Source organism: Muntiacus reevesi, chromosome 15 (assembly GCF_963930625.1).
Source record: "Muntiacus reevesi chromosome 15, mMunRee1.1, whole genome shotgun sequence".
NCBI classification, from domain to species: domain Eukaryota; kingdom Metazoa; phylum Chordata; class Mammalia; order Artiodactyla; family Cervidae; genus Muntiacus; species Muntiacus reevesi.
The window spans coordinates 61,335,378-61,617,097 of NC_089263.1; the positions used below are offsets into that span (position 1 = coordinate 61,335,378).

Consider the following 281,720-nt stretch of genomic DNA (forward strand, 5'->3'; position numbering starts at 1 on the left):
CCTTCCCCAGCCTCTGCCCCTCCAGGCCACCGCTTCGCTGGATGTGCCGTGCCCGCAACAATGAGCCGTGTCCACGTGCTCCAGCCGGGGTGTTCCAGGCGCCTCCCCCAGTTACAACAACCTGCTTCTCAGCCTTACCCAGCACTGCCTGCCTGTCTCAGCCACGCTGGGGATGCCCCCCTGACCCCCGGTGGGCGCTCCAGTCCTGCCTGTGATTGGGATCTCCCCCTTCAGGAGCACCATGGCTGCATAAAGGCCCTGCGGCCTCCCCCTTGCTCTCTCTGGGACCCCCGACTTTGGGGGACATTGGGCCCCTTGTGAGGACATGCAGGCAGTCCTGTGGGGAGGTCCATGAGGCCAGCAACTGAGGCCTCTGGCCGACAGCCCTGTGAGTGCGTCACTCTGGGGGGGCTTCCTTCAGCCCCCCAGATGGCTTCAGGTGGCCGCAGCGTGAGAAACCCTGAACCAGAGCCATGCGCCTAAGCTGGTCCCAACTCCTGACCCGCAGAACTTGTGAGATGATGAATCTTTGGTGTCAGATGCTTCTCCGCATGGGGATAATTTCTTGGGCAGCCCCAGAGAAGGAATGTACTCCCCAGCCAGGCCAGGGCTGCAGGGAGGCCGGGCAAGCCCCTGAATCATTGTTGGATCCCCGCACCCACCGTGGGCTTTGCACGAGATGGTATGCCCTGGAATGAAGGAATTAATTATTGACAGCGGTCAATAGCTTCCCTTCTCAGATCAGCAGATCCGATAGGCCTCAGGCCCTGCCTCGACGAGAGCCTCATTCCTTAATCCAACCCTCCGGGGCCTTGGGTCTCGGTGGTGTCAGGTTACCTTGTCCTGGAGAGAACCTCCCAGCCAATGGGCCCCAGGGATGCCTCCTGTACATCCCTGAAGGGGTCACAGGGGCCTGGAAAACAGGAGGGGCTGCCCAAAGTGAGCGGAAGGGCTTAGGTTACGGCTTGGGCATCTGGGAACTGAAGAGATGGGCCAGGGAGTGGGCGGGGACAGGGCAGGACTGCAGGCACCTGACCGCTGGCCCAGGCCTGAGGCTGCTGGCTGGCAGTCTAAGGGTCACTTCTGCTCTGTCTGATGACCAGAGCTGGGGAGCCTTCAAAGTCCTTACCTGCGTTAGCCCTGCCTCAGGTGGCTGTCGTCCTTGTTTGCAGGTAGGAAAACTGAGTCTCGGGGTCACACTAATCAGTGCCCCCTGTGGCAGCGGGCTGAAATTCCAGTCTTCCCCTAATTGTCACTGTTGCTCTCTGGCACGCGATATCCTCGTCTGTAACACAGGGGTGGTTCCAGGGGCCTGGAACTCTGTGCTGAGCTCAGATGTGAAGACACCGCTGCCGGGGGGCATGGAGCAGGGGAGCTGGGGGCAGCCCTTCCTGCTGGCCCCGTTGCCCCAGTGGAGGCACTGGCTGGGCACGCCCTATCGTATGCTTTGAGACCCTGGGAGCCAGGGCCCTAACCCCTCAGGATGTCAGAGGGAGGCCAGGGTGTCTGGGAGGTCTCAGGTGGGGGGTCACCCACCCTGCAAACCAGTCACACCCTAGAGATGCTCCCCCACCCGAAGGTGGGTGAGCCTCAGCTCCCGCCTGTGGCTGTGTGGTCTGCGGCACCCAGCGGGGCGTCGTGGGATGCAGGCAGAGCGTGGCAGGCGCCAAGCCCCTGAGCATACAAACTCGTCTCCTGTCCCATTTTACAGATGAAGACACGGAGGCTTAGAGTGTCACAGAGTGAGCCAGGAAGACTCCGGAATCTCCTGAACTCATCCGAATCTTGCCAAGGAGCCCCATTTTCTGGAAATGCCCATCTCTGGAGCTGGCTCAGTGTCCCAGCGCCCACTCTGGACTCATTGCCTGGAAGTCCCACTGCCCCCATCCCTACCCTTCCAAATCCTGCCAAAATGGCAAAGGTAAAAATAGTTAAAATGGGTAAAAATAGTTCAGGTGGATTTCCCTGGTGGTCTAGTGGTTAAGAGTCTGCCTGCCAACGCAGGGGGCATGAGTTAGGTTCCTGGTCCAGGAAGATCGCACGTGCCGCAGGGCAGCTATGCCCGTTAGCCACGCCTACGGAGCCGTGCCCTGCAGCCACCGCAATGGGAAGACTTCACGCCACAGAGAGAGTAGCGCCCACCAGGCTGCAACTAGAGAAAGCCTGGGCTCGACAGCAGAGACCCAGGCCAGCCGGCCGGCCCCCCGCCCCCCCCAAAATAAACATAAATCGTTCAGGGGTGTTTGACCCAGCGAACTCCCCTCTGAGAACATACCCATTGAAACACGAATACCTCAAAGCATAATTCTTGGAGCACTTTCTGCTTTGTACAGGCGTATTCCACTTGCCTGTCCTTGACGTCACCCGCAAGTTACATCATAACAGTGATATTTATTCCTTTATTTCCGTCGCGCCATGCAGCTTGTGGGATGTTCGTTTCCGAGCAGGGATTGAACCTGTACCTACCCTGCGGAGGGAGTCTTAACCCCTGGGCCTCCCGGGAAATCCCATAATGGTGATACTCAGAGCTCCAGGTTTGGCTCCAGGAGCCTAGGGCCTGCTGACCCTTTAATCCTCCCTGAGCCTTCCAGGCAGACGGCAACAGAGCTGCCATCTCACAGACAAGGACGCTGAGGCCCCCGGGGGGCCTCGCAGAGAAAGACCCTCGGGGAGGGCCGCGCCCAGGCAGCCTGGCTCAGCCCCCCGGTCCACCCCACGGCACTGTGGACACGCAAGGAGTGAGTCCCAGGTGCACGGCGTCCCAGACAAGTTGAGAAGGAAAGGCAGCAAATCGAAACATAGTAAAAAAAAGAGGTGTCTGCCTGCGTCCTGCCGGGAGGCGGGGCCTTCGCCTCGATGCCGCTGCGTCTCTTTGGTCTGGATGTCTTGTGAGGAACTTGAAGTTACCCCCCTTGTTATAAAGTGTAAGCACGCCAGGTTCCTCCGCGGCACCTCGGCCTGCAGCCCCCGCCCCTGGTCCCGGGGCCCCCGGTGTCTGCGCCGTGTCTGTCTCCCCCTACAGGACGGCTCGGAATTCCTCCCTTGGGCCTCCCGGGGCGCGCGGGGTGAAGCCCCGCTATTGGAGGAAGCCTAAAGCCAACCTTGCTGCTTGGAACAGTGACCCTTCGGGGTGGCCCCAGCGGGTGCCCTGGGCTCTGGCTCCTGCCACGCATGCAAGACTCGGAAAGGTCGCACCACTGACCCAAGGTCACACAGCTGGGAGGGGTGGAGCCAGGAGCCAAATCCAGGCTGCGACGGCCGCCCGTTGTCTCCCCCAAACCTGGAGGGGGTGAGCCACAGTCCCCCCCGAACCCAAACCCCTGTCCACCTGCCACGGCTTCCTTGCCGTGTCCTGGGTCAGGTGCGAACAGATGACTCTGCCCTAGGTTCATCCACCTGTCTGTCCAACCATCATCCAGCATCTACCCACCCACCCATCCACCTACGTTTCCATCCATCTGTCTGTCCTTCTGTCTGTCAGTCCTTCTGACCATCTGTCCATCCATCCACCCATCCAGTCACTGACTCATGTTTTTCAGGCATTTATTCATCCACTCTCCCCAGGGTGCCCACCGCAGGCCGGCACTGTGGGCTCAGAGACAGATCCAGCACGGCCCTGCCTGCCAGCAGCTCGGAGCTGGCAGGGGACGTGTTCAGACCTGCACAGGGAAGTCTCCGCAGTGAGGCAGCATGTTTTCTGTTTCTGCTGCGGCGAAGGGTAGTCTGGGTTTCTTTGTTCAGGAGGCAAAGGGCGCGTGAAACTTGGCGACAGTGACTGAGAAATCACGCTTGTCTCAGTGCCTCCTCCAGGGTGGCCCTCACACCCTCGATCCCAACCCTCCCTGCCCCGACTCTCATTGGCACAGGCTGCTCTCTGGCAGACTCATTATTTAGATTATGTTTTGTATTGGTTGTCTGTCTCCTCCCCTGGATCATAAGAGCCACAGGGAAGGGACTTTTGCCTGTGTTTACTGCTGTGTTTATTGAAGTGGCCCGGTGCCTAGGATGTGTCATGCAGTGGGCATGAAGTGTTTCTTGCGTGGGTGGGAGGTATGGGCGAGGGTATGGGTGGGGGCATGTTTGGGGGCACGAGTGGGGGCGTGATGGGGGGCATGGTTGGGGGGGTGGTTGGGGGGGCATGGGCAGGGTGGGCTGTTGGGAGACCAAGCGGTTGGGGGCTGTGCAGATGGGTAGAGGGAGTGAGTGGATCTGAACGTAATCGTCAAGGGGTTGCCCTCAGGAGTGGGTGCCTCACAGGATGTGGGGTGCAGGGGGAAAGGCATCCAGGGTGGTTCCTGGCTCTAGCTCGGGTGCCCGGGGCCGACTCTGCAGGACACATGGAACTTGACCACTCCATTTCTTCAGTTAGACCGCATGCCTCAAGTTCCCTCACCGTCCGAAGGACTGGCCTCCGCAGTGTAGCATCCCAGCTGGACGTGGCCTGCTCAGAGCAGGCCTGTCCCCTCCCTCCTTCCAGAACCTGTGCTCCTACTAAGGCAACCTGCATGTTTGGCCGGCCACTCCCGCAGGGACACACCGGAGTGTGCCCCAAGTGGTCCCCGATGTGACGTAGGTGCCATCCTCCTCTCGTGGAGGCAGAGACGGAGGTAGGGGAAAGTCAAGGGCTTGCCCAAGGTGTCGGGGCTGGGATCTGAGGGCGGGCGGCCTGGCTCCTAACCGGACGCTGACCTGCATCTCTCTAAAGGTCAAGGTGGGCTCAGGACTGGCCTTGGACCGCCTGCCTCTTGCCCTTTGTCCTCTGTCGTGGCGGCGGACGCTGCCAGCCTGTGTCCCCCACCCGTCCCACAAACAGCTGAGCAGGAGGCGGGGCTCCCCCTCTGTCAGCGCGACGTGGTCAAGGTCAGCCTGTGGTCCACTAGTCAGGGGGCAGGAAGCAGGTGGATACACGACCCCAGGGCTGCCTGGAGGGGGCTGCCCGGGCGCTGCCGTGTCAGCGCCTCTCCCAGTCCTGCCATCGTCCTGCTTGGCAGAACACGCACTGTGTGTGACCCTGGGCAAGTGTACAGCCTCCCTGGACTTCAGTGTCCATGAAGGGCTGCGTTCTGGTGTCACATGGGGGGTGAGTCATCAGGGCAGGGCCCGTGGGTCTCAGGGCCTGGCCCGCGGCATCAGAGAGGGGCTGGTTGGGTAAGTATCCGGTGAGCAAATCCGGCCCTGCTGCCTGCATGGCCCTGGATGAGTCCTTTTTCTGGGCCTCAGTGGCTCCATCTGTAAAATGGGACCATCAGCCCTGCCTCCTCCTGGGGCTGTGACAAAGGTGAAGGAGGAGGGCTTGGTTAACTAAAGTGGGGGGCACGGCCAGGGAGAGGTCACCATCCTTTCCTGTTCCCAGTGATCAGCCTCTTATTGAAGTGGCTTCCCCTTTAGGAGCGCCCTGATTTGGTTAGGTCAGGAGCCCTGGCCCCTGGTCCCCTCGCTCAGCATGCCATGCTCAGAGCTGGGTCTGAGCTGGGTGCTGGGGACTCAGAGTTGGATCTGGCTGGAGCCCTGGGCACACGTAGATGGATGTGGAAGCAGCAAGGGGAGTGGGGCCCAGGGTGGTACGAAGGACGTGGAGGAGACCTTGGCCTGTGGCTGGGCTGCTCACAGGAGGCCCTGGCCCGCCTCTCTGAGGCTTTGTCCTTGGTGGCCTATCGCCCCACGCCTTCCCTGCTAGCTGGAGCTCCCTGGGGACGGGACAGGGCTGCCTGAATGCAGCCTCAACTCAGAGATTGTTTGTTGAATGAATAAGTGAGGGAGCGTTGACGGTTACCCAGGCAGGAGCAACTCCAGGGGAGTCAGGGAGGCCCAGGGATGGATAAGGGCTGAGCTTGGGTTTGGAGAGATGTGGGGGGCGTCACAGCCTCCCCAGGGGCTGGTCTGAAAACCCGGCCTGTAGGTGGTGGGCACGGTGATCCTGCTTTCTGAATCTGACGTCACCCGTGGCCTCTCACACACTTCCCGACACCTGGATCCCGAGGGCACTGGGACAAGGGTCCTCTGGAGTAGGTGGGAGGGAGTCCAGGTGGGCATTGACCCGCCTGCGGCCTGGCACAGCCTCTGCCTCTGGGGCCACTGGTCAGCAGGCTCCGCTTCCTGTCCCTGCCCCCACCGCGGGTATTTAAGGTCTGCGCGGAGCCCGCGGGGAGCTTCAGACGCCACCCCGGTGGTGGCACCAGACAGACCTCTCAGGCAGCCTGACCCCTGCACCTTCCCCGCCACCCGCACTGTCCATGGATTTTGTTGCTGGAGCCATCGGAGGTCAGAGTGGGCACCGTGGGCCTCAGAGGGGGCTGTTGCTCCCGGGGGAACCAGGGTGGGGTGGGGGCTGGAAGGGGGTGCCCTCTCCGGGGAAGCTGTGAGGCCTCTAGGAAGTGGCCGGTGCCTGGCGGGGGTGCCACGGGTGCTGGGAGGAGAGAGGAGGTTTCCCTGGAGACGACGGGGCAGGTGGCCCAGAGCCCAGGAGGAGCTGGGTGGGGGTGACTCTGCTCCAGGGGCTTGGCCTGGAGGCTGAGGGGCAGGCAGCGGTGGGGGTGCAGAGGGTGGGTGGTCTCTCCACCTGGCCAGGGGGAGGCTGGGAATCATACGCATGGAGAAGGATGGGACGAGAGGCTCCAGGAGAGGGTGGATGGTGGGGACATACCCGGCTGACTGTAAGGGCAGCAGCATGGTGGGGGAGGGTCCTGGATGAGCCTGGCACCCCCACTGGCTCCCTGGCTGTGTGCACCCGTGGGCCCGCCCCCACCTGGCTGGGCCTCCAGCCCATTCTCACCTCCGGAGAGAAGGCTGTTGTGAAAGCCGGATCCAGGAAGGGCCTCTGCTCCTCCCAGCTCGGCTTGCACCGGCTATTTTGGGCGAGGTGCCCTCGACCTCTGTCCTCTTGTGAAACGGCAGGGGCTGCTCATCAATACTTCTAGGAATAGCGTGGGGTGTTCTGTTCAGAAGGGGTGAGCAGTGTTGAGATGGGAATGACCCGGGCGCTGGCCTTACCAGTGGGCTGTCTGAGGTCCCCGCTGGGGGCCGGGCCTGAGGCTCCCCTGGACGTCAGCCCCCTAAGGAGCCGGGGCTTGACCTGCCTAGGATCTCACAGCAGGAAGGGCTCCCGAGTCCTGCGTCTTCCTGCTAGGGCCCCGGGAAGGCTTGGGTGGAAAGGGTTCCTGCTCTCTGTGCCTGGCACTGGGACACGGGGAGGCAGACCTGGGCCTTTTCCTTGAGGAACCCTCGTTCTGGAGAGCAGCAAAGCCCTGTTTGACGGCCATGTGACCAACGTGTTTTCTGGCACGGGGGCAGCCCAGCCTATGGCAGTCAGGGAAGCCTGCAGAGAGGAGGCGATGGTGGGGCAGGGTTTTGATGCATGAGTAGGAGTTTGGTGTGGCATATGTAAGGGTTGTGCCTGCGTGCGTGCTTAGTCGTTCAGTCATGTCCGACTCTGCAACCCCATGGACTGTAGCCCGCCAGGCTCCCTCTGTCCATGGGAGTTCCCAGGCAAGAATACTGGAGTGGGTTGCCATTTTCTCTTCCCCACGGGACCTTTCCAACCCAAGGATTGAACCGTGGTTCCTGCCACGTCTCCTGCATTGCAGGCCAAATTCTGAGCCACCTGGAAAGCCCGTATGTAAGGGCTGAGGAAGGTAATTCTCAAGTCAGTGAGTCATTTTTTGGCTTCACTCTTTTTGTTCTTTCACTTGTGCATTCATTCACTTTATTATTTCGTTCATGCGTATTTACTGAGTCCTGGGCTACATAATAAACAGGCATGGCCCCCGCACACCTTGCTGTTTTCAGGTGGCCTTCACCGAGCCCCCCACTCTCGGGATGAAACCCCAGACCTGCCCGCTCTCTGTCTTCCGTGTGGCAGAGCCGGGGGCTCGGAGCTTGAGACCCCGGTGTTGGGAAAGGAGAAAGGGAAAGAAGGCGGCACCTGTCCTCTCGGCAGGAGGCAGAGGGCCCTGGTCCGGGAAGCCCCGAGTTCTACTCTGTTTCACGGAAACTTGTGCTTCCAGCAGTCCCCTTCGGAGGCCTGCTGCCCCGGGCTTTCTCCGCCCCGGCTGGGCCCCCTTCGTCACCCCCCGCAGCTGCGAGGCGCAGCAGCCTCCTGGCCTGCAGACAGACCCTTCACAGGCTGAGGCTTGAGCATGAGCTCGGCCTGGCTAGCAGACAGGGCCCAGCAAACGGACCAGTTCTTCTGAAACGTGATGCCGGAGGGGAGGCCGTGGAGCACCCTTGCCTCTCAGAAGGAGGGTCCAGGGGGCCAAGACTCGGAAGTAGAGACCACTGGCAGCCTGGCTGACGTCACGTTACCTCTCTAAGCCTCAGTTTCCTCATCTGTAAAGTGGCGGTCGCGCTCCCCCTCTGTTGAGACGTGGTGTGGACAAGAAGCGCGTGGTCAGGGCCCCCCTTCTCTGCTGAGACGGCTCGGGTTCCTGCTCTCCTCACCAGCTCCCCTGGTTTTCTGACAGGTGTCTGCGGTGTTGCTGTGGGCTACCCCCTGGACACGGTGAAGGTACGGTCATTGCCAGGCCTCTGCCACCCACCCCAAGACCCCTGCCTGGGCTTACGTCCCCATCTATGGCCGGAAGAACTTTCTAGCCTGCTGGGCAGACCTTGTCTCTCCCCATCCCCCCACCTCCCCTCGGGTACTCAGCGCTCCCTTCTCCCTGCTGAGACCCAGGTCGCTCCCCTTGAAGGGGGTCACTGTCACTGCCCTGCCTACAGCACGGCTGCAACCATCAGGGATCGGCTCTTGCCCTTCCCCGGGGTCTGCCGACCTTGCCCCGGGCCTGGAGCCACCCCTTCCTGAAGCCCACTCCTCCCACAGGTCAGGATCCAGACGGAGGCCAAGTACACAGGCATCTGGGACTGCGTCCGGGACACGTATCACCGGGAGCAGGTAGGCCTGGGGCCAGGGTCATGGACAGGGGGGTGGACTCCGGGGCTGCCACTCAGCAGCCTGCCTGGCAATCCTGAGCTCCTCTCCGAGCCTCAGTTCTCACACCTTCCAAACGGGAACAGCTGTACCAGCCCCCCCGGATTCCTCTGAGGACGAGAGCTGGGGTTCTGGCACATAGGAGGCGCTCAGAGTGAGGTCCCGCCTCCAGGAGAGGATCTGGAAGGGGCTTCAGGGGTCTTCAAAGGTCAGGGGAGGACCCACCAGGCGGGGCACCCCTCCAAAGAATGCTGGGTGGAGTCATCAGGGGTCCAGCTCAGAGCCCCATCCGGAGGAGGGGTCTCAGGGACACTTGCCAAAGTGAACTTGGGAATGGATGCCGGCCAGAGGGGCGCGAAAGAGAAACAGCAGAGGCCACGCTGCCAGTTCAGCACCTCTATCGTCACAGCAGCCCCGGGCGGGCCTGGCTTCTGGGTTGTTAGAATCCCCATTGTACAGCTGAGGAAGCTGAGGCTGCCTTGCCGAGGTCCCGTGGCGCGGGGTGAGAGGTGAGAGCCGGCTCCTGGCTCCAGGGGCCCCAAGGGCAGCCGTGCCTCCGGCCTGACTCGGGCCTCGGGGCCGCTGCACCTGCCGCAGCTGCGGGGCTTCTACAGGGGCCTCTCGCTGCCCGTGTGCACCGTGTCCCTGGTCTCGTCCGTGTCCTTCGGCACCTACCGCCACTGCCTCGCGCACATCTGCCGGGTCCGCTACGGCAGTGCCGACGCCAAGCCCGCCAAGACCGACATCACGCTCTCGGGGTTTGCCTCCGGCCTCGTCCGCGTGAGTAGGGGCGGGGTGAGGGGGTCCGGGGACCCCAGCGGGGGGAGAGGTGGATGGAGGCTGGGGGACTGTGGCTGAGGACACAGCTGACTCGGTAACCGGGGGGCAGGCTAGGGGGCCTCTCTGAGCTTCTCTCTTCATCTGTAAGGGGTGTGCTGAGGTCACACATGTCAAGCCCCCAGCCCAGGAGGCTAACTGGTAGGAGCACCCATGAGATGGCAGCCAATAGTATGAGTAAAACAATCCTATGTATTAACATACGTTAGTATTGTCAGTCCTCACATTAAGTGTTGCATTATTCTCAACATTAGTTAAATAACACATTAATATGTCGATCCCTGGGTCAAGAAGATCCCCTGGAGGAGGAAATGGCAACCCACTCCAGTATTCTTGCCTGGAAAATCCCATGGACAGAGGAGCCGGGCAGGCTACAGTCCATGGGGTCACAAGAGCAGGACACGACTGAGCGCTTTAGCAGCAGCGGTCATGACCAGATGAATGATGTGACCGAGTACGTTCATGAGCTGGAGTCACAGTGAACCGACACCTACTGTGTGGCGGGCGCTCTGCCAGCAGGGGATGCGCAGCTGAAGGAAGGGCTGGCTCCAGCTGGGTGGGCAGAGCTGGCTTTGAACCCGCCCCACCATGGCCCGTGGGCCAGCCTGGAGCTTCCTGTGGCTCACGTGCCCTTTGAGGGCACTGTGGGCCAGCCCGGAGCTTCCCGGGGCTCACGCTCCCCTTGGAGGGCACCGTGGGCCAGCCCGGAGCTTCCCGGGGCTCACGCTCCCCTTGGAGGGCACCGTGGGCCAGCCCGGAGCTTCCCGGGGCTCACGCTCCCCTTGGAGGGCACCGTGGGCCAGCCCGGAGCTTCCCGGGGCTCACGTGCAGAGGCTGAGGGAGCCCCGGGTCTTGCGGGCGGCACTGTCTCCTCACCGTGCCCCTCTCCCCCAGGTGTTCCTGACCTCGCCCACCGAGGTGGCCAAGGTCCGCCTGCAGACGCAGACGCAGGCGCAGCAGCGGCGGCGTCCCTCGGCCTCGGGGCCCTTGGCTACGCCCCCCACGTGCCCCGTGCCCCCCGCGGGTCTGCCGGCCGGGCCCAAGTACCGCGGGCCGCTGCACTGCCTGGCCACGGTGGCCCGGGAGGAGGGGCTGCGTGGCCTCTACAAGGGCAGCTCGGCCCTGCTCTTCCGGGACGGGCACTCCTTCGCCACCTACTTCCTCTCGTACGCCATCCTCTGTGAGTGGCTGACTCCCGCCGGCCACAGCCGGCCAGGTGAGCGGGGGGCCTGGGGCCCGGGACGGTGCGGGTTAGGGTATGCAGGGGGGTGATCAGCCCAGCTGGCATTGGGGCCTGGAGAGGCGACGGGGAGGGGCCGCGTTGGCCCCCAGGGCCCCCAGGTGGGGATGCTCGTGGCCCCCAGCACGAGTCAGGACAGGCCTGCTCCGGGTGGCGGTGGACAGGTCACGTGGGTGGCGAGAGCCCAGGGCACCCTCACGGCCAGGAGGCCATGCCCTGGGTGCCCGACCCCCCCACCCCGCCCAGTCTCCCCCGTGCGGCTTCTGACCAGGCGCCCGTGCGCTCTCCCCGCAGATGTCTCGGGCGTGCTGGTGGCCGGCGGCTGTGCCGGGGCGCTGGCCTGGGCCGTGGCCACGCCCATGGACGTGATCAAGGCGCGCTTGCAGGCGGACGGCCGGGGCCGCCGGCGCTACCGGGGCCTCCTGCACTGCGTGCTGACCAGCGTGCGGGAGGAGGGGCCGCGCGTGCTCTTCAAGGGGCTGCTGCTCAACTGCTGCCGTGCCTTCCCCGTCAACATGGTGGTGTTCGTGGCCTACGAGGCCGTGCTGAGGCTCACGCAGGGCCTGCTCACATAGCTGGTGCCCCCCACCCACCCCGGGCCGGGGGCGCCAACCTGCCAAGAGCTCCCAGGGGGGCTGCAAGGAGCTGGAGGAGGCGGAGGGGAGTGCGAGGGTCTGGACCCAGGGGGCTACTACCCCCCGGCCCGGCCAGGGCCTGCCTGCCGGGCGACAGACCATGAGGGGAGGTGGGGGGCCCTGCCTGCCGCTGGCTCGGTTGACCTGAGGGTGAGAGCCAGGAAGGAGCAGCGGGCCCCTGGGGATGAGGATGTGTTGGCCCAGGGCCGTCTGTGCATTTGGTTGGTGGGTCCGTCCCTGGCTTCCCTTTCAGCCTTCCCCGCCGCCCCGGGTCCTCAGGGCACCCCTGTGTCCAGCTGACACCCCCTCCTGCACCCCCCCCTCAGTCAGCTCTCCCTGCTGTGTGGGCCGCCCTTCAGGCCTGGGATCTGGGCACAGCCATCAGGCGCCGGCCGGCTCGGTCCCCGCACCAGGCAGCCCCGGGAGCTTCGTGTGAGGCATGGTCCCCCTTGTTCCACCTGCAGAGCCAGGACTCAGCGGGGAGCTGTTGCTAATAACACGTTTTTCTCAGGCTGCTCAGGCGTGTTGCTCTGTGTTCTGTGGGGCTGGTGACTGGTTTTCCGCCTCGTCAGCTGGTCCTCAGAGGCCAAGGCCCTCGCCGCCTGAGTGGCCGGGGTGCCCACCGGGCGGACAGTGCACGGAGGCCCAGCGCAGCTCCCCCCGACTCCCCCAGCTCGTGCGAGGAGCCCGCCGCAGCACAAAGCCGGTTCTCCTTACCCACCTCCCCGTCCCAAGCCCACCCACTTTCTGAGTCAAGACCAGGGCCTGCAGGAGGGGGCCAGTGTATCCTCAGCACCGCAGGGTCCTCACGCAGGTCATCACGCTGGCTCACAGGGGGAGCCAGGCCTGCTAAGGCCACACGGCAGGGAGGATGGGGGACCTCACACCCGCGCTTCTGAGAGCCCAGCCCTCCCTCGGGCATCACGTGGGTCCCAGGGACGGGCCAGCATGAATGGCCGGGTGCCCACTGTGGCAGCCCTCTGGTAAAGCCAGGCGACCCCTGCCTGGACATTCACTCACTTGGACACCAGCCTCGACCGTGACTTTGGACTGAAGGACTCCAGGGTTCTGGCTGAAGGGAAACTCTTTGCTGTTCCCAGAAAACGTGGGTGGACCCTACTCTGGCCTCTCGTGTCCCAAGACCCAGGCATTTGCTTACCCGCTGTGCTCTCTATGGAAGCGCCCCCTCCCTGCCTCTACCTGGCTGACCGCGGGTCCGAGATGGCACTTCCTCCAGGAAGCTCTCCCTAGCTGCCCTTGCTGTGGGAAGGTCTCTCCTGCTGTGGTCCCCTGGGTCCCCCACTCACCGTCCGGTCACTCATGCATCTCCTGCCTCCCCCCCCCCCCCCCAAGGCTACACGCTGCCCGTGGGCAGCACATGTTCGGTTTGGTCAGAGCCTGGCATAGAGCCGGTGCTCGGGGGGGGGGGTGTGTGTGTGTGTGTGTGTGTGTGTGTGTGTGTGTGTGTGTGTGTGTGTGTGTGTGTGTGTGTGTGTGTGTGTGTGTGTGTGTGTGTGTGTGTGTGTGTGTGTGTGTGTGTGTGTGTTATATGTATGTATGTATGTGGTGTGTGTGGTGTATGTATGTATGTGTTCTGTATGTGTGTGTGGTGTATGTATGTGGTGTATGTATGCATGTGTGTATGTGTGTGGTGTATGTATGTATGTATGTGGCATGTGTGGTGTATGTATGTATGTGTCTATGTGGCGTGTGTGTGGCGTGCACGCGCGCCTGAGTGAGGGAAGCCCCGCGGAGCACTCCTGGGGGTTCGCCGGCAAGCTGGTAAAGACGCTGGGGTATCCTGGCCAGGTACTGGCAGGAGGGGATCGGCTGATAAAAGGTTTCAACAGCTGTCGAACCTGCACCCGCGTCCTCTTTCTGACAAGAGAGCTGCTAGCCTGCCCAGGTGCTGTGGCCTTGGAAATGGAGTTGAGGGTGGGGGGACCGTTGGTCTCTGAGCTCTGGCCCTGCGTCGCTCGCTCGGGCTCGGGCCACAGCCGTGGAGAGGCAAGGCCCTTTGGAGCACGGAAATGAAGGGTGGGGAGAAGGGCCGGCCCAGAGTAATCCTAGACAGTCTGTTCCCAGGTGGCGAAGTGGTAAAGATCCCACTTGCTGACGCAGGAGACGAGGGGTTGAGCCGGCTTGGGCCTGGCCCAGCTCTCCACCTGAGTGGGCTCCTCGCTGTCCCCCAGGCCCAGCTCCACTGGACCCACCAGACCGGGCACCCCTGAGGTGCTGCGAGGCCTGAGGGGTGGACACTACCAGTCATGGCGGCTGGGGACGGAATCCTACCTCAGCCCTCAGACAGCGCCGGGCTGCACACCTGCCCATCCCGATGCAGGGCTTCTCGGGATCTGTAAGAATCCAGTGTTTTCTAGCAAAACGTGGGGGGGTGGGAGCGTCTGTGGCTCTTACCAGCAGTGACTTTGCGCACTGACCTCTGACCCAGCTGACCCAAACATGAGGTGTCTGTCGTTGCTTCTGTTCCACCAGGGGGTGGGGGGAGGCCCCTGCCCCACCCACAGTCACTGGCTGCTGTGGGGCCGCAGCCCTGCCCTCTGAGACCCCAGGACAACGCCCACCCCTCCCCGGGGCCCCGCCAGCCCAGGGACTTGGCTGCGGTCCTTCCTGAGACGCGGGCGCAGGGGAGCAGAGAGGTCACCTCAGCTGCCCAGCCGCACCACCCCACCCTCTGCTGGGGGCACCTCCACCCCGGAGGGAGCAGAGGCTGGGCGAAGAGACGGAACGCGCCGCCCGGGTGGTAACCTCAGGGTCCTCCCGCAGGACGGCCCGTGAGTGGGCTCAGCACGAGACAGGGCAGGTCTGTTTGACACGACCCCCCGGGGCGGCCTCGCACAGCTGCCAGGCTCGCTCCCGGGCCTCAGGCTTCCCGCCTGCAGTACGAGGTGGGTGGGCAGCGCAAGCCCGGGGCGCGTCCCCATCCGGCCCGGCCCTTGCACTGGGACCCCCGTGAATGGCCTGGGGCCACTGTCTATACAGCACCTTTCTGACCTCGCCCATGGCCGCCTCCCTCAACCACAAAAAACGTGGACACCTGTTTGCGTTCTCCACCGGCTGTCAGGATCATCCAGTGAGTGTGGGAGCCAGCGCCACACAGGGCTGAGGGCTAGGAAGGCGCATGCCAGGGCTGTGATCCCATCCCGCACGTGTCCCAGGGGGACCCCTGCGGGCTCAAGGGCATCCACAGAGGAGCAGGCACAGCACGGCCCTGGGCCAGAGGGAGGCCTCTGCTCGCTCTTCAAACCCCAGACAGCACAGCGACATGGGTGGGACCAGAGGAAGTTTATTGTCATGAGAGCCCAGAGTAGGGCGCCCAGGAATGGACCCTGTGCCTCCAGAAAGGACAGATACTTGGACCAAAAGCTTTCCCTAAGATAGGTCTTCACTTTTCCAAAACTACAGAGGGTGCTTGATCAAGCAGCCCTCCCACGGACACATGGCCGGGGCCTTGAGGGCTGCTGGGCGCTATCTAGCTACGTCCGCCCGTCTGGGGACACAGGCAGGGCGTGCTCTGTGCAGACAGACCTCCACGCCAGTCAGGTGTCAAAACAAAAGGATCTGCAAAGCAACAGACTGGCTTCAGCATCCGGCTCGGTCAGAATGGAGCAGTCATTGGTTCTCAGGATGGAGTGTCTAGGATTACTCGGTGGACAGAGTGTTAGTTTGCTCAGGGAAAGGAGTGTCACTTCTCGAGCACAGTACATGCGTGGCCTGGAGTTTAGTAAGTAAACTGGGACGTTTCACCCACAAAGACTCAATTTAGTAAAAATTGGCCCACTCTGGCCAATACTCAGAAACGTTAAAGGTAGCTTTTAAGCTGTGAGATCTCAGAATTAAGTTTAGCAAAGCCTTTGGCCAGCACTTCTTTTTCAATACTAAGGTGGGAAGGGGGCATGATCTGAAATGCCTCTTGTGCCCATTAAGCTTCTGTATGTTAACGTTTCAAAGCACTTAAAAAAAAAGTTTGATGGCAACACCACGTTGATTCCAGGTATGTATACATAGACTATATATTCTTTTATAGAACAAGTGGAAGCATGTGTTTGGACGCAGGATGCTTTCAAACAGGGAGCTGTCCTGTGGACCAGAACAGGCTGGTCGGTGGACACCCAGCCCGGGGGGCTGCTTTGTGGGAGGAACTCCAGCTGGACTTGTCTCTGTGACCACACAATATTACCCGGCACCCAATTACCCACAGGGGATGGAATGACATTCAGGGGAAGAAACAGCGTTGAGACAAACAGAATTTACAGACCCAGGCCCGTAATTACCATTTGATAGAGCTCAGGGGGAGTGCTGATTCGACTGAGCTGGGATTGTGGGTGAATCACATCTCCGAGTGAGCGCAGAGGAGTGAGCACAGAGAGGGGGCGTTACTGAAAGTCGTAGAACAGCTTCCGGGGGGTCATGAACTCTTTCACGATCCCGTCGGTGACCTCCTTGCGCCGGGCCTGGTGCTCGGCGATCAAGGGCTGCAGGACTTCGATGAGCTCCTGCTTGAGCTCGCCGGTGAGCATGGCCCCGCTCGTGTAGTCCTGGGCGGGGGACAGGCCACGTGAGACGGTGCGCACGCCGGGCGCCTCCCTCCCTCGACACCACCCACGCGGAGCCGGGTATGCTGGCCACACAGAGCACAGGGCCTGAAGCCACCCTTTTCTGAAAACGCCTCTGGGCTCTGTGGGCAGCTGTGACTCAGCTGACACACGATGGGACAACAGGGCTGGCCACCCCACCTGCCCGCCAGGTCAGGGGACTCCAAGACCCGAACCTATGACTGCGCCCTTCAACCTTACTGGCGTCTCTAAAATCTTTGCTGAATCTGTTTTCAGGTTCTGATTGTGACAGTAACATGCATTTGTTGAACAAACTCAACAAAGTACCCAAAGCTGACAAAAAGCGGCAAGGAAAGGAAAAAAATCCCCTGCAAATTCAGGGCCCAGAGGTTGAGCCCACTGCTAACATCCTGGCATGTTTTCTGTCAGATTTTTTTCTCTGCAGTGTATTTAGACTTCATGGATCTCGCTGCACGGCCAATTTGGGGTCCATCTGCCACTAGCACTGGCCGATCCTCCTACGTGATCAAAGCCTCACACCTGCCTAAGAATCCCTCCTGACAATTCTTAGTTAAGGCTTCCTCTGCTGTACAGTCTGTTCTGAACTTTTTGCTATCACCATTTCAACACATTTGCATACAAAGCTCTTTCTTATTCAGGGTTAGTTTCTTGGAAAAGATGCCAAGGACTGGAAATCCTGAGGCAGAGGCTATGAATGCTCCTCGGGCTCTAGGGCTCACTGAGCCCCGGAATTATAATCACCGTAAATACAACACAAACCCGCGGATTGGGTATGTGGGCTGTGTCAGCACCAATGGGGTCTCGTTTTAACTTCTACTTCTCTGATGACTAGTAGGATTAAACCTTACAGTGTGGCTATTACTAGTTTGTATTTTCTCTTTTGGGAACCATCCGTTCATGAGGTTTCCAGGCATGTGGTCATGAACACGACCAACCTACTCAGCTGTGATCTCATCTCAGCTGAGCGCCGGCCACATGGACCCAGGCCCCAGGTCCCGGGAACGTTGGCCACCAAGCCTTCCAGGGCCGGCATGGGCACAGCCCCGCCTTACCTTCCTGATCTGCTCCAGCTTGTCGTCATCTTCCAGGAAGAAGGTCAGGTACATGAAGGACACGTCCACATCACAGTTGCCCCCAAATTGCCGGTGCTCCTCAACGGTGTCTCTGCCTCCGGAGAAGGCGTGCTTGTTGACCTGCACCAGGAGGGGCACACGGATGCTTGGCAGGCGGCCGCCTGTGTGGTGAGGGGAGCCTGCACACCGCCCCTTCCCGCGGAGCTCACTGCAGAGCAGGGGGCTCCAGACGGCGGGTGAGCTCTGACCCCTCCCCCGACTCCCAGAAACAGAACAGAATCGGGAAAACCAAGCCACCGCCTGTGCAGAAGCTTGGGCAAATGTCCTCACCTGTCCGCAGGCTCACCCAGAGGACAGACACAGCCATCCTGAGTGAAAAGGGCAGGGCCCGTGACGGCACAGGGCAGGGCCCGTGACGGCACAGCGCAGGGGGCAGAGCGCCTGACCCGGCGAGGCTGCTGCCCCCACCCCTGCCAGGGGACAGGACAGGAGGCATAGTGACAGGCCCCGGGGAGGCAGAGCCCGAGCAGGCCTGCGGGCAGCGCCCACCCCAAACAGGCACGTCCAGAAGCTGAAGGCAGACAGGTTCGGAAACTAACAGTGGCTTGTAGGATTGAAGATAACCTTAGAGAAGTCAGGGTCAAGAGCAGAGAGAAGAAAAGCCCAAAAGTAGAGACAAAGTCCCTTCAATGTCCTTTTAGTGAGTGTCTGAGAAACCTTCCATGTACAAACACATTTTCTCGCAGGGAGGAGTGCAGAGAGCCAGTGGTCTCAAGGAGACGTCTGGTAAGCCTCCCAGAAGGACTCCACGCAGATTCCTTACCAGATCGCCTAGGAGAATGTGGGGGCAGAGGCTGGTGGGCAAGGCCTTTCTGGCGGCGGTGCTGAGCGGCTCTGAGAAACGCTGGGTGTTCTGACGAGGCCCCTGCTACTAGGCAGCTGTTTAGCGATCCAGGTCGGAACTGAAATCCCAAGTCTGGGCTGCACTCTGCAGGTGGTAGCCGCTTGTGTATGTGAGCTCACGTAAGCCTCGCCGCTAGGCTGCCGTTCTGTAGAGCGGCTCCCGCTGGACAGTGATACTGACGACCACGGTTCCCTTACCAAGAGCAGGTGGGCGGCGGGGCCCTGACTCCAGGCCGCAGGCCCACCTGGGTTACAGCTGGCCCTCTGCGACCCGGCTGTGTGAACGCAGAGAAGTTGCCAGATGCTGTGGGCCTATCTCGTCGCCCAGGCAATGGATGCGGCGTCCAGGAGGATGTGAGGACTCCGTGAGCTCACACAGGTGAGCGTGTGGCAGGTGACCACGCAGTCAGGCCGCAGTGTTCCTAGCACTCTACTCTTACTTCCTGGGAGGGGGCTGGAGCAGATGCCCCCTCTTTGGGCTGAAGATTCTGCTTCTGGAGTTGAAGGGGGGCTTAGGGGTTGGGAACAAGGGCCTGGCCTGATCCTGTCCTGTCTCCCAGGGTGCTTGTGACCCTGGCAGCCAGGGTGGTTCCTGACCCTTGGGTCTCTGCTGGTCCCCGAGTGAAAAGTGTACCAGAGCCATAAAGGACTTCTTTTATAAGAACTTCTCAGAGAATGAAACGAAATGACTTCTCTGCAAGAGGGAACAGGAGTGTCCTTCCCCTTCTTCTGGATTCCAGGCTCTGGAATTTTTAGCCAGAAGTGAAAGAAAAAGAAAAAGCCCTGTTTACACCAGCCTCCAATTGAGGCTGGGAAAGCTGGTGGCTGCCACTTCCTGGAGGCCTATTCTGATACTAAGGGTTCCTCATTGTCAACCAGAAAGTGGGACTTTCCAGGAGGGGCAGGGGCCTGGAATGACTCATGGTTGCATTACACACCCCAGATATAGTTTCGGTCACTCCTGTTGTAATCTTCCAGACTGCGAACACACACACAGTTCCAACTAAAATGTCCACAGCTTTGTGCAACAGTGAGGTGCCTGTACACACACTGGCAGCTCAGAGCCGAGCACCGGAAGTGCGGGCCTGAAAAGTAAGGAAGCTCAAACAAATTCCCATTTCTTACTTCTCTGGTGATTTGAAAAATATTTACTGAGCTCCAGCTGTACGTGGGTTGGGAGCAGCACTCCTGGCCAGGACCCGACTGGCCTGTGGAAGGATGCCTGTCAATACTGAGTCTCAGCAGGAATGTTCTGGAGAGAACCAGCCCCTACACCCTGGTGCATAACACGGCGCGTGGGCTGGGAGGGCACCTTCGGTTTCTGGGGGAAACTGGGTCGAGCTGGTCATCCTCGCTGGGTCTCATTGCTCTCATCTTAAAGGGACACACCAGTGAGAATAAAAACCGAAACACAGAGAGAGCGCGTGGTCCAGCTCCTAGAATACAACTGGTGCTTAGAAGTACACTAAATTTTCTCTATTGTTCAGCTGTAACTAAAGAAAATTGCCATGATTTTGTTTTCTGAACAGTGTTGGTGAGGAAATCAGAGATGAAAAAAAAATTCCAAAGTTTTACCTACATGTAAAGACACAAACATTCACTTCGTATCTGGGAACGGGGCAGGCTGCCCGGACCCTGGAATTCAGGGTGCCCGTGGTGGCCAAAGGACGGAGCGGTAGTGCACGAGTCTCCCCGAGGCCTGGGCCGTGCTCACCTTGGTCTTGATCTGCTTGGCCGTGTCCGTGAGGAAGATGGAGGAGTTGGGGTCGCTGGCACTCATCTTGGTCTGGGCCCCCTGCAGGGCAGGGAAGAAGGTCGAGTGCAAGAGGGCTGGCTTGGGGTAGCCGATCCTGGGGGCCACGTCCCTGGTCATCCTGAAGTACGGGTCCTGTGCCGAGGGAGGGGCGGGGAGATGAGGGAGGCCCTCAGCCGGTGGGCACCTCCTGAGTGACTCTGCCCCCCCCCACCGTCAGACCCTCCTTCCCAACCCCTAAAGGGGGTGAAGACCCCTGTTAACACCCCGGCTCTCCTGAGGAACTCTGCCGTGCACCACCGTCAGACCCTTTTTCCCACCCCTGAAGCAGGCGAAGACCCCTGCTAACCCCCAGGCTGACGGAACCCTGGCTCTGCCTCCTGACCTGGTCGATGGCACACGGGATGAGGCACTGGACGTCCGTCCGGTCTCGGAAGATCTGAGGGAATGAGTTGCTGAAGGAGGGAGCGGCCTGGATGGCAGGAAAACTGATCTTCCCTGGGAGGGAGGACAAAGCACTTTTATACCCGAGACTGGTTCCTGTCTGGAACTGTAGGAGGGATGAACAAAAACGGACTTTTCTCCCCACTGGAAAAGTAACACTCGTTAAAAAAAACCCTGAAACCTACAGAGAAGGATTGCTGGAAGGAAGGAAGAAAAATCTGCAGTCCTAGTTTGTGTCTTTTTCATCCATTTTCCCTCCATTTCAGTGAGATCCTCCTCCGGTCTGTTCTTCACAGGTTCCACTTTGTAATGCTTACCCACGATCTATCTTGTACCTCAGCCATTCTCTACCCACTGGGTGTCCAGGTTTTTCCTCAATTTTAGTTATTATAAATTATGATACTTTGGGACATAAAACTGTTCTCAATATTTTGGATGCTGCTGCTGTTAACACTGCTATTATATTTGCTCAGACCTGCAGAAGCAGAATTCTGGGGTCAAAGGGCATGGACCTTGGTGTGACCCTTGACAAGTGGAGGCAGGCCAGGCCGGGACGTTTCTGGGATGGCCTGGAGTGGGTCCAGCCTGGAGTCCTCTCTTGGTGATGCTAGCTCCCGGCAGCTGTTTTCTCCCCTCTGCAAAAAGACACCGCTCATTTCTGGGCTCCTGCCTGTCTCTGGGGGTCCATGTGGCAGCTCCGCTGGCTCATTCCCGGGTTCCTGCCTGTCTCTGGGGGTCCACGTGGCGGCTCCGCTGGCTCATTCCCGGGCTCCTGCCTGTCTCTGGGGGTCCACGTGGCGGCTCCGCTGGCTCATTCCCAGGCTTCTGCCTGTCTCTGGGGGTCCACGTGGCAGCTCCGCTGACTCATTCCCGGGCTCCTGCCTGTCTCTGGGGGTCCACGAGGCGGCTCTGCTGGGACCAGTGTCTCCTTTACAGCACTGAGCATCCTATTCACGCCTCACGACTCTATAGAGGAAGTGTCGCCGAGTCTCCATTTAATGCACGTGGACACCAGCCCGGATCACCGCCGGGTTCCTAGAGCTAGGGCGCAGCTCTGAGAGGCTGAGCCCGGACTCACACCCAGGTCTCGGCAGCACAGTATGTGTGGCTACTTGCCGCAGCCCCGTCTCCGCACTGGCTCGGGGCAGTTCCAGAGACGTCTCCCCATTCGCTGCCTGGATTCCCAGGATTAAAACACCATTTCAAAGCAGAAAAAAGTATAAACAACACCCCCCGCCAATCCATTTCAAAAGCACAGGGTTTATGCCTCAAGTGTCAGGAATGAATCTGACGAAGGCATCAAAGGGTCCTGCTCATGGGAAAAGCCTCCCAGCAGGGCCTCTGGGGCGTTTCTCTTCCGACAGGCCCCCCAGCCGGGCCCCGGACATGCCCCCTCCCGGTGGGGCACGCCTGGCACAGGCGCCCACAGGTACATCCTGGGAGCTCCATGCTGGCAGCTACTGGGCCAGGGGCTGGTGCCTAAAATAAACGGAGGGGTCAGGAGACCCAGCCAGTAGTCTCAGGATTGACTCTTAGCTCATGGGGCTGAGGGTCTAAAGAAGAGATGATCACTGCATCTGAAAGGGGTGCAGAAACACGGGAAAGGGAGGTCAGTGTGTGCACAGAGACCTGTCTGCTGGGCACTGAGCCTGGCAGGAGAGCGAGGCAGGCAGGCGCGCAGGGTGGCTCCTCCCAGAGGTGGGGAGTGTGGCCCAGGGAGACAAAGATGGCCAGTTCCAGCCACAGAGCAGCCCTCCTGCAACCCAGGCCCCACCAAGGCCTCCACACCAACAGGGTTCCCAGGAACAGGTGGAGGATCAAAGTCATCCACAGCCTCCTTTTCCTCCTAAACCTTAAAATGGATGAGGCAGGAAAGGGACAGAGTGTGACCTGAGGGGACACTCCACGGGGCCCAGAAAAAGGGCCAAATGCATCACAGCAGCTCCTTACATTCTGGGAAAACCCATCTTTTTAAAGAGACAAACTGCAAACGCTACCACCCCAGAGACAGTGCAGCTGCGAGGAGGCACCTGGCACGCCCACCCCCTCCTCCTGCGCGCGGCTCCTCTCTGAGGGGCCAGTGGGAGCTGTGGGCAGTGGCGGCTTACCAATGCAGTCGCTGTCGGTGAAGCCGAAAATGCCTTTCACTTGGTTGAAGGTGACGTGCTTCTGGATCTTCACCACGTTCTTGTAGAAGCCTGGGCTCATCCTGTGAAGAAGGTCAGAGTCAAATCCAGAACTGGAGGGTGGTGGCCGAGGGCAAAGCAGCAGACAGCACAGGCCTGCCGGCCACATGCAGGCTGGGTCGGCGGGGGAAGAAGGTGCTCTGACGCCCCCTGTGGGCAGAGACGCCCGCGGCAGGCGAGCAGACATACCCCTGCCCGTGGAAGGAAGTCAGCTCGAAGCTGAGCAGCACAGGAGGCAGCAGCACTGCCGATGCAGACTCAGGGGCTCACACGAGGGGTGTCAGCTCTGCCAGGATCGTTGGCTGAACCTGCGGGGCTTCAAGTTTGGGGGCTCCAGGGCAGCTTATCTGTTGGGGCGGACTGTGTGCTTTGTTGTGGGAGATTACTGCTGACCCTGGAACAACACGGGTCCACCCATGCGGGCTACTTTTCAGTACTGCGGTGCTGCACTGGCTTGGCTGGTTGAGTCTGCGGATGTGGGGAAACCATGGCTAGAGAGAGCCAGTGGTGGGTTAAAAGCAGATTAACCTTCTCAGGGTATTTGCAACTTGCGGCTGGCCAGAGTATCTGGGTATGACCTGATGGGCCCCGGAAGAAGGGTTTGTCTCTGTGAGCTGCTCCGGCCTGCATCTGGTCATCGCTACCCCCTCCACAAGCTGAGGATGGAAGTCTTAGCTGTCAATAAACCAGGAAACCAGACCATAAGGTTCAATAAAGGAAGAAAACACCTTCCAGACCTCAAGATGCTTCAGATGTTTCTGAAGCAGCCCTGGCCGCGATGGCCTGTCTACAGCCTGCGTTCACTCATTTAAAAGGCGGCCGGGCATTCTCCCCTTACCCCATGTAGTCAAGGTCAGAGAAGATGAACGTCTTCTTGATGTCAAAGCCGCAGGCAATGATGTCCTTGGCGTTCTCCACGGCGTAGCCGTAGGCCTGCTCCAGGGTCAGGTCCTTCCACAGGTACTTCTCGTCGTCGGTCATTTGGATGACCAAGGGCACGTTGAACACATCCTGCAGCCACCTGGGAGACACGGGGCAGAGGGGCCCACACCTTATTTCTCTGCAGAGAAACACTGTTGCACCTCTGAAACGCGGCTCTTGCTAACAGTGCATGTCTAAACTGCCCTGCCCAGGAAATCGAACCTCTGACCACACTGTGACCTCGGCCCCCGTCAACAGGAACCCACGGAGCCTGACTGTGTGTACTGTGTGTACCTCCCTGTGAACAAGGGCTGTGCTGTGTGTGTGCTCAGTCGCGTCCGACTCTGTGACCCCGTGGACGGCAGCCCGCCAAGCTCCCCTGTCCATGGGATTCTCCAGGCAAGAACACTGGCATGGCTGCCATGCCCTCCTCCAGGGGATCGTCCCGACCCAGGGATCGAACCCAGGTCTCCCACATTGCAGGCTACCACCATTTATTGGCCTGGAGGGCGATGCATGTCGGCTCCGAGCTGGCCGCTCTGCACTCCGCTCTGAAGTCTTACAGGGACGAGAGGAGGGGGCACTCTGGCAGAAGTGGAAACTAAGGCCCCGAGAGGCAACTCCTCCACGGCCACCCGCACAGAGGCGGGAGGACACAGGTCCGCTGACTCCACACAGTGCTCTGCCACCACCCGATCCTGCCACAGTGACCCCAGGGACAGGGCGGGGAGAAGCCACGAGGGCACCAGTTCCCCGAGACCCTGGCTGATCAGGCAGACGTGAGCTGGTACTGCCTCCTCAGCTCTACACAGAGTCTGTGATTAACATTTCTTTCCCTTTTTAAAAAAATAATAATACTAATAATACATTTATTGCCTATAATTGGCAGATATATTGCTGGTTTGTTCTCTCCATGTTTCAAAACTCACTGACACGGGTGAGCACAGTCCCGTGCTGCCACACTTACTTGGTGAAGATGAATGGGATGAGGTGACCCACGTGCATGGCTTCAGAAGAGGGGCCCCTGCCCGTGTACAGATAGAATGGCTTCTTGTTTTCATAGGCATCCAGAATCTGATGCATGTCTCTAAAGGACACAGGGGACAAGAAAACGGTGAGGTATTCTGAGAGAAGAGTCAGGGTGTGAATGTGCAACTGGGAATGAAAGCCAGACAGGACACCCCAGTCACTAGAGCTTGTTACCCTTGCTGTTCCTGCTGTAAGGATGGCAGGAAACTGCTTCTGAACGGTTCCTCCTGTGCTCGCTGTCAAAGCATAAGCCGTGCAGGGTGGGAGCAACGTGTCTAAAGGCTGGATACGGCTGGGCAGCCCCTGGACCTCTTTTGGAATCTTTCCAAATTTTGATGTTGACGTACTGTCTGCTTCACATGCTTTCCTGGGAGTGACACCAGGCCGACACCACCCAGTCCTTGTTGAGAACCACGCAGCCCCAACTCTGCTGGCTCAGGAGGGGGCAGTCGCAGGGCTCCCCACAGTCCGGACTCGGTGGGGGATGTTCTCAGCTGGAGATCTGCTTTGGGTTCCCTCCGCCACACTGGGACTAGGGGTCTCCATCTGGGGAGTTACCGTGCAGTCACCCGCCCTCCCCAGGACTGGGGCCCACACAGAGTCACACCAAGGGGCCTCCCGCCTGGCGGGCATCACAGTCACCTGACTGGCCGTCTCTACATCACACCGGCCCACGCCCCACCTTCCCAGCCTCTGATCCAGCGGGTCCAGGGTGGTGTTTGGGAGTCTGTATCGTTAAAGTGTGCCAAATAAAGAGGACTGGCTCCCTTTCTCAGAGGCCTGGGTAGGAGAACCCAGACAAGAGTATTCTGAAAGTGACTTCTCCTTCTAGTCCTGACCAGGGGTTAGCAGCGCTTATCTGTGGGCTGACAGGATTAGGGCTATTCTGGATTTTTTTTGTACTTAGCTTTGATTTTCCCCCAAGGAATAGTGACAAAGTGCTTCTGGAATAAGGAAAGAACGAAAATGGTTGAGTTTGGAAGAAAGAGAGTCCTTTTCGGGTTCTAACAAATCAAACTTTTATCGGCTTACGGAAGAAAAAAAAGAGTGTGGCTATCACTTGAGCTGCTGTGGATGGTTTTGCAGGAAGTCTCTGAGCACTCGAGGTGCTGTCCCGAGGGCAGGGCACGGACTAGGCGCCCTTGCGGAGCTCAGGTTTGTGAAGGCGGATCCCAGCAGGGACCCCTCAGCTCCGAGGGAGTCTAGTCACCTGCTGGTGCTGCTGCCCGACAGTGCATGGTGGATGTCATCAAGTCCCTAAGGAGGAGAGTAAAAAAGCTGGCTTAAAACTCAACATTCAAAAAACGAAGATCATGGCATCTGGTTCCATCACTTCATGGCAAATAGACGGAGAAAAAAAATGGGAACAGTGACAGATTTTGTTTTCTTGGGCTCCAAAATAACTGAGGACAGTGACGGCAGCCATGAAATTAAAAGATGCTTCTTGGAAGAAAAAATATGACAAACCTAGATAGTGTATTAAAAAGCAGAGACATCACTTTGCTGACAAAGGTCTGCAACTATAGTCAAAGCTATGGTTTTCCCAGTAGTCATGTACAGATGTGAGAGATGGACTATAAAGAAGGCTGAGTGTGGAAAAATTGATACTTTCTAACCGTGGTGCTGGAGAAGACTCTTGAGAGTCCTTTGGACAGCTAGGAGATCAAACCAGTCAATCTTAAAAGAAATCAACCCTGAACATTCATTGGAAGGACTGATGCTGAAGCTCCCATACTTTGGCCACCTGATGAGAAGTGGCAACTCATTGGAAAAGACCCTGATGCTGGGAAAGACTGAGGGCAGGAGGAGAAGGGGGTGGCAGAGGATGAGATGGTTGGATGGAATCATTGACTTAATGGACGTGAGTCTGAGCAAATTCAGGGACATGGTGAAGGAAAGGGGAGCCTGGTGTGCTGCAGTCCATGGGGTCACAAGAGTGGACTTAGTGACTGAACAACAAACAACTTACAAGAATAAAAAGGACTGTAAGTGAATAATATGAACTGCATGCCGGTGTGTGAGATGACTTTGAAGAAACAGACAAAATTCCTAGAGAAACAAACTACTAAAACTGACTCAAGAAGAAACAGAAAATCTGAACAGATCCAGAACAAGCAAAGAAATTAAACTAGTAATAAAAAAAGTCTCAAAGAGAAAAGCCTAAAGTCAGATGGCTTCACTAGAGGATTCTATCAAATTTTCAAGAGAACTAACAACAATCCTTCACAAACTTCCAAAAAAATCAAAGAGGGAATACCTCTCAATGCATTCTATGAAGCCAGTGTTATTTTGATACCCAAAGTAAAGACATCAAAAGAAAACTACAGACCAATGTCCCTTATATAGTTAAATCTTCAAATTTATATTTTTGAATTTTTTTTAATAAGAATAAATGAACTCAGCAAAGTTGCAGGATGTAGGATCAAACAAAAATCAGTTGTATTTCTATACAGTAGTGCAATATTGTGGTTAATAATCAGAAACATAAAAAAAAAAAAAGAAAAAGAAACAACATATATTTGGTCTTTGTTCTAGCTTATATCATGCACAGAGTTCCTTAAACCATTGTGGGAATTTCCTAAGCGATAAGAATGATAGAATGAAAAAGAAAAAAAAAAGAATGATAGAGTGTTATTCACATAAAAAGTTCCCCTTTCAACTATATCAAAGTTTATGTCATTTAAGTGACTTTGGGAAAGTCCCTGGATACCCTAAGGAAGGGGGCTGGTTGCCGGGGAACCAGCTCTGATTACAGGGTTGGAACTTTCAGCTCCCAACCCCTGCCCCTCTTTCTGGGGAGGGAAGAGGGGCTGGATATTGAGTTTAACCACCAATGGCCAGTGATATAAATAATCTGTGTAATGAAGCTCTATAAAAACCTAAAGGACAGTGTCAGAGAGTTTCTGGGTTGGTGAGCCCATGGAGACACAGGGGGCACGGTGCCCGGGGAGGGGGGCAGGGAGCTCTGAGCACCCCCACATGCCTCCTCCAGTCTGGCTCCTCCAGACTTACACTCTTTATAATAAACTGGCCATCTAGTGAGTAAAATGTTTTCCTGACTTATATGAGATGCTTGAGCAAATTAATTCCAGATCAGTTGTGGGATTTAAGGCATAGGTAAGAACCTTGACTCTGATTTGTGTCTGAAGAGGGGGTTGGGGGGGCAGTTGTATGGGACTGAGCCCTGAACCCGTGGGATTGGACTGGACACTATCTCCAGGTCGACAGTGTCAGAATCGATTTAAACTATAAGAGACCCAGCTTATGCTGCAGAACCCCGATGGTTGAAAACCAACCCCCTGATGTGTGAAAACCCTACCTCTCTGCTGTCAGCAGTGAAGCAGAGCTGCAGTGAGGCTGAGCTAGAGGAGACATGCAGGGGCACACTTCCCCTTCAGAAACAGCAGTGAAACGTCCGGAAAGGAAATTCAGAAAATGTTCAAGAGCACCGGAAAGAACAAAACCTAAGGAATAAACCTAACAAATGAAGTGCAAGGCATGTCCACTGAAAACTATAAAACACTGTATGAAGAAACCAAAGTGATGAGGGGAAAGACGTTCTCTGTGCACAGACCGGAAGCTTAGTATTCCATCTTAGATGCCATCTTAGGATGCATTTCTCTCCAAACTGACCTACACACTCAGTGCAATCTCTATCAACACCCTGGCTGCCCTCTTTGTACAGAAATTAGCAAGCTGATTCTAAAATCCACCTGGAATGCAAGGGACCCAGAACGGGCAAAATAATCTTGAGAAGAACAAAGCTGGAGGACTCGCATTTTCCAGTGTCAAAACTCACTACAAAGCCACAGTCATCAAGACTATGCAGTATATTTAAGAAATCCTTAAATATATGGTCAATTGATTTTCAACTAGGGTGTCAAGAAAATTCAACAACAATTTCCAAAAAGTGGGGCTGGGACAACTGGATATTCACATGCAAAAGACGGAAGCTGGATCCTCCCTCATACACATACAAAAATTAATTAAACATGGATCAGAGACCCCAGTGTAAGAGCTAAAATAATACCACTCTTAGAGGAAAACACAGTTGGATATGTTCATGACCTTGAATTAGGCAACGGTTTCTTAGATATGACACCAAGCAACCGAAATCAAACCAAACCAAACAGGAGTTCATCAAAATTAAAATATTCTAAGGACACTGTAAATAAAGAGCTGATATTTGCAAATCAAGTATTGATAAGAAACTATTATCCAGAGCATATAAAGAACTATTATAATCCAATAAAAAGATAAATAACCCAGTTAAAAAGTTGGCAAAGGATCAGAACAGACATTTCTCTAAAGAATATATAAAAACAGCCAGTAAGCACACGAAAGATGCTCAAGATCATTAGTCATTATGGAAATACAAACCAAAACCATAAGGAAATACCACCTCACGCTTACTAGCATGGTCACAGAAAAACACAAACTGGAAAAGAACAACAAATATTAGCAAGGATGTGGAGAAATTGGAATCCTTGTTTGCACTTTGCTGGTGGGAATGCAAGATGATGCAGTTACTGTGAAAAACACTGGCAATTCCAAAAAAATGTTAAATGGTTACCTTAGGACCCAGCAACCCCACTCCCAGGTATACTCTCAACAGAAATGAGACCCTGTACACAAACATTCGGAGCAGTACTAGTGCTAACCCCAAAGGCAAAACCCCCCAAATGCCCACCAGCTGTCAAACGGGGGCGCATCCATTCAATAGTTCTCAGGCATAAAAAGGAATGAAGTGTGACACAGGCTGTATCCCAGGCAAATCCAGAGACATGGAAAGATGATTACTGGTAGCCAGTGGTGCGGGTGAGGGTGGGGTGGTGGGGGGGATGCGGGGTGACTGCTACTGAGTAGAGGGCTACTTTTTGGGGTGATGAAAATGTAAGGAGCCAGACAGTGGTGATGGCTGCACAACCTTGTGAGCAGACCAAAAGCCCCGCCCGCACCATGTCCTCTGTGAAGGCGAGCCCTGCGCCGTGTGAGTTACATCTCAGCTAAGGGAAAGCGGTGATTGCATTCTGCCCGAGAGAGGGCTGAATGGGGGGCCTCTTCTCTCCATGCAGAATTTAAAGTGCTGGGTGTGCTGTGTAACACAGGGAGCTCAACCTGGTGCTCTGTGATGACCTAGAGGGTGGGACGGGAGGGACGTTCAGGAGGCAGGGGACACATGTGTACTTGTGGCTGATTCACAATGTCGTATGGCGTGCTAAGTCGCTTCAGTCGAGTCCAACTCTTTGTGACCCCACGAACTATAGCCTGCCTGGCTCCGTCCATAGGATTCCCCAGATAAGAATGCTGGTGTGGGGTGCCATTTCCTCCTCCAGGGGATCTTCCCGACCCAGAAATAGAACTCGTGTCTCTTATATCTCCGGCATTGGCAGGCAGGTTCTTTAGCACTAGCACCACCAAAACCAATAAAACAATGTAACGCAATTATCCTCCAATTAAAAAAATAAAATCAAATGTTCGGCAGAGGGCCGAGTTCTGTGTGTGCTCTCTGTAACCCTGGGGTAGGCAGAACAGAACAACCCTGCCTTGGACTATATGCTCCAAGATCTCCTGAACCCAACCAGGGGCGGTGTGTGGGGTGGGAGAGGCAGGAGCTGGTTCCGAACCTGCCCATTCTCTGATGTTATCTGCGTGGAATTTATGGTCTCAGGTAGGGATACTCTGTGCCCTGTTCCCTCTTCTAGTTTCTCTCTGGACATGATTTATGAGCAGGCCAGTACAATAGGAGGAAGGCGTATGTAACTTCAGGAAGCCTCCTGCTTATCTCACGGGAAATGCTGAACCTGGACACATTAATCTCTTTTGTTTTGTGACATGCTATGGTTTATAGCACACAATCTGGCATGAATCTCATCTGGTGAGTACTTGACCTCCACCTTGTGAGACGGGCAGTTTACAAATGAATAAACTAAGGGCCAGAGGTGAAGGGACAGGTGTGATCCCACAGCCAGTCACTGGGAGGACAGGAGGCGGGACCTGCGGTTTGAGGGCCCAGCATCCTGACTGCTTCCTTCTCTAAGAGAAGAGGATGGCGGGGGGTGGAGGGTTAGGTCCTGCAGTGAGAAGCCCCTGACCTGTGTGAGAAGAAGATTCCCCTGCGCAGGAAGCGGTGTGGTCTCTGGCCCGTGACTCTTTCTATTCGGTTTACCAGCTCCTTGTCAATTTTACTGCTTCCGAATCGAACTGGAAGAAAAGAAGAGAGGCCGAACTTAGGTGGTGGGAGGCTTGGGGATGCTGCAGAGATGACAGGGATCACGATCACGCGCCTTCTCAGTAGACCCAGGCCTCTTGGGGCTGCTGGCTCTAGTGCCTTCCATCAGTCCAGAGCAGAGGTCATGGCCAGCAGTAAAGAAAATAAATGCAGGGCTAAAGACTCTCTGGTCTGGGACTGGATTCTGATGGGAAACAGATCCAGAATGCAGCCTAGTGAGGAACTCTAGATAAACCGCCCCCCTCCCCCCACCTGCCTCCTACACACAGCTGCTTATTACTTACTGCAGTATAATTTATATATGCTTACAACCATCATTTTAGAGAGTCTATAACCAAATTAATGTCTGTCTTCCAGCTAGTTTTCTCTCTAAACATAAATCATGGAAAATGGCTTAGACTCAGCTGAGAGCACTTTAGTTCTGTTTCTTCTTCGACAGCCACCAATGATCTCAGAGCAAGGATCCTCCAGAGCAGGAAGCCCTCCAGGGCAGAGCTGGGCAGTGAGGACATGCCACCTGTGAGAAGGCTTCCTTCTTATGCAATCCATGCCTGAATTGTACCCACTCAGTGAAAGACAATTTAAACCACTGCAAAAATACTCGGTGTGACGGACCTTCCCTAAGCTTTGAATTGCTCAGGAAGAGGAAAAAGTGAACACCAAGCTGTTTGTGCTATGCTTGGTCGCTCGGTTGTGTCCGGCTCTTTGCGACCCCATGGACTGTAGCCCACAAGGCTTCTCTGTCCGTGGGGTTCTCCAGGCAAGAATGCTGGAGTGGGTAGCCATTCCCTTCTCCAGAGGATCTTTCCCATCCAGGGATCGAACCCAGGTCTCCTGCATTGGCAGGTGGATTCTTTACCGTCTGAGCCACCAGGGAAGCCCACTAAGCTGTCTACTATAGATTATTATTTCAAAACATATTTCATATTGTTACGTTAATTAAAAATAAACCTCTGGGAATATAATGGACCACCACAAGATTTAAGGATCTTTCTTCCCTTGGCATTGAAGTTTGACTGGATTTATGATTAATTCAAATTAGAAAACATCAATAACATCACTTCTAAAAGTTGAGGTACCAATGAGCTTGTCGTAGTCAATGCCTTTGGCACTGCTTGTCTGCACTGTCCAGGGGTCCACAAAGTCCTCATCTGCGTCGGTGGCAGCCAGGCCCTCACCACTCTCAGGTGCTGGGTCCCCCGGAGGACAGTCCACGTTGTAATCCTCCCCTGTGGCAGCTTTGTAGCTCGTTTTTAGGGATAACAACATCTTCACTGCCGAATCAATTTCATCCTGTACAAAGGAATTAAGGGTGAAGGTGGAAAATATTAACAACCACTAGCATTTGCTGAACGTTACTGCTACTGGGTGGCAGGTGGTGTGCCAAATGCTCTCACACACGTTATTTCATTTACTCTTACAATAATCCTACGAGGACGGCAGTGTTGTCACTGGCCTTTTCCGGTTGAAGAGTCTGAGACTCAGAGATGTGAAGGAGCTTGCCCATGCACAAACAGCAAGTCGTGGGCCTGAATGTATTTTATTTTTATCTGGGGGTCAAGTGTCATGGGTTCCTACCACAAACACTACAGGCTGTGTATAGCGACACAATTTGTACCATTTGTTTACGACAGAGTTAATGTGGCAAATATTACTTAAACTTTACTGATGCCAGTGAACATGTGTGACAAGCTCCATTAATCAATTATGGTGAGTTCTGCACTGGAACTTGTTTTTACAATCCACACAGGTTGAGATGAATATTTACGGAAACTTCAACCACAATGCAACCGGATAGTAACAGCAACTCAAATAGGCATCGTGAAAACAGATAAGGGCAAGGAAAAAATATAGACTTTCAGAACATAAGGGGGGATTCACTGGGAAGCAGTTATACCACAGCATTTTGGAGTCTTATCCAGCTGTCCAAAGCGTTTGCATATTTAGTGTTTTAAAATGAGTATAAGAAGAAAAACAAAAAATAAACATAAAGTGTATCTGTGGGTACGCTGGAAACCTACTGAAGATTTCCTCTTGCAGGAGCCCACACTAGCTACCCCTGGAAGCCTGGCATTTAAAAGAGCAAACCTATCGGGATGGGGAATACATGTAACTCCTTGGCTGATTCATGTCAATGTATGACAAAACCCACTGCAATGTTGTGAAGTAATTAGCCTCCAACTAATAAAAATAATTGAAAAAAAAAAAAATAAAAGAGCAAACCTAATTAAGCAGATTAGTCACGCTATGCCCTAAAGCTCTACTCCCATAATTGGCCTTGCTGGATTTGATCGCAAACAAAGAATATACACAGTCCAACTTGCTTGCCAAGGGAAATACAAACACTTCCATTTAGACTTTATACATAACGTGCTATAAGCTGGGCTTCCCAGTGGAGGAATAATGCAGTCCCAGACTGCACTCAAGAGAGCCCCTCCATCAGGTACGTCTGGGCCACAGAGGGCTGTTACTGTGGGGTGATTTCAGATGCAGGTTTGTGTTTCAAACTCTGAACCCACCTGGAATTCGTCATTTAAATGAGTCAGAGTGTGCAAGCAGTAGCCCCACCGATACAGCTCATGCTAGAGGCTGGGTGCTGGCCCACCTTAGGCAGGCAGGCGTGTTCTCCTCCCCTCATTCAGCGTTCCTAGGCTGAGCGCTTGCAGCAGAATACAGGCTTTGAGAGCACGACCTATTTCTCTGTAATCTATTATCTGAGGAAGAAGTACCCTGCTGTCACCACCCTTTAGTCCCCAGCGGTGTGACAGTTCATACTCTATCTGGCCTAACCCAGCTTCCAACTGGGTGGCTCTTTGAGAGTCGAACATCTAACCAGAGTCCCAACTCAAGGACTGTCTGTCATCTGGAATGGGACTGAAGAGACAAGCAGGCTCCCTTGTCTGTTTTCCTGATCTCAATCTAACACGGATCTGGATGTTGAAACAGATTTTAAAAGTTGATGCTCTGAAAAAAGCCAGACGTGTAAGACTCTATACACTATGGGTGTATACAGTCCCTGCGCAGGAACTCTCCGGAGAAGGAGGGGGAGGAAGAGGCCTCTCTCAGGAGGAAAGGCGAGGAGCAGAAGGGCCCAAGATGGTTTCTGGGCTGTGTCTCCGTTGGAATGCTGGTTACACAGGTTTGGTCATCTTGTGAAAATTCAGTGAGCTGCTTGTTTGTGATCTCTGCATTTCTCTGAATGAATGGTGTATTTCAATTTTAAAAGTTTATTTAAACTGAAAGGAAAAGAAAAAGGGCTCTGTTCCCTATCTTCAGCCCCATGATCCAGTGTCATCTCTAGAATTTTGCTCAAACTGTCTTCCCGTCAGAGCCCCCAGATTCCAACCTGTCCTCCAGGAACACCTCTACTGAGCTACTACTTCTGAAAGCCATGGGTGTTCTTCTCTTGGTACACGGAGGGTACCAAAAGGTACACAGAACACTGAGGGCCATGACCTGGACGGTGCAAAGACTGTGGAGGAAGAGCCCAAGGCACCCTCACTGGACCAGCTGTCCCCGAGTGGCTCACTATTTCGCCTAAAGTGAATCTGTAAAACATCAGGTACTTCTAGTATAATACACTGATACAAATTTACTTCACTTAACTCTAGTTTCATCAGGTAACCACTGCTGTCTCTTGTTGAGTGCCATCTGACTTAGCATTAGTCAAAGACTATGCTCAGAAGACTTAACTCTAAGCTGCATCAAGTACGGTTTGTTTGCTAAAATGCGGAACGCGACTGGGGTCACTAAGAACTACTAACTAAAAGCATTCATTAATGTTATTCAAATTTAATGTTAAATAACAAAAATATCACTGTTTATAATAGGTTTATAGAGTAAATGGGTTTATAGAGTAAATGATCAACATGAGTTATTTATTTATTGTAGGTTTATAGATTAAAAAAACAAAACAAAATAATTCAGCCTTATCTATTGAGCCCTATCTGCTGTGTAAAACCTCTTTCTATGAATAATCAACTCCTTTTTTGGATATCACTATTTCTTTCTTTTAAGAAGTAATGGATTATTTAGGGTCCCAAAAGTCAAAGTAAACTACTGAAATGAATATGAGATGGTTGACCCCATCTGGTGAGAACCTAGAAAGAGATTTTTGAAAAGACAACAACAGGGGTTGGAAGTGATGGATGAGGAAGCTGTGGAGCTGAAGAAGCTGGGTGACCCAGAGTGAAAGGAAGGGCTGGTTATAGACGTAGACTGACTGGGTTATGCTTCTGAAACCCAACACAGCAACTACAGCGAGATCTTTAAAAAAGGCATAACCCACAAGGACCAAGGAAACAGGAAGAGGATGACAGCAACAAGCACAAGCTTTAGAAGCTGGAGAGCAGAGGCATGACTGGAGCCTGAGTGAACACAGGAGAACGACAAATGCTGAGACTACAGGGGAGTCAGGGCAGTGACTGGACTTGTATTGCTCGGGATCCCCAAGAGGCTCGGGCACCAGTGGCCCTAGATGCTAACACGAGTGAGGGTAAGAGTGGGCTCTAAGATCAGGAGCACTAGCTGAAAGTCTAAGAAGCAGCTACCTAGCTGCTCTCTCCACCTAGCCCCACCCACAGCCGGTACATGCCTCCTGCCCCATCCAGAGGTTTAGTGTCTTGACAAGGAGAGTCAAGTGTCCACGCCGGAAGTGCTCTGCACAGTGAGGGAGAGAGGTCGGGGGCGGCACACGGCTAACAGGGGCTTCAGTGAAGGACCACGTGGCCAGCTCCTCAGCCCTGCTCAGCTCACAACGTGGGCGGCCACACCGGGACGTTCTGGACAGCGAGCCAGAGGAGCCCTCTCTGGGGACTCTACTGGCCTCAAAGAGGAGCGCTAAAGACCCGGCACTGGAGACCTCCTGAGGCAAAGGAGTGCTGTGGGTGCTGTCCAGGGAAGGGAAGGCTACACCCTAAGCTCCTCCAGGCTCTGAGTGCGCCCTCCAAAGCGTGAGTGCACAGCTGCGTCACCAAACACCTGACGATGGGGCCTACTACCGAAGGCAGAAGGAACAAAAAGCTAAGCTGGAGGAAACCGGGTGTATAAAGGGGGTAGAGAACATCGGGAAAACTGTCAACAAGAGTTCAGAGACAGAAGGCCAGTGCACCTGTGAAATAAGACTAGAGAGCCACGAGGAAAGGAACATTTGGAGAACAAATGAGCTCTTGGAAATTGAAAATGACAGAATGAGTGAAAAACAAAAGCAGGTTAGAAGTTGAGGAAACACACCTAAAAGAAGAAAACAATAAAAATAAAAGAAAAGTCAAAAACTAAGAAATTCAGAGGACACAGTCTTTGAACTAAAAAGAAAATACACAAACAAACAGAAAAATAAAAAACCAACCCAGAATAAATTAACGAAATAGGATAAATTTCTGAGAATTAAAGGGCATGTATTTCTAGTTTGAAAGGAGTCCTGAGCACCCAACACAGGGCATTTCTGAACTGGAGAGGTCCTGAACACCTAGGAGAGGGGACAAAGGAGAGGCACCGGCTTCTCCACAGCAGCCCTGGGAGCTGGGAGGATGCAGCAACGGCTTCAGAATTCTGAGGGAAGTCACATCCTCCGGAGAATTCTCAACCGAGCCTAGCTATCAGCCAAATATGAAGTACAATGCTTGCAGACCAGCCAAGAGCTCAAAAAACACTTCCTTAGCACTATTTTTGCAGAAACCTCTGGAGGATTTGCTCTGCCAAAATAAACTAAGGAGGAGTGAGACACAGCGTCAGGAACAGGGACCCCAAAGAGAGTGGAAGGCTTGCACCGACAGGGAGGGTGGGTCCTTAGGTGGGCTGTGTGGGAGGCGGATCACCACCGGGACAGAAGCAGGCAGGGCATCCTGGGAGAGAGTGCTTGAGAGGATGGACTTGATCGGTGGTCTGATGTGTCTCGAGATGGGGTTCCCCCAACTGGGGGAGTGCCTGGAGATCCATGAGCGTCAGTACACAGAACAGCTAAGCAGGGGAGGTCCCAGATGGCCTAATGGTTAGATTTTCACTGCCATGGTCTGGGTTCAGTCCGTGGTGGAGGAACTGCGATCTCACGGGGAGCAAGGCATGGCCAAAACAAAGAAAAACCAAGCAAGGAGCAATAAAAACAACGTATCAACCCTGGAAAAAACAAAAGTCGGGCAGGAGAGGAGAAGCACTGGTGCTGTTCTCAGAGGGGTTAGCTGTCATCAGTGTTTACATGGGACCTGGGGGGTGGGAAGCGCTTACGAGAGGGCTAATTCCTTGTCTTCCACAGTGGAAGCCTCAAACCTGAACATCCATGAGGAGCAAAATGATGTGTGATTCTGAGAGATGTGGGCATTGCATATCAAAAGAATCGGCTAACAGAATTGAAAGTGGTTGCTTCTGGGAGCAGGACATGTGGAGAGGAAGGGTGGACAGCGGCTGTGCCTCCCAGCTGCTTCCCTTCAGACCACAGGCATCGATGCTGAGTAAGGAGAAAATACAGTTAATACGAGAGCCCAAATCCCTCAGGTGGTGAGGGAACAGAAACAGCTGACACTGTCCTACAGGCTGGCGGGGACGCGTGTGTGGAGGACCGGCAACATGACCCACCTTGGCTGCGCCTCTGGCCTTGAGGCCCCTTACGAGCTTCCCCTGGGCAGCAATCCTGTGGAACAGCTCCAGGGGGGACCCACAGCCCTGCTCGCTGTTGGGCATGTCTGCCTTTTCTGGGACAACGCTCAGAGCTGGTTGGGATGCTGGCAGATTTGCTCGGTGGTCCAGACAAGGCTGTGGGCAGAGAAGAGGGACAGAAAGAGATGAACAAACTACGGCAGCTGTTTTTCCTTTACCATTATCTGGTTCTTCTTTCCAAAAAGGCTGGAGATGAGTTGTGATAAAGGGCATAGATAATATAACATTAATAAAAATACAAACAGAAATATGGAGCCAGGAAGTAGAAAAGAGGAAGAACAAATGTTAATGGCGGGGTTGAAAAGAACTGCTGTGATTTATAGGCTTAGAGAGGGCAAAGACAGACCCCTCCGAACCAAGGACTTTCCAGGTGGCTCAGACGGTAAAGCGTCTGCCTGCAATGCAGGAGACCTGGGTTCAATCCCTGGGTTGGGAAGATCCTCTGGAGAAGGAAATGGCAATCCACTCCAGTACTCTTGCCTGGAAAAATTCCATGAACTGAGGAGCCTAGCAGGCTACAGTCCACGGGGTCGCAAAGAGTTGGACACGACTGAGCAACTTCACTTTCACAACCAAGGATAAGTGAGCATGTGCTGAGGTGTCCGTGTGCCTCACTTAGTGCCCAGGACACAGGAAGGACTTGTGTTTGCTCAGGGAGCAGATACCAAAGTACTTTAGTAAACCTAAGTCCACCATGGCTAGAAACACTTGGTAAACTGCAATTACTCTTTATCTTAATTGCTCTAGGGGATGAATTCCTAGGCCTTTGCAGTCATAACCGATGTATTACTGAACAAACAGCTTCCTTTGCTGGCCAGCTGTTCTGTTCTCAGGAGAAGGGGAGCCTGGGAGGAGGCAGGGCCTTATCCCTTCTGGTTTGCAAGTGAGGCAAGAACCACATACAGCCTGTTCATTCCACAGGTTGCCTTAATTAACTGCAAACCTTTGAAGAAGGTGTCCCTGTACCTCCTATTAAGTCATTATTTATTGCTAACCTTGGAAAAGGTGGGGCAAGGGCAGGCTATCTGAGGTCACCTTGGGGCTGGAGCTGGCCAGGATCAGCCCCTCCTGGGTTGGTTACTCTCCTTTTCTGTCAGCTTCCTCATCTATAAAGCAGAACCCTCAGAAATGTCTATCATTTACCTCAAGGGCTGTTATGAGAAGAAATGAGAAAAAAGCAACATGGTGTTGCTTACAACAGTCTGTTACAACAGACTGTAAAGCAAGGAACAAGTCCACTGCAAGTGTTACATGTCAGGACTCCAGATATCGGCTGAGCCCCAGCCCCATCTGTAACCTGCTGATACACCTTGAACAAGGAGGATGCCAGTGACAACAAGGCTATGCCAGAGCAGCTAACTTCCAGAACTGAAGTCCTGTATCTCATGTTCTTCTAGTGAGAAGTGAAGTTGAAAGTCGCTCAGTCGTGTCGACTCTTTGCAACCCCATAGACTATACAGTTCATGGAATTCTTCAGGCCGGAATACTGCAGTGGGTAGCCTTTCCCTTCTACAGAGGTTCTTCCCAACCCAGGGATCGAACCCAGGTATCCTGCATTGCAGGTGGATTCTTTACCAGCTGAGCCACAAGGGAAGCCCTTGTAAGCACCTTAGGTAACACTGATGCATATCAATTCACGGATGCCTACAGTAATCCTATGGGACAGATCTGCTGGCTCTGTGTAGACGAGTAAACTGAGAGGCTAACACACTTGCCCATCACAGTAAGTAGGCAGTGAGACAGGACACAGACTCAGGCAGTTTGACCCTGGAGCCTACACTCTCTAACATCATCCTGTGGGGTACTTAACTGTCATGAGCCTCAGTCTCTCAACTGTGAAGTGGGAACAGCAAGAATGACACTGACCAGCAGGACCGGTCGTGGACTAAGTGGGATAACACGGTTAAGGAAACAGCCTAGCACAGCGTCAGCCGCAGAGATGTTTAACGAAGGATGATTTTGTTTCTTTACTCACTGGAAATTTCTTTCTAGGAGCTCTATGAACAAAACACACAAATGTGAGAGGATAATTTATTTTTACTCATCCATTTGTTAAGTATCTGTTTAAAAATATGTAAAATTTAAACCAATCTTTAAAGTCAATGAAACCATAATGCTAAAACCAGGGTGGGAGAGCAGCCAGTTTCTTTCCTTTCTTTTCTGAGAACTGCCTCAACTCCTGGAAAGAGAGGCCCATAAGAAAGAAAAGAACATGGACGAACCTTCTGACAAGCGTTGGAGAGGAGAAACTCTCAGGCCCGTATGAAAGAGCAATCAAAGTGACTTCAAGGCACAAATGATCAAACATCACGTCCAGATGCTTTACACAGGATCCCCAGTTCTCCCAAGCTGCAAACCTGGGTGGCACAGAATCTGCTCTGCATTAGTGACTGGAGGCAGATGGCTCAGGCAAGTGAGAACCACCCTCTGAGGCTCCATGCCACAGCAGCTGAGCCACGATCTGATGCCAAAGCCCCCTTGACCATGTTGTGCTCTCTCAAATTCTACTGCCTCCCCTGCCTAGAGTGTTTCCTGCCCTCCTCTGCCCGCTGTCTTACTAATTCAAACCTTGGCTCCTCTTTGCAGCCTTTCCTGGCCCCTGCGCCTGTGGGGCCAAGTTGGCTGCTCTGTCCTTGGCAATCCCCGAGACTCATTAGTGAGGTTATTAGAGCACTCACACTGCATGTAGTAATTTATGAAAATCCACCCCACAGAGAATGCAAGCACTGGGTTTTATTCTTTCATGCTCTTCTAGCACCTGGTACAGAGTAGCTTATCAAACTGATGATTTATGAGTACAGGTTACTGAATAAATCTCACAAATCAACTAGTTCAATTCCCTGCCCCCCGCCCCGCTCCGGTTTATATCCTCTTATAATATCTCTGCAAGCACTTATTCCAGTTTAAGGTAGATTTCCCCAATCTGGACTTCAGAAGGCCTCTTAAAATGTCCCGACAGTGCACAGAGTCTTAGTTTTACCCCATGTCTGGTTTCCTCAATCATTGTGAACATCTGCCCACTGTCCTGGTCATTCTTTTTAGAATTCCCTTTGGTTTCCCCCTGTCCTTCCAAATATGTGGTGTTCTGCATGAAACGACACAGGTGGGTTTTGAAGTCTGTGAGCAGGACCAAAATCAAATATAGATTAAAATTACCCTACTAAATTCCTGGGGAAAGTGCCAGGTAGAATGACTCAGTGAGCCCCGGACGGTCAATCTCCCCCTGTCATGGAGCAGACAACTGCAGAGGATCAGTTAGACGAACTAAGCCTGAATTTAGGATCCCTGTTGTAGGGAAAAACGTGTACCTTTAAATATCCGGATCCCATTTAAGTAAGAAACTAGACTGAGCAAACAGCAGGTGCATTCTCCCTGCTCTCAGGATCACCAGGCATACACTCACTGCATGGCAATAAGCCACACTATAAATCTTGTGTGTGTGTGTGTTATCTGATGCAACTTCCTGAATTAAGTACAGGACTTCAGGAGTGATCAGAGACAAAGAGACTGGAACTACCACTGCCCTGATTTCAGGCATCCATCCATTTAGCCCACTTATGGGCATATATTCTCAGTTTTCCTTCCCATCTAGTCAGCTTTCTCCTTTATTTCTTTGTTAAATAAACTTTAGAATTTAACTTAACTTCAGAGGTTTTTAACCCAGAGTTCAGAACCTCTGAAACGACGTGAACAGTCTGCCTACACACAGACATGTGGATCGAAGTAGAATAACCAGGTTCTGCTACTTTCTCAAAGGGGCCCAAGATGCACAAAGGCTGAGGACCACTGTCCTCAGTGTTTACAAGGTAAACTGCAAACACGGCTCTGAGTCTTTATTAAGGGAAAGTGCCTTATCTATTTCACAACTACTACAATCTAAAGCAAAGGTAACCATCTGTGAGGAAGCTATCATCTGTGAGGTAACCTATGACCTCCTCTAGAAAAAGGGTTGGGAGTGAGCAGAGCAGGACAGTTTAGGGGAAAATGAAAAGGATCGTATAAACAAACTCTTCCTCCCTCTTATTAAGGAACCTGAACCTTGAGCTCATTTTGAAAGGTCCCACTGTTCCTGAGGAGCACAAGGGGCCCCTGGAGAACCAGGGACAGTTTTGGGATGAGGAACAGAAAGAGGAATTACAGAACTACAACATGACAATTCCTTGGGCCACTCTGAAGTCATCTCACACCTCAGATTGGAATACACTGATTCTGCAGTTTGTGGGGAGGGTGGCATCGTGCCTGAAAGCCAGCCCTGGAGCAGCAGAGAAGAGCAGGGGGTTTCCGGGTGCCTGGAATATTACCAAGGTGGGGTATCACCCACTACACTCCGGCCCCTGAATGTGGATGACAACGGCCTTGGACTGTCAGGTTTCCAGAGGACAAGAAAATGATTTCTTTCTAGCAATGAGTCCTTTAATGCTTCAAACCTTGGAACAGGTGGAACTCCCTGTCTTTTAAATACTGAGAGGAAAGCTTACTTTACCCTCTAAATGATAAGATGAACATTACCTTAAAAGGCAAGTGAAGTCGCTCAGTCGTGTCTGACTCTTTGCGACCCCATGGACTGCAGCCTACCAGACTCCTCCATCCATGGGATTTTCCAGGCAAGATACTGGAGTGGGTTGCCATTTCCTTCTCCAGGAGATCTTCCCGACCCAGGGATTGAACCCAGGTCTCCTGCATTGTAGGCAGGTGCTTTACCGTCTGAGCCACCAGGGAAGAGCCTTAATCTACATGAAGCCAGGCATAAGCTACTTAGGAGTTCAAGGCAAGATACTGTGGATGGATATGGACTACTTAAAGAGACTTCATCAATGAGAAACAGGACAGCCAACATCAAAGTGCTGAAAGTCAAGCTATGACCCCAAACAGGCAGTGGCTCATCCAGGATCTCTACTCCTTACAGCAGTTGTGAGTCCCCAGGGGTTTGGGTCAATAGATGAAATGAAATGCACAATGCTGTGGTCCTAAGACTACTCCCCATCCCTGAAGCCAGGGTTTCCAGCACTTTGGGAAAAAGCTGGTAACAATACCCAATAAACTCTAAGCCTAGCAAAAGATGGTAATACGTACCAGGGGGCAGGAGACACTGCAGAAGTGGCCAATGGTCACGCCCAGGAGCTGAGGAGCTGAGACTGCCCAGTGCAGCTCCAGCTCTTAAATAGTTTTGCCCTCTTTCTTTCAGTTTCCTTTTCAAAAAAGACTGTTTTCTCTCTCCCTTTTTGGCTTCCTGTTTGCCCCACCCTCTATCACTTGCATGTAGGAGTTTCTTATAAACGACCTGGTTTCTCAGAAACACTTGAACCTCATGACCAACCTCTTGGGTGAGGCTGTCAGAAAGACAGAGGGCGGGGGATGCAGGTGGAAACCAGGGAAATGCTCTTGAGAACCAAGCTGTTGGCTGGTCATTGCATCAGCCACTCTACACCCCAGGCTGGCCTTCTTATAACCTCTTCGCCCTGTTTCTGTTCTCTGTTCTCGTTCTTGGCATCAGTGTGAAGAACTGTGTCTGTTATGCAGTGGCAGCCGGGGAAGGCGGGGTGGAAAACCAGATGGCAAATTCCTCGCTGCCGCTGCCGCCACTACTCACAGAAGCGACGCAGTGCAGCGGAGACCAGAGTTCTGGGATGAGACCTGGGTTTCCAATCCCAGTTTGGGCGTTTCTTTGTTACAAGACCTCGCGCAAATCACATCACCTCTCTGCTTCACCCCCCGTTTCTTCACTTGTGAAATGGGCAAAAAAGCAGCCTCCTAACTTCACCGTTGAAGGAGGGCAGGGCAACCCACTCCAGTATCCTTGCCTGGAGAATTCCAAGGACAGAGGAGCCTGGTGGGCTACAGTCAGTGGCGGTCGCAGAGTCGGACATGACTGAAGTGACTAAACACACAACTTCACCGAGGCGGCGACTAGGTGCGTTACCACAGGCAAAGCCCCTGTCACACGGCCGACGCTTGTTAAAAGTGGGGGCCTCATCCTTTGGGGAAACGAAACAGGAGGGAGACGATGAAGGGCCGGTGCCGGCGCGAGTGCGCGACAGGGCAGGGTCGGCGGCGCTGAGGGAAAAGGGGGAGAGGAACCAGAAGCCGGCGAGCAGAGAGCCGGGCTCTGAGGAGACTACCTCGGGGCTTGGCGTGCAAGCGGCTCCGGGAGGGCCAGGTCACTGGGCTCCGCCCCGGCCTACCCCCCTGCTTCTTTCATACCCACACTTACCGGCCCAACCCGGCCCGTCAGCGCTGCCGGCTCAGCCACGGGTGGCCTCCTAGGCGTCCTTGGAAACGCCTTCCGGCTGGAACAACTTCCGGCTAGGCTGCGCCGTCATTGGCTGTTAGCACGGAGGCCGCCGCTGATTGGCTGGCGATTACGGCACCGGCGGAACGCTACTGGGTTTCAGGGCGCAGGCCGGACGACCCTGCGGAGGACCCTGCGGAGGACCGAGAGCTTCCGGTGCGTGTGGTGAGCGGCGGGCCGGGGGCGGGAGGGGACTGCGATCTGGCGGCGGCCGGATCGCTGCCCGCCCCTTCGCGTGTATCTGTCTCCGTGTATCTCCGGTTCCTTCCGAGCGCGCAGTGCCCTGGACGGTCCTCACTGCTCATTCCTGACGATCCTCACCTCTCACTCTGACAACCCAGCCAACTCCTATTCATTCTTCAAAACCCATTCCCGGTCGTATCTTGTTAGTGGCCTTCATCAGTCTTAGCCTCCGGCGCAGAATCTTGGGTTTTGTGTTTCATCTCAGTCCGTAAGACCCTGACATAAGGCTTGGCACAGAGTAGGTAATCACGAAATATTTGTTGAATGACTGCATCCTACTCCTTTTACGTTCTCTGTGTCCCCCCTCCCACCGGGTTGTAGTTTACAAATATTTCTAGATGCTGGTGATTTAAACAGTGAACAAAACACAGAAAGTCCTATGTTTTGGTGGAGCTGACATGTTGATGACTGTCCGTGGCACTCTCCCCCCTTTGTAGCCTTATTTTTCCAAAGACCTGACTTTTCCTTCTGGCCGTTCTTCTTGGTTTAATGGCTCCTTCATTTCCATTAAAAGAAAAAACAACAACAAAACTTCCTTTTCCCCTTCTTTGCCTTAAGACACATAAAAGGCAACAAACAGTTTTCTCTAGAGTATTTTGTTGTCTGTTTTTGCCTCTTCCTTGACTCATCCTTGCCTTCTCTCCCACTCCATTTTGATCAGTTTTGTTGGTTCCATCTTCGGTGTTTCTTATCACCTCTGCTTCCTCACCCTCAGATTATCGTTTTCTGCCTGAGGCCTGCCCCGGCCTCCCAATTGCAGTGAAACTGCAATCCCAAGCCCAGCATCACGCCTGCTTTTCTTTTCTATTCTGCCTTTTTCCTTAGGATTTCTCACCTCTGGACATGTTCTGTCTCACTTGGTTCTTGTCTGTCTGTCTGCATTGGCATCTGAGCATGGTGAGCTGGGGCTTGGCTGGTAGGGCCTGCGCTGTTGGTATTTGTTGAAGCACAGAATGAAATGTACATGAAGCAGATAGGAAGCCCTAATGCACACGTGCCTGCATTCATTCAGTCCTTGCTGCCTTGCCTCGTAGGAAGTGGGCCTCATAGGAAGACGGCCTCATGGCTTCTACTCTCTGATCTTTTTCCACAGACCTCATCTTTAGTTCTGGTCACCTGCCTCTCCTTTGACTGGACAGCTGGGTGGGTAGGAGTCCATCCTAAAGGCTGAGAACAGGTGCCTTCATGGTGGGAACCTGGTGGGTTCCCTTTGGCGGGATGGCATGGGATTCTGTGGTGAGTTGTGCTCTGCATAGGAATTGAGACAGATGAGATGTCTGATTAGGTTTTAGGACAGGACTGAGTCGTTAGGGTAATGCCAAATCCTTCGCAGTGCCACTGTTCCATTAGTTTATAATTAGTCCGTTGTGTTATATTAGCTCCATTTGAGATGGGCTGGCTCAGGTTGGAAGTTTTATTTAGACAGTGGCTCTGTATGTAGGTGTTGCCTGCCTGGATTGGGCTGCAGATGAAGTTGGATTATTGGAGGAGGCAGGCCACAGACATTTTCTGAATGATGATGTAACTGGTTTGACGGTGGAGCTCTTCAGGCAGATTGTACCCGTTACGGGAAAGGTGAGGATGGTTGATTCCAGGGGACTTGAAAGCCACCGTCCAGGGGAGGACGTGAGTGATAGACAGTCTGCCTGTAATGGTGTAACCAAGGCCCCCCAGGGAATCTTCAGGTCTCACCTGACCCCACATGTGGGAAGAGGAACTCAGGGTGGTCTGTTAAGGTAGGACACTTGGGCTTTCTGGGAAGTTGCCTGTTGCTGGAGCTTTGGGTGCTGCTCCACCACGCCCTCTGCTGTCCTGGACATGTGCAGCACCCTTGTTTTTCTCCTGACCCTGCTTCCTGTTAACTGCACAGCGTTGAGTTCCAGAAGGAGGTGCTTCTTTGTAGAAATTCCTTGGCTTCAATTGATCATGTGTGATGGTTCAGAATTACAGGAAGAGTTTTTAAGAAAGGGGAAATAGACTATTGTGTGAGTCCATGTGTTTGGAGTGAAACAGGTGGATTTGGATCGCACCTTGGGAATGGGGGGGGCCGATGCCTCAAGTACCTTGGCCCTGTGCTGTAGGTCTGTCTGTCTACACTGGCTTGTTGTTGAGATAGGATGTCTGGGGAAGAGCGTTCTAGGAGGAGAGAATAGAAGGAAGGCCTGGAGCACAGGGGGAGGACAGAGGTGAGGACGGCTTGCTTTTGCCACGTGGCAGATCCTGGTCATCTTTCTGTTTCAGCATGTTCAGAATTAACTTCATTCATGTTGATGAGTGTTTGCTCTTCTCGTTTGTTACTTATAAACCACACTGCACTTATAAACTGTTACTTATAAACCACCACACCCTCTGTATACCTATCTCTGCAAACAGGTGCTAGTGTTAAGAGTTCTAACGTGGGGTTGTTGCAGTAAAAACTATCTGTTTAAATTTGTAGTAGATCCTCCCTGAATGGACCTTCCAAAAGGCCTCGTTAAAACCATGAGTCTTTCTGTCCAGGCATCCTGTGTCCATTGAGTCAAGTCCTCCTTTATGTCTTTCAGTAAATTTAGTTTTCTTTGTGTAGGTCTTGCTGTTTTTGTTATTGTTGTTGTTAGATTTATTCCCAGATATTCCATAGTCTTCATTAAAAAAAAATTGTATCTTCTAACTAATTATACTTGGTGCATAGATGAGGTCTCATTTTTTTTATTTTTGGCTGCGCTGGATCTTGACTATGGCACCTGGGTCTTCGTTGCAGAGTGCAGGCTTCTCTAGTTGTGGGGCAGGTCTCTCTCTCTATTTTCAGCAAGTGGGCTTAGTTGCCCCGTGGCATTTGGAATCTTAGTTCCCCGACCAGGGATCGAATCCATGTCCCCTGAATTGGAAGGCAGATTCTTAACCATTGGAGCACCAGGGAAGTCCCAAGGCCTCATTTTAAAAAAAAATTAAATTTATTTATTTTTAATTGAAGGATAATTGGTCTGCAACATCGTGTTGGTTTCTGCCAAACAGCAGCATGAATAAGCCGGAGGTATACCTATGTCCCCTCCCTCTTGAACCTCCCTCCCCCTAAGGCCTCATTTTTAATGTGTTTACTCTCATGGGTTGGAGAAGGCAATGGCAACCCACTCCAGTACTCTCATCCGGGAAATCCCATGGACGGAGGAGCCTGGTGGGCTGCAGTCCATGGGGTCGCTAAGAATCAGACAGGACTGAGCGACTTCACTTTCACTTTTCACTTTCATGCATTGGGAAACGAAATGGCAACCCACTCCAGTGTTCTTGCCTGGAGAATGCCAGGGACCGGGGAGCCTGGTGGGCTGCCGCCTATGGGGTCGCACAGAGTCAGACACGACTGAAGCGACTTAGCAGCTGCACCAGCAGCACTCTCATGGGTATTTCAGTCTTGGATTTGCTTGGTGGCACGTTTGCTTTTAACCGCGTATGGCAGGAAATGTTCTATCACGCACGTCTTCTGACACTTGACTTTGTTTGGCCTTAGGGAAGTTTGCCCTTGAAGGACAACGCTAAACTGTGTCTTTAATGGCTTCGTTGGTGGCCTACGAGGACTCGGACTCAGAGGCCGAGACCGAGCTTGCGGGCGGTTTCCATCCAGCCGGCCAGATGGAAGACACTTCAGCCGCGGTCAGACCTCCGGGGCAGGATTTTGGATCCAGAGTCCTGGATGCAACAGGTGGGCGGGTGCCGTCCCCAGAGCGCGGCTCTCGTGATGACCCTGCCAGGTGTCGTCTCCCGCTGGCTCGGCTCTGGAGCCAGGACCCGGGGTCCTGCCCCAGCCAGAGGCTGCGGTGGCCCAGGCCAGAGCCCGAGGCTGCCTTCCCCGCCAGCCCGGCGGCCTGCCCCTCCCTGTGGACCAGCCAGGCCCCCTCGGGCCACGTGCCCCTGGCAGGGGCCTGCTTGAAGCAGGTGAGAGTCTGCTGGGAAACTTCCGGCTCCCCCGAGCTACCTGTTGGTGCCCGAGCGGGGTCTGAAGGCCTAGGGAAAAGCGGCAGCTCCCTGCAGAGGAAGCGGCGTGAGGACTGTGTGGTACCTTATACCCCGAAGAGACTGAGACCGCTGCCGGCGCCACACACAGGAGCAGACAGGGGCAAGGAGGCAGAGGCCCAGGGTCCCCGCGCCGGCCGTGTCCCAGCCCCGCTCTGTGTGGCCCCCGAAGCGTCCGAGTTTATCCAGCCGTACCTGGACAGTCAGTATAAGGAAACCAAGATTCCCAAGAAGGTGCTGTTCCACCTGCGGGGCCACCAGGGCCCCGTCAACAGCGTTCAGTGGTGTCCCGTGTCTGCCAGGAGCCACCTGCTTCTGTCAACGTCTATGGATAAGACCTTCAAGGTGAGGCCTTGAGTGAAGCGGCTCTTGGGGATGAGCTGCTGGGATGTTTCATTCTTCCCCACGGCGAGGTTGGCCCGGCTGCACGCCGGATGTTGTTTTCTGGGAATTCCTGGGATCCTCTTTGTTGCCCTCGGGTGAGGTATCTCAGTTGCCCGCTTGGATGGCTGGTCTGTCCTGCCCCCCGCAACCCCTCCAAGGCTACCTTGCCCAGGCCACCGGAGGACCCTAGTCCAGACCCCATGTGGGTCATCCTCATGGGGGCCCCCGAGGACGCCCAGTCCCTCTCCCGCCCTGGGAGAGGGAGATCGCTGAGTGAGAAGGGAGGAAAGCGGACACAGATCCCAGGGACTCCTTGGTGACCCCCGCTGAGTGTGGAGCGGTGGTAGCTCCGTGTCCGGTGCTGTGCTGGGTGCAGGGGATGGGAAGGCCCCTAGACCCGACCCTGGCTTCTGGACTGGTACATGGGGGTAGGGGCCGCAGAGAGGTGCTCTCAGGCCTGGGTCGGGGCTGTGAGCCCGGGGCCCCAGGGGCTTTCAGGACTGCAGGCGCCGGGGTGCGGGGGGCAGCCGCCCAGCCAGGAGAACTTGGCGAAGGCTTCCCAGAGGGAGCAGGTGAGTCTTCAGGTGGGCTGGGCGGAAGGCGATCTAGGCCCTAAGCAGGGGAGGCGTAGGGGGCCCACAGGGGCAGGGGGTGGGGGGAGGCGCTGGGAAAGAAGGCAGCCTCACACCAGGGAGGGCCTCGGGTGCCCTGCTGGGGAGTTCTGGTTTACACAGAAACTCTTTGGGTTGTTATTTACTTATTTTAAAAGCTCCATTAAAAAAAATGTTCTGGGCTCCGGTGCAGTGGTAAGGAAGCCGCCAGCCAGTGCAGGAGACGTGGGTTCAATCCCTGGTCTGGGAAGATCCCAGATGCCACCTGCAGCTCAGCCCGTGCGCCGCAGTTTCTGAGCCTGTGCTCTGCGGGGAGAGGAGCCTCTGCCATGAGAAACCTGCATCCAGAGAAAGCCCAGGCACAGAGCGAAGGCCCAGCACGGCCAGAAGTAAATACGTAAATAAATAAAATTATACACACATATATGGAACGCTCCTGAAGTAAGGCAGACTTACAGTAAGTGGCGCCCAGTCCACGGGTAGGTAGTGTGACAGGCGTGTCACACCTGCCAGGAAGCTGCCTCCGCCCCCAGGGGAGCCCAGGAGACCTGTACTTTTAATGGCGCTTTTAAAGCTGAAGGTCTGTTGAATGGACCTGCACCTGCTCGCTCTCCTCAGCCCAGCAGAGTACAGCACGTGTGCGCGCGTGCTCATTCACTTCTGTCGTGTCCGACTCTTTGCCACCCCATGAACTGTCGCCCGCCAGGCTCCTCTGTCCATGGGATTCCCCAGGTGAGAAGACTGAAGTGGGTAGCCAGTTGCTTCTCCAAAGGATCTTCCCCCGCCAGGGATTGAACCTGCGTCTGCGTCTCCTGCATTGGCAGGCGGGTTCTTTACCACTAGGCCACCTGGGAAGCACAAGCAGGGTACATCAGTCCAGTTCAGTCGCTCAGTTGTGTCCGACCCTTTGTGACCCCACGGACTGCAGCACGCCAGGCCTCCCTGTCATCACCAACTCCCGGAGCTTGCTCAGACTCACGTCCATCGAGTCAGTGATGCCATCCAACCATCTCATCCTCTGTCGTCCCCTTCTCCTCCTGCCCTCAATCTTTCCCAGCATCAGGGCCTTTTCCAATGAGTCAGCTCTTCGCATCAGGTGGCCAAAGTATTGGAGTTTCAGCTTCAGCATCAGTCTTTCCAATGAATATTCAGGGCTGATTTCCTTTAGGATCCACTGGTTTGATCTTGCAGTCTAAGGAACTCTCAAGAGTCTTCTCCAACACCCCAGAGTTCAAGAGCATCAATTTTTTGACGCTTAGCTTTCTTTACAGTCCAACTCTCACATCCATACATGACTACAGGAAAAACCGTACCTTTGACTAGACGGACCTTTGTCGGCAAAGTGACGTCTCAGTATACAGTAGGTGCCAAATACACGTGATCCGAATGAAAGCTGCCTGGGGAGAAGGTGGCTTTGGAGCTGTGGGTCATGGCTGTGGAGGAGCTGCTCAGTGGCCCGGCTGTCCAGTTTAAGTCCCAGAGTCTCATCTGTGAGGGCCTGATTGTGCTCAGTACCTGGGCCACAAGATCATGTGAGAACTCACTTCCAAAGCCCCTGGCATAGAGCAGGAGCCCCCAGGTGCCTAGTAGACATAGGTTCCCCACACCACCCCCGCATTGTCCTCACGGCTCTGGAGCCCTTCTGCCCAGAACATTGTATTTGCAAGCTTTGTTTTGAGCTTTTCGCATAGGAGGTGTTTTCATAAGCCGAGACAGGAAGTCCAAGTGCAGTGAAGTTTTGGCAAGGAGCTCCATCAGCGAGTGTCCCTTTAGGTGGCGTGTTTGAGTCCTGAAACGATGTGTCTGTGCTCACGTCTGCGAGGCTGACAAGAGTTCTGTGGGGACAGCGTCGGGTCCTGTCTGCTGTCTGGAGCCCTGGGGTTGGCACAGCTGTGCCGCTTTCTCCAAGAGGCTGGGGCCCTGTGGTCGACTCCGGAGGTCCTGGCGTCCCTGGTGTGCACTGGACACCACCCTGCCCCCTCCTCCACAAGGCCTGGGCTTCTCTGCGGGGGGCTTGCAACTCTAGGGGGCTGTGGGGGCCTGTTGCTTTGGTCAGGAGCCCCCCTAGAGGGTTCTTGGTGGGCAGTTTCCCTGGTGGGCTGGCCCTGGAGTTACTTAGAATGATCTGGGCTTGGTGGAGAACTGACTCATTTGAAAAGACCCTGATGCTGGGAAAGATTGAAGGCAGGAGGAGAAGGGGACGACGGAGGATGAGATGGTTGGATGGCATCACTGACTCAATGGACATGAGTTTGAGTAAACTCCGGGAGTTGGTGATGACAGGGAGGCCTGGCGTGCTGCAGTCACAAAGAGTTGGACATGACTGAGCGACTGAATTGAACTGAACTGGGCCTGGTGCCGGCTCCATTACCAACAGCTTTGTGATCTTGGGCAAGGCACTTGACCCCTCTGAACCTCTTTCTTCTTGACAAGCTCCTGAAACCTATGGCTGAGGCTTCTCAGGTGGGACAAACGCCCAGAGCTCTGTCTAAAGCTCCCAGTTTAATGCTGGGCATGTGGCACGGGTTCAGGTGGGCTGCCTGAAGGGCGTAGGCAGCCCCTTTCTGGGACCCTGGAGGGAGGGACCAGACCGGCAGACATCGGCAGCGCAGGCTCGAGGCGGCAGGCTTCCCAGGGGTCTCAGAGGGCAGGCAGAGCTGAGTGGAGGGGTGTGGTGGAGGGTGTCCTGGTGAGTGCTGCCCGCTCACCCTCGGGGTCACGTCTCCTGGCCTGGAGCCCTGAGGGGACTGGTCTGCACCTGGCCTCGGCGGCATGCTCCGTGGCCTCTGCCCTGGTCTTTTTTGCCCAGGAAGTTTAGATTTCCCAAGTAAGGCCATCCCATGAGTTTCGGAACAGAGGGCGTCTGAGTGATGCCGTTGACTTGGGCCGTGGTTCTGTCGTGTATCGGGTGTCAGTGGAGTAGATGAAGGCGCCCTGCGCTGGGTTGAGGGGGCAGTGGCGGGTGGAGAGGACCTGGGAGCCGCCAGCCGGCGGTGACACCGCATGACCACATGGGGGCGCAGTTGGTCCACCTTGGGAGGCCGCTCAGGCGCAGGGACTGTGTTCCTGGAAAACCCACCCGCTGGCGGCAGTTCTCTGAGACCCCCTCCCTGACTGCCAGGCTGCCTGTCAGTCCCGTCCCGGGGAGGGTGATGTGTGCTGCAGGCAATGACATGGTCTTGGGCCGCCTTGCTTGCGGCCAGGAGCCCCGTCCACTGTGCTGTCCATCCCTTATGGTGGGGTGGCAGTGGAGGTGGCCCCAGGGGCAGAGTGTGGCTGCTGTCGTGGCCACAGGGGTCCGTGTCTCCTGACCTTCTTACTGTGGTGTCTTGAAAATCAGGGCGTTTATAAGCGTTAGAGGCCAAGGGTCTAGGGTCCTCTCTGCTTTATGATGTCTGGCAGTTTTCAGTGACGGAGTCATTTGGCAAATCGACTTTAAGCAAACTGTTCGGTATGAAGACAATGTGGCAGGGTGGAGGAGCCAGGCTGGAAAGTGGGTGGGGAGCACCTGGGGGCCAGGGGCCCTCCTGGCTGAGACCTTGGTTGTGCTGGGCCCCCGGGGCGGGGGGTGTGTGTAGCAGCGGGCAATCCTGGCAGGATGGTGTTATTTTCCGTCCCTGGTGTCAGCAGGTGGGCAGTGTGGGGGTCCTTGTGGTCTGGTTTGAGATCGAGGGGTGCATGGGAGGCGTGTGGGCATGGAGTCTGGAGTGGGGCGGGGGTGCAGGCGGGGCTCTGGGGGGAAAGCAGATGGTGGGTGAGCAGGGAAGGAGCTCGAAGAGGTGGATGTGGCTTGGGAACCAGCCCCCATCCTGTGCTCCCTTTTGAGGGTACCTCCCCTGCTTCTGCTTTGGCTGTGTCTCGCAGCATGCCGGATCCTAGGTCCCTAATCCATGCCCCCCGGCAGTGGAAGCCCAGAGTCTTAACCACTGGCCACCAGGGAAGTCTCCCCCCACCCATCTCTTTTGGTTAAAGTTTGCCAGAGTGCCTTCTTGTCCCCGACCTGGTCAGCAGGGTTGGGCTCACAGGACTTGGATTCGGACTGTCCCTCTGCCACTGACTGGCTGTGTGACCTCAGGCAAGTGACTCACTCTCTCTGAGCGTCAAGCTCTATATGTAAAGTGGACCCAAGGATGCATTACCTGCTGGGTTTTCGTGAAGAAGTAAGTGGCGCTGGTTCTGAGTTACCTCACCGCGCCGCGGTGTCTCACTGCAGCGGCATGGCCATGGAGCTGTGCCTGCCACACCGTCTAGGTTGGTTTTTTTTTTTTTCCCGTCTAGGTTTTTAAGCTTCTTGAGCAGGGGAACGGTGTGAAATCCGTTTTTACATTCTCCATAGCACCTGGCACTAGGTTTTGTACCTGTTAAGTGATCAAAAAGATTGAAAATGTTTTTTTGGATTTTCCTTCCAGCCTTTGGGGAGAGGAGTCGTCTTTAAGGTGCAAACATGCTCTTTGCCACTAGGGGGCACAGTAAGACAGGGTGAGTCGCTCTTCCAAGCTTCTAGAACGTGGAAGAATCCTTAATTCAAGGTAACGTTTACTGAAATACGATTTATTTTCTGATCAGGAGGAAAAAACACAACACAATCCATCTGATTAATCTAAAGGACGCGGAGTGCCAGTTCCTTCATCTCCTTAAAAACGCAGCCTCAGAATTCATAAATTTCAATTGGGCACATTACATCGGAAAGATACTTATTTTAATATGTTCTAAATGTTCCGTGAGCTGTAAAATGTGCTTATATTAGTTTTGAAAAATTTACAGCTAGAGAAATTAAGTAAAACAAAACAATGACTCATGATTCCGCACCGATGATCTTTTTTCTTTCCTGCCCGCCCCTCCGGGGCCCCCCGCGCCTCTGTTCTCTCTGGTTGTAGTCCCAGCACGAATACCCTCCTGTGCATTCTTTTCATTTCCCTGTGTCCTCGTTTGGCTCAACAAGCTTGAATACCCACTGCATGTTGCGGTAGAATTCAGACTTTGAGGCCCTTTTTTGAAGGGAAAAGTACAAACGTGTAGTGCTTTTGACCAAACATGGGCAGCCCTGATTGGCAGCCGCTTTTCGCAGAGCCCTCTGCCAGACACCGGGAAGACCCCAGAAGCATCCGGGCATGTTTCTTGCTGCCTGGGACCGACTTTGAAATGCATAAAGCAGGAAGAGGGAAGGCGAAAACAGATCCCTGACAGTCCTCTCCCAGAGCCAGCAGCTCGTTATCACAGGGCCCGCCCCGATAACGGCCAGCGCATCCCCAGCTGTTCACTGTTTATGGCATCCGGCTTGTGCCCCAGAGCGCACGTCCGCACGGTTTGGAGTCTGTGCCCCCCCATCCCCACCCCGTCTTTTGCGCCGGGGCATTTTTATACCTCTTTAGAAACTTTCCCCAAATGTTTTTTTCTAACCGTCTTCAGATTCCGAACTTGGTTTGGTCATTTCCATGTTGTGTCCTGTCTTTCCTGCTTTTGTTTTTCAAACAGTACTGCAGTGAACGGTTCTGCGTCAATGTGGGCTTTTTTTTGCTGCCTTCATGCAGTAAAATGGGCTCTGACCCCCCCTCCCCGCCCCAGTCTGCAGCTACAAGCCCTGTGTGTGTTGCTGAGCAGAACCGGGTTAGGTGGGCCAGCCTCTGTCCATGCTTTTGTTACAGGAGACTCCTGGGTTCCCGATCCCTACGCTACCTGGTAGCTGTCTGACTTGGGGAAAATCACCTAGCCTCTCTGATCCCCTTGTTTTTCTCACTGGTAAAATGGGGATCATGGCTACCTGTTAGGGTTGTTGCTATTGGAAAAGGGATGAGAAGATGCAGCCCAGTGCCTAGCAGCAGGCAGGGCTGAAGAAGCAGGCTCCCGATTCCCCTGCCCCTGATCTGTTGATTAAAAAACAACCGGTCCTCTGACTGGATGCAGCTCTCTCGTTCTTGGGAATCTTTTCCCAGTCTGTCTATCGATAAGGTATTTTTCAAATGTTTCAATGTTACTGTTCCTGAGGTAGATACTTTTAAAATTTAAACAGCTTTTGAGGTTGTCTGTAACCCAACCACTCAGCCGCTCCCTTTTCATGCACTGCGCACTTGGAAGTTCCTCCTGGAGGGCTGGCTCCCTGTCTCTGAACTGCTGGCATCCGAGTGTCGTGGGTGAGAACAGGCCCAGCTGCGTCTGCCAGTCCGCGGAGCGTTTTTGTGTCTGAGCCTCCGGCGGAGTGGCGGGCCGGGGGCAGTGTCATCGTCATACCCGAGGAGACCCAGGAGGGTGAGGGCTGGGCGGGTGTGCCTGCAAGGTGGGCCACGGACCCCTGCCTGTGGCCCAGATGAGGGTGGGGAAGAGCCGACCCCCCCGGGGTGCCCACCTCCTGCTAGGCGCAGCCCTAGAGCCTCCCTCTTGTGTTCACAGCAGGTGTGTGGGGCCAGCACTGTTCTTCTTCCCGTTTCACGGGTGAGGAAGTCGAGGCCCAGAGGGTTAAGGGTTTGTCCACACTCACGCAGCTGGCCCTCAGGCTCCAGGGAACCCGCTCTGCGGCTCTGCCCCTGAGAAGAAAGGACGGAACCGCGCCCGTCTCCCGACGTCCCCCAGCACTGCCCAGCCTCGAAGCCTCGTGGCCCCCATGAAAGGGGCGTGAGATGCGGTGGTTTCCGCGGGGCTTGGGTTTGCATTTCATGTATTAAGGACCCCGCTGACTTATCACTGTTAGCGTATCTGATTACATCAAGGTGTCTGAGATGTGCTTTGTAGACAGTAATGTATCTCGGATTCAAAGACAAGGAATTTATGGATTCAAGTGCCAGAGGGAGGGTTTTTATTTCAGTTTTGAAAGAATTATTCTTGATGGATTTTACAAAATGAGATTGAGAAATGATTTGATGTGTAGAGTGAGGAGTCGCGGGGCATTATGTAGATGATTGGCAATTTATTCCGAGCACGAGGCCAATCTATTGGAAACGAGAGCCGCGCAGCTGGGGAGGAGGGCTGGGCTGCGGCGGTGGGCGTCTGGTATTCGGGGGCTGAACGGTTAACGCGCATCGCGGGTAGTTAGGTGAAGGCGAGGAGAGAATGGGTGGTGTGTGGGTGCGTGTGTGTGTGTGTGCATGCGTGCACGCAGAGATCATCTTTTCCATTTGCACTTGACGGAAGCCCAGAGAGGGGAACACACTTGCCTGGAGGCACACAGCGGGTCAGGTGTAGGAAGCGTTGAACCACCTCCCTCTCTGCACCCTGTGTCTGTGCCTTTCTGTTCCCACCCTTGGAGTGTTCTCCTTCCAGGGAAAGTTCACCACCATCTCAATTATAACAAGGTGGGGAGCGAGGGCTTCAGGCTGGTCGAGACAGCAGGGCTGCCGAGCCTCCAGGAAGAGCTGTGATTCTGGGCTGGAACCCTCTCCTCGTGGGAAGTGAAGTTTTGACACTCCTCTCCCCCATATGAAAGCTGCGACGTTTCTGAGGCCAACAAATGAGACATTTCCCACTTCTCCTGTGCTTGCCAGAACGGCCTTGTAAGCTTGTGCCTGCCTCACAGGAAAAAAAAACCCTGGGTTGAAAGAGGAATAAGAAAGAAAATTGTGGCAGAACCCAAGCTGTGCTTTCTGCTCTCGGAGAACTTCATTTGGTTTAGACTTAAACAGCTCGGCGTCCCTGGTGCCGGATGCTGATGGCGAGAAAACAGCGCCATGTGAAGGTGCAGACTCTGTCCTCGGGGAACTAGCCTCATCCAGGCCCAACCCGCGTCGTTAAGGGAAGAATAGAGCAATTGGGGAAAATGCTTTTAATGTAATTGAAAAATGCAGATTGCAAAATTGGCACACTTAGGAGTTGAGCCTGGCAAATTATTTCTTGCTGCTTTTAAAACTTGGGCCCAGCAGACTCTTAACAGGCCCCTGTGCCGTGCCCAGGGATGGCATTGTCCTTCTCCTTTAAAAAAAAAAAAGAAATGTAAGAGGTAACCATAGCCCCTCCGCTCAGACACAGTGACTTCGAACGTTCTGCCGGTGGTGCGTCCAGCCTTTTTCCCACGTGCGTCAACCGATTTTAATCATACCCCTAGGTACTTTATTTTTGTAACCAGCAATTAAAAGTTCCATGGAGGTCATTTCCTCTCCCAGTCACTGGTATTTTTATCCCTGAAAAGAAGGGAGTGGGTAAGTCACTCCAATCTCCAATCAATCCCCCCCCCCAACCCCTGCTTCTGCCGTCTGCAGTCTGGCGCCTCTCCCAGACAGACGGACGCGGCCCTAGCGAAGACCCCGGGAACCAGGGGAGTGGGGCAGGATGCGGGGACCAGAGCCCTGGACCGAGGCCAGTGGGGTCGGTCCAGCACCCCTGGAAGCTTTCCTTCACATGGCTTCCCTTTGGCCAGCTTCCCGAAGTTTCTTTACGAGATAAGAGAGAGCAGGCATGCCTCAGCTACCTCCCCCCTGCCCCCCGCCCAAGATGCCCTGACCCATAGTGACACGGAGCCCGTTAGCCCCGCTTGGCCAGGGCTCCTGGAGCTGATCCAGGCCCGGCCTCCCCCCTCCGAGGATGAGACGTGCGGACCTCAGCGCCTCCCAGGGAACAGGGGCCGCTCGGAGATATCGAGAGCCCTCGGGATTGTTGCCTGTGAAGGGCTCTGGCTCTGGGACTCTGATTAATTGGATTATCCGGTGTCCCTGGATTGAGCTTCTGATTTTTTCATATCTAATTTTCTGTTGCTTTGCCTTCCTGTTTTTTCTGGGGGAAATCTCCACTTTTATCTTTTCAATCCTTACCAATCAGCCCCCCACCTGCCCATGATTTTGTTATTTCTGCTGTCCTGTGCGTAAACTTTTTCTCCATGTATTCAGAGAAGTGTTCCCTTCTATCCTCTTTTGACATTCCAAGAGTTGTTTCTTGTTTTCTGAATATTCCTTTCTGACACTGTTTACAGTAGATTATTTTCATTGCCTACTGATAAGGTCTTTTCCTGGCTGAGTTCTTTGAAAGTTTGCTGAAAACGTTCCTGCCTGTCTCCAGCCCCTTCTGTCTCCTTGTTTTGGTGTCTGTGATTTCACGTGAGAAATATTCTGTTGTTTATTCTGATTCAGGAGGGAGATCCTGAAAAAGCTGATGAGACTGTGTGTGTGTGAGTGTGTGTGTGTGTGTGTGTGACAGTGAGGATATTACAGAATGATGAGGTAGGCTAGACCCCTGAACGTCCACATCTCCGATGATTGTCCGTCTGCCTGGTGAGGAACCTTCCAGCCCCGGGGATGCGCGCAGCCCCTGCGTCCTGGCCGGGGCCTCTGTTAAGCACACACGCTTCACTCCCGGTGCCGTCCCCCAGCTGGCCTTTTCACTCGTGCGCCGTGCACGTCTTCTCCTCTCAGTGCCCAGGTCCGCGTCCTTCTTTTGAGGGGCTCTGTAGCCTTCTGCTCGTGGCACACGCCACCACTTCTTGTGTAGACATGATTGCGTCTCTTCACCCTCGACAGCACTAAAATGATTACAACGTTGGCTAAGCGAGGGGTATCTTGTTTGAGAACCAAATGAGTTCATTTACCGGCGGCTCTCTTAGAACGGACCCTGGCACCTCGTGAATGCTGAATGAGTGTTTGTGGTTCTCACCCATTAATCTCCTGGAGTCTTGGCATTTCTCTTACCCGAGCAATTTACATGCTAACAATGTTGACCCGTCATCATCTCTCGCCCCCCTCATCCCTCACCACCGTATGTGGTTTGACTTTAGTATCTCATTATTTTATTTATTTTTTGGTCCTGGACCTAACATCATTTTGTGGTCCAGTCTGTGGGCCTCTCCCTTTGTAATTGTCCCCTGGCCTTGGAGCGTGTCCTCCCCACCCATCCCAGGTGTTGATGAACAGTTGCCTATATTTGATCTTCATCTCGCAGTGATTAGTGGGAGCCAGTTTCAGTTCTCATCATCCCTCCCCGGCTCCCTGCGGGCCCTGGGCAGGCGGCGCGGGTGATGGATGTGCGCTGGGTGCCAGGGATCAATGGCACGAAGGGAGCTGCTGCACCCCACGCGGATGCCCGCCACCGATGGTTTAAAATTACCGTCTTCCCATTGACTGATTCTGCAGGGCACGGGTACACCACAGCCACCCAAACCATTCCTCAAAAAAGAAATGTTGTTTTTGACCATAAAAGAAATACGCACACACTATGGAAAAAAACAAAAACAGGAAGGCATAAAGAAAAAAATTACCCATTGTCTTTCTACCCAGAAGCAATGACTTCAGACTTTTATTAGTCTATTTACATCTACTCTTGGAAAAAAAAAAAATCAACCCTGTTGAATTCCAACTGTAGGTATAATTTTAAATCCGCCCACCCCCCGTGATAGCAGTTTTTAATAGTGTCGTTTATTGCAGTGGTGGTCAGTGTGTCTGCAAACCCCTGGGGGTCCTTGAGACCCTCTCACGGGGTCTACAGGGTGAAAATTATTTTCATAGCAACACCTAGAGGTTCCTTGCCTTTTCACTCTCGTTCTCTCATGAGTGTACGTGGAGTTTTCCAGAGGCTATGATATGTGTGCTGTTGCAATTGATTAAATACAGAAGCAGTTGTGAGAATGCAGCTGTCTTGTATTAAGCCAGCCATTAACGAGATAGCAAAAATGTAAACAGTGCTTGCTCACTCGTTTATTTTTTATCTTGGAAGACAGTTATTTTTCATAAGAAATATGTTATCTATGTTAACATGTAACAGCTTTATTATTGTTCCTTTTACATAAATTAATAAGTATTTTTCTATGTCCTTGTTATGATCTTTAATATGCTAAATGTGGAGGGGTAAACCACGTGTAAACAGCAGCTCTTTGGAGCCTTCCCTGACTTTCAGTTCAGTCGCTGGGTCGTGTCCGACTCTCTACGACCCCAAAGGTCCCTGACTTTAGAGAGCGACGAAGGGGCCGAAGGGTTTGAGAACCGCCCTTTCATTCACATCTATAATTTCGGCGGGGGGCGGGGGTGAGGGGGTGGGCTGTCCATATTGTTAAAGACAGTGTTGCCTCCCGGCTCGGATGTGTGCGTGCAGGTCAGCCCAGGCTCCGCCACTGCCTCCACACTGCTTGGACGGCGTTCCAAACCATGTGACCCCAGTGCGATCCTACAGGGTCCCAACCTCTCTTGGTCCCCTTCCCCCTCCTCCCCGCCGCTCTGCTCTGCCCTTTACGAGGATGATGCGACAGCATTACACGGCGATGGGGAAAAACCTCCCAGTGCCAACCTAGACTGAGAGTATGATTATCCTTTTAACACCCTCCTGTCAACTTGTGGCCCGCACGGGCCTGTGGGCTTCACAGGTGCGTGCTCGGTTCCGCAGCTTGCTTTCCCACTTAACATTCTCCCCCAGCCTCTCCCGCCGCAGGGCCACTGGCTGCTTCCGCGTCGTTGGAGGGTTCCGTGATGCTCTATCGAGTTGATTAACTGTAATTTACTTAGCTGTCCTCGGACTCTTAGGTGGTTGCTAATTTTTGCTATTATAGCTAATGCTGAAGTGGTTATCTTCATGCATGGAACCTTTTCTGTCGGATTATTTCTTTCGGATTGATTCTCATAAATGGGACTGCTGGGTCAAAGGGTTGTACATTTCCATGAGTCCAGATACATCTCCTGTCAGATTGCTTTCCAAAAGGATTATACCAATTTGCACTGCCACTGCAAAGCCTGCGTAATAACCAACTATTTTGCTTAACTATCATGCCTAGAATTTTCCTTTGGAGCCCCGAGGGGGCAAAGGCCCTTATCTAAGTGAATGTGATCTATAATTATTTAGACTAACACCAAAATTGCTTTGAGAACATTTTTAACCTGCTGAGTCTAGGATTCTGATTCGCATGCATGCTAACATTAAAAGTTTCCCAAGTAGCAATTTTTCTCTCCCTGCTCGCAGTGTATTTACACAAGCCCCGGCAACCAGAGGGAAAACTCAAGAGCTTTTATAAACAGAAGTGGTCTCTTTTCTGAACTAGCTGAAGTGTTATTTTGAAAGGCACAAAAACACAAATTAGAACTCATTTTCATTGTCACCTTCGGGTAGAAAAGTTGTTTGTTTTTGTCCCCCATCTCTCTTCCTGTTCTTTGGCTCTCGTTTCAATTATGTTCTGAAACGTCCTGATGCTCCGAGCCGGGCGGAGGGGCCCCGGGCGGACGCGCGGGGCTGCCCTGCGGCGCTGGCAGGGGCCACGGCGGGGAGAGGAAGGAGATTCTGCTCCGGGGCACCGCAGGGGCCGCCCAGCACAGGTGAGGCAGGACTCCCTGTGCTCGGAGCCGGTCGCCCCGGGCGCGGCGTCCCCTGGGGGCGCCGAGGATGGGAGGGCTCGCAGCAGGCTGGAGCCCGCACTGCCAGCGGGCGGGGAGGCCGCTGCAGGCTGCGCGGGGCTCCGAGGCCCCTTTCTTGGCAGGCGGGCGCCTGGCTTGGTCCTGACCTGCGGCGCCCCCGCGCCAGTTCTGGTTCCGAACGAGGCCGCGTGTCCTCCGCGGACTCGTCGGGGCTTCCGTGTTCTCATCTGTGAAATAATTACCTCGCAGGGCTGTGAGGATCAGATGAGGTTGGACGTGTGAAACCACTTTGTAAACTCTAAACCCTTACAAATGGAAGGTATTATCAAGGACTCCAAGCCCGGGTTTATTCTGTAATTGCCTCCTAAGCCGCGTTCCTAAGCACGGGAGGCTTGCAATCCAATTTGCCTCCGGTTGCCTCGATTCGCTGAACAAATAATCCGGCGTGCGCCCCCCGACGCCAGCAGGGCGCTCCGGGCACCTGGGCTGCTCGGGACGTGCTTGCCTATTTTCCGGCTCAGCAGCGTGACGTCGGCCGCTGTAGTTGGGGTGTCGACCTGGGGGCGGCGCGGCCCGGGAGCCAGGCCTTCTGGACTCGCAGCTGCGTGGGTGGGGGGTTGCTCAGGCCTTGTTTGGGGTTCTGTCAGCGGTGTGAGCAGCGAGAGCCCCAGAGGTGGCCTGGGTGTCAAGAGTCCGTGAGTGGCCCCTCCGGGTCCCTATTGGGAAACCTGCTTCCTCCAGTGCATTCTTGGCTGGGCATCTGTCCAGCCATTGATTGAACGCTGCCTCTATAGGCTCAGAGGGGGCTAGACACCCTTGCTGTCAAGAAGGCTCGTGGGGATCAGGTGTCAAAACAGACCGATGTTGTGACCGGCCCTAGGGCCCACGGGACCTGGGGCACAGCAGACTGACGGTGGTGGGGAGCCGGTGGCTCTGTGGAGGTCGGGGCAGAGGACCAGCCGGGCTTCAGGGAAGGACACACTTGAGCCGGGTCCCGGAGGAGGGATGACAAGGGTGTGCTGGGTGCTGTGCTGGGGTGGGGGGTCGGGGAGGATAGGTCTGGGCAGCGTTGGGGCCTAGCGAGGGTAGCTGGGGTGGAGGTCTTGTGAGCTTTAGGCCTGAACAGTCAGTGGCAAGAGGCTGGCTGGGTCTGCCCCACACTGGGCTTTTGCATCTTAATGACCCCTAACTGGGTCATAGGGCCATTAGTTAAGCTCAGGTCCCACTGCAGTGGGGGTGGGGGGTGTCTACCCCGGCCCCCCTTGCGTTCTGACTGTGTGGCTTTGGGTAAGTTATATAACTCTTGGGACCCCAGCTTCTCCATCAGTAAAGCAGGTAATCATAACATCCATCTCAGTCGTCTAATGATAAAACATGAAAACTCAAGGAAAACTCTTTGAGAGCATACAGCCGGCGCTCCCTAATGTTGGCTGGCACTGCTGTTAGCCCCATCCTTATGCCCATTTTACAGATGAGAAGACTGAGGAGCAGAGAGGGGCACTGAAAGATGTGTAGCTCCTCAGCACAGGGCTGGTATTTGAGCTCCCTTCTTTCTGCTTCTGCATTCTGGGATTGTTCCCTGTCTGCTTCTTGCTTGGGAACTCCGGAAAGTAGTCGTGTGTGTGTGTGTGTGTGAGATGGGGGTGGGGGGCAAGGCCCTTAATCTTTGTGAATCTTTGGTTTGGTTTTGTTTTGTTCTTGAGCCACATCCTGCAGCATGTTGAACTTCCCCGACCATGGATTGAACCTGTGCCCCCTACATTGGAAGCACAGTCTTAACCACTGGACCACCAAGGAAGTTCTCTTTGTGAGCCTTAACTGGTTCCTCTGTGAAATGAGAAGACTCTGATATAAATTCCATAATGGCAGGGAATTTATTTTTTTCCTTTGTTGTATCTCCCCTTTGGGAAGAGGGCTGAACACATAGTAGGTGCTTTAAAAACACCTGGGAATGAATGAATAACACCTACTCGGTCCCACACCCTGGTGGGCCCCTTGGACGTCGGGGGCACAGAGCCTCTCGGGGGTGGTCTTGTCCACACACCTCGATGCCCTCCGCACTTCTCATCTGTGCAGGAAGCGCCCTGGTGGAGGCGGCCGGGCTGGGGAAGGGGCTTCGAAGACCAGAGCGGAGCTGGAAACTAAGTCAGAGCAAGGCTTGCTCTCCATCCGTCGGGATGTTTGCGTTTCCACTCTCGGGTAATGCGCCCTGGCTGACGCTCACAGCTTGTGCATTTGTTTATTTGTTATTTATTTATAAATCATAAATCCAGAAAAGATTTGAGGAGGCTTACAATAAAAGACACGCACACGGTGAAGCTGTTAAGACAGAACAGACCGTGAAAAGCCACCCTGGAAGGAGAAGGAAGCTCATAAATCAAGCTCAGGGCCGAGTGCTGCCGCGGGGCCGGACGGGCTCTGCGTGTGCTTGCGGCCAGGGTGGGGGTGCGGGCTGCCCAGGCTTGCTGCCCAAGTTTGTTGCCATATGGCGAGTGGCCCCGCGTGGGGATGTGGGCTGGACACTGGCAGTGCTAGGGCAGGCGTTTTCCCCCAGGGCCTTGGCTGCCCCACGGTGAGATCGGAGGGTCAGAGTGGAGGCCCCGGGCAGTCGTGTAGGGGCAGTCTGAGGAGCTGACATGCTCTCCCGGGGCCCTTGGGCCAACCGCCTGGGCTGCCCCTCACTCTTCTGCACCTCAGTTACCCTCTTGCCAAGTGGTGCCAAGACTCAGTGGACTGTTGTAAGGCTGTAGCGCGTGGCCTGAGACCTGGCCCTTGGCGAGCACAGTTGTCGCGAATCTGACCTGTGTGGGCTGTGATTCCTGGGGATACGTGTGGTCCTGGGCAGGTCTTCACCAGGGTTCAGAGGAGGCCCCGCTGGAGGGGGTGGCAGGACAGGGTGCCCCCCCGGTGCCCCCAGCTCCGTCCGCACTGACGCCGTGGACACTGAGCTCGGCCTGTTCATTATTGCTTATAAACACTCAAGGAGTTCGAAGCGAAGAGAACATACTTTTTAATTATTTCCCTGCTTGTCTCCAGCAATGCTGTTGTCAAGGAAACCGAAACCTTTGAAAAGCTTTTCAGTTTCCCGGTTGGAAGAGGATACTCGCGCCGGGCTCATGTTGTCTATGGAAATGGACCCGTCATTCTGTAACAAAATCTGTTTCTCTTAAAAGGGCTTGCTGCTTTTGCATCTCACAAATAGAATCTTTTTGACCCTTTCACAGAATATGGAAGGTTGTATACTGGTATTTTCTCTTTTAAAAGAGTTGCCCTCATTCTTGACTCCCAAGTCTTTCATTCATTGAGCATCTGTTGCAAGACTTGGGTTCTGGGGGTGAGCGTGGATACAGGGCTGAATTCAGCATCTCACCCTTCCTTGAAAGTCGCTTGGTCTCTTTGGGAAAAAGGAACAGGTGGACATGTACTTCCATCCCATCATAACTGCTCGGGTGGATGGAGGTGGAGGTGCCCCCGGGGCACACAGGATAGCCCTGGAGGGGGTGCTGTTTGTGTGAGAGTCACGTGGGGTCTTAGAGGATGCACAGAAGTCATTCTGCAGCAAAGAGGTGGAAGTGCATTGGGGAAGAGGGGATAGACTGTGAAGGCTGGAAGGCGTGGAGGAACATGCAGACTGCAGGGCTGCCAGCAGGGCTGGGGGGTTGGACCCAGAGAGCCGGGGAGCGAGGCTCCCTGGAGAAGACCTGGGAGGCAGGAAGTCAGGAGTGTGGTGTGTGAAGAGGCTGTAAAGGCAGGTTCTTGCAAGCCTCTCCGTTTCTGCGGATCAGAGCCCTTGCTCCTACGTGCATGGGGCACGTCTCTCCCTGCATCCCAGCTCCAGAGCACAGCGGCACTGCTAACATGTTCCGAGTTTAATAATTCACTTTTGTTGCAGGAGCCTAGCTTTTGCCATAATGTTTCAGCCAGCCTTCCAGCAAAACTTTATGATAGTTAAACCCTATCAAGGGCATTGGTTTTATATGAAAAAGATAAATCACTGTTAGAAAAGCAGGAGTCTTACTTTAAAACAGCCCGTGTTGTTGTTCTTTTAAAACTTAAAAAAAAAAATTTTAGACTTATAGAAGAGTCATGCATGTAATTCAGAGAGTTCCAAGGTGCCCGTCTGCAAACTTCCCCGGCATCTTATACAACCCTAATGTGTTTGCCAAAACCAACATGTTAACATCAGTGTAACTCCATTCGCTAAACTGTAGACTTTGTTCAGATTTCACCAGTTTTCCCCCTAATGTCCTTCTCTATTTTAGGATCCAACCCAACCCAGGATCGTAGGTTGCATTTAGAGCTCTTGTAATTTTTACTTGTTAATTATTGTTTTTTTTTGGGGGGGGGGTGGAGGTGCTGGGGGGGACAGGGAGTGGACTGAATCTTGTCCTGGCCACTTATTCTGAGCTCCTTGTACTGAGGACCGCCCCCACCCCCCCCCCCAGGCCCCAAGCCCCCAAGCCCCCAAGCCCCCGACCACCAGGCCTGGCTGGCGTCCCATGTCAGGGCCCTACAGCCAGGCTCTGGCTGGACACGTTTTGGTTTTCAAGACCCGTCTCCTCGTGCTGCCGTGAGCAGGACCAGCAGGTTTGCCTGTTAATGAGGCTCCGAGAACTGCTCGCTTTATCAGGTGCCAGTGGGGCCGCGTCCTAATGGTTGCAGGTTAGTGATAACAGGTCTCCTGGGCCTTTGCTTTTCTCTTCCCTTTTTTCCCTTCTGGATTTAACCCAGCCAGACCTCTGGGCGGATGTTGACGTTACTGAGAGTTTGGAGTTGGACCTCTCACCACGTTCACTTTCCGCATAGCTTTCCTGGGGTTTATCAGTTAATTGAGTGTGTCTTGAGGCAGCATCCGGGAGTTGAAATGGGTTGCATTTAACAAGTGGAACTAGGAGGCTCTTGCATACAGGCAGAAGCGCACCTGTAGGTGCTTGGGCCTGACAGCGTCCCCGAATCTTCTCTCCCCGCCCCACCCCCCTGGTCCTTTTTCTCTGTACTTTTCCCCTGCCTTCGTCCACGTCCCGTCCTCGCCTGCCCTCTTCCTAGCTTTTCCCCCTCTCTACCCCGCCGCTTCCTCCTGCTTCTCCCCCCTCCTGTTTCTTCCTCCTTTCTGTGACAGGCCTGTGAAGCTGTTGCCACGGAAACAGGAGCCCCAGCAGAAGCTCTGCTCTGCGGTCCGGATGCTTCTAACGATGATGACGCAGATAATGTTGAGTTCTAGAATCAGCTGAGCCCCCAGTCTGTGGCCTCCGGAGCCCCTTCATTTTCCAAAGGCCAAGCTACTGCCACGGCTCATAAATCTGTTCAGTAGATGGTCATTTTTGATATGGCAACTTCTAAATTTGAGTAATCCACTTTCCCATGGCCCCAGAAGACTAGTTGGAACCCGTGTGAAAAATCCTTGGCTGAATTTACTTAACGGGGGGGGGAAATCACAGGGGAAAGAAAGGCAGTGTTGGGGGGGGTGGCCAGGTTCCCAGGGTGACTTTTACGTTCCCCGTGGGAAGCGGGTGCGGCACACCAGTTGCATTCCTGGCATGGATGGCTGACTGCTCTTATAGGAGGTTGGGAGAAAGAGAAATATAGTTGGGGCCTTAAAAAAAAATCTGATAATCAGTTTCGCTTGACAAATGTTCATTGAGGACCAGCCAATTTCAGGACAGGTGCTGCTCCCCTGGAGAAGCCTGTGCTTGAGCAACAGAGCATGTGTGTGTGTGTGTGTGCGTGTGTGCATGTATGTACACACACACGCTTCACTGCAGAGTCCCATGCCCTGGTGTTTGTCTCAGCAGTCCAGTGGGTCCAGCTGTTGTCAGTTCTGTGGAGTGGCTGCATGCCTGCACATTAAGTAGGCTCCGTGGTCCCCCCTCCCCGAGGACCCCGTGGATCTGGCCTTGACCGTGATGGCACCGTCGCTCCTTTTGTTTGTTCAGGGTCTGACTTAGGCCCGGCTTGTTGGCATTAGCTCGGACTTGGAGTTTTGCCATCCAGCCAATACCAGCTAATAGCCCAGCAGGGGAGACTTAGTTCATGGATTACATTTAAGTTAGTACTTATTCCCAAAGGTAACTTTGCTTAATAAAAACCTTAAGCCTTTATTACTGTGCTTATGGGTATCTTAGCTCTGGGGTGTAAAAATAAGACTTATAAAATCCAAACATTATTTGTGGAAATGCAAAATCATTTTCATTAATAGAGGGTGTGATAAAAAGCAAAAGGCGCTTCCTGTTGGTGCCTAAATGGTCTTGCTGCACTTGGGTCTCTTTATTTTGATAGTCATTTCGAGCTTATTTAAATATCGTCCTTTCAGCAGTGAATTTTAAAGGAAGGAAGCTTTGGTGTGTGAATAACTTTACAACAGCCCACAGTACTTGCAGCCAGTTGCTATGACTTAAGTTGATAATGTGCCCCACACAGCAGTCGCTAATGGATGATAATCTGGAGTGTTTTTGTTATTGTTGTTTTTATTTTAGAAGAAAGGTTTGAAATTAGCATAGTAAATCTCTGTGGGATCTTTGCAAATAAAAGAATATTCACGTTAAAAACAACTTTCAGGAAAGATGTATGGTAATGAATAAAACATCAGTGAGTGAAAATAAGCGTGTTTAATTATTCAAGTAGAAGTAGTAATTTAAACTAATTATTGCTTGCGGATTTCATAATTCAGTTTTTGTCTTGCAATAATATTTCCTCTGGGCCTCCGGGGCGCGTCGGCGGCTGCTCCCGTTCCCGGGGCAGGGGGCGGGGGTCCTCCTTCCTCCCGGCCGCAGCCCCTGCTCCTACGAGTATCTGTGTGGCTTTCTTGGTGGCCTCGGGGGGGTAGTTAAGCAGTATCTCCCCCTTGTACTGCTTAACTAAATGCCCCTTGCTTATTGCTTTCTCTCGTTGCTTCAGGGGGTCTCAGTCCAATCTTGCCTGTAAGCCCTAAGTGTCATGGGGGCAAGACCCCTCTCCTTCCTGCAGTGTCTTCGCCTTCTCTGCACCACCCCCCATAGCCCAGGCCATGTGCCCACGCCCCCCAGTTCCCCATGGGGCAAGTCCTTGCCCTCCTGGGCTGTCCCAAATTCCCTCTCTGCTGAATGGGCTTCCCTCACCCCCTGCCGGAACTGATCATTCCTTCCTCCTCATCGCTTTGGACCAGGAGGCTCTTATGGCCCATTAAAAACAAACAACTGTGGCAGTTCAGTGGTCAAGACTCCACACTTGCACCGTAGCGGTGGGGGGGGGGCACGGGTTCCATCCCTGGTTGGAGAAGGGAGACCCCGCATGCTGTGCCAAAAACAAATTTTTTTTTGGTTCATTTACAAGTTTTTTGTTTCTCTAGCTTTTCACTTTGTTTCTGTTTCTAAATGGCTCATAGAGAGGAGTTCGAGGGTACGGGAGAGGACAAGGAGCTGGGGACGGCGACTCGCTCGTAACTCACGCCCGGGCTCTCCCTGAGATGCCTCCTGCGCTCCCAGCTCAGTGCGTCCACTGTGTTCAGGCACCTGCCATTTCCCCCTGGAATTTGGGGTGTCATCGTAGTACAGACTCCTGGGAGGGGCTCTAGCTCATTCTCCTTGGTTCACCTTCCTGGGGTCTGACTGGCGTTAGTCGGTGCTGGTGAAAGAGTAGTTAAGTGTTGGATGGGACTTGTGCTCAAGCGTGTAAGGCTTTTAAAACCCGCTGATTACCGGGAGTTGCCTGGTGGTCCAGTGGCAAAGATTCCACGCTCCCACTGCAGGGGGCCCGGGTTCAGTCCCTGGTCAGGGAATTAGATCCCACATGGCGTGGCTAGGAGGTCACATCGCCGCAACTAAAGAACCCGCATGTTGAAGCCGAGACCCGGCACAGCCAAATAAACAAAATAATAGCCCAGTGATTCCTGCTGCTGTGGTGCGTGCCTGCGGCGGCCCGGGGGCTTAGGAAACTCCGCCTGTCACACGTGTGCCGCCCTGAGCAGGTCTTGACGATTCAGGTGATTTATTATTCTGCCCCCCAGAAAGTAAGGGGAGGAAAGCTTTCTCTTTGTAACTTCTTCTTGCCAAATGCCCTCTGACAAAAGGTGGTGACATCTGCTCTCCTGACAGGTGACAAGCATTGTATTATCTTGGTGTAATCACCCACCATTCCATCTCACGCGGAAAAGCTTTCCATCCATCACATCAGGAAGGACAGCTTTTACTTAAGACACTCCCCTTCCCCTCACCTTTTCTTTGTTATTACTTTTTTCCCTAAGAAAACAGCGCTGTGATCCTACAGGCATGATCTGGGCGAGTGAGTGACTCATTTCTCTGTGCAGTTATCACTGTGGACGGGGACAAGACAGGTGAGCCGTGGGGGCGGAGCGCAGTGAGCCGGCGGTCAGGGGCCAGGGGCCCATGTGTGGGTCAGCGTGTTCCGGCTGAGATCCTGAGCCAGCCACGTCAGGCCAGCTGTGGCTCTGGTTTCTCGTTGGGAAAACGGGAGGCTTCGACGGCTCTCCAAGGCCTTTTTTAAGCTGAGTGGTGGTGTGATCTGCCGACTAACTTCGACTAAATGAGATAATGAGAGGATTACAGGTGTAAACCCAGCTCTTCTGGGCAGAGTTGCTGAAATGCGCTTTCCTGATTCCGAGTAGGTTTTCTCTCCTCGTGACCTCCCGAGGAAGTCACTGATCGAGCAGGGAAGTTGCTAACACCTTGTGACCCCCCCCCACCACCTCCCATGCAATCAAATGCCAGGGGACTGGACCCGAGGCAGCAGCGTGGAGCAGGTCCTTCGCTCTCCGAGGAACTGACAGCTGAGTGTCACCACATTCGTGACCTTTCTTGCAGAGCTCAGGGCCTCCACAGCACAAGGGCCCAAAAGATGGTTGTTGGGGTGAATGAAAATGTCTCCTGTGGATTTTGGATCTCATTTCCCTTGTTTGATTGTAAGCCTCCTCAGGAGGAAGAAACCATTTTCACTCATTTCATTAAAAAACAAATTTATTTTTAAGAGTAGGAATGTTGATTTGGCCAAAAGGTTTTGTTTGGGTTTTCCGTAAGATGGTATGGAAAAACCCAAATGAACTTTTTGGCCAACCCGATATGTGAGTTTGGTGTAACATTAAAAAGAAATGGGTGAGCTGTTTTTTTATTTGTATTTTTTTTAGTTTAAATAAGTTGGAAAAAAAAGGCAATTAAAAGAAATCAAGACAGACAAAGGATGTACAGAACAAAACAGGTCTCCTCCTTTTGGTCACTGTGGTTCCAGGTCCCCTTTCCTGGGTTGGGGGAGCCACTCCTCACTCATTTCTAAATCCTGGGGTACACCCATCCTGACTGCAGAAGTAGACAGATGTGGGCCCAGTCAAATTAGAAGGACCCAGCTGCCTTTCCAACCAGAGCACGTATGGCTGGATATCGAGGGAGTGAATCGGAGGCAAAGGCTTCAGAATTGTTGGGACCAGTGGGGCTCCTAGAGGAAGCTGGCCGCGCTGTTCCTGAGCTGTGTTCTCTCTCCCTGGGGCCTTGGGAAGGTCGTCGGGCTCTCTCCCGTGTTACTCCACCTGCACACTTTTGCACACTCAGCACGATGGCAGTTGTGATGCCCAGAGCTTGGCACAGCCGTGGGTCCTGGTTCCTTCCCTGTGCTTAAAATTCAGGGTGGAGAATGAATATGCACCATTCTGCAACAATAATGTAAAATCAATGTGGAGGTGTGATTCCATTAATAGATTGCTGATTAACTCAACTTTTTAGGAGCCCATTTGTTGCCCAGAGTGATGCTGGCTGGAATGAAGTAGAATTAGAACGGCTAGCCTCCCCTTCTAATTGAAACGCACATAAAGTGCTCGGCCCTCAGACTTGCATCGAGATGATTGCAGCGATCAATATTCCAGTTTGCTTGGTTGGCAGCTTCCGGGGAATAGAGTGGATGACGGACCTAGGGAAGCATGAAGTTAATTCCCGTTGGCCTGGTTTCTGGCTTGCCTGAGAAAGTGTCTTGGGGCACTGGGGGCCACACTGGTGTGGACTTGACCACGGCCTGCGTCTTGTACCACCAGAGCTCGAGGGGAGATTGACTTGCGGTGGGAGGACAAGTCCAGTTGATGAGACCCCCACCACGTTCCCGGCTCCGTGCGTGGCATCACACACACACCCGCTCCTCTCCAAACCTTGAGATGTTGATGGCACCACGGTCCCCGCTGGTTAGGGGAGCCCCACGGCCTGCGCTGTGTGGACTCAGCAAGATGGTGGGAGTATTTGGGAGCAGAGTGAGTTAAGCGCAGACGACGAAGTTTGCAGAAGTCCTCGCAGGGAAAGATCGATGCTGGGCTGAGCCTGCAGTTAACATCTTGATACTAACCAGGGAGTGTCTGAGAGGTTAGGCAATGATGTATACTCGGTGCTCAGATGTTTAATGTGCATTGTGTCCTATATTCCTGAGAAGTCGCTTTCAGATTCTTATTGATGTGTTCACATTTTGGGGGGTAATTGTTCTCCTTTGACATGAATAACCCTCCCCTCCTGTTTACTCTCAGGCCCACATACCTCTCCTGGTCCAGGAGACAGTGAGGAAGAGCTTTTAATTCAAAGCCCTATTCATCTTCCTAAGTCAGGTGAGATGGTGTTGGAAAGTGCGCTTGGCTCAGAGCAGCGAGGCTGGCCTCCTGGGCAGTGGCCGTGGGCAGGGGCAGATGGCTGCCTTTCAGCTCCCTGATTCCTGCTTCAGGGTGCCCTTGTTGGAAGCAAGTGCATTCCCAGGGCAGCTGCTGCTGATGGCTGCTTGTTACATGCAAATCAGAGAAACCTTTGAGGCCACATGTATGCCAGGAGCTCTGCTATGTTCTTCCTAGAGGTTTTGGAGGCAGCTGTCTCCTAAAGCATAAAATTACTAAGAGTGGGGACCGCAGTCTCACAGTTTGGTGCCCTAACAGGCCCCGTTGGCCAGTGTTGCTGGTCTGAGTCTGGGTGCCAGAGACTGGAGTGGGGACAGAGATGTGGCCAGCCCCTCCTCTGAGAGCTCATGGTGTCTGGCCAGTGTCCAGACAGTTCTCATAAGGTGGGCTGTAAGAGGGGCCCTGGGCTGGTGTAAACCAGGTGTTGGGAGCAGCGAGGAAGAGGGCCAGTCCTGACAGGGGTGGAGGGGCCACTCAGGCTGGTCCTGGGGGTCGGGAGATGGTTGGGGTGGGAGAGAGGCAGGGCAGGCTGAGGACCTGAGGGCGCAGAGCAGAGGTGCCCACACAGCAGGTGGTGTGGGGGGGTCTGGGGCCGGGAGCTGTGGACAGGGGAATGACCTGTAGTGGGGGATCTGGGCTTTGTGGGGAATACAGGAGGATCTTGAGTTTTTCATGGGTTTGTTTACTGGTGCGTGTGGAGTTGAGGGAAGCCCCCCTGCAGAGACCCCTTCTGAGACTCCTGTGATCTGTTAGACCATTAAGATGGAACAGATGGGGAGGGTCGTGTCAACCCCGAACCCCGACCTCAGATAGCTTTGCCCATTCCCTTATTGTAGACTCCCAAGATTTCAGTATAAATGTAATTAAAATGCAGGCTTAAAAATGCCTGCATTTACTGAAAACCCACTTGTACATATATTGAGGTCCAATATTGCCTGGCCCTGTGTGGTGGCTGTTACGGAGGAAGAAATCCGAGGTGTGGGGAGGTCAAGATCTCTCTGGAAGATTCCACGGAGCCCCCCCCCCCACCCCAGTGCCGGATCTGTTCCTTCCGGTGGCCCCCCTCGCCCCCAGTCTCTGAAGCCGAAGGCAGCCGGGGTGATGAGTGTTTGCGCAGCCTGTACAGGGCTCGGTGACGCAGCAGAGCCGCAGAGCTGCTGGTGACTCATCAGACCTTTCTAGACACCGTGGTATTTTGCTGCTCTGAAGGGACGAGAGCAATTAGCCGTTAACGCTGGCAGATGACGCCGGAAGAGTACAAAATCTTCCCTGCTTGTCTCCTCTGTGCCTCGGGTGTTTTCTTTTGCTTTTTTTTAAAGCCATGTGAATTATTGTCTTTTTAATAATGTTTGTTTTCTTCTGATTATTAAAATAATGTATGCTTATCGTAGAAAACACATAAATGCATTAAATAGGAAATAAAATGCATGAATTATTTTTCCATTACAGTCTTATTAAGAGTGTTTTGCTTGTGCAAAGGAAATTCAGAGCACTAGACTTATTTTCTTAGAGGGGCCTGTTGAGATAACTCAGATCGTTGGTTTACAACCTGTGCTTTGGCTGGAGGTGGGGGGAGTTCCAAGGGCTTCGTGCAAATTTTCCGGGGCTCCCTCCAGGGAGAGTGAGCTGGGGGGGCTCCAGCACCCTCCCCTCTGCCCCGCCTCCCCATATCTTTGCATTATCTCTCTCATGACTGGGCTTCCTCACATGGCTGCCTTGGCGCAAATGACTCCGTGACTTATCAGGCTGGGGGCTCAGTGATCCGGGTCCAGCCTGTCATTTCTCAAGCATGGAGTCTGAGCCCCGGGGGAGAGGTGTCTGGCCTAAGGAAACATGGTGGCTTGGGGCTTGTCTCTATGGTTTGTGACTCTGCACTGCCTTTTCGAATATGAATCACAGATATTGGCAGGCTTGAATGTCGTTGTCATAAGCTCTGTCACCACGCAGAGACCTCCCCCACCCCGCAGGAGGCAGAGCAAGGGTCCCTTTGGAAGGCAGGGGAGACCTCGGAGCAGCTGCTGCTTGAAAAGATGAAAAGTAAAAGCCCCATCATTGCCGTTAGGCCCACAAAGGAGGAGAAATTGCTCTGGGTGATCCCTGGTTGTATGAATAATGAGAAGAAATTAAGTAAAGGCCGTGTTTCCTGACACTGATGTATTAGAACACGGAGTAACTTTCTACAGGAAATTGGAACAGGGATCCCTTTAAATTGAATTTGAAGCTGTGAATAGCAAGCCTACATTGGCCCTGCGTGTCCTAATGCAAGTGAAGGAAGCTGTTTCCCGGGTAAGAGTTAAGTACTTTAGGGATACAGGTTAATGTTGAGGCCAACATGGCACAAGTTAATAAATTGCCTCTCCCGTGTATTTGTCTGTGAAGACGCCGAAGAGTAATTTGCTTCCCGCAGAGCTGCGCCAGAATTCTCCCACTTATTTTATTAGATTTTTGGCCCAATACATTTGTTCCCTCTCATTGGTTTTGTTGATAATAATTACCCACCCTCCCCTTCCATCTCCCCATGGATCGCTTTCGATTTTAATTGTTTGCAAGTAGCCGAAAAAAAGTTTACCATTTTAGAAAAGAACTGTTTCAAAATAAGAAGACTCTGGGCCAGAACCCTTCTGGGCTTCCAGAAGGAGAGAGTTAAAGCTCTGTTTTTCTGAGGCTTCTGAGGACGGCAGCCATTGAGATCAGAAAAAGGGCCGCCTCCATCACACGTGGGAGAACCAACCCCTGGCCTCGGGAGCGCTCTGGAAACTGCTTCTTGAAGTTGGAGATGCCACGGGCCTCCCAGGGGAGGCTGGAGGCCACACACGCAGCCTCCACCATGCCACGCTGCCGAGGCCCAGCTCCTGACCCTGCGGGCCCAGGGGAGACAGCCATTGGTAAAGGCAGCCGCTGCCCACTAAGGGCCTGCGGGGGGCAGACCTCATGCCAGGGCTGCCCTGCCTAGCTCACAGCCTAATAAATTCATTCATTAACAAGGTCATTATACATAGTGAACTGCTATTTACTGGGAAATAGAGAAACATGGCCTGTGGGCACAGGAGTAGTCACGTATGATGTGAGAGTTGGACGATAAAGAAGGCTGAGCGCTGAAGAATTGATGCTTTCGAGCTGTGGTGCTGGACAAGACTCTTGAGAGTCCCTTGGACTGTAAGGAGATCAAACCAGTCAGTCCTAAAGGAGATCAACCCTAAATATTCATTGGAAGGACTGATGCTGAAGCTGAAGCTCCAGTACTTTGGCCTCCTGATGCAAAGAGCCAACTCACTGGGAAAGACTCTGATGCTGGGAAAGGTTGAGGGTGAGAGAAGAGGATGGCAGAGGATGGGTTGGTTGGATGGCATCACTGACTTGATGGACATGAGTGTGAGCAAGCTCCAGGAGATAGTGAAGGGCAGGGAAGCCTGGTGGGTTGTAGTCCATGGGGTCACAAAGAGTCAGACAGGACTGAGCGACTGAACAACAGCAAGGGGAGAACCCATGAAAAGATAATGTGCAGGAAATGTGAGGGAAGGACCCAGGACTGAGGACGGAAGCGCAGATCAGGCTGTAGGCTTGGAAGGCTGGGCCTGGCGGGGGGGTGTCAATGTGGCAAGAAGGGGAACGACAGGCTGGGTTGGGCCTCAGGTTGTCCTCAGAGAAGTAGGCGTTTCAATTACAGTTTCTTAAGTGATAGAACACTCTTAATTTTGAAGCACAAAGTTTAAGCAGATCTTTTGCTATTTTGTCTACCACGTAATTTGTTTTAACTGTCTGCCCATCACTCACACACACACACACACACACACACACACACACACACACACACACACACACACACACACACACACACACACACACACACACACACACACACACACACACACACACACACACACGTCCCTGGCAAGTCAATTAGCATTCAATGCATTTGTGAAGACCCTGTTACTTTATGCTGGTCTTGAGCCCCAGCTTCTCAGCTCTGTGATGCTGGGTGAGCAGTTGCTTGATGCCTCAGTTTCTTCACCTGTAAAACAGCAAAAATGGTACAGAGGGTCTCAGTTTACAACAATGTTAGCATCAACGGTAACATCTCTCATGTTTCTCCAGGCCAGAGGAAGCCCCTCAGTGGTCCTATTTACTAAGGAGTTTGGGCCAAACAACTTAGTGTGTGTATCCTAACAGCTTGGCACCTGTCTGGCACTCGCAAGTTCTCCAACTTGTCAGAGGCAGGTTGGGTGCTGCCATCCTCATTTCCTGTTCCACATTGAACTTCATGTGCATGCTCAGTTGCTAACTTGGGTTGGGCTCTTTGCAACTCTGTAGACTGTAGCCTGCTTTGTCCATGGGATTTTCCAGGTAATAATACTGGAGTGGGTTGCCGTTTCCTTCTCCAGATCTTCATGTGATACTTGCTTTTCGTCACAGAACCCCTGAAAACCACGCTTTACCTAGATATATATATTCCATGACATCATGGAATATAGAAAATGCAGAGTGATCTAACATTGAAATGGTTATCTGTCTCAGCTTGCAGTCTGCCTGGTGTCAACAGATAGTACTGCGTTTCCTTTAGAAAGTTAAAATATCTCTTGACATTGCTGTGAGGTGCCCAGAGGTGCCTTGGTGCAGAGTTTGGGAACTATAGTGGTACTTACCTCTGGTGGTTTCGTGAAGGTTAAATGCAATGTTTGATACAAATGTTCAAGGCCATTCCCTGTCTTTGGTGCTTAGTAACTATTGGGCTCCCTGCTTGGACATATGTAGAAATGCCTCACTCACTATAGTGGTGAAGCCACTGATCTTGAGGATGCCTAGGGAGAGGGAATGGCAGTGGAAGAATACAGTATTTCTAAATATACATGTGTGTTAAAGATAAATACAGATGTTTGATCATTTCCCCAATATCTCTAGAAGTCTATATATTCAAGATGGCCTCTAACCTTTTTGTTCTGTTTCTAATCTTTCTCACTGGGAAAATGAGTGAGGCCCTGTTGGTTTGCCTTATTTAGTTCTGGAGTGTTAGCAGCGGGGAGCATGGCTTGAGTTGAGGCTGGCGATTCAGGCAGGGACCAGATGATGAGGGACCTCCAAGGACCTCATAGGGCCTTAGGATTTTATTCGTGATGAAGTTGAAAAAAAAAAATGGAATTCATTTTATTAAAGTGCAATTTACATGTCATGAAGCACACCCATTTTAAATGTGCTATTGGGTGAGTTTTGACAAGTTTGTGCCTCCAATCAACCACCCTCCCCCACCATCAAGATACAGAAGTTCTCCACCACCCAGAAAGTTTCTAGTGTCCTTCATCAGTCCAGCTTTTCCTTCTAATCCCAGCCCCAGGCAACCACTGATCTGCTTCGTCATTATAGATTAGTTTTGCCTGTTCTAGAATTTCTCGTAAATGGAATTATCCAGCACGTAATCTCTGTGTCTGGCTTCTCTCAATGTCGTATTTTTGAAGTTGATCCCCGTGGCTGTGTGTTGTCAGTAGCACCTTCCTTTTTATTGCTGAGTAGTATTCCAAGACATGAACATGCATGCTGTCTTTATCTTGTTCTTTTGTTGAGGGACATTTGGTTTGTTTCCAGCCTGGAGCCGTTAAGAGATAGTATTTTTATGAACATTTGTGTGTGGCGATTTGTTCTCATGTCTCGGAAGTAAATATCTAGGGGTGGAACCCCTGGGTGGTATGGCCATTGTGTGTCCAGCTCTGTAGGAAACAGACTGTGTTGAGCAGGGGTATGACCGGGTGCCTATGGGCATCTGCCCGGCCTGGCCCGTGCCCACACCAGCCGAGCGAGGAGTGTTTTTAGCAGGACACTTAGCACCCTGGGGGCTTCAGAGTCCTCAGTCTCCCATCACCCAGCGAGTTGGGGAGGCAGAGGACCTCAGGCCTGCGGAAATGGAGCAAGACTTGGAGCCAGGCTCTTTCTTACCCACCCGGATGAGCGGCTCCGGTGCTGCGGCTCCTGCAGGCCGAGCCCCGGCCCTGCCCCCTCCCCAGCGGCGGCGAGCGTCTCCCTCCCGCCGCGAGGAGCGCTGTGCAGTCCCTCGGCTCGCCGGCAGGGGCGCTAGAGACCGAGCCTCGCGCCGGCCGCCCTGCCGGGCCAGGCGGAAGCGCGAGCCTTACCTTGCGGCTGCCGGGTGTGTCTGGGCGGCAGACAGGGAGCAGCCGTCGCTTTTGCCACCTGACATCCCCCCGGGCCGCCGCAGGAATGACCCTGAGCTGTTCCTGGCCCCTGCTGTCCACCTTCCGTCGTCCCTGTCACGGTGACCTTCTCCCACGCCGGGCCGGACACTTGCACTCCTCACGTGTTACTTTTAGGTTGGCACGAAGGTCATTACCGACCGCCTCACTGCCGTGAGTTTGTACATTATGCACACGGCGACAGCTCTGCATTCACTTTCCCACTTCCCAGCATCTGTTAAGAAGGACAGCGTTGAGCGACGGCGCCGTCGTCTGAGCCACCAGCGTCAAGGGCGGGCGTGTGCGGAGGCGGGGCCGGGGGAGGGTTCCTGGACAGCCCTGGGGTCGCCACATCGCCCACGACAGCAGGGCAGGCTGAGGAGTGGTCCCCACGCCCACAGCTCCGGTGAACGCCGTCCCCGCGCCCCTGTTTCTCACGTGGGACGCCGGGCCTGAAAGGCCGAGCTCCAGGACAGCTGTGTTCCCCTCTCCACGGGGGCGCCCTCTCTGACCTCCCGGGGCCTCGCCTCTGCCAGCCTCTCTCCGCCGTCTGCCCCGTAATGTGATCGCCTTCTCAGGGAGCCTTCAAATGAAACAGTTCTTAGAATTGTCGAAAGCTCTGTTGGAAAACAGAAAAGGCTATTTCATGGGAAGATGATGACCTTATTAACTATAATTAGGCAATTCACAGAGGTTTCCAATATAGTCCAGCATCTTGCCTTGTTGAAATGGGGGGGAGAATTCTATGGTAATGTCTTTGGGGCTGTAATAGTCTTTAACACATTAACAGTTTAATTTCTTCAAGAAGGTTTGGCAGCCTGGTGTTTTCATTTAGCAAGCTGAGGTGGGGTTTTACAGTCATCCATACGAATGTAATACTTATAATTGTGAGCACGTCATTTCAGACCCTGACATCCAGAGTGGTTTTTTTTTTTTTTTTTTAAATAGCTGGAAAAGATCTTAGGTAAAGAGGTGGAGCCCCCCCCTATCTAACTTGGCACGCCAAGACAAACCGGGTCACGTCTGCTGCCGACGCCTTGTGTCTGGAACTAGGGAGGTCAACGCTCATAAACTCTTCCTGCACCCAGTTCTCAGGGAACATGCACGTCTGAAGTTAGGGGGAAACTTTCTTTGCTGACGAATTTCAAGTACACGAGCCTTCGCCCTCAACTTCCTCCCGGGCTCTTCCTATCAGATGACCCTGTGCCCTGGGGTTCCATGAGGATGTCCCTGGGCAGGGGGGCAGCACCCACCGAGTCCCACGAGAGCCTCCCTCATCTGACTGTGTCTCCCGAACCTCTGATGGCTCCTGGTGGCCCGGGGCTGCCACCTTCTGGGCCAGCCAGCTGTTCCTACCTCCACACTCCCCCTCCACCCCCCTGCACCCCGCTTATGGCGTCAGGCCCTGGCTGTTCCCCTTCTTCTCACTTCTTTCTGCTGCCTTGGCCATCACTGCCCACAGCAAATAACCTGAGTTTTGTGTTTTCCCTTTCCCCTGTGAACAGTTTTGCTACAGCTCTGTAGGCATTATTCATATGTCATTTTGGATCCTGTTCCTAAAGCTTAACATCTCTCCCTATTTTTATAGGCTTCAGAATAGTCATCTTCTTTCACGTGGTTGTACCACCATTTACTACATTGTGTCCCTATTGCTGAACATTGAGGTTTGTTCCAGCAGGTTTTTTATTGTTGTTTTATAGGCACGGCTGCAATGATCATCTTCATGTACATAATATTTACCTTCTGTGTAGTTATTTTCTTAGGCTTGATTGCTAAGGCTGGAATTACTAGCCAAGACTCAGATCAACTTAAAGAAAAACGTAAACATTTTCCTATGATGGTAACGTGTGTGTGTGTGTTAGTTGCTCAGTCTTGTCCGACTCTGCAACCCCATGAACTGTAGCTCACCGGGCTCCTCTGTTCATGGGATTCTCCAGGCAAACGTACTGAAGTGGGTTGCCATTCTCTTCTCCAGGGGATCGTCCTGACCCAGGAATTGAACCCGGGTCTCCTGCATTGCAGGCAGATTCTTTACCATCTGAGCCAAATTTGGAAAATAGGAAAAGGGAAGAAAAGGCAAATAAAGATGACCAGCCATCCCCTTACGTGGAGTTCGCACCGTGTTGACTAGGAGTGCCCTGGACTGCAAGTCACAGGAAGCCCCCTGGTGAAGACGTGTGACTCGGGACAGGACGTTCGAGGGGGTTCCCTGGCTGGTTCCCTGGAGACGCCCTCAGCTCTTTTCTGCCCACGGTCCTCGGTGGCCTGGCTTCTGTCCGCACCCCATCCCTCGTCCTCCGCTCAGGTTTCCCACACGGCAGCTTCCTTCGGGCCTGGCCGCAGGCTTACCCGCCGCTTCCATGGGAGGAGTCTTTGACTTCCGCCTGCTTCTGCTGCTGAGACAGACTGTCTCCTGCATTTGGGCTGTTACTATTATGAGACATTTGCCGCTTTTTCCTGCACATCTCGCCTTTGCAACTGTCTGTGTTGGTGACATACCGTTTGGCCACAGCTGAAATCTTCACCGTGTCCAGGTGGAGGAGGGGGCACCGTGCGCCTCAGGCCTGGGAAGGGGCTTATCTTCCAGTTTGGCGGGCTGGTCTTGCATCCCATGTCTCGAGGCCTGCCGGGCCCCTTGGGGTAGCAGGTCTCCTTTGCTCTCTGCTTGGCTCCCGAGCACCAGAGGCGGGCCACACGCCTCCCGGGGCCTATCGGTTCCTCCAGTTGATCTGGCCAAAGGGAGTCTGTTGAGCACCCGCTGTGTGCAGTGGTGATCGTGAGCACAAGGCTTGCCTCGGGGAGCTCCTGGGAGAGGGGAGGAATCAGGTAGAGAGGCCATCACCCGGTTATCACCAGGTAAACCAGGCCAAGTGTGGAAATGAGCACTTTGTGACCTGCTCCATTCTCCAGAAAATTAATAAAAGACCCACATGAACCCTGCCCCCACCAGGTTTAACTGTTACTGACATTTTGCCATGTTTGTGTTGGGTCCCTCTTTTTATTTTGTAAAGAGTAAATTATTACTGAGGGCTTCTCTGTGGCTCAGCGATTAAGAGTCTGTCTGCCAATGCAAGAGGCACAGGTTTGATCCCTGGGTCAGGAAGATCCCCCGGAGAAGGAAATGGCAACCCACTCCAGTATTCTTGCCTAGGAAATCCTATGGACAGAGGAGCCTGGCGGGCTGCAGCAAAGGGTCAGACGCAACTGAGTGACTAAACAACAGCAAGTATTACTGACATAGCCAAAGCCCAGCCTCCCTCTCCTGAGGCTGGTGGATTTGCTTTTGAACCTTACTACACGTATTTATCCATAAACAGTATGTAATATCGGCTTTGTGCTTTAAAGATTTAGAGAACTGTGACCACACTCTTTATCCTTTTGTAATTTGTGAAGCATTTAAAACATTATATGTTTTTGCAGTTTTTCCATACACACGCATACACAGACACACACATGCACATTTGTGTGTTTTTCTAGAATATTCACTCTTAACTGCTGTGTAGTATTCCACCAGATGGAATAAACTAGAGTTTGTTTTTTCATTTTCCCTACTCATGGAAGGTTTTCTCTTTTTATCTCTCAGCAAACAGTATTTCTGCAAACCTATTGCAGTCATCCACTCCTGTGTAACAATGCACCTCCAAACTTAGTAGCCTTTAAACAGTAACGTTCGTTTTGCTTATGAATCTGCACTCTGGGCCAGGCTCACTGGGGAGAGCTCCTCTCTCCTCTGCTAGGTGTCGTGTGGGGTGACGCCCTCTGAGGGCTGTTCACTCGTGCACCCGAGGGTGGCCCCTGGCTGCCCTGGCAGACCCCGATGTATTTGCCCCTGGAACACCACGTGTGACCGCCCCAGATGGGCTCGGCTTCCTTGCAACGTGGCGTCTGGTTCTGTGCACGAAAGAGCCAGGCCCAAGCCGCGTGGCTTTTATGACTTTGCCTCGGAAGTCAGACACAGTTTGCTGCCCGCCGTTTGCTGCCTTCTGTTCACCAGAAGCAAGTCACCAGGACTGGCTCCTGTTCAGGGGGATTAGGCTTCCTCTTTAATGGGGCTTCCCAGATAGCTCAGATGGTAAAGAATCTGCCTGCAATACAGGAGTGAAAGAAAATGAAAGTAAAGTCGCTTCAGTCGTGTCCGACTCTTTGGGCCTCCATGGGCTGTAGCCTGCCAGGCTCCTCCATCCACGGGAGTTCCCAGCAAGAATACTGGAGTGGTTTGCCATTTCCTTCTCCAGGGTATCTTTCCAACCCAGGAAGCGAACCTGGGTCTCCCACACTGTGGGCACACTCTTTACCATCTGAGCCACCAGGGAAGCTGGTGCAATGCAGGAGACCCGGGTTCAATCCCTGGGTTGAGAAGATCCCCTAGAGAAGGGAATGGCAACCCACTGCAGTATTCTGGCCTGGAGAATTCCAGGGACAGAGGAGCCTGACGGGCTACAGTCCATGGCGTCGCAAAGAGCCGGCCATGACTGAGCAACTAACATTTTCACTTTTAATGGGGCAAATGTCCCAGTGTTTAGAGCTGTTTTAAAATCAACAGCCTTAGCTCTTCTTCCCGTGCACACCTGGGAGAGGTTCTTGGGCCCTCCAGGTGTGCTGATGGGCCTTGGTGTGCGTCCCCTTTAAGCCACCCCGATGTGGCCGGTCTGCTGACCTGGGTGTTTGTTCTCCCGATGCCACTGCAGTGCTTGAGAATTCCATTTCTTCACACCCTCTCCAACCCTTGGTGCTGGGGATTTTGATTTTTGCCCCTCTGGTGGGTGTGAAATAAGATCTGGTTGTTTTAATTTGCCTGTCCAGGGGTGAGGCCGAGCCCCACGCTGCCCCCTGGGAAGTGTCGTATTCCCTTTCCCAGCTGGTTGCCCTAAAGAAGACAGAAACGTCCAAGTGCTATTTTTTTTGGTTTATGATGTCAGTTTTTCAAAAGGGAAGTGGTGAGTATCCCACAGAGTTTATTGCAAACTATTATGAAGACCTTGGAGTTATTATTGGTATGACTCACTTATGAAAAAAATATGATTTCAGTAACTGCAGGCTGTATTTGTAATGTGATGGATTTTCATTTAATCTCTCACCTCTCTATAATTTGCCCAATTTAAAAATGCCCCGAAGCTTGCTTTCTCCTTGTCTGGGAGTCCTGTTCTTGCTATGTGTTATCACAATAATAGTAATAAGAAATGATGCCAATACGTGTCTGTCTTCGAGTCTTGCTGTCTCCTCGGTCATTTAATTACTTCTGGTACTGTTCCCCCCCGCCCCCCCCTCGTCTCCTGCTAGAGCAGCGTGTGCGGGAAGCTTCCGGGGAGAAGGCCTCCTGGGACCGGGCGCTGTTGGAGTTGGCAGGCCCCAGGTTAGGAGGCTTACCGGGACTCCTGGGCTGGGTTGGAAGACTCACTGGGACCCCCGGGCTGGGTTGGGGTCGTCCCCAGGCTGCCTGGCACCCCACCCCTCAATCACACCTTGCTTAACAACTCTGGGAGCTTACAGACAGCATCCATCACCTCCAGAAAGCCTGACACCTGGGAGCATTCAGCAGCTACTCACTGAACCAAGTAATTCCGAATGCTCGATTATTGTAATGATCAGTCCAACCTACTGGCTTCTCTCAAGAACGTCTGGAAAAACAGCCACATCTGAATCACAGGTTTTAAAATGAATTCATAAGCCTTCCTTGAGAAGCGAACTTCTGGCTACTTTTTAATTTAATCAGGTTCCGGCTGAACACTCTGTCCACGGCTCGCCAGAGCACATGGTCCTCCCTGCCTCTGTCCTCAGGGGCGCGCTGCTGCTTTTCATCTGTGTTCAGAACCAGGGCCTCTGTGCCTGCAGCGTGTCCTCCCACGCCACTGGTGCCTTGCCATCCAGACCCTGCGGCGGGGGGCTCCTGTCCTGGCCCAGCGCCACGCTGGTCCTGGGGAGGTCACTGACGGGTGTCACTTCCCAGAACAGGGCGACCAGCCCGGACTCTCCATGCCGGTCTCCCCGGGCTCGCCCTATACCAACCAAGTGTGTGTGTAAATGAAGAATCCATCATCTGTTTTCTTCAGGGGGAAGAGGCTTTGGGGTGGTTCATTTGCACCTTTATGGAGCCGCTGGGTCATCCGAGGCTATTTGGCAAGGCCTCCTAGGCTGGTGGGGTGGGGGCCCCCAGGCCCAGGCACTCCCAAGACCACCCCATTTCCGGGGAGCCGAGTTTCAGAGCCCGTGGAGTTTTCACGCCACATTCGAGGTGCCGGCGAGAGTCTAACAAGGGCAGGGCCTTAGCTCTGTTTCCGTGACAGGTTTGTTCACAGCCTAACAGTTTGCATCTCGCCGAAGCAAATACGGGCGCCTGCGATCCTAATTACACCAAGACCTCATTTGCTTAAGGAACGTTAGCAGGGTGTGTCCTTAGTTATTGGGGACCTACCACTGATGCCGGGGCTTCCTTATTTGATGGCCCTGGTGAGCCTTGCCTGTGCTTTGCCAAGGGTCCCAACCTCCTGTGGGTCTCGAAGGCGCCCCTTCCCCCCCGACCCCCATCCTACACCCAGGAGCCTGGAACCCAGGTTCTGGGATAGCCATCCCACCTGGGGTCTCATTCCCTAGTCCGTGAGATTGGGGGTTGGGTCTCGGTCCCCTAGTCCGTGAGATTGGGGGTTGGGTCTCAGTTCCCTAGTCTGTGAGATTAAGGGTTGGGTCTCGGTCCCCTAGTCCGTGAGATTGGGGGTTGGGTCTCGGTCCCCTAGTCCGTGAGATTAAGGGTTGGGTCTCGGTCCCTAGTCCGTGAGATTAAGAGTTGGGTCTTGGTCCCCTAGTCCGTGAGATTAGGGGTGGGTCTCGGTCCCCTAGTCTGTGAGATTAGGGGTGGGTCTTGGTCCCCTAGTCCGTGAGATTGGGGGTGGGTCTTGGTCCCCTAGTCCGTGAGATTCGGGGTGGGTCTCGGTCCCCTAGCCCGTGAAGTTGGGGGTTGGGCTGATCCTGGGTTCCTCCCGGCAGCAGCTGACACTGTCACCACCTGGAGTGTGCCTGTGAGGGATCAGGCTCTGCCAGGCACCTCGCAGGCACGCAGAGCAAGCGTTGACTCGTGCCCTCGTGCCGGTGGGGAAGCTGAGGCCCAGCGGGGCGCCCCCTCGCCCGCACACCTGCCCCTCCCGCCTGTGCCCCCAAGGACTGACCCTCACCCCCTGCTTGGCGGTTGGGCAGATATACACGTGTTGCTGGGGGGTGCACAGCTGAAATTGGGGAGACTAGGATTTGGACTCACATCGGCTAGATTCCAGAACTCCCCACCCTCTCTGTCCTCTCGCGTTGATGATTCGAGGCTTGATGGGGGAACGGTACCCCAGCTGAAACCTGGCTCATGTATTTCACGGTAACTGTCCCTGGCAGCCTGGCTCGCCTCTCTGAAACCCATTAGGAAGTGCTGTCACAAGCCGGCGACGCTGAGATCACCCGTATTGACGCGCACTCGGCAGGCTGTATGAAGGCCTTGGCAGGTTTTTGTTTTAAAAAGACTTCTCGAAAATGACAGGCTTCATTTCGGGGGTCTTTGTTAATCTAACTGTTCCCCGGCTGAAATGTGCGGACTGTTTACTAAAGCTCTTGCCAGTAATGAGCCCAGGGCAGAATTAAAACAATTTCGGCTTACTTAGGGGCCCGGCGTGCAGCCTGGGGGGAAGGAACGTTCAACACGAGCCCAGGGCTGTTGTTGAGTGGGGCCAGGGTTCGACCTCGAGCTTGCTTGGGGCCTGGGCTGACACGTCCACCCCGAAGTGTATCGGTATCAGTACAAAGCAGGTCCCGGTTATTCTCCGCACGGTGTCACCTCGCATACGCGTTCCGGGGCTTCGCATGGGGTGGTTTAAAAAAATTAATAGACAGGCCTTTATTTCTCTCTCTGTGAGCCAATACTGGGAATTAATTTTTTCTGGCCCACTAACTCTTGTGGTTAAAAGTACAAATTAAGCTTTCTGGGAGAATCCATCACAAAATTATTGAAAAGTCAGTGTGGGGAAGATATTGGGTTATGTCTATAGGGTTATTGTTTCTGCAATTACACTTTGCTTTGCCTTTCTTCTCCTCGTGCTTGGGGAAATCAACTCGAGAATGGTCTTCCAACTCGGAAGAGTTATTGGCTATTTTTCCCCAAATGGGATTGCCCTTCTAGAGAACAGTGGGCATCTATTTGACAACAAGTTATAAATTTGTGCTCCAAGTTCTTTGAAGAAAGCATGAATCTTAGACAATGGCGCTCTGGTGCGATATTTCAGGCGGGAATGTGGGGCTGTCAGAAGCCAATAAAGTCCTCGGGCGCCAGCGTGGACCCAGGCAGCGTTCGTCAAGCACCGTGCGTGGACCCTGCTCGGGATTAGGCGGTGGCATCATAGTGGGTTCCTTAGCGGTTCTCATTCCGCAACCTCCCTAAGTGTGCACATCCTGCACACTAGGATGTGTGCCCCAAAGCCCATCCTAGACCGTGATCGTCTGAGCCCCAGCCGTCTGGCGAGCAGTCTGGTCCACACTGTCTGTCGTCCACACTCACAGCATCTTTCCAGTTACTGGGACCCGCTAGGTGCCAGGCATGGGGCTGGGCAGTTGCACACGCAGAATAGGGGGTGCACCCTGCCCCCAGAGTAGTGTCCCCTGCCAGCCGGGCCCCGTTTCTCCACAGCAGCTACTGAACTTGTGGACAGAGGGGCTCCCATGTCCTTGATGACTCGAATCTTGCTTCAAACCCTGCAGAGGCTCCTGTCTGTCTTCCAGAGAGTTCCGATTGCTCCCGCTGCCCCTGGGGCCTCCTGGGCCTCCCTCTTCCCCTGCATGGCTTCACCGAGTAATTCCCGCTCTTCTTTTCCCCAGGATCCCCCCACCCACTTCCTACTGAGAGGGGCGCCCCCCTCCCAGCTTGTTCCCACCCTCCCCCTCCTCCCTCACCGTCCTTGTTTGTCACCTCCTGGAGGGCGTCCCCTTAGTTAACTGCGGGGCAGAGGCGCGGGCCCGGCTTGTGGTGGCATCCCTGGTGTGCGCGCGCGGCGCGTACCGCGCAGTAGGCGCTTTGTCAGTGTTGAGGAGCGATGCCCGGTGACCGGGTGATGGCGGCTGCTGTCAGCGTGCTAGCGGGGGCTGGGAGACCGGAGCCGGGGGTGGCGTGAGGGTGAAGGATGCTCACGGGGTCCCGGTCATCACTTCCGTTATTAAACTGGCCCTATCACTTGACATCCTTCACCACCGAGGGAAAAATAGCCTGTTTCTGAGGACAAGTTCAGGGGTGTTGGGGCCGCGGCCGCTGGGGAGAAAAATGACTCCTGGCAAGAGTGCCGGGCGGGCGGGCGGGCGGGGCTGCCATTAGGAGGCTCCGAGCAGCCTCCTTTCCCTGCCTGCCCTGCGGGACCCTGAGGCCAGAGGGCAGGGGCTGCAGCCCTCACCTCCCGACTCTGGGTCCAGGGCTCCTTCCTGCCGCTTCTCTGGGGAGGAGAGGGCGCTGAGCAGGCAGCAAGGTAGGGCCTGTGGGCGGGAGTGGGCTTCCTTGCCTTGATGGCCAGCTGGTGCTTGTGGGGACTCTGCTGACCACTGCCCCCCCACCTGGGTGGGAAGCATCTCTTGTTCCTTCCCCAGCCTGGTTCCCTGGGGAGTGCCCCCCAAGGCCACTTCTCCCTCCCGAGGCAACCCCTAATGTGTGCCCCTGCCATGAGGTTGGAGGCTGTGCTGTGGGACCCTGGATGCCAACTAGACCCCCCCAGACAGATGGCAAGGGTGGCCTGGGCGGTAGGGTCCAGGGGCAGAAGGCCGGGACCGCCAGGCTCAGGCGTGGTGGGGGGGTGGCCAGCGTGGAGTCCTCACCGGCCCTCTGGGCTGCATCCCCTCGCCTGCGGAGGGGCCGGTGCCTGCCCTCTAGGCCTCGGTCCTGTGCTGTCCCGGTGGGCAGACCCCTCCCCATGGCTGTTTCCTCTGCAGCACCCAGCCTGCAGCTGCCCCCAGGAGTAGCCCGTTCACTTCCTCTTTAATCCAGTGGACGTATGTGTGTATATATATTTCTTAATCTGACACCCCTTTCAAAAGTACTGCACCTTAGTTTTTATTCTACTTTGTAAGTTTAATTTAGCTGCACATTTATATTTAAAATCTCATATGTATTAATTTCATAATCTTGGTTTGTTTCTCTTCTCGCCTTTCATGAAGCAGTTTTATCGAGCTTTCTCTCGCGTCTCTGGCAGCCGAGTCATCGCGATCCCCCGGGCCACTCTGAGTCATCTAATAGAGTTTTCCAGAGCGTGTCAGCTTCACTTCCACCTAAGTCGTTTCAGATCCTGCACTTATTGAATCAGTGAGTGATGCTGTCACTGGAAACTTCTTACCAAGCTGCAGGTACTCATTTGTGAAACTTCAGGACATTTTGTTTTTCTATTTGGCACTTTGTATTTCTTGTCCTCAGGCTTTGATCTGGGCTGCAGAGCAGGGCCATCCCCCTCCCCCCCCACCCCCGGCTGCTGCTGAACACCCTCTGTTCTCCCAGACGTGGTCCACCCCCCTTCTAGAACTCTTGACTGTCAGCTTGTCACCACCAGCTCCTGCTCTCCTTGGGGACCACGGAGGTGTGGGGGCAGGGTAGCACAGCAGTGGGAAGGGGGCCTTGCACGCTCCCGTTGCTTGGGGCTCACAGGAGACCGAACTACCAGCATGTGAGCGGGATCCAGAGTGGAAGGAGAGATGGAGCCATCCCCCGGGGTCTCAGGGGCTCCAGGGGTTCAGATACAAGCCTGTCCTCTTGTAGGAGAATCCACTGTTTATCTGTCAAGATGCCTTTTATAAACAAGGCCCCAGTGGCCTGGGGGAGGCCTTCACGGTCCTACACATCCAACTTCTCAGAGCCTCAAAAAATGAAGGATTCAACCCAGTGATGTATGTGAAATGCCACGTCTTAGTCTGCTAGGGCTGCGGTGACAGAATACTACGGACTGGGTGGCTCACACAACAGAAATTTGTTTTCTCACTGTTCTGGAGATGAGAAGTCCAAGAGCAAGGTGCTGAGGGTCGGTGTCGGGGGAGGGTTTTCCCTTGGGATGGCCGCCTTCCTGCTGTGTGCTCACGTGGCTCTTTCTGCTGTGTTGAAAGAGCGCAAGCAAGCTCTCTCGTGTTTCTTACGAGGACACAAATGCTATCAGGTCGGAGCCCCACTGTTAGGGCCCCATGTAACCTTTTTTTTTGGCCATGCCATGCAGCATGCGGGATCTTAATTCCCCTGCCAGGGATTGAACCTGTGCCCCCTGCATTGGGACTTCAGAGTTTTAACCACTGGACTGCCAGGGACATCCCTGACCCCACTTAATCTTATTGACTTCCTTAGAAGCCCTGTCTCCAAATACAGCAACCCTAGGGGTTGAGGCTTCAACATATGAATCTGGGGGATGCAATTCTGTCTATCAGAGCACATTGCCTGACACACGGTGGGAGCTGCTCCGTGAACACTCATTGCCTTTGAATCTGGAAGCTCTTAGGTGAGATGGAATTGGCCCCAAAGGCTCTTGCCAAATCCTGAAGGCCGTGAGGCCCCGGGAAGTGGTGTGTGTTCGCAGGAGGGCACGTTGTGACCATCAGCCAGTGTCAGGTGTGAGGCAGGAGGGGGGGGCCAGCTCCAGATCCCCAGTCTCTGACGTGCTGGCCCTCTTGTAGAAGTGGAAGAGTTGCCAGGTTCGGCCAAGGTGAGGGGAGGATGCTAATGGGGCCACGTATTGTGAAACCCAAATTCTTAGTGTCTTTGCTCATCGTAATACCTTATTTTTGAGTAATTAGCTCCAGGAGTGCAAGGAGTTTGACAGTTTCATGACCAGCATGTACAGTGCCCGGCACAAGTAGTTACCCCCTGAAAGGGTGTTGACTTAATTGAAAGGGTTGGAGGGCCCTTGTGACCCGTGTAACGCTGCCTGCACTGGCAGCTTCCGCCGAGCCTGGAGGGCTGCTGTCCCCGCTGGTAGGTGAGGACACAGAGGTGCCGAGGGGACCGGTGACCTGTGTAGATGACCCAGTGCGGGGGTCCGGCCCTGCTGAGCTCGGGGCGGGACAGTCCCGGGAGGACCAGGCTGTGTGGGTTTGCACAGATCGGGCTCGCTCCTCGGGCCCCCTACCTGGCAGGCACCTTTCTGGCAGGGGGGGAGGGGCCTAAGGGATGCCCGCTCTGAAGTGCCCCAGGCCTCAGCCTGCAGGAGCAAACCGTTGGCCTCCCTTCTGGCCTGCTTTGGGTCTCCACGGCTGGGGTTTCTGGAGTGAGTGAGCGAGTGAGTGAGGGAGTCGATGGAAGGACAGGTGAACCAGCCTCACAGGCTTAAATCAAGGCCGTTTGGCTCAGCTGGTTGACCTGTTGCTCCCTTTGGCCCCTGCCGTTCATTCTGAGGTGCATTCTTCTTTAATTAGCGTGGCTAAGTAATGCATGACATTAAAATATTGACGGGGATTGATTTGGGTATCTGTATCCTTGGAGCTTCAGTTAATAAAACAACTTTCAGTAAGACTAGTGGCTTTAGAACATTTCGACTTAATTATATTTTCTAAAGGATTTTTTAATTTTTTCTGGGATCATGTAACTGCCTGGCAAGGTACTTCATTTCCCTAGTTAACTGAAAGAAATTGGTTTTTCGTTTGGTTTTGTTTAATACGAATTAAAAGTAATACACATTTGATAAAAGCAGTTAAAGGATTATTTATTAAAGTCTCCCTCTTTATGTGTTGGAGGGAAAAAAACATCCCTAAGAGCTGAATTAATGTTGAGGATGATGTGAGAGCCTCTGACAGCTGGAGAGCTATTTGGCCCGGAGAAAGCGTATTTCTGTTTAGAACCTTCTCTGTGACTCTCCCTCCAGGATGAGCGCTTCTCTTCTTTGAGTTTATTCTGTGCAGTATATCTGTTACCCCACGTGCATCTCAATTTCAGCATCCGTGAGTTGTGAATTATGACAGTGTTCGAAATGGGAGAGCTGAGGAGAATTCAGGATTTTTATTCTCATCTCATTCAGGTGAGGATGCCTGCCAGAGGCAGCAATTTGAAAAGAAAGGAAAGGAAGGGAGGAAATGAAAAGGAAAGTATCTTTAGAAACACCAACTGTAAAGAAGACGTAACAAGTGGATATTACCCCAGTTTTAAGAGTCGACTCCTCTCATTAGTTATTTTCAGAAAGTGTCCTGTCATAGCGCCAAAGTCTCCCCCAAGCCTAGCCTGCCAAAAGACCTTGCAAATAACTCCACCAAATTTTACCAGGCTACAAAAAGAAAAAAAAAATCTTTTCTCCTTTCTCTTTCCTTTTTTAAAAGTTTTGACATAATTTCAGCCTTACAGAAAAGTTGTGAGAGTACTACAAAAATTTTCCAGATACCCTTTACCCAGATTCCCCAAATGTTAGTACCGTTTTATAGTCTCTCTCTACTTCTGTCTTAATATATATAGATGTATATGCACAATGGGCTTCCCTGTAAAGAATCCGCCTGCCGATGCAGGAGATGAGGGTTTGATCCCTGGGTCGGGAAGATCCCCTGGAGAAGGAAATGGCAACCCACTCTAGTATTCTTGCCTGGAGAATTCCATGGACAAAGGAGCCTGGAAGACTATCATCCATGGGGTCAAAAAAGAGTCAGATACGACTTGGCAACTAAACAGCAACAATAACAACAACACGTATATACATTCTTACACACATCCTTAGGTGCTTTTTTTTTTTGAACCACTTAAGAGTTAAGTTACAGATTGATGGTCCTTTCCCCTTAAATACTTCAGTGTAGATTTCTTAAAAACAACAAATTCTCTTCCATAACCGCAGTGCATTTATCAAAATCAAGAAAACAATATTGAAACAGCCTTATCATCTAATCACTTATGATGTACCTCGTGGAGGTTTTTTTCAGCAGTGTCCTTTTATAGCAGAAGAAACTTTCAGATCATGTGTCACCTTCCTTGTCATGCCTCCTCAGTCTCCTGTAGTTTAGAACAGTTCCTGTATTTCATGACACTCACGTATTTGAAGAGTGCAAGCCAGGTGTTTTGTAAGACTGTCCTGCATTTTGGGTGTGTCTGCTGCCTCCTCGTGGTTAGATTCAGGCTGTGGACTTTGTGGCAGGAATGTCCCAGGGGAACTGTTGTGTCCTTCCTGGTGCCCCGTATCGGGAGGCACATGCTGTCAGTTCTGTTGTTGGAGATCCTGGCTTTGATGGTTTGGTTAGGGAGAGGCCTGCCAGATTTCTGCAGCGTCGTTATGATTTTACCTTTTGTCATGCAAAAGTATCGTGTAGAGAGACACCTTGAGACGGCACAAATAGCCTGTTATTCCTCAAACTTCTGTCCACCAGTTTTAATGTCCATTGATGTTTCCTCTGACAGAGGATCAGACGGTTGGATGGCATCACCAACTCGATGGACATGAGTTTGACCGAGGTATGGGAGTTGATGATGGACAGGGAAGCCTGGAGTGCTGCAGTCCATGGGGTCTCAAAAAGTCAGACACGACTGAGCGACTGAACTGGCGTTTCCTCTGATTATCAATTCCTATGATGATGTTTGGAAAGTGGTGATTTCTGATCCTATCATTTCCTCCTACTATAAAGAGCCCCGCCCATAAGTCTGTTTATTTTATATCAGTGTGGATTCACGGACTCTTAGTTTAATAAATTCTAATCCGTTTTTATCATCTGACCGGTGGAAGCTCCTTCGAGCTGGCTCCCGTGTCCATTTGAGATGTTTCCACCATTCTTTGAATGCCTGCTTACTTTCTGGCACAGCAGCGCATCTCAGGCTCATCTTGCTCTGTCTTTTCCTGTCTCCAAGGAGCTGTTTACAAAGGACCTCTAAGGACCTCTGCCTTCTGTCAGTGGAGAAAGGTTTTTAGAAGCCAACATTTGGGTTTTAAGTGTGCTCACTAATGCTGGGCTGTCAGTGCTTCTCAGAAGACAGATCAGTAGATTTATACATGCATATACCCATATATATACCTCTACCTACTCCTTACTGTTAAACCCACGAGTTCACGTGGATTTCTCTAAATCCCACCCAGTACTGTGAAGCTCATTCTGCCTTTTTCCATTTCCATACTTGCAGCTGCCTTCTCCAGAATGTGAAACTTGGCTCCTATTTTCACAACATATTTATATACTTGCCAATTTCTAGAATGTCAAAACATCATTTCAGAATTGTTAACCTCTGTTAAGAAAAAACAAAACAAAACCCTGCTAATTAGAATTCATTATTAGAGTTCTTCTTTTTTTTTTGGCCTGTAGACTGAGGGCATATTGTCCGAATTTTGAGATGTTCCTCGCGCCAAGTTCTTTTTCCCTGTCCCTGTCAAGTGTGATTTTGTTGTTGGCTTGAAATACCATTCGGTGCACTTGCTTTTCCTTCTGTTCTACTTTCCCTTCTTCCCTTCCCCCCTCTGTCTCCCTGCCTTCCTTCCTCTTTCCTTCGGTGTAAACCACTAGCGTGTGTACAGAAGTCAAATCTAGACAGAAAAGCTCTGTCTAGGGGAGCGTCTCCCCACCCCCGACACCGTCTCCGTGGCCCAGCTCCCCTCTCCCCAGCCCTGCCCTGTAGGTGACCGGTCTCTGCAGGTGTGCATGCTCATTTGCTCAGTCGTGTCCGACTCTCATGACTCCACGGTCTGTAGCCCACCAGGCTCCTATGTCCATGGGATTCTCTAGGTAGGAATACTGGAGTGGGTAGTCATTCCCTTCTCCAGGGGATGTTCCTGACCCAGGGATTGAACCTGTGTCTCTTGTGGCTCCCACATTGCAGGCAAATTGTTTACCACTGAGCCACCCACCGGGAAGCCACATCCCTGGGTGTCATATAAAAAGATCCCGGAGCAGGGAGGGGTGACCCAGGAGAAACTGTTGATGTTCCACTTACAGCTATTTTTCACATTATCTTTCTGAAATTTCTGTTTGTGTGTGTATGTTTTATCATGTGTCTAATGGACAGGGAGGCCTGGAGTGCTGCGATTCATGGGGTCGCAAAGAATTGGACACGAGTGAGCGACTGAAATGAACTGAACTGAATGTATTGGTAGAAAAGTGTTTATGTATTCTACAGTTGCGTGCTCAAAAAAAAGTTTTTAAAAAAAATTAAAGTGATAGTGATATATAATCAAAATAGTTTGCAGGCTTCTGAAAGAGTTGCTCTCTAAGCTAGAGTGGGCCTTTGGTCCTGAGGTGACTCTTGTGACCCCACCTGCCGCCGCCACATGGGGTGAGCAGCTGGGAGTTCACTGATTCATTTGCTCACTGGCCGGGCAGTGAGGTTAATGCAATGAACAGGAATGCATTGCCCAGACCTCATCCTGAAGCTTCCAGTCCAGATGGGAGCTTCCAGCCTTTCAAGGAAGAACATGGGGCCCTGGGTCACCCCAGAGAGGCTCTTGAGTGAGATTTGCTGGCTGGACTTCCAGGGAGAAATGAGAGACAGTGCCGGAGATGCCTGCAGCCTTTAGCTGAAGGAGGGCCTGGAGGAGGGGGACTGTGGACTGTGGCTATGCACGGTGCATAGATCTTGCATCTCCTGGGGCCTCAGGTGGCTTCTCTGTACCACCAGCCCCAGGGCGAGCTCTTCTCAGACAAGTGCAGATGCTCAGAGCCCAGACTTGGGTATCACACTTCCCGACTCTTTTCCTGGCCGGCCACGTGAGCTTGAGATGTGGAGTCTGAGCGTGTAACTTTCTGTCTCTCCTCTCATCCTTTTTAACCCTCTCATCAACGTACCATGTTCTCCATAGGGGATCTTGAGGCTAAGAGAGGTGAAATGCTCGTGGAGGGTCACGCAGCGAGTTGGAGACTGAGGCTCGGCTGGAACGCGGGGCTCATTGCTGAGTCTGGGCTCCGCTTTCCACCGCGGACTGCGTGCTTTTCTTACTTAGACTTCTCCTGCACTTGAGAGAGGGGTTCTGTTTGCTTTAATGTTACTCTAATGCTTTTTTGGAATCCATTTCCTTTGTTTATTTTATAGCAGTATAATCTGCAGTGAAATAGTTTTACACTGAGCTTACATGTTTTAATGGTGTTTTAATGGCATCTTAATGGTGTCTCCATGGATTTGCCGACCGATACTTTTGGTACCCTAACTTCCCCGCCTGACGATCGGCACCTTGCGGCAGTGTGGCCGTGAACTGTGGCCTGAGCTCCCTTCCAGGCCCACTGGGCAGCCTCTGTGTTGGGCATCCACTGTCTCAGGGCAAGGGGGCCTTTTTCCCCAAGGAGAGGAAAAGGGAACATTGGCCCCCCACGTGACGGGGTTTCACTTTGCCACGTGATTGGCTTGCTCCTGAGGTTGTTTCCCACTTACGAGTGTCTGACTAGGAATCACCCATGCAAAAGAGGAAGTCCTGGTCCCTGCCCCCAGCCCCTGTGGCTGTGGAGGACGCGCACCCACCATGGAACCGGGACGCTGGCCCTGGAGGGCGTCGGCTTGCCTGGGTGCTCTGCTTTCGGTTGTCCCTGCGCCACCTCATATGCTGAAGCATCTGTTCTGCTTTTCTGTTTTGGAAAATGTGACACAACAGTTCAAGTCTTGCCTAGTGAAGCACAGAAGGCCCTTTAGGGCTGGGCTGGGCCTCAGCCATTTGGGTCTTCCCCAGTGCTTGGCAAGGGCAGGAGCCAGAGCAGGGGCCCAGCGCCTGCTCACTGAACGAATGAATGAATGAAGGCTTGATTCATGTGGTTGCAGACTGACGACCACGGTAAGAAAGGAGGAGGTGAAACTCAACCCTGGGACTCTGTCCAGGACTAGCGTGGTGGTTGGCCCTGCTCCTGGCGCAACACCCGGCTGCAGAGAGTGAGTCTCCTCCGTTTCTACCGCCGTCCAATCTCAGCCCCGCTTTCCCCTTGGCTTCCGTGGGACCCACCTCCACGGAAACATCCAGCGCCCGTTGCGGGTTTGTTGCACCTGTGGTGTCAGCGCCCAGTAGGTGGTACTCGTGCGCTAAGAAAAGCCACCCAGAGCTGGGCCCGTACCCCAGCTCTGGTGCCTGCAGGCTGTGTGGGCTTGAATGAGGCGGCTGCTGGCTCTGGCACCTGGGTTCCCTTATCTCCAAGTTGGGACAATGTGTCCCCATCTGCAGAGAGCTCTGGTAGCGATGTGGGATGCTGTGTGCAGCACGTAGACACCTGGTCATTAGTTGCTACTGTCCTGATTGCGATCGCTTTTACCGTTCCACCCCAAGGCAATCGTCTGCTGCCCCCGCTAGCCCGCTGTCCCCCCTGCGTGGCCACCCACAGCCCTGGTGTGTTAACCCCTCCTCAGTGGGAGAAGCGAGATGCTGTCATCAGTGTGTACATCTGCGGAGCTGCTCCGAGTCCCAAGCTGACCACTGAGGCCCGAAGGGGCTTCCAGGGAGCGGCCATCCCAGCCTCCCCCGCCTTCTCTTTCTCTTTTCTGATGCACCATTGTTTTCTCAAAAGGAAAAGAAGTGGTTGGAGTCAGGGAGAGAAATCCCCAGGGCCCTGTTTCAAACGATTGTCCCATTTCTAAACTTGAGTTAATAAGAATAAACAAAGTAGTAGGTGGATTTGCACAGAAGAATATTATTCTGACGATTATGTAAATATTTATGCATTCTGGCTTTCTCATTTTGTTACTGGTGTCTAATTTCTGAGTCTCATAATGAAGTGTAATTTGGAGAAGCTTTGCAAAGTCAGGCACAGCAGTGAAATAATTTGATTTGTTCAGTAAACTTGGTTTCAGTTATTCCTTTTCATCAGTTCTTTTAGAACCCCTCAAGTTCTTTGTGATTTGACAACTGCTTTTAGCCCGATGAAGATATGACTCTTAAACATTGCCAGGAATTCAGAAGCGGTTTATAATATTGTTGCTTAATAAGAAAATGCATTCATCGGCAGGATATAAAATTTATGGGCTTCAAATGGATTTGAGTTTGTAGTTTTAGCCCTCTGCGCTCCTGCCATTCTCGAGGCTATGAGTAGGGTTTTTTAATTAAGTCAAATTGAATTGAATGAGCTTTTATTGAGCGCCCACTCCCTGCCAGACACAGTCTCCTTAACCCGTGCACCGCCTGAATGGTGGTGAGAGGGAGCCAGCCAGCCCAGGGAGGCCTAGCGAAGTGGTGCCCTGAGCTCAGGGCATCCAGCGGGTCAGTCAGGTGGGATTTGGAATTAGGGCTGAGGCTTATGCTCTTTCATCCCCAGCTGATTACAGCAGAGCTGATTAGGAAGAAGAGACAGGTTGAGTGGCTTTGCATATGTTATCTCCTTTAATCTCTTTTAATCTTCTCAACCAGCCCTTGAAGTTCAAGTTTGTTTCATTTCCCTTACTTTACATCTGAGGGAACTCAGGCGTTGCTGAGGCTGGTCACAGAGCTGGTGAGAGATGGAGCCAGGGGTTTGAACTCGGAGTCCTCTGGGTCCAAGGCCATCATTCTTTCTACAACTCCTGGTGCAGGGAGCGGAGGTGGGGAGTGTGCGATTGGGACTGGGAGGAGTGTGCATTTCTGCCACCACACGACTGACCACCTGCTGGTGGCCGTGGCCCGGTGCGTAGTGACTAAGGCGCCCTCCTGTAAACCGCGGTGAGGGGTGGTGCGGAGGTGGGACTGGTCTTCAGTTTCCTGGGCACTTTCTAACTCTGAGCCCGAGCCCGAGCCAGGCCTCCTCTCTGACCATCACTCTTCCTACTGGTGAGTGAGTGGGCATCGTGAAACTTCCTGGTTTTTTTTCCTTTTTTTTTTTGTAGGATTACCCATGCTATGTGGGAGGCACCTGGCAGTGTCTGTCATGTGGCGGGCCCTGCATTGAGGAGCCCTGCCCTCTGGAGACCTGCTCGTTGCCACGGCCGAGAAGCCGAGAAGTTGCCTCAGCCCCCGGGCTCCTGTGCATCACGGAGCTGACTGCCAGCGCAGACGGGTGACTCATGTGATGGCATTTTGTGTGGCATTGTGCAGTTCAGCCTGGCACAGCACACCACACCCACAGCAGGTATTCAAGAGCCATTAGTGTTTATGAAGGGGATAAAATTGCCCAAATGGAGGGAAGCCATCAAAATAAGAGCCTTCGCCTGTCTCATGGAAGTTAACTTGCAAACCTAATGACTGCTGGGCTGTCGAGAAAGTGTCATCTGGATGTCTCACTGGAGACAGAACTCTCCAGAAGGGCAGTCGGGAAACCCCTGATCGCCTCGTGGGGGCGGGGGAACGCATTTTACATGACAGTGAGTTGGAGAAATTAGCAGTGGTCTCTGAGGAGCCCCCCTTCCCCGTTCAGCTTAACCCTTTGAGTCGCAACAGCTTTAAAATGAATCCAGGAAATAGCTGTATATATTCTTCATACTCCTCGTGTTTTCTCTGCAAATAAAAGCGATCTTGAATGTCTGAGATTCTGGTGACAGAAATGCCTTTCCTTTGTGAAGTACGTTGCTGGGGCTGGGAACAGAACCAGCACAGCATATTCTGTGCTGCGGGGGGCGGGGAGGGGGCAAGGCCAGGAGGTTCATCCAGGCCCCTCTTCTGGTCAGGGCTGGGGGAACAAGGACCCCCGACTTTGGGCCCGAGGCCAGGTTTACGTCAAGGGGAGGATCCATTGTTTAAAAACAAATGTACGTAGCAGTCCCCGAACAGTCATTTTCAAGTCATTCTCTGATAAAGATAGAAGGCTTAATTTAGGCAAATTTAATGGTTTCAGAGCATTTGGCGTGGTCCTGGGGTAGAAAGCAATGTTTTCCTTATTCCGTTTCAACCTGACTTCATTCCTAAGTTTGTGTGTTAAGTGTCAGTTTATACCAGGGGAGCGTTTTCCTCTTGGATGCGTTTGCACCTGACAATTTGTGCAGGAATTCCTTGATTACAAAATAGCTGCTCTCAAAAAAATGCAGACAGGCAGCGTCCTCAGGAGCCCCTCGGCCGTGGGCAACGGGCTGCTACCAGACACCTGGGTCTGAGCCCCAGCGGGGCTTGCTGCTCAGTCTGGTCTCTGCTGCCGTTTGCTGGCAGATAGAAGGGTGGTAGGGTGGGACCCCGCGTAAGGTTATGGGGGCCGTGGAGACTGGCCAGTGTGATACAGGGTAAGCTCTCGGGGGCAGGGGACCACACTGGGCACTGAAGGATGCAGGGATGGAAGGACAGGCCCCAGCCCGTCGAGGTGGGAGAAGCTCGTGTGTCCAGGGCTACACCCTGCCCAACTTTCCAGGCGGCCTCCAACTTCTGGGGTATTTAGAGGCTCATTTCTTGTTTCTGTTCCTTTTCCTTATTTTGGGCGAGCTGGAGCAGCCATTCTCTGATCAGATTATTTGGAAGATCCATATTACCACTGATTATTTAAGAAGGGCCAGGCCAGGAGGGAGGTAAGCAACTCGATTAATTCGTCAGTGAGGCAGCTGGAGGGACATGTGACACACAGACCAGACTGTCATCTGACCGGCGCTTATCTGCGCCGGGATTGTTCCCCCAGGGTGACCATGATGACAAATGTAATTGACATTTTTTTTATTAACCCTGAAATGATTAAAGAGGCCGCTGTTGAGTTTGTGTCCAAGTGCCCGGTCACCTGGCCTTCCGAGTGAGGCTTTCACGTTGGAGGCGATGAGCAGCCTCGTGTTTACTTCCTGCTCATCGATTCCATCAAGCAAGGCCCACCGAGGTCTGCCTGGTCTTGAGAGCATGCCCGGGAGCCCAGACGCTGCTTCCTGGCTCAGGTTCTCAGAGTGTTCTGACACCAGTGTCGTGATGGACACTCAGAAGGCGCTCTGTTCATTGAGCATCAGGCGTTAGGTGGGCCCCTGCTTTGCGGTGGGTCCCGAGATGTACAGAGCAGCAGGTTGGGGGCCCCTCCCCTCGAAGGAGCGGTCCCTGCAGAGGGGGGATGGGTAGACGTCCACGGGAGCAATTGTGTGGCCCAGGTGCTGGAAGCAGGACCCAGGCTGCCCTCACGGCTGGGGGAGGAGGAACGGTGGCAGAGGCTGACACGGGCCTCAAAGGGAGGGCGTCCCCTCACCAGGCAGAAGGCCCTCACCTCGGGGGCCTTCCAGGCAGAGGTGGAGGCAGTGTGAGGGCACGTGGAAGGGGGTGAGTTGGAGGGGGCAGTGAGTGGCGTACAGGAGCGCCCCCGGGGCGGCTTGGTGCGGCCCTGCAAATGGGCTGGGGGCTCAGTGGAGACCAACATGGGCTTGCTGCTGCCTCGCCTGCCACTGAAGTCACGAAGCTCTCTACTCAGTTCCCTCACCTGCAAGACAGAAGCAGTCATCATGGCCTCACACCCGCCAATGCTGCCGTGACGATGAAGTGGCCCTGGGAGTGAAGCTCTCGACCCGCTTGTCCTGGGCAGGGAGCCAGGCAGCGGGCATCCCTTGGGGCGGGGCTTGTGGGGGTGCAGAGTCGCCCTTCTACGGTGCCAAGCGCTGGGCAGAAGCCGCCACTCTGGCTTCCCATCTCAGATCCGAGAAGCCTCCTCTTGAGAGGGTCAGGCAGCGGTGCAGGGTCATACTCGGCTGTGCAGAGGCTGGGAGGGGGCAGGGGCCTCCTCTAAGAGGAGCGAGCTTGTGTAGCGAGGGGGTTAGGAGGTGGCCGCCTCACAGCGAGAACAGGACAGTCACAGTGCCCCTCAGTGAAGTGATGCATCGGACGTTTCCCGAGCACCCCTCTGCCGGGGGTACACAGGTTCACTCAGTTACTGAGCAGTATTTACCAGGCACCTACTGCATTCTGTCTGAGCCACATGGGCTTTCCAAGTGGCGCTCGTGGTGAAGTCAAAGTGTTAGTTGCTAGTTGTGTCCGGCTCTTTGCGACCCCATGGACTGTAGCCCGCCAGGCTCTTCTGTCCATGGGATTCTTCAGGCAAGTATACTGGAGTGAGTAGCCATTCCCTTCTCCAGGGAATCTTTCCGACCCAAGGATTGAACCCAAGTCTCCCACATTGCAGGCAGATTCTTTACTGTCTGAGCCACTAGTGGTAAAGAACTCATCTGCCAATGCAGGAGACATAAGAAACGTGGATTTGATCTCTGGGATGGGAAGATCCCCTGGAGGAGGGCATGCAGCCCACTCCAGTATTCTTGCCTGGAGAATCCCATGGACATAGGAGCCTGGTGGGGGTTACAGTCATAGGGTCACACAGAGTCAGACGTGAGTGAGTAGCTTAGTATGACGGACTGTGTTCCAGGCATTCTGTGAGATCGGGAAGGAAGGAAAGAAAAGGAAATCGTGACATGTCTAGCAATGGAGATAATTGCCATTTTAGTCTTGAAATGGTGAGTTCATGTCATTAAAGTTTTGTGTATTGGCCCCCCACCAACACCAACTGAACCACCTTCCCCCCATTGCTGCCCCCACAGCACAGACTTAGAAGGAGATTTACCCCTTGTGACTTAGACCTGTTGCTTGGGAGCCTTTCCCATCAGTTTAATCTCTTCTGCCTTTTAATCCTGTGGCTGGCGGGATGTTGCAGGGGCAGTAATTTAATAAAAGTATGCAGTTTGTAAAGCAGCTGCTATTCTGTGTACTAAGCACATTTGCCAACCTTTTCAGGGAAACCTCCAAGCTGTTCTTGGAACTTGGCGATACTGCAGGGGAAAAAAAAAAAAAAGTTATATTTAATAACATTTCATCTTTTGGGTTCTGCAGCTAATAGTAGCCTAAATGGGAGCCGTGTCTGAAAGCCATTTCTTTATGTGATTCAGAGAACCAGGATGCTGCAATTACCCCGCGTACGAGATTTATGAAAACATTAATGCCTAACAAGAAGCAAACATCTCAATAAGTTATTTAATTTGAAGTTGCAGGCCTGGCGGCTGGTTCCTAACTCAGCCCTGCTGTCAGCCCACAGGCACTGGCTCGCTCGCTGGCTCAGAGGCGGGGTAGGGAGCAGGGCGAAGCAGAGCTGGGTTAGAATCCCATTTTCCTGACTCAGAAACCCACCCCTGCGAGGGCAACCTCGTTAGGTCTGTAACATGCGGCAGCCACATGATCTGCTGGACAAGAGACAGGCATTTAGCCAAATTCACGTGCTACACGCCTTTCCTTTCTTTATTTCTCTTCTCCCCCCAACTGACGTAAAAAGGAGAGTCACACACAAGCAGATGTCAGAACGACTGCGTGCTCTGCCTCATCAACTGGAAGAGCCACCAATTGAATTACTCCCGACACCATCTCTGCAGATGGCAGATGTGGGGCGGGAGCCCGGGGTGGGGGCCGTCTATTTTCCTGTGTCCGGTGATAGCTGAAGCCTTAATTCAAAAACAAATTAAGTCCTTCAGCTGTCACTTGATTGTTCCCTCAGATCTTTGGGGATACACATCATTGCTCCTGCCTGGGATCTCTTCTCCTTTTTCTCGAAGCTTCCCACCACCTTTTTTTTTTTTTCCCCTCTTTGCCCAGAACTCAACATTTTCTTTTTTTTTTTTTGATAAAAGCATGCATTATTTAGAGCTTGTCGCTTCCTGAAGTTCTTTAATTACAGAATTAAACCAAAGTAATGACAGTTTAATTTGTTCTTTCATTAATTGGGAGCGCTCGGGGCTGATGTGAAGTGCGTGCGTTTGGGAAGCGTTGAGGAACGTGCGCTGAGTGATTGGATCGTGAGTCATAATCACGGCTGTCGCCTATCGCCTGCCTAGGTGCTCCTTTTGCACATCCTCAGTTTATCCTCCTGGCCGCTTGGAGGAGGGGGGGTCACGCTGCTCCGTCCCACAGATTACAGAAAGGAGGGACAGAGCCAAGTCCGCCCAGGCAGCTGGAAGGAGGGCCAGCCTCCCCCCGACCCTGCGCCACTGGATCTAGCTGTCCCACCCCAAACCCCTTTCTGGTTCTTGGGCCCCAGCAGTGGTTTCAGTCCCACGAGGGGCTGCCCTTATGAAGACCTGGGGTTGGGCCTGAGAAGCTCACACCCATGCCTGGCCGAGTGCTGAGGCTGGACCCATGTAAAGGAAAGGCAAGCCAGACAGGAAAGAGCAGATGCTCCACAGAGGCTGATGGCGATGGGTCAATTTTGAAAGTAGCGGCGGGGGTGCGGAGAAGCATGTTTGCAAGCACAGCCTGTCCCGTTTGGTTTGTGAGTCAGGAAAGCTGCCCCAGGGAACCACGCTGGGCGTGTTACTCTAAAGCCCGTGGTTCGAGGTGGAGCCCAGGTGTGTGGTGTTCTGTCTGGCCTGGGCTTCCCTCTGGCCAGTGCCCGGCCCAGCCCTGCCTGGCTTAGGACAGGTCTCGTCGCCAGCTGAGGCTGAGGCCAGGGCAGCTGCTAAAGCCACGACAGTGGTCTCAGGGCTGCTGTGTCTCCTCGGACACGTGTGGCCCAGGTCTTGTTCTCTGCACACTGACCCCAGGGCCCGCCAGACCTCTGGACCCATCTGTGTGTCTCTGGACGTGTCCATCGTGCTGCTTGGGTCCTGGGCTGGGACTGTGGTCCTAGGCCTCCAGGACTGAGCTCAGGTGGACACTCGGTGCCCTCCCATGCGTGGCCGAGACGTCTGGCCTGGCCGGCCTGCCGGAGGGAAGCACTCACGCTGTGCCTGAACTTTTTTTAGAGTCAGAAGCCCCGTTTGCTCCAGCACCAGGGCTTTTTGGTGGCAGGTGGTCGAGGACGAGAAACAGAACAGACGGCTGGCCGGTGGCGCCTGCCTTTGCGCCTTTTTCTCCGTTACCGTAATTCTCTTTGAGCCTCCCTGCAGCTCTGGGAAGCGAGGGGGCTGGCCCCATTTTCTAGCTGTGGAAGTGGCAGCCCAGAGGTGGGGTTGCCTGCTCAGGCCACGTTGACGGAAGGGCACCGGCGGGGTTAGGGTTTGGGGTGTCCGAAGTTCCCCGTGGAATTGGGCCTTCACGTCCCCATAGCTTTCACCCTGTGTCCCCCAGGCCGCCTGCTTGCTCTCAGACCCGCCAGGACTCAGACCCCCGCCCCACGGCTCCCCTGTGAACATGGGAATGCGTGAATGCACTCTCTGCAGTGATGTCTAGATGAATTTAGGATGAGAGGATTCAGTTACACTTTATTATTGTTTGCCATTAGAAATCATGCAAATAAGCCGTGGGATAAGGCAACTTGTATTGTTTTGGACACCAGATTTACATGTTTACTGGAAGAAAAATGACACCAAGCGCCTTCAAGGTGGTAATAAGATTGTGCCTCAGAGCTTTCGCTTTGTTGGTCTTTATTTATAATTTATGCCACGACCACTTCCAGAGAGGTTTTAAACTAGTTTATCATAAAAACTTAGAGCGCGACAAGAGGATCTTCAGGCTTACTTCGTTGTCAGGATGAAAAGAAAGCTTAGCAGCGCTGTGGCTCGGGGGCCGGGGGCGGGGGCGGCAGAACGTGCAGAAGCCACCGACCTGGCCCCCTGAAGTCACTGCAAGCTTCCCTGGCTGCCAGAGCTGAAAGGGAGGCCTGCTGGGTGGCGGGCTCCTCATTTTCGGATTATCAGGAACCTCCCCTTCGCCTTTGTTCTCCAGTCCCCGGGTTGCCTTGTTGAGCTCCTGACTCCTCTCTGGGAAGGAGTGGGCTCGGAGCCCCTCTTGGAGCAGCTGGGCAGAGGGAGTCCAGGCGAGAAAGACACCGTGTTCCATCCTAAGCTGAGTGTTGGAGGCGGTGCTGGCGAGCGGCCCCCTCGCCTCAGGGTGTAGAGCCCTGCACTTAGGACTTGGCGACAGGCCGCCTGGGTGATGCCTGCCTTGGGGGGACGGACTTTAGGTCGGCTGTCCCGGCCAAGGAGAAGGAGGCTCAACCACGAGGATTCGGAGCCCTCGGTTAACCGCCGCGTGTGGCCCGTCCCTGGCACTGTGCCCCCCTGGCCTTTCTGCCCTGGGCCACCTTCTGGCTGGTGGGTGGGAAGGAGCAGCCGGAGGCCCAATCAGCGTGCAGAGCGGAAGCGGGTTGGCGTGTACACCTGCTCCTGGGGTCCCCGGGGGTCTTTACAAATGACACGGAGCTGCAGCAGGTGCCCTGCCAATGTGGACGATAAAGATATATGTGGATTGTAGCACACAGTACTCAGTGCGCTGTTGTTTGCTCAGTTGCTCAGTCGTGTCCGACTCTGCGACCCCACGGACTGTAGCCCGCCAGGCTCCTCTGTCCGTGGGATTCTCCAGGCAAGGATACTAGAGCGAGTTGCCGTTTCCTACTCCAGGGGATCTTTCCCGACCCAGGGGTCGAACCTGCATCTCTTGAATCTCCTGCATCGGCAGGTGGATTCTTTACCACTTCACCACCTGGGAAGCCCACACACCGCAACAGAAGAACAGCTTGAAAGCCAAGCAGCAGTTGAGCTGCTTTCCTCTTTAAAAAAAGCTGGAAGCCACGTGCCGTATCCGGAAGCTCGTGAGCAAGAGTGTGGGAGAGACAGACTGACTAATGACCAAATGGGCCTTCTGTAATCAGGACAGGCGTTGCTGACCTGGTGCTTGGGGGAACTGCTGTTCCCTGATGTATGAGTCCCTGATGCTGTCAGCACAAGTGCAGGTGAAGGGGTTTCTGGCTGCTAAACTCACAGCCAGGCAGCTTCTGTAAATTACAGGCTGTGTGGCCACAAAAATGGTTGACTTGAGTGCTGCAGACTTACCATGATTATCCGATTATATGACTCCTCTGAATCCTTTAGAGTCACTTGTTAAACTTTCACAGGTAAAATAATTTTGCGCTCACTGAAGTGATGTCATTACAGAGACTAATTCAAAACTATTAGAAAAACTTGGGGGGCTCCATTTATAATACCACCTAATGCATCCCAGGTACAGTGTGTTAGGGAGTGATGAATTTTCACCCTCCGAGAACCCCAGGCCTGGGCATGAGCTTGGACGCTGAGGGCTTGAGTTCTCTGAAAGCTACCAGTGGCGGTAGTGGTGAAGAACCTGCCTGCCAGTGAAGGAGATGCAGGAGAACGGGGTTCGATCACTGGGTCGGGAAGATCCGCTGGAGGAGGAAATGGCTACCCACTCCAGCATTCTTGCCTGGAGAATCCCATGGACAGAGGAGCCTTGGCGGGCTACAGTCCATAGGGTCACAAAGAGTCAGACGCGACTGAACGACTTATCACAATGTATTCCAGGTACAGTTTGTTAGGGAGTGATAACCATCCAACCCCCAAGAACCCCAAGCCTGGGCAAGAGCTCGGGGCGCTGAGGTTCTGAGTTAACTGAAAGCTACCAGAAACTGGTTATTTGGTCCTTAGCTGGCGCTTTTAGAAGTAAGTAGACTTAGGGGTTTTTTCTGAGATATGGACTCAGTTTCAGTTCAGTTCAGTCTCTCAGTTGTGTCCGACTCTTTGTGACCCCATGAACCGCAGCACTCCAGGCCTCTCTGTCCATCACCAACTCCCCGGAGTCCACCCAAACCCATGTCCATTGAGTTGGTGATGCCATCCAACCATCTCATCCTCTGTCATCCCCTTCTCCTCCTGCCCTCAATCTTTCCCAGCATCAGGGTCTTTTCATATGAGTCAGCTCTTCACATCAGGTGGCCAAAGTATTGGAGTTTCAGCTTCAGCATCAGTCCTTCCAATGAATATTTAGGACTGATTTCTTTTAGGATGGACTGGTTGAATCTCCTTGCTGTCCAAGGGACTCTCAAGAGTCTTCTCCAACACCACAGTTCAAAAGCATCAATTCTTTGGCGCTCAGCTTTCTTTATAGTCCAACTCTCACATCCATACATGGCCACTGGAAGAACCATAGCTTTGACTAGATGGACCTTTGTTGACAAAGTAATGTCTCTGCTTTTCAATATGCTGTCTAGGTTGGTCATGACTTTCCTTCCAAGGAGTAAGCGTCTTTTAATTTCATGGCTGCAGTCACCATCTGCAGTGATTTTGGAACCCAGAAAAATAAAGTCAGCCACCGTTTCCACTGTTTCCCCGTTGACTTGCCATGAAGTGATGGAACCGGATGCCATGACCTTAGTTTTCTGAATGTTGAGCTTTAAGCCACCTTTTTCACTCTCCTCTTTCACCTTCATCAAGAGTCTCTTTAGTTCTTCTTCACTTTCTGCCATAAGGGTGGTGTCATCTGCATATCTGAAGTTATGACATTTCTCCCGGCAATCTTGATTCCAGCCTGTGCTTCTTCCAGCCCAGCGTTTCTCATGATGTACTCTGCGTAGAAGTTAAATAAGCAGGGTGACAGTATACAGCCTTGATGGACTGCTTTTCCTATTTGGAACCACTGGAGACCCATAAGACTACTATGGTTTGACTTTTGCCCCAACCTGGAGATATCACAGAGGTCATTTCTGGGCGGTGAGCAGCATCCCTGGGCAGCAGGGCAGGAGTTTCTGCTGCCGGTGGGCCTGCAAGCCTCCAGGGGGATATGAGAGCTGTTCCCTGTCTGGTGTCTGTGAGTTGAGCAGATCAAAACTTTCTCCTTGACTCTCAGGAGGGATTTGGGGGTGTCTGGGCCCAGGCGCTCAGCCTGCCACCGCCCCCCGCTTCCAGGTCCGAGCGTTCTGAGTTTGTTGCTGTGGTGCCATGGGGTGCAGCTGGGCAGGTGGGGGAGGCGGAGGAAGCCGGGCCTGCAGAATGACATTTCTGTGGCCTAATGATTTTCAAAAACCATTTGAGAGATTGAGGTAATGTATTTCCCAGACTCAAGCAATTTACTCCTTCCCACCGTGCTGAATCAGGCTGTTAAATCCTCTTGCTGTGTGCATATAGCTATCGGCACCAGGGGAAAATGGTCAAGTTCAAGGCCGCTGCCATATCTGTGCTCGGCTCTTCTGGAATTGATGAGTAGCTGCACTTTTGAGAATGAAGTTTTTAAGAACATTGGAAAATGTTAAGTGAGGAAAGCAGGCTGCCAAATTATAATATATTCAGTAGGATCTCGGGAGAAACCAAATGCACAGGGAAAAAGACGGTGCAGATGCTGCCGGCGGGTTCACACTGGCTCCTCCGTCTGAGGGCAAGGACTAGATCCAGCGCCCCCTTCCGTCCCTTTTCAGTCCCTCACCCACTGTCCGCTGCCCCGGGTGCTAACACCTGGCACCCGGGGAGGAGCACCCCAGAGAGAAGCACATGGGCTTTGACTCTGGGACTGTCACTTGTGCGCTGTCTTAATATAACTTGGGGCCACTCCCTTCATACCTAGAACTTCAGTCTCTTCACCTGTAAAGTGACCCAGTTCCGTCCACCTCAGAGGGTGCTGTGGAGGTTCTATCACCCGACTCAGCATCTGGCAGTGTGGGGCCCGTGGGGGTCTAAAGAAATGATAACTCTTGTGGGGGTTATTATACAAGTGCATGTGTGTGTCTATCAAAATCTGCAAAACGAGGTAAATAATAGGAGAAAGTAGTAACGACTGAAAATGGGAAAGCAGAGCAGTCCATCTGGCCGCATGATTCCACCACTGGCCACTCCGTCCTGACCACGCTGACCGCTCCTCCCTTTAGGAAAGAGGAAGTCGGGTGGCACAGGGTGCCAGCCTTGTGCGAAAGGTGCACCCAGCCCTCCCAGAGGGGAAGCATGGAGCATGATGGGAACACCTGCTGGGATTTTACTCCTGGTAGTCAGGAGGGCTTCCTGGAGGAAGGAGCATCTAAGCTGAGTCCAGAAGGAAACGTGGGGGCCAGTCGGTGGAGAGGGAGGAATTCACTTCAGGTAGAAGTGGCGGGGGGGCATGTGTAAAGCACAGGTGGCGGAGAGCAGGGTGGGTTTGGGAAGCCTCGATGGAAGGTCACGTGTAGGTGAGGTGGTGGCGGGAGGTGAGGCTGGCGGTGAGCGTGGGCCTCACAGGTCATTGAAGGCTTCCCCGCCAGACGGGGTTCATTCACAAACCCCGCCGCGTCCCTGGGTGTATCCGGCAGGAGCCCACAGCCAGATAAGGCCTTGTGGTCAGAAGGCACCCGGTTTATCCTTTGGCTGGCTTTCTGGCTGAGTTCTAGGGTCAGGGGCCCACATTCGTTTGAGAAATCTTAACAGAAACAACCACCCCCCTCAGGGAGGGCTGGCGAGAACCGTGGCTTTGGTGGGCGGCGTGGGCCTGACGGAGCTGCCCACAGGGCTGCCCTGGAAGGCCTTTTTGGGGAGCGGAGACAGCCTGGCGCTGGCCTGTGGCGGTTGCCATGGCAGCAGGACCCAAGTGACCCTCACTTTCTAGAGTGGTCGCCCCCGTCATGGGGACGTGCCCTGGCTGGCTGTCAGGCACGCGGGCAGGGTCATCTCGGCTGGGTCTCTGAGCAGGCGGTCAGGAGGCGCTCCGCAGGGACAGGAGTGTGTGTGTGACAGCCCAGGACACAGGGGCCCCCAGGCCGGGCCCGCAGGAGGGTGCGGTTGGAGCTGGGTCAGGCCGCACTCTCGGGGTGCCCTCTCAGTGACTGCCGGGGGCACCCCGGCCCAGCCCGGGGGAGAGCCGGCCCCTCACGCCCGCTCAGGTGGCGGGTGTCCCAGTTCCCTGCCCCTGCCGTCACTCCATCCTCCCCGCTGCTCCAGCGGCGCCCCCTCTTTCTGCAGCACCCAGCTGCTTTCCTCGCCGCCACTCGTCACCGGTCTCCCACAGTATCCTGGCCTCCTCTGCCTTAGCCCAAGTGTTCTTTCGGAAGGAAAATCTTGATTATTGCTTTGCTTTCCTGTGTTTAACCCTTTCCGCTGCCCTCGCCCCAGCTTTCATGGAGGGAGACAGTGCTGAAATTCTCCGATCTGTTTTTCCCCACTCCTGCCTCTCGTCCATCCTCGCGGGCTCCTGGTCTCCTTCAGGCCGGCTCTGCCCCGACCTCCTGCCTCCCGCCTTGCTCAGAAGCCTGCCCACCTCCCTATTCGAAATTAAGCTTCACCTCTTTTACTTATTCACCCAAATTTGTTTATTTAACTTTTAGCTGTGCTGGGTCTTTGTTGCTGGGCGTGGGCTTTCTCTAGTTGCGGCGAGGGAGGGCTCCTGTTCGTTGCGGTGCCCAGGCTCTAGGGTGCACGGGCCTCAGTACTTGTGGCGTGCAGGCTTAGTTGCCCCTCGGCATGTGGGATCTTCCTGGGCCAGGGGTCAAACCCGGGTCCCTTGCATTGCAAGGTGGATTCCTCTTTTTTTTTTTTTAACAAGGTGGATTCTTAACCACTGGGCCACCAAGGCAGGCCCATTCCCCTGCTCCGATTATTTCATGGAGGCTAGCTCTTTGCTCTCATGGTGTCTTCACTTGTACTACCTGTTTGTACACTGGCTTAATATCTTTCTCTTCCATCAGACTCTTGTGAGCTCTTTTGTTCCCCAGAGATTCAGGCAGTGAGCGATGTCCTTGGCACATAGTGGACCCTGAATAAATATCTGTCGAATAAACCCGATGAATGACTTGAGAGTTGCCCAGTCTTTCCAGGGCTGTGTTTGCACTCCTGTGAAATGGAGAGAACTTCCTCCGCTGGCCTCCTGAGTCTGTGTGAGGCTCACGTGATACCATAACGTGGAATGTGATGCACAGAAGTTAAAATACGACGTCACGACTCCTTCTAACCAGGTCAGAATGATTGAAGGCAGGAGGAGAAGGGGATGACAGAGGACGAGAGGGTTGGATGGCATCACTGATGGACATGAGTCTGAGCAAGCTCCGGGAGTCAGTAATGGAGAGGGAAGCCTGGCGTGCTGAGGTTCATGGGGTCGCAAAGAGTCGGACATGACTGAGCGACTGAACTGAACAAGGTCATACCCTCCACTCCCCCCCTCCGGTTTTTGAGTGAGTACATCTTAGGATAAAAAGAGCAGGGAGCAGGGTGAAAGCCCGTTTGACGATCTGCATTCAGGGTGGGCAGCAAGGAGCGGGGAGCCCGGCGAGTCAAGGGCAGATGTGACCCTCAGCCTGGAAAGGCCCCCGAGCGCCCTTCCTGGTCCCCGCTGGGGGGGCTGGACAGAAGGCGCGCCTGACAGTGTCTACGTGAGTTCCAGCATGAGACCCATAGCATCCCACCTGCTGGTGGACTGCGTTGGTGCCTGGAGGCTATGAAGAGCGGGGGAAGAGACCAGATGGGCTTTCCAGGAGAGAAAACAGGTGGTGTTAGAAGCCTGCTATCAACAAAATTAACGTTGACTTCTGGAAAAATCTACAAGGGATTTGTGTGAGAGCTCTTGGTGTACGTGACAGAATACTCAGTTCCTAGTAACTTAAGCAAAACAAGTGAACGCGTTGGCTCTCGGGGCAACAAGGCCGAGGGCCCTGCAGCTTCCGATGTGGTTGTCCTCGCGGTCGGATGCCCTTGTCTCGCGGTCCCAGCTTCTGTCCGTCTTGGCTACCCCTGTGGTGACCCCCTTTCAGCTCTGCCTCCCAGCCATCCTCTCATTCATCTGCTTTGCCGCCCAGCTGGTGAGGAGGTGCCTCTTCCCCTCTCCTGCCTCCTGCAGACCTGGGCTGGCACCTCATGGCCTCAGGTTGACCAGGCCTGGGTGACGTGTCCTTCGTAGGAGCTCTGAGCCAGTAACACACCGACTGCGTGGGGCATGGATGGTTCTCCAAGGAAGGGGGTGAATGGACACTGAGCAGCCAGTAGAGACCACGGCGCTGCAGGACTAAAAGGCACTTGTGTGCTTGTTGGGATCCAGCATTCATTCCCCGAGAACCATTCACTCTTTTCTAAGTTCTTAGACTCACAGGATCTGTTTGTACTGAAGCTAGAAGCAGAGTGTGTCTTGATTTGGAAAGGCACCTGTCACTCCAGGGCGCAGGCCTTTAGAACCTTGGTGATTCCATCTCATCCTTGTTTTGCAGAAGAGCTGGAATCCCAGGTCCTCCTGGTGGCAGAGAATCTCCGGCTTGTTTTATGAGCATGGAGAGAGAGAGAGAGAAGGGTGTCTGCCATGTGATACAGTCCAACTGGATGACTGTGACTTGTTGAACAATAGCACCCATCTCCAAGAATTAATGATTTCCTCCTAGAGTTGGGAAAGGTTTCTCATGATCAAAGGGCATTAGGCTTAGCATTCTTCTGTTCCACAGTTTAATAATAAATTGTGTAATATCACAGAAGTGAGGTCTGCTTGTCCAAGCTATTGTGTTTAGTCACTAAGCTGTGTCCGACTCTGCGACCCCATGAACTGCAGCACGCCAGGCTCCCCTGTCCTTCACCATCTCTGGGAGCTTGCTCAAACTCATGTCCATTGAGTTGGTGATGCCATCCAACCATCTCATCCTCTGTCACCCCCTTCTCCTGCCCTCAATCATTCCCAGCATTAGGGTCTTTTCCAGTGAGTCGACTCTTTGCATCAGGTGGCCAAAGTATTGGAGCTTCAGCTTCAGCATTAGTCCTATAGATAAGTAAAACCCAGGATGGCCATCTTTCATTCATCTGTACATTCGTCCGTCCATCTGTTCATCTATTCATTTATCCACCCATCCATCCCTAAAGGGCTGTCGGTGGGAAGAGGGGTCAGTCTGGCCTTGTGTTGTGTTAGTCCAGAGAGCAGGATTAGGAGCCGTGGATGGGAGCATGTTGTAGGTGACAGGTGGTTGAACTTGAAGGCTCTGCAGTCAGTCTGCCTGTGTCTGATTCCCTGTTCCACCTCTCACCCTGAGACCGGGGTAGATAACCTCCCTGTGCTTCGGGTTTGTCCAAATGATGTTTATGATAATACCTACCTCATACTTTGTGGTAAGGATTGAGTTAATTCTTGTGCTTAGAAGCATTTTTTTTTTTTTTTTTTGGTGACTGCAGAATGCGTGATTACTGTTACCTGGAGGTGGGAGGTGAGGTGGTATTTTGTCTCAGAATAATGTCCAAGATTGCAGTGCTCTCAGAAGGGGCTCTGGCACCTCCTGGAGCCTGCACTCCCCGCCGTTGGACAGGCTGCAGCCCCCGCCGGGGACCCTGCAGGCCGCCGAGGGCTCATCCCCAGTCTGCAAAGAGAGTGGCACTGATGACCTCCAGTCCTATCTCCACCTCTCCACGCATCCCTCAGCAACCTCTGTGAGATGTCTTGCTCTTAGTCCTTTTTACCCAAAGAAAACTCTTTTTTGCCCTTTTACATCTTCTGTTGACATTTTAAACTCTTTCCCTTTGTTCTGACCTTATTGAATAGAGAGCATAATTTCTTGGACTTCTCTGTATAATGAATGCTCATGTACTTACAGATTCTGGTCGAGTTTCTCCTCAACCTTTACTTTGAGGGATCTTGCATCATTTGGTACAGAAAACATTTTAGGAAGCACTTAGAAGGATGGTGTAAGATGAAAATGCTCCCTTAGCGCTCTCTATTTCTGCAAATGTGAACCCTTTGTAATACAGACCAGCCGGGTTACCCTGCTCTTAGCGATGGCACTGAAATTGGCTCAGACCCCTCTATGGCGTATGGTAGGAAACCTGCAGTCTCCTCAGTCTCTCTGCAAGTTTTCTGAAGCTGACAGGGTGGGGAGATCTGTGTGGGTGGGCCTATCTCCTCAAATCATTCCTGGCTTCTCTCTCATGCCTGCAGTAGATGACATCAGTTTGTACATCACACTGATCTGCTTTGTCGTCTCCGGGACATCGTGGCTCACCCGCAGGACAAATGGTCCAATCCCCTCGCTATTCTAAATACTCTTATCAGGTTTCAGGATATAGGGAGATTTTGACTGCAGTACTGGGGCAAAGTAGTATGTATATGTTGGGTATGAGGGTGGAGGGGAAGAGATAGGGTGGGGTATCACCCTCTGTTACTGCAAACCAGATGCTTAAAATTGAATATTAGATTTGACTTCCAGTAGCTAAGCAGCAGTTCCCATCAGACTAACTTTCCCGCAGCTGACAATTATAAACTGAACAAAAACACAATAAACTGCCTAAAGGTACTGGAGAGCAACAAAAAACAAGCAGACACAGAAGGAAGCCTTCCCTTAGAAGAGGAAATGGAATGGGGGGAATTTCCTGCCTTTATGTTTTTCTGCATGAGAGTAGGCTCCAGCCTGTACCAGGCAGAGCGGCTAAAATTCAGATAGAAAACCTGCAGTATTACTGACTTGAAGAGCCAGAGGGCATAATTTGGGGCAACCAGAGCAGCTAAAGAGTGAGGAGGGAAATCTCAGGAAGGAAGGGGTCAGAGACGGGAATCCACACGTTCTGTGTGTAGACTCTACCCGAGTCTCTGATGACTCCTGAATCCATGAATGGGGCAGATTCCAAGAAGCTCAGCTCATGCTAAGAGAACTGAATAAAAATTTCTACTGCTGCACATAACAGAGGAGACAGTTTGAAATTTGAATAGAGGCAAGTTAGCTCCCTGTTTAAAAAAAAAGTTGGTGGTCTTCAGAGAAACAGAATCCAGAGCTTATACAATGTAAATTTTATATTAATAATATCTAGTATGTGTTAGTCACTGTCCATGGTGATTTTGGAGCCCAAGAAAATAAAATCTGTCACCGTTTCCACCTTTTCTCTACCTGTTTGCCATGCAGTGATGGGATCAGATGCCATGATCTTCGTTTTTTTTGAATGTTGAATTTTAAGCCAGTTTTTTCACTCTCCTCTTTCACCTTTATCAAGAGGCTCTTTGGTTCCTCTTTGCTTTCTGCCATTAGAGTGGTATCATCTGCATATCTGAGGTTGTTGATATTTCTCCCAGCAATCTTGATTCTAGCTTGTGATTCATATCAATGTATGACAAAACCCACTGAAAAATAAAAAAGAAAAAAAAATAAAATTTTAAGATTTTAAAAAAAATCTTAAAAAAAAAAGGAGATTGTTAGAATGGATACAAAAGCAAGACTAAATTGTATACTGTTGCCAAGAGGTGCACTTCAAGTAAAAAAGAAAGAAGCTAAAAGTAAATGCATGGAATAAAGGGATATCATCCAAATAGTAAGCTTAAGAAGACTGAAAGTATTGTAATATTAAACAATAAACTAGGCTTCAAGACAAAAGGTATTACCAGAGATAAGAGGGACTTTTCATAGTGGTAGAAGGATCAATTCATCAGGAAGACATAGCAATCTCTACCTAATAACAGAGCTTCAAAATACATGAAGATGTTTTCATAGAATTAAAGGGAGAATAAACAAATCCATACTCATAGTTGGATATTATAACACTTTTCTCTTAAGTAGTTGATAGAACAACTGGGCAGATCAATAAAGATGGAAGATCTGTATAACATTGTCGGCCACCTTAACTAATGTTTAAGGAACACTATACATAACAAGTGCAGGGTTTTTCAAATTCAAATAATTTTTCAAATAGTTTTTCAAATTCAAATAGTACTTCTCTAAGGTAGGGCATGAGCTATGATGTAAAGCAAACCTCAGTACATTTTAGAGGGTTTAAACAATAGAAAGCCTAGTCTCTGATCAAAATGGAATTAAATTTTTAATAAGTAATAAGGACTGAAAAATAAAAAACTCCACAAACATTTGACAATTAAATCACACACTTCTAAGTAACTTATGAGAACTTAGACTTTTGGCAGAGATGGAGTAATACAGGGCCAGGTTTATGCTTCAATCTTAAACAATGAAAAAAACAGAGAAAATGTAAGGGAACAGTGATTTTCAGACACTGAACACCAGGTAGTGTAGATAGTGATCCCTGAGAGAGAAAAAACGAAATGGTCCCCGAGATTGTTTCTGGTTACTGCCCGGTGAGAGTTTCTGGACTGTATCACAGGGAGGAGACACGCAGACGGGTCCCGGCGATCTTCCTGGGTTGAGGAGGCAGAGCTGGAATCCAGGAACATCACGGCAGCTAGATTTCTCACAATAGAGAGTCAGGCATTAGAGTGCTGCCCGGGGTGGGAGGTGGGGGTGGGCTCCAGAGATCTGTAGGAGCCTCCCTCAACATCTTCAGTGAAATGCTGATCAGCACACATATATGAGGAAGCTCCCCCAGGTGAGGAAAGAGCCACTTGAAAGGAATAAGATGAACAATCCCCAGAGCTCACAGGACCATGAATATTTCATACTCCCATAAGCCAGAGTGGGAAATCCTTGTAATTCACAAGGGTATATTGCCTCGGGAGTGAAGTAAAACAGCCCTAAATAAATTCTGCTGTGGTTCTTTCTATCAAAGCTTAGAGACTGTCTTGGCAAGAAGTGAACATTTTCCAAGTAATCTAATTGTGTCCCAGAACAAACCGTATGAGTATTATAGGAATTAAAAAAAAAAAAGTAAAATTCATGGTGTCTTGCTTCTGACCAAAGATTATAAAACATCTGAAAGAAATAGAAAAATCTGAACCATGATGAGAAGAAAAATAAAAAATAGAAACACACCCACAAATGGCACAGATGATGCAAATAGTAAATAAGAATGTTGCACCAACTGTTATAAATATACCTCATATATGCAAAGAAGCAGAGAAAAGCTTGAGCATGTTAAGGAAGATAGAAGAAAAATCCAAGTCAAACTCTGGAGGTGAAAAATGTTTTGGATGAAAAATTATTTGTAAATCATAAATTGTAAAATAAATGGTTAGCAAATTTGAAGACCAGAAACTATCTAAAGTGGAACACAGATAGTCAAAAGTTTAGGAGAAAAATACGCAGAGCACCAGTGAACTGTGAGACAACTTCATGCTTACCCAATATACATGAAATCATAGTCTTCAGAAGAAGAGAGAGCAGAACAAATAAAGAAATAATGGCTAAAAGTTTTCCAAATTTGATGAAAAATTAGAAATCCATATAACCAAAACCTCAGTGAATCTCATCTTATAATGATAAAGGGTTCAGTTCATCAAAGTATGTAACATGAGGTACTTAACATTAGGTACATAAACATTAGGGGCATAAATATGTTTATACCTAATAAGAGTTTAAAAATTCATAGAGCAAAACTGATAGAACTGCATAAAGAGTCAATCATATCCACAATTACAGTTGGAACTTTCAACACCCTTTTCTCAATAATCAATAGATCAAGTAGGCAGAACATCAGTAAAGGTATAGAAACTTGAATAACACTATCACTCGACTTGGCCTAATTGACATTGATAGAATACTCCATGTAACAGCAGAATACACATTCTTTTCAAGTGTACATGGAATGTTTACCAAGATAGGCCATAAAACAAGGTTCAGTAAATTTAAAAGGATTGAAATTATTCAAAGTATATTCTCTAATGATAGGATTAAACTAAAAATCAATAACAGATATTCCAAATATTTGGAAGATAAACAGCACATTTGTAAATAATCTCTGAGTCCCGGGAGAAACTGATAGGAATATTAGAAAACATTGTGAACCAAATGCAAATGAAAACCCCACATATAAAATTTTGTGGGCTGTAGCTAGAGCAGTTCTCAGGTGATAATTTATAGCATTAATGCCTGTATTAATAAAGAAGAAAATTTCAAATCCATGGTCTTAGCTCCCATTTTAAGACGTACAGAAAAGGAAAATTCAACCCAAAATAAGCACAAGAAGGGAGATAAAGATAGAGCAGAAATAATTGAAATAGAACACAAATAAACAGTAAAGTCAGTGAAATAAAAAACTGGTTCCTTGCAATCAATGAAAGTGATAAAACTTTAACCACTCGTCAGAAATAAAAAAGATACAAATTACCAGTATTAGGAATGAGAGACGTGACTTAATTACAAATTTTAAAGATATTAAGAGAGTACTAAGGTAATGTTGGGCTTCTCTGGTGGCTCAGTGGTAAAGAATCCACCTGTCAGTGGAGGAGACATGGGTTTGATCCCTGGGTCAAGAAGATCCCCTGAAAAAGGACAAAACGAAGATTCACCCAGAAGTCTGAAACTCATCTCCAGGTGGTGGGATGATGGCAGACTCTTGATTTTTTCTGTGTTTCCTCTCTCTCTCTCTCTTTTTTTTTTAAATAAATTTCACAGAACACAACTATTTCCAAGTGTCATCAGAGAAACAGCAGTCCTATTGTTGATTCCTATGGGGTTTTCCTTTCAGTACTTTTGTAGAATTTGGGTATTTTTTAATGGAGATTGTATTTGTTTTATAACAAAAAACAAAAGGCAGGCAGACAGACCAGAAGAATATGACCTGTGGCTGGAGCAATAGGTTTTGAGAGACGAGGGGGAGCTGCTGGTGGGGCCACGTCTCAGGAACCAGGACACGGAAACCTCAGGAAATGTGGGATGAGCAAGCTACAGTACCACGCTCCACTTGTCACGTTCTTTCTGCATCTGACTTTCGTTGGACACGTAGACTGTCTCCAGTTAATACATCAAGTCATCTTAGCACATCTGATGGAAAGCTTAACTCGTTAATTCCACGGAGGTAGATTGGGATCTCTAATTACTTAATTGAAAAAAGGTACACACGTAGGCTGCCGTGGTGTTTGGGAATTAATCTTTAAAATTTGACAGTGAACATTAAATTCAATTAGGGAGAGCGATTAGCAAAGATTCTGCTCTTCTTCACCCCCGGTACTTTGAGAAGCAGGTGACTGGTCTGCATTGATTCTGATGCTATCGTTGTGTATATATCAACCAGGAGAGCCAAGTACGCATTTTTCACTTAGGAGGGGAGTTGTCGGGCAATTTAGGGATTGATGGATTTCCTGAAGTGTGTTTCCACGACTGGTTCAGGAGGCGATGGCCGAGAAATCAGACCTCTCTGGTCGCTTGTTTGGCCTTGGTGTCATAGGGTCATAGTCTCTTCTTTCTTGATTAGGGTTCCCATCTACCTCTTCCTCCTCCTCCTTCCCCCCTCCAGCTTCTGGTACTCAGGAGATGTTTGTTGAATGGATTAAGCAAATGAATGCGTTTAATAGATGGGAGCATTTGGGCACATTTGCTGTAGAGCACGTTCATTTTCTGACCCTCTCTCTGCCTCTCTTTAGGGGAAATACAGGGGAGTATCCACAGCTCCCTTCCCCCTCACCACACTTCAAAAGCATCAATTCTTCGGTGCTCAGCTTTCTTTATAGTCCAACTCTCACATCCATACGTGACCACTGGAGAAACCACAGCTTTGACCAGATGGACTTTTGTCGGTAAAGTCACATCTCTGCTTTTTCACATGCTATCTAGGCTGGTCACAGCTTTTCTTCCAAGGAGCAAGCGTCTCCTAACTTCATGGCTGCTGTCACCATCTGCGGTGATTTTTGTCACTGTTGTGAAAGTTCTAGGGCCCCCAGTAGATTTCCCAATGTAGGTATCTGGCAAAGGGACTGAGGACCCCCAGGGAATTTGACTTTGAAGGCTAGTGGGATTTGATTACAGAACTTCCACAGGACTGGGGAAGCAGCCTCTTGGAGGGCATAAACAAAACCTTGTGTGTACCGGGACGCAGGAGAAAGGAGCATGACCCCACAAGAGACTGAATCAGACTTGCCTGTGTGAGCCTCCGGTGGAGGCGTGGGTGAGTGGCTGCTCTGGGGTCAGGGGCACTGAATACAACAGTTTTGGCATCAGCCCTTTTGAAGGAGGTCACCATTACCGCCATCACCCCTACCATGGTTCGGCCTCAGGTCAAACTACAGGGAGGGAACACAGCCCCATCTATCAACAGTTATGAACACTGGGGTACAAATATGTCTTTGAGACCGTGGTTTTTCTTTTTTGAGCATATGTACACAAGTGGAATTGCTGGTTCATATTATAATTCTATGTTTAATTTTTTGAGGTCTTACTATACTTTTTTCCTCTAGTGGCCGGACCATTTTGCATTTCCACCAACAGTGTACAATGGTTCTGATTTCTCCACATCTTTGCCAACACTTAACCTTCTTCTCCTTTTTTTTTCTTTTTTAAATAATAGAAGCCATTCTGATGGAAGTGAGGTGGTGTTTTTATGTGCTTTTAAAGCTTAGATGACATCATCCTGCACATATGCAGCAGTGTGTATTGTCTTATGTATTCAAGTTTATAACCCTGTAGATCTAGTTCATTGATTTTACTTTTATTTTTCCTTTTCAATTCATAGTTGTACATAGTTTTGGAAAAACAGCAGTTTCCTGTGCTCTGCCCTTCCACCATGAATTCCCACTTCACTTTGAAGTCTTCTGGCTGCCTCCTCTGTTATTTCTGTTCATATTTCTAAATGTAAATGCTGCTGGTTTTTGCTTTTCAGTCTGAAACCCCAGCTGTTGACCCCTCACAAGGAAGAAAGGAGCTGAGCTCTCTTAACATCCTTTGAAGGCCACTGTCGACCTCTTATTTTCTTAATCTTAGACATTTACATATGCCCAGGAAATAACGCTTTCAGAACTCTGATCGTGCGCATTTTGAGAACCTTCAGGATGTGACAGGGTGAATTTTCTCGTCTTGACAGGGGAGGTTATTGCTCACATCCAGTGTGTGGATGCGCGTGGGCATGCTTTGGGTTTACTCTTATTAAGGAAATAAGAGAGGGTCAGGGACTCCTGCTGTTAAAAACCACATGCTCTGCACCCCTCAGGAAAGCACAGCCTCCAGCACCGCGGCGCCTGCTGGGCGCCAGGCATGGTGTGGCGTGCCCAGCCCTCTCTCGTTTCCCACCGCTGCTGCCCAGGGGTGGGGCCCTGCTTACCCCCATTATATGGAGGTAGAGACTGAGGCCAGGAGAGGCCAAGCTTCTTGGCCAAGTCACATGACCTGCGAGCAGCAGCGTGCCTTCCAGCTCTTGTGTTCACTCCTCTGACCCAGCTCGGAGGGTCGGTGAGAGTGTCCCTTTCTTCCTGGGGTGACACCAGAGACGGTGGACACTTGTACTGTCAAGCACCTGCCTGTGTCAGGCCTTGGGCTAGCTGGCTCAGGCTCCTTGCTTGCCAGCCTTTCCCCAGGGGCCCATGGTGGTTGGCGGAGTTTGCTGCAAGAGCTGGTGGGAAGCCAAATGCAGCTCTTTCACGCCCAAATGGTCCCCGCTCTCGGAATGTTCAGTTCTGTACTTGAGGGCTTAAAAACATTTCAGAGGTCATTAAGTGTACACAGGGCTTTCTGCCATGAGCATCACTTTCCATGGAGAGCAGGGGGCCAGTGAGGGATGGCACTTTCTCTCCCTCGGGTAGGTGGCTGCTCCTGGCCTGGTTGCAGGCACCAGTGTGGCAGGCTCTAGTTTGAATCTCAGTCTCAGAGCAGGACCTGTGCCGATGGCCTGGCCTGCTGCCATGTCCACTGTGGGGCTCAGAAAGTCCTGTCTCAGCGGACAGATGTCAGAGGTCCAGGCAAGACTGGGCTGGGGCTTTCTGGTGGCGAGCAGGTGTGAAGCAGGTGTGAAGGGCTGGGCAGGCGCGTGGCAGGACACAGGGCCGGCTGTTTCCTTGAGGGCTCCGTTAACCCCGGAAAAAATTTTGGGAACGGCTCCCTCATGACTTGCCAGTCCCAAGGCCTTATTATATTTCCACCAAGAGACTGTCACATCTAGATACTGTTTGGATGGTCAAATATTGGGAGTCTCATTCCACTGCTGGAGCGTTTTCCCCGTGCAGAGGGGCCCAGCTGAGCCTCTGAGCTTGGGGTCCTGTTCATGACGTCTGGCGCTGTGTTTGCCTCGTAGGTGTGGAGCGCCGTGGACTCGGGGAGCTGTTTGCAGACCTACTCCCTGCATAGTGAGGCGGTGCGGGCCGCCCGGTGGTCCCCCTGCGGCCGGCACATCCTCAGCGGCGGTTTCGACTTCGCCCTGCACCTCACAGACCTCGAAACAGGTGTGTTTCTCTGTATCCTTCCCCCAAGGCGTGCCCCCCTCCTCCGAGCTGGCAGCTGAGCCATTGTTCTCTCTGGGGGGGCCTTCTCCTGGCCAGGTTGGGGCGTGGGGGAGGGAGTCCTGCGTCCACAAGCTGCAGACATTTTCAGGGCTGGGGCACCTGGGATCAGGGGAGATGCAGCTCAGTGGATGTGTTTCCAGGCCATGTGACTGAAGCGGAGCCTCGCCACAGAGAGGTTCACGGTGGGCCTCGGCCAGCTCGCCCGGAGGACAGAGCCCCGAGGTTGTCTCAGCCCCAAGCTGCGGGGCCGGATGAAGAGGTGGCTTTTTAATCCACTTCTGACATGCCGTTTGTACTGAAATAGATTTAGCTTTATCACTGTGTCCTTTGGTTGGAATCAGTTTAGAATTCTGTCAATTCATTACCGTTGAAAGGCTGCGAGGAACCATTCCAGCTCATAAGGGAAGTCTGTCTGCGAACGAGTTCTGCTTCCATGCCCGTCCTGCACAGGCCTCTGGTTGAGATGGATTCGTGCCGGCTGGGTCCTCCAGGGGTGCTTGACAAGCGGGGCGAGAAGGAGAGAGAAGTTAGCGAGGGAGCTTTTCCACTCGTCAGCTTTCCTGGGCGGCAGGCGCCGGAGCGCCACGGGCCTGGCCGTGGTTCTCCGGTGAGGACGGAGCTGGCTTCCAGCCTCGCCCCCTGACCCCAGGCCGGTTGCCCTCGCTGTCTCCCTGACTTCCTCCTGGCTCACTTTCTGCTACCGCCGCGAGGGCCAGGAGGGGAGGCCTGTGTCCACACTGGTCCCCGGGACGCCCCTGCCCGCCTGGCTCAGCTGGGGAGGCGCTGGGGGCCCGGGCTTCTCCCAGAGCCCAGCACACAAGGGGGTGGGCACCCCCAGAGCCTGGGCCCTCGCTCTGCCCCGCGTCATGGATGCAGCGGGTCTGTTCCTCACCCCGAGTGTCCTTGTCTTCCGCTGGGTCGCACAGGGGTGGCCTTGTGGGTGCCTCGCAGCGCCTATGACCGAGCCGTGAGGGCGGTGGGTGCAGTGTTTCAGGCTTTGCACGTGACATGTCGATCCTGCCAGCCACTGTTCTCCCCGTTCCCCAGGTGATGAACTGAGGCTCAGAGTGGCGAGGGACTGGCTCGGGGCCTCCAGGGGTGCATGGAAGGTGGGGTTTGGAGCAACACCTGTGCCACTGCAGACCCCATGCCCATTCCACCGTGCTGGGTGTGTGCACCCCTCAGACCGTGACCTTCCTGGGAGCCTGTCTGGGCCGAGAGGGACCTGCGGCTGTGGGAGTCTGGTGCCGCTCGGTGCTGGTGACCGTTGCTTCAATGATAGCAGGAGGTACTGTCACCAAGTACCTACTGTGTGCCGGGTCTTCTGGCGCCCCCAGAGTCCCCTCTGTCAGGCAGGCCCAGAGGCACATCCAGGCAGTGGCCGAGCCAGGATGGTGACAGGTCTGCCAGGCTCCGAGGCTGGTGGGTGGCCTGACCTCTACACTGTGTTGCCCGTGGGTCCAGGAAGCCATGCTTAGTATTGGAGACACAGAGGTGAACAAGCCCCAGGATCCACCCTGGAGAAGCTCCCATCTGCTGGGGGAGACAGACGTGTCCCAGAGAACTATGAAGAGTTGAGATGTAGGAACTGCAAGCGCAGGTAGCCTGGAAGATCAAGAAAGGCTTCCTGGAGGAAGCGGGGCCCAAGCTGACGCAGGAATAGGGGAGACATAGAATCATGATGGAGAGGGGCTGGTGAGGAGGAGGAGGGAAGTTGGTTCTCAGCAGATGGAATGAGGATGGACCGATCATAGGAGCTTGAACCATGTGGTGTGTGGGGTGCAGGGAGCTGGGGGAGGTGAGTCGGGGGGTGCAGGAACGGAAGCTCCGGCTCCACACGCTTCTTAGCCCATGGGGCGTGCCTTCCGCACACACTGCTCCCCAGACCAGCGTCACTGAGCACCCACTCAGTCGCCCGCGCAAGAGTGGCGATGGGATGAGTTTCACATGCAGGTGGTGCTGTTGGGTTAATCAAATACAAGTTGGTTTGATAACATTAGTGGATTCCTGGCGGCCCTTTGTCATGATCTATCTCCTCAATCAACAGATGTTAAACAGGCCCTGCCATGGTCTCTGGGTGTGAGTGTGTGTGTGAGCGAGTGTGGGGGTGTTCAGGCCTTCTGGGAGTCCTCCTGCCTGCCGCGTTAGGGGCTGCCACAGCAGGTGGCAGTAGCGGGCCGCTGCTGAGTTTGGAGCAGGAGGGAGTCATGGCAGGTCTCCCTGGTGGCGGGTGTGACCCGCGGCAGGGTGGGAGCCGCAGGAGGGGAATGTGCCTGCCCCGGTCTGTGCTGGAACCTGCAGGAGGGAACGCGGTCTGCTCCCCCAGCTGCGGTGTGTGGGCTGGGACGGGGGAGGTCTGGCCCCACCCCACCCCACCCAGTCTTGCTGTCCACTTAGGGTGGTGAGGGGGCACTTTCCTCTGCACCCCTCTGCTGGGAATGGGCTCACCACCTGATTCGCCTGTTGAAGGCCGCCTTTCATTCATTCAGCTGTTATTTATTGAGCACCAGCTGTGTACAGGACCTGGTGCTGGGGCCACTTCAGTGAGCAGGATGCACGAGCTTTGTTCCTTGAGGGGGACAGGTTGGGGCCAGGGGTTTGGCTCTCCCCTTGGGGAAGCCCTCTAGCCCCTGGATGGGGCCTCTCCTCTTGAGGGGTTGTTGTGGTTTCTGGGTCTGTCCCCCCTGGTTAGACTGGGAGCTCCCTGAGATGGGCGTTGGGGGGGGCTGTCCTGGTGGTCTCTGGGTCTCCGTCGCTTGGCCAGGACCGGCCGGAGCAGCTGCTCAGCGGGTGTGTGGGCGAGGCTGAGCTGAGGCTGGTGCTGGCCAGGCAGGACTGGGTTCAGGGGGGTGGCGGGGCGGGCTGGGGGCTCCACGCGCTGGCCCAGCGCGTGCGGGGATGCTCTCCGCAAGCAGTCCCCGTGGCTCGCGACCTCATTTGACTTCTCTTGTCCTTTCTCGCCACCAAGTCTGATCTTCCTTTTCACTTGATCTGCCTCTTTCCGCCCTTGGTGATTTGGCTTTTTCATTTCAATCTAATTAGAACTTCCTGCCAGGAGAAGGCAACGCAGGGCGTTCTCACCGCCGCGCTCTGGGAATTAGTCACTCGGTGCCCATTGTCGCTAATGGGAATTTGGCGCCAAGGCCATTTATCCTGGTGTCCTCAATCAATACAGTTAAAAATCTGTGGATTCTGAAACGTCAATACCCGGCCTGAAATATGGAGGGCCAACCACATTTTATCTCGTTAATTTATAGTTCTGACGGGCTGTTGGCTTATAGAACCACCATGAATCAACACTTAAATAAAATCTGCTCACAGATTAATTATTTTTGGTGCTCTCATCTCAGTCTGTAATCTTCCTAACAAAACATCTCTGGTGCATTTGGCTGAGGTGGCCTTGGGGAGCGCTGGTCCACTCTGCCTGGGCGCAAGTGTCTCCCATTTTATGAGTCAGCGTGTGGCATACCAAGTCAGCCTGTCTCCTCGGAAGCCCCTGGCGAGTTTGTGTTTGTTCAGTTCTAAGTAGCACTGGTTTCTTGCAGATTCCAGCCTCCCAGCCTGGCTGGTGAGGCCTCGGACTTTGCGTGCATTTCTTGGCTGCGAAGGAGGTGGTGCTTTCCCTGGAGCCCCCAGGGCGCTGGGTGGTCAGGGGCCCTTGTTTTCCTTCTGGTGCCCGGTCAGCTCTCCTTATGTGTGACCAGCCTGTCCGGGGCATCCGGGCAGTGCCACCTGGTCCCGACTCCCGGATGCTGGAGGCAGCACGGTGGGACAGAAGGAGCTTGGATGGGGTGCAAGCTGGGTGCCCTTGGGGGAAGGTCCTTGAGCCCTCTTTCTGTGTCTGTGAACTGGGTAGCAGTGCCCGGAGAGTGGGCTTGTTGAGGGCACAGCTGAGATCACGTGTACGGAGTGCCTGCGGCATGGAGGGCACTCACCAAAGCGGCTCCTGCGCCCGCTCCATCCCTGCCCTACAAGGCCTGACAGAAGGCGGGCAACAACGGCCTTGTTCTCTGAGCATGCGACCCAGCTGCTGGACCATTTCTCCGAATGGGGCAACTTTAGTGGCTCAGTTCTGAGAGCCTCCAAAGAAGCCCTGAGAGCACGGCCCTTGATCCCATGTGTGAGTCTGGGGGCAGACAGGCGGGAAGACCACCTTTCAGGGTCTCCCAGCTGCTCCTCCATCTTTTCCTTCTCTGTGACAGGATGGCCTGGTGGGGGTAGCAGCTTGCTGCTCTTCATGGGTTGGCACCTGCCCTTCCTTTGGGGTGGGCGTCCTCTTCGCCCAGACCCCACTGCCCACAGCCTTGCTGCCCCCAGCCCCTGCCTGGCTCCTCCTGCTCCGGGATCGCTGTGTCCCCTGGCATGGGTATGTGGGCACAAGTGGCTGACCGGGGCTGGCCCCACCAATAATCATTGCTCTTGTTTTCCAGGAAGCGTCTGGGGCCTCCCTTGTTTTTGCATCATGATTGGGGCCTCCATCGCAGAAACATGGACAAAGGGAATGACAAAGTGGCCGGGTGCATGGTGGGCCCTCCAGCCCTGGTTCCCGGTACCCTGTCTGACCTGTATCAAGTTGAATAAGTGGATATTAGGCCCTCTGCTTATTATGTATTTAGTCTCCACGCTAACCAATCAGTGAGATATTTTTACCCCCATTTCATTGACTCAGACACTGAGGCCTGGTGTGTTTGGTGACCTGCAGTGACAGACTGGGGTTCAGCTCCAGCCCGTGAGACTGGCAGAGGCTTTGGCTGTTGAAGGGCAGGAGTGGGTACCCTCACCACATCAGTTTCTGAGCTGCGGGCCCACAGTTTGTGTAAACCAAGTCCAGGAGAGCCTGCTTGGGCCTCTCCCGAGCAGCCGGCTCCCCACCTGCCAAGTGGAGGATAACTCGGGCCTCTGGGAAGGGGGCGCGCCTGGACCGACCCGTACTCATCCCTCTGATGAAGCGACTGGCTGCCCGATGCTTCTCTGCCTATCGACAGCCACTGTCCCAGCTGGAGAAATGTTTGCCCTGATGATTTTAGAACACTTGGCAGAGGAAGGCGTGAGAAGCCTCCAAACTAAAAGGCCTGAGGAGAGTGCCAGGGGCTCGCCTGGCTCTGGAGAAGGGACCCACAGGGAGGCTCTTTGTGGGGCCACAGCCTGCAAAGCAGCGCTGCCCTGAGGGGCCTGGGTGTCTCTAGTCCCGGCCTTTTCAGCACCTCGACTGTTTTCTGGAGCATCTCAGACGGGCCTGGTTAAGCGTTCCCCCTGCGCCCGTGGAGAGCAGGAAGGCCTGCTGCCAGCGGGCATGGGTACGGCGCTCCCGAGGGTGCGGGCACGTTTGTGTCATCACTCCTTTGGTCCTAGGTCCGGACACGGAGGCTGTGCCCCTCGATCCAGGCCTCGGTCCCTGTTCCCACCCATGCTCTTCTCTTCTGCTCGCAGGAGTATCTCTCTCCAGTCCCAACCTTGATTTCTCCCCCTCTTTCCACACAGCTTTGGGGTGAGAAGCTGACCCTAGCTGTGGATGTATATGAAATCGGATGCTAGAGTAGGCCCCCGCCAGCCCCGTATCTCACACTTGGAATGTGCCTCTGGGGCCCCTCCCCGCTTCCACGGACGTCCATCTTGTCATCCGCTAGTTAAGCTCCTGCCAGCCCTCTGGATAAATCAAAGGTGGTTTTTAATCAACGGTCCTATTTCATTCATGACCGCTGTTGCACAGCGGTGGTGGCATAATCTCTGTGTGTGTTTAATTGCAATTGCCCTGCAGTTTGGCTCCCTTCGCAGGTAGGACGACCTCCGTTGACTGACCCCGGAGCCGAAACTCGGTCACGGCTTGTTCATGTCCCGGCGTTGACCTCCGGGTCCCAGAAAACCAACTTAAGTTATGCCTTTGGGACGGACCCTTTCATTTTTGCAAGTGGAGAACTACTTAAAAAAAAAAAAAAGTTTGGGAAATTCAGCCCTGTCCAGTTAATTAAATGCAGTGGCTAAGCCTGGTGTAAGAGAAATTTCTACAACTACTGCCATTTCTTCTGTTGCTACTACGACTGCTGCTGCAGCTGCTGTCAGCAGGCCTGTCGTTTGTCTGGGGCTCTCTGTCTCACCTGCATTGCCTCTAATTCTCAGAACAGCCTCTGAAGGTCAGGTCTGTTATCCTGATCCCATGTACCGGGAGCCCACAGATCTGAGAGGCTTGCCGGCTGATCCAGGGGCCGCCAGCTTAGCCGTGGGGATAGCGTGCAGACACGGGCCTGTCTGACTCTGGCCCGGGCTCTTCCCCAGGACTCAGCCTGGCATGCCAAGGCGGCCCTTGTTTCTGATCCGCGGAGTTTGATCTGAAAGTTAGCAAGCTCCTGTTCTCGTTAACTTCGAGTCAGGATGGTTAAATTTACAGCTGGCTGAATACTTCCCAGAGGATGAGTGTAATGATATTGATTTTAGCGGAATGAGTCATATGCGGCCTGCCTGGGAACACAAACTCCATCACCCGCAGCCGGCAGCCGCAGCCAATCCCTTGTCAACGTCTTGGCGTCCCGCTCCCCAGCCCGCGATGTGCACGCAGAGCCCAGGAAAAGGAAAGGTCACGGCGCGCCTGTGGGCGGGTGAGGCGGGGTGCAGCTGGCCGGGCGCCGGGGTCACTTGGGTCCAGCCTCTGTCCCAGCGTGACCGACGTGTGTGGCATCCCCTCTGTCCTCGGTGCATCCCGCTGTGAAACAGGTCCACGCAGAGCCGTGGCGGGAGCCGTGCACGCTCCAGGCAGGGGCCCTCTCCCCTGGGAGAGGCCTGAGCTTCCTGCGGTCTCCTTGGGACCCAGACTTGGGTTTCCCCTGAGTTGTTAATGTGCCAGGATCTGGGCCAGGGCGCAGACCTGCTGCGGGGCTGGAGAGGCCCCCAGAGGGCCCTGGAGCCCTCATGACGAAAGGGCCCCATGTGGCAGGCGTTAGTGTTGCCCAGCGTGCGGGTGGGCACCTCGGGGAGCTCAGGGTCTCTGTCTGGGAAAGGGGGGGCTCCCTGAGGAGGAGCTCGGCCCGCGTGACCAGCCGCCTTGTCACAGCTAGACTGGTGATGGCGCGCTGGCGGCAACAGGGGTGTCGAGAGAACAAATTGCATTTCTGCATTCTGTTTTCAATATGTTTTTGCTTTAACGGCGATTTATAGTTTATTTGTATCATTATCGATTCATGGAGGAAAAGAAGTGATTTTTCCTAACTCCAAGAGGGTCTGAACAGTGCTTATACCGGTCGAGTTCATTAGAACAAGATCAATAACGTCAGTGTTAGTGGATTAAATATTTTAAAGCTCAGTTTCTTATAAGCAGCGTACAGCGAATAAGTGGAATTTTCCATAACAAACATGTAAACAAGTTGGATGCGTCTCACGGTTAGAGGTTATATACAACCAAGCGTCGTGCTCAGAGTCTCATGGCCGGGGAGGGGATGTGATGAACACGCAGCTCCGTTTCTGAGAAATTTCAGAGCAGGAACACAGGTGACAGGCGAGGACCTCTGCTTGCATCGTGGCTATCACCTTCAAGACAGTGTCTGATAAATATTTGCCGGCCTTGTCCATATCTCTTTAACGAAATGTACAGGCCAGCCCGGGGCATCATAGTCTCATAGCCTCAGAACAAAAACTTAAGTCAATAATCTCTCAAGTCTCCTGCTGTTGAAAACTCATTTCCCTTGGTTTTAGCTTTCAGTTTAGCTGAGGATGAATTCAATAATTTGAGGCTTAGTTGTCTTCAAACCGTAAGAGTTTCCCTTTGTTGTTTGCTGTCTGCTGGGCCTTCTAGAATTCTCTCCATACCACGCTGCTTACTGCCCTCCTGACAGACGTGTGTGTTTGGGGGTGCGTGACCCCCCGGAGAAGGGGCCTGGCCAGGGACCCGCTCCTGAAAGTGACAGAGCTGGGATGAGACCCGGGTCTGTGTGACCCTCAGCCCCTCCGCGATATCACCTCCTGCTCTGCACAGGCCGCTGGGGTCCTGATTGAGTTACAGTTTCTCCCCAGATCTCTTTAGGTTGTCTCTCTTGAAAATTAGGGATCTGTGAGCTTATTAACTTTGGCCACCTCATGCGAAGAGTTGACTCATTGGAAAAGACCCTGATGCTGGGAGGGATTGGGGGCAGGAGGAGAAGGGGACAACAGAGGATGAGATGGCTGGATGGCATCACCGACTCGATGGACATGAGTTTGAGTAAACTCCGGGAGTTGGTGATGGACAGGGAGGCCTGACGTGCTGCGATTCATGGGGTGGCAAAGAGTCGGACACGACTGAGCGACTGAACTGAACTGAACTGAACTGAAGCTTATTAAAAAATGGAAACATTTTTTAGTTTTGGTCCCTTTTAACAAAGAAAATATAGCAGAACCTGAGTTATTACAATTAAAAGTAGGAAAAAAGATATAAATTATGGCTTGTCTTCTAACTGGAAAATTTTAGTACTTAAAAGACATAGATTCTCTCTCAGTCTCTTTAGGGAATGGCGGATGAATAACATAGTCAGAAATACATTTTTTTTTCGGCAAAAATGTTCAGTCATTATCTTTTAGCAGCTCGACTTTCACTTTTCCTCTCCTCTTCCCCCTCCCCCCCCCCATTGCTGGCTAGACTGTATCACTACACTTTTTGAAAAAAACATGGCTAATTCACTGCCTTTCCTGAAATAAGCATATGGTTATATGATATGGTCCAAGAAACAGGGAGGATTTTTTTTCCTCCAGGCAGTTAGTTTGTTTTTCCTTGTGGAGTTAAGGGTTGGCAGTGAATTGCAAATGAGCAAGAAGTCGGCATTAGGTGCAGTTTTTTCGGTCTGAAGAGAAGACTTGTGGCCTGCTGGGGCCTTCTTGGGTTGGGGGGTGCTGCAGCGGCAGCTGTACGCTCCTTTTCCGTCAAGGGAATGTGATGATTGCCTTTCCCCTGAGCCCCTGTGGGGGTCCCCCAGCCCCTTGTCTGGACTGAGGCTCCTGAGGTCGGCGCTGCAGGCACAAAGTCTATCTCTGGGGTGCACAGGCCGGCAGTCTCTGCTCCATCCTTCCCGGGAGGGTCAGCTTGCTAACTGGGCTCTTAAATGCTGGGTTTCTTTCTTTCATATTCTTTTTAAATATTTGTTTACTTGGCTGCATGGGCTCTTAGTTGTGGCGCGTGGGATCTTTCAGTCTTCCTGGTGGCATGCGGGATCTTGACTTGTGGCATGCAGACTCTTAGTTGCAGAACATGGGGTCGAACTGGGCCACCTGCATTGGGGCTGTGAAGTCTTTGTCCCTGGACCACAAGAAGTCCCACCCTTGGTTTCTGACTGTGGTTTTCTGACTTGGTTTCAACTGTGGCAGAAAGGTGAGGAAGAGTTTGGGTTCCAGACAGGTTTCAGGAAAGGAAAAGAAAGAGTAAGAACAAGAAGTACCATGTTTCCAATGAGATTGATTCCCTGGGAAGCAATTTTTTTGGTTAACTTGAGAGAGTTGCTTGTCTTTTGAGCTAATGAAAGGGGCACAGCACCCAGAACACAGGTCTGCTCATCTTCCTGTTGCTTTGTAGGAGAGTTATTTATTAGAAAAGCAGTATTATGACAGCAATCTTAGTATAATTTAAGAAGTTATTTTACTACCCCTCAAACTACGCATTTCCTTGGGCGAATCACGTCATCCCATTTTTGTTCGCATCCGTCCTTCTTTATTATTCCTGTAACTCAAGTTAACTCAAGTTTAACAAGTATCCAGCATTGTCTTTCTTGCCACAGTGCTATTTATAATTCCAGTTGTAAATGGCTTTTCAGCCTGGCACCAGGCAGAGAACCATATTTGCCCTAACTGCTCTCCTTGGTTTGGACAGCGAGGCTGCTGTTTATGGTCCCTTCACTGTAATCAGCAGTGCGATCCCAACTGACCAGCTCTTGACAGCATGTCGCGATGACACACGGTGACCACAGAAATCTTTGTGCATTGAATTTTGTAGCAAAATAGTGGAGGGGCTTATTGAGCTTAAGGAGGCACAGAGTCTTCATTTATAAAAAGTCAAGTGTTTCCAAAATTTCCTGTGATGACAAGTGACTGCCAACTCTAGGCCCTTAGAAGATATTTGAAAAAAAAAATCAACATGCTTAATCATCCATCAAGGTAAAGGTGATATTTTAACAAAGAGCAAGAGAGTAGCCTCTTTCCAAGAAATCTGTACCATGGAGAGGACATTTTGAAAACATGTTTTTAAATCGTTTGTAATATTCTGTAATTTTTGTTGCCCCAAATGATGTGAATGTATCACCTATTAAAAACTTTGATTTTTGCACTCTTAACCCAGGAACAGTGTTTTTCTAATCTCTAGAATCCTGTAAATGAAAATTTCAGTGGATTGTGAATTGGGTTGTTAAAGATTAGTTGCAGGAGCCATTATTTGGCATTAGGGGAAATGGAGCTTTATTAGCAAAATGTTCATAAAATCCTTTGCATCAGTGGTAGAAGAAAGTGGGAAATGCCTCTCCTGTTTCCAGTGGTAAATGTCTTCCATTATGGTTCCTCGAATCTCTGGAAGGAGGCTTCTGGGGCTCTGACAGACTTCAGTGTCTAAACTGAGGCTGTAACTGAACTGCTGTCAAGTCCCCGAGTCAATGAAAGGTCCCTACATTACAAAAATGGAAGTAAGTACAGTCCTGCTGCTCTTACTAAAAATATCGTAACTCATTTGGTTTAATAATTTCCAAGAGGTTTGTTGGTACTCTTAGTAAATGGCATATTAAAGTGTGTTGTAAAATATGGGTTATTTTATTCTTTTATCCTTGTCTCAAAATCATCTTTTTTTTTTTTGGTAATTGTTTTTATATTCATAATACATGGGTACAGTAGCACACTGTGTCACTTATTTATTAAATAAATATACCCGTGTTGGCATTATATGCCTAAGAGTGCCTCCTGTGCTGTCAGACAAGGTTGGACACCAAGGATCTAGGCAAACTGGATTTATCAAGACTTCTGCTGTAACTCTCAAGAGCACCAGTTGATGATGTTCATCTCCTTACCTGGTGAGCTGGTGGAGCGTTTAATTAAGTGTGGGTCCTGAACGCAAAGCCAGGCAGCCTTCCAGAAGTACTTTCTGAATCTGTGGGCCCAGCACACTTCGTGGGCTCCTGGGAGAGGAGACTGTGCTTGAGGTCTTGGCAGGGCGCTGGCTTCCGGCTTCTGAGGTCCCTAGCTGCCCACCGTCTCAGGCCAGGGGAGGGTTTTCGAGGGCCAGAGGCGGTCAAGGATGCCCCTCCTGGGCTGTGGCACTGTGGGAGGAAGGCACGCTGGCTTTGGAGGCCAACATACCTGGGCTCAGCGCATAAGTTCCATTCCCCACATGCCCCAAGTCTGACCCGTTCTAAATGATCAGCCATTCTGGCAGTTTTATGGCTTACCTCTAAGAGATCTCAGTGATAAAGAAGATATTTTCCACAGCAGAGTTACATGCATACAGGCAGACATTTGCACAATGCCTAGGAGCGCTTGATCGCAGTATCATGGCGGATGGAAAAGGTGGTCCGCAGCCCTTTCCTCCAGCCTGTGGCCTGAGTCACTGTGATGTCACACTCTCATTGACCACTCAGGGTCTGATGGCACCCCACCTGCCACGCTCTACATCAAACCCCACCCCCCTACATCCTATTGCAAGCCATGAGGGTGTGATTGTCAGGTGCCGATCCTAAGAAGAATCACTTTGCGGTATCCTGCTCTCGGTTTTTAGACTGCCAGATTAGTAATCTGTGGTATTATTGTGTAGTGTTGGAGATGTTATTCAGTCTTCCTGAGGCTTGCTTTCTTCAAACTGCAAAGTGGGCTTAGGGCTGTCATGTGCTTTACCTGGGTTGATGTGCATGGTATTTACTGAGCACCTAAAAGGTGGCGTTCATGGATTCAGGCATACTGCTTATCCCGGCGGGTGGGGGTGGGATGGGGTTGAGCTAGTAGAGGATCTCAGGTAGCCTGAGAGTGAGGGCAGATGCTGCCTTGCTGCGTTTCCAGGAGTTCTTCACTGGCCGCCTGGGCCCAGGGGGCTCTGTTCTGTGGCTGCATACCAGGTGGCATCTTAGTTTTAAGATATTTAGTTTGTGATCTGAGTCTTTTCTAATACTCTCTTCTTCTTGTGTGTTGTAGGAACCCAGCTATTCAGTGGCCAAAGTGACTTTAGGATCACTACCTTGAAGTTCCATCCAAGAGACCACAGTGTTTTTGTATGTGGCGGCTTCAGCTCTGAAATGAAAGCTTGGGACATAAGGACCAGCAAGGTAACACCCACCTTCCTCACTTGGCCTTTCCAGGAGAGCTTCCTTGACAATTTGAATGATTGGGGGCGGGTCAGCATCTATATATAGGACCCTCGAGATGGAATAATTACCACTTAATATTTAATCAGTGCGAAGCATAATTTTTAGATGTTTTGAAAGAACAGTTTTGAAAGAACAGTCTTGAGTCATTAAATATTAAAACATCGTAGGTGCAGTTCTCTGAAAGCATGTTGCTAAAAATATTTGTGGAGCACCTACTGTGTGCAGATGCTTCCGGATGTTAGAAAGTGAATCATCCACATTACTCCCTTGAGTAATATGTGGATCCAAATCAGTGGTGCGGAGGAATGTTCTCTGTGTGTACACGCGTGTGTGTGTATGTGTGTGCATGAGGGGAGGGGACTTGGGGTGGGGCCAGCATTCAGAGAGGGTGGGATTTTAGCTCAGTGCAAGGACGGCTTCACAGAGGAGACTGTGTTGCCTTCGGGGCTTAAAGGCTAGTTCCCATCGGTCCCATAGAGAAGCGATTGTTCAGTCCCACCCGTTACCACAACCTGCTGCTCCCGTTGCTTCCCTCACTTAAGACATGGCATCTCCATCCTTCTGGTTGCTCAGGCCAAACCATCGGAATCATCGTGCTCTCTGCTCCTGCTCTCGTCCCCTGACACCCAAACCATCAGCAGATCCGTTTGTAACTCTGGTTTTAAGCCGCCCTGTCTCCCGCTTGGGTAATGGCGGCGCTTGCCTCTCTGATAAATGTCTTCCCGGCAACACCACCCCGCCGGCGCCAGCCCCAGCCCTGGCCCCTTACAGTTTGTTCTCGACGCGGCAGCCAGGGTGGCCCGTGACAGCGAAAGGCGGATGTGTTGCTCTTCCGGTCAGCACCGTCCAGGCTCGGGTCTCACTCGCAGTTAAAGCTGTGTCCCTGCGGTGGCCCACAGGCCTCATAGTCTCCCGTCAGCCCCTCCTCTGCAGCTCGGGCCCCATAGTCCTGCCTCAGGGCCTTTGCACGTCTGCTCTTTCTGCCTGCAGTGCGCCCCTCCCGGCTTTCTATGGAGAGGTCCCACCCCTCCAGGGTTCTGCTCAAATGCCGCCTCTGCAGGAAGGCCTTCCTGGACCAGGCGCCGGCCAGCCCTGGCGTTCACTAGTCCCCCCCGCACCTCATTTCTCTCTATATCATTTATCATCATCCGGCGCACTATGGCTGTATGTGTCTATTTGTCTGTCTCCCTCTCTTTGAATGTAAGCTCTTCCAGGGAAAGGGTTTTTGTCTGTTTTGTTTGCTGCTGACTTCTAGCTTCTAGGCCAGTGCCTGGCACGTGGAAGGCACTCAGCAGATCTTGGTTGACTGAATGAGCAGCTGGAGGCGGAGGGTGACCACGCAGACTGTGGGGGATGCAAGGTGCGAACAGAGCCAGTGACCTGCTCGACTTGGCTGGGAATGGGCCCCAGGCAGTGGGACAGGCGGGCAGAGAGACTTTTAATGCTGTGCGTCTGGATTCGGATCAGCAGTGGGGAGGCATGGGAGGTTTGTGAGCAGCGGGGCTGGGATCAAGACTGAGGAAGGACTCAGGGATGGGCAGTGAGGAAGAACCTGAGTGCTCCTGCCTCTGGGGAGCCAGTGGTTTCAGAATGTCTGTTTTCAAGCCCTGAGAAGCAACGCCCCTGGTCTGAAGGAGGCACCCAGTCTCTCAACTGCTACAGGGTCATTCATGATGAAACCTGCATCGATCTTGACCTTAAAAGAAGAGGGTGCGGACTGTCAGAGACTGTCGTCCTCCAGCTGGGATCCGGCGGAGTCGCTGGTCCCCTGCGGAAGGGCTCTAGCCCGCTGCACCTGCAGTCTGAAGCTGCTGCCTAAAGGCATCCCCGTCCTGGCAGGTATAGCGGCCCCCGCGGGTCTGCGCTGAGCAGAGGCCTTTCCGAACGGCTGGGATGGAAGGTGGCGGGGTGAGGTCTCCAGTGCTGGATTCAGAAGGCAGGCTGGTGCTTCAGATCGCCGCTGCAGGAAGGTGCACTCCCACCAGGCTGTGGAGGGGGGATGCTGGTGTTTTGAGGAGAACCTAAAACCAGAAACAGTTTCCTTCAAGAGGACAGGGTGTTCCATCCGTATGTGTCTAGCTTAAAGGATTGTGCCTCATACGGGGAAAGTGGGGGTGGGTGGGGGAGAGAATTAGACATAGAGAGATGTACTCTTTTTTTTTAAAAGAAAAAACACACATTTTTTTCTTTTACAAAGAGACTTTTTTTTTTTTTAAACAAAAATATTTGGAAAAGAGAGAAAAGCTACCCATAAAGAAGTGGACGCGTGGACTTATAAAAGCACTGGAACACTCATATTTGGGCTATAAATACATGATGAATGAAAGAAAATACTGGGAAGTGCTGTTGGAGCTGGAAACTCTTAGTCATGCCGTTTGAAGCCGGGCCTCCTGGTCACCCAGCCCCTGCTGACGACCACGTCCCTCAAAGGTGCGCTGACTGTTTTTAGCCCCAAAGACCAACCACGTAAGAAATTGCTCATCAAGGACGCCATCTGATTTAAGACTTTGTTAAAAATATCGGATTTTCTCCCAGGGCAGACGCCAGCTGATGCGCTCTGAGAATGCCAGGGGAGAAGCAGTTAGGAGCAGATGTTGCTGTGACTGGTATTGGCATGCTTGCCAGCCCTTTCCCAAGCTGATAACGTGGGTAACGGGATCCGCGCAGCGTTTGTTTTTGCTTCCTTTTCCCCAACAATCCGACCGCCTGTCCTCCTTGCTGGGTCACAGGGCTCGTTCCATTTGCACCAGCCAGACTCAGGGGACCACTCTCTCCCGCTTCAATGAATGTCTCCTCAGAGGTGTGGCCCAAGCACCTCCTGTGGATCCAGCAGGGGGGCCAGAGAGGAGGGTCAAGGGTGCCCGCTTAAGGTGACTCTCCGCACTCCTGCTGCACTCCCATGGGGCGCGGGGCTCTGTCCAGCGTGCTGAACTCTCCAGCCCTGCCTGGCGAGCGTGCAAACACCTAGGGCTGAGGAGTGTGGCTCTTATATTCTTCAGGGGCAGCCAGGAAAACTGCAGGAGGTACATGGACTTTACCTTAAAATCATGACAGATTTCCTCTTTTAAAAACGATGGGAAGGGGACTTCCCTGGTGCTCCCAATGCCAGGGCTCTGGGTTCCATCCCTGGTCAAGGAAATAGATCCCACATGCCACAATTAAATATTCCGCGTGCCGTCAACTAAGATCTGATGTAGCCAAATAAATAAATATGAAAAGGACAATGGGAAGGGCTTTATTATTTCGTATAATATGTGATTTTATATGAAGAAATTAGAAACTAGAAATAGAAGGGGTGGCCGAGCCAGCTGAAGGTGAACATTCGTAACATGTGCCTGTTTTTTTTTTAATTTCACTGTTCTTTTCCACTGTGTGTTTCTTTACATGTTGATCGGTCTTATTCTTACACAGTTTTGTATTTCACTTCGCACATTTCACGTTTTCCTTACAGTGAGATGAGTCCTTGTAGATTTTCAGTACATCCCTCGGACACCGCACGCCTGGCTGGTTTGCTCCTCACGTCATCCTTGGTACTCAGGACACGTGTCTGACACAGCAGGCACCCAATAAATATGGATCAAATGAGTCCATTTCAAGTGATTCAGCTTATTAAACCATTTCCTGAGGTTGGTTTGGAGGACATTTCCTGTTGTCCGGTTTGCCATTTAAAGCTAATAGAGGTAAAGGTGGCAATGAGGGGTCGACCAGCTGAAGCTTGGGGCTGAGTCTGGCATGCCGCCTGTGTTTGTAAATAAAGTTTTATTGGAACACAGTCCTGGTCATTCACTTGCATAGCGGCTACAGCTGCTTTCACACCACAGCAGCAAGGGCTGAGTTGTTGAAGCGAAGACTGCGTGATCCGTAGGGCCAACATAGTTGGGATTTGGCTGACCCCTGCCAGGATGGGTCTGGCTGTGGCATGTGTCACTCCACGCCTGGTCAGGACTGATCCCCCTGACCTGGCTGACCAGGTGGGGCCCCCCGTGCCTCACCCTTTTATGGGCACCCTGTGGAAATGGTGTGCACACGGAACGTTGTTTCCAGAGAACCGTGCCTCAGTCAGGGATATGCGGGTTGTTTCTCTCCCTTGTTATCTGTCATCTCCAGACAAACCTCCCCAGGCTGCTTTATTATACATTCTGCTGTCGGGCACATTTGTGTGTCTAGTGTTTCCCACACTTGCAGTTTATTTCCTGCAGCTTGGGCCCCAGAATTCAGATTGCTGGGTTAAAGCGAGTCCGCATTTTGAAGGTGAGGGGTAGGTGTCTAAGGCCACGGCCGATTCCACCACTGGAGCATGACAACAGGGCCAGACAGCCTCCCGCTGGGCCCGAGGAGCAGTTGGAAGAGATGACATTAAAGCTGCTTTCCAGCCATAGACTTTTATGATTCCTTAAGCTAAGCTGCATGATCAATGTCAGGATTCTGGGCTTCTCTGGTCCAGCCCAATTCATTACAGCAAATGGGCGATTTGGCTCCTCTCTCTCTTCTCGGCCGATCTCTCTCCACTCAGGTTTGATGATCAGAGCACATCCCTCATCTCTGCAAAGTGCCTGACTTCATTTCCGGCCGGTCAGCAGGCTGTGTTCCACACTAGCCCTCTGAGCCTGCTTACTGGCGCTGGCTCCATGCTGCCGGCATGGGATTTTCTGATGCTTTTTGTCTCCTGACAGTCTGCTCAAATGTGGGTATGGTCTGGAACCCAAGATGTCTGTGGCCTGACCTTTGTGTGACCATGGGGGTCTGAGCCCTAGTGGGCTGCCGGAGCTTATTGGCCTGAGCGCCAGGAGACCTGGGCTCCCAGCCTCCCTCTCCCACTTGCTTAACTGGCTGATTGTAGGTGAACCTCTAGGCGAAAGCCTCCCTCCATCGGGTTTCCCCAGGGGTGCGGGAAGGGGGCAGCAGGAGGTCGTCTCTGCAGCAGGCCTCGCAACCCTCCCCTGCGCAGGAGAGCACCTGGGGCTCTCGTTAGGATGCGGACTCTGTTTCCGCAGGATGATGTCTTAGTCAGCTCAGACTGCTGGAACAAAATGCTGCAGCCCGTGGGCTTAGACAGCGGATGCTTATTTCTCACTTTTCTAGAGGCTGGACTCCAAGAGCAGGGTGTCAGTGTGGTCGCGTTCTGGTGAGGGGTCTCCTCCGGGCTGGTAGACAGCTGCCGTCTTGCTGTGTCCACACGTGATGGAGAGTGAGCAACTTCTGATCTCTTTACCCCTTTTTAAGGCCACCATTCTCACCATGGGCCCTCCACCCTTGTGACTTTATCCAAACCTAATTACCTCGCAAAGGCCTCAACTCCAGAAATCATCACTTTGGGGACTGCAGTTGTCTGTTGTTGCAGTTGCTCAGTCGTGTCCGACACTTTGCGACCCTATGGGCTGTAGCACTCCAGGCTTCCCTGTCCTTCACTATTTCTCAGAGTTTGCTCAAACTCAGGTCCACTGAGTCGATGATGCCATCCAACCATATTGTCCTCTGCCACCCCCTTCCCCTCTTGCCCTCAATCTTTCCCAGTATCAGGGTCTTTTCCAGTGAGTCAGCTCTTCACATCAGGTGGCCAAAGTATTGGAACTTTATCTTCAGCATCAGTCCTTCCAATGAGTATTCAGGATTGGTTTCCTTTAGGATTGACTGGTTTTATCTCTTTGCTGTCCAAGGGACTCTCAAGAGTCCCCACACCACAATTCAAAAGCATTAGTTCTTTGGCTCTCAGTCTTCTTTGTGGTCGAACTTTCACATCTGTGCATGACTACAGGAAAGCACTGGGGATTAGAGCTTCAAAACTTAGAGTTTTGAGGGACACCGGCATTCAGCCCATTGCAGACGAGATCCTGCATTTTAGCAAGTTCCCAGGAGGGGCAGATGGCCCACGGACCACACTTGGAGAAGCCAGGGCTCAAAGGGCCTCTGAACAGGTCCCTGCTTCTCTCGTGTGAGCACCCTCAGTTTTCACCCTTGATTGACCCTCAGCACCGTGACCTCTCTCAGTGATAACTAGACTGTGAGTGTCGTCACCTGATGGATGTTCATTTACAACTGCCTGTGAGGGGGGCTGAGTCGAATCATGGCTGCACCCCGGCATCTCCCACCAGACCAGGACCACAGCAGTTCAGGGGGAAACGTGGGGTCTGCTGCCCCTTGCACCCTGATGGAGCCCTGCGGGAACACCCACCACTGGTGGGTGGTGGTGGCCCACCACTCAGGGGCAGTGACCTCCCTAGGATCTCTGCAGAGGGATGGGTCCTCCCGCAAATGGGAAATAAAGGCTAGCTGCCATTCAATGCTGTAACTGATCACTCCAGAAGTGTAGCTCGAGATCCCAGGCCAGGTGAGGCCTGGTGCCGTGGTTCTAACGCTGCAGTTCTTGGCCGAATCCAAGCTCCCATGGGCTCCATGGTCTGCTAGATGCCAGAGTTTCCAGCCTTGCAAGGCCCTGGCTCTTTGCCCAGCAGGGAATGGGAGTCTGAGAATTCCAGGCCTGCAGGGCCCATCAGTACTGTGGGAAATGCTCCAAGGTAGTTACTTGAAAGTCTGCTGTCAGATGACTCTATAATTTGAGCCAAAATTTGGCATAGGTAATACATTTTCTCCCTTGTATCACGAATTAAAGTTGTAGGAAAACTTCTCCCGAGGCTTAAAAATCATATTGCCTATTTAGTGAATCTCCTTGCAGTGCAAGGGACTCTCAAGAGTCTTCTCCAACACCACAGTTCAAAAGATCAAACCAGTCCATCCTAAAGGAAATCAGTCCTGAATATTCGCTGGAAGGACTGATGCTGAAACTGAAACTCCAATCCTTTGGCCACCTGATGTGAAGAACTGACTCATTGGAAAAGACCCTGATGCTGGGAAAGATTGAAGGCAGGAGGAGAAGGGGACGGCACAGGATGAGATGGTTGGATGGCATTACCGACTCAGTGGACTTGAGTTTGAGCAAGCTTCAGGAGTTGGTGATGGACAGGGAAGCCTGGCGTGCTGCAGTCCCTGGGGTCACAGGGAGTCCGACATGACTGAGTAACTGAACTGAACTGATTTAGTGAATCATCCTTTTTACAAGAGTAAATTATGGAACTCCAACCTCAGCAAATTACCTCTCAGCTGAGCAGGTCCTGGCGCTGCAAACTGGAGCAGACCTGGAGAATCTAGGACACGTGGCTCCGGGAACTGGGAGCCCGGCCCCTGCCCCAGTTCTCTTCCCTTCCGCAAGCAGGGCCAACCCCGGGCGGGCTGGGGCCATGCTGCCTTTGATGCATCCCTGGACTTTGTGCCCAAGAAGGAGCCTCAGGTGCACTCAGGCCCCCACTGGGCCTCCAAAGCCCTGACCGCACCTGCTCGGGTAATTCTCAGGATGAGATTCGCTCCGACAGGCCCGCGCAGTTTTGCTCCAGTGTTGGTTTGACCTGAATCATCAATCTTCCATGCTTGTTCTACAGCTTTTCTTTCTTTTTTTAAAAATATTTTTAAAAATACAACTTTATTTTCGGCTCTGCTAGGTCTTCATTGCCGTGCTCGCGGGCTTTCTCTGGCTGGGCCCCTCTCTAGCTGTGGCGTGCGGGCTTCTCTCTGCGGTGGCTCCTCTTGTTGCGGAGCACAGGCTCGGGGGCACGTGGGCCTCGGTAGTTGTGGTGCTGGGGCTTAGTTGCCCTTTGGCAGGTGGGATCTTCCCAGACCAGGGATCAAACCAGTGTCGCTTGTATCTTAACCACTGAACCACCGGGAAAGCCCCTTTCCTTTCTTTTCTTTTTAAGATTGTAAGGGGCCGTCTTGACTTGCAGATCTTGAATTGGTGTCTTGACCTCCTTGTGGAGTTTTGTCCCAGACCCACTGCAGGTGTGTGTGTGTCCTCATGCAGGTGACGGTGCGGGGGGTGGGCGGGCGGGGCGATGCTCTGGATCACCCATCCCACCCGCCTGGAATCTCATCTCTGCCCCTTGTCACAGCCTCTCACTCCGCTGCACTTCCCCTGCAGAGCGTAGACTCCCTGAGGGCAGGAATTTGCTCACTTCTGCTGTATTCCCAGTGCGTGGCGGAGTGCTGGGTGGATGGGATGGAAGTGTTGCAGGAATGACTAACGGCCTAAATCAAGACCAATTGAAAAAAAAAATCCCTCGTGATGAGCCCTCCCAGTTGAATCGGAAGTTGAGCCAGCATCTGTTAACACACTCTTCTCAGGCGCCCACCTTGGGCATCGTGCCCCGGACAGGGGCGGGGGACGAACCAGCTGGTCACTCAGCCAGTGGTTGCTGGTCTGCACGCTGACCTGGTGGCCAGAGCACCCAGAATCTTAGAGCAGACCCAGCCCCTCCGCAGGCGGTCTCTGCGCTCAGCATTCTGAAAACTTTGCAGGTGACTCTAATGCAGAGCTGGACTGGTGAACCAACATCCTGGGAGCCAGGTGCGTAAGTGAGAATCCCGAACCCAGAATGGTGTTGTGCAGGGTGTCTGCCGGGCTGGTGAGGGCGTCTGAAGTGATGGCTCCCACGGGGGTGGCTGCCTGGGAGACGAGTGCCCTCGGCTCTGGGTTCTGGGCGCCATCCGTTTTTGCGGGGTTGCAGGCCGGTGGCTTATTTGCCCTAATGAGGTTTTGATTACTATCCATTTGTCTCTTTCATCAGCTTTGTGTTAAAAAGCCTTTTTATTTGGATTCTTTGTACTTGTGTAGTCCTGACTAAGTTTTGCCTCAAACCAAACTTTTTTATGCAAATGAGAGCAGGAGATAAGGGAGCAGGCAGAGGTGGGGAAGGGAAGTGGGCAACCTGGCGCCGAGGGGAGGTGGTCACAGCCTCTGGGCTCCCGCGGCCCTGTCTGTCCAGTGGCAGTGGGGAGCTCTCAGCCTGCAGCCTCCCAGCCCCGACGTGGTGGTGTGGACTGGGCAGTCCCTGCCTTGCTGACTCTGAGATGGACCCTCCCCTTGTTTCATCCATAGCAACACAGCAATCCTGGGAGGTGTGCCAGGAGCTGTTGTGACCCCCTCCCCCTGGCAGGGAGCCTGAGGTTCACAGAGGTGCCAGCATAGGGCTGGTAGGGGTAAGACCTTGACCCAGAGCCTGGACTCCCACACCCCGGCAGGTCCTCCTGTTCACAGGTTGAGTGAAGTCAGTCTTGGGTGTAAGGAAAGCTTTGGCGGTGAGAGCCGGGCGCTTTGGTCCTAGGGAAGCCCACACAGGGTAGCCCTTGAGTTCAGATGCCCACTCAGCCCTGCCGCTTGCAGCCCAGTGCCTGGTGTCAGAGGACCCAGCTGTGAGGTGGAGAGTGCAGGGCCCTGCGGCCTCAGGTCAGAAGTCATGAGACCAGCATCTCTGTGCGGGCGGCCCCTCTGCCCCACGTGTGGACGAGGAATCCAGTCCTGGAAGGTCCAGCTTTCAGGGCAGGAGTTGGCAGCCACCGCGGACTTGCATCAGCACCCAGGTCTTATTCTGAACTTTCCCTCTCCCTTCAGCAGGAGGAGGACACACTTCAGTAACTGAGCCCCCACTGGACACCAGGCGTCGTCCCAGGGCCTGGAGCTCAGGATCTGAAAGCAGGACCCGAGAAGGGACGTTTCCTTGGTGTTTGGTGGGTCTGTGGGCCTCACCGGCTACCTTCACAAGCGGCCGGGGAGTTCCCCTGTGTCTCCTGGGTCGTCCAAAACCTTGGGCAAAGCTGGAGAAATGGTTCCTGGGGTTCGGAGTCTCAGAGACTGCCCCCAGCCGGATCCTTCTCTCCACCTTCACTCGGCAGCACTTTCCCTGGGGTGCCAAGCAGACTCGGGTTAAAAACCTGAAACGGGACCTGCCACTGGGAGCTCCGTGTGTGTCCACGGCAGAACGGGCCACTCCGGAGGGCCCTGTCCCCTTGTGAGCACTTGGGCTCTTAAAGCTGCAGTGGGGCTGTTAGAAAATAGGGAGCAGATTCTGACTGGACCTGCAGTGATTATAGAAATACAGTATTTACATGATGTTAATGTGTGTGTCCTTTGTCGTTCATTTTGCCACTAAAAGAAGCTGTGTTGCATACCCTGAACACCTGTCCTTGAGATTTTTAAAAATTTAATATTTTCATGAAATTTGTAATGATTATATAAATAAATGTATATGTCCTTTGCAATTCATTTTACCACTTAAATAAGCTGTGTTACATACACTGAACACCTCTCCTTGAGACTTTTTTTTTGAAATTTTTAAAAATTTAATATGTATATGAAATTGATTCACAGTTTTTGTTTTACTTAAACACTTATTTTAGTTTGCCTTAACTAATAGCGTCCAAAAAATCATAGGTTTGATGCCCTAGTTATTCTTTGTCTTAATGTACTTTAAATAGTTGTTAAAATTTTTTGGTAGTGGCTTTGTTGAGATGAAATTCACAGATCATCAATGCCTTCATGTATAGCACGGGATTCGTTTGTTTTTAGTATAGTTACAGAGTTACGCAGCCATCACCTTAGTCAATTTAGAACATTTTCTTCACCTCAGAAAGAAACCCTGTGCCCTTTAGCAGTCACTCCAACTCCTCTGGCAACCATCGGTCTACCTTCTGTCTCTATTTGTTATTCAGTCACTAAGTCATGTTTGACTCTTTGTGACCCCATCGACTGCACCATGCCAGGCCTCCCTGTCCATCACCATCTCCCAGATCTTGCTCAAACTCATGTCCATTGAGTTGGCGATGCCATCCAACCATCTCATCCTCTCTTGCCCCTTTTTCCTTCTGCCCTCAATCTTTCCCAGCATCAGGGTCTTTTCCAGTGAGTCAGCTCTTCACATCAGGTGGCCAAAGTATTGGAGCTTCAGCTTTAGCATCAGTCTTTGCCGTGAGTATTCAGGGTTGATTTCCTTTAGGATGGACTGGTTCGATCTCCTTGCTGTCCAAGGGACTCTCAAGTGTTTTCTCCAGATGTCTCTGTAGATCGCCTATTCTGGACATTTTATGTAAACAGAATCATACAGTTTGAGGAACCGCCAGACTGTCTTCCAAAGTGTTTGCACTACTTTGCGTTCCCACCAGCAGCGTAGGAAGGTTCCGAGTTCTCCTGTCCTCACCTCACTTGCTATCAGTCTTTTTGCTTATCTCCCTCCCAGTGGGTGTGAAGTGGTATCTCACTGTGGACTCCTGAAAGTCTGTCCATCTATATCTATGCCAGGTCTTAGCTGTGGCATGCAGTATATTTAGTTGCCGCACACAAACTCTTAGTTGTGGCATGTGGGATCTACTTCCCTGAACAGGGATTGAACCTGGGCCCCCTGCAATGGGAGCTCAGAGTCTTACCACTGGACCACCAGGGAAATCCTCTCCTTTAGGTTTGATATAGGTCTCTGCAGACTGTATTTCTTCATGAATGAGCTTTGGTAGTTTGTGTTTCTCAAAGGAATTGGTTTGTTTCATCTATGTTATCAAATTTATATACATAACTTTTTCATGAAGTGAAAGTGTTCATGGCTCAGTCGTGTCTGGCTCTTTGCAACCCCGTGGACTGTAGCCTGCCAGGCCCCTCTGTCCTTGGAATTCTCCAGGCAAGAATACTGGAGTGGGCAGCCATCCCCTTCTCCATGGGGTCTTCCCAACCCAGGGATCGAACCTGGGTCTCCTGCATTGCAGGCAGACCCTTTACGGTCTGAGCCACCAGGGAAGCCCCAGCTTGTTCATAACATTCCTTTGTTACCCTTTTTGATGTCTTTAGGTTCTGTCTTTTTCATTCCTGACATAGATATTTATGTCTTTTCTTTTTTTCCTTACTGTGGCTAGAGATTTATTTTCTTCTACTTGCTTTGGGTTTAATTTGTTCTTCCTCTTCTTATTTCTTAAGGCAGCAATTTAGATTATTGATTCAAAATCCTTTTTAACATGTGCATTTTAATGCTATACATTTCCCTCTAAGAGCACCCCACGAATCTTGATGTGCAGTATTTAAATTTTCATGCAAGTAAAAAAATCTTATTTTTAACCTCCTCTTTGACTTATGGGATATTTAGAACTTATTACTTAGCTTCTGGGCTTCCCTGGTGCCTCAGAGATAAAGAATTTGCCTGCCAGTGCAGGAGACACGGATTTGATCCCTGGGTCAGGAAGATCCTCTGGAGAAGGAAATGGCAACCTACTCAGTTTTCTTGCCTGGGAAATCCCATGGACAAAAGAGCCCGGTGGGCTATAGTCCCTGCAGTTGCAAAGAGTTGGACATGACTTAGCAACTAAACAACAACAATAACAACAACAAAATTTAGCTTCTAAGTATGTAGGGATTTTCTTGTTATCTTTCTAACTTCTTTGTTTACTAATTCTGTTATGCTCAGAAAACATACTTTGTGTGATTTCAATACATTTACGTCCCAGAATATGTTTTGTTTCATTGAATATATTCCATATGCTCTTGGCAAGAATGTGTGTCTTGCTGTTATTGGATGGGATGTTCTGTAAATGGCAGTTTGAGCAAGTTAGATGAAGGGATTGTTCAGTTAGTTCTTCTAGATCCTGGCTGGTTTTCCCGTCTACTTGTTCTTTCAGTTATTGGGAGAGGGGTGTGGAAGTCGCCAATTACAATTGTGTTTCTCTTTTTAGTTCTGTCCTTTTTCCCTTGTGTATTTAGAAGGTGCCACCAGAGCACCGCTGAGGGCCTGCTCGCAGGTCAAAGCTATTAGAGAAAATAAGAAGGAAAAAAAAAGAACTGGAAAAGAAAATAGCTTCTCACCTTTGTTCTGGCCATTTCTGCAGGTTTCGCCCTTTCTCTGTGGTCTGTCTGCTTATGTTTACTTTCAGAGTCCTTGGGGAGTTGCTTTTTGCATTTTCCCCAGAGTTTTAGTTGTAATCATTGGGGCGAGAGGTTCTGGTGGGCTTACTGGGTCCCACGTGGCCCCACACGTGGACGTTTTCCCCCTGGCCTTGAATGTCCCCGCTTCTGTTGGCCCGATGCCTCCTGTCCTGCGGGTGTCCACGCTGTCTCCTCTCCAGGGCCTTTCCCTCAAGCCCCTCAAGCCCCCTGCCTGCTTCCCCCGCTTGCTGTGGTTTGCAGCTTCCCGGCAAGTGTCAGCCTCCCGCTGCACTGGAATGTGAGGGCTGGGGGACCCGAGGGGCCCGTCCAACCTGGCATCGTGTCCCCAGACCCCGTCTTGCTGGTATGCGGTCAGTGGCTCTGTGTTTCTCAAATAAATGGTCATACGCACCTTCGTGAATCTGCAGCCTAACTCTGCAAAAATTCTATGACTTAAGTTTACGCCATCCAGCTTCACGCCCCAAGGGCTGTGTCGATAGCAGTGCTATTCTCAGCACGTGGATATTCTGTGCACCCTGCCAGTGGGCCCACTCTGCTGGCGGCCACAGCCTTCCCCACCGACCCTGACAAAAAGCCTGTCTGGTGTCTGTCTGTGGATCTAGCGCGCTAGCTGAGAAAGACGGTGTGCTCTGAGGGAGGAAATGGCACAGGGCCTCCTGTGATTAGACTGTGCTGAGCAGTCCACTCATCCTGTGGACTCAGGGAGGAGATGAACGGTGGACGTCTCTCCTCACCAGCCCTGCACGTCCTTTTTACATCATGCAGATTTCTCAGTTTTTAATTATAGCCTATCACTTACCTTTTTTTTTTTTTTTTTAAAGAAAGGTCTGGTTATCTGGCTTGTTTCATTCATTTATTCACTGAACATTTGCCAAGCACCTATCATCTGAAGGCCATCTCCCTAGTTTTCTGGATTCAAAGAAGCTACAGGATACGCCTCGCACCTGCGCTTAATCCACCGAATTGCTGGACCAGGTGGGAAACCTCAGTAGCAGCTTTAGGACTGCCATCCCCTCACCACCCCCCACGCCCCCCACCGTACCCTGTGCTTCCCTCTTCTGGGGCTGACACGTGAGGTCGTGCAGGTTGTCTGCTGCACACAGGACGTGGTCAGGGGGCGGCTGAGTGCTGGAATCCAGCCGGTGTTCTGCTGGCCAAGCCCTGCCCTTGTCGGGGAAGGAGGGTCTTTTCCTGATACGAACCAGGGCCCAGGTGGGCCAGCTGTGGCCCCGTCACTCCCCCTTCCGTCTGCTGTATCCACTGTCTCTCCACCCTCCCCAGGTCTGCTCCTCACCCTCTCCCCCAGGGACCCCAGCGCAGCCCAGTCCACCCCTTCTGTCTTCCACACCACAAGGTCATCTCTGGGAAATGCAAATCAAACCCATGTGCTCCTGGACTCAGAGCCTTTCCCGACCCTACACTGCCTGGCGAGGACAGCTCCGCAGTGCCCAGTCCTGCCTGGGTCACCAGCGTGCCTCTGAGTGCCCAGCCTGCCCCAAGCCCTCCCCGCAGCCACCACCTCACACGCCCGGGGGACTTCACACCTTCCCAGAGTATTTGACTTGTCTGCCACGCGTGGGGTTGACTCTTAATAAAAGAGCAGGCGCATTATTTTCCAAAGAGGATGGAGGACGGGGAGCTTTCAGAGGAGCAGCTGGAGACCCGGGAGGAGGGCTGTGTCCAGGGCTGGGAGCTGTTGGGGGTGGGACTCAGGATGCCAGCAGCGTGCATCGGGGGAGGCGGAAAAGGGCGTCAGGTGTGCCTGTGACAGGAGAGCAGAAAGGGAGGCTGTGCGCTGGACGTTCACTCTCATTACAGAGTCATCTGCGCTCTTTGCAGCCTCCTTGGAAGGTAGGAAACTGTAATGAGGAAGATAACCATCAGTATCACCACACCCAGAACCACCGTTGACAGCTGGGGTCCTTCCTCCCAGTTTTTAATGCATATATTTACATCTTTAAATGATTTCCCCCTACTTAATATATTACTAGTGTTTCTGTATGGTTAAAAAGTTTTTGGATGATATAATTTTTAAATAGTTACCCAATATCCTACAATGGATTTAACCGGTCCTCTAATTATTGGGTATTTATCATATTCCCCAGTGTTTCCATTATTACAACACTGATGTAAACATCTCTGTATGTAAATTCCCAGATGCAGACTTTAAAAATTTTTTTAATTTATTTATTTGGCTGTGATGGGCACGTGGCACTTAGTTGTGGCCTGTGGGCTCTCTGGTTTTGGCACATGAGTTGCAGAGTGCGTGGGCTTAGCTGTCCCAGGTCGTATGGGATCTTACTTCCCTGCGTCCCCTGCATTGGAAGGTGGATTCTTTTCATTTTTTCTCCTTAAACCTTTTATTTTATGTTGGGGTATACCTGATTAACCATGTTGTGGTAATTTCAGTGAACAGCGAAGGCACTCAGCCATACATACACATGTGTCCATTCTCCCCCAAACCCCTCTCTTATCCAGGCTGGCACATAACCTCGAGCAGAATTCCCTGTGCGATGCAGTAGGTCTTTGTTGGGTATCGATTTTAAATGTAGCAGCGTGTACATGGCCTTCCCCAAGTCCCTAACTATCCCTTTCCCCCCAGCAATGATAGGTTCATTTTCCACCTCTGTGAGTCTCTTTCTGTTTTGTAAGTAAGTTCACTTGTATCCTTTTTTAAAAAACATTCTACATATAAGGGATGTCATATGATGTTTCTCCTTCTCCATCTGATTTCATTCAGGATAAGAGTTTCTAGGTCCATCCATGTTGCTGCAAAATGCATGACTTGATTCTTTTTAATGGCTGAGTAATATTCCATCACACACACACACGCGCGCGCGCACAGACACACACACGTCGCCTTTATTCATTCTTCTGTCAGTGGGCGCTTAGGCTGCTTCCATGTCTAGGCTATTGTAAACAGTGCTGCAGTGAGCATTGGGGTACATGTATCCCTTCAGATCATTTTCTCTGGGTATATGGCTAAGAATGGGATTGCAGAGTCATATGGTGCTCTGGGCTTCCCCACTGGCTCAGCGGTAAAGAATTCACCTGCAATGCGGGAGACCCGAGTTCCTTCCCTGGGTTGGGAATATCCCCTGGAGCGGGGCATGGCAACCCACTCCAGTGGGTTCTTGCCTGGAGAAGCCCATGGACAGAGGAGCCTGGTGGGCTACAGTCCATGGGGTCGCAAAGAGTCGGACACGACTGATGTAACTGAGCACGCACGCGTGGTAGCTCTACTTTTGGTTTTTGGAGGAACTTCCATCCTCTTCTCCATAGTGGCTGTACCAGTTTACATTGGAAGGTGGATTCTTAACACCTGGACCACCAGGGGAGACCCCCCAGATGCAGACTTGATCTAAGGGTGTGTGTGGTTTTAGGTTCTGGGCTCCACTGGCCACTTCCTTCTGGAAGGGATGACCAGGGTGTACCCTGCGAACAGGACTGGTGGGTTAGCTGGCTTGTATGGTGCACAGGAGAGATGTATGAACACTCACCACCCTCGGGGAAGGTCCGGTTCAGAGGGGTGGGCTGGAGGCTGGGGAGAGGCAGGGTGAGAGGGGACTGCCTAACAGGAGGCCTGCTTCCTTCCAGGGCCCCTGTCCTGGCCATGGACTGGGTCTCAGGGGGCAAAGGCCATTGTGCTCTGGTTTCCTCCTCTCAGGCCCAGCCAGGACAGCCCCACACTCTCTGTCTCTCCTGCCCAGGGCAGGCCTGAGCCTCTGCGTGCTGCCCCCATGGCTTCTGGAGGGTCTGAGACGCCTGGAAGAGAGGCATGCACGCTGGGCACAGCAGACGGGTGCGGGCACCGCTAAGCCAGGCCGCCTTGGGGGTGGCTGCATTGTTAGAACCCACTCTTAATTCATGCCTCCATTGTACAGTGCGGAAAACCAATTTTTCACTTGAGAGGATCAGCGACGTGGATACACGTGTAATTGTCTATTTCTGCTTTTCTTCCTCTCCCTCGCGTTCTGCAGCCGTAATTTGAAATTTCACAGTTGTCTCCAACGTGACGGCCTCTCCATGGGTCGTGTTCAGATCCGGCTCAGATTCAGCAGGCGCGAATTGAGCAGCTACTCTCTGCCCCTGGCTGGGCAGCCTGTGGGGTGTGGTGGGGTGGGGTGGGGGCCTCGGTGTCAGCTGCGGCAGGGGTGCCTCCACCTAGCAGTGTGATCACGGGCCGGCCCGTCACGTCTCTTGGCCTGGTGTCCTCACCTGCACAGCGAGGCTTGGAATCCCCACCCCCAGGGTGGTCATGAGGATGGAGGAGGGGTCACAGGAAAAGCACCTGGTAAGGTGCACTCACACAGTAGGTGTTCAGTTAATGCTCCCTGCCACCCAGGGCTTCTCAGAAGGTCCCTGCAGGGCCGCGCTTTCCACGAGCCTGTGGTGATCGGCATTCACCAGCTGCCTTCAGTTTTGCTAGAAGCTCGGTGGAGGTCATGCTTTCCCCCCAGCCAGGCAGCACGCCTGACCAAAATGTCAAGTGTCTGCTTTCAGCCGAAGGTGTTCTAACCCAGCGCAATAACAGGGGTTCTCTTGGGCTGATCAGAGGCTCAGATATACATTCCCCTGTGTCTTTGATTAATTTTTAAAAGAGAGAAATGAATTAATTATTGCCTAGTGAGTATGGAGGCTTGGAATGGAGGGACGAGCAAAGAGTGGGCCCTTAGGAGGTGCCTTGGTGGGAACCCAGCCCCAGACGCCTGGGAGCTGTTGCCGGTCCTGTGATTCCCAGGAGACTGGCCAGTGAACCGCTGTAGAGACAGAGGAAGGTGGCCACACAGGCTCGACCCAGGGGTGGCCAGGGGTGGAGGGGTTTCCTGAGTTCCCTGGAGCTCCTGGAGAGTGAGACACACTTGACTGCTTCTCTCCAGGGTCCCCTTATCGCCCCCACCCCACCCTCCACCCCACCATCTCCTTGGGCCCCACTGTGGGCATCTCGCTGAGGAAGGAAGTCCCTAGGAGGCAGATCCTGCTCCCGCTTGGAGGCAGTAGAGGAGCCTGGCCTCTGGTGTGAGCCCCAGACAATTTCAGGAGACGTGGAGAGGGAGAGGTGGGGGCCCTTGCCCTCCCACACCCCCCCCCCCCCAAAACTGATGGTGACTTTCTTCTCGCCAAGTCATCCAAGGGACAATCTCCTCCTCCACTTCCCCACCCCACCCCCTTGGGAAAGGCCCAAGTGGCCCTGGTGAGCCCCACATTCAGCACCCCATCCTCTGGGCCTCAGTCCCCCGCATCTGTCAGGCAGTGGCTGGACTCTGAGATGAGGTCTGCACGGAGCAAGGCCCTTCTCTGCAGTGCGCCGCTGGAGAGGCTTGGCTGAGGCCTCATGGTGTGAGGGGTCAGCACCCTCTCCCCAAGAGGAGCTGCAGCCCCCCAGACAGGGGCTGCCCCTCCCCACACCTGCTGACTGACTCCCCAGGGCCCTGGAGCTGTTCAGTCTGCATCATCAGGAAGCCTTCCAACACTCACCAAATACCTACAGAGTGGCAAGTGGCTGCAGGATAGAGGGCAGAGGGGCGCATCCCCGCGCCCAGCCCTGAGCTCACAGCCAAGGGGAGGAGACAGAATCGAACAGTTAGAGATGGAGTCATGGCAGTTGTGGTGGGGGGGGGATGGTGGAAGGCCCGCAGAGGGGAGAACTGATGAGTCTGCCTGGCACTTTGGGAGGCTTGGTTGGCAGAGGGTTTTAAAGGATGCATAGGAGTTTTCTAGGCAGCAAGTCAGGGTAAGGAATTCTAGGCATAAGGAACGCGCCATGGCACAGAGGTGTGAAGGGGCTTGACACATAGGGAATGGAGAGGCGTCTGTGTGACCGAGGTGCACACAGGGTGTGCGAGTGTGTAAGTTGGTGTGTGTCTGTGCGTGTAGGGGAGGGTCAGGAGTCAAGGCTAGCCTGGCTCTCAGGGCAGGGCCTCCACCCTGGCCATGCCTAGGTTGGGGCCCAGGGCTGAGCACCTCAAGGGAGGCTTTCGGGGCAAGGAGCCCTCCCCAGGCACGCAGACACCCCCAGTGCTCATGACGCTGCCTTTAAGGAAGGCTCAGAGCAGAGGCTGGTCCTCCGGGAGCCCGAGCCAGCTCATCAGTTATACCTAAATGCCAAAGGGAAAGGTGTCCTCCCCCAGCATATGGTTATTAAAGCGCGCCATCTTTAAGCCTCATTAAGGGCTGTTAAATGCTAATGAATTTAGAGAAGGGCGTCTTGGGGCCTCTGTTTCCTTGGAAACGTTTGAGAGCAGGTGCCTTATAATGAGCTGTACCTATTTTAAAAAGTGAGCCACGAGGCCCGCTTTGATAGGTTGGATCTCAGATGCTGATGGGTAAGTGTGAACAAAGCTGGTGGAGACCAGTGGAGACGCTTTGTGCTCTCCGAAGTACCATTCTCTGGTGGTTTCTATAGAAACCATTGGCACCTAGGTAGGAGCATCGCCGAGCTCCAGAGTCTCATTTACGCAGCACAGCGTTGCCTCCAGCCTCGGCGACCCGGCCCGGCCTCTGAAGAGCCCTGTTGGCGGGGTGGGACCACTCTCTGGACGAGACAAGACAGACGTATGTTGCTGTGGCTGTAGTTTTGCTTTAATTATGCCTGTGCTGTGACCTGCTGCTTGATTTCCTCTGGTCCTCACTCTGCTTATTGTTTCCGGCCCCACTGAGGAGGAGAAGAATTAACATTTGTGAAGCTCATTCCTCCCCACAGAGCACTTTAAGGAAACTTTTTATTATTGAAGCATTTAAATATATACCAAAGTAGAGAAACTGTTTAATGAACCTCCAGCACCCAGTTTAAACAATTGTAAACATATGGCCAGGCTTCTTTTTAGCTCTGATCCTACTCATTTTCCCAGTAGTCTCTCCCTCCCCACCCCACTGCTGAATGATTTTGACGCAAATCCCAGAAACATGCTAGTATTTCATTTGTGCGTGTGTGCGGAGTCGCTCAGTCGTGTCCGACTCTTTGTCTCCCTATGGACTGTAGCCCGCCAGGCTGCCCTGTCCACAGGGATTCCTCAGACGAGAATACTGGGGTGGATTTCCATGCCCTCCTCCCAACCCAGGGATCGAACCCGCATCTCTTATGTCTCCTGCATTGGCAAGCAGCTTCTTTACTACTAGTGGCCCCCGGGAAGCCCAGTATTTCATTGGTACACACTCTTCTTTAAAAGATAAAGGCCAAAACAGACTGCTATAATACCGTTGTCCTTCTAACAATTTAGCAATAGTTCCTTCATATCATCAGAAATTCAAGCCATATTTAAAGTTGCCCTGATTGCCTCATGGTTTTAAACATTCTTAAAACAGTTGCCTTGTTCAAAGGAGGAACTAAAGAATTGGTTGATAAATCTCTCAAGTCTTGTTCAGTCTCTGGGTTACTTTGCTTCCTTGTTCTGCTCTTAATTTATTTCTTGCGGAATACATTGGTTGTTTGTCCTTTATTTCCTCACTGCATCCCCCGTGGTATCATTTAGCACATTCCTCTGTTCCCTGTATGTCTTACAAACCGGAAGTTAAGGCTAGACAGGGCTTCTGATGCTGCGATGCATGCACAGATCACCCGGGGAACTTGTTACTCTGATTCCAATTCTGACTCAGTGGGTCTGGAGTGGGGTCAGAGAAGATACATTTCTAATAAGTTCCCAGGTAATACCTATGATAGACAGTTGATAAGATTCAGGGATTTTTTTTTTCTTCCTCTTCCCTTTTTCAAGAATATTTGATCAGATTCAGACTCAGTTTTTTGAAGAACAGGTCATGGTACATTCTTCCACCAGGAGGCCCCCAACGTCTGGTTGAACCACTTTTGATGATGATGTGATTCATCAGGGGGTTCAGGGGTTGTCTGCCTGGCGTCTCATTTATAAAATCCTCATCAGGTTTTCATCTAATGATCTCAGTAGTTATTAATGATCATTGTCGAGATCTATGAATTCATTAGAGTTTGTAGAATACCGGACTACTGCTATAGAGAAAGCTTTGCTTTCAAACTGAGCTACCCTGAGGACAGAAGAGGCAGGAGAAAGGCTTGAGTCTTTTCCTTTATTTACAAGTTTTCAGAATAATGAGTTGCTTCCCTAGCATCTCTAAAAGTACCTAATTAGGTTTCCATAGACTTTTTCTTTTTTTTTTTGTATCATTATGAATTTTTGTCCTTATAATACATTTGATTTGTCTCAATCAGTTGTGGTTGTTATTATTCCAGTGCTCAAATTGCCCATTATTTGGTGAGTTGAGCCTCCTTTAAGTAGGCTTCTGAACCTCTTTTTAAAAAATCAGCTTTATTATAACTTAATACAGTTAACTGCCACCCATTATTGTGCACAAATCAATGAGTTTTGACAGGTGTATACATTTGTGGAACCACCACTGCAATCAAGATACAGAGCATTTTCATCATTCACAGGTTCCCTCCCGCCCCTTTGCAGTAAATCTCTTCCTCTGCTTCAGCCCTTTGCTAGCTACTGATCTATTTTCTGTCACTAAAGAGCAGTTTGCGTTTTTTCTGGACCTCTGTATAAATGGAATCATGCAGTAGATACTCTTTTGTACCTGGCTTCTTTTAGCATAATTGTCTGGGATTCATCCACATTGCTGTATGTATCATTATTCCTTTCTGTTGCCGAGTCTTAGTCCAGGGTCTGACTATATCAGTCTGTTTATCCATTTACCTGTTGATGGACAGTCTGGGTGCTCTCCAGTTTTTGGTTATGACTAATATAAATGAAGCTGCTGTGACTGTTCATGAAAAAGGTCTTTGTATGGATATGTATTTTCACTTCTCTTTTATGTAACTGGGAGTGTAACCATTATACTGGTTTGTATTGTATGTATTGTATATACTGTATTGTATGTATGTACAATACTGGTGGTATTGTATGTATATGTTTGCATTTATAATAAATTGCTAGCCAGTTTCCTAAGTGGTTGTACCATTTTGCATTCCCATTAGCAGTTTCAGTTGCTCCATTAAGAGGGTTTCAGCTGCTCTACACTCTCACCAATGCTTGGTATGGTCAGTCTTTTCCATTTTAGCTGTTGTAGTGGATGTGTAAGTGGTACCTGTTTGTGGCTTTCATTTCATTTTCCTGATGGCGAATGATGCTGCTCACCTCTTCATGGGTTTGTTGGCCATTTGAATGCCTTCTTCTCAGAAAGTCACTTCAAGTCTTGTGCCTATTTAAGATGATAATAATAATAATGATGATGATGATGATGGTCTAGAGGTTCTTTATATGTTTTCTCCCATTCCATGGCTGTTTTTTGTGTTCTAGCAAAGAAATCTTTGCCCACTGTAAGGTTGCACAGAACTTTTCCTGTGTTCTTTTAGTTTCATAGTTTTTCTGTGTATTTTTAAGTCTAGGATCCATTTTGAGTCAATTTTTGTGTCTAGTATGAGGTAAGGTTTGTTTAGCTTTGTCACATAGAGCATGCTCAGTTCTTTTAGCACCATTTGTTGAAAAGACATTCCTTCCCCATTAGATTGCTTTTGGACCTCTGTTCTAAAGTCAGTTGTCCATGTAAGCTTTCTGGGTTCTCAGTCCTGTTCATTGATTAATATAGCTATCTTTTCCCCATCCCCTAGCCTCTTTATGTAGCTTTACAGTAGTTCTTGAAATTGGATATTTCAAATCCTCCAACCTTGTTTTCCTTTTTCAAAATTTTTCTGGCTACTTTAGGTTTTTATCATCCCATTTCAATTTTGTAGTTGCTTTGTCACTTTCTGCAAAAGAGTGCCTCCTGGTATTTTGATTAGGATTATATTTAATATATAGATCGATTTCAGGAGAATTGGCATCTTAATGATATTGAGTCTTCTGACTCGTGACCATTATATTTCTCTGTTTATTTCGATCTTCTTTAGTTTCTCTCAGCAGGGTTTTGTAGTTTCTTGTGTTCAGAGGTTTCACATATTACATTAAATTTATTTCTCTTTATTTAATAGTTTTGAAAACTATTGTAAATGAGTTTTAAAGAAAATTTTTATTTTCCAGTTGTTTGTTTCTCGTATATCAGTTAGTTCAGATCACTTCATTCGCTCAGTCATGTCCAACTCTTTGCGACCCCATGGACTACAGCATACCAGGCTTTCCTGTCCTTCACCATCTCCTGGAGTTTGCTCAAACTCATGTCCACTGAGTCAGTGATACCATCCACCCACATCATCCTCTGCTGCCCCCTTCTCCTCCTGCCCTCAATCTTTTCTGGCATCAGAGCCTTTTCCAGTGAGTCAGCTCTTCACATCAGGTGGCCGAAGTATTAGAGCTTCAGTTTTAGCATCAGTCCTTCCAGTGAATATTCAGGGCTGATTTCCTTTAGGATGGACTGGTTTGATCTCCTTGCTGTCCAAGGGACTCTCAGGAGTCTTCTCCAACACCACAGTTCAAAAGCATCAATTCTTTGGTACAACTCTTACATTCATTCATGACTACTGGAAAAACCATAGCTTTGACTATATGGACCTTTGTTGGCAAAGTGATGTCTCTGCTTTTTAATATACTATCTCGGTTTGTCATAGCTTTTCTTCCTAAGAGCAAGCATCTTTTAATTTTATGGCTGCAGTCACTGTCTGCAGTACTTTCGGAGCCCAAGAAAATAAGATCTATCACTGTTTCCATTGTTTCCCCATCTATTTGCCATGAAATGATGGCAGTGGATGCCATGATCTTAGTTTTTTGAATGTTGAGTTTTAATTTTTTACTCTCCTCTTTCACTTTCATCAAGAGGCTCTTTAGTTCCTCTTCACTCTCTGCCATTAGGGTGGTATCATCTGCACATCTGAGGCTGCTGATATTTCTCCTGGCAGTCTTGATTCCAGCTTGTGATCCATCCAGCCTGGCATTTTGTGTAATGTACTTTGCCTAGAAGTTAAATAAGCAGAGTGACAGACAATATACAGTCTAGACGCACTCCTTTCCCAATTTGTAACCAGTCTGTTGTTCCGTGTCTGGTTCTAATTGTTGCTTCTTGACCTGCATACAGATTTCTCAGGAGGCAGGTTTGGTATTCCTCTCTGTTTAAGAATTTTCCACAGTTTGCTGTGATCCACACAGTCAAAGGCTTTAGCGTACTCAATGAAGCAGAAGTAGATGTCTTTCTGGAATTCTCTTGCTTTTTCTATGAAAAAGAGTGGGTATATGTATAACCGAATCACTTTGCCATATACCTAAAACTAACATAACATTGTATTTCAACTGTATCCCAATATAAAGTAAAAAGTAAATTTAGAAAGTGTATACATAGGCTATTCAGATGTTCTATTTCTTCTTCATTTTTGTAAATTTTTTCTTTCAAAGATTTTGTCCATTTCATCTAAGTTGTCAGATTTGTTGAAATAAAATTGCTCTTATCATTCTGTCTTTCAATTTATTTTTTAATTGGCTGTTAGTGTCTTCATTTCTTCCTGTTGGTCTGAGTACCAATCTACTATTATTACCCTTCAGTCTGAAGAACTACCTTTAACATATCTTGTAGTATAGATTTGCTGGTTGTGAATCCTCAGTTTTTGTTTATCAAAACAGTCTTTATTTTGCCTTCATTTTTCCCATGTCAGCCCTTTGAAAATTACCTTTATGAAAGTATAATGGACATATAACAGATAGCACATGTTTGAAGTATACAGTGGTGACATGCACACACGTCCATGAAGCCATCACCAGGACCTGTAATACACCCATAACCTTCAAGTGTTTTTGTGCCCCTTCTTAATGCCTCCACTGATTTGTTCCCTGTCATTAGAAGTTAGTTTCCATTTTCTAGAATTTTTGTGTAAATATGGTCAGCGGCAGGTAACTCTTTTTTGCATGATGTTTTTTTCCCATTCAGCATAATTATTTTGAGATGGACCCACTTTGCCGTGTATCGGTAATAGTTCATTCCTTTCTGTTGCTAAGTAGTATTCCATTTTAAGGCTGTTGCACGGCATTCCTTCTTACCTATTGACGGACATTAAATTGTTTCCAGCTTGTAGTTATTGCAAACGAAACAGAGTGAACAAGGCTTTGTGTGGACAGGTGTTTTTATTTCCTTAGGTGTTGTGGACTGAATTGTGTTTCCCTGTACCCCGTGAAAATCCACAGGTTGAAGCCCCAACCCCTAAGGTGACTGTATTTGGAAACAGGGCCTTTAACAACCTAATTAAGGTTCAGTGGGGACCTAAGTTGTTGTTCAGGCAATGTTTTTTATGAAATTTTCTTGCTTTTTCTGTGATCCAGTGGATGTTGGCAATTTGATGTCTGGTTCCTCTGCCTTTTCTAAATCCAGCTTGTGTACCTGGAAGTGCTCAGCTCATGTGCTGTTGAAGCCTGGCTTGAAGTATGTTGAGTATTACTTGCTAACTTGTGAAATGATTGCAGCTGTGCAGTAGCTTGAACGTTCTTTGGCATAGTTCTCCAGGCATTCTGTCTATCAGATCTAATCCCTTGAATCATTTGTCACTTCCAGTGTATAATCATAAGGGGTTTGATTTAGATCATGTAAATGAGGTCCTAAGAGTGAGGCCCCAATCCAGTAGGACTGTGTCTTTTTATTTATTTGTTTGTTTTTCGGTTGCGCTGGGTTTTTGTTGCTGCGCACGGGCTTTCTCTAGTTGCCGTGAGGGGGGCTGCTCTGTTGCGGTCCGCGGGCTTCTCGTTGCAGTAGCTTCTCTGGTTGCGGAGCACAGGTTTCAGGCGCATGGGCTTCAGGAGTTGCAGCACGTGGGCTCAGGAGCTGTGGCTCACGAGCCCTAGTTCCGCCATGGCCTGCGGAATGTTCCTGGACCAGCAATTGAACCCATGTCCCCTGGATTCTTATCCACTGTGCCGCCTGGGGAGTCCAGACTGGTGTCTTCTAAGATGAGGAAGTCCACCAGAGCTTTCTCTGAGTGCTGCGTGGAGCAAAGGCCACGTGGGGACGCAAAAGAGAGCACCACTTTCAAGCCAAAGAGATAGGCCTCAATTCCGTTGGCACTTTGATCTCAGACTTCCAGCCTCTGGAACTGTGGGAAAATAAACGTCTGTTGTATAAGTCTGTGGTGCTGTATCACGGAGGCCTGAACTGATTGAGGCATTGGATAAATACCTGGGAGGGGAATGTCTGGGTCATGTCTGGTGTATGCTTAACTTTTAGAGAAACTGTCAACTTTTCCAAACGGTTGGACTCTTATATTCCCACTGACATTGTGTGAGGGTTCCATTGTTCTCTATTTTAGCCAACATTTGGTATGGTCAATCTTTCTAATTTTAGACCTTCTAAAATGTATATGATGTGTTATCTCACTGTGGTTTTAATATGCATTTCCCTAATGACTAATGGTGTTGAGTGTGTTTTCATGAGCTTATTTGCCATCTGTTTCTTTTTTTTTGATGGTATGTTCAGATGTTTTGCTCATTTTAAAAATCAGATTGCTTTTGTAATACTGAGTTTAGAGTGTTCTTTATATTCAGAACATAAGACGCTTATCACATGTGTGATTTGTAGATACTTCCTCACAGTCTACAGGTTGTATTTTCATTCTCATAACAGTTTTTAAAGAGCAAATTAAAATTTTTTTAGTAAAGTCCAGTTTATCAACTTTTGTTTTTGGTGGTCAGTATAAGTAAATTGTATAACTTAAGGCCACAGAGATTTGCTCCTGTTTACTTCCAGGAATTGTGTAGTTTTGGCTTTATATTAGTCTGTGGTACATTTTGTATTAATTTTTATATACGGTACAAGGTGTGGATGGAAGTTAATGGTTTTTGCAAATAGATATCCGATAGTGCTGCAACATCTGTTGAAAACAGTATCTGTGACTTTATGCCTTTGTGGAAAATCAGATAGCTGATTATGTGTAGGTCTTGTTGGTGCCGTCTCTCCAATTCCATTGTTTTCTTTGTCTCTACACCAATGCCCTATTGTTCTCACTATTGTAATCTTACAATGAGTCTTGTGATCAGCTAATGTAAGTCTCTCGATTTTTTCTCTTTCTCAAAGTTGTTTTGACTATTCTAGCTTCTTTGAATTTACATTTCAATTTTACAATCACTTTGTCAGTTTCTACCAAAAAAAAAAAAAAGCCTGCTTGAACTTTGAATGATATTGCACTTAAGCTGCAGATCAATTTGAGGGAGCATTGAATTATTAACAATTTTGAGTCTTCCAATCCATAATCATTTTATATTTTTCCATATGATTAAGTGTTTCACATTTTTTTGTTAGATTTATGCATAAGTATTTACATATTTTTATGCTATTGTAAGAAGTATTTCTCAATTTCAACTTCTGCTTATCCACGGTTAAAATATAAAAATATAGTGAATATTTGTATATTTACCTTGAATTCTGCAACTGTGCTAAGCTCATGTAGTCTAGTTGCTTCTTTCTTTGTAGACTCTGTTTCTGCAAAGATGATCATGTCATCTGTGAATAAAGGCGGCTTAAATGCTTCTTTCCTAATTTAGATGTAATTTCTTCTTTCCTTCTTCCTCCTGTTACCTTGGATCCCCTTGTAGCTCAGTCAGTAAAGAATCTGCCTGCAATGCAGGAGACCCAGGTTCAGTTCCTGAGTGGGAAAGGTCCCCTGGAGAAGGAAATGGCAACCCACTCCAGTATGCTTGCCTGGAGAATCCTAAGGACAGAGAAGCCTGGTGGACTGCAGTCCAAAGAGTCACAAGAGTCAGACACGACTTAGTGACTAAACCACTACCACCTCTTACCTTATTGCACTGGCTCAGACCTCCAGAACAACGTTGACTTAGAAATGTTGAAAAAAGACATGCCTTATTTCCAGTCTTAGAAGAAACATATTCTTTTCCATAGTTATGTATGATGTTAACTGTAGTATTTTGCTGTCTTTTGGTAGATGCTCCTACCAGTTTGAGGACATTTCCTCTTATTTCTAGCTTGTTGAGAGTTTTTATTATGAATTACCACTGGATTTTGTCAAATGCCTTTCTCATATCTGTTGAAAGGATACTGTAGTTTTTCTCTTTTATTATGTTAATATGGTGAATTTTCTTGAAAGATTTCCAAATATTAGAGCAACCTTGTAATCCTGGGTTAAATCTCATTTGATTATGATATATTATCTTCTCTACATAGTTTGGGATTCTACTAGCTAAAATGTAAGAATTTTTAAAAATCTGTATTCATGAGGGGTATTGATCTATGCTTTGCTTTTCTTATAATATCTTTGTCTAGTTTTGATACCAGAGTAATTCTGTCCTCATGAAATAACTTGGAAGGTATTCCTTTCTCTTCAGTTTTATGGAAGAGTTTGTGTATAATTGATATTATTTTGCCCATAAATGTTTATTAGAGTTGACTATAGATGAAATTGGCTTGGCCTGAAATTTCCTTTGTTGGGAAGGTTTGAAACCTCAAATAAAATTTATTTAGTAAATATAGGGTTATTCCAATTTTCTTTTTCTATTTCAGTGGCCTTTGGTAGTTTCTGTCCTTCAAGAAATGCATGTATTTCATCAAAATTATCTTTTAGGTATAAAGTTTGTCATGCTATTTTAATTATTTTAAAAATATCTGTATAATATGTAGCGATATCACCTCATTTCTCTCATTCCTGATAGTGGTAATTTGTGTCTTTTCCTTTTTTCCTCTTGTCAGTCTGGATAGAGATTTATCAATTTTTTTGATCTTTAAGTATACATTTTTGTATCACTGATTTTTCTCTATTTCTCTTATTTTAAGAAATGATCAACTTACTTTTTAAACTTTTTTCTTTCCTGCTTAAAACTTAGGTTTATTTTCTTTTGGGATTTTTATTCTTTTCTGCTATAGATGTTCAGTGCTTTTAGTTTTCCTCTAGGTTTTGCAGCTTCATTACACAACTGTTGATACAGTTTTTCATTTTCATTCCGTTAAAAATATTTTCTAACTACATTTTTATTTATTTATTTATTTATTTCTCACTACATTTTGTATTTCTTTTTGATCCATGGATTATTTAGGAGAATTTATATTACAAATACTTGGGAATTTTCCATATATATATATATATATATATATATATGTTAGTGATTTCTAATTTAACTCCATTGTGGTCACACACCATACATTGTATGTTTGAATCCTTTTAAATTTATTGAAACTTGTTTGATGTCCTATAACGTGGTCTATTTTGGTAAAGGTTCAGTGTGCTCATTGTGGACACTTTTCAATCAATATTTTTTCTTTTTGGCACGACTCTCTTATCCCCGTCCTTTGGGAACTCCATTGACTAAACTATTTTAAGTTCTGATACTATCTCACAAGTTCCTAAGACTTCACCCGTTTTTTCTTTTTAAATTAGGATCTAACTTTTCTTTCCTTTTAATGAATGATTTGCTTATTAGCTGTGCGAGGTCTTTGTTGCTTTGAGTGGGTCTTCTCTAGCAGGGGCTGCTCTGCGTCGAGGAGCGCGGGCCTCTCGTGGTAGCCTCTCTTGTTGTGGCGCGGGGGCTCCGGCGGCGTGGCCTTCAGTAGTTGCAGTGCACAAACTCTGTGGTCGCGACCTGCGGGCTCTAGAGTGCGGGCTTGGGAGTTGTGGCGCGCGGGCTTCGTTGCTCTGTGGCACTGGGATCTCCCTGGACCGGGGATTGAGCCTGTGTCCCTTGCATTGGCAGGCGGATACTTATCCACTGCTCCACCAGGGAAGTCCTCGTTTTTTCTTAAGGTCGAAATATTTCTGTTGATCCTTTTCCATGTTCACCAGTTCTTTCTTTTGTCACTTCCATTTTGTTACGGTGCTTATCCCATTGTTAAAATATTTTTTTCTGTTCTAAAATTTCTACTTAAAGATAGAAAGTATATATATGTGTGTGTGTATGTGTATGTATAAGTGTGTGCATATATTATATATATATATATATGTGTGTAGACTTCCCTCATAGCTCAGTTGGTAAAGAATCCGCCTGCAATGCAAGAGACCCCGGTTTGATTCCTGGATCTGGAAGATCTGCTGGAAAAGGGATAGGCTACCCACTCCAGTATTCTGGCCTGGAGAATTCCATGGACTGTATAGTCCACGGGGTCGCAAAGAGTGGGACACGACTGTCACTTTAACTTTCACTTATATGTGTGTGTATATATATATATTTAATTTCTGGGCTTCCAAATTGGCTCAAATGGTAAAGAATCTGCTTGCCAATGCAGGAGTCATGGGAGATGTGGGTTTAGTCCCTGGATTGGGAAGATCCCCTGGAGAAGGTAATGGCAACCCACTCCAGTATTTTTGCCTGAAGAAGCCCATGGACAGAGGAGCCTGGCGTGCTACAGTACATGAGGCTGCAGAGAGTCAGATAGTACTGAGCATGCACTTTACTGCATATATATTTCTATTTCTCTGTTGAGATCATCTGTCCATTCATTTCAAGGGTGTTTATCCTGAGGATTATTATTTAATAGATGTTTATTTGAGGATTTTTATTTAATAGCTATTTAAATATGTCTGATAGTATGGGTCAAGCATCTGGGTCATTTTGGGGTTGGCATATATAATTTCTCTTTTATTATGGCTACTGTTTACATTTTCCTGGTTCTTTGTATGACAAGTAAATTCAGACTATATTGTGCACATTTTTAATATTATGTTGTAAGATCCTGGTCTTGTTAAAATCCCGTGGAGAATAGTGATTTGTTTGTCTTAATAGGCAGATTAATCTAACACAGTCTGTTAGATTCAGATTGTGAATTCCTTCTCTCCTGCGGGCAGTGAACCTATTTTCAGTTCCATATTCAAAACCTTTGTTATGCTGAACCCCTTAAGGGTTAGTTTCAGACTGGGGCAGCCGCAATATGTTATGCCACTGCTCGAAGCTTTAGCTGTGCTTCTTTGGTTGTGTTCCACACACACTGTAACTTAGGGATTGTCCTGGGATATGCGGTCAGTTCATATCCAGAAGCAGAGGATTCCTTTCTCAGCTTTCTCCTCTTCGGAATTTCTCCCATGCTGCCTGGCTTCCTGAACTTCCTTTCCTGGTTCTTCTGCACAGAGATGGGGTTCTTTGAGAATGTTAGCCTGCTGCCTCGCCACACCATGTCCGTAAGTGGGATCCCCTTCAACACAAATTGGCCAGAGAAAAGAGATGAAAAGATAACATGAATTTTCCCTCTTCTCCTAGCTCTTCTATTCAGATTTCTTCCCTTCTGGTTTTTAGGTATTTGTCCTGAACTGTCAGAGCTGTTGGGGTTGGCATCAGGGCAGGGCTAGGAGAGCAAGGAGATATTTTAAAACTTTCCCCTGTACTCTCTGGCTTACAAGGACCCATTTTCTTATTCCTCTGGCCAGGATGATGGATTTATTTCAAAATTTTTGCTGTCCATGTCTACTATGTAATTCCTTAATTCAGTCTGTCTGTGGGTCAACATCAGGAGTTAAAAGGCCAAAAAAAAACCCTCTAAAAACAAAATCCAAACAAACCCCCAATGCCCCCCTCCCCCAAAACTAAAACAAAGACTAGAACCTTACCTGTTGTACTTGTCTTTCTTCAAATTTCAGATTCCCTCGTCAGCCTACCAGCTGTTGTTTACTTTGCAAAGTCTTCAGGTAGTTGCTTCTTGGATTTCGCCCAGAGTTTTTTGCTGTAATTTATGAAAGAGAGTGAGAGGCCGTAATGGGTTTGCTCCATTTTGGTTGAAAACTAGATTTTGTTCGTTTTTAGAAATTCAGTCTTTTTTCTTTCCTGTGTTTTGAAATTTTCAGTTGTTGTGTCTTCTAGCTCGGTCATGTTCTCTTCTGCAGTGTCTCATGTGATGTTAGCCCCATCTAAGGCACCTTTCCCCTCAAGCACTGTGTATGCCACCGCTAGGAATTTTCTGGGGCGCCTGTATCCTCCACGTCCCTTCCAAGCTGGGCCAGTCTTCCGTCTGCCTTCTTAAACATAGCTTACGTATAGTTGTGATGACTAGTGTGATGCCTTGCTTTGTCACATGTGTCTCTCGTGGGTTTCCTCGGGTTTAGAGACCAGAATCCGAGTGTGGTGGTTGTTCATACTTTCTTGGCTCCTTCAGACAGAGCTAGGAAATGTTTTTCTTTCTAAGAAAAAATATATCATTGTTTATGCTGATTTGTTCAATTCAGATTTAGCCTTACAGAGTGTTTCTTTAACTTCTTTGTTTTCATACATTTTTTGATCTCTTTTATACTGAAAAATTTTATTTTTCTCTGCCTTAATTCAATTTTTTTTGGTATGGATTGACTCTAGCAATGTAATGGCTGAAAACAGTGTGAGATTTCTCACAGTTCTTTTTGTTTGCAAAGTATATCCAATTAAGATTTACCATCAAATTACTGTTTTCAGTTTATAATGTATATTCATCAGAGGATCTACCTTCAACTACTGTGCTTTCATATCTTTTAAAATAAATTCTATTTGTGTGGTTAAGCTACTAGCTCAAGATGGTTAATTTTATTTGCTTAATTTTGCTTTCACATTTTAAGAGTCTGCCTTTTAAGTTAATATTGTTGTATAATTTTATAAAATATGGACATGGTTCTGGAGAAGGGATTGGATAATTACAGCCCATGGGCCCAATCTTGGCTACACTGTTTTTGTGTGGTCCTTGAGTTAAGAATGGTTTTTACACTTTTAAATGACTGTAACCTCCACCCCCCCCCCACACACACAAAGTGTGCAACAGTGTCTAAATGTAGCTTCCAAACCCTGATGTATTTACTGTCTACCCCTCTGTAGAGATCCTCTGGGTTCTACCTCTGGCCCCGAATTCCCCAGTCTGTTCTGTCCCCTTCAGAGGCAGCCTGACCGATTTATTTCCTTACTCAGTTTCTGGTTTATTTTCTGCTGTTTTTGTGGAAGCGAATACAAACCTCTCGTATTTCCTTTATGCCCTGTTCCTCTCTACCTTGACTTTGCACTGAGCGGTGTGTCCGGGAAGCCAGCCCGCAGCAGGCGGGGACACGGGCCTCAGTCCCTTTCTCAGCACCGCACATAGCATTCCAGGACGTGCCTGGACTGACATCTGTTTAACTGGTCCCCTTTTGTACATTTGGCTCAGATGGTAAAGAATCCGCCTGCAGTGCAGGAGACATGGGTTCAATCCCTGGGTTGGGAAGGTCCCCTGGAGAAGGAAATTGCAACCTACTCCAGCACTCTTGCCTGGAGTTTGGGGTCAGTTCCTACAAGTCGGGGTGCTGGGTTATACGTGTCGCTGAGTAACAAGCCTATGCCGTTTTGCTTGGCATTGCCCAAATTCTCTCCGGAGGGACAGGACCATTTTACATTTCTCTCAGCAGTGTGTAGTGTAACTAATGCCCCACAGCCACCTAACGGAGTGTGTTGTCGAACTCTGGGATCTTCTAATTTGATAAGAGATGATAGGAAAGGAAAGGAAAGGGAAGTTGCTCAGTCATGCCCGACGCTTTGCGACCCCGTGGACAGTAGCCTGCACCAAGGTCCTCCGTCCATGGGATTTTCTAGGCAAGAATACTGGAGTGGGTTGCTGTTTCCTTCTCCAGGGAATCTTCCCGACCCAGGGACCGAACCCAGGTCTCCCGCATTGTAGACAGACACTTTACCCTCTGAGCCACCAGGGAAGTCCAATAAGAGATGATATCTCCATGTAATTTTAAAATTTCATTTCTTATGAGGATTAAAGGACCAGTTACATTCCCTCTGATATGAACTCTCTGTTCATTCTTCTTGCCCATTTTACTGTAGAGCTATTGGTCTTTTTCATCAATTTTCAGAAACTGTATATTAGGGACTATTAGGGATCAGTTCAGTTCAGTCGCTCAGTTGTGTCCGACTCTTTGCGACCCCATGAATTGCAGCACGCCAGGCCTCCCTGTCCATCACCAACTCCCAGAGTTTACTCAAACTCATGTCCATTGAGTCAGTGATGCCATCCAGCCATCTCATCCTCTGTCGTCCCCTTCTCTTCCTGCCCTCAATCCCTCCCAGCATCAGGGTCTTTTCCAATGAGTCAACTCTTCGCATGAGGTGGCCAAGGTATTGGACTTTCAGCTTCAGCATCAGTCCATCCAATGGACACGCAGGACTGATCTCCTTTAGGATGGACTGGTTGGACCTCCTTGCAGTCCAAGGGACTCTCAAGAGTCTTCTCCAACACCACAGTTCAAAAGCATCAATTTTTCAGCACTCAGCTTTCTTCACAGTCCAACTCTCATATCCATACATGACCACTAGAAAAACCATGGTCTTGACTAGACGGACCTTTGTGATAGTGACCTATAAATTGGGGCTTCCCAAGTGGCTCAGTGGTTAAGAATCTGCCTGCAGTGCAGGAGACACAGGTTCTATTCCTGGGTCAGGAAGATCTCCTGGAGGAGGAAATGGCAGCCCACTCTGGTACTCCTGCCTAGAGAATTCCATGTCCATGAGGTCGCAAGGAGTTGGACACGACTTAGCAACTAAACAAGGATGAGACCTGTAAATCTCAAGTGTCTTCCCCATCTGTCCTTTTTACTTCTCTTGATTATTTACTTGTTTCTTGTGCCATGCAATTGTGTTTACTGTTGTTATCACTATTATTTTCAGGTACTCAGGTTTGCCATCTTTTCTCTTCGTGCTCTGGCCTTGAAGCGCTAGCCAGGAAAGTTTCCCCTAGTCTCTGGTTGTAGAAAAATTTAATCATACTCTCTTCTCATATTTGTGTAGTTTCTTTTGTTTTTAATAGAAGTTTCTGATTTTAAAAAAATTACCCACAGAGCACTTTTGGTGTATACTGTCTTCTGTGACTGGCTACTTTCCCTTGTGTGATTTTAAGCCACAGAAAGGGGCCCTGTGCTCAACTCTCCAGCACGCCTTTGTGCAGAGACTCGTCTCGTCTTTCAACCCGAAGAGACCAATATGTTTATTTTCAAGGGGAAGGAACTGAGATTTGGGGAGGAGGGATTTGTCCAAGGACCCGCGACCCCATCCCAGGGACGAGCTCTGGCTGGCCTGGGAAGAGGATTATGGTCAGCTGCTGTGTGTCGGCAGCTTGGCCAGGCCCGTCACTGTCCTTCACTCCCGAGCCATAGGTCCTGCTGATTAGCCCCACCTTGCAGGTGTGGAGACTGAGGCACGGAGAGGTGAGTTGCCTGCCCTGGACCAGGCAGCCAGATGGGCCATCACGCTCAGACACCCGGGCGTCTGCCTGAGAGCTTGGCCCTGCCACCTCCGGATGTCTGGCCGTGCCGTGCATGCCCTGAGCGTCACCCCAGCCCCCTGCCACGGCCTCAGAGATCCTTGGAGGTTGAGGTGTCCTTGTCTCCACGGCAAGGGCCATGGAGGGGCCCGTGATGGACTTCGTGATGCCCAAGGGCTGACGTGCTCCTGGCAACCGGAGGCCACAGGTTGCTGCTTTTCAAGTTGTCCATTTGCGTAGCTGCTCACTCAGTTACCCATTCAGCACACCTTACTGCTGCCTGCAGTGGGCAGACCCAGCCCTGGCCAAGGGTACCAGACAGACAGACAGGAGCACAGCACCATGCGCGGTGGGCAGGTGGCCTCGGCCGTCCCGTGGGGCCCAGAGCAGCGGCTCCCTCGCTGTCCCTGCGGGCCTGGGTGGGAGGAGGGGAGCAGGCTTCCCCAGCTCTTCCTGTCTCTGGGATCCAGCGCTGAGTAGAAGCTTGTCGTCCAGGCCAGTCCCCGGGTGGTGATGATTTGAAACCAGATGTGGTGAGGGCAGGACTGCCCTGGGCACACAGTGAGTCAGCAGGCTGGACTAGAGCCTCTCCTGCCCCTGCCCAAACCCCACACACCTCGGATGTGCCAGGGGCCCCGGGAAGGGAAAGCTGAGCCTTCAGATGAATCCAGAGCAGCCCAGTTACCCAGGATTGTCTGGCGGGTCAAGCAGACTTTTTAAAGGGTCATCAGGTAGTTTTCATTGCACTGAATGTGTCTTGATCACGTCTTCCTTTTCTCCCAGAGCCGTAGCCTCTTGGCCAAGTGTCTCCAAATGTCTGCTGATGGAGGCCCGGGTTGCCAGAAGAGTCTGAGCGAGGCTCCCCTCTGGATCCAGCTAGTTAGGCCGGTGTAGCACCATCCCTCGTCCCTGGGACTGGACGAACCAGCTGTCGGTGTAATTAAGTTCGTCATAAAACCCACCAACTAGATGCACAAATGACTTCCCTGCTCTTTCCTGGGGCAGGAGCAGTTGGGAAGGCAAGTCAATCATGTTCCTTGGTGATCACTCCAAAGGTCAGCCTTCCACTTACAGCAGTGTTACTGGCAGGGATCGCCCATAACACGCCTGGTTTTCCAGCCATTTGATTTTATGATGCCCTAATGAATTGGGCCATTTCCATGCGTTCTCAGGAAGTGTACAGAGCAAGGGTTTTTATTCTCCTGGAAAAGTTTGTCTTGGGGAGGCAAAGTGGTGTGTTGGTGGGCACGCAGGTCGTTCTGCCGAGCACCCCGGCACTTCGCTCCTCCTGGCTTCCGCGCCGCGCTCCGGGAGAAGCTTCCTCCCGCGTTGTCAGGAGATGAATTATCTGATGCTGGAGCTCCAGGGGCGGTCCTCTTCTCCCGTCCTTTGCTGGGTCAGTGCGTTTCCTGAGTGCGTGTGGGGACTGAGGTGCCGCTGCTGGAGGTGGCCCCGGTGCCCGTGAGCCTCACGGTCGTGCGCGCCGGCGGCCATTCTCCATGGGCCGGTGGGGCTCTGGGGGGCCATGTCCCCCTGACCCGGGAGGAGAAGCTCCTCAGTGCGGCGGTCACGTCCAGGGGCGTGAGTTGGGTCAGACTTACTCCTATCCTTGCTGCTCAGGGCCATCCTCAGCCCCTGCTCCTCACCTGGATGCAGTGATGGCGAGAGCTTTGGGAAAGGGGGCCGGAGGGCGTGCAACCCCCACGCGGCCGAGGTGTGGAGGCCTGGTTTGGCTGGCGGGGAGCGGGGTTTAAGTGAGGGGAGAGTCGTGGCTCCGCGATGGGCGGGGCAGTGGGCCTGGAACCCTGGTTCCCGCCCCTCCCTTCTCTTCCCACCAGAGCAGGTTCCAAAGCCTGTCTTGAGACGGCGCTGTGCTTGGTGAGTCGGGATAGCGTGCGCTTGTAGGGGCAGATGTTGGGCACTGCGGCCGCGTGCCCTGTCTGCTCAAAGGACCTAGACCGCTGCCCCGGCTCCAAATGGCAGGCCGGAGCATCCGTCCGCAAAACAGCTGCTGTGCCCTGCCTGGCTGGGGGTCGGAGCATTCCTTCCAGTTCACACCCCAGGAGACTCATGGCTCCCTGGGAGGGCAGGGCGAGCCTGTGGGATCCTGGTGCAAAGAGAGAGGAAGGGAGGCTGGCAGCCCTGTGCTGTGTGGGGAGCAGCCGCACAGTCTGGCCTGGGTTCCGAGGCCTGTATGGTGCCCTCTCTTTTCTGCCCCTGGACCACCTCTCAGGCTCCAGGGGGCCCACCCAGAAACCACGCTCACTGGGAGCTGCTTCTGAAGAGGCTCCGAGCAGGCACTTGTTGGTCGCCCACCCTCCTCCCAGGAATTTGTCCCAGCATTTACCGAGGCAGGACTTGGCCAGCAGGAGACCTGGCCGGGAGCCCCCCCGGGAAGCACCGCGCCCTGGCCCTGCACCCTTGAGCAAATGGCTGCATCCCTCTGCGCCTCAGTGTTCCTCATCTGGAGAATGGGTCTCAAAATACCCCTCTGTCTCAATTGGATTTATGCATTTCACGTGAATTTGACTTACATATGTTTGAAAGAGGATGCTACGATGTCTAGGTCTGCAGTATTTGCAAGATTTTAAATTTCAGTTTTTGAAATATGTGTCAAGACAGCTCGTTTCCCGACCGGCGGCTGAGGTGCCGGAGAGCTGTGTCTGTACTGTGGCCACATGGTGGCGCCCTGGGAGCTGGTAAACAGGCCGCGAGGCCTGGCAGGCGGGCCCAAGGCGCTGTGCCCACAGCCTGTTGCTCACTATTGCAATTTAAAGTCATCCTGGAGTTTGTTACACGGAGGTACTTGTTGACCCTGGTGCTGGGAACCCCACCCTGCTCCTAACCAGCCTACTTGTTGTCGAATGGAAGGTTCATGTGATAAAACGCTCTGAAGAGAGCCGAACAATGGCTTGATGCTAAATTGCGTTAGTTTAGAGATGGGAAGAGTATGGAATGTTGGCAATGATGTAAGAAAGAAGGCGTGTCTTTAAAGCTAGCTAACGTCCTGTGATTCTGGCTCCGTGAGCTGGCGACGGCTGGCTCCCAGGTCGCAGGTACCCCTCCAGGGACTACAGACCGAGGCTCTGAGAGCTGTGAACTATGGGACTCTTCAGAACCAAGAGCCTTGCACAAAACGTGGCCCAGGCATTGGTGGGCGTCACGTGACGGTGCCCTTCTGTGCCCTTGGCCAGGCGTGGGCCCTTCCCTAAGCTCTGCTTCATCGGCCCCCGCTGCTCCCTAGGGGACCCGTCAGGAGGCCGGGGGGCATCTCCTTGCCTCCCTGGGCCCATGTGCCAATGGGTGTGGGGAGGGCGTGGGCGTGGAGGACATCCACTGGGAGAGGAAAGGCCGTGGCGGGTGTCAGGGAGCAGGGCCCGAGGGAGACAGACGTGTGCCTCCTGGGGGGCCCCGGAGGTCTCCCTCCAGCAGCGCCCACCCCCATGCTTGGGCTGTTTGTCCTGGTGGGAGTGGAGGGCGGCGCACATCTTCCCGCACTGCCCCCCCAGACCCTGCAGTCCACACGCAGTCGGTGCCCTCCTTGGCCCTGCCCGTGGGCTCTGGGGGCCCCACCATGACGGCTGCCCGCTCTTGCAGGTGGTGAGAAGCTACAAGGCCACCATCCAGCAGACCTTGGACATCCTCTTCCTCCGGGAAGGCTCCGAGTTTCTGAGCAGCACAGACGCTTCAAGCCGGGACTCTGCCGACCGCACCATCGTTGCCTGGGATTTCCAGAGCTCCGCCAAGATCTCCAACCAGATCTTCCACGTGAGAAACCCCGTTGGGCATTGGCTTCAGGTTGCGCCCCAGGGTGCATCCGTGTAGCCTCCAGGCTGTCTGGGGTCCCAAGTTGCGTCCTGTGGAGGTGATTCAGCCAGAAGGAGCTTAGGAGGCAGAGGGCTACCTGAAGTCTGTAGGGTTGGGAGAGGCAACATGCAGGTCCAGGCCTGCCCGGGGTACCTTCCCTGGGCTCCCGGATTGGGGTGACTCCCTCGCAGTCCTCTCACTCGCTCTATGCCCAGCACAGCCATGCCATGGGGTAAGGGTGTGGGAGGCAGCCTCATTCACATCCACAGGAAAGTGGCTCTCCACCCCGAGACGACCCTACTCTAACCCTCCACCACCCTAGGCGGCTTGCGGGTCCACCTTGCCCCTTGCCCAGTAGCTTTGGCAGGGGCTGTGACTCAAGGGTTGGAGCCCTGACCCTGAAGGTAGGCCACCTGCAAGCAGGGGCCCAGGCCCCGTAGTTACCCTCTGATTCTCATGGTTTTTCTCTTAGAAAACTGAGGATGAGAATATTTCTTGCCTCATAGTGTGGTTTTGAGAATTAAAAGATGTAGATACTTAGTCTAGCACAGTGCCAGCTGGAGGGAGTTCTCAATAAATGCATTACCTATCATCACCATCACCGCCACCATCACCATCTCCACCACCATCTACCATCACCAACATCAATACCACCATTCACCATCACTGCCACCATCACCACCATCATGACCACCATCCGCCACCATCACCATCTCCACTCTTATCACATCCCCACCATCATCACCATCACTGTCATCACCATCATCATTATCATCATCACCACCACCATCACCACCATCATCCCAACCATCACCACCATTATCACCACCATCCACCATCACCACCGTCAATACCACCATCATCACTATCACGGCCATCATCACCATCAGTCATCACCACTGTTATCACCATCTTCACTATCACTACCATCACCAACATCACCACCACCATTATCATTGTCATCATCGCCACCATCATCCCAACCATCATCACCATCAGTCATCACCACCATCATCACTATCACCACCATCATCACCATTCCCACCATCATCACCATCACTACCATCAGTACCATCCCAACCATCTCCATCACCATCACCACCATCACCACCATCCACCACCACCACCATCAATACCACCATCATCACTATCACCTCCATCATCACCATCAGTCATCACCACTGTTATCACCATCTTCACTGTTACTACCATCACCAACATCACCATTGTCATCATCACCACCATCATCCCAACCGTCACCACCATAATCACCACCATCCACCATCACCACCATCATCACTATCACCACCATCATCACCATTCCCACCATCATCACCATCACCATCACTACCATCAGTACCATCCCCACCATCGTCATCATCACCATCACCTCTGTACCATCTCCATCACCATCACCACCATCATCACCATCAGTCATCACCACCGTCATCACCATCTCCACTATTACTACCATCACCAACATCACCACCATCATAACCATCCCCATCACCATCATCACCATCCCCATCACCATCACTACCATCACTACCATCAGTACCATCCCCACCGTCATCATCATCACCATCACCTCTGTACCATCTCCATCACCTTCACCACCATCATCACCATCAGTCATCACCACCATCATCACCACTACCACTGCCGTCACCAACATCACCACCATCATCATTGTTGTCATCATCACCACCCTCCTTATCACCATCACTGCTTTTACCATCATCACTGTCATCACAATCACCACCATCATCACCATCATTGTCATTACCACCACCACCGTCTTTTAAGATTTCAAGTTAGCTATGGCTAATCTCTTTGATGCTGCCACCCAGAATTTAAAAATATATATCAGGTGTACGTTGGAGTAGGAAATGGCAACCCACTCCAGTATTCTTGCCTGGAAGAATTCCATGGACAGAGGAGCCTGGCAGACTACAGTCCCTGGGGTCACAGAGAGTCGGACACAACTGGGCACTCAGCAGCGGCAGGTGTCCACATACACCATTTCCCTCTCCCTGTTTTTTTTTTCCCCTTGTTCTTAGAGGATTCTAAGTAGCCCTGAACAAACCTGCCTCTAGACCTTCACTTCAGAGTTCTAGTTCAACCCCCTGAGAAAGGCAAGCCCTGGGAGGGGGCTGGAGGGGTGTGTCTGGCCCCTGGGGCATCCTGCCTCCGCTGGCCCTGCAGAGACCAGGGAAGGGAGTGAGGTGGATGAAAGTGCTGTGTGACCGAGCAGCCAGCCCTCCTAGAGTCACACCTCCTCGCCCTGCGTGCGGTGAGGAGGCGCTCCGCCTGGAGCCTCACACCAGGAGCTCATTATCAGGTCGCCGTGAGCCTCCAGCAGCACATTAGTCTGCGGTTCCAACTACTCCCAGTGTCGCCCTGTGAATTTGGGCTCATTTAGAGGCTGTGACTTCAGGACATCACTTAGAACGTGGAAGGACAGGTGCAGTGCAGAAGGGAGCTTTTAGGGGTGTTTCTGTGTGACTCAGTCCATTAAGCAGCGAGATCTCTCCTCCTGCTCGGAACCCCGTGTGCACGTGTTTATCTCTGCACTTGGCCGGTCACCTCCTTGCTCACTGTGTGTTCTAGTGGCTCTGGACCCTAGGCTGGGCTGAGGTTGACGGCTCACTGTGCAGGTGTGGAGATGGGCATGTGGATTTGTTTTCTGTTGCTGTGTAACAAATTACAAAGTAACATAAATCCAGTGACTTAAATCAATAGGAATGTGTCCTTTTAGTGATGGAGGCCGGAAGTTTGTAAAAAGTATCCTGGGGCTGAAATCAAGGTGCTGGTGGGGCCTCTGTCATCTGTCCTTTGCTCCTTCCAGCTTCTGGCGGCAGCTGGTGACTCTTGGCTTGTGCTGCGTCCCTGCAGCCCGCATGCATGCCAGCATATTCAGATCTCTCTCTCAGCTCTGTCTTCACGTCCCCTCTACTGTGTGTCTCATCTCACTCTGCCTCCCTTTTCTATGGATGCTTGTGACTGCATTTAGGGCAGTAGTGTAGGGTAACCTCCTCATCTCAAGATCCTTAAGTTAATCCCTGCAAAGATCCCCCTGCTTTTTTAAAAAACCCAGATGGTGACACAGGTCCCAGAAATTCGGACATAGAAGTCTTTGGGGGGATATGTTTCAGTCCACACCAAGGCCCAGGAGGCAAGGAGTGTACGGACCCCTAGAAGCTGGAAAAGACAAGGGAACAGATTCCTCCCAGAGACCCCAGGAGGAGCAGAGCCCGCTGGCATCTTGATTTTAGCCCAGGGAGACCACGTCAGATTTCTGACATCTAGAAGCATAAGATGATAAATGTGCTTTTAGCCACAAAATTAGGCATTTCGTTACAGCAGCAACAGGAAGCTTGCAGACCCCTGAGCCGAGGTCTGGGCGGGGGGCTGGAGGCCCCAGGAGCAGAGGGTGGGTGGGGGGCCCGTCAGAATCAGGAGCCCGCTGGGGAGCCTGCTCTACCGTGTCTGTGCCCCGCTGTCTCTCAGGAGAGGTACACCTGCCCCAGCCTCACCCTGCATCCGCGGGAGCCTGTGTTCCTGGCGCAGACCAACGGGAACTACCTGGCCCTGTTCTCTGCCGTGTGGCCCTACCGGATGAGCAGAAGGCGGCGCTACGAAGGACACAAGGTACCCTGTCCTGTCCCGTCCCCCGGGGGTGGGGAGTTGTCCCGCGACCACGCCGGCAAGGGCCTCGCAGTCCCCAAGAGCACGGACCCTCCGTCCACGCAGCCTGTGCTTTCTGTTTCCTGGGTGACCCCATACCGTGTGACCTGATGTCGCTCAAGGCCCCGGGCCACATCTGACCCTTCCCTGGGCCCCAGCTGCCGGACAGGGCCGGTCTCTTTGACTTGACGGCTCACGTGGCCCTGGGGCTGGGGGCCCCTTTCCATAGGCCTCCCTTCCCTGCGGGCTGCCCCGAGGCACAGGCGCCAGGGACCCCTGCCTGTCCCCGTGCTACAGATGTGCTCTCTGGACCCACGAGAGCCACCGGGGGCTCCGGCCTGGCACACGGCCCCGGCCCCGGGCCCGGCCGCTCCTCCGGGGGAAGGGCCGCGGGGCCGCGTGCGCTGAGCCGCGCGGTCACTCAGCTGGTCGCTCACCCTCCGCAGGTGGAAGGCTACTCCGTGGGCTGCGAGTGCTCCCCGGACGGCGACCTGCTGCTGACGGGCAGCGCCGACGGCCGGATCCTGGTGTACAGCTTCCGCACCGCCAGCCGCGCCCGCACGCTGCACGGGCACACTCAGGCCTGCGTGGGCACCACCTTCCACCCCGTGCTGCCCTCCGTGCTCGCCACCTGCTCCTGGGAGGGCGACGTCAAGATCTGGCACTGAGCCTTGCGGCATGGAAGCTTCCCGATGCCGGGCGGGCGGGCGGGTGGGCGTGTGCGATGAGGACGGCCTGAGGCTGGCTTCAGGGCCAGGCTCGGCTGGATGCCACTTCCCCATCCTCCGAGCCTCAGTGTCCTCCTTTGTAAAACGGGAACGAAAACCTTTTGTCTCAGGGTTTCGAGGACTATGTGTTAGCAAAAGCACCTGGCGGGTTGTTGGCGATGCTCAATAAACGTGAGTGTTTTGCCATTTCTTAGGTTATTTCAGCAACAAACACGCATCAGCAGCTTCTCTCGCCTCTGTACTCGTGGGCCCGATGGAGCTCGGAGACAAAGGGCAAGTGGGGGTTGGAGAGGTGGGGCTCTGGGTCCTAGGTCTGCCTGCCCCCCGGTCTCACAGGGTCTGCTCAGGCCTGGGCGCCCCCCCTCTGGCCCCAGCCTCCTCCAGGTCAGGTCCCCGGGTTTGCCTGAGCCTAGGGCCCTCTGCACTCCTTCTCACCCTCTGCCCGAGGAAGTGTATCTGCCTGGGAGACAGAGCGATGTGAAGAAGCAAGGAGCCTGCGAGGATCCCCACAGGCCGAGGAGCCCTAAGTGCTCCCAGGACTGTGATTGACATGTTCCCCCAGGAGCCAAAAGGTCCCCTGATGGGTGAGGGCGGGGGCCAGAGGTGCCCGTCTCTGGACAGGTGCATCCCTGCAGTCCTGGCAGTCTACCAGGAGGAGGCTGACCACGAGCCTGTGAGGAGGGTGTCCTGGCAGGGGATCAGCGAGGAAACGCAGGACCTGAGGAGCAGGCCACAGAGGCAGGCGGTGCCCAGCTGGCCTCTCCAGAACCTGGGTTCCCAGTCTGGCTCTGCCATTGGTGGAGCTGAGAGCGAGTCACATTTCATCTTGGAGCCGCAGTTGCCCCCTCTGTAAAGCGGTGTCAGAACCCAGCCTGCAGGCTTGCTGTGAGGGTCCAGGAAGGTCAAGTGTGTGGCGGGTGTCGGCACCTTGGGAGCTCATCTGGGGATGGGGATTGGACATATTGGGAGCAATCATGAAATTAAAAGACACTTGCTCCTTGGAAGAAAAGCTATGACCAACCTAGACAGCATATTAAAAAGCAGAGACATTACTTTGCCAGCAAAGGCCCATATAGTCAAAGCTATGGCTTTTCCAGTCGGTAGTCATGTGAGAAAGTGAAAGTGAAGTCACTCAGTCATGTCCGACTCTTTGTCACCACATGGACTGTAGCCTACCAGGCTTCTCCATCCATGGGATTTTTCAGGCAAGAGTACTGGAGTGGGTTGCCATTTCTTTCTCCAATGTCATGTGAGAATTGGGCCATAAAGAAAGCTGAGTGCCAAAGAATTGATGCTTTCGAACTCTCGTGCTGGAGAAGACTCTTGAGAGTCCCTTGGATTGCAAGGAGATCAAACCAGTCCATCCTAAAGAAAATCAACCCTAAATATTTATTGAAGGACTGATGCTGAAGCTCCAATCCTTTGGCTACCTGGTGTGAAGAGCTGACTCATTGGAAAAGACCCTGATGCTAGGAAAGATTGAAGGCAGGAGGAGAAGGGGACAACAGAGGATGAGATAGTTGGATGGCATCACCAACTCAATGGACATGAGTTTGAGCAAACTCTGGGGGTTAGTGAAGGACAGGGAAGCCTGGTGTGCTGTCGTCCATGGGGCTGCAAAGAGACGGACATGACTGAGTGAACAGCTGGGGCTGGTGGAGAAGCATTTATTTCAGTGGGTCTACTTTGCCTCTGGACCCCTGGAATCTTGGGGTCCACAAGCAGGGCATCCCAAGCAGAGGGAAGGGCCGTGCAAAGGCCCTAAAGCGGGATTAATCCTGAGGGCTAACTCCTTTTCTGTCCCTCGTCCTCCACCCCCCCACAGTCAGCACGGAGCCTGGCGTGCCATCGGTGTCAACTGGATGCTGGGTCCCCGAGCTGGGCTGGAGGGGCCAGAGTGTGTGGGTGGGGGGCTGAGACCCTTGGAGGGTGAAGGGAGGGAACTCCCCAGGCCTGCGCAGGACGCAGCAGGGCCCCAGTGAACCCATGTGCCACTGGTCTGGGTGTGGGAGGAGCTCAGGGTAGAATCACCTTCTCTTCTTAGGCTCAAGAAGGGCCGCTTTGGTGAAATAAGAAAGATAACCACACCCTAGCCCTTGCAGGTTAACCCCTGGCAGAAGTGGAGGCCCCATGAGGGGCTGTCCTGGCCTCAGCAGAAGGGAGGCTGGGCAGACAGTGGGCATTCCTGCCTCCCCACTCAGGCTCTGGTGTGGCTGCCTCTGCTCTGGGTGGGCAGCTCTGTGACCTGCAAAGCCCTCCCACTAACCCCGTTGTCCTCCCTGCCGACCCCTCTTCCCCCAGCACCCGCCCCCCCCATTCCAAGGCTCCGTGTGTGAGCTGTGCCCTGAGCCCTGGCCCCTCCCAGCACACGTGCACACTGCCGTGTAAGCTGCCCGGGGCTGCAGGGCCCTGCTCCCGGGGGGTGTTCCGGGAATAACTGCAGGTGTCGCCTGCCCACAGGACACGGGCTTCGGAATCAGGCAGCCGTGGGCTCAAACCCCGTCCCCCCCTTCTGTCGTCGCGCCCTCACCGCCAGCGGCAAGCCGCCCTGTGCCCCAGCGTCCCTTCTGTGAAGAATTCTCAGAACCCAGCTCGTGGGGTTCACACAGGACGTGCGTGCTGCAGGCCCCCCGGGAGCCGGCGGCGGGGGTCAGGGTCAGTGGTAACGTTAGTGTCGGTGGCAGCCGAGCCCCTGGTGCAGGGGGTGAGCCCGTTCAGGCAGGAGGTCGGAATCGGGTTCCATCCTCAGCCCCCAGGGAGGGACAGCTCCTTCCCCAAACTCTCAGTTGACAAGTCTCAGGGAAGGCCTAGGATTGGCTGGTTTGCGTCACATTCCCGCCCCAAACCAGGGGTCCCTGACCAGGCGTAGCTGCCACCATGCAGCTGGAGGGGAGAGTGATGGGACCCCCATAGTTCTTTCACGAGGGAGTATCCCCCGGGTCTGGTCTGAACGGACCCCCGGCCGGTGTTTGTCGAATGGACTGACGACATGTGAATGAAGTCAGACAGGGTGCTAGGGCAGGCGGCAGTTGTCTGGCGTTGTGGGCGGGGCAGGGGGCACTGACCTTCCCAGGTGCCTCTCGCCCGCCTCTCCTGCCCCCGGTCCTTCCATCCAACCCCAGATCCTGGAGTCCAGGCTTCCTGCCTTCTAGCCCAGGCCGAAGCGGGCGTTTTCCTACCTTCCTTGATGTGAAGCGTCTTTCGAGTGGGAACGTCATCGTGTGGTTTGCTGACTGCTTTCCCCACTGTGACATGCTAGTATGACCACTCAGGTATTTAATGGGCATCAGTTACAGGCTGTACCCGCTGGGCTTTGGCATGGGTGCTGGCGTTTACCAGGGGCCGACCCCATGTCCACCGAGCTGCCCGGCCCCTCCCTTGTTCTGAGCCCACACCCCAGCTGCCTGCGACCTGTGGGTCCCAGACCCATCCCTTGCTTGCATGGGGCCTTTGTGGGCACTTTGTTTCTCTGAACCTCAGTTTCCTCATTCTAACGTGGGCCTGCTGGAGTGAACAAGGGAGGAAGCGCAGAGGAAAAGGCTCTGTAGGTTGTTACCGTCTCAGGTTATCTTGGGGCAAACACCATCCAAACCTCTGTCCTCAAAGAGGACACCCTGGTGAAAGCTCTGACCCCCCTGGGAGAGGGACATCCAGGGTCACCAGAAACCGCTGTGGCTCTTTCTTAGCCCCCTCCCGTGCAGACTTGCTTTCTCCGCTCTGTGCCCTGAAAGCCCTGCCGCCTTGTTAGGTTATTTCACGGGGAAGAAAGGCAGGTGCTCTCGCACCCTCATCTGTTTCTCTCCCCAAATGCTTTCTTCCAAAGAGCATTCAAGACTCATTCTGATCCTCCGCAAGGTGTCTGGGAGTTCACCATTTGCAATTTTGAAACAAGAGAGCTAAAATTAGGAAGTACGGAGCAGGAATGTACAAGGCCTGTGGGTTGTTCCCCTCCACCCACCTTCCTGGTGCTGGGTGCTTACCTTGGCCTCGCCCATACATCTGAACACAGCTCTGAAGCCGTTATGGGAGGAGAGCAGCTCCATCTTGAGAGGCAGGCGTGGCTGTGTGTGCTGGCGGGTGTGGCCATGACTCTGAGTAAGGCTGGCGCCCGCAGCCCCCGTGAGGCGGACATGAGCCCCGATGCTTGGAGGGCAGGGGGACAGGCCTGGACAGTCTGTGCTTGTCCCTCGGGACTGGCCTCCAGCCCAGCCTGGGGCTCTCCACGCACTGGGACAGCCACTGTCTCGAGGGCCCCTGGGAATCTCACGAGTCAGCGTCCTCAGGCTCCAGAGGGGACACAGGCCCCGAGGGCCTGGGCCTTGCCTAAGCTCACACAGCCCTGCACTGCCCCCCATGGGCTGAGAAGAAACATGGATGGAAGGGCCGGCGGATGGTGGGTGCCCCATTGGGGTCCCATTGGGAGTGAGGTAGGATTGGCGTGGAGCCAGAGGGGTGTCTGGTGGAAGAAGGAAGGCCCCCCGCCCGCCCAGCTGTGGCTGGCTTTGGAGGCCACAGCAGCACAGCTCTGTGAGGCCTGTTGGCCATTTGGGGGATGGGTGCTCAGCTCTGAGGTGACAACATGGGGGCCCAGGCTGCAAAGCCCCGGGGGTCCCAGCCCTGCTGTCCGGTCGCACAGCCCGCATGGGACTGACGAGGCCCAGGGCTCCTCTGGGAACGTTTCTGAGCTAGAGCCTGCTGGGCACTGGAGGTTGTCTGTTTTCCCCACCACCCTGCCGTTGCCCCCACACCAGGTCGGCGAGGGTTACTTTCCCACCTGCCCACAGGGAAACTGGGCCCCAGATGGGGGAGCTGATTCCTGAGCCTCCAAACGGGCCCCCTCCCCCGCAGCTGGCTGCTTCCTGGGGTGTGCCTGAGGGTCGGGGGCAGGCACCCTGGAGTTATGCAAAGCTGGCCAGGCCGGGCACCTTCAGCCAGGCACCTGGGTCCTGGTGGTCCCCTCCCAGCGGGAGGTGCCCAGCCCCTGGAAGAAGCAGACATAAAGGCCCTGGAGGAGCGGCCTCCAGCCTAGGCCTTGTGGAAGTTTTACAGGTACTTTCTCAAGGGCATCAGTGAGGGTGCTCAAGGATAACCAGGCACACACAAAAACCAGGCAGTGTGAGCAGCAGCCAAGAGAAACAGGTCTCCATAGACCCCACTGATGGACGTGTCAGACCCAGCTGTGAACCAGCTGTGCCCACTCTGTTTAGGGAAACAAAGGATAAGCGTGGAAATATCTCTAGGTAATAGGAACCTGTTAGAAACTGGCATGGTGTGTTTTGCAAATAACCAGATAAAAAGAACTTCTAGAAATGGAAGCCATTAATAACTAGAACCAAAATTTTTGGCTCTGATTGGCAGCTGAATGAATGCAGAAGGGGATGGGTGACCCAGAAGGCATGCAGACCAGGCACGTTGACACCAAGATGTGGGTCATAACGAGGGAGGGACACGGAGGCAGAGATCAGTAGGAGGTGCCTATGGCAGTCCCAGGAGGCGGGAAGGGCAGAAAGGTACTTTAAAAAGTAGCTGAGGATTTCCCAGAACCGATGAAAGATATCAGTCCGCAGATACAAGACTTCCTGTGATAAATCCACAGCCAGACACACCTCAGGGAAACTGCAGGAAACCAAAGTCAGAGGGAAGAGCTCGTGCAGCTGAAGAGAAAAAAGACAGATTAGCACCGAAGAAGCAGCTCCCGGAGGGGCGGACAGCACATCCCACCCCAGCAGGAAGCCAGGGGACATCTCTGTGAGGCAAGGGCAAGAGACCCCCACTGACATTCTCCCAGGTAAGACGAACCTTCAGAAATGGGGCAAAGTAGAGACATTTTCAGAGGGGGATAAAAAAAAGCCAGAAGTGTTTGTCACCAGCAGAGCCAAACTAAAGGAAATCCTAAGGAATCTTGAGGCAGAAGCAAAGTCTCCAAGGAATGTTCTATAAGAGGGCAATGACACCATTCAGCAGAGGTTGAGACAGTGGAAGAATTCTAAGCGGGATAACAAAAGACGCCGGGGCGGGGAAGGAGGGGTGTTTCAGGAGGCTGTGCAGAGAGGGGAGGACAGGGAGGGGAGACACCCAGGGCCACGTGCCCCAAGAGCAAAAGGCAGCGGGGAGAAGAAACCACCCAGACGCAAGTTCTTTTCCACCCATGTCTTTATTTAATGATCGCAAAATACAGTACCGAGACAGGGCATGCATCACAGATAACAACACGGAAGCAAGTCACGGAAACCGGGGTCAGAGGGCCTCATTACGTGTGAGGTAGCGCAAGGTGGTGCCGGGGAGCGGGACGCTGGGGGTGGGGGTACGAGCACCGGCCCCACTCGGGACACACGGGACTACGGACCACAGTAGAGCTGGGGGAGGGGTCGGCGGCCACACGGAAAGAACAGCTAGAAGCGTTTCACATCCCATCACCCGTTCCAGTCCCCGTCTCTGTGGACACAGCTTCCGGACCCCTCATCACTGGCTTATGGGGTGTCTCCAACCCTTCCCTTCCCTTCCCAGGGGCAGGCCCCACCTGCCCTCACCCGAAAACATCCAGGAGCGTTTGCGCTGAAAACGCCCGGGGCTGCCGTCCAGGAGCTGGAGGCCGAGTGTATTAAGACACTTTGCTCTATGAGAATAGCTGCACTTGGTAAAGCTGGGGGCAGCGGGGCAAGGGGGAGGATACTCATTTCAGTCGGGGAAGGCTACTGCTGAGTCAGAAAACGTTGCACAGTGGTGGTGCGGGGTGGACGAGACGCTCGGGTTGGGGTCCCCCTCTCGGGCTCGACTGGGTTAGGTGGAGAGGGGTCCTGGTGTGCAGGGCCGAGAGGGTGGGGCTGGCGGGGAGTCGAGGCAGCACCCCTGGGGACCCAGTGTGTGGGACCGGCCGTGGCGGGGCCCTCACACGGGGCGCTCAGTTGAGCAGGGTTCCGTAGAGTTGGGCTTTCGTGAGGCTGTCCTTGCGGCTGAGCCCCGAGCTGCCCGCCCGAGGGAAGGCAGGCTGGGGGCTGAGGCGGGCGCCGGGGTGCATCTCCGGGGAGGCCTCCATGGAGCTGGGCTCCAAGGAGTCCCTGGAGCTGCGGAGGCTGAGCTCGGGCTCAGGGCTGCCGCTTGCCCCGAGGAGCTGCACCCCGAGCCGCTCACGGTCCCCCTCGCTGGCTGCGTAGCTGGGCAGGGGGTCGGCCGAGCGGCCAGGGCTAAGGCTCATGTCACCGGCCGCCCGGAGGTAGCGGGGCTCGACCAGGTGGCCCTGGGAGAGGTCATCGCCCTCCGAGAAGCTATCGGCCTTGTAGCTGGCATAGAGGGGGCTGGCGCGGCCCTCGGCGTTCTCGCCGGGGCCACCTCGGGCCCCAAAGTAGCGGTCATTGAAGCCGCTGGGCGAGGCGAGGCTGGGGGCAGGGGCCGCAGCCGCGGCCGGAAAGGGGTAGGCGCCGATGTCGTCCACGCTCAGCGGGCGCCACTGGCCGCGCCCGGCCCCTGCGACCAGCCGGGCGGACCCGGGCTTGGCCCGCAGGTTCCACAGGTTGGGGGGCATCAGGGCAGGCTGGGGGCCCGGGGAGAGCGGGAAGCGGAAGGGCTCGGCGGGGAACGGCGACACAGTCCTGGGGAACCCCGGAGCCACCGCGGCCTCCAGCGGGGCGGCCACCGCAGCCGCGGCAGCCGCGTAGCGCGGGCTGCTCCCGTAGGCCGCGGGCGGCTTGCGGCCAAAGAGCTCGTCGCGGCTATTCAGGTAGATGGCCTGCTGCGAGGCGGTCAGCGTGCTGGCCTGGGCGTGCTCCTTCTCCTCGGACGTGGCGCTGAAGCTGGAGTAGGAGCTGGACGTGGGCAGCGAGGCCGCGTAGCCGCCGAAGGCCTCGTGGCGGTAGCTCGCGGGGTAGGCTGCCGCGCCGGCCTCGGTGTCTTCCTCCTCCTCTTCCTCCTCCTCGGCCGTGCTGTCGGTGGAATTCTGGGCCTGCAGGAAGCCCACGTCGGACCCGGGCCCCTCCACGCTGGGCCGCCGGTCTCGGCGCCGCTCCTCAGGGCAGTAGAGGGCCGTGTCGCTGCAGTAGATGTCCCCCTTGTACGGGGGCCGGGACCCTGGCTTCTCCAGCCCCTCGGGGAAGCCCAGGTCTTGGGCCGAGGCTTCCGACAGGTGGGAGGACAGGCTGCCGGGGTCCGGCTTCTCCAGCACCTTGGCGAGCACGCAGGGGGGCACGCTGTCGGCATAGGCCGGGCGGCAGAGTGGGGCAGGCAGGCTGCAGCCTGGCTTCTCCGCGTGCAGGTTCATGCGCTCCTGGAACTCCGCGGGCAGCTGGAGGGGAGGGGGGCGATGCGAGGAGCAGGAGGGAGGGGGTCACGGTCAGTCCGGGACCGACAGCCAAGGTGGACCGACAGGGGACCTTCCCCGGGGCCTGTCTGATCCCACCAGCCGGAGCTGTATCCCGCAAGCCTCAGGATGGCCCCGGTCACCCCCCGGGTCACACCGATGGGGCCCCCGCAGAGCCCCGAGGTTGGACCCCCGGCTCTGACTCGGGCCGCCCCTGAGGGGCTGACTCGCTTGTCCCAGCCCCACGGTTTCCAGGGGACACCCAGTCCTGTGACAGCCTGGCTCAAACCAGACACACTCAGAAACAGATGCAGCAAAGACTGAGGGCCCAGGCGTGCATGCGGTTTCCACGTGCGTGCCTGGTGGGGGATGGCCTGTTTTGTGAGGGTCTCGGGGGTGGCCCAGGCTCCCGGGAGCGGGCACCTGGACGAGGCCTGGGTGAGGGGAGTGTCTGGATGGGGAGGAACAGCCTGGCTGGGACGGGAGCCCCGGGTCCGTGCGGCACTCGCCCTGTGGCCCCAGCTGAGTGGCTCCCGGGTGAAGCCAGCTTTCTTATCGCTGCAGGATTTGTGCCCAAACCAAACCACTGGGTTTCTGAGAGGCTCACACAGGGTCACCCTGCTGGGAGCAATCCCCCGGAGGAAACTAGGGCAGGCGGTCCAGGCTGGTGGGGAGGTACATGCAGGGCGGGCCCTCCACCACATACGCAGAGGGGCATGGACAAGATCGAGGTGGCCAGGGGGACGGGGTCTGGGCTCAGCCGGCACCTTCCTGCTCAAGGGCGGGAGCTGCTGGGAAGGAGCACGGTGGTCGCGGGGGCTGGTGGCAGGCCTGGCCGGGGTGGGGCTCCCATTACCTCGGCCATCTTGTGGCCCCTGCCGTAGGTCTGGCTGCACTGCAGGAGCTGGGCCGCGAGACTGCAGTCCTTCCTATAGAGCTCCTAGGAGACAAGAGGAGCCGTTTGACTTAGCGCAGGCTCGGCTGCGCCAAGGTCCCCGCAGTCGACGTGGTAAGCGGCCCGCAGAGCCGGTCGTGCAGTGGGCAGTATGCGGACCCCCTCTGGGCCTCACGCTCTCACCTGTAGGACGGGTTACTGGCCCCAACCTGGAGCCCGATGTGTGGAGGGTCCCGTGGCAGGCAGCTCTGCCACGGACCCGGGTGGGAACCTCCCAAAAGGCAGGGGCCATGGAGGAGGAAGGGCCCCTAAAGTCCCAGAGGCCCCCAGGCGTGGACACCAAGTCCAGTCTCCCTGCCCTTGGCTTCCGAGCCCCTCCCAAGGGAACTCCATGGACAGTGCTGGCAGTAGCCGGTGATCAGGAGAGGATCTGCTGCCTCCCCAGGTCTCAGGGTGAGGCCTGGCAATGGAGGGGGCTGCAGGGCCAGGCAAGGGTCAGGGCGAGTGGGGGTGGAGGGCCTGTGTGACCCCAGGTTCAGGCAGGGACCGGCTCAGCCTCCTGAGCTGAAAACAGTTGCACACAGGAGGAATCCAGGGTGCGTGGTTCTACCTTTGGGAAACCTGTTGCACGTGCCTGCGGCTGGGCCTTGGTTCCCACCCCCACTCGGGGACTCTGCAGCCAGGGCTCTGATGGGGGCACCCTGGCCCTGAGAGCCAACCAGAACCAGGTGTCCTGCAGCTCGGGGTGCTGCTGAAGCCCTGGGCACCCCTGCCGGTCCCCGCTACCCTGGTCCTAGAGACTCTGGTGTCCCCCACTTGGCCGGCACGGTGGAGGGAACCTGGGTCCCCCACTCCTTCGGAGCATCCCCGGCCGAGAGCTGAGAACTGAGCCCCCTGTGAGGCCCAGACCAGCTGCTGCTGGCACCAGAGGGCTATGGGCACTGACTGGCCAGCCCAGGCCTGCCACTCAGTTGTGAACAGATGCGGGAGTGCTGCCCCATTGGAGCCTCCCCTCTCCTTTGCTGTACTCGTCTGCCATCTCCTACCCATGGGACCTCCACCTGGCTGGCCAGGGCGGCTCCTGCCCCCTCCTGCTACCCACCTCTCCCTACCCCCCGCCCCAGAGCACAGCAGGTGGCTCCCGTCCTGCAGCTTTCAACCTCTGCGGTCAGACTGGACCCATGTCGTCCTCTGACACCCCACATCCCTACTCGGTCAATCAGTTTGCTTCCATCTTCAGAACATAACCAGAATTCAAGCCCCCTCCCTGCCTCCCCGGCCGCTGTCCCGGCAGACCCCTGTCCTCTTTCTCCCAGGCTGCTGCCTGGTCGAGCATCCACTCGAGGTCCATCCTCTATGGTCTGTCCTCAGCAGAGCGGCCGTGGAGCCCGTAAGAGGAAGTCCAGCCAGGCTACCTGCTGTTCAGGAAGCTTCAGTGGCTCCCATTTCACACAGAATAAAACCCACATTCCTACCGGTGCCTAAATGCCACCTCCTGTTATCCTGACCTCAGACCCTCAGGCCCTCCTCCCCACCAGAGACCCCTCTGGTCTCTTTGCTGGCCTTCAAGCTACTCAGAGCCCCCATCTGCTGCTGTGGCTTTCCGCCTGGAAGGGGAGCCCTCCCCCACCGTCCCGTGGTCAACTCCCTGCTCGCTTTCAGGTCTCGGCTCCTGCAGCCCCTTCTCGAAGCACTGGACTGAGGTTCCCTGACCCTGCAACTGGCTGCTCCCAGCCCCCTCGCCTGCCTTATTTTTCTCCGCAGCATTTGGCACTGCTAACTTGCTACACAGTTTACCTAGTTATCTTGGGTTCTGTCTGCCTTCCCCGCTCAGATGTAAGCTCCACGTGCACAAGCCACTGGCTTTCCTGTGCTCTCACCCTGCTCTCAGAGCCTCGAGGAGCAGGTGCTAAACAGCGAGTGTGTGCTCAGCGGTCAGGGGTCTGTGGAAGGGGCGCCGCCCTTCTCATGGGACCCAGGAAGTCAGGACCCACGGGCAGCCCCACGGCTCTGATGCCCAGTGGGGGTGGCCAAATGCAGGAGTCCTGAGTGGCCCCACCCCAACCCTGGGTTCGGGGAAGCCCTGCTTTGACTGGGCCAAGGTGGCCTCGTGTTCCGGAACCCACTTTGAGTCCTGTCTACTTCCAGCGGAGGGTCTCACGGACGTGGTGTGAGAGGCAGCCCCTGTCGTTCCCTGACCGCCCACGTGCTCGTTGAGGTCCTGCCTCACCCATCTCTCCACCCAGCCCTGTGCCAGGCCCTCAGGGCTGCCACGCGGGGTCAGATCGGCCCGACACTCACATTGTCCTCTGAGAGCTTGTCAATGGTCACCTTGGCCTCCAGCAGGTGGCTGTTGAGGGCGACAATCTCATGGCTGAGAGCTCGTTTCTCTTCCTCATAGTGCTGGCCCTGGGGTTGGGGGACAGGCAGTGGGGTGGTCAGCGGTCAGCCAAGGCCTGGGCCTCAAGCCCCACTGTTCCTCTTGGCCTCCCCGGAAAGCAAGGAGTTTGGAGTCCAAGGAATGTAAGGGTCAGGGCACAGAGCAACCCAGGTTCCAATCCCGCTCTGCCAGCGAGGAGTCAAACGGCCCTGGGCAAGTCAGCGCCTCCCTGAGTCTCCATTTCTCACTGGTACCGTGGGGACAGTGACAACTGAGGACTTGACAGCACCCTCCCATTTGGGGCTGAAATGGGCAGGACCGGCCCAGCCCCTGAGGGAGAGGGCAAGATGGAAACAAGGCCTTTGGCTCAGCTCCACGGGCAAGGGCATGGTAGCCTGGCCCTTGGTCCTCACCAGGGTTCCAGAGCTGGGGGCCCCGGGTTGGGTGTGCTGTGGTGGGGGCAGGGGACGGTCATGGCCTCACCATGCGGAATAGCTTGTCCTCCAGCTCTTGGTTGATCCTCTGCAGCGCCATGTAGTTACTCTGAATCCTGGAATGGAGGCCATGAGGTCACTGCTGTGCCAGGCCTGACCCTCCCATGGTACCCCTGCAGCCATACAGCGTGCTGATGGCTGAACCCAGGCCCCCTCTCTGGTCTAACTGTTCCTGTGCTAGAAAACATCTCATTTAAACTAACTGGTTGCCAGGGCCCAGGACCCCCACTGATGAGAAGGGAAAGTTTCTTATTCAGAAGGGATTCTCGGGAACTCGCTCAGAGCCAGTGAACGCACATTTTACACACAGTCCTTACAAGTCTGGCTAAGGGGTTCCCAGTTCAACGGCAGGTTAGCAGGGAACAGGCTTAAGACTATGCAACGAGCCCTGAGGTGATTGCTGGAGACACACGGTGGATAAGACGGTTTTCCCCGGAAGAGGCTGAGGTGGGCAGGCAAGTGTGGGGGGGGGGAACCAATGGCCGCCCCGAGGTGTGATGGTGGAAGGGGCAGCGCCCACACTCTCGACGGCCTGCGTGTAGTGTCGGTGGCCGCGACTTGCCAGCAGAGAAACTGAGACTAGAGGTGCTTAAGTAGAAAGGGACAAAGAGCCCCCCTGCAAATTCAGCATTCTATAGAAACACGGGTTAGATCCCTGGATCGGGAAGATCCCCGGAGAAGGAAATGACAACCCACTCCAGTATTCTTGGCTGGAAAATCCCATGGACAGAGGAGCCTGGTGGGCCACAGTCCATGGGGTCACAAAGAGTCGGACATGACTGAGCACACAATCCTTGATAAGTATCTAAAACAAACCAAGCCAATAGCAAGCTGAAACTCCAATTTTTTTGGCCACCTGATGTGAAGAACTGACTCATTTGAAAAGACCCCGATGCTGGGAAAGACTGAAGGCAGGAGGAGAGGGGGATGACAGAGGATAAGATGGCTGGATGGCATCACCAACTCAATGGACATGAGTTTGAGTAAACTCCAGGAGTTGGTGATGGACAGGGAGGCCTGCCGTGTTGCTGTCCATGGGCTCACAAAGAATCGGACACAACTGAGCAACTGAACTGAACTAAAGCCAATAGCAAAGTTTGCGTGCTTTTTTTTTTTTTTAAGTATTCTTTCTAAAGGAAGGCTGTAAATTGTATAATATTTTTACAGAAAAATGTCCATATTAAATGTGTGTGCTAAGTCACTTCAATCGTGTCCGACTCTGTGCGATCATTTGGTCGGCAGCCTGCCAGGCTCCTCTGTCCAGAAGATTCTCTAGGCAAGAATACTGCAGTGGGTTGCCATTCCCTTCTCCAGGGATCTTCCGACCAAGGGATCATATCCGCGTCTCTTACGTCTCCTGCATTGGCAGGCGGGTTCTTTGCCACTAGCACCTGTGCAGAACGATGTTCTCAGAAGTTTTGTTTTTAAGGGAGTCACCACTCAGCGTCCCACACACCGGGCCGCTGAAGGGAACGGTCTCTAAATGCTGGTTCATGTCCGGGGCTAGACATCGTTTTCCTATCAGAGACCCAGGCGGCAGTGGCTGGGGCCCTGGCGGGCCAGTCTGGGTCTGGAGATGGCTGCTTCTGGTTCATCATGCCCGCCACCACGTAAAGAGGACAGAGAGAACGAGAGGTGTCAGGGAAGCGGCTGTACCTCGCAGCGGCCAGACCCACGTTCAGATCCTGGTTTGGCAGCTCCTGGTACAAGGTGCGACTCTGGCAGATCCACTTGGCCTCGCGGACCTTCCGTGCAAACGGGGTTACCCACCGGCCGCAGGGCCCCGGGCTCCGCCCCAGAGCCCCTCCCCCGTCAGGGCCACGCCCCCCAAGGCCCCGCCCCCGGTCCCGTCCTAGAGCTCCGCCCCATCAAGGCCACGCCCCGTCCAGGCCCCGCCCCTCCCGGGCCCCGCCCAGAACTCCGCCCCGTCGAGACCACGCCCCCTCACCTGCGCAGCTTCTCGGTGACTTTCTCCAGCTCCTCCTGCGCACGGCGCAGTTCGATCTCCAAGAAGTGGCGGGTGGAGTCGAACTCGTTCTCCAGCTTCTCCAGCCGGTGCGTGGTGTAGGACAGCCGCTTGCGCAGCTCGCCCTTCTGCTCCTGCAGCGAGCTGCAACGACAGGCGGCGGCGGCGGGCCAGGCCGCGGGCACTGAGCTCGAGGCGCGCGTAGGTGCGCCCCGGGTGCGCCCGGCCGCACCAGTGCACGCGCACACGCACCGCACACAAACACTGCACGCGCGCGGGCACACACACACCACACCCCACAGGCACACACACTCCCCACGCGCCCACACACACACCATACCCCACAGGCACACACACACACACACAGACACACACACACACCCCCCACAAGCGCGCACACCTCCCCAGCCCCTCCCTGGGGGATCAGGGTCCCTGACACTGAGCCAGTCTGGCACTGGGGCAAGTGTTTGGGGGCGGCTGAAAGGACCTTGGTTTAAAGATCACCCAGCAGCAGCACCCCGCCTTGTCTGGGAGCCCAGCTCCAGCCGGCACCGTTTACAGGGCCCCCGTTTTGCTTCTCTATAGCAGGGGCCCGGCCGGTGAGGCCCAGAGGCCGTGGTGCTACATTCTAGAGCAGGCCTCTCTTCCTCAAGCGGGCTGCGTGCCCTCTGGGCCAGGGAGAGGAGGGGCCCCGTGTGAGGGCCCGTGCCCAGGCAGCATCCACCATAGTGGCCAGCTAGCTGCACGGAGCGTCAGAAACTCAGAAAACCCCAGGCCTGCTCATGTCTCCCTTCCTCCAGGAAGCCTTCCAGAGGCAAGCTTGGCTCTTAAGCTCTACTTCCCCCCCCAGACTGAGGGCTCCTCTGGGACCCGGGCCACTGAGTCCCCTTGTTCAGGAAAAAACAGACAGGGGGCGGCTCCCCGCTGAGCCACATGCCACCCATTCACATGAGCTACTCTGGGGCATGGGCAGGAGGGGCAGGTGTTACTGGCCACACCCTCCTGTCGGCTGCCACCCAGCCCCCAGAAAGCACCTAGCCACGGCTGACCATGTGCTGACCCTCGGAGGCACCCTTCCCTGGGCTGGCTGAGCGCGCAGAGGGGGCCGCGGGGGGCGGACTCACCTTCAGCAGCCGGGAGGGCTCGTTTCTGTAGGGAAGGGACAGCTGCGCGGTGGGTAGGGGCACCAGGGGAGTTCTGCTGGCTGTTAGCCACGAGTGAGGCTAAGATTCAAGCTGCCGTTTGGTGCCCTGGCTGTGCGCTTTGCTCAGTCACCCCCTGAACTGTGCCCCGTCAGCCTGCGCTACAGTCACAACGAAGCCCGGAGCTCCGTGGCGTCACGGGGTGGGCAGGGGCCCTGCGTCACACAGACCCGGCTGCCGGTCCCTGCCAGCAGCCCACCCCCCCGCAATGCACTCATGACTGTCCCCCTCTTGCCCTGACACATAAAGTCCTGGCTCCAGAGAGGTGCCCGGGTGGGAGGAGGGGCCCAAATGCCCATCGTTTGCTGGAAGAAGCACAGCCCCCCTCAGGGGACCATCTGGAGCCAAGGTCCCTGGGTGGTAACTTCTGGTGGGTTTGCTGCAGGCAGTCAGGAGGCTTCCTCTAGCGTCTGGGGCAGAGTGATCGTCAGCCTCCAGCCTGATCGCACAAACCACACGTGTGACCACAGGCACACACCCAGCAAACCTCCCTTAAGCATTCCTGGACCCCTGCCCAGGTCTACATTTTTTCAAAATAAGTAAAAATAAAGAGTTGCCTATGTTTTGAGAACCTCAGAGAAGGGCGGGGCGGGTCCCCAAGGAAGATGCCAAGGGACAAGCAAGCAGGGAGCCCAGTGGCAGAGTGCCCACAGCTGCCCACACAGTGCCCGCCGCCTCCTCCAGGCAGCACACCTGACTGACTTCACTGCGCGCTTCCTGAAGCTGTCAATCCCAGGCTGCCCCCAGCCCAGGCCTGCCTCTCCAGTGGGCTGCCAGACACCCTGAGGGCTCTCCCACGTCCACCCCAAGGGTCCCAGCAGTGCAAGGGGTCCGGGCAGCAGCCCCTGCAATCAGCCAGCCTGCAGGGTTGCAGGTGCACCCGCAGCCCTCGGTCACAGGGGGTTCACGCCCCCCGGAAAGAAGTGAGAGCACCCACCCTCCACCTCTCAGAGCCAGCACCCTTCCTTCCCCGACCCTGGCCACCCGCCCGCAGCCATAGCTGGGGCCCTGCCGTCCCAGGACTGTTCACTCCTGTTGTGATCCCGCCATATCCCCGCTACGGCACGTCTCCCCTGCCCCCACCTTCCCTCCCGGCCTGCCCTGGGTCCCCTGTTTACCCTGCACCTCACAGCAGTGGCAAAGATGGTCCTTGGCTCTCAGAGTGTATCATCTCGAGGGGAGACAGACAGCGAGCAAGGGGACGGGCTCCCCAAGAAGGCGAGTTGGAAGAATCCCTGATCGGGTGGTGGGGTGGGCTCCAAGCAGAGCCAGGACCTGCCCCGGGGCAGCGTGACCCACTGCTCGCAAGGCAGCCAGCTCTGTTGAGGAGCCCACCTCCGCCTCCGTCCCCCTCCCGTGGCCGCCGGATGCTCTTCCAGATGTGCCGGGCGGCTGTGTCCCCACCACCCCTCAAACACTGCTCCCACCCACCCCTGAGCCCATCTGGCCCTGGGCAGGCAGCGCCCCCAGCCCCAGGCCCCTACCCCCTCCTGGTGCAGGTGCCTGGGCCCTGGGCCTGATCGCACCCCCCTGGCCCCTCGGCTTAGCCCGCCTTGCTGCCCGCCACCTTTCTCCAGCTCCACTGCCCAGGCTGGTCCCAGGACCCTGGTTTGTCCCTCACCCCTCCCTACACACCTCGGGCCACACGTCCTCCATGTCCAGCCCCACACGAACCCCTCCCAGGCCTCCATCCGGAGGCCCCGCCTCTCTCTAGGGTTCCACGCTCACCCCAAATCCAGCCGCCCACCAGCCTCTCCTCCCGGAGGCCCATAGGCACCCCTCACCCAGCGCGCCCGACGCTGACCCTTCTCTGCCTCCTATGCTGCCCATCAGTCTCCAGTCAGACCCCGAGAGGCCGCGGTGACCCCTCTCGCCTGTGGTCACCCTCCACAGCCCGTCACCAAAGTCCTGGCAATCCACTACTCAAGAATTTTGGACACGTCCCCGCCCCTCCTGGTCCAGAGAGGGCCCTGGGCTGGGCACCCCGGGGTCTTCGGTCACCTGGGTGGTACCGCCATCCCAGGGCATCAAGCCCTGCCTGACCTCAGTCTCAGTCTCTCTGTCTGCAAAATGGGGATGTGTGCACCTGTGCCCTGGAGCGCCCACTCTCGGGGAGCAGCCATCGTGGCATCTGCCTCCCCCCCACCCCAGGTGTGGAGTTGGCTCAGGGGGCCCTGGAGTCTAGAAACGGCCCATTAACAGATGCACAGGGCGGGCGTGGAAATCCCTTGTGCCCGCCCTTAAATCAGGGGCACCCTCCCGACTGGGGCGGGGGGCTCGGGAAGCCCTACTCGTGCCTTGGTCTTGTGTGTGTGGGTGGGTGGGTGCTTATTGGTGCCCTCTTTGCCCGTGAGAAGTCCCTGGAAGGCTTTCCCAGCTCACAGGGGAGAAAGATGAGCTGCGTGGCATAGAGGGGGCCTGGAGGAACCCCGCTAGCCTCCCACCAGGAGCCCCTCTGGCCACTCAGCAGAGGCCGGAGCCCATGGACCGAGGCCTGGGCTGGGCTGGGGGTCCCTGGGGCCTGGCCTCTGAGACAGGATGGCCGGGAAGCAGGGCTGAGGGCACTGGGCCTCTTCTCGGGGTCGGGGCGGGGGGTGGAAACTGATGCCGATGCCGGATGGATGTCTGGGGACAGAGGCTGAGGAAGTGGGGAGACAACAGGTGTATTACCTGTCCCAGAGCGAGGGCGAGGACCTGGCCCGTCGGCCCTGCAGGGTGCGGGACTGCCCGAGGCACGAGGGTACCCAGGCGCTGCGCAGCCTGTGGGCGAAGAGGACAGAGCCGCTCAGAATGGGGACCGGGGCGTGCCGGCCCGCCGGGGGCACGCAGTCCCAGAGATGCTCAGAACCAGAACCGGGGAGCCACGCCGGCCCGCCATGGGCACGCAGTTCCAGAGCCGCTCAGAACCAGAACCGGGGGGCCACGCCGGCCCGCAGTCACAGAGACATGGGGGGTCATCCCCCTGTCGGCAGGAGAGCTCCTTGTCACCAACACAGCAGTGGGGTGCTTGTGCACACGCCAGGGTGTAGGCACCTGCCAGCCCTGGTTGCCTGAATGCGTCGCTGGCCCCGAGTCCACCAGCAGCGGGGTCCCTACCCCCCAGGTCTGCACCCCCATCTCAGCCTCAGAGGGGAGTCCCGGGAGGCAGGCTCCACCCAGCCTATCCAGCTACTGCTGGATTCCTAGTAGGACCCGTTGGTCAGGGACCCTGAGACGTGAGGAGGATGGTGGGAGCATGATCCCCGACCCTGCTGGGAAGTGGTGATCGACTGATCCGTGTGGACATCAGTGGAGTATTCTGGAGGCAGGTGAGGTCTCAGGGGAGTAGAAGGGAGACTGGAAGACTGGGGCCCAGGGGTGGGGCATGGGGGGCTTGCCTGGAAACACAGGGAATGGGGGGCGTGGCAGTGACCTCAGCCAGACCTCGCCTCTGGTCTTACGCAGGGCCTCTATGTCCCTGACAACTACTCTTGCTCTGACCCTGATTCTCATCATCTCCAGCCTCTGCCACACAGGGCACCTCTTGCTAGAGATGAGAAGACTGGCGCCCAGAAAGGTTAAGCAAGTCTCTCCAGATCACATAGCAAGTCCAAGGCAAAGATGAGATTCCCCCCACCCCGCCCCGGATGCCTGTGACGCTTGTGCCGGGCACAGGGTGGGGAGGACACAGGTGCCGTGGGGATCCCAGGAGCCAGGGGACTTCCTTCCCTGCTCCGCGGAGGGGAGCGGTGCTCCCTGGTGGGTGGTGAATGGGGCAGGGTGGGGCTGAACGAATGTCCACTCTCTTGCTGGCAGCTGGGCACACGGATCCAGGAGCAGCAGGTCCCTGTGGTGCCCCCAAAGGCCCCCCACCCCCGTGTCTAGCCCCCCCAGTCACGCTCCAGTGACCCCAAATTGCTTGTCGTTCTTCACAGGCGGCAGGCGGTTTCTCATCTCAGTGACTTTGTCCCTGTGTCCCCTCTGCCAGGATGGCACTCACTCCCTCCGTCCAGGTCAACCCCTCCCCACCCAGGGCCTGGCACCCCTGCCAGCTCGGCCGGCCCCCCAGGGAGCGTCATGGGGCTGAGCGCTCAGTGCTCGGTGTCCTGCTCCACGCCAGCCCTGAGTCCAGTCTTCCCCATCGGCCGGAGGGCAGGTCACAAAACCCAACCAGACCACGCCCATCTCCGGGCAAGATTCCGCCGCACAGTCCCGTCCATCACTCAGACTGGCACGGGCCCCGCCTCGCCCGCCTCCGGGCTGCGCCAGAGTGCCCCTGGGTCCCTTCCTTCCCACCCTGTCCTTGCCGTCCGCTGGGTCAGGGACCTTCCCTCTGGGCTGTTTCTGGGCTCCCCGCTCAGGCCCTGGCTCCGGGGACAGCCTGCTTTCTTCCACTCTGTCTCATTGCCGCGGGGACGATGCCCCGGGAACCGGCCAGCCTTGCTTTGGGACCGCCTCCTTCCCACACCCCCTCGCCCGAGTGCCCTCAATGTGTCTCCGCGGAGCCGGGGACCAGCAGCGCATGATGTTGAAAGGCCGTGCAGACTCGGCAGGAGAGACTGCGGTCTGGTCTCTGGGGCTGCAAGATCCGGGGCGTGTTTATATTCCCAGGGCCTACCGTGGGGCTAGGTAAATGGTGAGGGGGCTTGGAAAAGCCTCCCAAGTCCTCCCTCCTCCCCACTGCGGTGCTGGTGAGGACCACTTGGCTCCCGCTCCCACCCAGCGTCTGACGGTCCCCTGGGAGTGGACCCCCTGGAACTCAGGCTGGAGGGGAACCGGGACTGGCTGGCAGCTCTTTGCAGCTCAGGCATGCCCGTCCGGCCCCTGGGGAGCCCCTCGGCTGACTCTGCCACAACCTCACCAGCAACACCACGGGCATGGTGATGGGGTCTCTGGACCCGGCCACCAAGGCGCCAGGTCCTGTAGGAGCCCGCGTGTGTGTGTCTGTGCATGTGTGTGTGCGTGCGGGGGGAGAGGACTGTCACAGGGCTGGCCTGGGGCCCCCAGCCAGGAGGGGTCCCCCTGCTCAAGCCAGGAGGAGCGGACGGGGGCAGGGACTCTATGCTTGCCCAGGCCCCGCCCTCTTCTGCTTTGCTAACCGAGGTCATCCAGGGGCACCATCCCGCTTCCGTCCTCAGGGCCGGTGACACGACTGCTCTCCCACCCAGAGACCCCGAGATGCCACAGGAGACCTTTCACCTCGCCTCTGCCTCATCTTATCAGGTGGCCGGCCTGAGAGCCCTCCGTGGGCAGGCAGACCCAGGGGTGCTCGGGGCCAGGCCAAGCTGGGTCACCCCTTGGCTGGTGGATGGAGCAGCTGTAGAGTCACCCTCGGGCCTTTGCACACGCTGCGCTTCCTGCTTGGAACACCCCCTTTTCCTGCTTTTCGGTTCATTCTATTTACCTCCTCCAGGAAGCCCTCCCTGACCTCCCTAACCTCGCTCTGGTTGGGGCCGCCTCTCCCTAGCCTGGATGCCGCCACCCCACAGAGACGCACGACGTCCCCGGGGCCGAGCCACCCCAGGCCTTTGCTTTCAGCCCAGCCAGCAGGCGGGGCCGGGCAAGCGGCCACATCCTCTGTTGGGTTCCCTCCTTCACCTGCCTAGGAAGCATCTTCACGGGCTCTTCCGTGCTTGATGTCCCCACGCCTTCCTCCCACCCCCACTCACAGCTGATGACCTCGCTGCTTCTCCACTGAAGATGGAGCAGCCACCCGAAGGGAGCTTCTGCAGATGCCGCCGCCAGGCACCCGCCACTCCCCCCCATCATCTGCCTGCCTGTTACTACAGACACCCCGCCAGGCAGCCCCTCCGCCCACTCCAGGCGCAGCTCCAGTCTGTCTCCCCTCGCTCCCAAACCGCCCGTTTCTCCTCCTGGCTTGTTTCCTCCAGCACACAGACATGCAGGTATGCTTCCCATGTTAGGAACAACCCTCCGTTGACCCCCCAGGACTATCCTCATTCTCTGCTCCGAGACACCTCGTGTGTCCTCGCACCTGGCCCACTAGGACCAGGGCCCGAGCTGGCTCCTGTCCCCTCCACGCCACTGAACCGGCTCCTGCCTGTCGCTTCTCAGTCCTCACGTGCCCTGAACCCTCGGCCCCCAGGGGCACAGTGGACCCTGCCCTCCTCCTGCAAACCCCGCCCTCCTCCTGCAAACCCCGCCCTTGCCTGGCCGCCCTCCTCAGCCTCCTCTGCAGGTGGTCCTCGTCTCCCTGACATCCTAAGGGCAGCAGGGCCCAGGGGTTCTGCCTCCTTCTCTGGGTACACTCTCCCCATAGTGACCCCTGCCACAGATACCATCACTCCACGGAGAACCCCCCAAATTTTTATCCCCCTCTGACTCCAGGCGTGCATACCCTCTGCGGCCTCCATTTCTGCTTGGGTAGCTCGCAGGCAGCACTGACCTGCAGGGCCCTCTGTATCCTACTCTGCTTTCTATCCCCACCTCCCCGGCTAGGCCAGTGCCCCTGCCCAAACCTGGAGGCATCCTCCATTCCTGTCTCCCAGGAGACAGCGTCCTCCCAGGCCAGCGGCAACCCCCGCGGCCCTGCCTCCGGCTCTTCCAGCCCCACCCGTCACCCTGGGTCCCGCTTCTCTCACGGGATTACTGCATAGCCTGCTAACTGGCTTTCTGCTCTCACCTGCTTAGCCAGAGCGGCCCCATGGAAGGCTAAGTCAGATCCACCCCCTCCCTCTGCTCAAAACCTGCCTCTACGGCCCCTACATCCCTAGGATCAAGCCCGAAGTGTTCACTCCTGTCACCTGATGGCAGGTGGCCTTCCCATCGCCCCCTGGACCTCACCTTCCAGCCACAGGCAGCACAGCCTTGCCCCAGGGCCTTTGCACCTCCTGTTCTTCTGCCTGGATCCCCCTGCCCCGTGGCTGCTCCTCTCCTCCTTCAATATTCAGATGCAACTTTCTTGAATTCCTCTGCACCCTCTCTCCCCCATTCCCTGCTGGGCTTGTGTCCCTCTATGGCCTCGCCCCACCTGGGAGCTCCCCAGGACAGGGCTTTCTGTCCTCCTCATTCCCTGCTGTGTCCTTGGACCCTGCAGCAGAGCCTGGCAACCAGAAGGGTCCGATAAGCATTCACTGAATGAATGGAAAACACAATGAACGTGTTTTACAGACGAGCTTGCGGAGGGGCCGAGGGACACAGCGCCCACCCCGGGTCCACAGCCTGCAGGCTTCCCGCCGATCAACCCAGATGCCCCTCTGCAGTGTCTGGTGCTTCGGCCTTTTCCTCGCCTCTGAGGTCTGGAGCTGTAGTGGTCTGGCTTGGCCTTGTTGGGCTCAGCCAAAAGGAGTTGCTCTCTGATTTCCATTAAGGGCTGACCCCACCCCCACCCCCGAAATGATCGTGAGAGGGTCAAATCTGAATTTTGGGCCAACAATAGTATTTGGTGTTAAGAATGTTCCAAACAGGGCATGGACATACTTATGCTAAATAAGCACCCCGCTGTTTGTTGAGATTGGGCAGCCCAATAAAGCAGAGGATACCCAGTGAAATGTATTTAGATGGATTTAATTCATTGGGCATCCTGTACTTCATCCGGCAGCCCCAGGACGAAGGCAGAGGTGATCCTGTGGAGGTGGACCTCCAGCCCTGGCAGGAGAGGTCGTCCATGCCCCCTGTCATGAAGCAGGCCGGCCGTCTGTGCGGGAGACTCAGCATGGGGCAAAGGCCGGGGGGTGAGAAGACCTTGGCGGGGCCAGGGTGTGTCCGGAAGACAGTGTGGCTTGAGCCCAGGCCTGGGTCCGCCAGCCAGGAGGCCCTGGGTGCTTGGTTCTGAGTGCAGGCCAAGCATCCCTTCCCCGCTCCCCGGCCACTCGGGGCACGGGAAGCCCCAGGGGAGAAGGAAGGACGGGAGGCAGGCCCGGATTGGGGCCGCCCCTCTGGCAGGTGGACCGAGAAAGGGAGTCCTAAGGAGGCTGCCTCAGGAGGGGGGCCCTCCCCTGCCTGGCCCCTGTCTCCCCGCACCCAGCCCGGCACCACTGCTGTCTACTCTCTCGTCCCTGCTCTAGACTGGGGGTGGGGGGCCCGGAGGGTGGGGCTGTGCACACTTTGGCCCTGGGCCCCTCCCTGCCCCAAGGTCACACCTGCTCTCTGCCCAGAGGTGGTATTCAGGGGGTGTCCGCGGGGAGGATGGGTGGGTGGTGTGACTACGGGTTGTCCCCACGACGGGTGAGCAGGTCCCCACAGGGCTCCCAGATGACCCTCCCAGCACCTGCCCCGCTGCCCCGGAGCTCAGGTGAGAAGGGGGCTGCCACTCAGCACTCATTACTGCCCCCCACAGAACCCACGCTGGCTCCACTAATTTGACCACCCCACCCGCTGGCTCACCCCTGCAAACAGACACGGGCATGCATTAATTGGATCGGCGGGAGGGCCTGTTTTCTGGAATTCTGGGGATCATAAACGAAATCAGGACTGCGGGAGCCTCACTGATGACCCCAGAGTGCGGGGTGTAAGGCGGCCGGCCCCCACCCAGCACCCCCCGCGTGGCCCCAGGCGCCTCAGGGATGCCCTTGGTCCCTGGCCCCTCTGCTCTCGTCTCCCCACCTACCCCGCACCTCTCCACACCCACGGGAGAGAGTCCTGGGAGCCAAACCCCAGTCTGGGAGAAAAGAACTGGCGTTATGATGGAAGATGTTCGCAGCAGCAGCAGGGTGCAAGGCACAGAGGCTGAGGAAGGAGGCTGCTCTCCTGGGCCTCAGTTTCCCCACCGGTGACCGAAGCCCAAAGGGACCCTTGTGACCATCACCTTCTGAAAGCATCCCCCTTGAGATTGCCCCCTACTCAATCCTTCGGTCACCTGACACGTGGAGGATGGAGACGGGGCAGGTGGGAAGGCGCGAGATACTTGTGGGGTGGGAACAGGTGTCCTGGGACCTGCAGCCCTCATCACGGGGTACTCTGCGGGACGGGGTGCTGTGTCCTGGCCAGAGGGCCAGGACTGGGCGACTAGAGGTGACACCTGGAGGGGCTTCCCTGGGGGAGTTCCATCCTGGCTCCCAGGCTCTTTAACCAGGGGCCCTTAACAAAGGCCTTCAGGCCACCATTCCTTCGTCTGTGCAATGGGCAGCCTCCCCCCCGTCCCTTCCAGAACCTTGGGTTGAGGACTCAGCGAAGAGACTGTCAATGGCATGCAGTAGGTCTCACTGGGTGATTGAATGATTGAATAGGGGGTGACTGAGTGATCTCAGGCAGATGTTTTCAGAACCTTCAGCCCCATCGCTCAAGAGAGACCCCCAGGCCTAGCCCCCATCACCGGCGCCAAATGGAAATGCCTCCGGACACTCAGAGGGCCTGTCCAGGGATGTGGGCCATGCGCCAGCTTTCAGGCTGTTGGGAATGTCGAGTAAGAAAGGGTCCAAAGGGCCCAGAGATCTCAGTCAGCCAGCGCCGTCTTCTGCCCATGGTTAACAGGGGTGAGGCAGAGGCTGGGAAACCGGTCCAGGACACATCCTTGCTCTGAAACACCCAGTCACTGCCGGGACTGGGGATGTGCAGGGGATGCCTCCTGGGGGCACAGCAGAGCCGGCCCCCTGCCCCCACTCCGAGCTGCTCTGGCAGTCTTAGCTCCATCTAGGTCTGCAGGTCACACCCTGACACCCCATTTCGCCGGGTCCTCTCTTTCATGATAGGAATACTGTCATCTGCCTGATGGTTGGGGAAACAGGGCCTGGGAACAAAAGAGACCATGTGAGCTGGACAGGGGGCAGGAGTTTAACAGGCAGAAGCAGCCCACCCAGTACTAGCCATGTACCTGGCTCCACGTTCATGAGTTCATTCCCAAAACAGCCTTCTAAGTTAGGTGGTGCTATTACGATCTACGTTTTAGAGATGCAGAAACTGAGTATCAGAGATATTCAGAAACTGGCCCAAGTCTACCCAAACAGTAAGTGGCAGGCATGGGATTCAAATCCAGGTAGGTTCACCTTCTTACTAACCCACATACTTCACCAGGGAGCCTTTGCAGAGGAGTAGGGACTCAGATGGGCTGTAGGGACAGGAGACTTTGAAGGGCAGAGCAGAAGAAGGTAAGATAGAATAGAATATGTGGAAAAGGGAAAATGAAAGTCACTGTCGTGTCTGACTCTTTGCGACTCCATGGACTATACGGTCTGTGGAATTCTCCAGGGCAGAATACTGGAGTGAGTAGCCTTTCCCTTCTCCAGGCAATCTTCCCGACCCAGAAATTGAACCAGCGTCTCTTGCACTGCAGGAGGATTCTTTACCAACTGAGCTATCAGGCAAGCCCCGTCCATGTGGCGGGTCCCTTTATGATGCCTTGACTCCCAGAGGGAGAAACTGAAGCAAGGGAGTCATTCACAGTTTAGTGAGAATCAGCCCCTAAGACTTCCTCTCCCAGAATTATGTTTAGAAATCAGGCAGAGCTGGGAGGAGCTGCTGGGCCATACAATGGGTCAGGTGGCACTGGGTGCCACACAAGAGCTTTGGCTTTCTGAGGGTAAGTGGGGGCCTGGAGGTCTTGGAGGCACATCGTCAGCTCTGGACTTCAGGAAGGATGATGGCGTGGCCCTCAGGAGGGGATGTCAGAGGATGGCCAGTGGGCTGTAAATTTTGACCCAAACACAGAGAAGCCTCCTCCCACTGGGCAGTGACCAGCTGTTTTTGGAGGCCTGGACGCCTGGAAAAGGCCCTTTCTGCTTCTGGCCTCCGTTTCTCCAAACCCCTTCAGCTCCATATTCCCTCTTGGCTTAAAGGAGGATGCAGGAGGCAGAATGCTGAGGGCCTGAGAAAGGCAGAACTCAGCTGCCACGTGAGGAAGCACATTCCCTCCTGCAGTGGGCCTTTGCCCATGTCGGACCCCCTGTTGGGAACACCCTCCCCCACACCTCGTCATCTCCACCCAAGCATCTTCCTCCATCTAAGCCAAATCCCCTCCACTGGAGGCTCTCACACCTCTGGGAACCTCTCACAGGGTGATATTTAAAAAAAAATAATAATAATTAAAACCCCCCTGGGAGTAGGATGGGAGGCACAAGTGTCCCCCAACACTCCCCATTTTTGGGGGCAGAGTGGAGAGCCCCCCATCATGGGCATCAGGAAGCGTGGGGAGGAGTTGTTCTCCATCCCTCTTCCTCACTGTGCACCGCCTTGGGTCTCATTTCAGAGAATTTACTCTGCACCTACTACGTGACAGCTCTAAGTGCTGCAGATCAGCAGGGAAAGACAGATGACAGACAAGATAAGTGAGTAAAACAGATTGAGGGTCAGGTGGGGATCAGGGAGATGGGAATGAAGGCAAGGAGGCGGAGCATGGAGGACGGGATCTAGCTGTAGATGGAGCGAGTGGTCAGGAGCTCCCCCAACCCTGACCCCCCGACCAGGAATGACTTTTGAGCAAGATGTGAAAGGAGGGGAGGCAGGGAGTCACATGGATATCTGGGAAAGAACATTCCAGAAGGAAAGGCACGTGCAAAGGCCCTGGGGCAGGTGCCTGTCTGATGGAGTTGAAGCGCAGCAGGGAGGCCTGGTGTCTAGGGGTGAGTGGGCTGGGAGTCTCTGGAGGTGAGGTCAGTGTGCTCTGGCATCTGTGAGGCGACCTGAAAACCGTCTGTCTCTACCTCTAGGACGTCAGCCTGGCACCTGGCACAGTGTCTCCAGCATGGAGAGTGGCGTCTGGCAGAGGCAGTGCTGCAACACACATTGGTGATATGACTGAATCAAGAGTGTGGGCCTGAGCATTTGGGCGTCTGTGTGAAGGAAGAGCACCCCAAACACCGGAACCCCCAAGCAAAAAAGTCAGAAAACAAAAACACAACAAAAACCCAAGCCCCACAAAAGCAGACAGAGAAAACAACCCACCCAAAACCAAACAACAAAACAAAAATCCCAAGTCAAAAAAGCCTCCACAAAACCCCAAACAAGAAAAAAACAGAAAATTAACACACCCTCAAAGGTAAAAAAACACAAACCCCCAAACACAAAAAAAGCAAACAAAAAACCCCCATAAAAATTAAAAAAAAACACAAAATCCCCTGAAAAAGAAATCACTCAAATAAAAAAATAAAATAAAATAAAAACTAAGCAACCTGCTCACAAAACACAAAACTCATAAAACCAAAAAATAAACTAAAAACACAAAACCCTCAAAACCCAGAAAATAAAAAAGCCATAAACTAAAAGAAACAAAAATTTTTTAACTAAAAAAAAAAAAACCCCAAAACCAAAATTTTAAACCCACAAAACCCAGAAAACAAAACAAGCCAAAGCCCCAAGACCCCCAAAATTTAAACCCTTAAACAAAAATCCCAAAACCAAAAAATTACCCAAACAAAAAAAAAATCAAAAGCCCCACAAACCCAATTCCCCAAATTTAAAATCACAAAACTCAGGAAACAATCCAAAAAGCAAAATAATAAATAAATAAATAAAAATTTTTTGAACTCCCAAGTGCCCCCCAACCAAAAATATGTAAAACCCACAGAAACAAGAAAATTAAACAACCCTCAAAATTTAAAACCTCCGAAAATAAAAAGCACAACTCCCCCCCCCAATCCCCAATGACAAAACAAAGAAGCAAAAAACCCCCCAAAACCCCCAAAACACGAAAAAGCAAAGGCACACACACACACACACACACACACACAAAACCAAACCAACCAAGGGTGGGGGGGGGGGGCGGTGATGCAGAGGCGGTCAGCGTCAAAAAGGAGCCCAACCTCAAAACCATGCACAAAACCCACTTTCAATAGGTTCATGACATCAGAAGGGTTGCTTAAACAAGGCACAAAAAGCTTCCATCAGAAAGTAAAAAGCCTAAAAGATTCGAGAGAAATTCAACGGAATTAAAAGGAAGAACTTCTGTTCATCAGAGGACCATTGAAAGGGCCAGAATCCAGCCGCCGGCGGAGGTGCCTCTGCCACACATGTGACCGGCGAGGGCTCTCTCTGAAGAGCTCCAAATCAATACGGCAACTTGATGGAAAAACACGCAGAAGTCACCAAGGAGGAAGCCCCAAGCCGGCTGTCATCCAGGGCCGCGCAATTACCGCGCCTGGAGCAGCAGCTCCGCCTGCGGCCTGGCTAGCCGGGACTGGTACCCGGGTGCCAGGTGCGCCGAGGATGCTGAGATGCAGTTAGTCCCGGGGCCGCGGGGAGGGTGTGGCCTCCCTGCCGAAAGCTGGCCGTGCGTGAGCCGTCCCCTACCCCGGCATCCCCCCCCACCTGCGCCCCAGCAGTGCGGCTCCCGGGTCCCCTGGGGGGAGGCTGCACGCCCGCGCCCCCCACCACCCCCCAAACCCGGACAGGCACGGTCGCAGCAGCTTCATTCGCTACGGTCCAGGTTGGAAGCGCCCGGACAGCCATCAGCTAATAACCAGACTGCAGCAACTTCACTCACAGCTGCCGCTGCGCCGTTCCCTGAGACAGCCAGCCATCGGCAGCTCCACGCACAGCTAAGGACGACTCTCCAAAACATCATTGTTTTCGTGGGGGTTTAAAAAAAAATAAAAAGCCAACCTGAAAAGTACAGGCTAAAAGACAGCATGTATGAGAAGTTCTAGACCAGACAAGACAAAAAGCCAAGTCAGTTAGGGATGCTCAAGGGCGGCCAGATTGGGGGGGGCGGGGCGGGGAACAAACCCAAGCAACCACTTCATCACAAAAGCCAGGATCCTGGAGACCTCAGGGGGAGGTGGAGGGGGCTGTGATGGGGGAAGGGTCTTGCGGGAAGTTGGGGGGGCGCCTGGGAGGCTGGCGGCATTCAACTTCTTGACCTGGGTGGTGGTCGTCTCAAAGTGAACCTCTAACCTGCACAGGGAATTATTACTTTTTCTAGGTGCCTAGCACAGTTCACAACTTTGAAAAATTATGTTGTGGGGGGGAGGCGCGGACTCGGAACAGGTTTGCGGTTGGGTTTCCGGGGCCCCTTCTGTGTCCCGCGTGCCTTGCGGTTGACGGACCCACTTCGCTCTGTGACAGATGAGGGGACTGAGGTTCACGCAGACGAAGTGGCTTGCCAAAAGGCATGCAGCAAAGTGGCCGTGGCGGGAGCCAAGGCGGGCGGACTGGTGCAGAGGAAGGCAGAGGAGGGGATTAACTTGGGGATTAGCCGAGCAGCGGCTCGCACGCAGAGAGCCAGTCAGGACTTGCTAATATCTGCAAATATTTGAGTGTCACCGGAAGAGTTTTTCAAGCAGAAGCAGGATAGCTGAGTGAGCGACAGGCAGGGGGCATGCATCGGGCCAGAGCAGGGGTGCTGGACCTGGGGCTGGAGAAATGGACTTCCAGGGGCTTCTATCTGGGGTGGGGAGGACCAAGGACACCCTGCTCCCCCGACCTCTGCTCCCCACACTTCCCTGATCTCCCTGAGCACAGCCTCGCTTCCTCAGGCCCCCAGGACCCCGCACCTCCTAGAAGACTCATCCTATCTGTTCTCCTTGCAAACTTCTATTCATTCTTTAAAGCCTTGGCTCAAGTGTCCCTGCTTCCAGGAAGTCCTCTCGGATTCCCTCAGCCAGTGTCTCCAACCTGGCATCCCTGGGAGCATGTGCGGATGGGTTTGGGTCCCTGTTATGGAGGGCTGGCCCTTCTCAGGGACAGGGCAGGAGTTGGATCACAGAGACGGGAGCGAACCCACCTGGGGGGTGAGGGAGTAGAGAGTCACAAAAGCCACCGAGAAAAGATGACAAGGAGGGTAACTAGTTTGCCACGTGGACAAGAAGGTGGGTGGAAGGGCATTCCGAGCAGATGGAACAGCATGGGCAAAGGCAGAGAGGCATGAAGGTGACAACTCGTTTGGGACCCAGAAGTGGGGGTGCAGTATGGGGTGGGTGCTGGGGAGAAGAACTCAGGCAGAGAGGGGTGAGTGCAGGGGCACCCCAGCTGGGTACCTGAGGATGACAATGGGCCCTGTGGTTCTGGGCCCTGGGGTGTGTGTGCTTGTGTGACAAACACTGGATGAGGCAAAGGACCTGCCATCTTGGAGCTCAATGCAGATTCCTAGGCCCAGCCTGCAATGTGTGCCTAGGAACAAGGGGAAGGATCCCAGCCCAGGGTCATCACTCTGGACACACAAGACCCCTTCCCTTGGACCATACATGAATCTTCTCCTGCCTGGGAACCCACAGTCGTGCAGCTCAGATGTCCCACAGTGAACATTTACCTGGATCCCTGCTGTGGGCCAGCTCCCAGGTGGGATCTGTCACCCACAATAGCTCAGGTCATCCTCCCAACTGCCCTACAAGGTGGGGGTGGCTAGGATACCCACTTTACAGATGAGGAAACTGAGCCCCAGAGAGGGTCAGGACTTTGCCAGAGGACCCCACAGACTGTGACCTACACTGTGGGAGGCCATGCTGACCAACTTCCCCTACATTCCTTGGGGCTTCTTGGTCCCGGACTCCTAACACTAATTGCAGGGCAGAACCTCACAGGGGCAGCCCCAGCTCTGGCCAGGAAGAAACAGTCTGGAAAAGCCCTTGAGGGAGCTCTGAGACCACTCATGGGGTGAGAGGGAAAAGAAGGCAGGAGGCATCCCAATTCTGGGAGGCTACACTGGGTCCTGGCCACATGGGACCCCCCAATCCCACCAGTTCTGGGGCTCTGCTTCCACTCTCGAGTGCAGTCCACAAGCCTGGGCCCTGGCCCCTGCCACCATTCTTCCGGATTTGGCTCAGGGAAGCCCTTAGCCCACCCAGCGGAGAGATGCTCCGTGCCCTCAGAGTCTGGGGCAGTGGTCTGCCCACCTGGCTGAACTGTCTGCCTGTGTTCCTAGCTAGGCGGGGCTGTGTCTTGCACAAGGACACGTGCTCCAGTCTTGGCTGGGCATAGAGAAAGAGGGGTCGAGACAGAGGACCTTAGAGGGCTCTCCCCCCAACCGTGGTTTCAAGGTGCCCCATGAATGGTGCCTTTTTTTCCAAGTCCCAGTTAAGTAGGGACCCCTCCTCCACAGAGAGCCCAGTCCAGTGGGGGTTCTGGCGAGATACAGCCAATGGGGGTATTGGGGAGGGGTCTGGGGGGCTCAGATCTGAACTCATCTACATGGCCAGAGGCACATGGCCAGAGCTCCCCCTGGACCTTGACCATGACTAGGTGGGCTTGACTGATGGACATTTGGGACATTTGGATCTGAGCTCCTGGGCTCTAGGAGCCTGGACCCCTCCTTCCAGCCCCAGACAGGTGGGCTCTGGTCCTCGGGGACCCCCAGGGGAGGGCTGCACTCCAGTCCAGTGGCCAGAAGATGGCCCTGCTCTCGTGTCCAGCCTGCGGCCAGTCTGCGTGAGCCCACCTGTCCCCAGGCACCCACCTGGGCATGCCCCAGTGATGCATCCACGGCAGTGAGGGGTCTCCCTCCCTGAGACCCAGGGACCTGTCCTGGAACAAGGTGGGCCCTTCAGGATCCCTGCCCCTTGGGGAATGGCAGCACCTGCTATCCAGAGTCCTCTCCAGGGCTGCGGATCCTGGTCTTGGGAGGGAGAAAGAGGAGGGGGGCGGAGGCCAAGAGACAAGCCCAGGAGACTGTCCTGAAACCCAGAAGCCAGAGCTGGGCCTTTTGCTCACACAAAGTCTAGGCTCAGCCTTCGGAAGGAAAACACGAGGTGGGGGGGGGGTCGCAGGGGGACGCGCGGTATTCCCAAAGTGGGGGTCAGGGGGCTCGAGGGAAGTTATGAATATTCACATCGATGGATCCCGGGCCTGCCTCAAAGGGCGCCCAGTTGGAGTCCACCTAGGCTCAAAGTTTAGCACCTGCAGGGAGGCTGGGGGAAGCACTCCCCAGACGCCGTCGCGGGGTTCCCCCAAAATGGCTCCAAGGCGCGACGGCCAGGTCAGCCAGGAGGACTCCATCCCCTAACCCCCAGCCCCAATGAGGCGTAAACTTAACAGCTCAGAACCAAGCAACTGTCAGCTGGGGGGTGGGGGTGGGGTGGCCGGCGCGGGGGTCTGGGTGCGTAACAGCAGAGCAGAGACCCCGAGGGACCCCGAGGACAATCCAGAGTCCAGGGTAGTGCCCGGGGGATCGCGGAGGCCCGCGCGCGCGCGCGCCGGCCCGGTCCTTGGTGGCGCGCCCCCACCCACAGCCGCAGTGGCCTCAGCCCCGCCGAGGACCCCCGCGCGGGGCTCCCCGCTGTCCAGTCGCGCGCGCCCACACACGCACCACACACAGGCACACCGGCCCGGGCCAGCCGCGCTGGGCGGCCGCGGACCGAAGATGCGCTCCGGCACAACAGTCCTCTCCCCTCGCCCTCCCTAGCGCCCCCATCCCCGACCCCGGCCCCGGGAGCCCCGGCACGGAGGACGCTCCACTCACCTGAGTTTCTCCATGTCTGCGGCAGAGGCCTGCGAGAAACCAAACGAGAGGGTCAGCAGGCAGGAGTCGTGCGCTCCGCGGCCGCGCCGGGCGGGGCTGGGCACCGCGGGCACAGCGGCGGGGCACCCGGGTGCGCCTCGGTGGTTGGGAAGTCCGGCCCGCGCGCCCCCAGCCCACACTCACCGGCCGCGGTCCCGGGGACTCAAGGGATGCGCGGGGCCTCGGCCGAGTAACAGGTGAGCCCGCCCGGGCCGCCGCGCACCGAGTTACGCCCCCCGGGGAGAGGAAGGGGCTGGCCCGGGGACTCAGGACCGCACTGCTCGAGGCGATCCCGGTCTCGCCCGCCCGAAAAAGAAGGGACCCGGCCCGACTGCGTTAACTCTCCGGCGGCTGCGGCCCCCGCTGCACACCCCCCCACCCCGCCCCACCCCGCCCGTTAACCCTTGCAGCCCCACGCTCCCTCCCGGAGGAAGCCAAGCCCGGAATTGCAGAATCTCCGAGTCGGAGAATGTTCAGAGCGGGCAGTTGGGGTCCGTACAGGAGTGGAGAACCTGACACGCTCGCGAGCCGAGGATGCTAGCAGTCGGGACCTCAGACTCCTCAATCGGGGACCCTTCTGCCCTCAGCTTCTGGGGTCCGGGCCTGGCTCGCCCCTCGCGGGCCCAAGGGATTAACCCCTGCGCACTAGGTTCGCCAGCGGGGCTCCCTGCCGGGCTTGCGCAGACCCGCCCGCGCGCGGCTTGGAGACCCTCCCCGCCCAGCCCCGCGCCGCCGGGCAGCCCCTCTGCGGACCGGGCGGGGGGCCCACCCGCTGCTTTAACCCTGCGGGCGCCAGCGAAAAACTGGGACCGCGAGCGGCCCGGGCGGGCTCGCACTTCCTGCGCGGAGCGGGGGGCGCGGGGCGGGCTCTCCGTCGCCCGGGAGAGGCCGCTCCCGGGAGCTTTCCCCCGTCTTCCCGTACCATGCCTGGGATTCAAGGGGGACGGGGGCGGGGGGGCTGCGCCCAGGGACCACGCGACACACCTGGGAAGACTGATGACTGCCCATCCCGGCCCCTCGCGCCGGGCGCCGCCGCCGCGTCCGCCGGGAGCGCGCTCCGCTCCGGTCCGGGCCCCACGCCGCCTCCCCCACCGCCCCGCCGGGCGAGGGCGCAGCCCGGGCCGCCAGCGCCGAGCTGGAAGGCCCGGCCGGGGGCCCTCCGCCAGGCTCCGTCACCAGTTCCCCGGGTGCTCGCTCGGGCCCTCCCGAGATGCCTCTGGCCTCAGTTTCCTCACCTGCGAGCTAGGTTTGGGGGCGGGGGGAGCAGGATGAGGCGTTCTGTTGCCCTTCTGCATCGCAGACTGCGGAGGGGCTGGGGTGCGGGAAGGGATTTCAGACGAAAGGATCCCCGAGGCGTCTGGATTGGCAGCCAGACACAGTCCCCGATGCCTAAAAGTTGTCGGAGCCCACGAGCCCAGACCCCTCTATATACCCTCCTCCCTCAAGACAAGGAGCTGGCCGATTGGCCAACACCTCCCCGACGCCCCCTATGTACCCAGGCCCACCTTTCCCAGGTTCCCATCAGCACGCTCAGCACACTTGATCCCAGCATACAGCAGGCGCTCAATAAACACGGACGAGGCATGCTTGAATCCTACGCCTCTGTGGCGTGTCTTTCCCTGCCTCTTCCCTTCTGGCTCTGAGTTCCAGGCAGGAGTCCTGTCCCTTCACCCGGGCACCCCCAGCACCCAGCAGGCCTGGCCTCCACCCCGCCAACGCAGGGTGGGAGGAGCCCTGCGTTGCCAGGGTCAGCCCAAACCCCAAAAGTCCAAGTGTTCCATCATCCACCCACGGGTGCCTTGCTCATTCATTAGCTCTGGGGCTGGGTTCTTGGGGTTCGGAGGCCGCAGCAAATGAGGTGAGCCCTGCCCTCCAGGGGCTAATGGTTGAGAAATGAAACCGTGGCTCCCATTCCAGGAGTCCACCCACAGCAGAAGGGCTGAGGTCACAAGGACACCAGCACCCAGCAGCCCTGTGTTCGTCATCGTGCTGGCCAGCTCTTCCTCCGGGAAGCAGTCTCTCCCATTTTACAGAGGAGGAGAGCGGAGCCCAGAGACGCAGCCCCGCTGGGACTGGCCCCCAAGCCTCAGGGACCTTTCCCACCAGAGGCTGGGGACGCTCCTCAAATGTCTCCGGTTGCCTCCATCACTCACAGTGAATGACCTGCCAGTGAGTTTGTCTAAAATTAATAAGCATGTATTAAAATTTAATTATAAAAATCTAGCATTTATTATTTATATTGAATGTTTCAGCTCGTCTAAAAGGCCTGTCTGGGACTTTTCTCCCCCACGAAGGGGCTCTAGGAGAGGATGCTGAGTCGCCCAGGTGGCAAGGGGTGGGCGGCGGGGGTGGGACAGAGGCTGACAGGGAAGGGGCGTGGGGGTCCAGCCCCAGCACCTTAACAGCCTCTCCCTTCACTCTGATGATCCATCCCCTGAAGACTGGCTCTGATCCTACCACCAAGTCTCAGCTTCTCCCCAGACTCAGTGCCCGTGTGCTCACCATGGTCCTTATCCTGAAAGACTGCCTCCTCCAGGCAGTCCTCTGTGGAGAAGACCCAGCCGAGTTGTTGGGTTTGGCCTCTACAGTGGGTATGTGCTCCCTGGGGCAGGGTCTATGTCTTTCCCAGCCAGCTGTGTCCTTGCTGTATCCAGCCAGCACCTCACCCCGGGGTGGGAGTTGTGTGCGAAGCTCTGGGAAGTTGAGCCAAGAGCAGTTACAGCGGTGTGTGGCTGGCCCCGTGGGGAGGCACTGTGCCTTCGGCAGTGGTCTTGATGTTGAGGCCAGAGCCCCGTGTTCGAGTCTTAACTCTGCAGTTCATAACCACGAGATTTGGGGGGTATTCCTGAGATGACGAAACCCAGCAGGAGCATGAGTGGCTGGCTCTGAGTCCCCTGAGGTTAGCTGAGGGCTGCAGATGGGCTGGGCAGAGGAGACCCGAGGGGCACTGCCCGGGTCTCGGCCAGAAGTGGTGCCTCTGCTACAGAAGGGGGCAGGGCGCTGGAGACCATGGCTCTGAAGGGCCTGTGAGCTGTCCATGGTCCCCAGCGTGAAATGAGGTGGCAGGAAACAGCCTCAAGGCTCCATCAGGCCCCTCCAGGGACCCACAGGCAAGGGAGGCCCCCAGTGGCCTCCTGATGCAGGTGGGAACCCAGGTGGGCTACTCCGGGTCTCTCAGGGGGACAGTCCATCCCTGCCCTGGGTGCCGTCCCTCCGGCTCACCCCAAATTCACAGCCCCGTGCCTACTGCTGCAGCAGACCTGTGACGTCATCACTGTCTGCCCTGAACTAGCCTCTTATCCCTCTGGGTGTTCCCGCCCCCCTGGGTGGTCCCACTCTCCTGGTGGTCCAGCCCAGTGGCCATCATCTGTACTTCCCAGCATCACACGAGCCCTTCTTGCTGGCTAAACTGGATGGTACCGCGCATCTCTGCCTCAGGCCACCTGCCGCCTCTTCCTCTTAAGTCTCTGCCCGTGCTGGTACCCACCGCCCCGACTGCTCGCCTTCCCACACCCTGAGCGGGGTGGTCAGCGGGGGCGCTAACCACCACAGCCCCGCCACCTCCCTTCTTTCCCTGTTCCCCAAGACTCTGAGCTTCCGAAGGGCCAGGAACAGCCCCTTCCACCCTTGAGCTACCTGCTCTGTGGCCAGCATGGCCAACGGGCCACGGAGGGAGGCAACTCAGGGTCACAAGTCAGGCCTCAGCCAGGGGTTGGGAAACACGGGCTTGGCCCCGCCTAACCCTCTGCCCGCACATCCCTGCCCTGCCCTTCGCTTGGCACACACTGGCCGCCGTGCTGGTCCCAAGCTCACCTGGCTCGCTCCTGCCTCAGGGCCTTTGCACTTCTTAACTCCTGGATCTCTGCAGGGCTGGGGCCTTCCTTTCTCTGACCACCCCCCAGAGGAGCTCCTCTCTCCGCTGAAGGGTGTCTCATCACGCCCTGCCCCTTTGGACTCCACTCCTTTGGCCCTCTGCCCTACCCCTGGCCCTGAACTCCAAGGGACTCCCCTGACGGCAGGGGCATCTCTGCTTCAGCCATGGCGTCTCTGTCTCTCAGGCCCGGCACAGCGACCTCCAGCGAGCAGGCGGTGACGCCCGAATGAATGCAGTTGCTCTTTCTCCCCAGCCAGTGGCATCTGCTCTCCGCCTCCAGCAGCCTCTGGTCTGCTCCCAAGGTCCCTCATGGTCTCACTCCCATGCCGGCCCATGCCCCCACACCCCCCCAAAGCTCACCATCACGCTAGGGGTACCCAAGCCCGCTTAGGACCCGACATACATGCATCCGCACAGAGCCCTGTCCGGGGAACCCCTCTGCCGAGGGGGTCAGTCCTGCTCCGGCCCCCGAGAGCGGATGTGTGACTCCTCGCTGGACCACCTGGCCCCGTCCCATTCCTGCCCCCAGCCCCTCAGTCCTATAATTCCTGAACCTGCAGCGACAAGGAAAGTGAGTGCAGGTCAGGGAGGGGCCTGCCGGGCGCTCAGGCCTCCCCTCCGACTTGCCCCGTGACCCTGGGCGAGTCCCCGCCCTCCCATGCGGCCTGTGCTCAGGCCCCTGGGCCCTCCTGAGATCTGCCTGGAGCCCCAGCTTCCTTGGTTTCTTCCGCATCCTGCTCCCTCACCCCCTCTTCAAAGGAAGGAAACAGGCCCCAAACTACCGAGGGCAGAGATGGCGGAGAGGACCAGATTCCAGACGTGGTCAAGAGGGCGGCCACCTGCCTCCCGCAGGTGGAGTCTTGAGCCGCCCATGCAGCTGTGTGACCTTGGGCAAAAACCCTCAGCCTCTCTGAGCTCAATGCCTCATCTCAGGAGGCTGCAAAGTCTTCAGAGGAAGCTGTGAGTGCACAGGACTGTCTTGGGGGCAGGGCTGGTGAAGGGTTGTCGCTGCTCCCGAGCCAGCCTTTTAATGCCATCACTCAGGGTGGACCCTCTTCGAAGAGGTTTTACATCACTCCTTGCCCGCTTGTATTCATTCAACAAACATTCCCTCTGGGCCCTGTTCTAGGGGACTCAGCAGCGAACAAACTAAACCAGAGGAGCGTCTCTGCCCTCACGGCGCCGATATGCCCACAGCGGGAAGTAGACTGCCCAGAGCACCGTGCGGTGCCCCTCCTGCCCTGAGTTCGGGGGGTGTCTGTTCACCAGTGGGGAGCAGAGATCGAGTCGGGGGCCTCGTGCGCCATCGTCAGAACTCTGGCTTCTATCTTGAGAGGGTGGGAAGCCCCTCACCCAGCTGAACAGAGGGGTGCAGCGTGGAGGACGCCCTGAGGCTTGAGTGCGGTGCCCCGGGAGTCCAGCTGGACGCACCCACACAGTCCAGGTGAACGGGGCCCAGGCCGGAGGTTCGGACATCCCAGCGGGGACACGGGCAAGAGGGTGGGGGACAGGGGTTTGGAGTTCAGAGGAGGGTCCAGGAGATGTAAGTCTGCACGTGGCCCGCATGGAGATAGCACCTGAGCCCCGACCCTGGATGAGACCGCATGGGGAGTCAGCCCAGATCGGGGACAGGAGGGACTCTGCCGGGTGGGCGTTCCACCCCGGAAGGGGCGGGACCAGCCCGAGAGACTGAGACGGGGCGGCTGGGGAGGTCGAGAGGCCAGTCTCAGGGTCCGCTGTGCTGGGCACACAGCGGATACCTTAGTCAGAACAGTAAGCTGAGCGCTGATGGACGGGGTTGGGGGGGGCGGGTGCTGGCCCAAGGCCCCTCAGCAAGTTGGGGACTTGACCCCAAACCTTGGCTTGGGGCTGTCCCCACGTGGGGCCAAGAACATCCTTCCCCTTGGCGATTCAGGAGGACCTCGCTGTGGGCCGAGAGGTGCCCTGTCCCCTCCCCCGGCCGCGCCCCACGCTTCTCCGCGTGGCCAGGGCAGGGCCTTGGGCCCCCAGCTGTGCGCCAGTGCAGATGGACTAGGCCCGCGGCTGCAAACTGGCCTCCTGAGCTAAATCTGGCCTGCCAGCATGTTGTATTTGGCCTGCGAGAGGGTTTTAATTTTTTTTTTTTTTTAAACATTTGAGCCAACATGTAAAAATTGGGAGCGTTTACATTTTAAAATCCGTATTTTTGGCTCCTGCTGAAATTTTGGAAGATCTGGCAACTCCGGCCCACATTCCCACGTGGCAGCAGTCGGGGAGAAGGGAATCAAGCAGCTGCCCCCTCCAGAGGCACCTTGGGGGTCCCCCACTCTCCGCGGAGCAGCGCTGTCATACCTTAGGCTGCCCGCACCAACCGGGACCCTGGGGCCCAGCGGGTGGGGGGGCTTGCCTGAGGTCTCCCCTGGGGGAAGCCTGTCGGGCAGGATCCAAACGCAGCTCCGGAGACTCCCAGGCCTGGCATCTGGGGTCTTGTGACCACCCTTCAGAAGCCTGCTGCAGAGCCCCCAGCCTTCCTCTCCTTCCTGGACACTGGCCGGTGCCTCCTGCTCTTTCCTGCCCCTTGTGATCTCAGGAAACCCTTGGCTCAAGTCATTCACACTCTAGTACGAGTGAACCTTGGTACCAGGTCTGTGATGGTGACGGTTTGGGGTCCCGGAGACCTTCTACTGTAGCGTCTCCTATGCTGGACAGTGAAGGGTCAGACCAGGGTCCCCCGTGACCCCTCAGCCAGACCTAGCAGAGGTAGGACTAGAGTCCACCCTACCTCCACCCCCCTTTCCCCAACCCTGGCCTGGATTGCCGCTTCCTCCCCAAAGGGGTTCACGGTGTCACTCCAGGCACTGCCCTCGAGAAATGGCTTTCAGACCGATGACAGGAAGCCAGGGGTCTGCCCTGCTTCCCCGAAGCTCCAGCTTCACCCTGGGAACTGTTCCGGGGACACAAGCCTGTCCAGGCCAGGTGGAGGGGCTGCCATATCACCTGCATGGCTCCCATCGGCCGGGTGATGGGATTCCTGTTGTGTGCAGGCAACTTCACCCATCACCTCCCATCCCCGCCACGCACACAGCCTGGAGACACCGTGGATGCGGCGTGTCCGGGCTCACTGAGCCAGGGCACAGTCCCGCCAGGACTCTGCCGAGCTCTGCTCGCTGAGCCTCGGCTCCTGGTCTGTGGAATGGGCCTGATCCCAGCATCTCTCCCACTGGCCTCTTTGGAGTATGTGATGCAAGGCTGGAGGGGACCACACATGACACTGGGGTGGTACGGGGCTGACGCCCACCTCCTGCCAACACCAGCTCCTTGGGAAGGATGTTCTGGCCGGGCCCCAGGACAGAGCCCTGCCCGCCCCCCCAGCACCTGCTGCAGGTTCTCGACAGGTCCCGAAGGCCCCGTGCAGCCTGGTGGCCCCAGGAGGCATGTGCGAGGGGCCTTGAGATGGAATCCTCCGGAGGCCTGGGCATCCTGGGGCTCCCCTGGGAACCAGTGGCCCCCAGAGTGAGGGGGGAGGGTGTGCCGAGTCCAGAGCAGAGGCGAGTCCTGGATCGCCAGGCCCCTGTGGAGGAGGCTGGGGACGCCAGGTTTACTGGGAGACTGCTGGAGGCTTTCCAGGGACAAGGCAAAAGAAAGCTCATGACAACTACTGTCCTTCCTCGGCCGGGGAAACTGAGGCCCAGAGAGGGCGGGTGACCTATCTGGGTCCTTGAGGGTACTCTACCCTGAGCTGAGGGCTCACTGGCTGTGCTTGGCCCAGCAGACCCCAGGGGAAGGGCTGGTGGGCTGCAAACACCCGGAACCCCCCAGCAGACATGCTGCTTCCGGGCTCTCCCTGGAGAAAGAGGAGGTCAGGTCACTGGAGGCAAGGATGGCACCCACGAGGGTGGGGGTGCACCAAGGTCAGGCACAGAGACAGAAGAGCGTGGGCAAGCGCTCGGCAAGCATCGGCTGTCTCCTACCACCCAGGACTTTGCTGCCACAGCAGGCCCTCAGGGCTTCCCTAGTGGCTCAGTGGTAAAGAATCCTCCTGCCGATGCAGGAGACACGGGTTCGATCCCCGGTCCGGCAAGATCCCACATGCCTTGGAGCAAATAAGCCTCTGCGCCACAGCTACCGACTCTGCGCTCTAGAGCCTGGAAACCGCAACTGCTGAGCCCCTGCTCCGCAACAAGACAGGACACAAAAAGCCCAAGAAGCAACAAAGATCCAGTGCAGCCAAAAAGAAGTCAATACACGTAACGAGAACCCCAACTCCTTCCCGCAGGGAGGTCATTCTTGGGAAGGGTCTGGGCGAGATCTTCACCGCGCTGGCCCCGTGGCCCAACCTCGGTCCTGTGCCCGGAGTTGTCAGGAGGGGACAATGTCCTCGACAGCCTGTAAGGACCTGCCCCGGCCCCAGGGGGCACAGATTGTTTGGGAGATGATCAGTCCCGAGGTGGGGGATCTGCCACCCTGACGTGCCACACAACCCGACCCCCCCAGGACAGCTGGGCAGGTCTCACCAAGTCTTCCTGCCCATCTGTCTGAAGCCAGAGTGTGTGTGTGTATGCGTGCGTGCGCACGCATGTGTGTCTGGAGGGCATGCTAACGTGGTATTTAAATACAAAGACTTCAGTCCAAGTCCAGACTCCCCAGGAGGCCCTGGGGCAACTCAGGACCTCAGTTTCCAACTCCATCACATGGGCAGCTCTGAAGGACCTGGGCCCACCTGTCTGCTTGACAGGGCCGTGAGCTCCTACCTCACATGGACACGACTGACGTTCAAAACCTCAACGGAAACATCACAGGAGTTTCTGTGGTAAAATAGCAAGGCCTCTGCAATAGGGGAGTGACGTTATTATTATTGCTACGAATGTCCTTGTTGTCTACTCATGCGTACTCCAGAAATAGGCTCCTTAAGCCAGAGGTTTCATCCTGGAGGTCCATTCTTTGGGTTCTTAGGGCCTTTGCCATCCCAGTGACTATGAAAGGGGGGGTGAGGAGGGAACTCGGAAGGGTCGGCCAGAGCTGGTGGGGAAACGGCCCCCGAAGGGAGCAGGGCAGGGGCCCAGCAGACCTCTGTCCGCTGCCCACTGGGGGATGGGCGGGGGCTGAGACTCACCCGGCCTGGAGGCCTCCGGGGGGAGGCGGCCCAGCCTCCATGCTTGCTGCTGCCCACGCGAAGCCCAGTGGTCTCCGCGGCCCGGCCCGGCCCAGCTCTGCTTGCAGCCTCCGGGGCAGTCTCCGAGGAGAGCTCCGGGCTCAGGGCCAGGATCTTCTCTGGGGCGGCGGCTCCGGCGAGGGGCTCCTGGGCTGGGCCCGGGTCTTGCTCATCAGGGGAGGGCTCCGGGCTGCGGCCCCTGTGCCCTCGAAAGGCCTCCAGCGTCCCGGGGTCTAGCACCCGCACGGCGACCTCATCCAGGAACCTGGAGAAGGGCAGTCTGGCCTCCCGTCGGCGGCCCAGCCAGGCCAGGGGGCCAGGAGCTGGCCTGCTGCCTGTGCCTGGGGGCTCGGCAGTGAACAGGGGGCCGGGTGAGGCTTTGGGGGCTTCCTGGCTGGGCTGTGCTGCCCCGCTGGGGTGAGATGGTGGGCCCTTGGGATTCCGACCTGAGGTGGGGCTCATTTTGCAGCCTCTAAGGTCCTCCCTGCAGGCCTCCTTCCTGGGGGCCTCGGCCCTGGGCTCCATGAGGGAGCTGGGGCCATCCTGCCTGGGGCTCCCGGGGTCTGGGTCCTGTGCCTGGGAGCCGGCCCCCGAGAGCATCCTCCTCTGTCAGTCCAAGGTCAAGCCTCTCCAAGTACCTCGCTGACTCCCACTTCCCTCCTCCCACGTGGCTGGAGGCCCCGCACCCTCTGCGGGGCGGGGGTGGTGGCGCAGGGTCACTGGTCCCTCACTGGCCAGAGTGATCAGCTGAGAGCCCGCCCCCAATTGATTCAGACAGCATGTGGCAGGGGGCCTCCCGCCCCCTAAATTGATTCTTACTAAATGGGAGCCGGGCTTCAGGGCTTAGAAAGTGCTAGAGAAGCAAAGGTCATGTCCTGAACTCTGCATCTGCCTGGGGAAGTAGCCTGTGCTGAATGAACACCCATTTTGTGTCGAAGGGCAAGCCTCACACACGCCACTCACCACATCTCCTCATCTCTGCCAGTTGTGAGGTGGGTTCAGGGACACGGGTGAACATGGGGCCTGAAGGAGGGGAAATTAGAACTGCCTCCATCTGAAATAATAGGAGGCTGTGGTAGAGACTGCTGGCTCCCCACTGTCATCCCACTCTTAGTGAAGAGTCCTCCTTTTATTCTGTGAGGCAAGATTTCCCAGGCTCCTTTATAGCCAGGGGTAGACAATGAGATACAAACAGAAATTACTGGGCGTGACTACTCCTTAAAAGGGATCAGATAGCTTGCCTGTGCCCTTTTTTCTCCCTCTCCCAAACTCTGCTACTTCTTATATGGAACATGCAAGTGATGGTTGGAGCTACTGCAGCTATTTTGCACCATGAGGCAAATTTGAGGCAGAAGCCACATATAAAGGCTAGAGGAGCAGAAAGACAGAAGAACCTGGGTTCCTGATGACCACTGAGTCATCACACCAGCCTTGGACCACCTGCCTCTGGCACTGGCACTTCTTTAATTTGTGGGAAATAACCCCTGTCTTAGTTAAGCCATAGTTATTTCCAATCTCTGCTACTAGCAGCGGTTTGCAATTCTTCACTGATACACAGGGGTAAGGTTAGGAATCACAGTTGACAATGCTATGAGCAAGAGCTTTTGGCAGATGGGGGCCTGGAGTATAGTTAGATGGGGAGTAGGGAGGGGGAGATTACCCCAGAGAAGGGCCAGAGCCAGTCCCGGGCATTTGCTCTTTTGTATGAAGGGAGACTCACTGATGCATCTCAGGAAGCCAGGGGTCCAGGCAGGACTCCTTCCTGGGATGCGGCTGTGTGTACTCACAGGGCGGCTCCCCAGCGGGTGGCCGTCCCAGGCCTTTGGCCGTGATCCCCAGCCCTGGTCCCTGGTGCCGCTTGGAGGATAGCCCAGGCTGCCTTTAGCGCTGCCTGCCTGCGGCTGTGTACCTGGGGCCTCTGCCCACCTGGCAACACCTGGACGCCTCACATCAAGTGCTGGGGACCCCTTCTTCTCTGAGCTCAGCTGGACACCTCTATGAGTGTCTCCTAGCACCTGTGACTGAAAGTCTGAAAAACTTCATGAGCTAACTGCCCAGGTCAGGGATGGAAGCTGCCGGCACTCTCCTTCTCCTCCCCTCACCATACTCCTAACCACCAGGCCCTGACCGTTCAGCCTCTCTCAGACCTGGCTGCCTCCCTCCATCCTCACCATCACCTAGCTGGTCCCAGGTGCCACCATGTCTCACCTGGACACCTACAATCACCTCTCCCTGGGGCCATTTACCCCAGCTTGGTCCACTCCACAAACAAGCTCGTGTGAACTTTGAAATTTGCAGACCAGATAACCAGACAACGTCACACATTCATGCACCCTGCAAGGCCCTGATGGCCCAGGGTCTTCTCTACCCTCACCCACAGAACACCCAGGAACTTCCATCTACTTCCTGAACGTACCAAGCCCTCACTGGTCTCAGGGTCTTTGCACTTGCTGGTCCTTCTGCCAGGGAGCACTCTCCCTCCCCCTCCTTGGCATCACCTAACTCCCATCTACCTTACAGGGTCCCAGTTCTATCTTTCAGGGTTCCATCTACCTGACTCCTTCCACCCTCCAGATCAGATCAGGTACCCCTGCGGCAGCCCCGTATCATGACCCCTAACTGTAACTGACACGTTCCCAAGAATCTGCTTATCATGTGTCCCCCTAGACGGTGAGCTCCACTTCACCCCAGCTCTCTGCACAGGGCCCAGCACGTTGGAGGCACTCAACCAGTAGTTCTCAAATGAATGAATAAGTGAAGGCACCCCATTGCTGATGCGGAAGCTCCAATCCACTGGCCACCTGATGAGAAGAGCCGACTCACTGGAAAAGACCCTGATGCTGGGAAAGACTGAAGGCCAAAGGAGAGTGGGGAGGCAGAGGATGAGATGGATAGCATCACCGACTCAAAGGACATGAATCGGAGTAAACGCTGGGAGACAGTGAAGGACAGCAGAAGCGTGGCGTGCTGCAGTCCATGGGGTTGCATGGAGTCCAGGCAGGACTTAGCGACCACCACTACCCCAGGTTCAGACTGTCCGTTCATAAGCATCTGTGGCCTGGTGTGAACTTCCTCTGGCTGGGCACGGGCAGGAGAACGTGGCAGTCAGGGGTCTCAGGCTCTCGGGAAGGCCACAGGTCTCCACCTGCTCCTGCTGTCCTCTGAAGGCCACCTCTTTACACTTGGACAACCCCCTCCCCAGCAGCATCCAGTCATCCAGCCCTGCTCCACCACCAGTGTGAACTAAATTTGGAGGCTGGCAGAACCAAAGTCAAGTTCACCTCCAACACCCCAGCTGACCTTGGGCAAGTCACGTCCTCTCCCGATTGCCAGATGCCAACAGAGCAGCACCCAGTCCCGAGCAGGGATGCAGGGAGAGCGCACAGGGGCTTGCTGGGAGCCTTCGGCAGGGAGCCCGGCCTCGCGTGGGACCCCGGGACCCCTCAGCCCGGGGGCTCTCAGGTGGCCACCCCCCTGCTACGTGCTGTCGCAGGAATGTTCCGGGGGCCTGGCCAGCCGGTCCTCCGAGCCTCTCCCAGAGTTGCTGGGCTGCATCAGACAAGTTCCTGTTGTCATAACAACCCACTGGCTCTCAGCCGCCTGGGCCCGAGGCCCCAGAGGATGCTGTCGGCGGCTCACAGCCGGGGCCTGCTCACCTCTCAGCGGCCTGGGCTGCCTCTCCGGAGAGGGCTTCCAGCCCCTGTCTCTTGACTCATCTGCTCCGCCCCCCCAGCTCCTTTCCTGAGCCCCTACTGGGTGCCAAGTTCCAACTCGTAGCCCAAATCCTCACCCAGTGAGGTGGGACAGCCGGGACTCTGTCTCATGTTTAAAGGAGCAGGCTCCCGTGGGGGCCACGTGACTTGTCTGAAGTCATGGGGGTCGGACGTGGCAGACCTGGGGCGGGGGGCCTCAGGCCCTGTGTCACTCCGGGACCCCCGCAGCCCCTTCTCCACCTCCCGGCCCCACCGTGCCCCCAAAGATGGGAAGCTGGCCAAGGTCTGTGAGCTCCCAGGGAGGAGGGACCCAACTTCGGGTTGCCTCCTGGAGCTCAAACAGTGAGACCTGACCCCAGGCACCGGTGGGACCCTGCAGGGCTGGGGGGTGGGGAGGGTGGGTGTGTGGAGGGCAGGTTGAGCATTCACTAAGCGCTCCAAACATCACCTCGCTAACTCCTGTGGCAACCTCCACCCCAAGCTGGGACGTGCCATCCCGTCTCTTGGAGCAGGACCCGGGCTGACTGGTAAACAGCCACGCCCGCCACACGCCAGAAACCGTAGCCAACACCCACAGGAGTGCAGTTGCCTTCCAAGCCTCCCTCATTCCAGTGCGGAAGTTTCTGTTACAGCCCCCTCCTTTACAGACGAGGACATTCCAGGTCTGAGGATTCTCACGCTTTTCACCACGCTGCCTCTGCTTCCGGCTGTTTCTGTACTGGCCTGAGAACCCCCGAGGGCGGCTGCAGCCCCGGCATCCGTGCCCTGGGGCATGCATTCACAGCATTCATCTGCTAGCATGTACCAATCTCCACACACCGGTGCATGCCTCCATGCCTGCACCTGCTGTCCACCACCCATTCATCCAGGTATTCATCCTTGCATCCACACATCCATGAGGAGGAAGGGCTGGGGCTCAGGTCAGAGTTCAGGGGCACGCATTTGAGCCATCCAGACCTTCCAGGAAGTCTCCTGGGACACAGAACTCCCTGCAGGAGTCCCTGCTTGCTTGCCTGTCTTTACAAGAGGCCACACCGGGGCCTCCTGGCTCCCTGAGCCTGTCTTCCAGCCTAACTGGAGAGGCCTCCTGGCCCCCGCCCTCCTCCCAGCCCTGCAGCCTCCCTGTTATGGGATCATGGAACGGGAGGGTCTGGGGTTACGCAAACCTGGATGCTGCACCCACCCATCTCGATAACCACTCATCTGCTAGCAGGTACCCACCCATTCGCACACCAGTGCGTCCTTCCGGGCCTGCACCTGCCACCCGCCACCCATTCGTCCATGTATCCATCCTTGTCATTTGTGTCTTATATCCACACATCCATCCGTCCATCATGGATGCAGCCACCCGCCAACATGTGTCCATTTCTGCAGTGATCTGCCCTTCCATGCCTGTATCCATGCATCACGAATGTATCCTCAAGCACTTATCCATGCACTCTTCCTGTATCCATCCATCCACTCCTCTGTTCTTACATCCATCATTTTATTGACATTATTCAAGTCCCCATCCATCCACCCCGGCATCCACACATTGACTGAACCCATTAATCATCCATCCATTTTCTCATGCCTGTATCCATCCATCCTCTGACATGGACTCCTGTATCCATCCAGCCCTTTACCCATTCGTCCGTTGACATCTATCCATCCATTTTAGAGCCTTCCATCCACACATGTATCAGTCTTGTCATATGAATGAGAAATCCATCTGTCTATCAATCTACCCTTATATCCATCCACGGATTTCTTCTATCCATCCAGTCCTATCTGTATCAATTCTTTCATTCATCTACTCATCCATCCCTTTCTTAACTCTTAGATCCATCAATCTCTCCTCCTATGCATCTATCCCTCTAGCTTTCTATCCATCCATCCACTGGTCTGCCCTGCCACATGCCTCCCACCATGTCCATTTGCCTACAATACACCCACCGGCCTCTGCAGTCCACCTCACATTGCTTCTCCACCTGGATGCAGGGGAATCCCAGCATGGACCACCAGGACCATGACTGGAGCTTTCGGTGTCTGTCTTCCCCAGGCAGGACCAGGTCTGGCCCATCCCCATCCCTGACTCGGTTCAAGGCTGCTAGTTGGACAAATGACTGCAGTCCCGTGGCCTGGCTCAGAGCTAGGCATAAGCTGATGCCCACCCCCAAGAAGCCCCTAGGGGCTGCAGTAGGAGCCTCCATATCCATGGCCTGTTGGGGTTGGAGTCAATGCTTGGTCCCTTTCCTGGCTGGGGGGCCGTGAAAGCCACCATCACCCTCCTAACGCCGTCATGCTGGTCAAGGTCTGTGTCTCCTGGCAGACTGTGAGATCTTGAAGGGCAAGGTTTGTATCAGATTCACCTAAGTGGTCCCAGCGAACGGGGCACAGTGGGGGACATGGGGAGAGTATGCTAAGGGGGATGGAGAATTCATCCACTCACTCAGTCCTTCATTCCTGCAGTACTGAACCAACAGAGACAGCTCTGGTCAGCTCTTTCTGCCACTGGCTATCACCACGGGCTTGTTCTCGGGCCATGGAAGCCACTTCTCTGACTCAGAGAGGTGTTGTGCCTCAGAAACTGAGCCCCAGAGAGAGGGCAGGGTCTTGCTCAAGGTCACAAAGCAGAGGAGGAACTAGAACCCAAGACTTCAGACTCCCATCTAGGCCTCTTCTCCTAGCAGGCTAGTGACCTGCTCTGGGGCAGGAGGGGGAGCCAGGAGGGGGATGCTAGGAGCAATTCTAGGCCAACCTGGTGAGCCTGGGGTCACCCCTGGATTTGTCCCCAGGGATCTCTACCTGCTATGAGGGGAAGAGCCTTCTCCTGACACACACACACACACACACACACACACACACTTGACCTCCACACTTCGGCTGGACAGAGCCTCTTCTGATCCTTGCACTCTCCCCCTTTGAGGCAGGAGGTAGACGGACCCCACCCCACAGGGTAAGGTGACTGGAGATTCATTCCCTGTGGACCAAAACTCTAAAATATCAAGAGCAGGACAGTTGAGAGAGGAGGCGAGGCCTTGCCCAGACCACATATTTCTCATTCGCAAAGTCAGGAGACCTCCCCAACCACACATTCGCGGAAAGGCTCCTTGGAGGTCAAAACAGGAGTGATGCTAACTGACGCCAACTACCCACAGGCCTTTGCGGTGGGATCCTTCTTGGCTGAGAGATGCGTGCGCGCACACAGAAGGATTTTGAGACATGCCAAATATGGACTCTGCACCAGGCAAGTCAGATGATTGGTCAGAGGAAAACCGGAAGAAATGCCCCATAAAAGTAATTCAAACTACCAAACTCTCAGAGTGTCTGAGTCTGCCCCTGTGTCTATCCACACATCCGGTACTTTTTTCTCCTAATAAGCACTTAACTTGTTTCACTACTCTCCATCTTTGTGGGAATTCTTTTCTTCTGCAAAGCCAAAGGGCCAGGGCCTTGTCACTGACCACTGGTCGAGTGGTCAGGATTCGCTGCTATCACTGCCACGGTCTGATCTCACTCTCTGGCCAGGACTGAAGCCCTGCTTCAAGCTGCTATAGACCCAGGATCACTCTCACCTCTAGGCCTTCCCCTCTCCTGCTCCTCCACCCTCTCGTGTTCAACTCCCACCCAGGCCCTGGGCTTCACGAGCTTCCGAGGACTTGAGAAATCGTGGACGGTCTCCAGGGGCTTCCCTGGTGGCTCAGACGGTAAAGAATCTGCTTGCCATGCAGGAGGCCCGGGTTTGATCCCTGGGTCGGGAAGATCCCCTAGGGAAGGAAATGGCAACCCATTCCAGTATTCTTGCCTGGAGAATCCCATAGACGGAGCAGGCTGGCGGGCTACAGTCCGTGGGGTTGCAGAGACTAGGACGCGACTGAGCACGCATGCATGCAGGGACCGTCTCCAACCAAGCCCTCAGTCAGCCATGGACTGCTCTTTCCCCCTCTCATTCATTCATTCTTAACATCCTTAAGTGCCTGTGGGAGGGGGGGGCTACTTCAAAGCATTGCCGTGGAGACAAGGCATGAAAGTGCTTATATCAGGGCTGGCACATAGTAGCTGCTCGATAAATGGCAGCTCTCTGGGGCCCGAGTCTGTGCCCAAGAGTCTCTGAGGGTGGATAGATCTCCTTCCAGACTGCTCTGCCTCGCTTCCACTCTCCGACCCAGAAATGACCCACTCTCCACGCCTGGCCCGGTGGAAAGCCAGACCCACAGCACTGAGGCTCCAGGCAGCCCCTGCCCTGCCCACCCAGCATCGCAGGTGTGAACAGCTCCAGGTTCTGAGGATAAGAGGAACACGGAGCGCAGGAATCTATAAATATGAGACAATAGTCCTTCCGAAAGCGCAGGCAGCCTCCTCTCGCCCGGGCGCCGGCGCGCAGCAACCGCATCTGCCACTGCGCCTGCTTCTCTGTGCCGCCCTGATTATAGTGAGAGTCGGGAAAATTAAGGGTTTTCGGGGATGCTGCCAGGGCCCAGGCTGCTGCCTCCCCGCCCTGTGCGTCACACATGCCAGGCGGAGCCGCCCCTTATGGTCCACTTGCCCCAGCCGGCAATGCCACCGGACTGGGCCGGCCGGCACAGCAGCGCATGATGGACTTTCTTCGCCGGTCCTCGCCGGCCCTGGGGGTGGAAGGGACTCCGTTGCAGGCAGTGGGCAGGGGAACTGGGGCCCAGTGAAGGGCAAGGACCTCTCCACGGCCCCTCAGAGATCTAGGGCGCTGGGACCTCCCCAGGAGCCAAGCCCATGGGGAGACCCTGTCCTGCTGGCCCGGAGTCCCGAGGCCTTGACCCCTGGTCAGTTTCCAGTATGCAAACAGCCCAGGTCTGTGGCTGACCTTGGCCACCAGGGCTCCACCTCTGCAGGCACAGCGCACTCAGCCACCACCAGCCCATTCCCGGGTCCCTGCTCTGCTCCCATCCGGCTGGTCCAGGAGACTCCAGGAGGTCGCCCACGCTGCTCCTGCCCCAAAGGAACCACACTGGGGACGGGGTGGGGCCCAAACGAGGAAGGAAACACCTCTACACCAGGCAGGAAGCGGAAACGCTAGGGCAGCAATTCCCATCCAACTGTGCTGGGGTTCAGGGAGGGTGGACGTTTCGGGGGAGCGGCCCCCGGGGTGCGCCTTCCCCTCCCCGAGCCTCAGTTTCCTCCCTTCGAACTGTGGGGAATGGGAGCTCCTTGCCCTGCAGGCGCAGAGTGAGACCTAGGGGGTCCGGGCCGGCGCAAGCCCACGCACTGCGATCGCTCAATGAACGAGCCCCTGGTCCAGCCTCCTTCTGGCTCCTCAGCCTTTCCCGGGATAGGTAGGGGGGCTCACTGAGCCTCGACCCGAGGCAGGAGGGGGCCTGCCAGCACGCCGGCAGCTGACAGCGGCAGGTCCCAGATCGCCTAGGCCCCGCCCTGCTCCCCTCCCCCCCGCCGTGCCCCTGCCTCCCTCCCACCGGAGGGATGCACGTGTTAGAGGGGCGAGGACCCCCGCAGCTCGGTCCCAGGTGCTCCGGCCGGCCCCGCGGGGGGCAGGGCGGTGCGCCGAGGCCGAGGCCCCGCCCCGCCCTGCGAGTGCCCCCCGCGGCCGGCGAAGCGTTCAAGGCCGGCCCCCACCCCCCGCTCCCACCCCGCGCACCGGCACCGGAGGGGGCGCTACGGGCGGGGGAGCAGAGGCTGGACAGTCGCCCCCCGCGCGGGAGGGGGCACGCGGGCCGCCGGCGGCGCCGCCGAGACCGCGCTGCCGCGTGGGTGGCGCCCGCCCCGCCTCCGCGCCCGCGCCCGCGCCCTGCCCTCCGGGCTCGCGGGTACTCACCGCCCGGCGGAGCCGGCCCGGCCGCCGGCCGCCCGTCCACATGGCCCCGGGGCAGCCGCGCGGCTCGCCTGCGCCGCCGCCGCCGCCGCTGCCGCGCTCGGGTCCTGCTGCCGCCGCCGCCGCCGCCCCCGGCCCGCACCCTCCCCTCCGAGGCCGAGCGCGCCCGGAGCCGCGGCGCGGCCGGGGCTCCCCCCACCCCGCCCGGCTTCCCGCAGGGAGCGCCCGCCCCCCGCCCCCAGCCCGGCTCCCCGCCAGCCCCGGCCCCGCGCGCAGCCGCGGCTGATTCCGCGGCTCCCCCCGCAGCGCCCAGGCGGGGCGCACTGGCGGGGGGACGCTGGGGCAGGCCTGGGGGCGCGGGGCGCCACGTGCACCCGGGAGCCGGGGAGGGGATGGCAGCCGGCCGGGGAATGAATGAACCCGCGGGAGCATGAATGGGGGAGCGCGGTGAATGAAGGAGTGCGGTGCGAGCCGGGGGAACGAATGAATGAGGAAGGAATGCTCTAGGGGGTGTTGAGGGAAAGAATGGATGGGGCCCCGCGTTCCCGCTCTGCTTGAGCCAGCACACCTGTGCCAAGGTAGCCAGGTGATGGCGGAGGGTCGCCCCCTTCCCCAGCAATCTGGAAGAGGAGGTGGCCTCTGGAGGGGTCAGGGTTACCCCAGGAACTTCCAGCTGGAGCACCCTTCTCCCTACCCGCCGCAGAGCCCCAGGCTGGCCCCGTCGCAGTCCTGAAGAAGGGTACAGAGTGAACCATGGCCCTTCCTTGCTGAGCCTTTGGTGCAAGGTCATCCCCATGGTCCAGGCCTGGCTGGGGCCTCTTCAAAAACCATACTCAGTTCTGAGGGCCTTACATAGGGCACCTGGACAAGTCTGCCAGCCAGGCCAGCCCTGCAGCAGCCAGCATTGGAACCCTGGAAAAAAACACAAGGGGGCCAGAAGGATCCTGGCTGGTGCAGGGAGGTCCCAAAGCACATGCACTTGACTCCTGCCCTCCCTTGAGACCTGCGGGCTGGTGGCTCACCGCGTTTATATAATTCCCAAGCACATGGCAGATTACAAGGTGCTGCCTATGAATACTTATATATATATATAGCCTTTTAAAAATCGTTGCAGAATACATATAACACAAAGCTGACCATTTCCGCCGTTTTGAAGCGTACAGCTCAGTGGCAGTAAGGACTTCACTTCGTGTGCGGTCACCACCATCACCATCCGCCTTGTATTTCACGTGTGTGAACTTGGCGCGTTCTAGTCACTCATTTAGTTGGGGGAGTGTGTGGCTACATTCAGGCACAGGACAGTGCTGTGAAGAGGCCCTGATGGCCAGGGAAGTGGGGAAATCAATGGAGAAGAGACAGCAGAAAGGAGCCGGCCACCGATTCGAGCCGTTTAGCGCGGAGGCAAAGTCCTCTCTCTCCCGCCCCTCAGGCCCTGGGGACCCTGTTGAGGCACAAATGAAGAAAAGGAGGTGCAGGGGGGTTCGGGGGCTGGGGTGGGCATCAGATGACAAGCCTCCCGGCTGGTGCACAGGGCCTACATGGGGACAAAATGAGAAGTGGCTGCCGAGGGCGTGGGCTCTTTAAATCCGCCTTGGAGGGCTGTTTTTGGCTCACCTGGACCCTGGGTTTTCCATCTGAGCTGGGAGGCTCTGTGACCTCTGCTCCCGCCCTTGAGGGTTTTGACCCTATTCAGGTAGGCCCTGCAGAGGGATGGGGGCAGCAGGCAAGAGGCAGTGGGGGCCGACCTCCCGCCTGCCCGCCCTAATGTCCCTGCCCTCCCTGGATCCAGGGAGACAACAGTAACGGTGGAAGGTGGGTGGAGGGTACACGTAGGGCTCTGCCCGCAGTTCCTGCCCAGACACTGGTCCTGCTCAGATGGTGCCAGAACATTCACCATCAGCCCCGGCTCTGCCGCTGCCAACGCTGCAGATGGCTGGAGGACGGTGGGGGTGGGGGCGGGGGAGGGGCAGGGGGCGGTGGGGAAGGGGGGGGCAAGGGGGGAGGAGGGAGAGGGGGGAGAGGTGCCCAGGCCTGGCTCAGGCTGCTTGCACACTTGAGCTGGGGGCCTGCTTGGGAAGGCCCCGGGAGAGCCCTTCGCCCACGCTGCACACCTCCTCCCCACCCAGCAAGCCCTCTCTTCTCCCCTCTCCCGGCTCGCTGACGATGGAAGTGGGGAGAAAGCCAGCATGCTAGGGTGGGGGGGCCGTTGTGGTCTCAGTTGACCCCTATAGTGATCTTGTGAGGGAGGCAGCGCTAGCCCTCTTTGAGGCTCAGAGAGGCAAAGTCCCTCACCTAAGGCCACTCAGCAAATAGGGGCTAAGCTGGGACTTAGTAACCCTATCCTTCTGGTCGGATGTTCACCTCTGTTCAGGTCTCACCTTAGGACCCGCCTCTCGGCGTCTCTGCCGAGAAGGTCAAGATGGTGCAAACTTGAAGATGCTTACAGGATGGGCTGGCCTGGAAAGGCCTCTGCAGCTGGTGTAGCTAGGGTCTGGAACATTAGTGACATTCAGGCAGGCTTCCTGGAGGAGGTGAGGTTTCAGCTGAAGATGGGAAGAAGAGATAAAAGTGGCAGGGGTGGGTCAGTCCCTTGTCCCCCAGCCTCCTGCCCTCATTTGGGTGTCTGTTGACCACACTGATCACAGTCCTCACCTCCACCTCTCAATCCCGTGCCCTGGTTTTATTTTCTTTTCCTGGCTCTTGCGACTCTCTGCTCTTACCTGATTGACTTGTTTCTTGACCTTCCCAGCTGGAGTGTATGCTTTGAGACGAGGGCAGCGGGGTTGAGGAGGAGAGTGAACAAATGAACAGAGGATGATAGAAGGAGGGGGTGTTGAAGGAGGCCGGTGTGACGCCTGGCTTCTGGTTGTGGTGGCTGAGTGGGCGTGGGAGGGTAGCGGGTCAGGGGTCACAGAGACCAAGGGTCCTGCAGACACCCAGGTGTGGGGGTCCAGCCCCTCCCCACCTTGGGCTCCAGAGTCGGCCGGTCAGTCCGATTCCAGCCTTCTGTGTTTCCTGTCTTCCCCTCTTAGGCTAGGAAGGAGAAGGTTCTAGGAAATCGAGCTCTGGACCTTCTGAGAGTTTTGTCTGCTCCAGGCCCCTACAGGTGTGTGATGTAGCCTCCTCCAGGCTGCCTGCAGGATCTCTCGGAGCTGCCCTCTGCAGAGCCAGCACCCCTCTCCCCCTCTCCCCACCACCCCACCCATCCCCCATCCACCCTGCCCCACACTCCCCCCCAAGTCACCACTTCTCCATCCCATTGCTCCCACCATCCCTCACTTGTTTCTCCTGGGAGCACTTTCTTAAGAGTCAAGGATTCAGCGTCTGCTTGGGGGGATAACCCAAGACTTTTGGGCAACCAAAGAACAAAATGTTCCTCAATTCATTAAAAAAAACAGGGGCGTCAATGCCATGTAGTAAAGGCTCCAGGGGGAACCCTGACGCCCCCCTTCTCCGTGGTCCCGCCTCACGGGGCTTCCGGGCCCACAGGTCAGGTTCCAGCCCCGGGCCAGGACACCCTCTGGCTCTGCCCCTCGCTCCTGGCTGCCGTCCGTCCTGGGCCGTCTCTGGGAGGCGGCAGCCGTCTCTCCAGCACTCGGGCTCTTCTGCCAGGCGGGGCTGGGCGCTGTGACGTGGGCTCAGAAACTGTAAGGGGGGGAACCATTTCTACCAAATACTTATGAAAACAAAACTGGGCATGTACTTCTCACGCCTAAATAGACAAGTCAGCTCAGGCCGAGAAAAGAAATGAAAGCTGCCTTGCTGAAAGAAGGGGCTTCAAGGCACCAGAAGACTGGGGTCATTTCTTCCCCTCCTGGGACAGCTCTGGCTAGTCGGCGCTTGGCTCCCCCTTCTTCTGGATGATCTGTAGCGCCTGGGGAAGGGCAGTGCCCAGTCGCTTAACCGTGTCTGACTCTTTGCTATTGCCCTGCAGGAGGCCAGGGAGCCTGTCTTTGGGCCCTCCATCCTTAGGCCTGGGCGTGGTGAGGATCACAGGGCAGGGATGGCGCCGAGGCGGCCTCACTGGGGCGAAATGACCACTCGGCGTGCATCTCTGCTGAGGACAGACTCACCTGCCATCGGGGGCGGGTGTGGTCAGGTCCCACCTGCAGACCCAGGTTTCGCTAGCAGCCCACCTGCTTGGTCCTGGACCCGGTCTGGGTTCCTGGGGTGGGCTGTTCCCACGCTCCTGCCACGCCCCCCGGCGGGCTGAAGCCCCACCCCCCGTCAATGTCGACGCTCTCCTTTCTGGGCCTTTGCACCTGACATCTTCTCACCCTGGGATGCCTTTCCATGGCATGTCCCTCTGGAAAACACCCCTTCTCAGCTCCCGAAGTTGCCTCATCTCAGAAGGAGGTGTGACCCCCCCCCCCCCAACCCCTCGGAGGTGCATATGGTTTCCAAAGAGCGACAGCCTGGGGCTCACTGAGAAGGTCGTTGTCGGAGGGTCCTACAGGGGCCCGGGCGCTGGGGCGAGGAAATGGAGGCTGAGGAGGTGGCAAGAGACCAAGAGGCCGAGACTGAGGTCGGGGATGGCCACCGGCCAGGCTGCCTGGAGGCTGAGCGCCAGCTCCCGGCATGCGTGTCTGGCACTGTGGTGAATGGCGAGGCTGATGGGGAGGGCAGGGCAGTGCTGAGTTGGTGTGCTGGCCCCAAAGCGTGGACGCTGAAGATGCCTGCAGCAGGCATCTGTGGGGGGGCCCATGCCCACCCTTCCCAGCCCAGAAGCTCCCGTCTCCTTCCACAGAGTCCCCATAGCTTCCCCACTGTCCCCTGTCTCTGAATCCTGCTTGACGTCTATTCTGGGCCCTGGGCAGGGTCCCCAGTTCCTTTCTCACCCTGTCCCTCTATTGTTCAAGAACCTTCAATGGCTCCCTACTGCCCGAAAGGTCCCACCTGGCACTCAAGGCCTTCCGTGGGCTTCCCTGAGTCTCCAGTTCAGTTCAGTCGCTTAACCGTGTATGACTCTTTGCTATTGCATGGACTGCAGCACACCAGGCCTCCCTGTCCATCACCAACTCCGAGTCCACCCAAACTCATGTCCATCGAGTCGGTGATGCCATCCAACCATCTCATCCTCTGTTGTCCCCTTCTCCTGCTCTCAATCTTTCCCAGCATCACAGTCTTTTCAAATGAGTCAGTTCTTCTCATTAGGTGTCCAAATTACTGTAGTTTCAGTTTCAGCATCAGTCCTTCCAATGAACACCCAGGACTGCTCTCCTTTAGGATGGACTGGTTGGACCTCCTTGCAGTACAGGGGACTCTCAAGAGTCTTCTCCAACACCACAGTTCGAAAGCATCAATTCTTTAGCTCTCAGCTTTCTTCACAATCCAACACTCACATCCATACATGACCACTGGACAAACCATAGATTTGATTAGGCAGACTTTTGTCAGCAAACTAATGTCTCTGCTTTCTAATATGCTGTCTAGGTTGGTCATAACTTTCCTTCCAAGGAGTCTCCAGTGGGACTTAAACTCTTGACAGATGCAACAGGCTCTTCTGCTCCCTCCTGTCCCTTCCAGATGGCCCCCTGCCCCCTTCTACCACCATGCCCACTCAGCTTCTCCTCTGGTCCCAGCTCAGGACAGGAGAAAAGCAAAAGTGAAAAGTGAAAGTGTCAGTCGCTCAGTCATCTCTGACTCACTGTGACACCGTGGGCTGTAGCCCACCAGGCTCCTTTGTCCGTGGAGTTCTCCAGGCAAGGATACTGGAGTGGGTAGCCATTCCCTTCTCCAGGGGATCTTCCCACCCAAGGGATCAAACCCAGGTCTCCTGCATTGCAGGCGGATTCTTTACCATCTGAGCTACCACTCCAATAAAATAAATTTTCTTGTGTTTCTGACCCCTGGGATGGTGAGGGTGGGGCCACGGCTTTGGGCAGGGTCTACATGGGACCAGCTTTGTCCGCATCCCCACTTTCTGGCCCCCAGGGCACACTGTTTCACTACTTCATTCTTCAATGGCTCTAAACCCTCTCTTCCAAGCAGATGGTGCCCCTTCATGAGTCTCCTCTTGTCCCTTCTCCGTGGCTTCCACCCAGAACGATGCCAAGGAATGCGTGACTTCTAAGTCTCCTGCTTAGACTGCTAACCTGAGTACTAGGAAGATTGTGGGTCTGGTCCCGTTTGCCTGGGATTAACTGGGAGACATTCTCTTCTCTGAGATTTCCTCGCCTAGAGAATGGGAACCATGCCCATGAGTCCGGGGACAGAGGAGTTTGCAGCCTTAGCCCTGGGGTCAAAGGCCTGGAACACCCCAACTATGGGGCACACCCCTCTGTGCCAGGCGCAGAGCCCCACAGACAGCGAGGAGGGCGTGCACGCCGGGGCTGCTGGAACGTGGGCGGGCTGCCCTTGGTGAAAGTGGGCGGCAGAGGCGGACGCCAATTTTCCCCACTCCACTGGGCAGGAAAATTATTTCTTCTGATTCCTCTGTGTTCCAGCCGGTTCTGTGCCTGCAAGAGATCCAGAGGCTGGTCGGAACAGGGGCTGCCACGAACCTCAAAGTCAGGCAACGGCAGGGACCCCGCTCCGGCTGAGACTGGAGGCGGAGGGAGGCAGCCCACTCACAGCGGCCGGAGCCCTTCCGGGCCCTTGAGCATCTCCAGCTTTCTCTCTCGAGCCTCTCCAGTCTTTCTCTGGGCTCTGCCCCTCTGCCCTCCACCTTCCCTCTGGGCGGTGGATTCTCTCGGGGCTGCGGACATCACAGAGGAGGGCCCCAAAAGAAAGCGTGGTGGGGCGGCCACATGCTTCCGTCGCAAGTGATCGCCGAGCCCTCGGCATACCTGCAAGGAAGGGAGGCTCAGCCTGGCTTAGAGGGGAAACTGAGGCTCAGAGGATAGGGCCAGCGTGCTCAGGGGACATGAGGGGTGGGGTTTCACTGCCACAACGCCCTAGTACGGCCCCTTAGCCAGTGGCCTCGCTCGTCCCCAGATGGGCCCAGTCAAGCAGAGGTGGGTAAAGCAATGGAGCCCGCCCCTGGTTCGAAGGGGCCAGGCGCCGTTCACGTCCAGGTGCTCAGACTTCTGGAGGACACCACCAAAGCCTCCCATCCGAGGGGCAGGGCAGGGGCCAGGGGGCCACAGCTGAGGTCCAGGAGCCCAGCGTGCTCCTCCCGGGTCAGAGCAGCCAGTGACTGGGGCAGACTGGGACACGCCTGGGGGACCGACCCACCTAGTACAGGGCTGAGCAGGCTTTTGGGTCTAAAATGGGACAGCCCTGGGCCAACCGGGATCACAGGCAGATAGAGAACCTTGGGTGGTTCAAGTCCAAACTTAGAGTGGGAGGTAGTGGGGGCTTCGGGGCTAGAGGCAATTTGGTGGAGGGGGCCGAGGTTGACAGAGGAAGCAGTGCTGGCTAGGAGGGAGGTAGGGTTTGCTTGTTTCGAGGTTCTGCCAGGAGCTGAGCACACTCCTGAGGAGTTTGGGGGTTCTCCGGGGGGGGGGCTGTGCTTCCGGGACCTAGTCTCGGATCCCGCTCTTCCTCAGGGCAACCTCCTGCCGAGACACGAAGTCCAGCTTTCAGACCATCTGGATATCCACCCCATCGTTGCTGGTGTCTCTCTGGCCAGAACAAGCACCCCCCCACCCCCATCCACCTAGGGCAGAGGGGACTCTGGAGTCAGCCAGGGCTTCGTTCAAATCTCAGCTTGGCCTTGTCCTTACCCTGGGGGAGGCCATTTGTGGCTCCAGCTTTTGTTTCTGCATCTGAAAGGGGGGTTCCCTTCTCTGCAAAGATGCTGCGAAGATGGAAGTTTTGGAACAAGGTCTGTGGAGGCCCTAGGACGGGCCCTGGGATGCCCAGGGGGCTCCGTGGGAGCTTAGCTTCCCCAGGACGTCAGGTCCGGAAGCAAGGAGCTTGGACAAATGGAAGACTGCTGAGCAAGATGGATGGCTAAGCAAGATGGCAGGGGCTGGATGGCGGCTCCCAGCCCCCGGGGGCCCTGTCCGCGGTCCCCAGGGGGTGTTCATTCCGAGACTGTACTTGTGGCCAGTGCCTCCCACCCACGTGACTCCCTCCCCCTGCCCCCGAACAGAACTTTGTCCAGGGGTTGGTGGTCCAGGCCCCGTTGAAGCACAGTATGTTCCAGCCACCCTCGAGCCGGAATGGCCAGGTGAATTGTGTGGGGAATTGAGTGGAAGAAGTTGTTAAAGGGGATTTTGTTGTTGTTGTTTTCTTACAGCTTCACTGAGGTACAATTGACTTGCAATAATCTGCTCCCATTTAAACCACACAATTTGGTAAGTTTCGATGAGTATGTCAGGAAGCCATCACCACAATCAAGATAGTGAACATTTCCATCAGCTGCAGGCATTTCCTCTTGCCTCTTTGTAAGCCATCCACCACTTCACCCCTGTCCTCACGCAACCCCTGATCTGCTCTATACTGTTACAGATTAGCTTGCACTTTCTGGAGTTTTATATAAGTAGAATCCTACAATACGTATTCTCTTTCTTTCCCTTTTTTTTTTTGGGCTGGGGGAATTCTGGCTCCTTCCACTTAGCATAATGATTCTGAGATTCATCCATGCTGTTGGGTATATCAATAGTTCATTTCTTTTCATTGTTGATTTGTATTCCACTGTATGAATATGCTGTCATTTGTTTATCCATTTCCCAATTAATGGACATTTGGGTTTTTCCACTTTTTGGCTATGAAAGCAAAGCTGCTAGGAATATTTGGGTCCAAGTTTGTGTGTGGACATATTGCTTTAATTTCTCTTTGGGAAATACCTCGGAGTGGAATGGCTTGATCATATGGTAGGTGTATCTCTAACTTGTTAAGAAGCTGCCAAACTGTTTTCAAAGTGGCTGAACAATTTTACATCCCCAGCAGCCGAATACGAAAGATCCAGCTGCTCCACATTCCTGCTAGTGTTGGGTAAGGCCAGTCTTTTAAATTTTAGGCATTCATAATGGGTGTGTGCTGGTATCTCACTGTGCTTTTTTTTTTTTTAATTCTTTTTTGTTGGAGCATCACTGCTTTACAATGTTATGTTGGTTTCTGCTGTGCAGCAAAGGGAATCAGCTATCAGTTCAGTTCAGTTGCTCAGTCATGTCTGAGTCTTTGCGACCCCATGGACTGCAGCACGCCAGGGCTCCCTGTCCCTCACTATCTCCCAGAGCTTGCTCAAACTCGTGTCCATAGAGTCGGTGATGCCATACAACCATCTCATCTTCTGTCATCCCCTTCTCCTCTTGCCTTCCATCTTTCCCAGCATCAGGGTCTTTTCCATTGAATCAGCTCTTCGCATCAGGTGGCCAAAATATTGGAGCTTCAGCTTCAGCATCCGTCCTTCCAATGAATATTCAGGACTGATTTCCTTCAGGATTGACTGGTTGGATCTCCTTGCAGTCCAAAGGACTCTCAAGAGTCTTCTCCAGCACCACAGTTCAAAAGCATCAATTCTTTGGTCCTTACGCTCTTTCTTTATGGTCCAACTCTTACATCCATATATGACTACTGGAAAAGCCATAGATTTGACTATACGGACCTTTGTCAGCAAACTAACGTGTCTGCTTTCTAATATGCTGTCTAGGTTGGTCATAGCTTTTCTTCCAAGGATATCCCCTCTTTTTTGGATTTCCTCCCTTCGGCTGCTGGGGATGTAACGTCGTGCAGTCACTTTGAAACAGTTAGGTCCTTACATAGCACTGAGCAGTCTTCCCTGTGCTGCATAGTAGGTGCACATCAGTGATGTGTTTTATATACACTGCAGTGTATATATGTCAGTATCAGTCTCCCAGTTCATCCCCTACTCATTCACCCTTTGAGGTCCGTATGTTTGTTCTCTATGTCTGTGTCTGTCTTTCCACTTTGCAAACAGGTTCATCTGTACCATTTTTCTAGATTCCACATTATGTGTTGATATACAGTGTTTGTTTTCCTCTGACTTACGTCACTCTATGAGCCATTCTCTAGATCCATCCGCATCTCTGCAAAGGGCACAATTTTGTTCCCTTTTATGGCTGAGTAATATTCCATTGTATATGTGCTACATCTTTTTTTAAAAAATGCATTCCCCTGTCAGTGAACATTTAGGCTGCTTCCATGTCCTGGCTATTTTACATAGTGCTGCAGTAAACATTGAGGTGCGTGTATCTTTTGAAATTATGGCTTTATCTGGGTATATAGGGGCTTCCCAGGTGGTGCTAGTGGCAAAGAACCTGTCTGCTAATGAAGGAGACATAAGAGATTTGGGTTCAATCCCTGGGTCAGGAAGATCCGATGGAGGAGGGCATGGCAACCCACTCCAGTGTTCTTGCCTGGAAAATTCCTATGGACAGAGGAGCCTGGAGGGCCCCAGTCCACAGGGTTGCAAACAGCTGGACATGCCTGAAGTGACTTAGCACACATGCATGGTAGTTCTATTTTTAATTTTTCAGGGAGCCTCCATGCTGTTCTCCACTGTGGCTGTATCAATTTACATTCCCACCAATGGTGCAAGATGATGCCCTTTTCTTCACACCCTCTCCAACATCTATCATTTGTAGATTTCTTGGTGATTTTTTTGTGAGGTGTTAACCTCACTGTAGTTTTAATATACATTTCTCTAAAAGATGTAACTTGCACAACAAGCCTCTTATCCTCATCCATCAGAAGGCAGACAGAAGAAGCAAGAACTATAATCCCACAACCCCCAGAACAAAAACCATAATCTCAGAAAGCTAACCAAAATGATCACATGGATCACAGCTTTGTGTAACTCAAGGAAGCAATGAGCCATGACATGCAGGACCACCCAAGCTGGACGGGTCACGGTGGAAAGTTCTGACAAAATGTGGTCCACTGGAGAAGGGGATGGCAAACCACTTTGGTATTCTTGTCTCGAGAACCCCATGAACAGTATGAAAAGGCAAAAAGATATGATACTGGAAGATGTGCTCCCCCCAGGGTGGTAGCTGTCCAATATGCTACCAGGTAAGAGCAGAGAAATAGTTCCAGATAGAAGGAAGAGGCTGGGCCAAAACGGAAATGATGCCCAGTTGTGGGTGTATCCGGGGGTGAAAGTAAAGTCTGATGCTATAAAGAACAATACTGCATAGGAACCTGGAAAGTTAGGTCCATGAATCAAAGTAAATTAGACATGATCAAGCAGGAGATGGCAAGAGTGAAAATCGGTATTTTAGGAATCAGTGAACTAAAATGGATGGTAATGGGCAAATTTAATTTTAAATGATCATTATATCTACTACTATGGGCAAGAATCCCTTAGAAGAAATGGAGTAGCCCTCAAAGTCACCAAGAGGCCTAAATGCAGTACTTGGGTGCAATCTCAAAAACAACAGAATGACCTCGGTTCATCTCCAAGGCAAACTGTTCAATATCACAGTAATCCAAGTCTATGCCCAAATTACTAATGCCAAAGAAGCTGAAGTTGACTGATTCTATGCAGATCTACAAGACCTTCAGGAACTAACACCAAGAAAAGGATGCCCTTTTCATAATAGGGGATGGAATGCAAAAGTAGAAAGTCAAGAGATACCTGGAATAACAGGCAAGTTTGGCCTTTGAGTACAAAATGAAGCAGGGCAAAGGCTAACCAAGAAAACAAACTCGTCATAGAAAACACCCTCTTCCAACAACACAAAAGATGACTCTACACATGAACATCACCAGATGATCAAAACCGAAATCAGATTGATTATATTCTTTGCAGCCAAAGAAGGAGACACTCTATACAGTTAGCAAAAACAGACCTGGAGCTGACTGTGGCTCAGATCATGAGCTCCTTATTGCAAAATTCAAGCTTAAATTGAAGAAAGGGAAGACCACTAGATCATTCAGGTATGACCTAAATCAAATCCCTTATGATTATACAGTGGAAGTGATGAATAGATTCAAGAGATTAGGTCTGCAGACAGAACGTCTGAAGAGCTATGGATAGAGGTTCGTAACATTGTACAGGAGGCAGTGACCAAAACCATCCCCTCCTCCCACAAAATAAGTGCAAGAATGCAAAGTGGTTGTCTGGGTAGACCTTACAAATAGCTGAGAAAAGAAGAGAAGCAAAAGGCAAAGGAGAAAGGGAAAGATATACCCATATGAATACAGAGTTTCAAAAAATAGCAAGGAGAGATAAGAAAGCCTTCATTAAGTGAACAATGTAAACAGATGGAGGAAAACAATAGGATGGGAAAGACTAGAGATCTCTTCAAGAAAATTGAAAATACCAAGGAAGAATTTCATGCGAAGATGGGCTCAATAGAGAACAGAAATGGCGAAGATCTAACAGAAGCAGAAGATATTAAGAAGAAGTGGCAAGAATACACAAAAGAACTATCCAGTAAAGGTCTTCATGACCCAGATAGCCATGATGGTGTGGTCACTCACCTAGAGTCAGACATCCTGGAGTGTGAAGTCAAGCTGGCCTTAGGAAGCACCACTATGAACAAAGCTAGTGGAGGTGATGGAATTCCAGCTGAACTATTCCAAATCCTAAGAAATGATGCTGTTAGAGTGCTGCACTCAATATGCCAGCAAATATGGAAAACTCAGCAGTGGCCACAGGACCAGAAAAGGTCAGTTTTCATTCCACTCCCAAAGAAGGGCAGTGCCAAGAGTGCTCAAACAACCACACCGTTGTGCTCATTTCACACTCTAGCAGGGTGACGCTCAAAATCCTTCAAGCTAGGTTCCAACAGTGAACCAAGAACTTATAGATGTACAAGGTGGATTTAGAAAAGGCAGAGGAACCAGAGTCGAATTGCCAACATCCGTTGGAACATTGAAAAGTAAGAGAATTCCAGAAAAACATCTACTTCTGCTTTATTGACTATGCGAAAGCCTTTGACTGTGTGGATCACAACAAACTGGAAAATTCTTAAAAAGATGGGAATACCAGATCATCTTACCTGCCTCCTGAAAAATCTGTATGCAGGTCAAGAAGCAACAGTTAGAACCAGACATGGAACAATAGGCTGTTTCCAAATTGGGAAAGGAGTACGTCAAGGCTGTATATTGTCACCCTGCTTATTTAACTTATATGCGGAGTACATCATGTGAAATGTCAGGATGGATGAAGCACAAGCTGGAATCAAGATTGCCGGGAGAAATATCAACAACCTCAGATATGCAGATACCATCCTAATGGCAGAAAGTGAAGAGGAACTAAAGAGCCTCTTGATGAAGGTGAAAGAGGAGAGTGAAAAAGATGATTTAAAAGTCAACATTCAAAAAACTAAGATCATGGCACCCAGTGCCATCACTTCATGGCAAATAGATGGGGAAAAGTGAAAGCAGTGACAGATTTTCTTGGGCTCCAAAATCACTATGGATGGTGACTGTAACCATGGATTTAAAAGATGCTTACTACTTGGAGGAAAAGTTATGATAAAACTAGACAGTGTATTAAAAAGTAGAGACATCGCTTTGCCAACAAAGTTTCATATAATTAAACCTATGGTTTTTCCAGTAGTCATGTACGGATGTGAGAGTTGGACCATAAAGAAGGCTGAGTGCTGGAGAATTAATTCTTTCAAATTGTGGTGCTGGAGAAGACTCTTGAGAGTCCCTTGGACAGCAAGGAGATAAAACCAGTCAGTCCTAAAGGAAATCAATCCTGAATATTCATCTGAAGGACTGGTGCTAAAGTTGAAGCTCCAATACTTTAGCCACCTAATGTGAAGAGCCAATTCATTGGAAAAGACCTGATTTGGGGAAAGGTTGAGGGCAGTTGGGGATGACAGAGGATGAGATGGTTAATGGCATCACAGACTCAATGGACATGAGTCTGAAGACACTCCAGGAGATGGTGGGGGACCTGGAAGCCTGGAATGCTGCAATGCCTGGGGACTCAAAGAGTCGGACACGACTTAGCGACTGAACAACAGCAACAATAATTAGTGATGTTGAGGTTCTTCTCTTGTGTTTGTTGGCCATCTGTATGTCTTCTTTGGAGAAACCTTTATTTAGGTCTCCTGCCCATTTTTGGATTGTGTTGTTTTTTTGATATTGAACTGCATGACTTGTTTGTGCTTTTAATTCTCATTTTTTGAATGACTGATGATGTTAAGAATCAACTTCAGTGAAGTGTCTGTTCAGTTGTTTATTTCTTAGTTGGATTGTTTGGGTTATTATTATTCAGCTGTAACTGTTCTCTATATGTTCTGAACATGAGTTCATTGTCAGAGATCCGTGTTACAAATACTCTTTACCAGGCTTTTTATAAATACTCCTTACCAGGCTTTTGCATTTAAATTTCTTCAAACTGTCTTTTGAAGAGTAATGTTTTCATATTTGTTTAAGTTCACATTATCAATTTTTAAAAATAATGTGCGTTTATTGTGGTTAAGAAATCTTTCCCAGTCAATTGTTTCTTGTATGTAGAAATACAATTGGCTTTGTATCTGGCCATCTTGCTAATCTCACAGATTAGTTCTAATATCTTTTGTGTGTATAAATTCCTTAGAAATTTTTACATAGGTGACTATGCCATCTGTGTGTAAGGATACTTTTACTTCTTTGTTTACAATCAGTGTGATTCTTGCTTTGTTTTCTTGCCTTACTATACTAGCTAGGACCTCCACTGCAGTGTTGGATAGAAGTGGTAAGAGTGAACACCCTTACCTTGTTCTCTGTATTGCCGGCAAACATTGAATTCTTCACTATTAAATGTAACTTGGTGTTAAGCCATTAGGTTTTTCTTAGATACATTTTATGAGGTTAAAAAGTTCTTTTCTGGGACTCCCCTGGTGGTCCAGTATTTAAGACTCTGCAACTCCACTGCAGTGAGCATGGGTTTGATCCACGGTCCTGCATGCCACACCATGTGGCCAAAAAAAAAAAAAAAAAAAAAGAAGAAGAAAGTTCCTTTTTGATCTTAGTTTACTGAGCCTTTATTAGGAATGAAAGATGAAATTAAAAAAAATTTTTTTGCACCTATTGAGATGACTATGTGTATATATATGATCATATATATATACATACACACATATATATTTTAGTCTGTCAATGTGCTGAATCACAATGATTTTCAAATGTCAAATCAGTCTCATACTGCTGCTATTGTTGTTCAGTCGCTAAGTTGTGTCTGATTCTTTGCAACCCTATGGACGGCAGCACGCCAGGCTTCCCTGTCCTTCACCATCCCCCGGAGCTTGCTCAAACTCATGTCCACAGTGTCAGTGATGCCATCCAACCATCTCATCCTCCGCCGTTCCCTTCTCCTCCTGCCTTCAATCTTTCCTGGCATCAGGGTCTTCTCTAATGAGTACACTCTTCGAATCAGGTGGCCAAAGTATTAAAGCTTCAGCTTCAGCATCAGTCCTTCCAATGAATATTCAGGACTGATTTCCTTCAGGATTGACTGGAGTGACTTCCTTGCAGTTCAAAGGACTCTCAAGAGTCTTCTCCAACACCACAGTTCCAAAGCATCAATTCTTCAGTGCTCAGCCTTCTTTATGGTCCAACTCTTACATCCATACATGACTACTGGAAAAACCATAGCATTGACTAGATGGGCCTTTGTCAGCAAAGTAATATCTCTGCTTTCTAATATGCTGTCTAGGTTGGTCATAGCTTTTCTTCCAAGGAGCAAGCGTCTTTTAAATTCATGGCTGCAGTCACCATTTGCAGTGATTTTGGAGCCTAATAAAATAAAGTCTGTCACTGTTTTCGTTGTTTCCCCATCTGTTTGCCATGAAGTGCTGGGACCAGATGCCATGACCTTCGTTTTTTAAATGTTGAGTTTTAAGCCAGCTTTTTCACTCTTCTCTCACTTTCATCAAGAGGCTCTTTAGTTCCTCTTTGCTTTCTGCCATAAGGGTAGTATCATTTGCATATCTGAGGTTATTGATATTTCTCCCAGCAGTCTTGATTCCAGCTTGTGCTTCATCCAGTCTGGCATCTCTCATGGTGTACTCTGCGTATAAGTGAAATAAGTAGGGTGACAATATATGACCTTGACATACTTGTTTGCTGATTTGGAACCAGTCCATTGTTCCATGTCTGGTTCTAACTGTTGCTTCTTGACCTGCATACAGGCTTCACTGGAGGCAGGTAAGGTGATCTGGTATTCCCATCTTTTTAAGAATTTTCCAGCTTGTTGTGATCCACACAGTCAAAGGCTTTCACGCAGTCAATAAAGCAGAAGTAGATGTTTTTCTGGAATTCTCTTATTTTCCTATGTTTCAACGGATGCTGACAATTTGATATCTGGTTCCTTTTCCATTTTCTAAATCCAGCTTGCACATCTGGAAGTTCTCGGTTCACATTCTATTGAAGCCTTGCTTGTGGAATTTTGAGCCTTTCTTTTCTAGCATGTGAAATGAGTGCAATGTGTGGTAGTTTGGTAGTTTGAACATTCTTTGGCATTGCCCTTCTTTGGGATTGGAATGAAAACTGACCTTTTCTGGTCCTGTGGCCACTGCTGAGTTTTCCATATTTGCTGGCGTATTGAGTATAGCACTCTAACAGCATCGTTTTTTAGGATTTGGAATAGTTCTGCTGGATTCCATCACCTCCACTAGCTTTGTTCATAGTGGTGCTTCCTAAGGCCAGCTTGACTTCACACTCCAGGATGTCTGACTCTAGGTGAGTGATCACACCATGGTGGTTATCTGGGTCATTAAGATCTTTTTTTGTATGGTTCTTTTTTGTATTCTTGCCACCTCTTCTTAATATCTTATGCTTATGTTAGGTCTTTGCTATTTCTGTCCTTTATTGGGCCCATCTGAAGAGATCGCTGGTCTTTCCCATTCTACTGTTTTCCTCTATTTCATTGCATTGTTCACTTAGGAAGGCTTTCTTATCTCTCCTTGCTATTCTTAGGAACTCTGCATTCAGATGGATATATCTTTCCTTTTCTCCTTTGCCTTTTGCTTCTTTTCTGTCCTCAGCTATTTTTAAGGCCTCCTCAGACAGCCATTTTGCCTTTTTGTATGTTTTTTCTGGGGTTGGTTTTGATCACTGCCTCCTGTATAAGGTCATGAACTTCTATCTGTAGTTCTTCAGGCACACTGTCTACCAGATCTAATCCCTTGAATTTTTTTGTCACTTCCACTGTATAATTGTGGGCTTCCCTTGTGGCTCAGATGGTAAAGAATCTGCCTGCAATGTGGGAGACCAGAGTTTGATCCCTGGGTCAGGAAGATCCCCTAGAGAAGGGAATGGCAACCCACTCCAGGATCCTTGCCTGGAGAATTCCACGGACAGAGGAAACTTGTGGGCTACAGTCCATGTGGTCTCACAGAGTCAGAGATGACTGAGCAATTAACACTTTGACTTCTGACTGTATAATTTGACTTAGGTCAAACCTTAATGGCTTAGTTTAGGTAAATAAACATCAAGATTGTTCTCACGATGAATTCTTGTGGAATTAAAGTCTTTATCACTATGAAACTACTCTCTAATATTCTTTCCTCTTCAATCTGCTTTGTGTGTTGCTAGTATAGACACTCCAGCTTTCTTTTTATGTGTTAGTACAGTATATCTTTCTTTACATATGTCACTGTTAATCTATCTGTGCCTATATACTTAGAGTGGGTTTCTTGTACATACCATACAATTGAATCTGGCTTGTTCCTCTTAGCTGACAATCTCTGTTTTTTAATTGGTGAGTGTAGACCATTTGTATTTAGGATGATTATTATGGTTAGGTTTAAATTGATGATCTTAATACTGATTTTCTATTTGGTTCATCTGTTCTTAGTTCCTTTTTTCTATTTTCTTTCCGTCTTTTCTGATTGACTAATATTTACTTTACCCTTTTTTAGCTTAGCAGCTGAGCATCTTTGGTAATATACGTGTTGTTGTGGTTTAGAACTTGCCTCTTTAATTTATAACACTCTGCCTTCAAATAACATTGTGTTACTTCATGGATAATATAAAACTTAACCATGATACACTTCCGTTCCCTGCCCCCATTCTGGACTTCAGATTATTTCTTCGTACATTTCACTTCTGCATATACTATAAGCCCCACAGTTCATTTTTCCCCTTTAAACAGCAAAGCGGTTTGTAAAGAGATTTTTAAAAATTAGAAGAAAAGCCATTTATATTTACCTACATAACAGCCATTTCTGTCTCTTGTCACTCGTTTTTGTAGGTCCAGATTCCTTCTGCTATCATTTTCCTTCTGCTTGAAGGACTCCCTTTAACATTTTGAGCTGTTCTGCTGGTGATGGCTTCCTTCCAATTTTGATGATCTGAAAAAGTCTATTTTCCCTCCATATTTGAAAGAAAGTTTCACTGGGTGTGAAGTTTCAGGTGGTCAGCTTTCATTCTTACAATAAAGCTGTTGCACCATTATCTTTTGGCTTGGATTGTTTCCAGCAAGAAGTCTGCTGTTACTCTTATCTTTTGTTCTCTGTACATAATTTGTCTTTTCATTCTACTTTTATAGGTTTTCAGCAATTTGATTATGATATGGCCTGGCGTAGTTTTCTTTACCTGCTTGGGATTCAATGAGATACCTTGTTTTTTTTTCCCCTGCTTGAGGAGTCATTGAGATTTTTGGTTCTGTAGATTTATACTTTTCATCAAATTTAGAAAAATTTTGGTCATTATTTCTTCAATTATTTTTTTCTGTCCCCTCTCCTTTTTCCCTCCTGTGACACCAATTACACATGTGTTGATGTTGTCCCCAGGTCCGTGATCCTCTGTTTTTATTTTTCTCCCGATCATTCTCTTCTATATGTTTAATTCTGGATAGTTTTTATTGCCACGGCTTCCAGTTCACTAATCTTTTCCTTTGAAGTGTTTAATCTGCGGTTAAATCCCACCTAGTGTATTTTTTCCACATAGTGTATTTTTTCTGTCTTGCATATTGAGTTTTTTTTTTTTGTTTGGCTAGAGAACAACTTCTTTTTTTAAAATGTTCATTTCCATTATGGTTTATCATAGGATATTGAATATAGTTCCCTGTGCTGCACATTAGGACCTTGCTGTTTGTCCATTCTGAATGTAACAGCTTGAAGCCACCAATCCCATACTCCCAACCCACCCCTCTCCCTCCCCTCACCCCCTTGGCAACCACAAGTCTCTTCTCTATATCTATGAGGCTGTTTCTGTTTTGTAGATATGTTCATTTGTGACATATTTTAGATTCTACATATAAGTGATATCTTTTTAAAAAAAATTTATGTCTCAGGAAACTCAAACAGGGGCTTTGTATCCACCTAGAGGGGTGAGGTAGGGAGGGAGATGGGAGGGAGGCTCAAGAGGGAATGGATATATGTATACCTGTGGCTGACTCATGGGCTTCCTTTGTAGCTCAGTCGGTAAAGAATCTGCCCGCAGTGCAGGAGACCCGGGTTCGATCCCCGAGTTGGGAAGATCCCCTGGAGAAGGAAATGGCAGTCCACTCCAGTATCCTTGCCTGGAAAATCTCGTGGACAGAGGAACCTGGTGGGCTGCAGTCCGTGGGGTCGCAAAGCATCCGGTACAACTGAGCGACTAACACTTACTTACTTATGGCTGATTCATGTTGAGGTTTGACAGAAAAGAACAAAATTCTGTAAAGCAATTATTCTTCAATTAAATAAATTATAAGTGATATCTTACAGTATTTGTCTTTCTCTTTCTGACTCACTTTATTTAGTATGATAGTCTCTAATTGCATGCATGTTGCTGCAAATGGCATAATTTCATTCTTTTTGTGGCTGAGTAATATTCCTTTGCATATATGTACCATACCTTCTATATCCATTCATCTGTTTATGAGCATTTAGGTTGTTTTCATGTTTGGGCTATTGTGAGCAGTGCTGCTATGAACATGGGGGTGCATGTATGTTTTTTGAATTATAGATTTGTCCAGATATATGCCCAGGAGGGAGATTGAAGGACCATATAGTAATTTTAGTTTTCTGAGGAACCTCCATAATTGTTTTTCATAATGGATGCACCAACTTACATTCCCACCAACAGTGTAGGAGGATTCCCTTTTCTCCACACCCGCTCCAGCATTTGTTATTGGTAGATGTTTTGATGATGGCCATTCTGATGAGTATGAGGTGGGCCCTCATGGTGGTTTTAATCTGCATTTCTCCAGTAATTAGTGATGTTGAGCATTTTTTCATGTTTCACATTGCACTTTTAACTCTAAAAGTTCAATCTGGGCCTTTAAAAATATACTCTATTTCTTTCATTTTCATGCTCATGATTTCCTCTACCTTCTTTTACCTATTTTATCATCCTTTTCCCTCATTCTAGCATCTGGTCATTTATAGATTCATTTGTTCTGATTTGTCTTCTTATGGATCCTATTTTCCTCCATCTTTACATTCCTGATAATTTTTGATTAGATACCAGGCATTGTCGTTTCACTTTGTGAGGTGCTAGAGTTTTTCATATTTCTTTAAATGTTCTTGGCTTTGTTCTGATATGCAATTAAGTTACTTGGGGACAATTTGATTCTTTTGAGATTTACTTTTAAGCTTTGTAGGGAGATCCAGATCAGCCTTTGAAAGTGAAGTGAAAGTCTCTCAGTTGTGTCTGACTCTTTGTGACCCGATGAACTATGCAGTCCACGAAATTCTCCAGGCCAGAATACTGGAGTGAGTAACCTTTCTCTTCTCCAGGGGATCTTCCCAACCCAGGGGTTGAACCCAGGTCTCCTGCATTGCAGGTGGATTCTTTACCAGCTGAGGTACAAGGGAAGCCCAACAATATAGTAGGTAACCCATCCCTGCTCCAGGAGATCTTCCTGACCCAGGAATCAAACTGGGGTCTCCTACATTGCAGGCAGATTCTTTTAAGATCAGCCTTTAGCCTAGGACTAATTTGACCTCACTGTAAAGGCAGTACTCTTGTGACTCTACTTATGCCCTATTGTCGTGAAGTTTTTTCAACTTGGGCTGGTGGGAAGGTGAACCATTCTCATCCCTGTACAAGTCCAGGGGGTTGTTCTGCCTCTGCCATTCTGGATGCTCTTTCTTCAGCCTTGCCGATTTCTTCATACTCAGTACTTAGCTCAAGACTGGAGGAGAGCCCTCTGCAAATCACTGAAGCTCTTTGTCTCTGTGCAGCTCTCTCTTCTCTGGTGTTCCATACCATGAATTAGAGATGTCTGAGATGCTCGGACCTCTGTGTACCAACTCAGAGACATCACTGGACTCTGGTTAGGTTTCCCTTCTCCGGATGTGGCCTGAAAACTCTCTGGGTGGCATTCATCACGCTAACCTCATTTGTTTGCCTTCTGTCAGAGCTCCCTGTCCTGGGATGCATTTTATCCAGTATCTGAAAAACCATAGTTTCATGTGTGTGTGTAGTTTAAAACTGGAGTGTAAATCTGTTACTCCATTTTGGCTGGAAATGGAAATGCTTAGTATCACTTCTCAGAAGTTGAGACAGACAACTGGGCAAAGTCTCCCTTTGCAGTCCCCTACCCTCTTTCCTATTATCTGGGATTAAGAGATGATGGCTGGAGCTCCGGGAGCTTTCTTAGACCAGGAGGTGACTTATAGGATGGAAGCTACCTGCTAAGGATGTAGGGGAAGAGAGATGGACGGAAGGAGCCTAGGGCCCAGTCACAGCAGCTCTGCACAACTTCTCAATTTCTGTTACTTGAGAAAATAAATTCTTGTGTGTTTAATCCTGCATTATTTAGTGCTTTCTGCTTTGTAGCCAAGCCTAATTCTAATGGATATACCCTCTCATCCCAGCCCACCCCGATTTTCCTCTTAAATGTCCAGTCAAAGAGTGCCCAGAGGACATGGTTCCACAGTGAGGAGTCACGAGGCTGGTGTCACGCCGGGTCGCCGGTCATTCCATCGAGCTTGGGTCTGGGCTTCCCTCCCACCCTCTGCAGCTGGCCCAAGGGTGGCCTGCACTCCGGGCTCCGCTTCCTAACCCTGCTTGTGTTCCTCGGATCCACCCCTAGCCTCAGCCTCTCACTCCTGGGCCCCATTCACCTTACAAGGTGCAGTGGTGAGGGTGGAGTGGCCGCGTGGCAGTGGGGAGGGTGGATCAGTGGTGCACTGGCAGAGCGGTGGGGGCGGCGTGTGGCAGAGCTGGGAGAGTTTGGTGATTTGGTGGCACAGGCAGATGGCGGAGGCGCAGGCGGGCACGGTGCGGTGCACGGACGTGGCTTTGGTACAGACGGGCTGACCTCATTCCTGCCTCGGCCTCCTGCTGACTGGGGTCCACTTGCAAGGGTGACCGATGCTGGCTAGAGTTGTCTGCCCACACCCTTCCCCTCACTCCCTTCCCACCCTTTCTTCTTAACCAAGGGAATCTTGATTTTGTCTGGTCACCTGGCTTCCTGCACGTGACTTCCAAGCCAATCACAGCAGCGCCATGCCCTCATCAGCAGCGGTCCGCGAAGCCCCCTGGGGCAGGCTGAGGAGGCCAGGGTAGAGTGTGCAAGGCTCCGTGGGGACCCGTCTAGGCACATAGCGACGATGGCCCGTCTTTTCCCTGAAGATGTGCTGTGTGTGTGAGTGACGGGGGACCTAAGGGCCATCTCGCCAGGCCGACACGCCAAGGCTGAGAGAACAGATGCGTGGCGGAGTCTGGGTCCCAGGGATGCTGCTAAGGTGATGCTTCCATGGGTGACTGTCTTTCTGGGGTTGAGGCAGTCATATCCTGCAGGTCAGAGTCCCTGGCTGAGAAGCGGGGGTTAGACTCACCACTTGCCATGTGGTCACGAAGAGCCAGGGGCCCATGGTGGGGGACTACCCCCCCCAAGCCAGCTTGGGCATGGTGTGTACCTCCGAAGCGCTTGTGTCTCTGGCAAGAAGCGTCGGAGTCCTGGCTTGTCCCCACCCCACCTGGGGGCTCACAGAGGACTTCAGCATTATCTGTTATGTTTCTATATTCTGTGTTAAAAGAGAGAAAGAGTTGAAACAATTGGCACAGAATGCCGGTGATTGTCACTTCTGTGCGGAGGGTGCACAGCTGTGCGCTCTTTGTTCTGTGTACTTTTCCAAAAGGAAATCGGAGAGAATGGCCCTTCCTGCCTCCCCGGAGCCGGTCGGCAGGCCCACGGTCGGGGCACGGAGTGGCCGCGGCTCCGCGCGCAACGGGGGTGCTGCCAACTCACGCTCCTCTCTGCAGCCCGCGGTGCTCATAGCCCAGGAGCAGATGGCCGCTCTGCGGGCCGCTGGGCCGCCCTCCAACCCGCCCCTGATCCCGGCCACCGTGCCTGGGGCCACGCCGCCTTCCCACAGCTCCTGGGCAAGTCCTGCTGAGGACTGAGAACTGGGAAAGTCTTGGGGGGGCGGCGGGGAGACGGGGTCCAGGCAGGGGAGGTTGGCTGTCTCCTCTGCTCCCACCAGCAGCTTTCAGATGACAGCTGTGTGTACGTGTGTCTGGGGCAGGAGACACAATAAAAAAAAGAAAAAAACCCATGAACTGGGCGTCCCGCTTCACTGCTTGGGGTTCAAAGGATGCCCTCAGTGGCCTCCCGAAGAGTGGCTCTCAGATCCAGACACGTGCATGCTGGCGGGAAGCCCCAGCAGGTCCGCTGGCTCCAGTCAGCCTCCTGGCCCCTCAGGCTCTTCTGTGTGTCTTGCTGCCACGACCAGGTGCCCACTGGGGTCCTCATCACTCCTGCATTCCCAGGTCCGTGGGGTTCAGCAGAGCATGACTTTGAAGAGGGCCTGGGTTGATGGCAGTGGGGCGGGGGATGGGACAAATAGCAGGAGCGGGAACAGCTTTGGGGAGGACCGGGCTATTCGAGATGGGCTCTGGGGGGCTCAGAGCTGGGTTCAGACCTCCATCTGGTTCAGAGTGTCTGGGTGACCTTGGGTCAGTCCCAGTGCCACTCAGCCTTGGCTTTATTACTCCTTTGTCAAATGGGTCTAATATTGAGAACTCGGGGCTAGTTACAGGTTTGTAAAATGTCCACCCTGATTCCTGTCTTGCTCAGTCTCTGCCATCCCCTTCCATCTTCCGTGGGGGGCGTTGGCCACCCGGTTCTAAGCACCAAGCCTTGAGCAGGCCCTGCCCTCTGACCGGGGACATTTACCTGCTCTCTGTTTGGCCGTGGCCGGGGCCTCCTGGACACCAGGTCATCCATACACCGAGCGAGGCTCCGCACACCTCAGGAACAGGCATGTGACTTCCCGTGTGGGCTGGCTCCCGTGCGGGTTCAATGCTGAACCTTTGGTGGCTATTTCGCCGTGACTGCTACAAAAAGGAAGACTCCATGGTTCTCACACCCGTCTTTCTCGCCACATCTCTGGAGGCACGAACGTGTTAATCAGGTAAAGCAAAGTCGGAGATTTCCAACCGCCAGCAAACTGCAGGACGCCCAGCCTGTGTCTTCCTCCCACATGCCTCCCTCCTCCCCCCCACCCTCTGCTTCCCAGCTGGGAGTGGGGCCTGAGGTCTGCGAGGCTTTGCAAAGTGAGAAAAGTGACGTTCGTGGGCTGTTGCCAGAGGCTTTCTTCTCCTCTCCTGAGATGATGGAGAGGGAAGGCAGGAGCCCCTGCCTGTCCTCTGCGGGCTGCAGCTGCCAAGCGGCGTGCCAGCTGCGTGGGACTGTGAATGTGGGTGACGCCCACCTTCCTCGTCACCCTTCCTTTATCTCTGGGGCTATAGTTATACCCAGAGGCTCCTGGCTGGCCACCGAGCCAGTCATTCATGGTGCCTCTATGATGTCCTCAAAGCTTCAGAGTAGCTGAACTGAGTGAGTTTGCTGCAGGGATGAGCAGAAGCTGAACTGAGTTTTCCACTGGTCCAGCCTGGAAAGGTCTTGCTTTCTGTGTCTTTTCAGTAAACCCCAAATTTTATGGCCCTGTCCCTGAGCCCCAGCAACCAAGAGGGATGCTCTATCTGTTATAGGACTCTTTACATTGCAAAAGACAAAAGAAAAGAAAAGAAACTCCTTGTGGCTTTAACATAAAGGGAATTTATTGGCTCATGTAACTGAAAAGTTGAAAAACTTCAGGTAAGGCTTGATCCAGCAGCTCAAAAGTCTATCACCCTAACTCAACTGCATTCTGTCTCTCTATGTGTTTTCATCCTTGGGCTCCGAGTGGTACCCTTCGTGGCCCCAGCCGCTCGCCTTTTGGTAGCAAAATGTCTACCCCACAAGCTTAAACTTCCCCATCACACTATCCTTGGGCAGAGACAGTCCTAAATTCTTTTTTCTCTTGTTGGCTAGAATTAGGCCTCATGCCCATCCCTGAGTCAGATGGCGCCATTGGTAAAGGACCTGCCTGCCAATGCAGGAGACATAAGACAAGCGGGTACAATCCCCGGTTGGGAAGATCCCCTGGAGGAGGAAATGGCAACCCACTCCAGTATTCTTGCCTGGAGAATCCCATGGACAGAGGAGCCTAGAGGGCCCCAGTCGGACATGACTGAAGCCACTTAGCAGGCGTGCACCGTTCCTGACCAGTGATGCCAGCCAGGTGATTGCCTTAACACAACCCTAGTCACTTATTAGAGTGACGCTGGGGCCAGTTGTGGAAAATAGAGGCTCAGTTGGCCAGAGACAAGGGCGGCCAAGGGGACACAGTGGCAACGCGTTGCCACGTCTGGAGCATCTGTGATGCACAGGACCGGTCTGCGGTGCTCACACGTATCGTCTCATGTAATCCTCACAACAACCCTGCAGGGTGTGTGCGGTGGGGTGTTACAGCAAGGGAGCCAAGGCTCAGAAGGAAAGCCACGCAGCCCCAGCCACACACGCCAAAGGCATGGCGTGGGGTGGAGGGGAGCCTAGGCCTGGCTCTCTGTCTACAGCAGGGCCCTGGGCATGTCTGGAGCCAGAACCATCCTCAGTTAAGTCCCTACTGCGGCCCTGGCCTTGCCCTCCCCCTACCCAGGCTGGGGGGTGGTCCTGAGCTTGTGGGCAGCGCCTGTCAAGCACCTGAGTTACCCCACAGAGGGCCTCTGACCTCGGGGCACAGGGTGGCTGCGAGGTGCCGGAGGTAACATCCCCGGATCTAGGGGCAGGAGTGGTGGGTAAGCACCCAGCCTCCTCTTCCTGTGGTGGGCCAAGCCCGAGGGTGTCCCCCTGCCCTCTCTCCGAGGGTGTCCCCCTGCCCTCTCTCTGAGGGTGTTCCCCTGCCCTCTCTCCGAGGGTCCCTCACAAGTCGAGCCAGTGGCGCTGGATCATTAGTCATTGTTCGGTGGCTCAGCGGTAAAGAATCGGCCCGCCGATGCAGGAGACGTGGTTTCGATCCCTGGGTCGAGAAGATCACCTGGAGAAGGAAACGACAACTGACTCCAGTGTTCTTGCCTGGGAAATCCCGTGGACAGAGGAACCTGGCAGGCCCAAGGGGTCACAAAAGGGCCGGACAAGAGTGAGCGACTAAACAATAACAACGGATCATTAACACGGCCTTTATAAACCTGCCCACCCTGCTCCCTTCCCCACATGCTTCCTGGAATCGCCCGGATAAAACCACAAGCACCCAAATCCTTGTCTCAGGGTTGACTCTGGGGGCCCAGACTGAGGTGGCAGCAGCTGGGACCTGAGCCCTCCCGGAGCTCCAGAGCCACGGGCCGCCAGGCTCACTGGGCAGTGGGGTCTATTCAGCCCTGGAAGACGGCTCCCTCCCCTGGGTTCAGGGCCTGCGGCTGGAGAGGACGCAGCCCAGCGCCCAGGTGCCGCTGAGGCTGCAGGCCTGCGTATCACACATGGTCTGGCAAAAGGGATCTCCGTGGACGCTCTCCTGCCCTCCCCACCTGATACCTAAATTCTCTGTACAGCTTCCCTGCCCTGGGCGTTCCACTCTGTCTGCATACCCCGAGGGACAGGGTGCTCATGACCACTCCCGCCACCACCTCCATCTGTCGATGGCCCTGACTGCTAGTAGCTTCCTCGCACGAATACTGTGTGTTGGATAAATGACTAACAAAACAATTATCTTAATATCTAATCACCAAGTGCCTCCTTTTGGAGGCAAAGAACCAGAGACAACGATAAAACTGGGAACAAAGATGTTAGGGGGCATTTTCGCAATCGAGCTCAGAGATAGCCCACTGACTGAATCCAGCCTACTGCCTGTTTTTATACATCCTGCAAGCTAAGAACGGTCTTTATGTCTTTAAATGGTTGGGGGAAAAAAATAAAAAAGAAGATTTCATGACAACTGAAATTATATGAAATTCAAAATCCAGTGTCCATAAATAGAGTCCTCCTGGAGCATAGCCAAACGAATTCATTTACATCTTGTCTGTAGCAGCTTCCATGCCACTGCGGCATGAGTGTTTGCAACAGACATGGCTTGGCCCACAGAGCCTAAAATATTTACTATCCTGCACGTTACAGAAGCACCATGTCGGCCCCTCAACTAGTCCACGCCCCTGAGCGATGTCACCCCATCTTCCAGTTAAGGAAACTGCATCCCAACAGACTCAGGGAACTCCGAGTCCACATGTGGCAAGATGTGAGAGACGTGGCAGCCAGGATGAGCAAAATGACCCCAAAGCCCCAGGACCTGTGCGGGCCGGGTCCTCCCTGCTGTCCTCCTGGGCCCACTGGCCCAGGCCTGCCTGTCCCGGCCCACCCAGGACTCCCTGAGGCGGCCACAGCCAGAGGGACATTGAGGTGACAGCCGTGAGCTTGGAAGAATCAAAGCTGCTTCCCTGGGCAGCTGGCGAAGGCTCTGAAAGTGGGTCAGGCCTCGGGAGGGGTAAGTTCATTTTTAGCTCTTCATTAGGGCCTCATTCATTAATTCCTGCGTTTGATATTTACTGAGCAGCTATTGAGTGCCAGCCCCTCCCTGGGGTCAGTGGGGGTCAGAGTCAGGGCCACCTCTGGGTCCTCAAGGCCTCAGCAGATGTGGAGGGACAATCACAGAAACCAGCAAGAAGTGGTGTGTGATCTAGGCAGCCAGCAGCCCCATTTCTGCGCCGCCTTTCAGATAAAGACAGAAGGGTCACAGTTGACCTGGCGGCCTCCCGACTTTGAGCTGGACTAAAGGAGGATGTTGCTGGCTGTTGTGTGAGGAGGGCCCGCTGGGCAGAAGGGGCAGTGCGTGGCAGTGCGGAGGTGTGATGCGTGTGTGGGAGTGGGGCTGCCCTGGGAGAGGGTCGGGGAGACACGAAGCCCGCCCTTTGCGCTGTCTGGAGGGGCCCAGTTGACAGCTGTGGGTGGGCCTGGGGCCTCGTCAGGCCGGCAGCTGAGAAAGCAGGTCCTGGAGCCACCGCGCGGAGGGGGCGCTGGAGCTGAGCGTGGGCAGAGTCAGGACCCTGCCAGCAGGGATGAGGTGGACACCTGAGTCAGCGCCTGACCTCAGCCACCAGACAAGGGCCCCCGGGTGCCCACCTTCCTGCAGAGCGGGCTCCGACTCCCAGCCCTGTGGCCTCAGGAAGACTCCCTCCTGCTTCACTTTTCGGACACCCCCCTCCCCCGCGACTGTGTGCATGCCTCCCAAGATCCCACCCCTGCGCCCCGCGGGCTCATGGCCACTCCGCCTGATCCCAGACAAAACACAGACGTGTCCCTGGCAGAGGCTGGCTGGCCTGACCCCACTGGTACCTTCCCCTCCGCAGTGCTGATGGAGGGCCCGGGGCCAGGCCCACCTTGGGGCGGGGCTGCCTGCAGGTTCCTTGGAAAGCAGCCACCCCACCTCTGCTTGTGAGGCCATGCTCGCAAGTTGCCTTTGATCCTGCCGAGAACCTGGGGGGAATTGTCCCCCTTACCGCCGCCCGCACCTGAGGAGAGGGCTCGCCATTGCTCTGTTGCTTTCTTCATCTGATCATAACTCTCGTTCGACTTCTGTGTCCCCAGGAGGCTAGATCCTTGAGCCATGGTTCCCACCCAGGGCCCCGAAGCTGAGAGTGGGGCCACCAGACAGCCAGGGCCACCTGGCCAGGGTGGCGGGCATCTTGGGGTTAACCAATGGATGGGGGTGGAAGATGGGCCTCCTGGAGCTCAGCCAGGGCCTGGATGGGCCCCACTGGTTTCCAGCCCAGGTCAGGGCCCGGGGAACACGTGTCTGGATGGAGGTGGGCAGAGGAGGTTGGAGGTCATCAATGACTGCTAGGAATGGTCGCCTCCGGCCAAGGCCCTGGGAGCCCCTCCTGCACCTGGTCCCAGGAGGACTTCCCGAGCCCCTGGGCAGTGCGTGGGCCCCTGCATGGCTGTGAGCCCTGGCTCCGGGCACCATCAGGCCTGTGCGTGGGCCCCGGCAGACCCACCACTCCTCCTGGAGCCGAACTCCCCATCCAGCCGTCGGGGTGATGCCCTGGTATTTTTCTGGCAGGGGATGACCAGGGCTCCAGCTGCAGAAAGTAGGGCTGAGCTTGAGGCTCTGGTGGGGAGAAGAGGAGGTCTGAGTCTGAGGGTGGAGGGCACCCTGAGGAGAGGGCAGCCGGCGTTCCCGGGGGGGAGGCCCTCTCCTCTGGGCTGATGGTCAGGCGGCCTGGCGTGGGAGGGGCCGCATGGAGCTGGGGGCCATTCCCAGGCTGTGCCCAACCCCCTCCCCAGCCCGCTCACCACTGTCACCATCATCACACTGGCCAGCCGTTCCACGGCAGGTGCTGACCCCAGGAGGGGACCCCGAGCGGTTGTCTCAAGGAGAAGACGTCTCTAGAAGTGTCTTTTTGGGGGGAGGCCTCCATGAGCCCCTTCATCTCTTCCGGGGTCTCAGCACCCAAACCAAGCCTCCTCCCGGGCTCCACCCCTTCCCCTGGCTCTCCGTGGTGAGTCTGAGGATGAGTGAGGTCAGCAGGTCACAGTCCAGACTGGGACACTTGTGGCTGACACGCTGGAGAGACAGGGGGACCCAAGGCAGGCTGTGTCCACCCCCCGCCCCAGGCCTTCATCCTGTACGGGGAAGGGGTGCCCCTTCCCAGGCCCAGCTCTGCTCTGCACATTTGTTCATTCAGTAAAGGTTCTGTGTATGCCTACTATGTGCCAGGCTCTGCCGTGGGGGCGGGGACATCCCTGGGAAGAAGTGCTTCTGCCCATGTGTGTTAGTAGGGACGGCAGATACAAGTCAACAAGCAAATCAATCATGTTGGGGGGGGGAGGTGGGTGGGCGTGCGTGTGGGTGGTCACTCCTGCTCCGGTTCTGGACAAGGAGATGGCAGTCAGGGGAGGCATCTCTGCGACATCAAATGTACCATCTAAACCATCTACAGGTGTTCAGTTCAGTGGGATTAAATACATTCACAGGGTCCTGCAACCATCCCCACCATCCTTCCCCACCATCCTTCCCCACAAGCAAGCGAGCAAGTGGGGAGGGAGCAAGAAGACTGTGAGGCTGGTTTGGGGAAGAAGAATCTGTTGATCTTGGTAGTAGGGAGCGCACCCAGGCTGCCCAGGGCAGCCCCAGGCCAGCTTGGGGTCTGGTTCCTGGCCATGCAGAAGCCTGGATCCTGATATGGGACTGAGACACGGTAAGTTTGGGGCAGGACAGGGTCTCTTGTCAGTGTGGGGGAGGTGGAGGGTGAGAACCCCCCTGCCAGCATTCACGCATCATAACCATGACGACCAGGAGCTAAGACCACCGTATCCACAGGAGGGGCTGCTCTAGGGCGTTCTCGCCCGGGAAGGGAAGACCAAGCCAGTGAGTAACTTCCTCCTGTGTTTCCACACTCCCTCTGCCGCTGTCTGCTGTTTATAAGCAAGTCAGGGTCCCGCCCACGCTCGGAGGCGTGAACACCAGGAGGTGCGATCGTCAGGATCAGTGGAGAGTCTGTCAACCACAGGATGATGTGTGAACATGAAGTCATCCGCACGGAGGGGCGCTCAAACCACCGCCTTCATGAGACAGCGGGTGCCCGTATGGACCCACGATTCCTTCTCAGGCCAGTGGATCCCTCAATGCGCTTATAGACCTACCGTTTACTCACAGAGACCCACTCTCAGATCCTCCCCCCACTGGGTCCACCCATCCTGAACTGTCCCAGCACAACGTTGGCGATGGTGCCTCCAAAAATTAAACATAGAGTTACCAGATCCAGTGATTACACTTCTGGGTATATATGCCAAAGAACTGAAAGCAGGAAATCAAAGAGTTGTTTGTACATGCGTGTTCACAGCAGCGTTACTCACAACAGCTGAGAAGTGGAAGCATCCAGAGTGTCCACTGATGGGTGTGGATAAACAAGATGTGGTACCTACACATGATGAGATATTATGCAGTCTCTAAAAAGGAAAGAAAATTTGACACAGACTACAACATGGATGGTTTTGGCACCGCCTCCTGTACAACGTTACGAACCTCGGTCCATAACTCTTCAGGCATTCTGTCTACCAGATCTAATCACTTGAAGCTATTCATCACCTTCACTGTATAATAACAAAACAAAACAAAAAGTTGCTCTGTGGGGCCGACTTTTTGTGACCCCATGACTATATAGTCCATGGAATTCTCCAGGCCAGAGTACTGAAGTGGGTAGGCTTTCCCTTCTCCAGGGGATCTTCCCAACTTAGGGATCAAACCCAGGTTTCCTGCTTTACGGGCAGATTCTTTACCAGCTGAGGCACCAGGGAAACCCACCAGGGATACCATCATACCTGAACGGCTTAGTGGTATTCCTTACTTTCTTCAATTTAAGTCTGAATTTTGTAATAAGGAGTTCATGATCTGAGTCACGGTCAGCTCCAGGTTTTGTTTCTGCTGAATCTATAGAGCTTCTCCATCTTTGGATGCAAAGAATACAATCAATCTGATTTTGGTATTGACCACCTGGTAATGTCCATGTGTAGAGTCATCTCTTGTTTTGTTGGAAGAGTGTGCTTGCGATGACCAGTGTGTTCTCTTGGCAAAACTCTGTTAGCCTGTGTCCTGCTTCATTTTGTACTCCAAGGCCAAACTTGCTTGTGACTTCAGGTATCTCTTGACTTCCTACTTTTGCATTCCATGGTCTGTGTAGTCAAAGCTACATGTTTTCTAGTAGTCATGTATGGATGTGAGAGTTGGACCATAAAGAAGGTTGAGCACCAAAGAGCTGATGCTTTGGAATTGTGGTGCTGGAGAAGACTCTTGAGGGTCCCTTGGACTGCAAGGAGATCAAACCAGTCCATCCTAAAGGAAATCAGTCCTGAATATTCACTGGAAGGACTGATGCTGAAGTTGAAGCTCCAATCTTTGACCACCTGATGCAAAGAGCCAACTCATTGGAAAAGACCCTGATGCTGGGAAAGACTGAAGGCGGAGGAGAAGGGGACACCAGAGGATGAGATGGTTGGATGGCATCACCGACTCAATGGACATGGGTCTCCAGCAAACTCTGGGAGATAGTGAAGGACAGGGAAGCCTGGCGTGCTGCAGGCCATGGGGTCCCAAAGAGCTGGACACAACCGAGTGACTGAACAATAGCCACATGGATGAAATCCTGAAGACACTGCTTTGAGTGAAATAAGGTAGTGCTAAAGGACAGATACTGTTTGGCTCCACTTATGTGACGCACTCAGAGGAGTCAGATTCACAGGGACAGAAGTAGGGTGGTGACTGTGAGGGGCTGAGGGAGGGAGATGCGGTTAGCGTTTAATGGGGACAGAGTTTCAGTTGGGGAAGGTCAAAAGAGTTCTGGGGGCAGATGGTGGAGGTGGCTACACAACCATGTGAATGGACGTCAGCCCACTGAACCAAACACTTGAAAAATGGTTAAGATGGACTTCCTGGTAGTGGATAGGAATCTGCCTGCCAAAGCTGAGGACATGTGTTCGATCCCTGGTCCAGGAAGATCCCACATGCCGTGGGGCAACAAAACCTGTGGACCACAACTACTGAGCCTGAGCTCTAGAGCCCACGAGCCACAGCTGCCGGATCCACATGCTGCAACGACTGAAGTCAGCGTGACTAAAGCCTGTGTCCCACAGCGGGAGAAGCACCGCAATGAGAAGGCAAGAGAGCCCTTCTCACTGCAACTAAGGAAACCCTGAGCTTAGCAACAAAGACTCAGTGCAGCCAAAAATAAATAAAGACATAAAAATGAAAGAGTAAAATTAAAAAAAAAAGGTTAAGATGGTAAACTCCATGTTATGTATAGTTTTATGGTTTAAATCCTGAGGGAAAACAAAACTAAACAGCCTTTGCCAACCCCTATGTCAAAAGGCTTGCGTGGTGCCTTAGAATACAGGAGATCTGGGTTCAGTCTCTAGGTCAGGAAGATCTCCTGGAGAAGGGAATGGCACCCCACTCCAGTATTCTTGCCTGGAGAATCCCATGGACAGAGGAACCTGGCGGGTTATAGTCCACAGGACTGCAAAGAGTGGGACTTGACTGAGCATCTAACACTTTCACTAAAACCTTTAAGCCCAGACCCGGGACCCCTAGGCATATTCATTCCTCAACTCCCTGTTCTGAGACCTAACAAAGACGGTCCAGGTAGCTGGTCCCAATAACTAGGAAACTTGGCTTTGCTTCAGAACAAGTTGATCCGGGGTCTTTCAGGGAATTGGCAATGCCTGTATTATATTATATATAAGATCATATATAGGGAAAGAATCTGCCCGCAATGCAGGAGACCTGGGTTCGATCCCTGGGTTGGGAAGACTCCTTGGAGGAGGGCATGGCAGCCCACTCCAGTATTCTTGCTTGGAGAATCGTGTGGACAGAGGAGCCAGGCAGGCTACAGTCCACAGGGTCTCAAAGAGCTGGACACGACTGAGCGACTAGGCACAGCCTATATGTATATACATATGTAGGTAATACACAGAACACATTCCCAGAATGTTGGGGTGAGAAAAGTGAAAGTGCCTAGGTGGGGGTGCATTGCTGCGCTGGTGCAGCTGGAGGAAGCCCAGCCTTTGTTCTGTCTCCTGGAATGACTTCAGAGAGGCCTCCTGAAAACACTTGTCTTGAACATATGTCTGGGGGATGGATGGGAGAAGAAACCGTCCACGGGTTCTCGTCGCCCATTGGTTAGAGCAACTGGGAAGATCTCTAAGCTCTAGGAAAACTGGAGAAGGGACGTCTGATTGCCCCTGGTGTGTGTGGGAGGGAGCTGGCGAGGAGGTGGCAGGGCGGGGCGGGAAGCTGCTGCTATGCAAAGAAACCGCCTGGCTGGTTCCCCCAGGTCTTCCATGGGAGGGGTGCTCCCTAAAGTCACACCCCTTTATAAGTGAGGGCGGAGCCTTAAAGATTTGGGTCCCTGGGGTAGAATCAGATTTAGTCGTGTTTGAGCTGAAACACACACCCCTCCTCCCTCCTTTAGGGAAGGTGGGCTTTTAGAAAGCCTAATTTGTTTGGGAACTCTTCCTAAAATAACACCGGTCAGAAGACAGACAAGAGCCCAGTTGTGCAAACACAGAGGAGTTTAGCCTGAGTGCCCGCCTGGGCCCCGCCAGCTCGGCACGTGCCGGACGCAGTGGCCAGGCTCCGGGGGAGGGGGGCGGGCAGTGACATGAATGAGGCCTTCATTCAGGAGCCGGAGTGCCCCGGGGCTTCTCTGAAGGATGCGGGGACACAGAAACGGGCTCCGGAGGCGCGCACGGGGTGCGGATGGGCCGTGTGGATCCTGCCTATCACCCTTTTTAAGGGGCTGTTCCTGTTTTAACGACTCTTGGTTCGCTCAGTACTTCGGTGCTTCTAAGACAGGAGGCCACCTCCTGCCCCCCATGCACCCTGGGGTCTGGGAGGGGGAGCGAGCTGCCACGGGGAGAGGTCTCATTACTACAGAGTGTGGCTGCCTGCCCGGGGCTCTCGGGGGCACCGCTGGCTCAAAGCTGTGGATTCAGGGGGCTGTGTCCGCCCTGGGGCAAGGGTGAAACAAAACAAAACGGGGAAGCCGTGTCTCTGCTGCCCTTCCTGGAAGGACACTGCTTTCAGATGTTTGACTCATGTCACCTCTGTAAAAAGGACTCAGAGTCCAGAAAGGGCAGGGTGACTTCCAAGGGTGATTGAACTCTGGGTACCAGTAAAGCCTTCCCCCCAAATCTGTTACCTGTGACCCCATTATGCCACCTCCATCCACGGGATGGTGGCAAGGTCAAGTTCACCTGCAGCTGCAGATGCCACGGTGCTTGAAATTGCTTCCAGAGGACCGGTGGCAAATGCAGAAGCTGCTCGGGAGCCAGGCCTGTTGCCAAGCACTCAGTCATCAGCTTTAAGCCCCCCAGCAGAGCTCCTCCCACTCCCAAACCCCCCAAGCTGGAAAACTAAAACCCTGTTCCTAAGCCTGACCGCATAACCTAGCCCCAGTGAGCCGAGGTCCCGCGGTCCTTACAGAGGATGAGCAAGGACTGTGAACACATTTCAGTGTTGCAGTTACTGTTCAGTTGCTCAGTCATGTCCGACTCTTTGTGACCGCAAGGACTGCAGCATGCCAAGCTTCCCCATCCTTCACTGTCTCCTGGAGTTTGCTCAAACTCATGTCCATTGAATTGGTGATGCCATCCAGCCATCTCATCCTCTGTCCCCTCCCTCTCCTCCTGTCTTTACTCTTTCCCAGCATCAGGGTCTTTTCCAAAGAGTTGGCTCATCACATCACGTGGCCTAAGGATTGGAGCTTCAACTTCAGCATCAGTCCTTCCATTGAATATTCAGGGTTGATTTCCTTTAGGATTGACTGGTTTGATCTCCTTGCAGTCCAAAGGACTCTCAAGAGTCTTCTCCAGCACCATAATTTAAAAGAATCAGTTCTTCAGTGCTCAGGCCTTCTTTATGGTCCAACTCTCACATCCATACATGACTACTGGAAAAATCATAGCTTTGACTAGATGGACCTTTGTTGGCAAAGTGATGCTTCTGCCTTTTAATTTGATGTCTAGATTGGTCATAGCTTTTCTTCTGAGAATGAAAACTGTCAAACATTAGTAAGTGACCATGGTCACCATGGTCATAGTCATTCATGGCCCAGGAGACAGTGACATCAATTCACAGGGAGAACCAGGACTCCACTGAGGAGGAGAAACAGGTCTCTGGACTTCATCCAAGGTTGGCAGAAGTTTCTGATACATCCAGGAGTCAGGAGAGGCTCATTAAACAGGATGATTCTGGATGCTTCTGGGACTAGGAATGGATCTAACCTGGCTGCCTCCCCCAGGGAGCCCTCCGTCTACTTCAAGGGGAAGTGTAACCAGCAGGGGAGTAGAGAAGAAGGTCATCTCCAGGGCTCGACCCAGGTCTCCATGAACTGGGGGATCTGGGCCCCACATGGAAACTGAGGTGTCTGGGGCCTGATGCTGTACCCTCCCTGTTGCCCAGAGCCAGGGGGCAGGGGTGGGGGGCAGGGAAGCAAGCCAGGGGAGGGGGTGAGGAGGAAGCAGCCTCTGCTGGGACATCCGTACCAGGAACCGTCAGCGCCTCTGGGCTTCCAGCCCCCCCCTGTAATTCAGGGGAATGGCTTTCTGCAAGTGCTAATTCTCAGTTCTCGCGTTCATGTGGAACCTGGAAATTAATTAGCTCAGACATGAGCTCGGCAGCATAAAAAGAATCCTCGTTAGTATAACTTTGCCCTTTGGCTGGCAGGCGGCTGGCTGCTGGAAGTCAGATTGTGGGGCTGCGGCTGGGCGGGCAGTGACGATGGAAAGGCCATGGTGGGTCCCAAAGCCTCCATCAGCTCAGGCTCACCTCCCTGCCAGACGGGATGTCCCAAAGGCAATCTCAACCTGGGCGTGTCCCTCAGTTTGGGCCTAACAGGGGCTCAGGGAACAGCACAACAGGCTTCCAGGGGCCTCAGGCAATGTGCTAAGAAACCCTCCAGCGAGACCTCCTTTGGACCGGGGCCTATACAGGGTGACTTTTGTAGTTGTTCAGTTGCCAAGTCACGTCTGACTCTGCAACCCTATGGACTGCAGCACACCAGGACTCCTTGTCCCTCACTATCTCCCAGAGTTTACCTAAGTTAATGTCCATTGAATCAGTGATGCCATCCAACCATTTCATCCTCAGTCACTCTCTTCTCCTCCTGCCTTCAATCTTTCCCAGCATTAGGGTCTTTTCCAATGAGTCGGCTCTTCCCATCAGGTGGCCAAAATATTGGAGCTTCAGCAACAGTCTTTCCAATGAATATTCAGGGTTGATTTCCTTTAGGATTGACTGGTTTGATCTCCTTGCTGTCCAAGGGATGGTGACAATTAAGCAGGAACCCAACATAGGAGTCAGAGTTAGCCAGGCAAAGGGTAGAGGGAACAGCAATCCAGGCAGGAGAACAACCCTTGCAAACACCCTGAGTCAGAAAAGAGCTTGGCAGAAAGCCAGGGTGGTTAGGGCACAAGAATGCGGGGCTTGGGGCAGAGCCTCAGAGGCGGCAAGGACCAGTCTAAGCCGGGGCCCTGGAGGCCTGCGTGGGTGTCTGGTCTTCTCTCTAACTTCACTCAAAAAGCACTGGGATTCTGCAGGGGTTGGGCAAGGGAAAAGAGGCCCAGGCATCCTTCCCAAAGACCCTCTCCTCCAGCACCCTCTCCAAAGAAGGAGATTTCACTCATCCCGGCCCCTCCCCCTCCGTCAGTGCCGCATCTGGCTCCATCACCATCATCATTGTGGGTAATTGCTAGGTGGGCTGGGCGTACGCTTTCTCTTCTGCTGAGCCAGCGAGCAAGCGATAATCACAGCTTTTCACTATCCTCCCCCTACCCAGCACCCCGGCCCCACCTCCTCTCAAATCCTTTATTTGGCGGAGCCCAGAGGAGACTGAGCAAAATGGCTCAGGGATTCAGAACTAGGAGGGTCCCGGGGAGACCACTGATGGTGGGTCAGAGGCCAGGCCAGTCTTCCCAATAATAATAATAGTGATGATACAAAGCAGCAGCAGGATTTTCTGAGCCCTCCCAATGTGTGCTGTGTGCTCAGTCATGAAGTCGTGTCTGACTCTTTGCGACCCCACAGACTGTCCGACCCCTCCCAGACCCCGCCAGGGGTCCCTGTCCGTGGGATTGTCCAGGCAAGAATACTGGAGTGGGTTGCCCATTTCCCTCTCCAGAGCCTTCACTACACTCAGGCCCAAATGAGTGAATTTCCTCATTCATTCATTAATTCAAACCTGATGAGATGGAGCCACTGTCATCCCATTTTACAGAGAAGAAAAAGGAGGTGCAGAAAGGTGGAGGACTTTTCCCAGGCCACACTGTCTGGCAGCACTCCCCACTTCCTCAACCACTGCCTTGTTTTGCTGGCCTACACCAGCCCGGACCACCGTTCCCCAGCAACTCAACAAGGGACGCCCCCCATTCCCTGCCCCACCGGACCCTCCACACTCTACTTGCACCTGTAGGAACTAAGCCCCACCCATGGCCCCAGCTGATTGGCCTAGGACAGAGACTTGCCGGGAGGGCAGCCAATCTGCATGGCAGGGCGGGGCTTGCAGAGATAGGCAGGACCAATCAGATTCCATCTCTCAGGCCTGATGGAGAGAAGCAGAGGGGGAGTCTGGCCCAGACCGTGCCCAGAGGACGTATAGTGCAGAGAGGGTCCAAGGCGCAGGGGAAGGAAGCCAGAACCCCGAGGCAGAAGGGAGGAGAGCAGGAAGCTGGCCCACTCCCAATCTGGCCGGCCCGTTCAGCTGAGAACGAGGACGGGAGGAGGTGACCTCAGGGAGAGGGATCACACCCTGACATCCCCCCGAGAAGCCTGGGGCCTCGGACATCCACCTGCTGCCCCGCCGGCCTCCACCCCTAGCCCGCAGACGCCGCTGGATGCGCAGAGCACCCAGCCCTCCGTGAGCCCCGGTGTGGCCTCCTATAGGATTTGCTCCATGGTGGCAGCTGAATGCAACTCCTCCCCTGGTGCTCCCAGGGCGTGCTCCAGCCGCCTCTCCTCCTGGGCTCCAGGCTCTGTCCCTACACCTCAGAGAGCTGCGCCAGGACCCTTGTGACAGCCAGGCGAAGGAGGAGCTGTTGTCCTCACTTTAAGGTCCCCGGGCCTTGTTGGGGACAAGGAGGACTCACTCGCCCGGGGAGGCGTGAGGCTGAAATGAAGGATGTTAGGAGCGCGCAGGCAGGGGGTAGTGAGCAAACGACTTTGAAGAACCCAGACTAAGGCTCAGAGCCCATCCTAACACTCTCTTTCCTCTGAGGTCTCCCTGACTCACGGGCCTGGGCCCCCGCCCTTCCCTGCCCCACCTGCCGCCAGCCTGCATTGCATTGGAGGGGTGGGGAGTACTGTTTGAAGGCTTCTCATGCATTTTAAACTTTTGCCTTCACGCTGATCAAGAAAAACCAAACCAGAAAGACTGATGTGCAGCTGACAGAATAAATGATCGCCTGCCTTCTAGGGCTGGCGAGGAAGGAGCGGGGATTGATTACGTGCTGCTGGGGGTCCTTGGAGCCGCTGCCCTGCGTCTGTATTGACAGCGGGTTGGCAGGAGCGCCGTGAGGCTGCAAGGCCGCCGCCCAGGTGGGGGGAAATGTTCGATTTCAGGTCGATTTGTGTTGCTTTTTGGCCAAAGACCTTTTCAAGAACGCAGTAGAGACCTTCCAGGAGGGCCAGAGATGGGGGCGGTTTCTTTCAGGAGTCACTTAAATGAGAGGAATCCTTAGCTGATGAGTCTTGGGGTCAGTGTAACCCGTGGGGTTGACCTGGACAGCAACTTTGGTCAGCAGGAAGGCTGACTGAGGGTCTGGGGCCTGGCCCATCCTTCAAGGCCTCTTTGGGTCATCTCCTCCTGAAGGGTGACCTTCGTCCAGTTTTAGGGGAACGGATGCACTCTGGCCGCCTGGCAACCCTATTCACCTCCACAGAGGCCACACATGCAAAGCCCGACCACAGCTGAGCTAAGCTCCGGGGGGACGCCTAGTATTCCTCCTGGAACATGAGGCCTGGGGGGCTTGTGAGGAAGCTGCTAGGAGGCTGTTTCCCATCCATCTCCCCACCTATCAGGGAGGCCAGCACAGAGATGGTTTTGTCCCCATTCCCCATGCAAGTCACCATTCATGTCTGCCATGATGAGTCCGATTCAGAGGAGGAGCTGCAGGAAGACACCCAGCCCTGAGACCTTCAGTGCCAGGAGGGAAGGACAGAGCCCTGCTGACACATCCGGGACAGCGGCCCGGAGGCCAAGGTGGCCTCGGCGGTCAGAGTGTTAAGGGTCTGCTCCCTGACCCTGACTCTCTGGAGGGTGCTGCGTGCCCCTCATCCAAACAGGTCTGTCTCTCCTGCATCAGACCCGCCTCACACGGGCCCCGGGGGCAGCCCTGGGGGCCGGCCCTGCCAGGTCACTTTGCATTTCCACTGGATGTACAAAGACTGGATTGTCTCTGGCCAGCGCCCCACTAGTGGTGGGGACTGTTTTACTCGTCCTTCCCTTGATGATTCTTTGTGCCTCGTTTGTATTTTTGAGGGAGCTTCCCAGGAAGATCCCTTGGAGAAGGGAATGGCAGCCCACTCCAGTATTCTTGGCTGGAAAACCCCATGGACAGGGGATCCGGACAGCCTATGTATAGACCATGGGTTCGCAGAGTCGGACATGACTGAGCACGCATGCACAATGGGGTATAAAGCCTTTGGCTCCGTCCCCGAGGGTACTGCGGCAAGCCGTCCAAAGTCCCTTTGGTGGCAGGGGTCCACCCTGCGTGTTGCACCCATTGCCCCTTTTCTTGCTGTTCCCCTGCAACGGTCATGGGGAGCTGACACAACTACTCTTGTTTTTGCTGTCTATGAAAGGAATAAGTTGTTCCTTTGCCAGTTGAATCTCTTAACTTCTCTGGTTGACAGGTCCTGAGGTGTCGGGATCTGGGATCCCAGAACACAGAGCCTGTGACTACCCCTAAGTGTATGGCACTTCACTGCCAGGGGCCCTAGTGACAGATCAGGATGAACCGAGAAACTCTGAGGCTGGGATGGTGATGGTGGCGACAGGCGTATGGTTGGTCCTTTATAAGTGCAGTGCTAGGGGGATGGGTGCCACTATTATTTACATTTTTCTAATACGGTAACCGAGGCACAGAGGGGTTGATCATTTACCCAGAGTCACACAGTAGTCAGGGAGTGATGGAGAAGGGAATTAAATCCAGGGAGTCTGGCTTCTGAGCCTGCATCTTTGACTGACATATGGGTCATCATCTGCCCCCACTTTGGCTGATTCTGAAATCCTTTTTCTTGGACCCTGAATGACTGGCTCCTGTGTTTTAGTCCGCTTTGGCTGCTATAACAATCACCGTAGACTGGGTGGCTGAAACAACAGCTCTGCCCAGATGGGGTGGTACCCCCATAAGTTCCTGGAAGCCCTGCGCCCATGGCTTTGGTGGGAGGCCCCCTGGCACGTCAAAACCTAGGTAGTGGCCTTAAGGGTCTCTGAATCACCTTAGGCACCATTATCCTCTTTTCATCTCTCCCATGTCTGGTTTTATTGAGAAATAATGGACATACATCACTGTATATATTTAGGGGGTACAGCATGATGGCTTGACATATATTACGAAATGATTACCGCACTAGATCTAGTTAATATCTGCCATCTGATACAGATACAATAAAAAGAAAAAAATGTTTTCTCCTTGTGATGAGAACTCTTGGGACTGACTCTCTTAACAACATCCTTGTATATCTTTGTTGTTGCTTAGTCGATGAGTTGTGTCTGACTCTTTTGTGACCCCACGGACTATAGCCCGCCAGTCTCCTCTGTCCACGGGGTGTCCCAGGCAAGAACACCGGAGTGGGTTGCCACTTGCTCCTCCAGGGGATCTTCCCGACCCAGAGATCACACCCATGTCTCCTGCACTGGCAGGCGGGTTCTTTACCGCCGAGCCACTGGGAAGCCCCCTGTGTATCGTAGAGCAGTGCCCGCCATGGGCAGCGTGCAGTACATTACGTCCCTAGGACTTATTTATCTTGTCACTGGAAGTTGATGCCTTCCTCTGGTCCTCCCTCCTCTCTTCTCGGAGAACTGTGCACGTCTGCAGCTGAACAGCTTTATCATCCTGTCCTTTAGACGCTGAGAAGCCCACAGCTCCCCTTTGCTCCCTCCTATCCCCAGTCCCTTCCGTGTAAACTGGGCTGGTTGGTGAGGTGTGGGGTTCACACCTTCAGAAGGGCTGGTCAGCCGCACTCTCAGGACTCTCTCCCCAACACGCTCGCTCGTTTTGTGCGGTATGGAATAGACTGAGACATTTTCTAGATACTTAAATGCTGGCTTCTTTTTGCTGAATAATTCCTCCTTCAATTCACTTCTCTCTCCTCAAATTTTACTGGAAGCAGTCGGGAGGGACCACTCTGCTTAGAAATCTCAGTTCAATACCCAGTTTCATCCCCTGCAAGTCCTGCCTTCCGTGAAAGGCTAGAACACGGGTATAATTCAGCTGAGTCCTTTGCTGACGTGTTGCAGGATCACCATTTCTTCACTGTCCAATAATATGCTCCCCATCTCCATCTGAGACCTCCTCAGCGTCCCCCTTTAGCTTCTCAATTCTCCCAATGTTCAGTTCACGATTGTCTGTGTGTTTTCCAGGAAGATGGAAATTTTCTCAATAGCTCTCCTCTTTTCTTCCTGAGGTCTTAACAGAATCACCTTTCACTTTGTCTGCTCAGAGTATCATCCCGATACCATCTTTTTCTAGCGGGCATCTTGAAACTCTTCCCATTACCTGGTTCCAAAGCCGCTTCTGTGTTTTGAAGTGTGTGTTACAGCAGCACCTGACCTCTCAGCACAAATTTTTGTCCTAGTCAGCTCGGGCTGCTGGACTGGGTGACGTCCACAACAAATGAGCAAATTCTCTTGGTGATGGAGGCCGAGAAGGCCAGGATCCAGGTGCTGGTTGATTTGGTCCCCGGTGAAGTCTGTCGTGCAGGTGTCTGCCTTCTTTCTGTACCTCACGTGGTGCTGGAGATGGTGTGTGGGGGCAGGGGCAGGGAGAGAGCTTGCATGGTCTCTTCTTATAAAGGCACGAATCTCATCCTGGGGCCTCTATCCTCATAACCTCGTAGAAACCTAAATGAAAGTGTTAGTTGCTCAGTCGTGTCTGGCTCTTTGCAACCCCGTGGACTGTCCATGGAGTACTCCAGGCAGGAATACTGGAGTTGGTTGCCATTCCCTTCTCCAGGGGATCTTCCTGACCCAGGGGTCGAACCCAGGTCTCCTCCACTGCAGGCAGATTCTTTACCATCTGAGCTACCAGGGAGGCAGGTCCCATAGAAACCTAGTCACCTCCCAAGGATCTCTGCCTCCAAATACCATCACACGGAGGCATTATGGCTTCAACAAATGAGTTTCTGGGAAAACAGGCATTCAGTCCATAACAGTCTGCAGTGAATATTTGTCATCTCACTGCAGGAGTGAGGTGCGGAGGCTCAGAGAGGCTGACCGACCTGCCCAGAGTCAGACAGCGGGGCGCAGACAGAACACAAGCAAAGTCTCCCAGGATGCCGCTGGAGCTTTCTGACTGACTCCTCCCCCAATTTGGGGGAGGAGCTGTGGAGAAGACGTGGCGTGGCCAGCTGTCAGTACCTTCCGGCCACAGAGAACGTGCTTGAAATACCCCCAGACCCTTCAGAATCAAGGCTCTAGTGAGGCATGAAGGGAATGCTTGCACCCTCTTACTTGGAAGAAACAGAAAGGTAATGTGATCACTACAGGTGATCACTACAGTGACAGTCAGCCAAGAAGGACCCAGCCCCTGGACAGAGGATCTGGACCACATGGTGGAGAAGAGCCCTGGGACCCTCCCTCCTACTCCATCTCTCATTGGCCCCACTGACCTGAAGGATCGCCTCAAATACAGACCCCAGTCATCGGAGGCCCTTGACCCCCTGCACCCTCCACTCTGGTCCCTCCACTCATCCTGGGTCCCCCCAGAATGTTTAGACTTGGAATCTGGTGTTGAGCACATGGGTCTATTTTACTTTAACAATGCAGCATGCTATTACACACACATTCAGGTGGCTTTTCTGAGTGTGGCTTTGGTGCTAGCATCTTCTCCTGTTGGGCGGGTGATTGAAACCTCCCAACGACCCTGATCCTTCTTTCACAGCTGAGTAAACACAGCCCAGAGAGGGTAAGCAGCTTAGTCAAGGCTTCCCAGCTAGGAAGTAGTAGTCTAGACCCCAATCCAGGGCACCCTGACTCCGAGACCCACGTTCCTGGCCTCCTTGTCCATTTTCCTCCAATCCAATGTGTCCGACAGGCTGCAGATGGCTTCCTTCTCATATAGTGAGGGCAGACGACACTTGGAATTTAGACTAGGCAGCTCAGCGGTTGAGTGGTACTCTGGAGCCAGTTTCCCTGGGGACAGTGCTCTGATCCTCCCCACCTTCCCTGGGACCACTCCTCGTTAGACAGCCCCTGCAACTGGACTCAGCCATGTCAAAGTCTTGCTGAAAGAGCCCACCCAGGCTCTCAGGCTGGCTCTTGCCCAGGGCTGGCATCTCAGCTGCCGGGCTTCTGCTCTGAACCCAGCAAAGGCATTGGGAAGCCAGTGCTGGGGGGCGAGGATCACAGCAGACAAGTGAGCTGGCCGCCGGCCACAGACACCCCAGGAGCCTCCCCACCCCATGAACTACTGGTACACTTCCTCCCACCCTGCCGCCCACTCCAGCCTGCAGCGAGAGGTCGGGTCTCTACCTGCCAGAGCCTCCAGCAGCCGGAGGGAAGGCGGACCCAGGCTTCCTCTACCAGGGGCTCTGGCTGCCCTTTGCTTCCTGGGAGCCTTCGAGGTCCACCAGCCCAGAGTAGCAGGATTGGCAGGTGCTGGGGTCCAAAGAGCAATGAATGGGGAGGTGAAAGTGAAAGAATTATTCTCTCAGTTGTGTCTGACTTTGCGACCCCATGGACTGTAGTCTGCCAGGCTCCTCTGTCCATGGGATTCTCCAGGCAAGAATACTGGAGTGGGTTACCATGCCCTCTTCCAGGGGATCTACCCGACCCAGGGACTGAACTCGGGTCTCCTGGATGGCAAGCGGACTCATTACAGTCTGAGTCCCTAGGGAAGCCCAGGTGGGGAGGGAGAGGATATTGTATTGAGAAAACTCTAACCTTTCCCCTGTGAGTCAAGAAATCCCCCACCCCTCTTCCATCCCCATAGTCTAGTGCTTGGGTTCGGCAGGAAGGTGGTTTATAAACTTGGGGTGTGTCCTTGCCTCCTTATTGACCGAGAGTCAACAAGGGACAGAGACACCTCCAAAACCAGATGCTGTTTTGGTTTATAAAGTGACTCACTTACATCTTACAGGTGTCAGAGAATGCCTGTCTCCTTGTTTCCACACGGTCAGTTTGGACTCCTGTTCTGAATATTTGATTGTGAGGACTTTACCAAGGGCCAGGTTGGGGTCAACGGATGTTGCTGGGAAGAAGCAAGAAAGGGGCAAGGCAGCGCTGGTCACCTTGACCTCTCAATGCCCCTGGTTAGGTAAACAGAGAGGTTCTCCCTGGATCTCTACAGGGGTTTGAACTGTCCACTCTGCGGCCCCCAAACAAACCCCCCGACAGAGCAGCTGGGGTGGGCGGGGCGGTCTGTTAGAGACCTGCTTTTATGTCACGTGTGGGGAGAGTGGCCAGCTCTTTGCTGCAGCCTGGGTGCTAACGCAGCGGATGTTTGGGTATCACCCAGGTGCAGGCCCATCCAGGCTGCCATCGGTTGCCCTTTTGTAGAGCAGAGACCCTGGGGTTGCGGCCCCGTGCAAGCACGCAGAAACCTTGGCCCCAGCACCGAAGTGTCTGTGGTGGAGCCCGCCTCCGTGGGCCCCTCTGTCACAGGGCGAGCGGGGCTATTTGGGGGAGAGTCAGGAGAACTTTGTTCCGGACAGCGGGCTCCCTGTTCTGCAGGCGCCTGAGTGACGGGGCCTATACTTTGCAGATCACCATGATGAAGAGCCGCAATCGGCCTCTTGGCTTCTGAAGGTGCAGATGATTCAGCCCAGGCCGTGAGCATCCTTCCGCTAAATCAGCCCTGCCTCCGCGCCCAGAGACCCTGCCCCCGCCGCGGCCCCTGAGCTGTTGCTCGGTCCCCGGCAGGACCGGAATGTGACCAGTCCATCCCTGCGCAGTGGGGAAACCGAGGCCAGGAGTGAGGAGGCGACTCGCCTGAAGCTGGACCAGAGGGGGCCCGGCGCCGGCTTCCCCAGTTAGCCTGTGTTCTGCGGGCTCAGGTGTCGTGGACCCGAGGATGGGGCTGCTGCCTTCAAAGAAGCTAGGGGTGTAGGGAATGGGGCGGAGGCTTCAGCGTCTGCTGGGGGACTTCTAGCTCTCGGGGGCTGGAGAGAAGGGGAAAGGGTTCTGCTGAGAGCATCCCTGATGGAACGTGTGAACGGACGAGTGAAGGGTGATCGTCACAGTGAAGACAATGGCCAGCTCGCTGTGTGTGCCGGGTGCTGGGCAACCCCGGGGCCGCTCCCGGCTCCTGTCTCCTCAGACCCTGTGTCTGGATGACAGGCCGTCCTCTTGCTGCTCTGGATCCCCGGGCAGCGCTGTCCCGTAGAACTTTCCACAAGGAGGGGCACCGTCTCGGCTCTGCGGCGTGGCTACTTGACCACTGGACAGGTGGTCAGTGTGACTGAGGACCTGACCTTGTTTTTGTCTTTTATTTTTTTGGCTGCGTGGCCTATGGGATCTTAGCTCCCCAACCATGAATTGAACCCACGCCCCCTGCAGTAGAAGTGCAGAGTCTTAACCACTGGGCGGTCAGGGACGTCCCCATTTTTGTTTGATTTTGATTCACTTAAATAGCTACCTAAGGCTAGTGGCTACCATGCCAGACAGCACAGTTCTAGATTGCATCCAGGATCTGAGTGCCGCTTCTGCCTTCTAGTCGCCCACTGAGTCCCAGCCGTGGTCTCCCCTTCCTGCCTCTGTCCTTGAAGTCTCTTCTCCAGCAAGTCTGCTCCAAACCCTGCCGTGGGGCCACCTCCCGAGGCCCTCACGTGTCCTGCAGCCCCTGTCCTCTGGCGTGCACACCTCACCCCTGCACCGTCCCGCTGCCCTCACCCCTGCTCTTTCTGTGCACACTTCTGCTCCTGCCTCAGGACCTTTGCACGGCCCGGCCCTGCTGTCTTAAGGCTCTTTCCCTAGATGGCCATGTGGCTCATGGCCTTTCCTCCTTCAAGTCTCTTCTCAAACCCTACCTTCTCAGAGAAACCTTTCCTGATGGTAAAGGACTGGCAACCTCCTCCCCTCCCCTTTTGCGTGTATTCAGTTGGTCAGTCGTGTCCAACTCTTGGCGACCCCATGGACTGTAGCCTGTCAGGCTCCTCTGTCCACGGGATTTTATAGGTGAGAATACTGGAGTGGGTAGCCACTCCCTTCTCCAGGGGATCTTCCCAACCCAGGGATCAAACCCGTGTCTCTTGCATCTCCCGCATTGGCAGGCAGATTCTTTACCACTAGCCCCATCTGGGAAATCCCTCTCTCTTTTCAGTAGTTGTATTTATCTTCAGAGCATTTACTACCACCTGGGACTGTAGCTTTTTTTTAATTTGTTGTTTATTTTCTACCTCCCCTGACATGTACATTCCATCAGGGCAAGTTTTTTCCCTCTATTTTGCTCACTGACATATACCATGCTTCTTGGCCAGCACTTGGCACACAGTAGGTGCTCAATACATGCCAACAGAATGGAGGAAAGATCATTTCAGCCAGTGCTCCCTGTCACCCAAGAGGAAGCTGTCCTTGCCTCCAGGTTATAAGTGAGAAAACTGAGGCTGGGCGGGGGTGAGGGGGCAGCTTTCATTTTTTTTGCCGAGCTGAGTGGCATGTGGGATCTTAGTTCCCTGGCTAGGGATCAAACCCATGCCCCCTGCATTAGGAGCTCAGAGTCTTAACTACTGAACTGCCAGGAAAGTCCCTTTTAAAAGTAAGATTTGTTTTATTAAATTTATTTAAAGTTTTATTTATTTATTTTTGGCCACACTTCACGGCATGTGGGATCTTAGTTCCCAGACCAGGGATTGGACCTGTTTGGAAGCAGAGAGTCTTAACCACTGGGCTGCCAGGGAAGTCCCCTGGGGGTCAACTTTAAGCCGAGGTGCATGCAACTAGGAAACCCACATGCATAGCCGCCATGTCCAGCAGTGAGATGGGGCAAGTCATTCCACCTTGGAGCCTTGGCTTCTTTGGGGGTCCAAGGGTCACACCCTGGGTGTCCATGGACCCTGGGCCCAAAGGGAACTGACCGCAGCCCCATGTTTTGGGGAAGTCTTGCCAGACGTGCAGGACAAGCGTGTCCTCTGCCTGGCAAGCTGGCGCCTGGGCTGCCGAGAGGAGGGATGTGTGGGATGTGGCATGAGCTGGGTTCTAGTCCAGGGCGATGGGGGTTTCCAGGGGGTTCTCGTAAAGTACTTAAGCTTCTGTCCCTGTCTTAGCCAGGTTGACACATAAAATTAAATGTCACAAGCATCATATTTATCCAGAGTCCATAGTTTACTTTAGGGCTCACTCTTGATGTTGTTCATTCTATACGTGTTAGTCGCTCAGTTGTGTCTGCCTCTGCAACCCCATGGACTATAGCACACCAGGTTCCTCCGTTCGTGGAATTCTCTAAGCAAGACTGCTGGAGTGAGTAGCCACTCCCTTCTCCAGGGGATCTTCCCAACCCAGGGATTGAACCTGGGTCTCTGGTATTGCAGGCAGATTCTTTACTGTCTGAGCCACTGGGGAAGCCCTGTTCATTCTATGGATTTGACAGATGTGTAACGACATGTATCCATCAATATGGTGTCATTCAGAGTATTTCCACTGCCCTAAAAATCCACTGTACTCTGCCCGTTCACCCCTCCCTCCCCTCTAACCTCTGGCAGCCAGTGAGCTCTTTTTTGGTTCCATAGTGTTGCCTTTCCCAGAATGTTGTGTGGTTAGAATCAAGCAGTTTGCAGCCTTTTCAGGCTGACCTCTTTCACTTAGTAATATCCATTTAAAGTTCCTCCATGTCTTTTTATGGCTGGATAGCTCACTTCTTTCTTGCTAAGTAATATCCCATGGTCTGGACGGATCACAGTTTATTTACCTGTTCACATACTGAAGGACAGCTTAGTTGCCTCCAACTTTTGGCAATTATGAATAAAGCTTCCAGAAGCACCTAAGTGCAGGTTTTTGTGTGGACATTAAGTTTTCAACTCATTTGGGTAAATACAAAGGAGGGTGATCTCGGATCATACGGCCATTTTGCATTCTCGCCAGCAGTGAACGAGAGTTCCTGTCCCTCCACATCCTTACCAGCATTTGATGTTGTCAGTGTTCCAGGTTTGAGCCATTCTAAAGGGGTGTAGTGGTATCTCACTAGCAGCTTCCCCGATGGCTCACTGGTAAAGAATCTGCCTGCTAGGTTCGCAGACGCAGGAGACATGGATTTGATCCCTGCATCCGGAAGATCCCCTGGAGGAGGAAATGGCAACCCACTCCAGTATTCCTGCCTGAAAAACTCCAGGGGCAGAGGAGTCTGGTGGGAGACAGTCCTGCTGCTGCTGCTGCTAAGTTGCTTCAGTCGTGTCCGACCCCATAGACGGCAGCCCACCAGGCTCCCCCATCCCTTGGATTCTCCAGGCAAGAACACTGGAGATGGTTGCCATTTCCTTCTCCAATGCATGAAAGTGAAAAGTGAAAGTGAAGTCGCTCAGTCGTGTCGGACTCTTAGCAACCTCATGGACTGCAGCCTACCAGGCTCCTCCATCCTTGGGATATTCCAGGCAAGAGTACTGGAGTGGGGTGCCATTGCCTTCTCCGGGGTGACAGTCCATGGGGTTGCAAAGGGTCAGACATGACTTAGCAACTGAGCAAGCACAGTATCTCACTATTGTTTTAATTAGAATTTCCCTGATGACATATGATGTGGACCATCTTTTCATATGTTTACTTGACATGAATATATCTTCTTTGGTGAGGTGTCTGTTAAGGTCTTGGGCCTACTTTTTAATCCAATTGTTTGCTTTCTTATCATTGAATTTTAAGATTTCTTTTTATATTTTGGATAAACTGTTATCAGATTTTGTCTTTTGCAAATATTTTCTCCTGGTCTGTGGCTTGTCTTTTCATTCTCTAGACAGTGTCTTTCACAGGGCAGAACTTTTAAATTTAAATAAAGTCCAGTTTATCAGTTTTTTTTTTCTTTCGTGGATCTTGCCTTTGATGTCTAAAAAGTCATCACCTAACCCAGGGTCATCCAGATGCTCTCCAATGTTAGCTTCTAGGAGTCTTATGTTTTGCATTTTACATTTACTGTCTGTGATCCATTTGGAATTAGTCTTTGTGAAGGTGTAGACTCTGTCTAGATTCATTTTTTTGCACGTGGAGGTCCAGTTGTTCCAGCACCATTTGTTGAAGAGGCAATCTTTGCTCCACTGTAAAAGGTCAGTTGACTGTATATACATAAATGGTCTGTTTCTGGGCTGTCTGTTTTGTTACATTGATCTATTTGGGCTTCCCTTGTGGTTCAGTTGGTAAAGAATCTGCCTGCAATGTGGGAGACCTGAGTTCGATCCCTGGGTTGGGAAGATGCCCTGGAGAAGGGAAAGTCTACCCACTCCAGTATTCTGGCCTGGAGAATTCCATGGACTGTATAGTCCACGGGGTCGCAAAGAGTCGGACACGACTGAGCGACTCTCTCTTTCTCTTTCACCAATAACACAGTCTCGAATACTGTAGATTTTTAGTATGTCTTGAATTTGAGTAATGCCAGTTCTCTAACTTTGTTCTGCTTGAATGTTGTGTTGGCTATTCTGAGTCTTCCCCCTCTCCATATCAACCTTATTTACTAGTTTGTTTGCTTGTCTATTGGCTGTGCCAGGGGACTTGCAGGATCTTAGTTCCCTGACCAGAGATCGAACCCAGGGCCGTGGGTCCTAACGACTGGACCACCAAGGAACTCCCCTAAACTTTGTTTCTAATTTATGATTTTCCTCTTTTAAAAAGTTATCTGCGGCTGCCAGGCTTTCTCTAGTTGTGGTAAGCAGGGACTACTCTTCATTGCGGTGGCTTCTCTTGTGGGCTCTAGGTGTGCAGGCTTCAGGAACTGCGTCACACCGGCTCCGAAGTTGTGGCTTGAGAGCCCTAGAGAGGAGGCTCAGTAACTGGGGCGCATGGGCTTCGTTGCCCTGCAGCGTGTGGGATCTTCCAGGAGCAGGGATTGAACCTGTGTCTTCTGCATTGGCAGGTGGCTTCTTATCCACCATACCACCGGAGAAGTCCTCCCATAAACTTTAGAATCACTTTGTTAATGTTCACAGAATGACCTGGGATTTCAACTTCTGGGGATTGCATTTAATCTGTAGATCAAGTTGGGAAGAACTGACATCTTGGCAATATTGAGTTTTTCCCCCATGACTATGCAATACCTTTCCTTTTATTTAGAATCTTTGAAAAGTGTCTTTCATCAGGGTCTCCTCGTGTAAGTCTTTTGCATATCTTGTTAGGTTCACACCTAGCTCTTTCATTTTGGGGAATGCTAATATAAATGGTTTTGTACTTTCTGTTTCAAATTCCACTTGTTCGTTACTGGAACATAAGAAACCAATTGATTTTTGTACACAAGCACACCTCATTTTATTGTTCTTTTATTTGTAGTGCTTTGCAGATAATGCATTTTTTTTTTCACATTGAAGGTTTGAGGCAACTTTGGATCGATCAAGTCTGTTGGCACCATTTTTCCAACAGTATTTCTCACTTAGTGTCTCTGTGTCTCATTTTGGTAATTCTTAACATCTTTCAAATTTTTTCATTATTGTCGTATTTGCTATGGTGATCTGTGATTGGTGATCTTTGATGTTACGACTACTCACTGAAGGCTCAGATGTTGGTTAGCATTTTTTTTTAGTAATACAGAACTTCTAAATTAAGGTATGCACATTTTTTTAGACATGATGCTGTTGTGCACAATAGATGACAGTACAGTGTAAACATAACTTTTAAATGCACTGAGAAACCAAAGAAAACTGTGTGACTCGCTTTATTATGATATTTCCCTTATTTTGGTGGTCTGCAACCAAGACCACCATGTCTCTGAGGAATGCCTGTGTTAATCTTGTGTCTTGCAGGCTTGACATGCATGGTCACTTGTTCTTGTTTTCTGTTTTTGTCTTGTTTTGTTTTTCTCAGTTCTTCTGGATTTTTCACTTGGACTATCATGTTGAAAAAGGCAGTTTTATTTCTTCCTTCCCAATCTGTGTACCTTTTATTTCATTTTCTTATCTTATTACATTAGCTAAAACTTCCAGTACAATGTTGAAAAGCAGTGATGAGAAGGAACATATTTGCCTTGTTCTTGAGCTTATGTGGGAAACTTCTAGTTTCTTACCTTTAGGTATGGTGTTAGCTGTAAGGTTTTTTAGATATTCTGTATCAAAATGAGGAACTTCCTCTCTATTCCTAGTTTATTGAGTTTTTTTTTTTTTTTAATCATAGATGGGTTTTGGATTATATCAAGGAATTTTTCTGCATCTGTTAATTTGATCATGATTTTTTTTTAGCTTGTAGAATTACATTAATCGATTTTCAAATATTGAACCAGCCTTGCATACCTGGGATAAATTCCACTTGGTTGTCTACAGTTCTTTTTATGCACTGTTGGATTTGGCTCATTAATATTTTTGAGGGTTTTTGCAACTATGTTTATGAGAGATATTGGCCTATAGTTTTCTTTTTCTTTTTTTTTTTTTTTTAGTTTTCTTTTCTGGTAATTTCCTTGTCTGCTTTTGGTATTATACAAAACTACCGCTTTTGGTATTAGCCTCATAGACTGTGTTAGGAAGTGTTTCCTCTGCTTCCTCTGAAAGAAATCGTAGAGAACTGGTATAAATTCTTCCTTAAATGTTTGGTAGAATTCACCAGTGAATCCATCTGGGTCTGTTGTTTTATGTTTGGAAGGTATTAATTGTTGCTTCCCAGGTGGTGCTAGTAGTAAAGAATCTGCCTGCAATTTAGGAGACCCGAGTTTGATCCTGGGCTAGGAAGGCCCCCTAGAGAAGGAAATGGCAACCCACTGCAGAATTCACATTTGGAAAATTCCATGGACAGAGGAGTCTGGTGAGCTATAGGCCTTGGGATCGCAAAGAGTTGGACACGACTAAGCAGATACACAAAATAATCTTTAATAGATATAGTACTTTTAAGATTGTCTATATATTCTTATGAGAGTTTTGGCAGACTGTGTCTTTTGAGGAATTGGTCTCTTTCATGTAAGATATCAGATTTGTGGGCACAGAGTTGTTCATAGAACTCCCTGATTCATAGTTCATGGTATTTGTTTTAATGTCCATGGGATTTATAGTGATGTTCCCACTTTCATTTTTAGTACTAGTAATTCGAGTCTTCTTTCTTAGTTAGCCTGCCTAGAGGCTTATTGATTTTATTGATCTTTTCTAAGAACCAAGTTTGATCTTTTCAACAAACCAGGTTTGTTGATTTTTCTCTGTTGAGTTCTTATTTTCAATTTTATGAATTTCTGCTCTAATTCCTGTTGTTTCTTTTCTTCTTCTTACTTTGGTTTTAAATTGGTCTTTTCCCAGTTCCTTGAGGTAGAGTAGATGACTGACTTCAGATCTTCCTTCTTTTCTAATATATGCACTCAGTGCTATAAATTTCCCTTAAAGTACTGCTTTTGCTGTATCCTACGCATTTTGATAAGTAATGTTTTCATTCTCATTTCGTTCCAAATAGAGTTGACCCTTGAACAATGCAGGGGTTAGAGGTGCTGATCCCCTCCCGGTTGGAGATCTGCATATAACTTTACCGTTGGCCCTCCGTATCAGCTATTGCACATCTATAGATTCAACCAACCTTAGATTGTATAGTACTATAGGATGTGTTTATTGAAAAACTCCACATTTAAGTGGACCTGTGCAGTTCAAACACATGTTGTTCAACGGTCAACTCTATTTTAAAATTTCTCTTACAATTTCTCTTTTTACCCATGTGTGATTTAGAAGTGTGTTGCTTAATCTCCAAGTGTTTGGGGATTCTCCAGTTTTCTTTTTGTTAGTGATTTCTCGTTTAATTCCATTGTGGTCTGGAGAGCAGACATTGTATGCTTTCTGTTCTTTAAAATTTGTTAAAGCGTGTTTTCTGCCCATCAGTGGTCTATCATGGTGAATGTTCTGTGTGAGCTTGGGAAGAGTATGTATTTTGCTCTTTTTGGATGAAGTCGTCTATAGGTGTCAATTTTATCCAGTTGATTGATGGTGTTGCTGGGTCCAACTATGTCCTTACTAATTTTCTGCCTGCTGGATCTGCCCATTTCTGATAGAGGGGAGTTGGAGT

The 281,720-nt window shown here is 53.3% G+C and overlaps 5 protein-coding genes across 10 annotated transcripts; 2 read left to right on the forward strand and 3 right to left on the reverse strand.

Moving 5' to 3' along the window:
* The first annotated feature begins 6,148 nt into the window (after window positions 1-6,148).
* On the forward strand, window positions 6,149-12,957 carry SLC25A47 (solute carrier family 25 member 47). Of its 2 annotated transcripts, none has more exons than XM_065906446.1 (6): window positions 6,149-6,261; window positions 8,460-8,503; window positions 8,819-8,890; window positions 9,524-9,706; window positions 10,658-10,979; window positions 11,298-12,957. In XM_065906446.1, the coding sequence occupies exons 1-6, from the start codon at window positions 6,234-6,236 to the stop codon at window positions 11,576-11,578; spliced, it is 930 nt and encodes a 309-aa protein (XP_065762518.1). In that variant the 5' UTR covers window positions 6,149-6,233; the 3' UTR covers window positions 11,579-12,957. The 2 variants fall into 2 exon arrangements, with proteins under 2 accessions (XP_065762518.1, XP_065762517.1); XM_065906445.1 differs by having other exon boundaries at window positions 6,172-6,267.
* Window positions 12,958-14,922: 1,965 nt separating this feature from the next.
* Window positions 14,923-43,702, reverse strand: WARS1 (tryptophanyl-tRNA synthetase 1). 2 transcript variants are annotated; one of them, XM_065905937.1, is made up of 11 exons: window positions 43,637-43,702; window positions 37,345-37,521; window positions 31,854-32,067; window positions 30,638-30,746; window positions 24,481-24,600; window positions 23,431-23,613; window positions 22,515-22,615; window positions 20,348-20,460; window positions 19,924-20,097; window positions 17,286-17,426; window positions 14,923-16,194 (listed from the first exon to the last, which is right to left on the reverse strand). In XM_065905937.1, the coding sequence occupies exons 2-11, from the start codon at window positions 37,447-37,449 to the stop codon at window positions 16,033-16,035; spliced, it is 1,422 nt and encodes a 473-aa protein (XP_065762009.1). In that variant the 5' UTR covers window positions 37,450-37,521; window positions 43,637-43,702; the 3' UTR covers window positions 14,923-16,032. The 2 variants fall into 2 exon arrangements, with proteins under 2 accessions (XP_065762009.1, XP_065762010.1); XM_065905938.1 differs by lacking the exon at window positions 43,637-43,702 and adding an exon at window positions 42,499-42,639.
* A 12-nt stretch (window positions 43,703-43,714) lies between these two features.
* On the forward strand, window positions 43,715-176,743 carry WDR25 (WD repeat domain 25). Of its 4 annotated transcripts, none has more exons than XM_065905933.1 (7): window positions 43,715-43,879; window positions 47,442-48,289; window positions 121,249-121,396; window positions 133,574-133,704; window positions 172,154-172,324; window positions 175,874-176,014; window positions 176,497-176,743. In XM_065905933.1, the coding sequence occupies exons 2-7, from the start codon at window positions 47,483-47,485 to the stop codon at window positions 176,716-176,718; spliced, it is 1,620 nt and encodes a 539-aa protein (XP_065762005.1). In that variant the 5' UTR covers window positions 43,715-43,879; window positions 47,442-47,482; the 3' UTR covers window positions 176,719-176,743. The 4 variants fall into 4 exon arrangements, with proteins under 4 accessions (XP_065762005.1, XP_065762006.1, XP_065762007.1 ...); XM_065905934.1 differs by having other exon boundaries at window positions 43,839-43,870; XM_065905935.1 differs by lacking the exon at window positions 43,715-43,879 and adding an exon at window positions 43,948-44,199.
* A 6,771-nt stretch (window positions 176,744-183,514) lies between these two features.
* BEGAIN (brain enriched guanylate kinase associated) lies at window positions 183,515-188,895 on the reverse strand. Its single transcript, XM_065906400.1, has 4 exons — window positions 188,830-188,895; window positions 188,268-188,375; window positions 185,928-186,011; window positions 183,515-185,056 (listed from the first exon to the last, which is right to left on the reverse strand). The coding sequence occupies exons 1-4, from the start codon at window positions 188,878-188,880 to the stop codon at window positions 183,680-183,682; spliced, it is 1,620 nt and encodes a 539-aa protein (XP_065762472.1). The 5' UTR covers window positions 188,881-188,895; the 3' UTR covers window positions 183,515-183,679.
* Window positions 188,896-190,504: 1,609 nt separating this feature from the next.
* LOC136147157 (brain-enriched guanylate kinase-associated protein-like) lies at window positions 190,505-209,609 on the reverse strand. The gene is made up of 4 exons (XM_065906402.1): window positions 209,455-209,609; window positions 209,272-209,300; window positions 190,789-190,950; window positions 190,505-190,585 (listed from the first exon to the last, which is right to left on the reverse strand). Exons 2-4 carry the CDS (start codon window positions 209,283-209,285, stop codon window positions 190,519-190,521), a joined length of 243 nt encoding a protein of 80 aa, XP_065762474.1. The 5' UTR covers window positions 209,286-209,300; window positions 209,455-209,609; the 3' UTR covers window positions 190,505-190,518.
* Window positions 209,610-281,720: the final 72,111 nt, after the last annotated feature.

Coding starts and splice junctions, on each gene's coding strand:
- SLC25A47 (XM_065906445.1), top strand. CDS start 6,234: ATGGATTTTGTTGCTGGAGCCATCGGAGGTCAGA. Junction 6,268..8,459: donor TGGAGCCATCGGAGGTCAGA/GTGGGCACCGTG, acceptor GTTTTCTGACAG/GTGTCTGCGGTGTTGCTGTG. Junction 8,504..8,818: donor ACCCCCTGGACACGGTGAAG/GTACGGTCATTG, acceptor CTCCTCCCACAG/GTCAGGATCCAGACGGAGGC.
- LOC136147157 (XM_065906402.1), bottom strand. Junction 190,586..190,788: donor GTCACCGAGAAGCTGCGCAG/GTGAGGGGGCGT, acceptor TTTGCACGGAAG/GTCCGCGAGGCCAAGTGGAT.
- BEGAIN (XM_065906400.1), bottom strand. CDS start 188,880: ATGGCGCTGCAGAGGATCAACCAAGAGCTGGAGGACAAGCTATTCCGC. Junction 188,376..188,829: donor AGGACAAGCTATTCCGCATG/GTGAGGCCATGA, acceptor CCCCAACCCCAG/GGCCAGCACTATGAGGAAGA. Junction 186,012..188,267: donor ACAAGCTCTCAGAGGACAAT/GTGAGTGTCGGG, acceptor CTTGTCTCCTAG/GAGCTCTATAGGAAGGACTG.
- WDR25 (XM_065905933.1), top strand. CDS start 47,483: ATGGCTTCGTTGGTGGCCTACGAGGACTCGGACTCAGAGGCCGAGACC. Junction 121,397..133,573: donor CCTCACAGACCTCGAAACAG/GTGTGTTTCTCT, acceptor TGTGTGTTGTAG/GAACCCAGCTATTCAGTGGC. Junction 172,325..175,873: donor TCTCCAACCAGATCTTCCAC/GTGAGAAACCCC, acceptor GCTGTCTCTCAG/GAGAGGTACACCTGCCCCAG.
- WARS1 (XM_065905937.1), bottom strand. CDS start 37,449: ATGCCCAACAGCGAGCAGGGCTGTGGGTCCCCCCTGGAGCTGTTCCAC. Junction 20,098..20,347: donor TCCCGTGTGCCATCGACCAG/GTCAGGAGGCAG, acceptor CCCTCGGCACAG/GACCCGTACTTCAGGATGAC. Junction 16,195..17,285: donor AGCTGGAGCAGATCAGGAAG/GTAAGGCGGGGC, acceptor TCCCCCGCCCAG/GACTACACGAGCGGGGCCAT.